The sequence below is a fragment of the Leopardus geoffroyi genome, chromosome A3 (genome assembly GCF_018350155.1).
Source record: "Leopardus geoffroyi isolate Oge1 chromosome A3, O.geoffroyi_Oge1_pat1.0, whole genome shotgun sequence".
Classification (NCBI taxonomy): Eukaryota; Metazoa; Chordata; class Mammalia; order Carnivora; family Felidae; genus Leopardus; species Leopardus geoffroyi.
The window spans coordinates 28404832-28689354 of record NC_059336.1 but is presented as its reverse complement, the minus strand read 5'-3'; the positions used below and the strand labels follow the sequence as shown (position 1 = coordinate 28689354).

The 284523-nt window shown below is 45.7% G+C and overlaps 7 protein-coding genes and 3 long non-coding RNA genes across 13 annotated transcripts; 7 read left to right on the top strand and 3 right to left on the bottom strand.

The window, feature by feature from the left end:
* The first annotated feature begins 11490 nt into the window (after positions 1-11490).
* LOC123580387 (signal-regulatory protein beta-1-like) lies at positions 11491-36495 on the top strand. The gene is made up of 6 exons (XM_045445063.1): positions 11491-11584; positions 27604-27960; positions 28658-28978; positions 29549-29887; positions 35074-35182; positions 35688-36495. Exons 1-6 carry the CDS (start codon positions 11512-11514, stop codon positions 35719-35721), a joined length of 1233 nt encoding a protein of 410 aa, XP_045301019.1. The 5' UTR covers positions 11491-11511; the 3' UTR covers positions 35722-36495.
* A 7970-nt stretch (positions 36496-44465) lies between these two features.
* Positions 44466-61968, top strand: LOC123579823 (signal-regulatory protein beta-1-like). The gene is made up of 6 exons (XM_045443830.1): positions 44466-44535; positions 53047-53403; positions 54100-54420; positions 54991-55329; positions 60547-60655; positions 61161-61968. The coding sequence occupies exons 1-6, from the start codon at positions 44466-44468 to the stop codon at positions 61192-61194; spliced, it is 1230 nt and encodes a 409-aa protein (XP_045299786.1). The 3' UTR covers positions 61195-61968.
* A 7914-nt stretch (positions 61969-69882) lies between these two features.
* Positions 69883-79850, top strand: LOC123580389 (signal-regulatory protein beta-1-like). The gene is made up of 3 exons (XM_045445065.1): positions 69883-69984; positions 78244-78600; positions 79298-79850. The coding sequence occupies exons 1-3, from the start codon at positions 69915-69917 to the stop codon at positions 79783-79785; spliced, it is 915 nt and encodes a 304-aa protein (XP_045301021.1). The 5' UTR covers positions 69883-69914; the 3' UTR covers positions 79786-79850.
* Positions 79851-89037: 9187 nt separating this feature from the next.
* Positions 89038-201003, bottom strand: LOC123580392. The gene is made up of 3 exons (XR_006703280.1): positions 200958-201003; positions 180606-180997; positions 89038-89133 (listed from the first exon to the last, which is right to left on the bottom strand). It is a non-coding gene; the product is annotated as an uncharacterized LOC123580392 (long non-coding RNA).
* On the top strand, positions 93259-101876 carry LOC123580391 (signal-regulatory protein beta-1-like). 3 transcript variants are annotated; one of them, XM_045445067.1, is made up of 5 exons: positions 93259-94215; positions 94588-94744; positions 98332-98679; positions 100838-101188; positions 101583-101876. In XM_045445067.1, the coding sequence occupies exons 2-5, from the start codon at positions 94672-94674 to the stop codon at positions 101666-101668; spliced, it is 858 nt and encodes a 285-aa protein (XP_045301023.1). In that variant the 5' UTR covers positions 93259-94215; positions 94588-94671; the 3' UTR covers positions 101669-101876. The 3 variants fall into 3 exon arrangements, with proteins under 3 accessions (XP_045301023.1, XP_045301024.1, XP_045301022.1); XM_045445068.1 differs by having other exon boundaries at positions 93260-94215; positions 94608-94744; positions 101099-101188; XM_045445066.1 differs by having other exon boundaries at positions 93260-94215; positions 94608-94744.
* On the top strand, positions 192661-205475 carry SIRPB2 (signal regulatory protein beta 2). Its single transcript, XM_045445064.1, has 5 exons — positions 192661-193101; positions 201015-201380; positions 202592-202933; positions 203461-203529; positions 204793-205475. Exons 1-5 carry the CDS (start codon positions 193029-193031, stop codon positions 204921-204923), a joined length of 981 nt encoding a protein of 326 aa, XP_045301020.1. The 5' UTR covers positions 192661-193028; the 3' UTR covers positions 204924-205475.
* A 5935-nt stretch (positions 205476-211410) lies between these two features.
* Positions 211411-234008, top strand: NSFL1C (NSFL1 cofactor). 2 transcript variants are annotated; one of them, XM_045445060.1, is made up of 10 exons: positions 211411-211543; positions 214056-214153; positions 220171-220245; positions 222086-222091; positions 222701-222866; positions 223488-223580; positions 224908-225017; positions 225885-226022; positions 232405-232569; positions 233607-234008. In XM_045445060.1, exons 1-10 carry the CDS (start codon positions 211439-211441, stop codon positions 233767-233769), a joined length of 1119 nt encoding a protein of 372 aa, XP_045301016.1. In that variant the 5' UTR covers positions 211411-211438; the 3' UTR covers positions 233770-234008. The 2 variants fall into 2 exon arrangements, with proteins under 2 accessions (XP_045301016.1, XP_045301017.1); XM_045445061.1 differs by lacking the exon at positions 222086-222091.
* LOC123580386 lies at positions 228349-229086 on the bottom strand. The gene is made up of 2 exons (XR_006703278.1): positions 228957-229086; positions 228349-228841 (listed from the first exon to the last, which is right to left on the bottom strand). It is a non-coding gene; the product is annotated as an uncharacterized LOC123580386 (long non-coding RNA).
* Positions 234009-245157: 11149 nt separating the features above from the next.
* On the bottom strand, positions 245158-251210 carry LOC123580385. Its single transcript, XR_006703277.1, has 2 exons — positions 250833-251210; positions 245158-245403 (listed from the first exon to the last, which is right to left on the bottom strand). It is a non-coding gene; the product is annotated as an uncharacterized LOC123580385 (long non-coding RNA).
* On the top strand, positions 251171-278009 carry FKBP1A (FKBP prolyl isomerase 1A). The gene is made up of 5 exons (XM_045445062.1): positions 251171-251436; positions 251524-251571; positions 271033-271145; positions 274815-274984; positions 276884-278009. Exons 1-4 carry the CDS (start codon positions 251400-251402, stop codon positions 274941-274943), a joined length of 327 nt encoding a protein of 108 aa, XP_045301018.1. The 5' UTR covers positions 251171-251399; the 3' UTR covers positions 274944-274984; positions 276884-278009.
* The last annotated feature ends 6514 nt before the right edge of the window (positions 278010-284523 follow it).

The following is a 284523-nucleotide window of genomic DNA, read 5'->3' as shown; positions in this document are numbered from 1 at the left end:
CCAGAGTCTACGACACTTAACCAAAGAGGTAAAAGATCTGTACGCTGAAAACCGACAATTTTCACTTACGAAAGAACACTTATCAAAGAAATTGAAGACACAAAGAAATGGAAAACCATTCCACGCTCATGGATTGAAAGAACAAAGATTGTTAAAACGTCTATACTACCCCAAGCAATCTACACATTCAAGACAACCCCTATCAAAATAACACCAGCATTCTTCTCAGAGGTGCAGCAAACAATTATAAAATTTGTATGGAACCAGAAAAGACCCCGAATAGACAAAGTAATGCTGAAAAAGAAAAGCAAAGCTGGAGGCCTCACAATTACAGACTTCAAGCTGTATTACAAAGCTGTAGTCATCAAGGCAGTATGGTGCTGCCATAAAACAGACACCTATCATTCCAAGAAATGAACCCACAAATGTATGGCAAACTAATCTTCAAGAAATCAGGAAACAGTATCCAATGGAAAAAAGTCTATTTAGCAAATGATGCTAGGAAAACTGGACAACGACATGCAGAAGAATGAAATCGGGCCACTTTATTATAACATACACAAAAATAAATTCAAAATGGATGAAAGACCTAAATGTGAGATAGGAAACCATCAAAATCCTACAGGAGAAAATAGGCAGCAATATCTTTGACCTTGGCCACAGCAACTTGTGACTATACATGTCTCTGGAGTTAAAGGAAATAAAGGCAAAAAACAAACTATTGGGACCTCAACATCAAAACCCGCACAGTAAAGGAAACACTCAACAAAACTTAAAGGCCACTGATGGAATGAGAGAGGATATTTGCAAGTGACATATCAGATAAAGGGGTAGTATCCAAAATCTATAGAGAACTTATCAAACTCAACCCCCAAAAACAAGTAATCCGGTGAGGAAGTGGGCAGAAGACATGAATAGACACTTTTCCAAACAAGACATTCAGATGACTAACAGACCCATGGATAGATGCTCAACATCACTCATCATCAGCGAAATACAAATCAAAACCACAACGGGACACCACCTCACACCTGTAAGAATGGCTCAAATGAACAACTCAGGAAACAACAGGAGATCACTTCTGCACTGTTGGTAGGAATGCAATCTGCTGCATTCACTCTGGAAAACAGTATGGAGGTATCTCAAAAAGTTAAAAATAGAATTCCCCTGTGATCTTGAAATTGCACGACTAGGTCTGTATCCAAAGGATACAAAAACACTGATTCGAAGGGACACATGCCCCCCAATGTTTATAGCAGTGCTATGAACAATAGCTAAATTATGGAAAGAGCCCAAATATCCATTGACTGATGAATTGATAAAGAATATTTGGTATATATAGACTAAATGGTTGACAGGCATTAAAGAAGGCACTTGTTGAGATGAGCACTGGGTGTTATATGTAAGTGAGGAATTCTACTCCTGATACCAATACTACACCACATAGTAACTAAATGGAATTTAAATTAAAACAAGAAAAATATTTAAATTTATCATTTAATTCAAGCTCTTAATTTCCCAGCTCACCACAAATAGAATCGGTACATTGGGGGCACGAATGTTATTCAACATGACTCTGCACTGTGAGGTTAGGTAACTCTTCAGTGTGGATAGAGGCCTCCAAGTCATGAACTGCTTTTGGGGGGGGGGGTTCTTTAAATAGGAATTCTTACGTTCCACTACATTCATACTCCGGTTACCATTGATTCCTATATAATACAGGTCTACCGACAATATATGAGAAGCTCTAAACTCAACGAAGATAACACTTTTTCGCACTTTTATGCTTTTAGGGTGCTTCTGAAATATTTAAACTTTTTACAAACAGTTTTAAATAAAGTGAAACAAATACCAGTCAAACCTACCAGGAGTCAAACATGGAGCTAGTTATGAAATAAATAGACTTACATGGTCTTAGAGTTTTGTTTCCAGTGGCTACACAAATTTCAGCGATCATTTATTGCTGAGGGTACCACAGATAGGATTATACACTTGCACAGAATTCTTCACTACGATATACTGTGTTGTCAGCATGCACAGAGTTTTAATCCCATTACTCAGGGCACAAATACAGAGCAAGGAGTTTGCCATCAGCACAACGATAACTCTATCTGAATTGAACCAAACATACGACTGAATCTGTCAGAGGTGTAAGTGCCACTTCTCCAGGGGTAGTGTGGTTGCTTGCAAAACTGTCAAAGAGCCAATGGAGAAATACAGTGGTGTATCTTAGAAATTTCTCATCAGGCTGTGATTCTTTTGAGGAAGAGAGCTATTACTCGATTTCTCTCTGTGTATCTGTTAAACTAGTATATGGTCTAGGTATAGAAGGAGTTCAGTAATTGTTCTTGCGTAATGAACTATTCAAGAATATTGTAATAACTACACAATATATGAAAAGAATTGCTCCACTATTCCTTCAACCTCTATCATTTCCTGGATTGATAAACTGGCAAGGAGCCTGTATTTGTGTTAAATCCTTCAAAATCAGTTCCTAAATGCTTGATACAATAAATTACAAATAAAAGCGAAAAAGATATATATGTACAGCAGAATATTACTCAGCCATCAAAGAGAATGAAATCTTGCCGTTTGCAATGATGGGGATAGAGCTAGGTATATTGTGCTAAGCAAAAGAAATCAGAGACAGACAAATACCACATGATTTCACTCATATATGGAATTTAAGAAACAAAACAGACGAACATGTGGGAAGGGGAAAAAGGAAGAGAGATGGAATCAAACCATGAGAGACTCTTTATTTTATTTTATTTTATTTTATTTTATTTTATTTTATTTTCAATATATGAAATTTATTGTCAAATTGGTTTCCATACAACACCCAGTGCTCATCCCAAAACGTGCCCTCCTCTATACCCATCACCCACCCTCCCCTCCCTCCCACAGCCCCTCCCTCCCACCCCCCATCAACCCTCAGTTTGTTCTCAGTTTTTAAGAGTCTCTTATGCTTTGGCTCTCTCCCACTCTAACCTCTTTTTTTTTTTTTTCCTTCCCCTCCTCCATGGGTTTCTGTTAAGTTTCTCAGGATCCACATAAGAGTGAAAACATATGGTATCTGTCTTTCTCTGTATGGCTTATTTCACTTAGCATAACACTCTCCAGTTCCATCCACGTTGCTACAAAGGGCCATATTTCGTTCTTTCTCATTGCCACGTAGTACTCCATTGTGTATATAAACCACAATTTCTTGATCCATTCATCAGTTGATGGACATTTAGACTCTTTCCATAATTTGGCTATTGTTGAGAGTGCTGCTATAAACATTGGGGTACAAGTGCCCCTATGCATCAGTACTCCTGTATCCCTTGGGTAAATTCCTAGCAGTGCTATTGCTGGGTCATAGGGTAGGTCTATTTTTAATTTTCTGAGGAACCTCCACACTGCTTTCCAGAGTGGCTGCACCAATTTGCATTCCCACCAACAGTGCAAGAGAGTCCCCGTTTCTCCACATCCTCGCCAGCATCTATAGGCTCCTGATTTGTTCATTTTGGCCACTCTGACTGGCGTGAGGTGATATCTGAGTGTGGTTTTGATTTGTATTTCTCTGATGAGGAGCGACGTTGAGTATCTTCTCATGTGCCTGTTAGCCATCCGGATGTCTTCTTTAGAGAAGTGTCTATTCATGTTTTCTGCCCATTTCTTCACTGGGTTATTTGTTTGTCGGGTGTGGAGTTTGGTGAGCTCTCTATAGATTTTGGATACTAGCCCTTTGTCCGATATGTCATTTGCAAATATCTTTTCCCATTCTGTTGGTTGCCTTTTAGTTTGGTTGGTTGTTTCCTTTGCTGTGCAGAAGCTTTTTATCTTCATAAGGTCCCAGTAATTCATTTTTGCTTTTAATTCCCTTGCCTTTGGGGATGTGTCGAGTAAGAGATTGCTACGGCTGAGGTCAGAGAGGTCTTTTCCTGCTTTCTTCTCTAGGGTTTTGATGGTTTCCTGTCTCACATTCAGGTCCTTTATCCATTTGGAGTTTATTTTTGTGAATGGTGTGAGAAAGTGGTCTAGTTTCAACCTTCTGCATGTTGCTGTCCAGTTCTCCCAGCACCATTTGTTAAAGAGGCTGTCTTTTTTCCATTGGATGTTCTTTCCTGCTTTGTCAAAGATGAGTTGGCCATACATTTGTGGGTCTAGTTCTGGGGTTTCTATTCTATTCCATTGGTCTATGTGTCTGTTTTTGTGCCAAAACCATGCTGTCTTGATGATTACAGCTTTGTAGTAGAGGCTAAAAAGTCTGGGATTGTGATGCCTCCTGCTTTGGTCTTCTTCTTCAAAATTACTTTGGCTATTCGGGGCCTTTTGTGTTTCCATATGAATTTTAGAATTGCTTGTTCTAGTTTCGAGAAGAATATTGGTGCAATTTTGATTGGGATTGCATTGAATGTGTAGATAGCTTTGAGTAGTATTGACATTTTGACAATATTTATTCTTCCAATCCATGAGCAGGGAATGTCTTTCCATTTCTTTATATCTTCTTCAATTACCTCCATAAGCTTTCTAGAGTTTTCAGCATACAGATCTTTTACATCTTTGGTTAGATTTATTCCTAGGTATTTTATGCTTCTTGGTGCAATTGTGAATGGGATCAGTTTCTTTATTTGTCTTTCTGTTGCTTCATTGTTAGTGTATAAGAATGCAACTGATTTCTGTACATTGATTTTGTATCCTGCAACTTTGCTGAATTCATGTATCAGTTCTAGCAGACTTTTGGTGGAGTCTATCGGATTTTCCATGTATAATATCATGTCATCTGCAAAAAGCGAAAGCTTGACTTCATCTTTGCCAATTTTGATGACTTTGATTTCCTTTTGTTGTCTGATTGCTGATGCTAGAACTTCCAACACTATGTTAAACAACAGCGGTGAGAGTGGGCATCCCTGTCGTGTTCCTGATCTCAGGGAAAAAGCTCTCAGTTTTTCCCCGTTGAGGATGATGTTAGCTGTGGGCTTTTCATAAATGGCTTTTATGATCTTTAAGTATGTTCCTTCTATCCCGACTTTCTCAACGGTTTTTATTAAGAAAGGGTGCTGGATTTTGTCAAAGGCCTTTTCTGCATCGATTGACAGGATCATATGGTTCTTATCTTTTCTTTTATTAATGTGATGTATCACGTTGATTGATTTGCGAATGTTGAACCAGCCCTGCATCCCAGGAATGAATCCCACTTGATCATGGTGAGTAATTCTTTTTATATGCTGTTGAATTCGATTTGCTAGTATCTTGTTGAGAATTTTTGCATCCATATTCATCAGGGGTATTGGCCTGTAGTTCTCTTTTTTTACTGGGTCTCTGTCTGGTTTAGGAATCAAAGTAATGCTGGCTTCATAGAATGAGTCTGGAAGTTTTCCTTCCCTTTCTATTTCTTGGAATAGCTTGAGAAGGATAGGTATTATCTCTGCTTTAAACGTCTGGTAGAACTCCCCTGGGAAGCCATCTGGTCCTGGACTCTTATTTGTTGGGAGATTTTTGATAACCGATTCAATTTCTTCGCTGGTTATGGGTCTGTTCAAGCTTTCTATTTCCTCCTGATTGAGTTTTGGAAGAGTGTGAGTGTTTAGGAATTTGTCCATTTCTTCCAGGTTGTCCAATTTGTTGGCATATAATTTTTCATAGTGTTCCCTGATAATTGTTTGTATCTCTGAGGGATTGCTTGTAATAATTCCATTTTCATTCATGATTTTATCTATTTGGGTCATCTCCCTTTTCTTTTTGAGAAGCCTGGCTAGAGGTTTATCAATTTTGTTTATTTTTCAAAAAACCAACTCTTGGTTTCGTTGATCTGCTCTACAGTTTTTTTAGACTCTATATTGTTTATTTCTGCTCTGATCTTTATTATTTCTCTTCTTCTGCTGGGTTTAGGCTGCCTTTGCTGTTCTGCTTCTATTTCCTTTAGGTGTGCTGTTAGATTTTGTATTTGGGATTTTTCTTGTTTCTTGAGATAGGCCTGGATTGTGATGTATTTTCTCTCAGGACTGCCTTCGCTGCATCCCAAAGCGTTTGGATTGTTGTATTTTCATTTTCGTTTGTTTCCATATATTTTTTAATTTCTTCTCTAATTGCCTGGTTGACCCACTCATTCTTTAGTAGGGTGTTCTTTAACCTCCATGCTTTTGGAGGTTTTCCAGACTTTTTCTTGTGGTTGATTTCAAGCTTCATAGCATTGTGGTCTGAAAGTATGCATGGTATGATTTCAATTCTTGTATACTTATGAAGGGCTGTTTTGTGACCCAGTATATGATCTATCTTGGAGAATGTTCCATGTGCACTCGAGAAGAAAGTATATTCTGTTGCTTTGGGATGCAGAGTTCTAAATATATCTGTCAAGTCCATCTGATCCAATGTATCATTCAGGCCCTTGTTTCTTTATTGACCATGTGTCTAGATGATCTATCCATTTCTGTAAGTGGAGTGTTAAAGTCCCCTGCAATTACCACATTCTTATCAATAAGGTTGTTTATGTTTATGAGTAATTGTTTTATATATTTGGGGGCTCCAGTATTCGGCGCATAGACATTTATAATTGTTAGCTCTTCCTGGTGGATAGACCCTGTAATTATTATATAATGCCCTTCTTCATCTCTTGTTACAGCCTTTAATTTAAAGTCTTTAGGGGCGCCTGGGTGGCGCAGTCGGTTAAGCGTCCGACTTCAGCCAGGTCACGATCTCGCGGTCGGTGAGTTCGAGCCCCGCGTCGGGCTCTGGGCTGATGGCTCAGAGCCTGGAGCCTGTTTCCGATTCTGTGTCTCCCTCTCTCTCTGCCCCTCCCCTGTTCATGCTCTGTCTCTCTCTGTCCCAAAAATAAATAAACGTTGAAAAAAAATTTTTTTTTTAAATAAAGTCTAGTTTGTCTGATATAAGTATGGCTACTCCAGCTTTCTTTTGGCTTCCAGTAGCATGATAAATAGTTCTCCATCCCCTGACTCTCAGTCTAAAGGTGTCCTCAGATCTAAAATGAGTCTCTTGTAGACAGCAAATAGATGGGTCTTGTTTTTTTATCCATTCTGATACCCTATGTCTTTTGGTTGGCGCATTTAATCCATTTACATTCAGTGTTATTATAGAAAGATACGGGTTTAGAGTCATTGTGATGTCTGTAGGTTTCATGCTTGTAGTGATGTCTCTGGTACTCTGTCTCACAGGATCCCCCTTAGGATCTCTTGTAGGGCTTGTTTAGTGGTGACAAATTCCTTCAGTTTTTGTTTGTTTGGGAAGACCTTTATCTCTCTTTCTATTCTAAATGACAGACTTGCTGGATAAAGGATTCTCAGCTGCATATTTTTTCTGTTCAGCACGTTGAAGATCTCGTGCCAATCCTTTCTGGCCTGCCAAGTTTCAAAAGAGAGATCAGTCATGAGTCTTATAGATCTCCCTTTATATGTGAGGGCACGTTTATCCCTTGCTGCTTTCAGAATTTTCTCTTTATCCTTGTATTTTGCCAGTTTCACTATGATATGTCGTGCAGATCGCTTCAAGTTACATCTGAAGGGAGTTCTCTGTGCCTCTTGGATTTCAATGCCTTTTTCCTTCCCCAGTTCAGGGAAGTTCTCAGCTATTATTTCTTCAAGTACCCCTTCAGCACCTTTCCCCTCTCTTCCTCCTCTGGGATACCAATTATGCGTATATTATTTCTTTTTAGTGTATCACTTAGTTCTCTAATTTTCCCCTCATACTCCTGGATTTTTTTTATCTCTCTTTTTCTCAGCTTCCTCTTTTTCCATAACTTTATCTTCTAGTTCACCTATTCTCTCCTCTGCCTCTTCAATCCGAGCCGTCGTCGTTTTCATTTTGTTTTGCATTTCATTTAAAGCGTTTTTCAGCTCCTCCTGACTGTTCCTTAGTCCCTTGATCTCTGTAGCAAGAGATTCTCTGCTGTCCTCTATACTGTTTTCAAGCCCAGCGATTAATTTTATGACTATTATTCTAAATTCACCATGAGAGACTCTTAATGACAGAGAACACACTGAGGGTTGATAGAGGCAGGGCAGGGATGGGCTAGAGGGGTCTTGGGTATTAAGGAAGGCACTTGTTATGACGAGTACTGGGGGCTGAATGTAATTGATGAATCACTGAATTCTACTCCTGAAACCAATATTGTACTGTATGTAAACTAACGAGAATTTAAATAAAACTTTGGGAAAAAAAATTACTCTGCCCTATGATTCATGGGGATAAACGTACAGCACAGGGAAATACAGTCAATGGTTTTGGAATAATGTTGTATGGGGACAGACGGTGACTACACTTACTATAGTGAGCGTTGCACAATGCACAGAATTGTCATAGTGCTATGTTGAGCACCTAAAACTAATATAGCACTGTATGTCAAATTTGATAATGACAATTTTTTTAAACTATTTTAAAAATAAATTTTGGGCGCCTGGGTGGCGCAGTCGGTTAAGCGTCCGACTTCAGCCAGGTCACGATCTCGCGGTCCGTGAGTTCGAGCCCCGCGTCGGGCTCTGGGCTGATGGCTCAGAGCCTGGAGCCTGTTTCCGATTCTGTGTCTCCCTCTCTCTCTGCCCCTCCCCCGTTCATACTCTGTCTCTCTCTGTCCCAAAAATAAATAAACGTTGAAAAAAAAAATTTAAAAAAAAAAATAAATTTTGCCCTAGAGCAAAATCAGAAATATTGGATCCATACGTAATACATATTTGGGAAAGTGATTTTTGACAAAAATGCCAATACAATTCAATGTGGCAAAGCTAGCCTTTTCAACAAATGGTGTTGAAATAATTAGATATTCATATGTAAAAAGAAGGAGGAGGAGAAGAGGAGGAAGGACAATCTTGACCATTTCCTTCTAACATACACAAAATTTAATATTGTCTTAAAAATATTACCTTATAGAAATATTACAGTACAATATACACAAAAATACTAAGAACAAATTTATATGATCCGATGGGTCACAGACATAAATTTACATCCTAAAACCATAAAACTTCTAGAAGAAACTGTGGGAAAAAAAACAAAACTAAATCCTAATGATCTTGGGTTGGCAGAGACATTTTTAGATAAGACGCAAGAAGTGCAATCGATAAAAGAAACCATCGATCAATTTGACTTCATGAAAATTTCAACTTTTATTCTTCGAAAGATACCGTTAATGAAAAGAAAAAGAAAGTTACCGAGTAGGAGAAAATATCTGCCAAGAGAATCTGCTCAAGGACTTGTATCTGGGACAGAGGTGGGCAAGTTACAGCCGGCTGTTGGTGCAAGTCAAGTTTTATTATCTGTGGCTTCTTTCAGACTGAAACGTCAGACAGAAGTGATAGTGGTCCGGACCTGACGGCCCACAGGCATAAAGCATTTACTGTCGGCCACAGTTTGCCACACCAGAGAGAGAATATTTAAAGGACTCTAACGAAAAAATGGCAAAAAGACAAAGAATCCCATTTTTTAAATGCACAGATTTGACCAAACGTTCCACCAAAGAATATCTACGAGCGGCCACAAGGGTTTCGCTTACGCAAAATGTTTTTTTGTTTTGTTTTTTTTTTTAAACTGCTCTAATTAGGACGGCTTTAGAACACGTTTCGATACCTCTTTTTGGGCAAACCTTCCCACCTGGTCCTGTCGCTTGGGACGGCTGAGACTCTCCTTGGCCCACACGCATTTGGGAATCACGCTATCAACTTTTATCACAAACCCTTTTACAAATATGGCTTGATTGCACTGTCTTTATATATTCATTTGGGCAAATTGGCATCTTTCCAATACTGAGCTCTGCAACTCACAGACATGAGATACCTCAATTCCCTCGTTAGGGCTGTCTTTACTACTTTCCAGTTTCTAGTATAGCATCTTTAAAAATTATTTATTTTAAACAATTTAAAACTTATTATTACCGTTTACACTGGGTTTGGGAGGTTGTACAGGATTATAAGTGGGTTTTAACGTCGATAGTCCGTCCAGCAAACTAATCAAACTCGTACTAGTGCTCATAGCATGGACATTCTCTTATGTGAGCTCTTATAACGTCAATCAACTCACCCCAGATTAGCTTTTACTTTCATCAAAGTTACATATGCACACGGCTTACGAGGTAAATGGTTCTATACACACTACCTGTGAAAACTGGAGCCTCCTACCTTCCACGGTTTTCCACCCCAAAGGCAACCATTTTGCACCCTTTTCTGATTATTTTTAACTGATTTTTCTAGAAGTTACAGGCAGGTCTCTTATAGCATGCTGACACTGTCACTTCCAGACATCTCCCTCTTAGGTATTATTCACTGATGTCCCACCGTGGATGACGCGGATATAATGGTCTGTTTTCTGGACCCTGGGCCACATACCTTAATTTATTTTTATTTTTAGTGTTTTTATTTATTTCTGAAGGAGAAAGAGACAGAGCATGAGTGGGGGAGGAACAGAGAGAGAGGGAGACACAGAATTCAAAGCAGGCTCCAGGCTCTGAGCTGTTCAGCAGAGCCCGACGTGGGGCTCGAACCCACAAACCGTGAGATCATGGCCTGAGCTGAAGTCGGACGCTCAACCGACTGAGCCTCCCAGGCACCCCCACGTTAATTTTGGCTAATGTCATAGTCATTGAGCAGATTATAATGACAAAGACCTTGTTTTATGGCTCAATCTTGTAACATCCCCAGCTTTTGTTTGTGTCTTTCCGCTCATGTGTATTTGGTGTAAACACCACCACATTCAGGGTACAGAACAACTCCATGGCCACAAAGGTTTGCCTTGTGCTACCCTTTCATAGTGCCCACCTGCCCCACCACACCAAGCCTCTGGCACATGCCCATCTGTTCTCTACAACTTTGACAATGTTGTGTAAGTGGATTCCCACAGTACGTGACATTTTGAGATTGATTTTGTTCACTCAACATAATACCTTTGGAAACTTACAAGTTGTGCACATGTAAATAATTTATTCCTTCTTAGCGCTGAGAAGTATTTCCTGGTATGAATCCACTAGTTTGTTCAAGCATTCCCTAATTACTGGACATCTTGGATGTTTCCCTTTATTTCCTATGCCAAAAAACATGCTTTAAATATTCACGTGAGGTTTTTGTGAGGCCATGGTCTTCTCTGCTCAGATAAATGCCTGGGAGTGTGATTTATGGGACATATAACCCACTTCCTCTTTCTTTGGTTGGAGGAGAGCACATACAAATTCTTTTATTTTATCAATTTTTCTAAGTAATCTCTACACCCAATTTGGGGCCTCAAGATGGGGGGGGGGGGAGGGAGGCCCACTGGATGGGGACAGAGGCCCCATGTAGGAGGGAAGCATCATTTCTCCTGGGCCTCTCCACTCTCTCTGAAAAAGAAAAGAGGACCCTTCACCAAGTGAAGCCTTCTCTGCCTGACTTCTATTTCACAATCTAGAAGCAGATTGCTGCCTCACAGCCATCACCCCACCATAGGTGCTTCCTCTTAATCACGGAAGGAAGCGGGGTTTTTTCACCACAGAACAGAGGCCCATCCTCCCCAGCACACATATTTGCACAGAGAGAGGGTCCTCAGGCCGCCATGATGTTGGCCCCTGCCTCTGGGCCCCACCTGCCTCCTTACCTGCTGCTGGCTCTGCTGTTGGGACTCACAGGTAAGCACTGCCTTGGGGTACAATCCCCTCTTCCTGATCCCACAACATCTCCCATGTCCCTGGACATCAAGGGCTTCCAGGTAACCAGAGGTGTGCTACCCAGGGCTGCCACAGAAGACCAAGGACTGGGTGTCATCTGAGAGCAGGAAGTCGGGGATCTGAGCATTTCCTCTATGCATCCATCACCTACAGCTTGTTACCAGAGGCATCCAGACAGTGGAGGCTTCAATCTGTCACAAGGACAAGTTTGTAGGTATTAAATGATCTAATTCTCACAACACCCCTGCCTGATAGCTAGGACTGTACTGCTGATGAGCAGATGGAGAAATTCAGGCAAAGAGAGTTAATGGCCCAATGTCAGCTACCTAAGTCAGTGCATCTGCCGGGATTCTTGTCCAGGCCATCCAGCTCCATGGTTCATTCTTTTTACTGTGTTATGTTTCTCAGCTTCTCGGTGGAGGCTAACTAAACAAACATCATAAATACAGAGAGGGAAACAGAAGAAGAGGCATCACTTAGCACACTCCGAGGTCTCCAGAGTTCCAGTTCTGCTGTGTGTCCTCCCAAACTTTGGTTAACGATGTGCTGGATGTTTCCTATGTGCCATATATTTTACTGAGTTTTTAACCTGTATTACAATTTCATTTGATCCTCAAAATGATCTATATACTAGCTGCTAGGCTACACTTAATACATACCTGGGAATGCACCTATGTGTGTGTGCGTGTGTGTGTGTGTGTGTGTGTCTGTGTGTACACATATGAGTACCTGAGAAAGGTACACACAAGTGAATATGCATACACATGGGATATTTGACAACACTCTCCTTCTTGTTCTCTTCACATTGCATACACTCTATGTGAAATGCACACTGAAGGGTGCCTGGGTGGCTCAGTTGGTTAAGCGTCCGACTTCGGCTCAGGTTACGATCTCGCGGTCCGTGAGTTCGAGCTCCGCGTCGGGCTCTGGGCAGACATCTCAGAGCCTGGAGCGTACTCCTGATTCTGTGTCTCCCTCTCTCTCTGTCCCTCCCCCGTTCATGCTCTGTCTCTCTGTCTCAAAAATAAATAAACGTAAAAAAAAATTTTTTTTTTAAAAGAAATGCACACTGAACAGGTGTTTGGTTCCCTGTCTCTCAGCTACTCACCCCCTTTTTCTACTTCTCTAAACTAACTGCTCACTCACCACCAGGTATTGGGACATGCAAACTTCCCTCTAGGTAAAATGAGGAGAAATTTGTGCATTACTACCTTGAAGGTCCTCCTCCATGCTGGACCGGGGTAGGGAGGAAAAAAGGGGGTAGAGTATGTGGGGACTCCTGCCTGTATGATCTGCACCTGCAATTCTATTCATATTCACATCCTGATCCCAATCATCTAGTGTCAGCTGACGCCTACATGCCTCAAGAAATCTCATGTGTAATAACTTTCCAATTTCCTGAGCACTCACCATGTGCAACACCCACTTGGAAATGCACGCGTCTGTTATGTCCTGTGATCTTTGTATCCAAGGTAGACACTACATCTCCCCTAGCTCACAGACAAAAAAGGAGGCACAGAAAAGTCCAAGGTCACTCAGTGGTGAATGGCAGGGTGATGATTTGCACTCAGGCAGTCTGATTCTAGATCTCACAGGCTTAACCATGGCTCTTCTCAAACCCTATGGCCCCACTTCCATCCCCATGAGGTTTCTGCAGATCTGCCAATGGGTGGAGGGAAGGGTGGGATGTGGGGAAGATGGAGCATTTGTGGTTTGCTTCTCTCCGGCACTTTCCCCCAAGTCTTCTTCATGGGAAACCCAGATTCTGATATATTTTTCCAAGAAATTCCACTGAAAATAGATGGCAGGGTCTCAGAAAGGGGTTATACTGGGTAATTCACATATGACCCAAATATTTACTGGATAATTCCTAGGTGCCCAGAGCTGTTACATGAGCTTAGGGCATACTGGTTATTAAAAGAGGGAAAGCAGTGGCCCTCACGGAAGTTGTATTGTAGTGGAGAAAAGGAAAAGAAACAACAGACATACCAAATAAGTAAATCACATAGTATACTAGAAAGTGATGAGTGTTAAGGAAAAACATGACAGTACAGCTGGAGAAGACAATGAGAGACTCTTCAGGGTGGGATGTATTTAAAGAGGTAGCCTGGGTGGCCACCACTGGAGTGGTGGCCACAGGAACAGCAGAAGAGTAGAATCCTCCTGTTCTGTTCAAGGGTTTGGGCTTTCACTCTGAGTAAAATGGTTGCCACTGCAAGGTTCTGAAGACAGAAATGACATGATCCACCATGAGTTTTAACTTATGCTAGCATTTGGTTGAGATTAGACACCATAGGGCACAGACAGAAGCGACTAGAGCATTCAAGAGTTCGTCGTGTTCGTGCAAACAAGGAAAAGCATTTTGCACCCAGACAGCAGCCAGGAGAGAAAGGGGAAAGAGGTCGGATTGTGGGTGCATGCAGAAGGGGAGACAACAGGATCTCCTGATACACAGGATTTGGGGCAGAAAGAGAGGTTGGTTCCCAAGGACTTGGACCTGAGCATCTCGGAGAATAAAGGTGCCTCATCTGAGATGTACAAAGATGTGGGGGAAAACCGAGGAGTTCAGTTGGGGACGGTGTTAACAGTGAGAAGTTTGCTTCCATCTAAGAAAGAAGTTGAGTCCTGGTTGGACATACAAATCCAGAGAGAAGGAGCAAGGCCTGGCCCCATGATGGAAATATGAGAATTATAAACACACAGATGGCAGAGTCGACACGTTTCCTTGGCTCCTCTTGACGCTCTGATCCCTCTCACCTCTTCCCTCCCTTGTTTTCTCCATGTCTCCCTCCCATATGCAGTCCTACTTCTTCCCATTTTTGTTTAGCAGTTCAGCTTCATAGCCCCAATCTCCTTCTCCAGACTCACAAATCAAAGTACCCGATCTTCCTGGCACACGCAAGACTTGCCAGTAATAGCGTGGTCTCTCCTTAGGAGACATGTTTAGTTGCAAATACAGCTAACTCCCAGGGTTTTACCAGCTCACACACTGCAAGAACGAACCACAAATTTTCTCCCCGAGGAGTAGCTGAGAAATAAACAGAACACAGGATGTAAGTGTGGTGTCGCAGCAACCTGCTCCTCTGATTTATATCCTGCCAAAGTTTTTAGGACATCTCAAGTAAGAAGGAACGATTGTGTATTTCTCTAGGTCTCCAGCCACTGGATTGTCACGGAGGCGGTGAAATCCACCTGCATAATCTGGCCCCTGAAGTTCAGTGTTAGCCCCAAACGTGACTGGTGTCCCTTCAAGGCATAACTCATTGTCCAGACACAGCCGACTGTCCACAACTCTGTTCAGAACATGAGTTTGAAGCCTGCTGTTGCCCTTGCTTTAGCTACTCCCGTGGTTCTATCTCCCCCTTCAAGGGCAATTTTCTCAAATCTACCAGCCCCTAGAACAACACATTTTCTCTTTCCTTGAGTCATTTAGTCCAATTCAAAGGCACTACATGGGGTGATCCCCTTATTTCAGTACGTATTTCTTATTGTGCTAAAATACACATAACATAAAATCTGTATCATATCAACCATTTTTAAGGATACAATTCACTGGTATTCACATAGTTGTGAAGCCAGTAGCACTGTACCTTTCAGGAATTTATTCAACATCCTAAGCAGATACTCTGCACCCATTAAGCAAGAATTCCCCACACCTCCTTCCTCCACAGCCACCGGTAACTTCTATCTTACTTCCTTGTGTCTATGAAGCTGTTTCTTCTAGATACTTCACGTAAGCGGAATCAAGTATTTGTCCTCGTCTCTGGCATATTTCACTTAGAATGATATTTTCGAGGTTCATCCAATTAGGGAACATATCAGGTGGCCATTCTTTTTTTTTTTTTTTTTTCAACGTTTATTTATTTTTGGGACAGAGAGAGACAGAGCATGAACGGGGGAGGGGCAGAGAGAGAGGGAGACACAGAATCGGAAACAGGCTCCAGGCTCCGAGCCATTAGCCCAGAGCCTGACGCGGGGCTCGAACTCACGGACCGCGAGATCGTGACCTGGCTGAAGTCGGACGCTCAACCGACTGCGCCACCCAGGCGCCCCAGGTGGCCATTCTTAATAAGGCTGAATAACATTCCATTGTAGTGTCTACATCAACATTTTGTTTATCCATTCATTTATGCATAGATATGAATTCTTTCTGCTACCTTTCGGTTATCATGTATCATGCTGCTATAAACATGGATGTACAAGTATCTCAGTACGTACTTTTAATTCGGGGGTATTTACCTAAGAGTGGAATTGGTTGATCCTGTGGTAAATTCTACATGAACACGAACACTGTTTCCAGAGTGGCTGCACCATTATATATTCCTACCCATGACATACAAGAGTTGCAATTTCTCCATAGCTTACTCAATCTTTATTTTCTGAAGTTTAATTTTCTTGTATTCATTTTGGTGTTTCTTTCTTTTGTTTTGTTTTTGATAAAAGCTATTCAAAGGGATTGTGGTTTTGATTTTCATTTTTCTAATGACAAGTGATGTTGAGCATCTTTTTATGGGTTTATTCACTGTTTGAATATCTTCTTTGGAGTAATAGCTATTCTAGTCCTTGGGTCATTTTTTAATTGAGCTGTTTGTTATTTTGTTGTTGAGTTGTAGGAGTTCTTTACATATGTTGGTTATTAATCCTGTCTCAGACATAGGCTTTGCAAATACTTTCTCTCCCTCTGCAAGTTCTCCTTTCACTTTTGATATCATCTATTGACTTTTGCTGTGCAAAAGTTTTTAATTTTGATAAAGTCCAAATTGTATATTTTTTTATTTGTTACTTGTGTTTTGGGGGTCATACCAGGACATCATTCCCTAATCCAATATCATGAATTTTGTCTACAGGTTTTTTTTTTTTTCTCTGAATTTTATAGTTTTAGTTCTTACATGTATGCTGGATCAGCATAGTGCTGGGTCCTTCATCCAATTTCAGTTCATTCATCTATATAGAGAAAGGTGAGGGTTCAACCCCATTCTTTGCATGTAGATATCCAGTTTTCCCAGCAACTTGTGTTGAAGAGTCTGTTCTTTCCCCTGTTGCATGATCTTGGCACTTTTGTTGAAAATCATTTGACCATGTGTGTGTGGGTTTATTGCTAGGCTTTCTATTCTATTCCATTGCTCTATATCTCTATGATATTTTCAGTACCACAGTAATCTGACTATAACACTTTGTAGTAAGTTTTGAAATCAAGAAGTGTGAGTTCTCAGAGGAACTAACATGGCAGAGAAGTAGGGAGACCCTGGGCTTTCATAGTTCTCCAAACACACCTATATTGAGGTCAGATCACTTGGCACATCCAAGAAACTGATCCGTGCAGTGGCAGAAGGATCTCCTCAGTTGCAAGGAGACAGTGTGGCACATGTGAGGTATGTGGACGTGAAGTGGGTGAGAGAAAAATAGTGTTGCCATGGAGAGGAGGGCAACCCTTTCCACGGAGACAGAAAAGGGAAAGAGAGATGGGTTGAGAAAGTGCAGCATTGAATTTGCACAAGAGGAAAAGCTCTCTGGAGCATGGACTGTGGAGAAGGATGTACTGAGTGTCACAGGGATTTTTTGTAAATGGCATTTGGAACTCAAACTCTGAGGTTTTGGAAGTGCATGACTTTCTCTGGGTGGAGGTGGGGTGTGAGCTCCTGGGGTGAAAGGATTTGGCCTGGGAGCATAGGGATCTCCAAGGTGCATTGGAAAAGAACATTCCCCTTCCTGGAGCACTTTTGGAAGAGGGTATATTGCTTCTCCGAGGACCAAAGACCCTGCATGCATCAGTGAAAGGCCTTTCATTATCAATGGACAAAGATACATCCAAGGGGAATGTAACTTTTGCTGCTTTTTGCTGTGCTACACCATAGATTTCATGCACTGTGCAAGCAGGGGACTATTTCTGAGGGACAAGGGACTCCAGATACAGTCTGGAGAGGCTCTACCCCTGGAGGACAGGACTGGCTCAGCATAGTGCTGGGTCCTTTAAGACTTCAGGTTTTGAATCCCAGTCCCATACCAAAGAAAAAAAGGATTTCTATGGTGCAGGGCAATTTGAGTGCCTTCATTATTCTGTGAGGGTTGCCTGAACAGCGGGAAGTGTGAGATCCCCAGTCCTGGGATGAGATTGGGGTGGTGCCATTCCCTCCCCCCTTCTCTCCACGAGAACACGGTGGGACTTCAGAGAGCAGTGCAGCGGCCCCCAGTGGAAGCGGGACCTACTCACACAAAACCCCGTCTGTCCCCACCCCGGCTCTGGGTATGACAAATGCTTATTTACTAGGGCAAGACTGACTCTGACCCAGGCAGCCAGCCTCTCCTTCACAAGACCAGCTTAGCCAGCTCCCTCCAGACACGAATTGTACTAAAGATTAAGTGCTTCAAAATGACACCTACGATTTCCACTAGTTACTATGAGTTAAGATGGCAGAGAAGTAGGGGGACCCTGGGCTTTCATAGTTGGCTCAAACACAGCTATATTGAGGTCATGATATTGGATTAGGGGATGATTTCTTGGATATGACACCAAGTATTTCCAGTACTTCTGGAAATAGGATAAGGCTTACATTTTTCCTTTTATTTCTTTCTTCCTTTTTTCTTTTGGAGTCAGCCTCATGGTTTCTTGCTTTTTTTTTTTTTTTCCATTTACTTTTCTAGCTCTTTCGTTTTTAGATAAGGCTTTTTATTTTTTTCTTTTCTTTTTTCTTTTTTTCCCCTTTCTTTTCCTTTGGAATCAGTCTTAGTTTTTTGATTCTCCTCCCCCCCTTTTTTTGTTTCTTTATTTTTGTCTTGTTTTCTTACCTTCCCTTTTATTTTTGGAGGAGATCAGCCTTTTGGGTTTGTTTTGGTTTGTTTTCAGGTTTTTTTCCCCCTGACTTTTCCAGGCTTACTTCAACACACAAATCAAAGCATACCTAGTTAAAGGTCTAAAGAATCCCCACTACAAGCAAGGAGGATCTCTGCAGAAGACTTAACAGTGGGAAAGAGCAGCCAAAACACAATGTCAGAGTGCACACAGCATACACCAGAGACATTTCATGAAGTTCTAGGCCCTGGACAGTGTATGACATATTTTGAATATAGCAGTACTCTCAGGTGCTGGACACTTTACAAGCTTTTAAAAGATGCAAAAAACAGAAAATTAGCAAAATGACAACACAGAGGAATATTCCCCAAAGAAAGTTCAAGAAGAAACCACACACAAGGACTTGCTGGAAACAGATATAAGCAATTTCTCTGAATCCCAATTTAGAATAACAGTCATAAGACTACCAGCCGGGCTTGGAAAAAGCATAGAAGACACCAAAGAAAGCCTTGCTGCAGAGATCAGAGACCTAAAATCTAATCAGGCTGAAATAAAAAATGCTATAACTGAGATGCAAAGCCGACCTGATACAGTCACAATGAGGACGGAAGAAGCAGAAGAGATAATAGGTGAAAATGAAGATAATTTATGGAAAATAATGAAACCAAAAAAGAGAGAAAGGAAAGGAAATCAATAAATCATGAGGGGGAGACATAGTGAACTTAGTAATTCCATAAAGCAAGGCAATATCCCTACTCCCCAATAGGAGTTCCAGAAGAAGAAGAAAAGAAAAGGGTTTTTTTGAACAAATTATAGCTGAAAACTTCCCTAATCTGGGGGAGGAAACAGGCATTCAAGTCCAAGAGGCACAGAAAACTCACATCAAAATCAACAAAAACAGGTCAACACCTGAACAGCTCATAATGAAACTTGGAAAATGCAAAGAGAAAGAGAGAATTCTCAGAGCAGCTAGGGACAGAGGGTCCTTAACCTACAAGGGTAGACACATAAGGGTAGTAGCACACCTGTCCACTGAAACTTGGCAGGCCAGAAGGGAGTGGCAAGAAATATTCAATGCGCTGGGGCGCCTGGGTGGCGCAGTCGGTTAAGCGTCCGACTTCAGCCAGGTCACGATCTCACGCTCCGTGAGTTCGAGCCCCGCGTCGGGCTCTGGGCTGATGGCTCAGAGCCTGGAGCCTGTTTCCGATTCTGTGTCTCCCTCTCTCTCTGCCCCTCCCCCGTTCATGCTCTGTCTCTCTCTATCCCAAAAATAAAAAAATAAACGTTGAAAAAAAAATTTAAAAAAAAATAAAAAATAAAAAATAAAGAAATATTCAATGCGCTAAATGGGAAAAATATGCAGCCAACAATTCTTTATACAGCAAGGCTGTCTTTCAGAACAGCAGCAGAGATAAAGACTTCCCAAGACAAACAACAACTGAAGGAGTTTGTGACCACTAAACCAGCCCTGCAAGAAATTTTAATGGGGACTCTCTGAGTGGAGGAAAACATAAAAAAGATCAAAGCAACAAAGACTACAAAGGGCCAGAGAACATCACCAGAAACACCAACTCTACAGGTAGCACAATGGCACTAAATTTATATCTTTCGATAATGACTCTGAATGGACCAAATGCTCCAATCAAATGGATTAAAATGGGTTAAAAAAAAAAAAAACAAGTTCCATCTATATGCTGCCTAGAAGAGACTCACTATAGACCAAAACACACCTGCAGATTTTAAGTGAGGAGGTGGAGAACCATCTGGCATGCTAATGGAGATCAAAAGAAAGCCAGAGTAGACATACTAATATCAGACAAACTAGATTTTTAAACCAAAGACTGTAACAAGAGATGCAGAAGGGCATTGAATCCTAATTAAGGGATCTATCCATCAGAAAAAAAGATCTAACAATTTTAAGTATTTATGCCCCCAAATTGAGAGCACCCAAATAGGTAAATCAATTAATCACAAACATAAAGAAACTCATTGATAATAATACCTTAATTGTAGGGACTTTAATACCTCACTTACAGCAATGGACAGATCATCTAAGCAGAAAATCAAGAAGGAAACAATGGCTTTGAATGAAACACTGGATGAGATGGACTTAACAGATATATTCAGAATATTTCATCCTAAAATCGCAAAATACACATTGTTCTTGAGAGCACGTGGAATGTTCTCCATATACTGGGTCACAAATCAGCCCTCGACAGGTACAACAAGATCATGATCATACCATGAATATTTTCAAATCATAATGCTATGAAACTTGAAATCAACCACAGAAAAAATTTGGAAAGTGCCTAAATAAACTGAGATTTAAAGAACATCCTACTAAAGAATGAATGGTTTAACAAGGAAATTACAGAAGAAATAAATATATGAAAGCAAATGAAAATGAAAATACAGCAGTCCAAACCATTTGGAATGAGACAATGCACTGCAATGCAGGCCTATCTCAAGAAGCAAGAAAGGTCCAAAATACACAATCTAACCTTACACATAAAGGAGACATAAAAGGAGCAGCAAATAAAACCTAACACCAGCAGAAGAAGGGAAGTAATGGAGATTAGAGCAGAAATAAATGATATAAAAGCAAACAAATAAAAAAGTAGAACAGATAGAAGCTTCTGGGTGGCTCAGACAGTTAAGTGTCTGACTTTGGCTCAGGTCATGATCTCACAGTTCGTGGGTTTGAGCCCCGTATTGGGCTCTGTGCTGACAGCTCAGAGCCTGGAGCCTGCTTCAGATTCTGTGTCTCCCTCTCTCCCTCTGCCTCTCACTGGCTTGCACTCTGTTTCTCAAAAATGAATAAACATTATAAAAAAACAAATATGCAAAAAAGTAGAACTGATCATTGAAACGAAATCTTTCTCTGAATGAATAAACAAAATTGGGGGCGCCTGGGTGGCTCAGTCGGTTAAGCGTCTGACTTCAGCTCGGGTCGTGATCTCGCGGTCCATGAGTTCGAGCCCCGTGTCGGGCTCTGTGCTGACAGCTCAGAGCCTGGAGCCTGCTTCTGATTCTGTGTCTCCCTCTCTCTCTGACCCTCCCCCCATTCATGCTCTGTCTCTCTCTGTCTCAAAAATAAATAAACGTTAAAAAAAATTTTAAAAAAAAAGAATAAACAAAATTGATAAATCCCTAGGTAGATTTATTAAAAAGAAAAAAAGGGGGGCCCAAACAGATAAAATCACGAATGAAAGAAGATAGATCACAACCAAAAGCATAGAAACACAAACAATAATAAGAGAATACTATGAAAAATTATATGCCAACAAACTGGGTAATCTGGAAAAAGTGGTTAAATTCCTAGAAACTCAAACCCTACCAAAATAGAAATAGGAAGAAACAGAAAATTTGAACAGATCCATAACCAGCAAAGAAATTGAATCAGTTATCAAAAATCTCCCAAAAAACAACACTCCTGGGCTAGATGACTTCCCAAGGGAATTCTACCAGACATTTAAAGAAGAGTTAACACCCATTCATCTCAAAATGTTTCAAAACACAGAATGGAAGGAAAGCTTCCAAACTCATTCTACAAAGCCAATAGCTCTTATTCCAGAAACAGACAAGACCCCACTAAAAAGGACAATGACAGGCCAAATAGCCCTGATGAACCTGGATGCAAAATGTCTCAACAAGGTACAAGGAAACTGAATTCAAAAGTATATTAAAAGAATTATTCACCCTGCTCAAGTGGGAATTATTTTTGGGCTGCATGGCTGGTTCAATACTCACAAATCATTCACCATAATATGCCACGTTAATAAAAGAAAAGTTGAAAAATATATGATCCTCTCAATGGACGCAGAAAAAGCATTTGACAAAACACACATCCTTTCTTGATAAAAACCCTGAAGAAAGTAGAGAAAGAAATATACTTCAACATCATAATGGCCATATACAAGGACCCACAGCTAGTATTATTGTCAGTAGGGAAAAACTGAGAGCTTTCCCCTAAAGTCTGGAATTCGACAGGGGTGTCCACCCTCACCACTGTTATTCAACATAGTACACAATATTCAACTTCGAGCCTCATCAATAAGACAACAAAAAGAAATAAAAGACATACAAATTGGCAAGGAAGAAGTCACACTTTCACTCTTCTCAGAGCAACATGATACTCTATGTGGAAAATCTGAAATATACCACCAAAAATTTGCTAGAACTGATCATGAATTCAGCAAAGCCACAGAATATAAAATCAATGTACAGAAATCGGTTGCATTTCTATACACCAATAATGAAGCGGCAGAAGAGAAATCAAAGAATAAATCCCATTTACAATTGTATTTAAAAAAAAAACCCATAAGGTGCCTAGGACTGAAGCTAACCAAAGAGATAAAATATCTATTTGCTGAAAACTATAGAAAGCTTATGAAAGAAATTGAAGAAGACACAAAGAAATGAAAAAACATTCCATCTTCATGGACTGGAAGAACAAATACTGTCAAAATGTCTATACTGCCCAAAGCAATCTACACATTTAATGCAATTCCTATCAACATAACACTAGCATCCTTCTTAGAGCTAGAACAAACAATTCTAAAATTTGTATGATACCAGAAAAGACCCTGAATAGACAAAGTAATGTTGAAAAAGAAAACCAAAGCTGGAGGCATCACAAGTCCAGACTTCCAGCTCTATTACAAACCTGGAATCATCAAGACACTATGGTACTCCCATTAAACCAACACATGGATCAATGGAACAGAATACAGAACACAGAAATGGACCCACAAATATATAGCTAAATAATCTTCGACAAAGCAGGATGGAATATCCAATGGGAAAAAGGCAGTCTCTTCAGCAAATGTTGCTGGGAAAACTGGAAAGCGATGCACAAAAAAATGAACCTGGACCACTTTTAGACCATTCACAAAAATAAATTCAAAATAAATGAATAACCTAAGTGCGAGACAGAAAACCATCAAAATCTTAGAGGAGAAAACAGGCAGCAACCACTTTGATTTCAGTCACAGCAACTTCTTACCACACATGTCTCCAGACGCAAGGGAAATAAAAGCAAAAATGAACTATTGGGACGTCATCAAGATAAAAATCTTCTGCACGGTGAAGGAAATAATCAACAAAACTAAAGGGCAACTGACAGAATGTGAGAAGATATTTCCAAGTGACATATCAGATAATCTATAAAGAACTTATCAAACTCAACACCGGAAAAACAAATAGCCCAGTGAAGAAACGGGCAAAAGACATGAATAGATACTTTTCAAAAAAAAAAAAAAATCCAGATAGCTAACAAACACATGAAAAGATGCTAACGATCACTCATCATCAGAGAAATACAAATCAAAAACCACAATGAGGTACCAACTCACACCTGGGAAAATGGCTCAAATGCACAACACAGGAAACAACAGATGTTGGATGGATGTGGAGAAAGGGGACCATTTTTGTAGTGTTTTTAGGAATGCAAACTGGTGCAGCCATTATAGAAAACAGTATGTAGGTTCCTCAAGAAATTAAAAATAGAACTGCCCTGTGACCCAGCAATTGCACTACTAGGTATTGATACAAAGGATACAAAAATGCTGATTCAAAGGGACACATGCACCCCAATGTTTATAGCAGCGCTATCAACGATAGCCAAATTATGGAAAGAGACAAAATGTCCATCAACTGATGAATGGATAAAGAAGATGTGGTATATATGTACAATAGAATATTACTGGGTGATCAAATAGAATGACATCTTGCCATTTGCAACAGCGTGGATGGAACTAGGTGTATTATGCTAAGTAAAATAAGTCGGGCAGTGAAAGACAAATATCATATGATTTACTCATATGTGGAAATTAAGAAATAAATTCCACATTTATTGAACATAGGGAAGGGAAGGAAAAATAGGATAAAAACAGAAAGGGAGGCAAAACTCAAGAGACTCTTAAATGCCGAGAACAAACTGATGATTGCTGGAGGGGTGGTGGGTGGGGAGATGGGCTAAAAGGGTGAGGGCCAACAAGGAGGGCACTTGTTGGGATGAGCACTGAATGTTATATGTAAGTGATGAATCCCTGGGTTCTACTCCTGAAAACAACACTACACTGTATATTAGCTAACTTGAATTTGAATAAATAAATTTTTTAAAAAAGGATATGAGTTCTCCAACTATGTTCTTCTGTTTAAGGATTGCTTGATGATTGCGCTCCCTTGAGATCATATATGAATTTTTAAGGGCTTCTGAAATTTTGCAAAAAAAAAAAAAAAAAAAAAAAAAAGGTGACTGTATTGAATCTGGAGATCATTTTAGGTAGTATCGATGAACTCTTCCAATCCACAAACGGTATTTGTTTTTCCATTTATTTATATCACATTTCATTTCTTTCCACAATGTTTTGTACTTTTTGGCATACAGGCCTTTGATCTCCTTGCACAAACTCTTCCTATATATTTTATACTTTTTGATGTTTGCGTAGTGGAATGGTTTGCAAAATTCTTTACGATTGTTCATCAATAGCATATACAAATGCACTGATTTTTGACTGTTGGTTTTGTATAGCACAAATTAGCTGATTTCATTATTATCTCTAACAGTTTGCTTTTACATGTGGAAACTTTAGGGTTGCAACGCATGAAATCATGTCATGTGCAAAGAGATACTTTCACTTATTCCTTTGCAATTTGAATGTTATTTCTTTCTCTTGCCTAATTGCATTCTCTAGGATTCCATTGTGTTCAATGGAAGTGCTGAAAGCAGGCATCCTTGCCTTGTTCAGATTTCCACCATCAAAGGTGATGTCAGCTATAGGTTCTTCATATATGACTTTATATTTTGTGTAAGCTTCCATCTACTCCGAGTTTTTTTTATTGTTTTTATCATAAAAAGGTTGACTTTAGCCAAATAATTTTCTACATCAAATGATGACTATGTTATTTTTTTCATTCTATAAATGTGGCCTATCACACTGTATAATTTTTATATGTTGAATCCTTCTTACATTCCAGAAAGAAATCCCACTTGGTCATTGTGTACAATTCTTTTAATATGCTTTTGAGTTGTAATTGCTAATGTTTTGTCGAGCATTGTCGCATCAATATCCAGACAAGATACTGGTCTGTAGTTTTGTTGTAGTGCCTTTGTTGGCTTCGGTCTCAGGATAACGCTGCCCTGAGAATGAGTCTCAGGATGACCCAAAATAACTTAGGAGTCTTCCTACCGCTTTTATTTTTGGAAATACTTTGAAAAGGATTAGTGTTAAGTTTATCTTTCAGTGTTTGGAAGAATTCACCAGTGAATCTTCATGATCATGGGCTTTTCTTTGTTGGGAAATTGTTGATTGATTCAAACTCCTTACTAGCGATATTCTATTCATTTTTCTAGTCTTCATTATTCAGTCTTGGTAAATTGTATGTGTCTAGAAATTTGTCCATTTACTCTAGGTTTTCCAATTTATCGGTGTACAATTGTTCGATGTACTTTTTTAGAATACTGTGCATTTATAGAAAAATACTTAATAATGTCTTTCTCTTATATCTGATTTCAGTTAAGGAAATCTTCTCAATCTCTCTCTGTTACTCAATCTAGCTAAAGTTTTGTCAACTATGTTGGTTTCTGAAGAGCTACTCTTGGGTTTACTGATTTTCTCTGTTGTTCATGTATTCACAATTTACTTATCTCTACATTAGTCCTTTTTATTTCCTTCATTCTGCTTGCTTTGTGTTAATTCTTCTTCTTTTTCTGATTTATTAAGCTGTCTACTTGTTAATGACTTGTGATCTTTCCTCTCTTTAAATGTCGGCATTACAAATATAAATTTCCCTCCATGGTTGCTTTCAGTGCAGAGTGTAGGTTTTGGCATGTGGTATTTCCATTTCCATTCATCTCAAGGTGTTCTCTAATTTCCCTAAGAGTGTGTTCTTGTATTTCAATATATTGGAGAAGATTCAATTTCACTTCTGTTGTTGATTTCTAGTTTTATTTCACAACTCTCACCAGTTCACTGCTTGAAAAGCCCTTCTTCCAGATTGCAGTATGGTGCCTTCTCAGCCTGTATAATTTGGACTCATACAAAGGTTTTGTTTGTTTGTTTGTTTTGTTTCGTTTCATTTTTTATGGTAACTGGTTTCTGTAACAATCTGGGGAGACATGTGTGGGAGACAGGACAATGGCTTCTCCAAGATGACCACATCTTAATATACATAAAATGTGAATATTTTTCTTTATTCAGCCAAAGAAATTTTGCCAAAATGATTAGGTTAGACTCTTGACATGAGGAGATTATCCCAGATTATCACCGTGGCCCCATTTTATTCACAATAGTCCTTATAAGAAGGGGGCAGGTAAGTCAAAGTTAGAGAATGACAAGTAACAATACAAGCGAGAATTTGGAATGATAGAAAATTGGGAAGATGAAAAGAATTGTGGGCAGCTTCTAGAATTTGGATGGCAAGGAACAACATCCAGAAGAAATAGAGCTCAGCTGCCCTTTGTGTTGAGCCCAGCAACACCAATTTTGGACTCTCAATCTCCAGAATAACAAAATCGTACCTTTATGCAGTTTTCAGGCACTACATTTTTAATCATTTGTTTCACTGCGTTAGGAAATATTTTAATATAATATGATTGCTTTCTAGTAAAAAAAAAACCTAGGTATTTTAAACACTCCTTTACCTTTCATTTAGCTAGCTACATGTTTATTATGTGTTGGCAGCTCTTCCCATCACTGTCTCTCACGTATCCAGATTGATGGATAAGACCCCCACCTGTACATGTGCTTGTGGAAGAGAGAAGTTGATCCATAGAGGTTCCAGAAGTTAAACACACAGCCCGGAAACTACATCCATCACTTCCTCTCACACACAATGGTCTAAAGAAGTCTCACGGCCCCACCTTATGCAAGAGACCAGAAAGTGTAACACCCCAAGGGGCCAGAACACAGACATGCAGGATCATTTGGCGAAGCACGACGCTTTCAGAGAGGGCTGGGGCCGTCCACCTGCCGTGTGCCACATCACTGAATCTCTCTGTGTGTTTTGCTTTCCTCGTCTGTAACAGGGTCCCATGTGACAGGCTCATCGCGAGGGCTACATGCCCTGTACACGCAGCGGGCTGGGCTCACGGTGTGCACTCAGTGAAAGCTGTTTTGGATAAACACTTGAGCAGACGGACAGGATCAAACAAGGATCATAAGTAGCTGTTTTGTTCTCCCTCCAGGTGTGGCAGGTGAGGCGGAACTGCGGGTGATCCAGCCCGAGAAGTCGGTGTCTGTGGAAGCCGGACAGACGGCCACTCTTCACTGCACCCTGACCTCCCTGCAGCCCGCTGGGAAGGTCGAGTGGTTCAGGGGCACAGGGCCAGGCCGGGAGTTAATCTTCAGTTTCAGAGGAGACCCTCACTCCCCTCGAGTAACAAATGTTTCAGACGCCACAAGGAGAAACTCCATGGACTTTTCCATCCGCATCAGTAACATCACCCCAGAAGACACGGGAACCTACTACTGTGTGAAGTTCCAGAGAGGGAACCCCGATGTGGAGTTTAAGTCTGGACCAGGCACCCAGGTCACCGTGAGCGGTGAGTATCGCTCCATCCCCTGGTTGTGACAGCAAGTCAGTAAGAATGCCCTCCACTGTCTGAGCAACAGATAAGGATCAGGTGCTTTGGCGGGTGCCCCTGAATGAGCCCCTTCCACGGATCAGGAAAGTTGAGGCCTGGAGAGGTTGTGCTATTTGCTGAAGGCCCCACGGCTGGTAAACAGTGGGAAAATCTGGAACCTCAGTCTGCAGGCTCCCAGCTCTTCCCTTTTCCAATCCTGACCAGCCCTCTGATTCCCAGGGTGAGAGACTGAAAGTCTGGGAGACATGCTAGTCACAAGGCCCATCCTCACATCTGCCTCCAAATAGCACTCATGTCGATGTGTCCAGAATCCTCTACACTCGGCATTTACTAAGCACCTGCTATGTGCAAGCTCTGTTCTGGGTACTGTAGGAGGAGGAGGTGGACACCGAGAGTGACACCCACCAGAAATGTCCTTCCGGTGCCCAGATTGGTAGGAAGTCCCCTGGGAGAGAAGACAAGGGGGACTTTGAACTTAGGCTGGAATTGCACGCGGGCCCTGCCCCTGACTCAGTCAGTCTCCGACACCGCCCTCCCAACACTATCAGCAGGGCTAAAAAATAATCCATGCGAGGGTTCTGCACAGTGTCACATGCCTGTCGTTGCTGAGGATGACCAGAGTCATGCTTACTGCTCGTAAATGCTCCTCTTGTAGCCAAACCCTCTCCCCCCGTGGTGTCGGGCCCCACGGCCAGGGCCACACCTGAGCAGACTGTGAGCTTCACCTGCGAGTCCCACGGCTTCTCCCCCAGAAACATCACCCTGAAATGGTTCAAAAACGGGAATGAGCTGGCAGCCTCCCAGACCACCGTGGACCCAGAGGGAGACAGCGCTTCCTACAGCATCTTCAGCACAGCCACGCTGCCACTGGCCCCGGGGGACGTTCGCTCCCAGGTCATCTGCCAGGTGGCCCACGTGACCCTGCAGGGGGGCCCTCCTCTTCGTGGGACTGCCAACTTGTCCGAGACCCTCCGAGGTAGATGCCCGTCACCCCCGGCCCAAGCCCAGCTGCGGCCCCCAAGCCTCCCAGCCTGCCCCTCCCCCACTCCGTGCTCCCGACCTTCCATCCCCTGGAACCTGCCTCCTGACAGACCCTCCCAATCACTGGGCACCCAGGGGTACCGTCACCTCCTCCTGTTTTAACGGCATTTCCGGGTGAACACCTACCGTGCTAGGTAGTTTGATTTACTTTCCCATAACCACTCGAATTATTGAGCATCTACTGTAATCCAGCCAGTGTGTGCTTGGTGATTTCATGGATTTTGCTAGTTATTCGATTCCAAATGCATGCTGGGAGCTCGATTTCACTCATCATTACCCTAATAGGCGCTACCAGTAGGTACCTTGAGCACCTACTGTGTCTGGGCACTGTGCTTAGGGATTTCATTCGCATGCAAAGCCTACCCTCAGTGTTTGAGCACCAGCTGTATGCCTAGCACTGATCTGGGTGATTCCCTTGCTGCATGGGGGGAGCTAAGTTCTGGAGCCCCTCCCCGGTGATGTGTCTGTTCCATGAGGTCAGAGCTTCTGCTCGGTGCTGTTTCAGTTCCACCCACCTTGGAGGTTGCCCAGCAACGCGTGACAGGGGACCAGGTGAAGGTCATTTGCCAAGTGAAGAAGTTCTACCCCCAGCGCCTCCAGCTGACCTGGTTGGAGAATGGAAACGTGTCCCGAACAGAAACGGCCTCGACGGCCTCGAACCTCATAGAGAACAAGGATGGGACCTTTAACTGGACGAGCTGGCTCCTGGTGAATTTATCTGCCCACAGGGAAGATGTGGTTTTCACCTGCCAGGTGCAGCATGACGGGCAGCCCTCGGTCACCAAAACCCATACCCTTGTGGTCTCTGCCCACCAGAAGGACCAGGAAGCCCATACGACCCACGGTGAGTCTGAGATGCCAACTGACCTGGCACGTTAAATTCTATCTTTTCTTTTTTTATGTGAAAAGCAGTCATTCATGCCTATCATAGAATAATCTAGAGGTCTACAGACATAAAGTAGAATTTTGATATGAGCTTCCCTCCCCAAAGCTCGTGCTCCAAGAGTGACCACTGTTAAGATTTTGGTACATAGCTTTTTAGATCTTTTGACAGAAACATGCATTAGAGAAGGAAACAACAGAGGGAGGGAGATGATCTTGTCGCTAGCATCCTGCCTCCTGCACCTTCACCCGACAGTAATTATGTCACCACGCCAGGCCAGCCACTTCCTCCTTCTGTTCGTTCTCACCTGGGCTTCATATCGATCCTTCTTACACCCTTCTAACCCCTTCTCAGCAAAGGTCTGCACTTGCCACTCTGAAATTCTGGACGGGAACCCTGAGGACAGAGTGTTGAGTCTGGACCAGGCTCCCAAGTGACCATGGGTGCTCACAGCACAAACCACCTTTGTCCCCTGCTTTGGGACAACAGGCCAGCAATAATCATGATTACTCACTGCACATTTACTTGATGCCAATTCCAGTTCATTTCTGGTCTTCTTCCTGCTACAACCACCCTGGGAGCTTGGAAGTTTACAGGACCGACTCAGGGAGCAATGGGGGACAGATGGAGAAGATGTCCTGCCCTTAGTCCAGGTGATGGGCTAAACCAATCAAGAGAAACCTGAGTCCCCGAGGACAGGGACCACCAGCCTATATGACAAACGTGTTAGAGATAACAGCTGGGCATTGTCCCAAGGACCTACAGGTCCCCTTTCTATGACCAAATTATATCTTATCTCGCTCTTATAATATATGGAGGAGTTTGAGCCATGTTTCCAGGAGTCTTTGTTCCAGAAGACCTTTCAAAGGCCCATTTCCTTCTAACATACCCCATGACACTGTCCTCATTGCTGGGTCAACACTGGGTCACCGAGTGTCCGTGACCCCGCCAACTAGGAGAGGAGAGATAGGAAGGGGAGAACAACTTCTCTTAACACTAGAGGTACTGCCTAACTGCGTCCACTAATGACTCAGTCATGGATGCACATCCGGTTGCAAATGGAGTCCATAATTGTGTGGTCATGTGATTAATGACTTTCGTTTTTCAACAAAGCCAGTACCATTACATACTTTGTAAAATTAACACTAATTTCCCACTATCAGCTAAAATGGAACCTATGTTCAGATTTTCCAAAATTTCTTCTAACACTTTATTCTGTGTACCAAACTTGGTTTTCTTTCATCTCGAAATGCTTGCAAAAACTTTCCTGTGAAACCACATGGGACTCCACAATTCCTTTATATATATATATATATATATATATATATGGATATGGATATATGGATATATACATACAGAGAGAGAGAGTATGAATAGCTAGGGCTACTCAAATTCTTCATTTCATATTGGATGCTTGCGGATGCTTGAGGAAGCTGGTCCATTTTCTTGAGTTGTCCAATTTCTACCCACAGAGTTCTCATCGTATTACCTTGGTATCCTTTTGATGTCTGTAGGCTCTGTAGTGATATCATATTTCTTTCCTGATATCACAACTACTTGCCTTTTTTTTCATTGTCAGAATTACTAGAAGTTTTTCCATTTTATTGATCTTTTCCACAAACTCTTTTGTTTTGGTGATTTCCTCCATTGTGTATTTTCAATTTCATTGTTTTTTCTCCTCTTTTTTTCCCCATTCTGCTTCACTGGGGTTTATTTTGCTCCTCTTCATTTTTTGAAATGGGAGCTAGGATGATTGATACCAGTCTTTCTTTGTTTGAATGCCACACCTGGACTTCCTTCTGCACTTGGGGAGTCAGGAGTGTGGAGCCAGGATACCTGGTGCTGTGTTCTTCCAGACTGCAGGCATCTAGGCTGCCTGACTTCCTCTTCCACCTTTCAGAGTCCTCCTATTCTTGGACCTCATATGATTTCCAGGGGTCAGTCTTATACTGAACCAGGAAGGCAGGAAGAGGCAAATCAACACCACCTCTTCTGGACTGGCCTGGGTTAGGTTTTTAGTCTTTGGCCTTGCACTAGAACTCATACCAAGGCTGTTACTTCTGGTGCTTCCAGTGTGCCTGAACTAGCAAACTTGCTTCTGTGCTAAGACCGGAAATGGACATTAGGGTTGTCTGGGTTGGAGAGCTGGATGCCTATGTGACCCTGCTGCACCAGGATGCCACAGCCTCCCCTGGGCATCCCAGGGCTCCAGTCACTGTGATAATTGGCCCAACGGGTTGGAATAAGAATGCACATCTTTTGGTTCACGTTTATGTTACTGAGGTATTTTATAACACTTCTAGTTTAAGAGACTTCTGTTCTCTCAGTATAGCATCACCGGGTATGTTACAGGGGTTGGTTGGCCAGTTTGGGCACTTGGAGGAGACAGGTTCTGAGTCCTCTGATCTTTCTGTTCTTCTTTCAGGATGCCACGTGTGCCTGTCCCATTTTTCCTTCTTCCCTTCACCACTCAACTTTGAAACAGCACCTCTTGAATCTCGTTTGTCTTTCCCCCAAAGTTATGCATTTTAAATCATGCCTGCCCCCTTTATGCACATCTATCTTTTTAAATTTCCCTGACTCCCTGCATCAGGTTCCTATTGCTGCTGTAATCATTAGCACACGCTTAGTGGCTTCGAACAACACAATTTTTTTCCTCCACTTCTAGAGGCAGAAAGTCTACAATGAGTTGGCAGGGCTGCATTCCATCTGGGGGAACAGGGGGAGAGTCCGTGTCCTTGCTGTTCCAGCTCCTAGGGTCCCGTTCCGGACTACCCTCTGCTGCGGTCAATATGCCTCCTGCTCCCACTCTCCTGCCTCCCTCCTTCACTTGTAAAGGTCTCTGTGACTCTGTTGGCTCCACTCCGATAGTCCAAGATAATGACCCACTCAAGACCATAGCTGGTTACCACACAGTCTACCTTGCCATGTCAGGGACCACAGACTCTGGGGAATCTGGGCCAACCGTCTTAAGTCAGGCATACTTTGAAATTATTTTCTGTGATCTGTGTCCTGATGTGCAGGACACATTTCCAATATTTTCTCATTGAAGTTGGGTTTAATATTGGCAGTAGGATTTCTGAAAAACTCTCCAGCATCTTGTATAACTGCCCTTGTCTTCTTCACCTGCCCTTTCCTATGGCTGGTGAGGGTGGGAGGGCAGCAGTGTAAGATATTGTGCCTTCAGATTGTGTGATATTTGCCTTTTGTCTCCCAGACATTTTGGAGTTTGGCCATTGCTCTTCAAGGACTTCTGAAAGCCAGGTCTCCATAGAATTTTCTGTCCTGTTATTGTTTCTTCTTTGGGTTCAGAAGCTGTATTCAGAGATGAGTAGCTAAGCTGCTGCCTTGTCCTCAGCAGACACAAGTGCCCTGAGGGCTTTGAATGCCTTGTCCCCAAAGTCCCTATCCCACATCAGTACTTGTCTCCCGTATTTCCCCATCACAGCCCTGTTCTAGCAGAGCAGTATACTGAAGCTGAGAATTCAATCTTCTTTGTAGCACCAATATTCTTATAATTATGTCGGACCCAATTATGTCCTCAGCTTTTTCTGCCCTCGGGATCTAATAGGTGGGAGTCTACAATGTTGCCCAAAAGTCCTCTTTCACACATGACCTATCATGAGAGATCAACCAGTCTGAGTTCTGCATTGTCTTTCCCTGAAGGGTTGATGCTCAGCATCACTCATCCACCCAATAGTTCTTATAATTCCCAACCGATTTCCAGATTACCAGGTTACCCCCCACCTCTACTTACTCCATCCCAGGTCACCACTGTGAGCTTTTAGCAGTGACAATAGCAGGGAAAGCTGGGACCTTCCCCTGTTCCTCTGCCTGCCAGGCAGGGGACCTCTTGGCCAGCCAGCTGATTGAGACCCAGGTCGGTATCTGCACATTAGAGCTGGGTTTCCAGACCCCTCCCAGACAAACTCCGCAGGTCAACTGTATTGGGAAGCAAACTCTAACATCATATGAGAAGGGAGAAACCTCACTGTGGTGTGGGGCCCATTCACAGGTATGAGTTAGAGAAGGAGGCAAGACTGGCAAAAGGAGGTATTGAACACAGTGCAGCACAGAAAAGTCATACTTGCACAGAGAACAGGCAAACTGGATGCTATTTTTGACTTGTTTTAAATGGAGCGGAGGGGCAAAACCTCTGTACCCCAACTTCCTCCAGTCCTCTGCTGCACGCTGCCCTCTGGAGCAGGTGCAAACATGGGCAATGCAGCTTTTGCAACTGAGAAAACATTCCAGAGGGCCACCCAGCTGAGACCTGCCGTCCCCCGACACACCAGGGGTAAAAATGGTGGGTCTTTGCTCCTTCCTCTAAGATTATTCCATATATTTCAAAAACGTATTTGAATTTCTTGATGTAAATCTAAGAGCAAAATCCAGTCACTGTAAAAAGGCAAAGAATCTGAAGTCATGCATGCAGAACCAATGATCTACGTGCAAAAGAACGATGTTATTACCTGATGTTGGTACTGGGGTCCAGGGGCGCGGGATGGTGTTTGAAGCCCCTCCCAGGTTAAGACCCCATTTCCTTTCCTGACCAGGGTGTTCTCCAGGCAGCAGGTCTTGTGACGTCCGGCCACCCCGAGGGCTCCCTCAGCACAAGAACATGGGGTCATCGAGGCTCGCGTGTGGAACAAAGAAGGGCAGACTTGCACCTTGCTCACCTTGACACTGTCCTTCCTCTACTTGAGGCCAGGCTGACATTCGTTCCTATGACCCTGAGAGGTTGGACTGTCCTAGTCCAAACACAAGGTCTCAGATTCATCCTAAGGACAGCACAGTCCCACTCATCTTGTGACCCTCAGTAAACTATGAGCCTGTTCCCTCCTCAGAAGAGAGTGTCAGACCTGCCCCATTGGGTGTGGGGAACAAGTCAGCAAACCTCACTTACATGTTACTGAGTGCTCATGTCTCCAGCTCTTCCCTCAGGAAGGACACCCAGTAGCCTGAGCAGAGGTGAGCAAGATGAGGTACTGCTTATCCTGAATTCTGCCTCGAGCATCTCACAGGGGAAATTCATGAGCTTCAGAGCATAGATGGAAGCAGGTTCCCTCAGATGGAGTAAGTCGAGGCCCCTGGGAGTGGACTCCTGGATCCCTCTCTGATGCTGCCTCCTGTCCCTTCATTTCCAGATCGAGAGCTGTCCACTCCACTCCTGGTGGCTCTCTTCCTGGGCCCCAAGCTGCTGCTGCTCGTCTCTGTCTCTGCCATCTATGGCCACAGGAAGCAATGGATTCACTGGTGAGATATGGACAAGGAGGGCAGGGCCAGGTCAGTCTCAGAAGGAGCCAGGTCAGTGGAAGGGCAGCCCACAGGTCACACAGGGTCAGCGCCCACTTGGAATAAAGGGCAAGTGACGCACCTCCCTTCATACCCTCTGGAGCCTCAGGGATCCCTCTGGGAGGTTCCCAACTCCCAGGATGACTATTGGGCCCTGTAAGAGGTGGATGGGGTCAAGGGCTATGAAACGATGTACAGAGAGACCTACAGCTTCCGGGAAGGGAGTGGGCTAAGTGAGCAACACCTGGGTGGGAAACCCCACAGAAACCATCTCTAGATTATTTGGGCGCAAGGTGTCCACATTTAGAGGAATGCTGACAGGTGCCCGCTGGCTGCTCTGAGGACGGCTCCCGCTCTGACCCTCCGTGGGACAGACTGGAAAGGATGGGGAAGGGGTATCAGGACCGAGGGAAGAAGCCTGAGGAGGCACAGTCCATGTCAGGGACTTTCTGCACTCTCACTACAGGTGTCCCGGGAGGAAAACAGCACCGAGGACATAGGAGACACGTGGAGAACATTTCTGGAATGATGAGCAGATACTGAAATGTGAACATGGGTCCACGGCTCCTTCCTTCCTCCCCTGCTACATGCCATCCTCGGTCTCTGCTGCCTCCTTCCTTCCCTGAGGGGCCCAGCCTGAGACAAGGAACAACTAGAAGCTTCCACAACCCTGCCCCAGATGCCTGCTTCCCCAGAGACCCAAATGCCCACAGTTCCTGCTGTTCCTCCTCAAAGACCTCGATGCCCCCAGAGCTGGGTCTTCACACCTATTCTGGAGCAGGGGCCATGGGAACGTCTGTGGAGACTGACACATGGATATCTTACTAGAATGAGAGAAGCAAGTCCTGGTACACACCCCAGTCTATCTCTCATCCATCTTCTGGGGACGGTGGTCATGAACTACACATTCAAGTCCATGCTCCAACAGGTTATTCCTGCCAAACCCCCGTCTCCCCAGCCTTGGTAAGGTTCTTCAATCCCTCTTAAATATAAACGAATCCCATCCTGGTTTGAAGGGGAAAAAAGGATCCTCCTTCCTCTTTGCCTACCCGTCCTATCCCTCAATCCCAGAGAGAAGATTCCCTCCTCTCCCTGTGATGGGAACACTGGCTCTTCTGTCACCTTCATCCTTTCCAACCCCCCTGCTCATGTACACACGCTGGCAGTACAGAAGACAGGAGCCTTCCTTGATTTCCTTCTTTATATCCCATTTCAAATCTGCCTTCCTAATGTATGTCCAGCGACCAGACGGTGTTAAACCATCTACGTCTGGACAGAAAAAGAAGCCCAATTTGTGGTGCTTGTCCACCTCTGTGGCGTCTACACTCCCAACGTGGCCAATTTCAAGCTGCCAACAGTGGAACAACTAGCTTGCAAAATTCCTGGAAAGCTCTCAGGAGCGAGGGCAAGCCTCCTCCCGCCCACCAGGCAGCTCCACCCAGCACCTGCACACTGCTCGCTCCCAGGCTGTCCCCTGGTCCCGGCCACCAGCATCCCTTCCTGGACCATTGCCGCGTCCCTAACAGACTCTCCGGGTTCAGTCACAGTGATCCTACGGAAACGGAAGTCCGATTGTATCCTTCCTCTGTTTCTTCCCCCTACAGATATGTATGGCTCCGTTTCTCCCTCTTTCAAGCTCTCCAGTCATGTCACTTTATTAAAAACACCTTCCTTAAACCAGCCACATAAAATGTCAATTTCTGTCTCTCACTCTTTGTGCCCACAGCTCATACCTGAACTGAATTCTTTTCCTAGAACTTAAGACCAGCCAACATGATAAATGGAGACAGTGCTCACTTGCACAGTGATGCAGGACCAAACAATGACGGGTGCAGCTAAAACCAGGCGACGTGATCTCAATAATCAGAGGGAAAAGCAACAATTTTTCTGTGAACTTTAGAAACTTTTTTCAACACATTGGGAACTCCCAACTGCCAGTTATGAATGTACAGAGACATGAAAAGACAGTAAAACTATTACCCATTTGGTAAACACTCATTTGAAACATTAGAAACCTTGAAAGGTGGGGCGCCTGGGTGGCTCAGTCAGTTAGGCGTCCACCTCTTTGACTTTGGCTCAGGTCACGATCTCACAGTTCATGGTTTCGAGCCCTTCATTGGGCTCTGGCTGGAGAGCAGAGAGGCTGCTTGGGATTTCTCTCTTCCCCTCCCTCTGCCTCTCCCTGGCTTGCTCTCTCTGTTTTAAAAAAATAAAACAGGGGCGCCTGGGTGGCGCAGTCGGTTAAGCGTCCTACTTCAGCCAGGTCACGATGTCGCGGTCTGTGAGTCCGAGCCCTGCGTCGGGCTCTGGGCTGATGGCTCAGAGCCTGGAGCCTGCTTCTGATTCTGTGTCTCCCTCTCTCTCTGCCCCTCCCCCGTTCATGCTTTGTCTCTCTCTGTCTCAAAATAAATAAACATTAAAAAAAAATTAAAACAAAAATAAAACAAAAAACATTAAAAAATTTTTATAATTAAAAAAAAAGAAACCTTGTAAAGGGAAGTGGTTTATTTTTTTTAAAGACTTACCTAGAGTAGTTTGGAGAGTGCTTGCCTTCTTGTAACTAACTGCACAGTTTACAAGAAAACAAGCATCTCAATGATCTCACCTGCTTCTCCATTGGGATTAGATTGCAACGTAGCTCCACTTCCAATGCTGTGAACGCCTGACAACATATTCGTGAACATTTTCTGGTGTCACGTCTTCTGGGACATCGTCTCACCACCCCTCCCACTTTCCTCAGTGACGTGGTAAGTTTGCATTCACTCTCCTCCTCTGGCTGCATATCTAGACTCTGGAAACGGTATCCCTGGCAGCATTCCCATGAAGGTCTCTGTGCCTTGATGAACCCCATTCACACTGAGTTTGAACTTCAGCTCCAGCCTCAGCTCTTCTCATTTCTCCTACACACGTTCAGTTTGGTCCCCATCCCTTTTTTTCATTTTTTACATTCATACAATGTCACCCGGGTTCATCGCGCGGCAGGAGGACCAGGAGACAACATAACCACCTGCTTTGCAATTGTGATAAACAAGCATCACAACCCCAATATCCTGGCACCCTGATCTTAGACTTCCAGGATCCAGAACGGAAGGAATTGGTTCCTGTTGTGCAAGACATCCAGTTTATGGTGTTTTCTTATAGCAGCACAAGCCAAGACAAAATCTAATAAATTATGAACTTTGCTTAATGAGCAGGTACCAATATTGATTCATTAATGGTAACAAATGTACCGTACTACTGTAAGACATTAATAAGAGGGGAAACTGTGTGAAGTTGTAAATTGGAACTCTGTACAATTGTGGCAGTTTTTTCTAAATCTAAAACCGTTTCACAAAATTAAGTCTATTAAAAAAAAAAATTGCAACATCTTGTCTTCAGCTGACTCTCTGCCTCTTGAGCTCCCTTGGGGGAAAATTTAAGGAAACAAATGGTGGGGAGATTTCGTGTTCATATTCAGGTTTTATTTCACTTCGGGTTTGAGGTTCCTTCTCCTCCTTCCTCTGTCCTCTGCCAGAGCTCACTCGAGAGCCAGGCACTCCGAGATCTCAGAAGGAGCTGAATCCCAGTCCCCCATGATACTCATTCTAAATGCGTCCGAGTAGTAAAGTCCAGGTTAGTCCAGGTGTGAACAGAGAACTCTGGTCCCCAGGGTAGTTTTAAGACCTGATGTGGGGGGCACTTAATCCATGTCCTGAACCCAAGGAACAGAGTTGGAAGGGGCTCTGCAGAGCAAGGTGGATGCTGTGATATACCAGGTCTCAGGAGGTGGCCCTCACCTGTCACCCTCTTTAGGATGGCCTCAGGTGAGGAGAGCTACCATGCCCAAGGTCATCCCTGGTAACATCCTAACTCCGGAACACACGGGCGATCAGCTGAGGTTGTCATTGAGACCTCACTGCAGCTCAGCTTCTTCTAAACATTCTTGATCCCTTCTGCTCCCTTCCACAGGTTTGTTCTTAAAAGTACTCCCTGAAAATGACCTGCTTGTTAATATTCATCACAACATCTGTTGCCCAGGGAAGCTAAGGTGAACAAGACATTGTGACCAGTACCAGAAAAAGATGGGGATCCTTTTGTCTCTAGGGGCCAAGCCACTCCTGGAAGAATGGATTGTTTACACCGCCACATACCATATGCATATAACACATACCACATCCCATATTCCATATACCATACAAAATATACCATATATCATATACCAAACACTCTGGGTATATAAACGCAATGAGAAACCACAAAACTGTTTATGCAAGAAGGAGTATAATCAGATGTGTGTTGCAGAAAACATCTTGGATAAAGGAGGAGGTAGAGCTTACACCGGGCAAAACAAGATGGGGGTAGCCTATTAGGAAGTAATAGTTTTCACTGAGGGAAGCGATGATGAGGGAGATGGAGAAATAGATACTTAGGAGGGAAAATAGATATTTAGGAGGTAAAACTAACAGGGCCTCTAGCAGGCAGACGAGAGTGGACAAGTCAGGATGCAGAACATGGGTTACTTCTTGGTTTGACCAAATGGATAGAGGATGTGCCACATACTGAACAGGGTGGAAAGAGTAGGAGAATGTCTGAGTGCAGACTATGAGCTCAGGGTTGAATATTTGAACTATACAAATGAAGATCTCAAAGTCAAAAGATATATAGGTCAGTCACCAAGAAGTGGATTCAAGATTAGAACCTTGATTGCATCTGGTTACAAATCCACTGCCCTTGACCATCGAGGCATGAAATATCCCAGTCTCTGAAGAGGTTAGAGTCTGATGGAAGGTGTGAAGTCTCCTGGAGGTTGGAGGAAGGGAGAGATGCTGGAGGCTGGAGGAAAGATGCTCAGTAGGGGCCATGGATGGCTTCCCAGCATGGAATTCGTCATTCCAGGACAATGTGAGAGGATGGTGACATCCCTGGGAGAGGGGAGTCTTGTCATCTCCTATGGGCAGCTTGGGCCTGCTCTGCATGCTCCTCATGCTCTAACACCCTCCCTCCCCCGAACTTAACATCCTATAGATCCTTAAGAGGAGACAGGGCTCACAAGCAACCAGTTGCAAAATAGCCCTGGCAGTAAGTGCATGGCAATGGACTCATGGACATGAAGGGTCATCAGTCTTGTGTGGGCTGAGAGTCTCCAGACACAAGCATTGTGCTTGAGTAGAGCCCATTCCAGTGACACATAGAAGCCAACATGCTGGTTCCATCACTTTCTGAGAGCATTTCTAGAATCTCTCCACTCCCTTCCTCCAGAAGCCCGTTCCCCCAAGTAAACCAAGTGGAAAACACAGAGGTCAACCAAACAGACTATTCCATCCACATCAGTGATGTGTCACCCAAGGATGGGGGCACCTATTACTATGTGAAGTTAACAACAGGGCACCCTGATGTGGCGTAGGTATCTGGTTCAAGCCCCTTGTGTCTGTGAACGGTGAGTACAGCCTGAGAAACTCCATCCCCTAGGTTTGTAAAACTAAATTTTTCAAAACCTGAAGCATGTACCAAATCATCACTACACACTGGATACCGTGTCCCTTCACCCACAAACAACCCTGTAGGCTGGGATTCTATACATGTCTCTTCTTTCAGTCTGGGCCCTGTGCCCACTCTCGAATGAAGCCATGTGACAGACCATGCCCTTTATGATGACCCAACTACCAAAACATGAACACAGGGCCAGAAAAACTCCAAACCCAAAAGATAGTCAATAGGTTAAACGCAACTACATGTGTGCACCGAATGGTCCAAAAAGTTGTTAAACTGAGCCTACAACTCTGTCTGGCCTTTCTGAGGTTTAGGGACAAACCTGAGCTCGAGAATATGCATTGTGTCTTTTTTGGCCTACTTCCTGACTCCAAACTTCAATCACAGACACTGTAGCCCCATATAATCCTCTGGATCTGGATGGACTCTCAACACGGAGAAAGGTAGCCCCCAAGCTTAGTATCTCCTGAGACAAAACAAAGGGATCCAAAGGCAGGCAGAACCTCTACAAGCCTGCACAATTCCACTCACTCATTTCTAACTGGAATGTCATCGGGGCCTGGTGACAGCTCCCTGAAGGGTCACCACAACGCAGTCAAGACATCGATCCCCACACAGGAAATCCACGCGTGGCTGTGGTCTACTCCTATGGCTTCTGGGGAGCCGAGACACCAGCAGGAAGGTTCTCGTGTGTCACCCGCTCCCAGGTCTCGTTTGGATAAGTTGTCCCGGAGGGGTTGAGTCTCTCTCCTGGCACTGGATCTTTCCATGGTCTGCCCTGGTCTACCCTCACCTCTGCTGTTCTCTGATTCTCTGAGGAAAACCAGTGTTTCCTGCTGCTCAATGTGCATTAATTTCATCAAATACAGTGTCATTGGGGTGTCCATCTGTTCTTCTGGGAAAACTAGATTTCCTCAGTAATGTTCTCAAGTCCAATCACATTCCATGCCATCCACTGGCCATGGAACATTCACATCTTTCCCTCAAGCTGAAACATGTGGCTTCCCTGCCATTCCCCTGCATTGGGCTGTGGTGTCAGTGTAGGGACCACAACCCAGTCTCCCTGCCTTTGGCTTAGTGTTAACCTATGTCATACTGTGACTTCCTATGAATTCTACTGAAATATATAACATCTTATAGTATTTAACAATCGTGCCGTTTTTCCTCATTGTTTTTCCTCATTCTACTGCACAGCTGAAAACCCAGTTGCAAAGAGTTCTAGAAGTCGTTAGATCATGATTTCAGAAGCCAGGAATCATAAATGCATAGAGCCTGAAAGTTGGGGTGTCCGACTAGCATGACAGTAAAACATGCTGTGTCTGGTGTAACCTCAGCTTTGCCACTTGTGACCTCGGGCAGATTACTGAGCCTCTCCAAATCCTAGTTCCTTCCTATGTAAAATCTCAGTCTCTTGGAGTCAAAAAGATGAGAGTCTATGAATCTTAAAATGTTAGAATTACCAAATCGTAGAGTGAGTCACCTGACCTGTACGTTTTTAAATGGTATTTAATGTTCATCTTTGCACCTTACATGGCCAAAGTGGAAAAAAAAAAAAAAAAAAAAAAGAGCAAGATTTTGAGGCTTTCGTCAATCCCATTCATTCTTTTCTGCATGCATTCCTCGATCCGACCATGCATCAAGCATGCATTCACTCAAAGCACACTCTCATTCAGCCATGCATTTACCTATGCAGGAATCTGTTAACAAGTACCTGAATCCTCCTCTGGGCAGACCCTGGGCAGATGACCCATCTCCAGGAAGTTCCAGGCTCCCACAGTGGACTTTCTATAGTAATTGTCTGCTTTCTCTGGGCTGTGTCAGTTCTCCTTACAGGGACAATGTTCCAGCTTCACCCTCCTCGGACTTGGTAGCTATTACCTGCCATGTGCAGAGATTCTATCCACATTTGAACCAAGCATATGACTGAATCTATTTGTCTAGCTCTGTCAGACGCATAAATGCCACTTCTCCAGGGGTGATTTGTTTTCTTGCAAACTGTCAAAAAGCCAGTAGAGAAATATAGTAATATATCTTGGAAGTTTGTCATATGGTGGTGATTCTTTTGGAGAATAGAACTATTATTCGATATCTCTCTGTGTATCTATTAATCTAGTATATGGTCTAGGTATAGAAGGACTTCAGTAACTGTTTTCGAGTAAACTATTCAATATTGTAATAACTATGCAATATATACACATATATGAAAAGAATTTCTCCTCTATTCCTTCAACCTTTAACATTTCTGCGATTAATAAACTGGTAAGGAGTCTGTATTTGTGTTAAATCCTTCAATATCAATTTTTAAATTAAGTTGCAAATATAAACCAAAAAGATCACACACACACACACACACACACACACACACACAGTGGAATATTATTACTCAGCCATCAAAATAAAAGAAATCTTGTCATTTGCAATGATGTGGATGGAGCTAGATGTATTATGCTAAGCAAAAGAAAGTCAAAGAAAGACAAACACCATATGATTTCACCCATATGCGGAATTTAAGAAATAATAGTGATGAACATATATGAGCGGAAGGAAAAACAAAGAGAGGGAATAAAACCATGAGAGAGTCTTAATGATTAAGAACAAACTCAAAGTTGATGAAGGAAGGTGGGCTGGGGGTGGGCTAAATGGCTTTGGGGTATTAAGGAAGGCACTTGTTATCATGAGCACTGGGGGTTGAATATAATTGATGAATCACTGAAATCTACCCCTGAAACCAATCTTGCACTGTATGTTAACTATCTACACTTTAAATAAAACTTAAAAAACAAAAAACTACTTTGCCTATAAACCCCAGGGCTAAGTGAACAGCACAGGGAAATACAGTCAACAGTACTGGAATAATGTTACATGATGACAGATGGTGACTATGCATACCATGGTGAGTGTTGCATAATGCATAGAATCATCAAATTACTGTGTTGTGCACCTAAAACTAATACAGCACTGCATGTCAACCCTAAAAATAAAATTTTGTTAAATATTTCCAAAATAAAATTTGCCCTGGCATGAAAAAAAAAGAACTGGACCCATACATAATACGTATTTGGTCAAGAGACGTTTGAAAAATGTGCCAACGCAACTCAATGTGGAAAGGATAGTCTTTACAACAAATGGTGTTGGAACAATTAGATATTCATATGTAGAAAGAAGGAGAAGATTCTTGACTGTTTCCTTATAACATAAACAAAACTTAATATTGTCTAAAGAATATTACTTTATCATAATGTGACTATGCAGTATACACAAAAATACTAAGAACAACTTAATATGATCAATGGATCATAGACGTAAATTGAAAGGCTACCTATAAAACTTCTAGAAGAAACTATAGGAAAAAAACAAAACTGAATTTAATGGCCTTGGTTTAGCATAGACATTTTAGATCAGACACAGGAAGCACAATCTATAAAAGAAAACATTGCTGAAAAGAAAACATTGCTCCATTTGACTTCGGTAATCTCTATACCCAACTTGGGGCCTCAAGAGCGGGGAGAGGCCCCGTGCAGGGAGGAAGCATGATCTCTCCCGGGCCTCTCCACTCTCTCTGAAATGTGACAGGATCCCTCAGCAAGGGAGGCCTTCTCTGCCTGACTTCTATTTCACAATCTAGAAGCAGATTGCTAACTCACAGCCACGTCACCCCATCATGGGCACTTCCTCTTAATCATAGGAGGAGGCAGGCTTTTCCTCTCTACAGAACAGAGGGCCTATTCTCCCCAGCACACACATTTGCACAGGGCAGGATCCCCAGACCTCCACAATGTCAGCCCCTGCCTCGGGGCCCCATCCTCCTTCTTACCTGCTGCTGCCTCTGCTGTTGGAACTCACAGGTAAGCATCCCCTTGAGGTATAATCCCCATTCCCTACCTCCTCAACCTCCCCCTATCCCTGGACCTGAAGGGCCTCCAGGTAAGGACAGGTGTGCTGTGCGGGGCTGCCACAGAAGGCCAAGGACTGGGTGTCATCTGAGAGCAGGAAATCAGGGATGGGAGCATTGTGTGTATGGATCCATCACCTGAAGCTGGTTACCAGCGATATCCAAACAGCGGGTGCTTTCATCAGCCACAAGGACAAGTGTATGTATTAAATTATTTAATGCTCACAACACCCCCGCCTGATAGCTAGGACTGTACTCCTGATCAGCAGATGGAGAAATTCAGGCAAAGAGAGTTAATGGCCCAATGTCAGCTACCTAAGTCAGTGCATCTGCCGGGATTCACGTCCAGGCCACCCAGCTCCACGGTTCATTCTTTCCACCGTGTTATGCTGCTCGGCTTCTCAGTGGAGGCTAACTAAACAAACATCAGAAAATACAGAGAGGGAAACAGAAGAAGAGGCATCACTTACCACACTCCGAGGTCTCCAGAGTTCCAGTTCTGCTGTGTGTCCTCCCAAACTCTGGTTAACGATGTGTTGGGTGATCCTTATGCACCAAATCTTTTACTGAGCTTTCAACATGTATGACAATTTCATGAAATCCTCAAAGTGATCTGTATGCTAGCATGATGGGCCACACTTCATGCATACTTGGGAATGCACTTGTGTGTGTACACGTAGGAGTGGGCATGAGGAAGGGTACACACATGGGCGTGTGCACACACACAGCATATTTGAAAGCGCTTTCCTTACTGTTGCCTTCACATCACGTCCACTCTACATGAAATGTACATCGAACACACGTTTGGTTAGCTGCCTCTCAGCTAGTCACCCTCTTTTTCTACTTCTTTAAACTTACTGCTCACTCTCCACCAAGCTCTTAAGGCAAGTAAACTTCCTTCTGGGTCAAACGATGAGAACTTTGTGTATTACTGCCTTGGTGGTCCTCTTCCATGCTGGATCAGAGTGAAGAGGGGAAAGGGGGATACAAGAAGTGGAGATTCCTGCCTATGCGATCTACACTGGTACTTATATCCTGATCCCAATTATCTAGCATCGGCTGATGCCTCCAGGCCTCAGGAAATCTCGTGCATAATCCCTTTCCAATTTCCTGAGCACTCACCCTGTGCCACACACACTTGGAAATGCACGCGTCTGTTATTTCCTGGGATCTTTGTATCCGAGGTAGACATTTTTGTCCCTTAGCTTACAGATAAGAAAAGTAGGCACAGAAAAGTCCAAGGTCACTCAGTGGTGAAGGCAGGGCTATGGTTTGAACTCAGGCAGTCTGAGTCTAGATCTCACGGGTCTAACCATTGCTCTTCTCAAACCCTGTGGCCCCACATCCATCCCTTGAAGTTTGCAGATCTGCCAGCGGGTGTAGGGAAGGCGATGTGGGTGAGAGCATTTGTGGTTTGCTTCTCTGGGGCTCTTCTGCTTCCTGGGTATATGCAAATGATTGTCTTCACCAAGACATCTTCATGGGACACTCGGCTTCTCATAATTTCCTGAGAAATTCTCCACTGAAAATAGACTCCAAGTTCTCAGAAAGGGATTGCCCTATGCAAATTCACACATTGCATAAATATTGACTGGATAACTACAAGGTGCCAAGAACTGTTACATGAGCTTACGAAGTACTGGTTATTAAAAGAGAGAAAGTAGTGGCCCTCGTGGAAGTTATATCATGATGAACAAAAAGACTGGAAACGATAGATATACCAATTGAGCAAATAACACAACATACCAGAAAGCGATGAGTGTTAGAAGAAACATAATAGTACAGCTGGCTAAGATAATGAGAGACTCTTTAGGGTAGGATGTATTTAAAGAGGCAGCCTGGGGGCACCTGGGTGGCTCAGTGGGTTAAGCGTCGGTTAAGCTCAGACAATGGTCTCACACTCTGTGAGTTCCAGCCCCGCGTCAGGCTCTGTGCTCACAGCTCAGAGCCTGGAGCCCGTTTCGGATTCTGTGTCTCCCTCTCTCTCTGCCTCTCCCCCGATCATGCTCTGTCTCTCCCTGTCTCAAAAATAAATAAAAACATTAAAAAAAAATTTTTTTTAAATAAAGAGGCAGCCTGGGTGGGCATCACTGAGAAGGGAGATTTGAGCAAGATTATAAGAAGGTGGGGGTGTGGGCCATGTGATCTTCTGGAAGAAAAGCCTTCCTGTACAGTATGGGAACAGCATGTGCACATGCCCTGACCCTCCCGCTCTGTTCAAGGATTTGGGCTTTTACTCTGAGTGAAACGGTTGCCATTGCAAAGTTTTGAAGACACAAGTGGCATGATGCGACATGCGTTTTAACTTATTCTAGGATTTGGTTGAGATTAGACTACCACAGGGCATACACAGAAGGAACTAGAGCATTCAAGAGCTTCCTGCATTCGTGCAAACAAGGACATATGGTGTGCACCAAGACAGCAGCCAGGACAGAAAGGGGAAAGAGGTCAGATTGTGGGTGCATGCAGAAGGAGAGACCACAGGATCTCCTGATACACAGGATTTGGGGTGGAAAGAGAGGCTCCCGAGGGTTTGGACCTGAGCGTCGGGGAGAATAAAGGTGCCTCCGCTGAGATGTACAAGGACGTGCTGGAAACCGAGTTCAGTTTGGGACGAGTTAACTGTGAGAAGTTTACCTCTATCGAAGTAAAGTGGTGAGTGGCTGGTCAGACATACAAATCCAGAGTTCAAGGGCAAGGCCTGGGCCACACAGGGAAATATGAGGATTACAGATACACAGATGGCAGAGTTTACACCTCTCCCTGGCTCCTCTTGACCCTCTAATCCCTCTCACCTCCTCCCCCCACCCCCCTGTTCCCTCCATTTCCTTCCCCAAGATGCATGCCTATTTCTTCCCGTTTGTCTTAGCAGTTCGGCTTCCTCACCCCACCTTTCCTCTCCAGACTTACAAATCAAACCACCTGATGCTCTTGGCACACCCAAGACTTGCCTGTGATAGCATGCACCCTCCTTAGGAGGCATGGTTGGTTTCAAATTGTGCTCAGTGCAGGGTTTTACCAGCTCACACTCTGTAAGAGCGAACCACACCTTTTCTCCCTGAGTAGCTAAGAAATAGAAAAGAACACAGGATGTATGTATGTGTGGTTTCCAGTAGCCCTCTCCTCTGATTTATATGCCTGCCTAGTTTTTAGGACACTTCAAGAGGAAGGAAATATTTTGTATTTCTCTATGTCTCGAGAGATTGGCTAGTCACTTAGGCAGTGAAATCCAACTGTAAAGTCTTGCACTTGCAGTGAAATGAATGCCCCCAAAATGACTGTGTCCCTTCAATGTATAACTCCATGTCCCGACATAGGCCACCTCCCACAACTCTTTTCAGAACACGGAAAAATTTGCAGACTACTATTTCCTTTGTTTAGGTGTTCCCATGGTGCTATGTCCTCCTTCAAGGACATGTTTCTCAAATCTACCAGTCCCTGGAACAATACATTTTCTTTGTCCTCGAGCCATTTAGTCCAACTCAAAGGCTCTACATGGGGCGATCACCTTCTCTGAAGCCGTATTTCTAATTATGCTAAACTACACATCATATAAAATCTACCCTCTCACCATTTTTTTTTTAACGTCTTTTTTTTTTTATTTTTGAGACAGAGAGAGACAGAGCACTAACGGGGGAGGGGCAGGAGCATGAACGGGGGAGGGGCAGAGAGAGAGGGAGACACAGAATCGGAAACAGGCTCCAGGCTCCGAGCCATCCGCCCAGAGCCTGATGCGGGGCTCGAACTCACGGACTGTGAGATCGTGACCTGGCTGAAGTCGGATGCTTAACCGACTGCACCACCCAGGCGCCCCGACCCTCTCACCATTTTTAACGGTATAAGCCAGTGGCCTCACGTACATTCACAAAGTTGGGAAGTCAGCACCACTGTGCATTTCAGGAACTTTTTCCACAACCGAAGCAGACACTTTGCATCCATTAACAAGAATTCTCCATTCCGTCTTCCCCCACAGCCACCGATAATCTCTATTTTATTTTTTTGTATCTATGAACCTGTCTCTTGTAGATACTTCATGTAAGTAGAATCATATGCCTGTCCTTTTGTATTTGGCATATTTCACTGAAAGTGATATTTTTTTAGGTTGATCCATTGTATAGTACATATCAGACTCTCACTGCTTATTAAGGTTGAATAGAAGAAGTCCAGTGTATATATCTACATCAACACCTCTTATCCACTCATCTACGGATAGATATGAATTTTTTCTGCTACCTTTTGGTTATCATGAAAAATACTGTTATGAACACGGATGGACAAAGATCTGAGTACACACCAGTAATTTGGGGGGTGTTTGCCTAAGAATGGAACATTCTGATCATATGGTAAATTCTATATTTCAATTTTAGTGAAAACACCAGTTTCCACAGTGACTGCACCATTTTTTATTCCTACCGACGATGTACGATGGTTTCAACTTATCCACAGCTTACCCAATCCTTTTATCCTGATTTTTTATTTTCTTGTATGTATTTGGGTTTTGCTTTATTTTGTTTTTGGTAAAAGCCATTCTCAGGGAAAGTGGTATCTCACTGTGGTTTGGATTTTCATTTTTCTAATGACTAGTGATGTCCAACATCTTTTCATGTGCTTACTCACCACTTGAATATCTTATTTGAGGAAATGTCTATTGGAGTCCTAGGTCCTTTTTCTCAACTGGGCTGTTCATTATTTCGTTGTTGAATTGTACGAGTTCTTTTTATATGCTGGTTATTGATCCTTTCGGAGACATATGCTTTGCAAATATTTCCTCCCATTCTGTGAGTTCTCTTTCACTTTTGATTTTGTCCTCTGCTGCCTGAAAGTTTTGTTTTTGTTTTTTTTTTTTAATTTACTTATTTATTTTAAGAGAGACAGCACAGAAGTAGGGGAGGGACAGAAAGAGAGAGTGACAGACAATGCTAAGCAGGCTCTGCGCCACCAGCACAGAGCCCAATGGAGGGCTTGAATCCATGAACCATGAGCTTATTACCTGAGCCTGAGTTAGGCACATACTGGACTGAGCCATCCAGGGACCCCTGCAACAATTTTTTTTAATTTTCATAAAGTCCATTTCAAATATGTTTTAGTTTGCTATGTTTGCTTTTGGTTTCTTATACAATAAATCATTGCCAAATCCAATATCACAATTTTTCCCTACAGTTTTTTCTCTGAAAATTTGTTTGATTTATTGATTTATTGATTTAGCTCTTGTATTTAGGTCCCTTCATCCAATTTGAGCTCATTGTTCTATACAGAGTACGGTGAGGGTTCAACTTCCTTATTTGGATGTAGATACTCAGTTTTCCCGTGTTTCTTTTCATGTTGAAAAGATCACTCTTTCCCCCACTGAATGGTCTTGGCACTCTTGTTGAAAATCATTTGACCATATATGTGAGGGTTTATTGTTAGGCTCTCCATTCAATTCCATTGCTCTATATCTCTATTCCTTTTCAGTACTACAGTACTCTAATTATTATACTATGTAGTAGGTTTTTAAATCAAGGAGTATGAGTTTCCCAACTATTTTCTTTTCCAGGATTGTTTGGTTATCTGAGACCCTTCAAACTGCGTATGAATTCTAGAATGGGCTTTTCCATTTCGGCAAAAAAAAAAAAAAAAAAAAAAAAAAAAAGTGCCATGGGGGTTTTGATAACAATTGTATTGAATCTGTAGATCGCTTTAGGTAGTATTGACATCTTAACAATATGAAGTCTTCCAATGCACGAACAGAGGAAGTTTTTCCATTTATTTATGTCTTCTTTCATTTCTTTCAGCAAAATTGTTTTACACTTTTTGGTGTACAGCCTTTCATCCCCATGAAAACAATTTACTACTAAGTATGATGTTAGTGCTAGTGGAATTGTTTGCTAATTTCCTTTTTGAATTGGTCACCACTCACTTAGAGAAATGCACTTGAGTCTTGACTGTTGATATTGGTTTTGACTGTTGATATTGGTTTTATTTTTCCTCTAAGATTTTATTTAAACTCAAGATAGTTAACACCCACTGTAGTCTTGGCTTCAGGAGTAAAACCCAGTGATTCATCTCTAACATATGACACCCAGTGCTCATCTCAAAGAGTGATCTCCTTAATTTCCATCACACATTTAACCCATCCCCCCATCTCTCTCCCCTCCAGCAACCTTCAGTATGTTCTCTGTATTTAAGAGTCTCTTATGGTTTGCCTCCCTCTCTCTTTTTATCTCATTTTTCCTTCCCTTCCCCTATGTTCATCTGTTGAGTTTCTCAAATTCCATGTAGGAGTGAGCTCATTTGGTATCTTTGTCTGACTTATTTCACTTGGCATAATACCCTCTAGTTCCATCCATGTCGTCACAAATGGCAAGATTTCATTCTTTTTTTATTTAAATAAAATTTATTGTCAAATTGGTTTCCGTACAACGTCCAGTGCTCATGCAACAAGTGCCCGTATTCATATACATTGTATTATAGTATTTACTATGTATATTGTAGGTCACTATATAGTATATATATTAGTGTATTATATGTATATAGTATTATATACATTGCATGTATGTATGTATGTGTGTGTGTGTGTGTATATATACACACACACACACACACATGTATGTATATATATACACACACATACCACATCTTCTTTATCCATTCATCAGTTGATGGATACTTTGGCTCTTTCCATAACTTGGCTATTGTTGACAGTGCTGCTATAAACATTGGGATTCATAAGCCCCTTTGATTCAGCATTTTTGTATCCTTTGGATCAATACCTAGTAGTGCAATTTCTGGGTCATAAGGTAGTGCTATGATTAATTTTTTTTTACGTACCTCCATATTGTTTTCTAAGGTGGCCACACCAGTCTGGATTCCCACCGACAGTGCAAAAGGGTTCCCCTCTGTTGTTGTTTTTTTTTTTTTTTCACATTTTATTTGTATATAGCATAGAGATACTACTCCTTTTTATTTCCTTCATTCTGCTACCTTCTGGTTTATTTTTCCTCTTCTTTTTCTGATTTCTCAAGGTCCATAGTTGTTAACTGAATTGTGATCTTTCCTCTCTTTAAATGTAGGCATTACAGCCATAAATTTCCCTCTAGAGCTGCTTTCATCGCAGACTGTAGTTTGGGGAAGTTGTGTTTCCATTTTCATTCATCTCAAGGTGTTCTCTAAATTCCCTTGTGATTCCTTTTTGCTTAAGTTTTTATTTTTTAAGAAGGAGTTGTTTTGTTTCTATATATTTGAGAATGTCCAGTTTCTGGTTCTGTTGTTGATTTCTCATTTTATTTCACAAACTATTTCACCAGTTCACTGCTTGAAAAGACTTTCTTCCAGATTCCAGTAAGTTGCCTGCTTCTTAGCCTGTATAACAATGGTTCATACAAAGGTTTTTTATAGTAACTGGTTTCTGTAATACTCTGTGGATACATATGTGGTAAAAAGAACAATATCCCCCCTCAAAGAAGTCCATATTATAATACCTAGAACCTGTGAATAGTTTTCTCTTACATGGCAAAAGAGATTTTGCCGCAGTGATTAACTCAAGACTATTAAATGGGGAGATTATCCGAGATTATCAAAGTGGCCCAAATATATTCACAAGAGTCCTTATAAGAATGAGGCATGGAAATCAAAGTTAAAGAAGGACAGGTGACAAGATAGGCAAGAATCTGGAGTGATTGGAAGATGGGAAACCATGAGAAAAAGATTGTGGGCAGCTTCTAGAATTTGGAAAGACAAAGACAATAACTCCAGAAGAAACGCAGCTCAGCTGACCCTTGATTTTAACCCAGCAACACCAATTTTGGACTTCTGACCTCAAGAATTGGAAGATAATAAACTTCTGTAGGTTTTGGCATTAAGTTTTTAAAAGTGTTGCAATAGCATTCAGAAACTAAAATGATTACGATATGAGGGGGAAAAAACCACCTATTTTTGAATGTTTTACTTCTTATGAAACTACATGCTTATGGAGTGTTTAAAGCTCTGCCCATCACTGTCTCTCAAGCATCCAGGCTGCTGAGACAGACCCCAGCATGTACACGTGCTTGTGAAGGAGGGAAGTTGATCCATAGAGGTTCCAGAAGTTAAACACACAGCCCAGAAACTACATCCATCACTTCCTCTCACACACAATGGTCTAAAGAAGTCTCACGGCCCCACCTAATGCAAGAGACCAGAAAGTGTAACACCCCAAGGGGCCAGAACACAGACATGCAGGATCATTTGGCGAAGCACGACGCTTTCAGAGAGGGCTGGGGCCGTCCGCCTGCCGTGTGCCACAAAACTGAATCTCTCTGTGTTTTGCTTTCCTCCTCTGTAACAGGGTCCCGTGTGACAGGTTCATCGCGAGGGCTACATGCCCTGTACACGCAGCGGGCTGGGCTCACGGTGTGCACTCAGTGAAAGCTGTTTTGGATAAACACTTGAGCAGACGGACAGGATCAAACAAGGATCATAAGTAGCTGTTTTGTTCTCCCTCCAGGTGTGGCAGGTGAGGCGGAACTGCGGGTGATCCAGCCCGAGAAGTCGGTGTCTGTGGCAGCCGGACAGACGGCCACTCTTCACTGCACCCTGACCTCCCTGCAGCCCGCTGGGAAGGTCGAGTGGTTCAGGGGCACAGGGCCAGGCCGGGAGTTAATCTTCAGTTTCAGAGGAGACCCTCACTCCCCTCGAGTAACAAATGTTTCAGACGCCACAAGGAGAAACAACACGGACTTTTCCATCCGCATCAGTAACATCACCCCAGAAGACACGGGAACCTACTACTGCGTGAAGTTCCAGAAAGGGAACCCCGATGTGGAGTTTAAGTCTGGACCAGGCACCCAGGTCACCGTGAGCGGTGAGTATCGCTCCGTCCCCTGGTTGTGACGGCAAGTCAGTAAGAATGGCCTCCACTGTCTGAGCAACAGATAAGGATCAGGTGCTTTGGCGGGTGCCCCTGAATGAGCCCCTTCCACGGATCAGGAAAGTTGAGGCCTGGAGAGGTTGTGCTATTTGCTGAAGGCCCCACGGCTGCTAAACGGTGGGAAAATCTGGAACCGCGGTCTGCAGGTTCCCAGCTCTTCCCTTTTTCAATCCTGACCAGCCCTCTGGTTCCCAGGGTGAGAGACTGAAAGTCTGGGAGACATGCTAGTCACAAGGCCCATCCTCACATCTGCCTCCAAATAGCACTCATGTCGATGTGTCCAGAATCCTCTACACTCGGCATTTACTAAGCACCTGCTATGTGCAAGCTCTGTTCTGGGTACTGTAGGAGGAGGAGGTGGACACCGAGAGTGACACCCACCAGAAATGTCCTTCCGGTGCCCAGATTGGTAGGAAGTCCCCTGGGAGAGAAGACAAGGGGGACTTTGAACTTAGGCTGGAATTGCACGCGGGCCCTGCCCCTGACTCAGTCAGTCTCCGACACCGCCCTCCCAACACTATCAGCAGGGCTAAAAAATAATCCATGCGAGGGTTCTGCACAGTGTCACATGCCTGTCGTTGCTGAGGATGACCAGAGTCATGCTTACTCTCGTAAATGCTCCTCTTGTAGCCAAACCCTCTCCCCCCGTGGTGTCGGGCCCCACGGCCAGGGCCACACCTGAGCAGACTGTGAGCTTCACCTGCGAGTCCCACGGCTTCTCCCCCAGAAACGTCACCCTGAAATGGTTCAAAAACGGGAAGGAGCTGGCAGCCTCCCAGACCACCGTGGACCCAGAGGGAGACAGCGCTTCCTACAGCATCTTCAGCACAACCACGCTGCCGCTGGCCCCGGGGGACGTTCGCTCCCAGGTCATCTGCGAGGTGGCCCACGTGACCCTGCAGGGGGGCCCTCCTCTTCGTGGGACTGCCAACTTGTCCGAGACCCTCCGAGGTAGATGCCCGTCACCCCCGGCCCAAGCCCAGCTGCGGCCCCCAAGCCTCCCAGCCTGCCCCTCCCCCACTCCGTGCTCCCGGCCTTCCATCCCCTGGAACCTGCCTCCTGACGGACCCTCCCAACCACCGGGCACCCAGGGGTACCGTCACCTCCTCCTGTTTTAACGGCAGTTCCGGGTGAACACCTACCGTGCTAGGTAGTTTGATTTACTTTCCCATAGCCACTCCAATTATTGAGCACCTACTGTAATCCAGCCACTGTGTGCTTGGTGATTTCATGGATTTTGCTAGTTATTCGATTCCAAATGCATGCTGGGGGCTCGATTTCACTCATCATTACCCTAATAGGAGCTACCAGTAGGTACCTTGAGCACCTACTGTGTCTGGGCACTGTGCTTAGGGATTTCATTCGCATGCAAAGACTACCCTCAGTGTTTGAGCACCAGCTGTATGCCTAGCACTGATCTGGGTGATTCCCTTGCTGCATGGGGGGAGCTAAGTTCTGGAGCCCCTCCCTGGTGATGTGTCTGTTCCATGAGGTCAGAGCTTCTGCTCGGTGCTGTTTCAGTTCCACCCACCTTGGAGGTTGCCCAGCAACCCGTGACAGGGGACCAGGTGAAGGTCATTTGCCAAGTGAAGAAGTTCTACCCCCAGCGCCTCCAGCTGACCTGGTTGGAGAACGGAAACGTGTCCCGAACAGAAACGGCCTCGACGGCCTCGAACCTCATAGAGAACAAGGATGGGACCTTTAACTGGACGAGCTGGCTCCTGGTGAATTTATCCGCCCACAGGGAAGATGTGGTTTTCACCTGCCAGGTGCAGCATGACGGGCAGCCCGCGGTCACCAAAAACCATACCCTTGTGGTCTCTGCCCACCAGAAGGACCAGGAAGCCCATACGACCCACGGTGAGTCTGAGATGCCAACTGACCTGGCACTTTAAATTCTATCTTTTCTTTTTTTATGTGAAAAGCAGTCATTCATGCCTATTATAGAATAATCTAGAGGTCTACAGACATAAAGTAGAATTTTGATATGAGCTTCCCTCCCCAAAGCTCGTGCTCCAAGAGTGACCACTGTTAAGATTTTGGTACATAGCTTTTTAGATCTTTTGACAGAAACATGCATTAGAGAAGGAAACAACAGAGGGAGGGAGATGATCTTGTCGCTAGCATCCTGCCTCCTGCACCTTCACCCGACAGTAATTATGTCACCACGCCAGGCCAGCCACCTCCTCCTTCTGTTCGTTCTCACCTGGGCTTCATATCGATCCTTCTTACACCCTTCTATCCCCTTCTCAGCAAAGGTCTGCACTTGCCACTCTGAAATTCTGGACGGGAACCCTGAGGACAGAGTGTTGAGTCTGGACCAGACTCCCTGGTGACCATGGGTGCTCACAGCACAAACCACCTTTGTCCCCTGCTTTGGGACAACAGGCCAGCAATAATCATGATTACTCACTGCACATTTACTTGATGCCAATTCCAGTTCATTTCTGGTCTTCTTCCTGCTACAACCACCCTGGGAGCTTGGAAGTTTACAGGACCGACTCAGGGAGCAATGGGGGACAGATGGAGAAGATGTCCTGCCCTTAGTCCAGGTGATGGGCTAAACGAATCGAGAGAAACCTGAGTCCCCGAGGACAGGGACCACCAGCCTATATGACAAACATGTTAGAGATAACAGCTGGGCATTGTCCCAAGGACCTACAGGTCCCCTTTCTATGACCAAATTATATCTTATCTGGCTCTTACAATATATGGAGGAGTTTGAGCCATGTTTCCAGGAGTCTTTGTTCCAGAAGACCTTTCAAAGGCCCATTTCCTTCTAACATACCCCATGACACTGTCCTCATTGCTGGGTCAACACTGGGTCACCGAGTGTCCGTGACCCCGCCAACTAGGAGAGGAGAGATAGGAAGGGGAGAACAACTTCTCTTAACACTAGAGGTACTGCCTAACTGCGTCCACTAATGACTCAGTCATGGATGCACATCCGGTTGCAAATGGAGTCCATAATTGTGTGGTCATGTGATTAATGACTTTCGTTTTTCAACAAAGCCAGTACCATTACATACTTTGTAAAATTAACAGTAATTTCCCACTATCAGCTAAAATGGAACCTATGTTCAGATTTTCCAAAATTTCTTCTAAGACTTATTCTGTGTACCAAACTTGGTTTTCTTTCATCTCGAAATGCTTGCAAAAACTTTCCTGTGAAACCACATGGGACTCCACAATTCCTTTTTACATATACATATATATATGTATATATATATATATATATATATATATATATATATACATATGGATATGGATATATGGATATATATATACAGAGAGAGAGAGTATGAATACCTAGGGCTACTCAAATTCTTCATTTCATATTGGATGCTTGCGGATGCTTGAGGAAGCTGGTCCATTTTCTTGAGTTGTCCAATTTCTATCCACAGAGTTCTCATCGTATTACCTTGGTATCGTTTTGATGTCTGTAGGCTCTGTAGTGATATCATATTTCTTTCCTGATATCAGAACTACTTGCCTTTTTTTTCATTGTCAGAATTACTAGAAGTTTTTCCATTTTATTGATCTTTTCCACAAACTCTTTTGTTTTGGTGATTTCCTCCATTGTGTATTTTCAATTTCATTGTTTTTTCTCCTCTTTTTTTCCCCATTCTGCTTGACTGGGGTTTATTTTGCTCCTCCTCATTTTTTGAAATGGGAGCTAGGATGATTGATACCAGTCTTTCTTTGTTTGAATGCCACACCTGGACTTCCTTCTGCACTTGGGGAGTCAGGAGTGTGGAGCCAGGATACCTGGTGCTGTGTTCTTCCAGACTGCAGGCATCTAGGCTGCCTGACTTCCTCTTCCACCTTTCAGAGTCCTCCTATTCTTGGACCTCATATGATTTCCAGGGGTCAGTCTTATACTGAACCAGGAAGGCAGGAAGAGGCAAATCAACACCACCTCTTCTGGACTGGCCTGGGTTAGGTTTTTAGTCTTTGGCCTTGCACTAGAACTCATACCAAGGCTGTTACTTCTGGTGCTTCCAGTGTGCCTGAACTAGCAAACTTGCTTGTGTGCTAAGACCGGAAATGGACATTAGGGTTGTCTGGGTTGGAGAGCTGGATGCCTATGTGACCCTGCTGCACCAGGATGCCACAGCCTCCCCTGGGCATCCCAGGGCTCCAGTCACTGTGATAATTGGCCCAACGGGTTGGAATAAGAATGCACATCTTTCGGTTCACGTTTATGGTATTGAGGTATTTTATAACACTTCTAGTTTAAGAGACCTCTGTTCTCTCAGTATAGCATCACCGGGTATGTTAAAGGGGTTGGTTGGCCGGTTTGGGCTCTTGGAGGAGAGAGGTTCTGAGTCCTCTGATCTTTCTGTTCTTCTTTCAGGATGCCACGTGTGCCTGTCCCATTTTTCCTTCTTCCCTTCACCACTCAACTTTGAAACAGCACCTCTTGAATCTCGTTTGTCTTTCCCCCAAAGTTATGCATTTTAAATCATGCCTGCCCCCTTTATGCACATCTATCTTTTTAAATTTCCCTGACTCCCTGCATCAGGTTCCTATTGCTGCTGTAATCATTAGCACACGCTTAGTGGCTTCAAACAACACAATTTTTTTCCTCCACTTCTAGAGGCAGAAAGTCTACAATGAGTTGGCAGGGCTGCATTCCATCTGGGGGAACAGGGGGAGAGTCTGTGTCCTTGCTGTTCCAGCTCCTAGGGTCCCGTTCCGGACTACCCTCTGCTGCGGTCAATATGCCGCCTGCTCCCACTCTCCTGCCTCCCTCCTTCACTTGTAAAGGTCTCTGTGATTCTGTTGGCTCCACTCCGATAGTCCAAGATAATGACCCACTCAAGACCATAGCTGGTTACCACACAGTCTACCTTGCCATGTCAGGGACCACAGACTCTGGGGAATCTGGGCCAACCGTCTTAAGTCAGGCAGATTTTGAAACTATTTTCTGTGATCTGTGTCCTGATGTGCAGGACACATTTCCAATATTTTCTCATTGAAGTTGGATTTAATATTGGCAGTAGGATTTCTGAAAAACTCTCCGGCATCTTGTATAACTGCCCTTGTCTTCTTCACCTGCCCTTTCCTATGGCTGGTGAGGGTGGGAGGGCAGCAGTGTAAGATATTGTGCCTTCAGATTGTGTGATATTTCCCTTTTGTCTCCCAGACATTTTGGAGTTTGGCCATTGCTCTTCAAGGACTTCTGAAAGCCAGGTCTCCATAGAATTTTCTGTCCTGTTATTGTTTCTTCTTTGGGTTCAGAAGCTGTATTCAGAGATGAGTAGCTAAGCTGCTGCCTTGTCCTCAGCAGACACAAGTGCCCTGAGGGCTTTGAATGCCTTGTCCCCAAAGTCCCTATCCCACATCAGTACTTGTCTCCCGTATTTCCCCATCACGGCCCTGTTCTAGCAGAGCAGTATACTGAAGCTGAGAATTCAATCCTCTTTGTAGCACCAATATTCTTATAATTATGTCGGACCCAATTATGTCCTCAGCTTTTTCTGCCCTCGGGATCTAATAGGTGGGAGTCTACAATGTTGCCCAAAAGTCCTCTTTCACACATGACCTATCATGAGAGATCAACCAGTCTGAGTTCTGCATTGTCTTTCCCTGAAGGGTTGATGCTCAGCATCACTCATCCACCCAATAGTTCTTACAATTCCCAACCGATTTCCAGATTACCAGGTTACCCCCCACCTCTACTTACTCCATCTCAGGTCACCACTGTGAGCTTTTAGCAGTGACAATAGCAGGGAAAGCTGGGACCTTCCCCTGTTCCTCTGCCTGCCAGGCAGGGGACCTCTTGGCCAGCCAGCTGATTGAGACCCAGGTCGGTATCTGCACATTAGAGCTGGGTTTCCAGACCCCTCCCAGACAAACTCCGCAGGTCAACTGTATTGGGAAGCAAACTCTAACATCATATGAGAAGGGAGAAACCTCACTGTGGTGTGGTGCCCATTCACAGGTATGAGTTAGAGAAGGAGGCAAGACTGGCAAAAGGAGATATTGAACACAGTGCAGCACAGAAAAGTCATACTTGCACAGAGAACAGGCGAACTGGATGCTATTTTTGACTTGTTTTAAATGGAGCGGAGGGGCAAAACCTCTGTACCCCAACTTCCTCCAGTCCTCTGCTGCACGCTGCCCTCTGGAGCAGGTGCAAACATGGGCAATGCAGCTTTTGCAACTGAGAAAACATTCCAGAGGGCCACCCAGCTGAGACCTGCCGTCCCCCGACACACCAGGGGTAAAAATGGTGGGTCTTTGCTCCTTCCTCTAAGATTATTCCATATATCAAAAACGTATTTGAATTTCTTGATGTAAATCTAAGAGCAAAATCCAGTCACTGTAAAAAGGCAAAGAATCTGAAGTCATGCATGCAGACCCAATGATCTACGTGCAAAAGAACGATGTTATTACCTGATGTTGGTACTGGGGTCCAGGGGCGCGGGATGGTGTTTGAAGCCCCTCCCAGGTTAAGACCCCATTTCCTTTCCTAACCAGGGTGTTCTCCAGCCAGCAGGTCTTGTGACGTCAGGCCACCCCGAGGGCTCCCTCAGCACAAGAACATGGGGTCATCGAGGCTCGCGTGTGGAACAAAGAAGGGCAGACTTGCACCTTGCTCACCTTGACACTGTCCTTCCTCTACTTGAGGCCAGGCTGACATTCGTTCCTATGACCCTGAGAGGTTGGACTGTCCTAGTCCAAACACAAGGTCTCAGATTCATCCTAAGGACAGCACAGTCCCACTCATCTTGTGACCCTCAGTAAACTATGAGCCTGTTCCCTCCTCAGAAGAGAGTGTCAGACCTGCCCCATTGGGTGTGGGGAACAAGTCAGCAAACCTCACTTACATGTTACTGAGTGCTCATGTCTCCAGCTCTTCCCTCAGGAAGGACACCCAGTAGCCTGAGCAGAGGTGAGCAAGATGAGGTACTTCTTATCCTGAATTCTGCCTCGAGCCTCTCACAGGGGAAATTCATGAGCTTCAGAGCATAGATGGAAGCAGGTTCCCTCAGATGGAGTAAGTCGAGGCCCCTGGGAGTGGACTCCTGGATCCCTCTCTGATGCTGCCTCCTGTCCCTTCATTTCCAGATCGAGAGCTGTCCACTCCACTCCTGGTGGCTCTCTTCCTGGGCCCCAAGCTGCTGCTGCTCGTCTCTGTCTCTGCCATCTATGGCCACAGGAAGCAATGGATTCACTGGTGAGATATGGACAAGGAGGGCAGGGCCAGGTCAGTCTCAGAAGGAGCCAGGTCAGTGGAAGGGCAGCCCACAGGTCACACAGGGTCAGCGCCCACCTGGAATAAAGGGCAAGTGACGCACCTCCCTTCATACCCTCTGGAGCCTCAGGGATCCCTCTGGGAGGTTCCCAACTCCCAGGATGACTATTGGGCCCTGTAAGAGGTGGATGGGGTCAAGGGCTATGAAACGATGTACAGAGAGACCTACAGCTTCCGGGAAGGGAGTGGGCTAAGTGAGCAACACCTGGGTGGGAAACCCCACAGAAACCATCTCTAGATTATTTGGGCGCAAGGTGTCCACATTTAGAGGAATGCTGACAGGTGCCCGCTGGCTGCTCTGAGGACGGCTCCCGCTCTGACCCTCCGTGGGACAGACTGGAAAGGATGGGGAAGGGGTATCAGGACCTAGGGAAGAAGCCTGAGGAGGCACAGTCCATGTCAGGGACTTTCTGCACTCTCACTACAGGTGTCCCGGGAGGAAAACAGCACCGAGGACATAGGAGACACGTGGAGAACATTTCTGGAATGATGAGCAGATACTGAAACGTGAACATGGGTCCACGGCTCCTTCCTTCCTCCCCTGCTACATGCCATCCTCGGTCTCTGCTGCCTCCTTCCTTCCCTGAGGGGCCCAGCCTGAGACAAGGAACAACTAGAAGCTTCCACAACCCTGCCCCAGATGCCTGCTTCCCCAGAGACCCAAATGCCCACAGTTCCTGCTGTTCCTCCTCAAAGACCTCGATGCCCCCAGAGCTGGGTCTTCACACCTATTCTGGAGCAGGGGCCATGGGAACGTCTGTGGAGACTGACACATGGATATCTTACTAGAATGAGAGAAGCAAGTCCTGGTACACACCCCAGTCTATCTCTCATCCATCTTCTGGGGACGGTGGTCATGAACTACACATTCAAGTCCATGCTCCAACAGGTTATTCCTGCCAAACCCCCGTCTCCCCAGCCTTGGTAAGGTTCTTCAATCCCTCTTAAATATAAACGAATCCCATCCTGGTTTGAAGGGGAAAAAAGGATCCTCCTTCCTCTTTGCCTACCCGCCCTATCCCTCAATCCCAGAGAGAAGATTCCCTCCTCTCCCTGTGATGGGAACACTGGCTCTTCTGTCACCTTCATCCTTTCCAACCCCCCTGCTCATGTACACACGCTGGCAGTACAGAAGACAGGAGCCTTCCTTGATTTCCTTCTTTATATCCCATTTCAAATCTGCCTTCCTAATGTATGTCCAGCGACCAGACGGTGTTAAACCATCTACGTCTGGACAGAAAAAGAAGCCCAATTTGTGGTGCTTGTCCACCTCTGTGGCGTCTACACTCCCAACGTGGCCAATTTCAAGCTGCCAACAGTGGAACAACTAGCTTGCAAAATTCCTGGAAAGCTCTCAGGAGCGAGGGCAAGCCTCCTCCCGCCCACCAGGCAGCTCCACCCAGCACCTGCACACTGCTCGCTCCCAGGCTGTCCCCTGGTCCCGGCCACCAGCATCCCTTCCTGGACCATTGCCGCGTCCCTAACAGACTCTCCGGGTTCAGTCACAGTGATCCTACGGAAACGGAAGTCCGATTGTATCCTTCCTCTGTTTCTTCCCCCTACAGATATGTATGGCTCCGTTTCTCCCTCTTTCAAGCTCTCCAGTCATGTCACTTTATTAAAAACACCTTCCTTAAACCAGCCACATAAAATGTCAATTTCTGTCTCTCACTCTTTGTGCCCACAGCTCATACCTGAACTGAATTCTTTTCCTAGAACTTAAGACCAGCCAACATGATAAATGGAGACAGTGCTCACTTGCACAGTGATGCAGGACCAAACAATGACGGGTGCAGCTAAAACCAGGCGACGTGATCTCAATAATCAGAGGGAAAAGCAACAATTTTTCTGTGAACTTTAGAAACTTTTTTCAACACATTGGGAACCCCCAACTGCCAGTTATGAATGTACAGAGACATGAAAAGACAGTAAAACTATTATCCATTTGGTAAACACTCATTTGAAACATTAGAAACCTTGAAAGGTGGGGCGCCTGGGTGGCTCAGTCAGTTAGGCGTCCACCTCTTTGATTTTGGCTCAGGTCACGATCTCACAGTTCATGGTTTCGAGCCCTTCATTGGGCTCTGGCTGGAGAGCAGAGAGGCTGCTTGGGATTTCTCTCTTCCCCTCCCTCTGCCTCTCCCTGGCTTGCTCTCTCTGTTTTAAAAAAATAAAACAGGGGCGCCTGGGTGGCGCAGTCGGTTAAGCGTCCTACTTCAGCCAGGTCACGATCTCGCGGTCTGTGAGTTCGAGCCCTGCTTCGGGCTCTGGGCTGATGGCTCAGAGCCTGGAGCCTGCTTCCGATTCTGTGTCTCCCTCTCTCTCTGCCCCTCCCCCGTTCATGCTTTGTCTCTCTCTGTCTCAAAATAAATAAACATTAAAAAAAAATTTAAACAAAAATAAAACAAAAAACATTAAAAAATTTTTTTAATTAAAAAAAAAGAAACCTTGTAAAGGGAAGTGGTTTATTTTTTTTAAAGACTTACCTAGAGTAGTTTGGAGAGTGCTTGCCTTCTTGTAACTAACTGCACAGTTTACAAGAAAACAAGCATCTCAATTATCTCACCTGCTTCTCCATTGGGATTAGATTGCAACGTAGCTGCACTTCCAATGCTGTGAATGCCTGACAATATATTCGTGAACATTTTCTGGTGTCACGTCTTCTGGGACATCGTCTCACCACCCCTCCCACTTTCCTCAGTGACGTGGTAAGTTTGCATTCACTCTCCTCCTCTAGCTGCATATCTAGACTCTGGAAACGGTATCCCTGGCAGCATTCCCATGAAGGTCTCTGTGCCTTGATGAACCCCACTCACACTGAGTTTGAACTTCAGCTCCAGCCTCAGCTCTTCTCATTTCTCCTACACACGTTCAGTTTGGTCCCCATCCTTTTTTTTCATTTTTTACATTCATACAATGTCACCCGGGTTCATCGCGTGGCAGGGGGACCAGGAGACAACATAACCACCTACTTTGCAATTGTGATAAACAAGCATCACAACCCCAATATCCTGGCACCCTGATCTTAGACTTCCAGGATCCAGAACGGAAGGAATTGGTTCCTGTTGTGCAAGACATCCAGTTTATGGTGTTTTCTTATAGCAGCACAAGCCAAGACAAAATCTAATAAATTATGAACTTTGCTTAATGAGCAGGTACCAATATTGTTTCATTAATGGTAACAAATGTACCGTACTACTGTAAGACATTAATAAGAGGGGAAACTGTGTGAAGTTGTAAATTGGAACTCTGTACGATTGTGGCAGTTTTTTCTAAATCTAAAACCGTTTCACAAAATTAAGTCTATTAAAAAAAAAAATTGCAACATCTTGTCTTCAGCTGACTCTCTGCCTCTTGAGCTCCCTTGGGGGAAAATTTAAGGAAACAAATGGTGGGGAGATTTTGTGTTCATATTCAGGTTTTATTTCACTTCGGGTTTGAGGTTCCTTCTCCTCCTTCCTCTGTCCTCTGCCAGAGCTCACTCGAGAGCCAGGCACTCCGAGATCTCAGAAGGAGCTGAATCCCAGTCCCCCATGATACTCATTCTAAATGCGTCCGAGTAGTAAAGTCCAGGTTAGTCCAGGTGTGAACAGAGAACTCTGGTCCCCAGGGTAGTTTTAAGACCTGATGTGGGAGGCACTTAATCCATGTCCTGAACCCAAGGAACAGAGTTGGAAGGGGCTCTGCAGAGCAAGGTGGATGCTGTGATATACCAGGTCTCAGGAGGTGGCCCTCACCTGTCACCCTCTTTAGGATGGCCTCAGGTGAGGAGAGCTACCATGCCCAAGGTCATCCCTGGTAACATCCTAACTCCGGAACACACGGGCGATCAGCTGAGGTTGTCATTGAGACCTCACTGCAGCTCAGCTTCTTCTAAACATTCTTGATCCCTTCTGCTCCCTTCCACAGGTTTGTTCTTAAAAGTACTCCCTGAAAATGACCTGCTTGTTAATATTCATCACAACATCTGTTGCCCAGGGAAGCTAAGGTGAACAAGACATTGTGACCAGTACCAGAAAAAGATGGGGATCCTTTTGTCTCTAGGGGCCAAGCCACTCCTGGAAGAATGGATTGTTTACACCGCCACATACCATATGCATATAACACATACCACATCCCATATTCCATATACCATACAAAATATACCATATATCATATACCAAACACTCTGGGTATATAAACGCAATGAGAAACCACAAAACTGTTTATGCAAGAAGGAGTATAATCAGATGTGTGTTGCAGAAAACATCTTGGATAAAGGAGGAGGTAGAGCTTACACCGGGCAAAACAAGATGGGGGTAGCCTATTAGGAAGTAATAGTTTTCACTGAGGGAAGCGATGATGAGGGAGATGGAGAAATAGATACTTAGGAGGGAAAATAGATATTTAGGAGGTAAAACTAACAGGGCCTCTAGCAGGCAGACGAGAGTGGACAAGTCAGGATGCAGAACATGGGTTACTTCTTGGTTTGACCAAATGGATAGAGGATGTGCCACATACTGAACAGGGTGGAAAGAGTAGGAGAATGTCTGAGTGCAGACTATGAGCTCAGGGTTGAATATTTGAACTATACAAATGAAGATCTCAAAGTCAAAAGATATATAGGTCAGTCACCAAGAAGTGGATTCAAGATTAGAACCTTGACTGCATCTGGTTACAAATCCACTGCCCTTGACCATCGAGGCATGAAATATCCCAGTCTCTGAAGAGGTTAGAGTCTGATGGAAGGTGTGAAGTCTCCTGGAGGTTGGAGGAAGGGAGAGATGCTGGAGGCTGGAGGAAAGATGCTCAGTAGGGGCCATGGATGGCTTCCCAGCATGGAATTCGTCATTCCAGGACAATGTGAGAGGATGGTGACATCCCTGGGAGAGGGGAGTCTTGTCATCTCCTATGGGCAGCTTGGGCCTGCTCTGCATGCTCCTCATGCTCTAACACCCTCCCTCCCCCGAACTTAACATCCTATAGATCCTTAAGAGGAGACAGGGCTCACAAGCAACCAGTTGCAAAATAGCCCTGGCAGTAAGTGCATGGCAATGGACTCATGGACATGAAGGGTCATCAGTCTTGTGTGGGCTGAGAGTCTCCAGACACAAGCATTGTGCTTGAGTAGAGCCCATTCCAGTGACACATAGAAGCCAACATGCTGGTTCCATCACTTTCTGAGAGCATTTCTAGAATCTCTCCACTCCCTTCCTCCAGAAGCCCGTTCCCCCAAGTAAACCAAGTGGAAAACACAGAGGTCAACCAAACAGACTATTCCATCCACATCAGTGATGTGTCACCCAAGGATGGGGGCACCTATTACTATGTGAAGTTAACAACAGGGCACCCTGATGTGGCGTAGGTATCTGGTTCAAGCCCCTTGTGTCTGTGAACGGTGAGTACAGCCTGAGAAACTCCATCCCCTAGGTTTGTAAAACTAAATTTTTCAAAACCTGAAGCATGTACCAAATCATCACTACACACTGGATACCGTGTCCCTTCACCCACAAACAACCCTGTAGGCTGGGATTCTATACATGGCTCTTCTTTCAGTCTGGGCCCTGTGCCCACTCTCGAATGAAGCCATGTGACAGACCATGCCCTTTATGATGACCCAACTACCAAAACATGAACACAGGGCCAGAAAAACTCCAAACCCAAAAGATAGTCAATAGGTTAAACGCAACTACATGTGTGCACCGAATGGTCCAAAAAGTTGTTAAACTGAGCCTACAACTCTGTCTGGCCTTTCTGAGGTTTAGGGACAAACCTGAGCTCGAGAATATGCATTGTGTCTTTTTTGGCCTACTTCCTGACTCCAAACTTCAATCACAGACACTGTAGCCCCATATAATCCTCTGGATCTGGATGGACTCTCAACACGGAGAAAGGTAGCCCCCAAGCTTAGTATCTCCTGAGACAAAACAAAGGGATCCAAAGGCAGGCAGAACCTCTACAAGCCTGCACAATTCCACTCACTCATTTCTAACTGGAATGTCATCGGGGCCTGGTGACAGCTCCCTGAAGGGTCACCACAACGCAGTCAAGACATCGATCCCCACACAGGAAATCCACGCGTGGCTGTGGTCTACTCCTATGGCTTCTGGGGAGCCGAGACACCAGCAGGAAGGTTCTCGTGTGTCACCCGCTCCCAGGTCTCGTTTGGATAAGTTGTCCCGGAGGGGTTGAGTCTCTCTCCTGGCACTGGATCTTTCCATGGTCTGCCCTGGTCTACCCTCACCTCTGCTGTTCTCTGATTCTCTGAGGAAAACCAGTGTTTCCTGCTGCTCAATGTGCATTAATTTCATCAAATACAGTGTCATTGGGGTGTCCATCTGTTCTTCTGGGAAAACTAGATTTCCTCAGTGATGTTCTCAAGTCCAATCACATTCCATGCCATCCACTGGCCATGGAACATTCACATCTTTCCCTCAAGCTGAAACATGTGGCTTCCCTGCCATTCCCCTGCATTGGGCTGTGGTGTCAGTGTAGGGACCACAACCCAGTCTCCCTGCCTTTGGCTTAGTGTTAACCTATGTCATACTGTGACTTCCTATGAATTCTACTGAAATATATAACATCTTATAGTATTTAACAATCGTGCCGTTTTTCCTCATTGTTTTTCCTCATTCTACTGCACAGCTGAAAACCCAGTTGCAAAGAGTTCTAGAAGTCGTTAGATCATGATTTCAGAAGCCAGGAATCATAAATGCATAGAGCCTGAAAGTTGGGGTGTCCGACTAGCATGACAGTAAAACATGCTGTGTCTGGTGTAACCTCAGCTTTGCCACTTGTGACCTCGGGCAGATTACTGAGCCTCTCCAAATCCTAGTTCCTTCCTATGTAAAATCTCAGTCTCTTGGAGTCAAAAAGATGTAGAGTCTATGAATCTTAAAATGTTAGAATTACCAAATCGTAGAGTGAGTCACCTGACCTGTACGTTTTTAAATGGTATTTAATGTTCATCTTTGCACCTTACATGGCCAAAGTGGAAAAAAAAAAAAAAAAAAAGAGCAAGATTTTGAGGCTTTCGTCAATCCCATTCATTCTTTTCTGCATGCATTCCTCGATCCGACCATGCATCAAGCATGCATTCACTCAAAGCACACTCTCATTCAGCCATGCATTTACCTATGCAGGAATCTGTTAACAAGTACCTGAATCCTCCTCTGGGCAGACCCTGGGCAGATGACCCATCTCCAGGAAGTTCCAGGCTCCCACAGTGGACTTTCTATAGTAATTGTCTGCTTTCTCTGGGCTGTGTCAGTTCCCCTTACAGGGACAATGTTCCAGCTTCACCCTCCTCGGACTTGGTAGCTATTACCTGCCATGTGCAGAGATTCTATCCACATTTGAACCAAGCATATGACTGAATCTATTTGTCTAGCTCTGTCAGACGCATAAATGCCACTTCTCCAGGGGTGATGTGTTTTCTTGCAAACTGTCAAAAAGCCAGTAGAGAAATATAGTAATATATCTTGGAAGTTTGTCATATGGTGGTGATTCTTTTGGAGAATAGAACTATTATTCGATATCTCTCTGTGTATCTATTAATCTAGTATATGGTCTAGGTATAGAAGGACTTCAGTAACTGTTTTCGAGTAAACTATTCAATATTGTAATAACTATGCAATATATACACATATATGAAAAGAATTTCTCCTCTATTCCTTCAACCTTTAACATTTCTGCGATTAATAAACTGGTAAGGAGTCTGTATTTGTGTTAAATCCTTCAATATCAATTTTTAAATTAAGTTGCAAATATAAACCAAAAAGATCACACACACACACACACACACACACACACACAGTGGAATATTATTACTCAGCCATCAAAATAAAAGAAATCTTGTCATTTGCAATGATGTGGATGGAGCTAGATGTATTATGCTAAGCAAAAGAAAGTCAAAGAAAGACAAACACCATATGATTTCACCCATATGCGGAATTTAAGAAATAATAGTGATGAACATATATGAGCGGAAGGAAAAACAAAGAGAGGGAATAAAACCATGAGAGAGTCTTAATGATTAAGAACAAACTCAAAGTTGATGAAGGAAGGTGGGCTGGGGGTGGGCTAAATGGCTTTGGGGTATTAAGGAAGGCACTTGTTATCATGAGCACTGGGGGTTGAATATAATTGATGAATCACTGAAATCTACCCCTGAAACCAATCTTGCACTGTATGTTAACTAACTACACTTTAAATAAAACTTAAAAAACAAAAAACTACTTTGCCTATAAACCCCAGGGCTAAGTGAACAGCACAGGGAAATACAGTCAACAGTACTGGAATAATGTTACATGATGACAGATGGTGACTATGCATACCATGGTGAGTGTTGCATAATGCATAGAATCATCAAATTACTGTGTTGTGCACCTAAAACTAATACAGCACTGCATGTCAACCCTAAAAATAAAATTTTGTTAAATATTTCCAAAATAAAATTTGCCCTGGCATGAAAAAAAAAGAACTGGACCCATACATAATACGTATTTGGTCAAGAGACGTTTGAAAAATGTGCCAACGCAACTCAATGTGGAAAGGATAGTCTTTAGGACAAATGGTGTTGGAACAATTAGATATTCATATGTAGAAAGAAGGAGAAGATTCTTGACTGTTTCCTTATAACATAAACAAAACTTAATATTGTCTAAAGAATATTACTTTATCATAATGTGACTATACAGTATACACAAAAATACTAAGAACAACTTAATATGATCAATGGATCATAGACGTAAATTGAAAGGCTACCTATAAAACTTCTAGAAGAAACTATAGGAAAAAAACAAAACTGAATTTAATGGCCTTGGTTTAGCATAGACATTTTAGATCAGACGCAGGAAGCACAATCTATAAAAGAAAACATTGCTCCATTTGACTTCGGTAATCTCTATACCCAACTTGGGGCCTCAAGAGCGGGGAGAGGCCCCGTGCAGGGAGGAAGCATGATCTCTCCCGGGCCTCTCTCTCTCTAAAATGTGACAGGATCCCTCAGCAAGGGAGGCCTTCACTGCCTGACTTCTATTTCACAATCTAGAAGCAGATTGCTAACTCACAGCCACTTCACCCCATCATGGGCACTTCCTCTTAATCATAGGAGGAGGCAGGCTTTTCCTCTCTACAGAACAGAGAGCCTATTCTCCCCAGCACACACATTTGCACAGGGCAGGATCCCCAGACCTCCACAATGTCAGCCCCTGCCTCGGGGCCCCATCCTCCTTCTTACCTGCTGCTGCCTCTGCTGTTGGAACTCACAGGTAAGCATCCCCTTGAGGTATAATCCCCATTCCCTACCTCCTCAACCTCCCCCTATCCCTGGACCTGAAGGGCCTCCAGGTAAGGACAGGTGTGCTGTGCGGGGCTGCCACAGAAGGCCAAGGACTGGGTGTCATCTGAGAGCAGGAAATCAGGGATGGGAGCATTGTGTGTATGGATCCATCACCTGAAGCTGGTTACCAGCGATATCCAAACAGCGGGTGCTTTCATCAGCCACAAGGACAAGTGTTATGTATTAAATTATTTAATGCTCACAACACCCCCGCCTGATAGCTAGGACTCTACTCCTGATCAGCAGATGGAGAAATTCAGGCAGAGAGTGGAACTGGCCCAGTGTCACCTACCTAAGTCAGTACAGCTGCCGGGATTCACGTCCAGGCCACCCAGCTCCACGGTTCATTCTTTCCACCGTGTTATGCTGCTCGGCTTCTCGGTGGAGGCTAACTAAACAAACATCAGAAAATACAGAGAGGGAAACAGAAGAAGAGGCATCACTTACCACACTCCGAGGTCTCCAGAGTTCCAGTTCTGCTGTGTGTCCTCCCAAACTCTGGTTAACGATGTGTTGGGTGATCCTTATGCACCAAATCTTTTACTGAGCTTTCAACATGTATGACAATTTCATGAAATCCTCAAAGTGATCTGTATGCTAGCATGCTGGGCCACACTTCATGCATACTTGGGAATGCACTTGTGTGTGTACACGTAGGAGTGGGCATGAGGAAGGGTACACACATGGGCGTGTGCACACACACAGCATATTTGAAAGCGCTTTCCTTACTGTTGCCTTCACATCACGTCCACTCTACATGAAATGTACATCGAACACACGTTTGGTTAGCTGCCTCTCAGCTAGTCACCCTCTTTTTCTACTTCTTTAAACTTACTGCTCACTCTCCACCAAGCTCTTAAGGCAAGTAAACTTCCTTCTGGGTCAAACGATGAGAACTTTGTGTATTACTGCCTTGGTGGTCCTCTTCCATGCTGGATCAGAGTGAAGAGGGGAAAGGGGGATACAAGAAGTGGAGATTCCTGCCTATGCGATCTACACTGGTACTTATATCCTGATCCCAATTATCTAGCATCGGCTGATGCCTCCAGGCCTCAGGAAATCTCGTGCATAATCCCTTTCCAATTTCCTGAGCACTCACCCTGTGCCACACACACTTGGAAATGCACGCGTCTGTTATTTCCTGGGATCTTTGTATCCGAGGTAGACATTTTTGTCCCTTAGCTTACAGATAAGAAAAGTAGGCACAGAAAAGTCCAAGGTCACTCAGTGGTGAAGGCAGGGCTATGGTTTGAACTCAGGCAGTCTGAGTCTAGATCTCACGGGTCTAACCATTGCTCTTCTCAAACCCTGTGGCCCCACATCCATCCCTTGAAGTTTGCAGATCTGCCAGCGGGTGTAGGGAAGGCGATGTGGGTGAGAGCATTTGTGGTTTGCTTCTCTGGGGCTCTTCTGCTTCCTGGGTATATGCAAATGATTGTCTTCACCAAGACATCTTCATGGGACACTCGGCTTCTCATAATTTCCTGAGAAATTCTCCACTGAAAATAGACTCCAAGTTCTCAGAAAGGGATTGCCCTATGCAAATTCACACATTGCATAAATATTGACTGGATAACTACAAGGTGCCAAGAACTGTTACATGAGCTTACGAAGTACTGGTTATTAAAAGAGAGAAAGTAGTGGCCCTCGTGGAAGTTATATCATGATGAACAAAAAGACTGGAAACGATAGATATACCAATTGAGCAAATAACACAACATACCAGAAAGCGATGAGTGTTAGAAGAAACATAATAGTACAGCTGGCTAAGATAATGAGAGACTCTTTAGGGTAGGATGTATTTAAAGAGGCAGCCTGGGGGCACCTGGGTGGCTCAGTGGGTTAAGCGTCGGTTAAGCTCAGACAATGGTCTCACACTCTGTGAGTTCCAGCCCCGCGTCAGGCTCTGTGCTCACAGCTCAGAGCCTGGAGCCCGTTTCGGATTCTGTGTCTCCCTCTCTCTCTGCCTCTCCCCCGATCATGCTCTGTCTCTCCCTGTCTCAAAAATAAATAAAAACATTAAAAAAAAATTTTTTTTAAATAAAGAGGCAGCCTGGGTGGGCATCACTGAGAAGGGAGATTTGAGCAAGATTGTAAGAAGGTGGGGGTGTGGGCCATGTGATCTTCTGGAAGAAAAGCCTTCCTGTACAGTATGGGAACAGCATGTGCACATGCCCTGACCCTCCCGCTCTGTTCAAGGATTTGGGCTTTTACTCTGAGTGAAACGGTTGCCATTGCAAAGTTTTGAAGACACAAGTGGCATGATGCGACATGCGTTTTAACTTATTCTAGGATTTGGTTGAGATTAGACTACCACAGGGCATACACAGAAGGAACTAGAGCATTCAAGAGCTTCCTGCATTCGTGCAAACAAGGACATATGGTGTGCACCAAGACAGCAGCCAGGACAGAAAGGGGAAAGAGGTCAGATTGTGGGTGCATGCCGAAGGAGAGACCACAGGATCTCCTGATACACAGGATTTGGGGTGGAAAGAGAGGCTCCCGAGGGTTTGGATGGACCTGAGCGTCGGGGAGAATAAAGGTGCCTCCGCTGAGATGTACAAGGACGTGCTGGAAACCGAGTTCAGTTTGGGACGAGTTAACTGTGAGAAGTTTACCTCTATCGAAGTAAAGTGGTGAGTGGCTGGTCAGACATACAAATCCAGAGTTCAAGGGCAAGGCCTGGGCCACACAGGGAAATATGAGGATTACAGATACACAGATGGCAGAGTTTACACCTCTCCCTGGCTCCTCTTGACCCTCTAATCCCTCTCACCTCCTCCCCCCACCCCCCTGTTCCCTCCATTTCCTTCCCCAAGATGCATGCCTATTTCTTCCCGTTTGTCTTAGCAGTTCGGCTTCCTCACCCCACCTTTCCTCTCCAGACTTACAAATCAAACCACCTGATGCTCTTGGCACACCCAAGACTTGCCTGTGATAGCATGCACCCTCCTTAGGAGGCATGGTTGGTTTCAAATTGTGCTCAGTGCAGGGTTTTACCAGCTCACACTCTGTAAGAGCGAACCACACCTTTTCTCCCTGAGTAGCTAAGAAATAGAAAAGAACACAGGATGTATGTATGTGTGGTTTCCAGTAGCCCTCTCCTCTGATTTATATGCCTGCCTAGTTTTTAGGACACTTCAAGAGGAAGGAAATATTTTGTATTTCTCTATGTCTCGAGAGATTGGCTAGTCACTTAGGCAGTGAAATCCAACTGTAAAGTCTTGCACTTGCAGTGAAATGAATGCCCCCAAAATGACTGTGTCCCTTCAATGTATAACTCAATGTCCCGACATAGGCCACCTCCCACAACTCTTTTCAGAACACGGAAAAATTTGCAGACTACTATTTCCTTTGTTTAGGTGTTCCCATGGTGCTATGTCCTCCTTCAAGGACATGTTTCTCAAATCTACCAGTCCCTGGAACAATACATTTTCTTTGTCCTCGAGCCATTTAGTCCAACTCAAAGGCTCTACATGGGGCGATCACCTTCTCTGAAGCCGTATTTCTAATTATGCTAAACTACACATCACATAAAATCTACCCTCTCACCATTTTTAAGGGTGTAAGCCAGTGGCCTCACGTACATTCACAAAGTTGGGAAGTCAGCACCACTGTGCATTTCAGGAACTTTTTCCACAACCGAAGCAGACACTTTGCATCCATTAAACAAGAATTCTCCATTCCGTCTTCCCCCACAGCCACCGATAATCTCTATTTTATTTTTTTGTATCTATGAATCTGTCTCTTGTAGATACTTCATGTAAGTAGAATCATATGCCTGTCCTTTTGTATTTGGCATATTTCACTGAAAGTGATATTTTTTTAGGTTGATCCATTGTATAGTACATATCAGACTCTCACTGCTTATTAAGGTTGAATAGAAGAAGTCCAGTGTATATATCTACATCAACACCTTTTATCCACTCATCTATGGATAGATATGAATTTTTTCTGCTACCTTTTGGTTATCATGAAAAATACTGTTATGAACACGGATGGACAAAGATCTGAGTACACACCAGTAATTTGGGGGGTGTTTGCCTAAGAATGGAACATTCTGATCATATGGTAAATTCTATATTTCAATTTTAGTGAAAACACCAGTTTCCACAGTGACTGCACCATTTTTTATTCCTACCGACGATGTACGATGGTTTCAACTTATCCACAGCTTACCCAATCCTTTTATCCTGATTTTTTATTTTCTTGTATGTATTTGGGTTTTGCTTTATTTTGTTTTTGGTAAAAGCCATTCTCAGGGAAAGTGGTATCTCACTGTGGTTTGGATTTTCATTTTTCTAATGACTAGTGATGTCCAACATCTTTTCATGTGCTTACTCACCACTTGAATATCTTATTTGAGGAAATGTCTATTGGAGTCCTAGGTCCTTTTTCTCAACTGGGCTGTTCATTATTTCGTTGTTGAATTGTACGAGTTCTTTTTATATGCTGGTTATTGATCCTTTCGGAGACATATGCTTTGCAAATATTTCCTCCCATTCTGTGAGTTCTCTTTCACTTTTGATTTTGTCCTCTGCTGCCTGAAAGTTTTGTTTTTGTTTTTTTTTTTTTAATTTACTTATTTATTTTAAGAGAGACAGCACAGAAGTAGGGGAGGGACAGAAAGAGAGAGTGACAGACAATGCTAAGCAGGCTCTGCGCCACCAGCACAGAGCCCAATGGAGGGCTTGAATCCATGAACCATGAGATTATTACCTGAGCCTGAGTTAGGCACATACTGGACTGAGCCATCCAGGGACCCCTGCAACAATTTTTTTTAATTTTCGTAAAGTCCATTTTAAATATGTTTTAGTTTGCTATGTTTGCTTTTAGTTTCTTATACAATAAATCATTGCCAAATCCAATATCACAATTTTTCCCTACAGTTTTTTCTCTGAAAATTTGTTTGATTTATTGATTTATTGATTTAGCTCTTGTATTTAGGTCCCTTCATCCAATTTGAGCTCATTGTTCTATACAGAGTACGGTGAGGGTTCAACTTCCTTATTTGGATGTAGATACTCAGTTTTCCCGTGTTTCTTTTCATGTTGAAAAGATCACTCTTTCCCCCACTGAATGGTCTTGGCACTCTTGTTGAAAATCATTTGACCATATATGTGAGGGTTTATTGTTAGGCTCTCCATTCAATTCCATTGCTCTATATCTCTATTCCTTTTCAGTACTACAGTACTCTAATTATTATACTATGTAGTAGGTTTTTAAATCAAGGAGTATGAGTTTCCCAACTATTTTCTTTTCCAGGATTGTTTGGTGATCTGAGACCCTTCAAACTGCGTATGAATTCTAGAATGGGCTTTTCCATTTCTGCAAAAAAAAAAAAAAAAAAAAAAACTGCCATGGGGGTTTTGATAACAATTGTATTGAATCTGTAGATCGCTTTAGGTAGTATTGACATCTTAACAATATGAAGTCTTCCAATGCACGAACAGAGGAAGTTTTTCCATTTATTTATGTCTTCTTTCATTTCTTTCAGCAAAATTGTTTTACACTTTTTGGTGTACAGCCTTTCATCCCCATGAAAACAATTTACTACTAAGTATGATGTTAGTGCAAGTGGAATTGTTTGCTAATTTCCTTTTTGAATTGGTCACCACTCACTTAGAGAAATGCACTTGAGTCTTGACTGTTGATATTGGTTTTGACTGTTGATATTGGTTTTATTTTTCCTCTAAGATTTTATTTAAACTCAAGATAGTTAACACCCACTGTAGTCTTGGCTTCAGGAGTAAAACCCAGTGATTCATCTCTAACATATGACACCCAGTGCTCATCTCAAAGAGTGATCTCCTTAATTTCCATCACACATTTAACCCATCCCCCCATCTCTCTCCCCTCCAGCAACCTTCAGTATGTTCTCTGTATTTAAGAGTCTCTTATGGTTTGCCTCCCTCTCTCTTATCTCATTTTTCCTTCCCTTCCCCTATGTTCATCTGTTGAGTTTCTCAAATTCCATGTAGGAGTGAGCTCATTTGGTATCTTTGTCTGACTTATTTCACTTGGCATAATACCCTCTAGTTCCATCCATGTCGTCACAAATGGCAAGATTTCATTCTTTTTTTATTTAAATAAAATTTATTGTCAAATTGGTTTCCGTACAACGTCCAGTGCTCATGCAACAAGTGCCCGTATTCATATACATTGTATTATAGTATTTACTATGTATATTGTAGGTCACTATATAGTATATATATTAGTGTATTATATGTATATAGTATTATATACATTGCATGTATGTATGTATGTGTGTGTGTGTGTATACACACACACACACACACACACACACACATACATGTATGTATATATATACACACACATACCACATCTTCTTTATCCATTCATCAGTTGATGGATACTTTGGCTCTTTCCATAACTTGGCTATTGTTGACAGTGCTGCTATAAACATTGGGATTCATAAGCCCCTTTGATTCAGCATTTTTGTATCCTTTGGATCAATACCTAGTAGTGCAATTTCTGGGTCATAAGGTAGTGCTATGATTAATTTTTTTTACGTACCTCCATATTGTTTTCTAAGGTGGCCACACCAGTCTGGATTCCCACCGACAGTGCAAAAGGGTTCCCCTCTGTTGTTTTTTTTTTTTTTTTCACATTTTATTTATATATAGCATAGAGATACTACTCCTTTTTATTTCCTTCATTCTGCTACCTTCTGGTTTATGTTTCCTCTTCTTTTTCTGATTTCTCAAGGTCCATAGTTGTTAACTGAATTGTGATCTTTCCTCTCTTTAAATGTAGGCATTACAGCCATAAATTTCCCTCTAGAGCTGCTTTCACTGCAGACTGTAGTTTGGGGAAGTTGTGTTTCCATTTTCATTCATCTCAAGGTGTTCTCTAAATTCCCTTGTGATTCCTTTTTGCTTAAGTTTTTATTTTTAAGAAGGAGTTGTTTTGTTTCTATATATTTGAGAATGTCCAGTTTCTGGTTCTGTTGTTGATTTCTCATTTTATTTCACAAACTATTTCACCAGTTCACTGCTTGAAAAGACTTTCTTCCAGATTCCAGTAAGTTGCCTGCTTCTTAGCCTGTATAACAATGGTTCATACAAAGGTTTTTTATAGTAACTGGTTTCTGTAATACTCTGTGGATACATATGTGGTAAAAAGAACAATATCCCCCCTCAAAGAAGTCCATATTATAATACCTAGAACCTGTGAATAGTTTTCTCTTACATGGCAAAAGAGATTTTGCAGAAGTGATTAACTCAAGACTATTAAATGGGGAGATTATCCGAGATTATCAAAGTGGCCCAAATATATTCACAAGAGTCCTTATAAGAATGAGGCATGGAAATCAAAGTTAAAGAAGGACAGGTGACAAGATAGGCAAGAATCTGGAGTGATTGGAAGATGGGAAACCATGAGAAAAAGATTGTGGGCAGCTTCTAGAATTTGGAAAGACAAAGACAATAACTCCAGAAGAAACGCAGCTCAGCTGACCCTTGATTTTAACCCAGCAACACCAATTTTGGACTTCTGACCTCAAGAATTGGAAGATAATAAACTTCTGTAGGTTTTGGCATTAAGTTTTTAAAAGTGTTGCAATAGCATTCAGAAACTAAAATGATTACGATATGAGGGGGAAAAAACCACCTATTTTTGAATGTTCTACTTCTTATGAAACTACATGCTTATGGAGTGTTTAAAGCTCTGCCCATCACTGTCTCTCAAGCATCCAGGCTGCTGAGACAGACCCCAGCATGTACACGTGCTTGTGAAGGAGGGAAGTTGATCCATAGAGGTTCCAGAAGTTAAACACACAGCCCAGAAACTACATCCATCACTTCCGCTCACACACAATGGTCTAAAGAAGTCTCACGGCCCCACTGAATGCAAAAGATCAGAGAGTGTAACACCCCAAGGGGCCAGAACACAGACATGCAGGATCATTCGGCGAAGCACGACACTTTCAGAGAGGGCTGGGGCCGTCCGCCTGCCGTGTGCCACATCACTGAATCTCTCTGTGTTTTGCTTTCCTCGTCTGTAACAGGGTCCCGTGTGACAGGCTCATCGCGAGGGCTACATGCCGTGTACACGCAGCGGGCTGGACTCACGGTGTGCACTCAGTGAAAGCTGTTGTGGATAAACACTTGAGCGGACGGACAGGATCAAACAAGGATCATAAGTAGCTGTTTTGTTCTCCCTCCAGGTGTGGCAGGTGAGGCGGAACTGCAGGTGATCCAGCCCGAGAAGTCGGTGTCTGTGGCAGCCGGACAGACGGCCACTCTTCACTGCACCCTGACCTCCCTGCAGCCCGCTGGGAAAGTCGACTGGTTCAGGGGCACAAGGCCAGGCCGGGAGTTAATCTTCAGTTTCAGAGGAGACCCTCACTCCCCTCGAGTAACAAATGTTACAGACGTCACAAAGCGAAACAACATGGACTTTTCCATCCGCATCAGTAACATCACCACAGAAGACACGGGAACCTACTACTGTGTGAAGTTCCAGAAAGGGAACCCCGATGTGGAGTTTAAGTCTGGACCAGGCACCCAGGTCATCGTGAGCGGTGAGTATCGCTCCTTCCCCTGGTTGTGACAACAAGTCAGTAAGAATGCCCTCCACTGTCTGAGCAACAGATAAGGATCAGGTGCTTTGGCGGGTGCCCCTGAATGAGCCCCTTCCACGGATCAGGAAAGTTGAGGCCTGGAGAGGTTGTGCTATTTGCTGAAGGCCCCACGGCTGCTAAACGGTGGGAAAATCTGGAACCGCGGTCTGCAGGTTCCCAGCTCTTCCCTTTTCCAATCATGACCAGCCCTCTGGTTCCCAGGGTGAGAGACTGAAAGTCTGGGAGACATGCTAGTCACAAGGCCCATCCTCACATCTGCCTCCAAATAGCACTCATGTCGATGTGTCCAGAATCCTCTACACTCGGCATTTACTAAGCACCTGCTATGTGCAAGCTCTGTTCTGGGTACTGTAGGAGGAGGAGGTGGACACCGAGAGTGACACCCACCAGAAATGTCCTTCCGGTGCCCAGATTGGTAGGAAGTCCCCTGGGAGAGAAGACAAGGGGGACTTTGAACTTAGGCTGGAATTGCACGCGGGCCCTGCCCCTGACTCAGTCAGTCTCCGACACCGCCCTCCCAACACTATCAGCAGGGCTAAAAAATAATCCATGCGAGGGTTCTGCACAGTGTCACATGCCTGTCGTTGCTGAGGATGACCAGAGTCATGCTTACTGCTCGTAAATGCTCCTCTTGTAGCCAAACCCTCTCCCCCCGTGGTGTCGGGCCCCACGGCCAGGGCCACACCTGAGCAGACTGTGAGCTTCACCTGCGAGTCCCACGGCTTCTTCCCCAGAAACATCACCCTGAAATGGTTCAAAAACGGGAAGGAGCTGGCGGCCTCCCAGACCACCGTGGACCCAGAGGGAGACAGCGCTTCCTACAGCATCTTCAGCACAACCACGCTGCCGCTGGCCCCGGGGGACGTTCGCTCCCAGGTCACCTGCGAGGTGGCCCACGTGACCCTGCAGGGGGACCCCCCTCTTCGTGGGACTGCCAACTTGTGCGAGACCCTCCGAGGTAGATGCCCGTCACCCCCGGCCCAAGCCCAGCTGCGGCCCCCAAGCCTCCCAGCCTGCCCCTCCCCCACTCCGTGCTCCCAGCCTTCCATTCCCTGGAACCTGCCTCCTGACAGACCCTCCCAACCACCGGGCACCCAGGGGTACCGTCACCTCCTCCTGTTTTAACGGCAGTTCCGGGTGAACACCTACCGTGCTAGGTAGTTTGATTTACTTTCCCATAGCCACTCCAATTATTGAACACCTACTGTAATCCAGCCACTGTGTGCTTGGTGATTTCATGGATTTTGCTAGTTATTCGATTCCAAATGCATGCTGGGGGCTCAATTTCACTCATCATTACCCTAATAGGAGCTACCAGTAGGTACCTTGAGCACCTACTGTGTACTGGGCACTGTGCTTAGGGATTTCATTCACATGCAAAGCCTACCCTCAGTGTTTGAGCACCAGCTGTATGCCTAGCACTGATCTGGGTGATTCCCTTGCTGCGTGGGGGGAGCTAAGTTCTCGAGCCCCTCCCCAGTGATGTGTCTGTTTCATGAGGTCAGAGCTTCTGCTCTGTGCTGTTTCAGTTCCACCCACCTTGGAGGTTGCCCAGCAACCCATGACAGGGGATCAGGTGATTGTCATTTGCCAAGTGAAGAAGTTCTACCCCCAGCGCCTCCAGCTGACTTGGTTGGAGAACAACATATCCAAAACAGAAACCACCTTTAGCCTCATAGAGAACAAGGATGGGACCTTCAACTGGACGAGCTTGTTCCTGGTGAATTTATCTACCCACACAGAGGATGTGGTGGTCACCTGCCAGGTGCAGCATGATGGGCAGCAGGCAGTCACCAAAAGGCATATACTCAAGACCTCTGGCTACACTAAGGACCAGTGCACAGATGGAAACTCGGGTGAGCCTTGATGTCAACTAATCTGGGATTTAATTTTATATTTTCTTTTTTCATGGTAAAGAAGTTATTCAGGCTCATTATAGAATAATCTAGAAGTCTATAGATACGAAGTAGAAATTTGCTGTGAGGTCCGGGACTTCCCCCAAAGCCCACATTCCAAGGATGACCACTGGTAAGAGTCTGGTACAGATCTCTTTAGATCTTTTGACATAACCACGCATTAGAGAAAGAAACAACAGAGGGAGGGAGATGATCTTGTTGCTAGGGTCTGCCTCCTGCTCCTTCACCTGACAGGGATAAAGTCACCATGCCAGGCCAGCCACCCCCTCCTCCCGGTCTTTCTTACCCGCCTATTCTATATTCCTTCAGAACATTCTATCGTCACCCCAGCAAATGTCTGCATCCACCACTCTGAAATTCTGGAAAGAAAGTCCAGAGGACCTGGAGTTTCCGGTTTTCTGTTTTTATAAAGAAATATTTTTTAAGTTTATTGATTTATTTTCAGAGAGAGAGAGAGAGTCCCTGAGGACAGGGACCACCAGCCTGTAGAACAAACACGTATTAGATATAGCAACTGGTCATTGTCCCAAGGACCTACAGAGTCCCCCTTTTATGACCGAAGTATATCTCATTTCTCTCTCATGTAACATCAGGAGCAGGCGGAGCCAGGATTCAAGGAGTCTTTGCTCCAAAAGACCTTTCAAAGGCCCATGTTCCTTCTACATGCACTATGACATCGCTGTCACTGCTGGGTCAACAATGGGTCACTGAGTGTCCATGTCCCTCCCAACTGGGAGAGTATAGATAGGAAGAGGAAAACAAATAACTTCTTTCAAAACTAGAGGTATACAGAAGTTGCAGAATTGTGTCCACTAATGACTTAGTCATGGATGCACATCCAGTTGCAAATAGAGTCCATAATTGTGTAGTCATGTGACTAATGACATTGGCTTTTCTACAAAACCAATATACCGTTAGACACTTCATACAATAATTTCCTACTATCATCTAAAATGGGGTCTATATTCAGATTTTCAAAAATTTCTTCTGTAACTTTATTTTGTGCACCTAGCTTGGTTTTAATTCATCTGTAAATGCTTGGAAGAACTTTCCTGTGAAACCACCTAGGCCTCCACAATTCTTTTTTTGACTTGAAAATAATCTGAATGGCTACTCAGATTCATCATTTTATATAGGATACTTGGGGGCCCGCTGTGCTTTTGAGGAGTTTGGTCCATTTTCTCTGAGTTATCAAATTTCTTCCCACAGAGTTGCTCATAGTATTACCTTGATAGCCTGTTGATGTCTGTAGGGTCTGTAGTGACATGCTGTTTCATTCTTGATATAATGTGTTACTTTTCATATTTTTCACTGTCAAAATTGCTAGAAGATTTTCAATTTTATTGATCTTTTCAAAGAACCCACTTTTTAAAAATTTTTTTATTTTTTAAAATTGACATCCAAGTTAGTTAGCATATAGCGCAACACTGATTTCAGGAGTAGATTCCTTAGTGCCCCTTACCCATGTAGCCCATGCCCCCTCCCACAACCCCTCCAGTAACCCTTAGTTTGTTCTCCATATTTATGAGTCTCTTCTGTTTTGTCCCTCTCACTGTTTTTATATTATTTTTGTTTCCCTTCCCTTATGTTCATCTGTTTTGTCTCTTAAAGTCCTCATATGAGTGAAGTCATATGATTTTTGTCTTTCTCTGACTCATTTCACTTAGCATAATACCCTCCGGTTCCATCCACGTAGTTGCAAATGGCAAGATTTCATTCTTTTTGATTGCTGAGTAATACTCCATTATATATATATATATACCACATCCTCTTTATCCATTCATCCATCGATGGACATTTGGGCTCTTTCCATACTTTGGCTATTGTTGACAGTGCTGCTATAAACACGGGGGTGCATGTTGTCCCTTGGAAACAGCACATCTGTATCCCGTGGATAAATGCCTAGTAGTGCAATTGCTGGGTTGTAGCGTAGTTCTATTTTTCGTTTTTTGAGGAACCTCCATACTGTTTTCCAGAGTGGCTGTACCAGTTTGCATTCCCACCAGCAGTGCAAAAGAAATCCTCTCTCTCCGCATCCTCGCCAACATCTGTTGTTGCCTGTGTTGTTAATGTCAGCCATTCTGACAGATGTAAGGTGGTATCTCATGATGGTCTTGATTTGTATTTCCCTGATGAGGAGTGATGTGGAGCATTTTTTCATGTGTCGGTTAAAGAACCCACTTTTGTTTCAGTGATTTTCTCAATTGTTTCTGTTCGCAATTTCATTGCTTTTTCTCCTCTTTTTTTTCCTTCATTTTCTTTGAATTGATTTTGTTCCTCCTCATTTTTTGAAATTTGAACTGAGATTTTTTTTTTTAATTTAAATTCCAGTTAGTTAACATACAGTGTAATACTGGTTTCAGGAGTAAAATTCAGTGATTCATCACTTACATATAATACCGAGTGCTCAACACTAGTACCCTCCTTGATACACGTCACTCTTCCAGCACATTCCCTACCTCCCTCCATCGACCCTTGGGTTATTCTCTACCATTAGGAGTCTCGTGTGGTTTGTTCCCTCTCTCTCTTTTCCCCTCTTCCTGTATGTGCATTTGTTTTGGTTCTTAAATTCCATGTATGAGTGAAATCATATGGCCTTTGTCCTTCTCTGACGGACTTCTTTCCCTTAGCATAATACACTCTAGCTCTATCCATGTTGTTGCAAATGGCAAGATTTCTTTCTTTTTGATTGCTGAGTACTTTTCCACTGTGTATACATATGTGTGTGTATATATATATATATATATATATATATATATACATATATATATTCCACGACTTTACTCATTCATCAGTCAATGGACATTTGGGCTCTTTCCATTGTTTGGCTATTGTTGATAATGTTGCTATAAACATTGGGGTGCATGTACCCCTTTAAATCTGTATCTTGGTATCCTCTGGGTAAGTACCTAGCAGTGCAATTGCTGGGTCATAGTATAGTTCTATTTTTAACTTTTTGAGGAACCTCCATACTGTTCTCCAGGGTGGCTGCACCAGTCTGCATTCCCACCACCAGTGCGAGAGGGTTCCCCGTTCTCCGAATCCCCGCCAACAACTGTTGTCACTTGTGTTAGCAATTCTGACAGAGTGAGGTAGCTTCTCGTTGGAGTTTTGATTTGTATTTCTCTGATGATGAGTGACGTTGAGCATCTTTTCATGTGTCTGTTAGTCATCTGGATGTCTTGTTTGGAAAAGTGTCTATTAGTGCCTTCTGCCCATTGTTGGTTTGTTTTTAATTCAAGTTAGTTAACATACAATGTAGTCTTGGCTTCAGGAGTAGAACCCAGTGATTCATCTCTTACAGATGACACCCAGTGCCTATCCCCAAAAGTTCTCTCCTTAATGCCCATTACCACTAGCTCATCCCCCCACCCACCTCCCCAACAGCAACCCTCAGTTTGTTCTATGTATTTAAAAGTCTCATTTGGTTCCCCCATTTCTTCACCGGATTGCTTCTTTGGAAACTGAGATTGATGCTAGACTTTTCTTTGAGTGTCACACCTTGGCCTGCTTCTGTTTCCAGGGATTCAGGAACGCGAAGCCAGGGTACCTAAGCTGCGTTCTTCCTCCAGTCTGCTGACATTTAACTGCCTGCCTTCCTCATCCACCTTTCAGAGTCCTCCTATGCTTGGACCTCATGCCATTTCCAGGGGTCAGGCATGCACTCAACCAGGAGACAAGTCCACAGCATATCATCTTGACAAGCCTGGGTTTGGTTTTTAGACTTCTGTCTTACACTGGGGCACACACGAGGGCTGTTAATTCTGGTATTTCTAGTGTGCCTTAACTGGCAAGCTTATTAGTGTGCTAAGGCTGCAAATAGGATTTTAAGGTTGGCTAAGCTGGCAGGCCAGAGCCAAGTGTAAGATGCTTCTGTGACCCTACGCACCAGGATGCCACTCCACGGACGTCCCAGGCTCTGGCCACTGCCTTTCTGGGTCCGGTGCATCTGATGTAAAGATGCACATCTTTCTGTCAATGGTATTGAGGTGTTTTATGATAGTCCTAGCTTAATGGACCTCATTTCTCTCAATATAGCATAACCACGTGTGTTGCTGAGGCCTGGGGTTGGCTGGCTCTGTTTGGACAGAGATTCTGAGTCCTCTGATCTTTCTGGGTCTTCTTCAGGATGCCAAGTTTGCCTGCCCCATTTTTCCATCTTCCTTCACCGCTCAATTATGACACAGCACCTCTTCCTTCTTGTTTGCCTTTCCCTCCTTGAAGTATCCATTTTAAATCATGCCTCTCCCTTTTACTCCCATCTGCCCTTTTGAATGTCCCTGTCTCCTGGGGCACCTCGGTGGCTCAGTCGGTTAGGCGTCCGACTCTTCATTTCAGCTCAGGTTCATAATCTCACGACTCGTGGGTTCAAGCCCACGTTGGCCTCAATGCTGGCAGTGCAGAGCTGGCTTGGGATTCTCTGTCTCCCTACTCTCTGCCCCTCCTCTGCTCACTCTCTCTCTCTCTCTCTCTCAAAATAAATAAATATTTTAAAATAAATAAAATAAAACGCCCCTGCCTCCTGATCTTAGGTTCCTACTGCTGTTTTGATAACTGGCACATGCTTAGTGACTTAAAACAACCCACATTCATTATCTTCCATTTCTAGTGTGGAATGTCTAAAATGGGTGGCTGGGCTGCGTTCCTTCTGGGGTCTCTCGGGGAGAGTCTGTGTCCTTGCTGTTCTAGGTCCTAGTGGCAGCTCCACTCCTTGGCCAAGGGCCCCGTACCCTCTGACCTCTGCTGTGGTCCTCACGCGTCCTGCTCCCAATCTCTGCATACCTCCTACGCTTGTAAGGGTTTCGGTAATTAAGTTGGCTCCACTCCAATAGTCCCAGATAATGACCCACTCAAGACGTTAGCTAGTTACCACACAGTCTTTCTTGCCACATAAGGTACCACATATTCACAGACTCTGGAGGTTCAGGGCCAACCCTTTTAAGTCAAGCACACTTTGAAACCCATTCCTAAGATCTGTGTCCTGATGGGCAGGACACATTAAAATATTTTCTGATTTCAGGGCGCCTGGGCGGCTCAGTCGGTTAAGTGTCCGACTTCGGCTCAGGTCATGATCTCACGGCTTGTGGGTTCGAGCCCCACATCTGGCTCTGTGCTGGCAGCTCAGAGCCTGGAGCCTGCTTTGGGTTCTGGGTCTCCCTCTCTCTCTCTCTGCCCCTCCCCTGCTCACACTCTGTCTCTCTCAAAAATAAATAAACATTAAAAAAATTTCTAATTTCAGCTGGATTTAATATTGGCCGTGGTATTTCCATAACTCTCGGGCTCCTTGACTCGCTGCCCTTTGCTTCACCTGCCCTTTTCCTGTGGCTGGTGAGGGTAGGAGGACAGCGGTGTAAGTGACTGAGCTTTTGGATTTGGTGAATTTTCTCTTTTGTCTCCCAGAGATTTTGAAGGTTGGGCATTGTCTTCAAGGACTATTGAGAACCAGATTTCCATAGAATTTACTGTCCTTTTATTCTTTTTCCTTTGGGTTTAGAAGTTCTATTCGGAGATGAGTAACTAAGGTGCTGCCTTGTCCTCAGCAGACACAAGTGCCCTGAGGGCTTTGAATGCCCTGTCTCCAAAGTCCCTATCCCACATCTCAGTATCTGTCTCCCATCGTTCCCCATCACGGCCCTGTTCTGGCAAAGCAGGTGCACTGAAGCTGAGAATCCAGTCTTCTCTGTAGCGCCGATGCTCTTATGGTGATGGTGGACCCAATTACGTCCTTAGCTTTTTCTTCCCTCCGGCTCTAGGAGGTGTGAGTCTACAATGTTGCCCAGATGTCCTCTTTCACACTTGACCTTTCAGGTGTGATTCGCTGGTCTTAGTTTGCATCGTCTTTCTCTGAAAGGCATCAGCCCAGCAACACCCATCCAATCCCATAGTTCCTGTAATTCCCAACTCATTTCCAGATTGCCAGGGTACTCCCATCCTCTGCTCACATCATCCCAGGTCACCACTGTGAGGTTTTAGCAGTGACAATAGCAGGGACGGCTGGGCCCTACCCCTGCCCCGCCACCCACCAGGCTGGGGACCTCTTGGCCAGTCAGCTGACTGAGACCCGGGTCTGTCTCTGCACCTTAGAGCTGGGTTTCCAGACCCCTCCCAGACAAACTCCGCAGGTCACCTGCCTTGGGAAGCAGCCTCTAAGATATACGAGAAGGGGGATAGCTCACTGTGGAGCGCTGCCCGATTCACGTGCATGTGAGACAGGGAAGGAGGCAAGACTGGCAAAGGGAGATAGTGAACACAAGGCAGCACAGAAGAGTCATACTTGGACGAGCCGGATGCTTTATTGACTTTTTAAAATGGAGCGGAGGGGCGAAACCTCTGTACCCGCTCTTCCTCCAGGCCTCTGCTGCAGGCTGCCCTCTAGAAGCAGGTGCAAACATGGGCAATGCACCTCTTTCAACTGAGTATAAGTGCAGAAGGCCACCCAGTTGGGACCTGCCGTCCCCCAACACACCAGGGGTAAAAATGATGGGTTGCCGCTCCTACCTCTAAGATTATCCCATCTATTTCAAAAACTCATTTGAATTTTTTATTCTTTAATGTTTATTTATTGTTGAGAGAGAGACAGAGACAGAGAGAGAGAGAGAGAGAAAGAGAGAGCATGCATGAGTGAGGGAGAGGCAGAGAGAGAGGGAGACACAGAATCCGAAGCAGGCTCCAGGCTCTGAGCTGTCAGCACAGAGCCCAACGCAGGGATCAAACCCACAAACCATGAGATCATAACCTGAGCAGAAGTCACATGCTTAACCAACTGAGCTACCCTGGCTCCCCTTAACTTGAATTTCTTGATGCAAATCTAAGAGCAAAACCAGTCATTACAAAAAGGCAAAGAATCTGCAGCTATGCATCCAGATACAATGATCTACGTCCAACAGAAAGATATCCTACCTGATGCTGGCACTGGGGTCCACGTGGGCTGGATGGTGTTTGAAAGCCCTCCTGAGAGTTTCCTTGCCTCCCTCAGGTGTTGTCCAGCCAGCAGGTCTCGTGAGGTCAGGGCACTCTGAGAGCTCCCTCAGCACGTGAGAACATCGAGGCTTGAGTGTGGAAGAGCTGGGCAGACTTGCACCTCGGTCACCATGACACTGTCCTCACTGTACTCGAGGCTGGGCTGATATTCGTTTCTATGACCCTGAAAGGTTGAACGCATCCTGGTCCAAAGACAAGGTCGCAGATCCATCCTACGGGACAGCAGTGAATGATTTCCCACTCATCCGATGACCCTCCATAAACTATGAGCCTGTTCCCTTCTCAGAAAGAGAGCATCAGACCTGCCCCATTGGGTGTGGGGACAAGTCAGTAAAGCTCACTTGCGTGTTGTTGAGTTCTCTTTGTCTCCACCCCTTCCCTCAGGAAGGACACCCGGTAGCCTGAGAGGGGGTGAGCGTGATGATGTACTTCTTATTCTGAATTCTGCCTCAAGCTTCTCCCAGGGGAAATTCATGAGCTTCAGAACGTTGATGGGACCAGGTCTCCTCAGACGGAGTAAGTGGAGGTCCCTGGGAGTGGACTCCTGGATCCCTCTCTGATGCTGCCTCCTGTCCCTTCATTTCCAGATCGAGAACTGTCCACTCCACTCCTGGTGGCTCTCTCCTTGGGCCCCAAGCTGCTGCTGCTCGTCTCTGTCTCTGCCATCTATGTCCACAGGAAGCAACGGATTGACTGGTGAGTTATGGACAAGGAGGACAGGGCCAGGTCAGTCCCAGAAGGAGCCAGGTCAGTGGAAGGGGCAGCCCACAGGTCACACAGGGTCAGCGCCCACCTGGAATAAAAAGCAGATGATACACCTTTCTCAAAACCCTCAGGAACTTTGGGGATCCCTCTGGGAGGTTCCCAACTCCCAGAAAGTGTGTGGGGTCCTGCAGGAAGTGGGGGAGGGGGGTCAAGGGCTGTCAAAAGATATGCACAGAGTCCTAGGGCTTCCGGTAAGGAAGTGGGCAGAGAGGCTGAATGAGGGCCACCTGGGTGGGATGATCCCTTGGAGAGCATCTCTCGAGTATTTGGGCACTAGGAGTCCACAGGAATGCTGTGGAATGCTGACGGGTGCCCGCTGGCCGCTCTGAGGACGGCTCCCTCTCTGACCCTCTGTGGGACAGACTGGAGAGGACGGGGAAGGGGGATCAGGACTTAGGGAAGAAGCCTGAGGAGGCACAGTCCATGACAGGGACCGCCTGTCCTCTCACTACAGGTGACCCAGGAGGAAAATAGCACCGAGGACATAGGAGACACGTGGAGAACATTTCTGGAATGATGAGCAGATAATGAAATGTGAACATGGGTCCACGGCTCCTTCCTTCCTCCCCTGCTACATGCCATCCTCGGTCTCTGCTGCCTCCTTCCTTCCCTGAGGGGCCCAGCCTAAGACAAGGAACAACTAGAAGCTTCCACAACCCTGCCCCAGATGCCTGCTTCCCCAGAGACCCAGCTGCCCACAGTTCCTGCTGCTCCTCTCCCAGTCCTTGATGCCCCCAGAGCTGGTCTTCATACCTGGTCCTGAGCAGGGGCCATGGGAACGTGCTCTGGAAACTGACACACGGGTATCTTCCTAGAATGTGAGAAACAAGTCACGTGTACGTGTACCAGGCTATCTCTCATCCATTTCCTGGGGACCGTGGCCATTAAGTACACACTCAAGGCCGTGCTCTCATGGGCCATTCCTGCCAACCCCCAGACCCACCAGCCTCGGTGAGGTTCTCCAATGCCTCCTGAATGCAAATGAATCCCATCCTGGGTGGAAGAAGAGAAATGATTCTCCTTCTCCTTTGCCTACATGTCCTTCTACTCAAAGTAGAGAGAAGTTTCCTTCCTCTCCCTGTGACGGGGACACCAGCTCCCCATTCAGCTTCATCTTTCCTGACCCCCCCGCTCGTGTATAGGTGCTGGCAGTCCAGAAACCTGGACCCTTCCCTGGTTTCCTTCTTTATACCCCGTGTTCAACTCTGCCTTCATAATGCTATGTCCAGTGGTGACATGGTAAATGTTCAACAATCCATGCTCAGAAAGAAAAAGAAGCCTGATTTGTAGTGCATGTCCACTTCTGTGGTGTCTACACTCCCAACGTGGCCAATTTCAAGCTGCCAACAGTGGAACAACTAGCGAGCAAAATTCTTGGAAAGCTCTCAGGAGCGAGGGCAAGCCTCCTCCTGCCCACCAGGGAGCTCCACCCAGCACCTGCACACTGCTCGCTCCCGGGCTGCCCCCTGGTCCCGGCCACCAGCATCCCTTCCTGGACCATTGCCACGTCCCTAACAGACTCTCCGGGTTCCGCCACAGTGATCCTATGGAAATGGAGGTCAAATTGTCTCCCTTCCCTGCACGGCTCAGTCTCTCCCCCTTTCAAGCTCTGCTGATATGTCCCTTTACGAGAAGCACCTTCCAAAAGCCACCCCATGCAAAATATCAATTCCACTCTCACTCTGTGTTTTCACAGCTCATACCCAAACTGAGCTATTTCCCTAGAACTTACGATCAGCTGACACGATAAACAAGGCAGTGCTCGCTCTGCACGGTGATGCAGGACCCAAGCACTGACGGCGCAGCTGAAACCACGCGAAGGGATCTCAATAATCACTGGGAAGCATAACAATTTTCTGTCCTTGAAAAACTTTTTTCAACACATCGGAAGCCCACCAACTGTCAGTTAGGAATGGATCGGGCCATAAAAAAACAGTGAAACTATTATTCACCTGGTATACGGGCTTTTGAAATATTAGAAACGTTGAAAAGGGAAGAGTTTTATTTGTTTGCAAAGACTTATCAAGAGTAGTTTGCAGAGGGTCTGCCTTCCTCTGATGGCACAGTTTACAACAGAGAGCAAGCGTCTGGATTATCTCCCTCCTTTCTCACTTGGGATCAGCTTCCAACACTCCACCCTTGGCACTTCCGATGCTGTGAAATCTTTACAACATTAATGTGAATATTTGCTGGCATCACTTCGTCCGGGACATTGTCACCCTACCTTCCTCCCCCACTTTCGTCAGCGACGTGGTAAGTTTATCCTCACTCTCCTCCTCTGGCTGCATATCTGGATGCTTGGGAACAGTATCCCGGGCCGCATTCCCATGAAGGTCTCTGTGCCTTCATAACCCCACTCCCATTGAGTTTGAACTTCCCCTCCAACCCTCTCGTTTCTCCATTGCACTGTCTGCCTTGGGCCCATTCCCTTTTTGCCATCACTCACTTTTGCACAATGTCACCCAGGTTCATCGCCGGGAGACCAGGAGACAACACGACCACCTGCTCTGCTGCTGTGGTAACCCGAGTGACAGAGTCACAGTGATCAACCCCTGTGGGCTTTGAAAGACGTGATGCTGACTTACCGTAATGTGCATCTGTTAGTTACGTAGGGACCTGTGGCTAAAGAAGACCCGGCGGGAACGTTTATACTTCATGCAATTGTTCGTGGTAAATTCCTTGGGGTAAATAAAACTGGAAGCGTGTGTCGAAGGACTGGCTGACATTTGTGCGCATCGACACCATACGAAGCGAGAACTGCCTCCGTGTGTTCGTCTCTTCCGCAAGGAGGACGTCGACTCTGACAGAGAGGGCCTCTGTGTCCTCAGTTCCCAGAACAACGACCGCCACATCTTAAACCATCACATTACAAAATAAATAAACTAGCGACTACTTCACGGAGGACCTCACTTTCTACTAGATGTCAGATTTTAAAATGAAATTGTTCTTTATTTAATCAGCTGGTGCACGTATCCAAAACCATTCTGTTAAACGCTGCTCTGTCTTCTTTGTGTTTTAATATTATATCATAACATCCTCCAGGAGGCAAGCGAGCGGATTTTCAGGAAACAAAACAGTAAAGCACAGGAACCACCGGGAAGAGCCCCCAGGGGCCAAAGCTGCAAGAGTTTGAGCAACAAATAAGTAAAGTGGTACCTGGTTCCGGTGTGGCCTGAATGTTGGTGTCCCCATAAAAATCGCGTGTTAGAATCCCTCTGGTCCACGTGATGGTGTTAGAAGGGGGGGGCCTCTTGAAAATGAGTAGGTCATGAGTGTTCCACCCTCATGAATGGGATCAGTCTTATAAAAGAGACCCCCCCTCCGCCCCGCCCCAAAGTTCCCGAGACCCTTTTTCCCTGTGAGGCCACAATGAGAAATGCTATAGCGGTCCCTCTCCCAACGATGCTGGCCCCCTGATCTCAGACTCCAGCCTCCACAAGTGTGAGCGAGATGTTTCCTTTGTTCAGCCACCCAGGCTGGGATATTTTGCTATAGCTGCCTCAATAGACTACGACTGATAAGGCCAATGTAAAATAAATATCAATGAGTCCAAATTGCTATAAACAAATAACCGAACACATTAATAAATGGAGGGAAAGAAAACATGTCCTGGGCAGAAAAGTCTCAGATAATTTACGAAGATACTTCACTCTAGGGTGAGAAAGCCTAACTCCCCATTCCTGAAGTGTGGGCTCCTTGTGGCGACTCCCTTCCAAAGAGGACAGAATGGAAGGAGGAAAAAGGAGTAACTACAGTGGAGACAGTTGACAGAGTTCAGTCAGGTGATCATGATCTCCCCAACAGTCATACACCATTGGTGACACTGTGCACCCTGGATGTAATGTGATGAAAATGGCATTTTTCCTCTGTGACCTTCCTCCCCAAACCCATCACCCCCGGCTGATTATGAGAAAAGTATCGGACAAACGGCAAAGAGGGACATTCCACAACATACCCGAGCGGCGCTCCTAAAAACTGTCAGACCATCATGAACAAGCAAAGTCTAAGAGGCTGTCCCAGCTAAGAGGAGCCTAAAAAGACATGACAAGACAGTGTAATGTGGGATGCTGCATGGACACATGGTTAAAAACTAAGGAAATCTCCTCTGGACTGAATGTCTGTGTGTCTCCAAAGTTCACGTGTTGACATTTAATCCCCAGTGCGATTGGATACGGAGGTGGGTCTTTGAAAAGTTAATTAGGTCCTGAGTGTAGAGTCCTCATGAATGAGATCAGTGCCCTTATGAAAAATACCAGATGGACAGCTCCCCGGGTGCACCCTGTGAGAATACAAGTAGTGGGCACTCTGCTAATGGAAAGAGTGTTCTACAAACGGAAAGAGTGTTCTAATCACAGCATAATATCCTAGCACCCTGATCTCAACTTCCAGCCTCCAGAATTGTGAGAAATAATTTCCTGTTATTCAAGGCATCCAGTTTATGGCGTTTTCTTATAGCGGCCCAAGCTAAGGCAAAATCTAAATAAACTATGGACTTTCTTTAATAATAACGTACCAATATTGGTTCATTAATTTTAACGGATCCACCACACTATGTGAGAAGTGAATAAGGGGGAAACGGTGGGCAGCTGTGCCTGGAAATGCTGTATGATTGTCACAAGTTTCTCCAAATTTCAAAACTGAAGTCCATTAAAAAAAAAATCCCAAGGGGCACCTGGGTGGCTCAGTCGGCTGGGCGTCCGACTTCGGCTCAGGTCACCATCTCACGGTGCATGAGTTCGAGCCCCACCTGTGCTGACACCTCAGAGCCTGGAGCCTGCTTCGGATCCTATGTCTCCCTCTCTCTCTGCACCTGGGTCCCCTTGTGCTCTGTCTCTGTCTCTGTCTCTCTCTCTTAAAAATAAATAAACATTAAAAAAAAAAAATCTCAACATCTTGTCTTCAACTTGATCTCTGCCTCTTGCGTGCCCTTGGGGGACACTGGAAAGATGTAAGTGGTGGGGAGATTTTTCATTCAGGCAAGAGATGATGATGGACATGGAGAAATAGATTCAACAGGTATTTAGGAGGTAAAACAGGGCCTGTAGCAGGCAGACAAGAGTGGACAAGTGAGGGTATAGAACATGGGTCCCTTTCTGGTTTGACCAAATGGGTAGAGGATGTGCCACGTACCGAACAGGATGGAAGGGGATAAGAGAACACCCGCGTTGGGACTACGAACTCAGTTTTGAATACTTGAGCTCTACAAATGAAAATTTCAACGTCAAAGGATGTATAGGTTGAGCCACCAAGAAGTGGATTCAGGATTGGGAGCTTGACTGCACCTGGTTGCAAATCCACTGCTCTTGACCCTCAAGGCACTAAAAATCCGCATCTCTGAAGAGTTTAGAGTCTGCTGTAAAGTATGAAGTCTACCAGAGGTGAACAAAAGGGTAAGAGGCTGGAGACTGAAGGAAAGATCCCATTAATCCCTCAGCAGGAACCGTGGATGGCTTCCCAGCATGGAATTCATCTTTCCAGAACAAGATGATGCAGAGGTGACATCACAAAGGGAGGGGGAGTCTTGTCATCTCGTACAGGACGTTCAGCCCGCTCTGCACTCTCCTCTTGTTCTAACACCTCTCTTGGCCTTAACATCCTGTTGATCCCGAAGAGGAGGTGGGGCTCCCAAGGAAGCAGTAGCGAAATAGCCCTAGCTGCCAGCATGTGACTACGGATTCCTGGACATTAAAGGGTCAACGGCGGAGCGTGGGCTGAGAGTCCCTGGAGACAACCTGTGTGCTTGGGTAGAGTGCAATCCAGTAGTGAGAGAGAAGGAAGTAAACGTGCTGGGTCCTCTCTCTTTCTGAGAGTGTTTCTTGTGTCCCTCCACTCCTTTCCTCCAGAGCCAGCCCAAGACCCAACACAGACAGCAGGACAGCCCTCCGCTGCCCAGGTATGTGTCTAGGTGTGTTGCTTTCCCTCTTGCAGAGTATCACCCCAGCCCATCTCCCCTGTGACTCCCTCCATCTTCTAAAGCACACATCTTCACAATCTCCAAAACTCTAACCTCTTTCCCACACCGTATCTCTGGGATCTGTAAACTGGCAGGTGGGCAGGTTGGCGAGAACCTCAGATGGGACGAGGCTCAGGAATGAGCACAAGCCTGTGGGTGTCAGGCCCTTAACTCTGGGAACCCCAAGCATTTCCAGCAGCAACTTCTCAGCTTACAGCCGCCTTGTCTGTTAAGCTGATCATCTAAAAAGTGTTACAGTCCCATGGTCTTTCCTCTCATCACAATCCCCTTCCTCTGACATCATGGAAGCAGGGAGTGTCTTCTCTCCTCAGAGCACAGAGTCCCGGACCTCTCCAGGACAACACTCAGACAGAGAAGGCTCCAGGGGCCACGACGATGCCTGTCCTTTCCTCCCTACACTGCCCAACTCTGCCATCCCTGCTGCTGACTCTGCTTCTGGGATTCACAGGTGAGGGGGGCCTCAGGTGTGTTTTCTGGGGGGCTCCCCTATGCCTGTTTACTGTGTTCTCCTCACCTATCACCCTAGAATTTCTTGGGGGAGGGTTTTTCTGTCCCAGCCAGAATTTATAGAACTAGACTGGAATGGCTCCCAGCTCACAACATCTCCCAGTGGTCATCTCTGTTCCACACCCTTTTGTTCAGGTAATGGATACACCCCCCACGGTCACAGGGCTCAGCACAGCATACCTGAGAGTTCTCATCCCTTAGCTCCTAGGGTCAGAGAACCTGAGTTTTACACTTATCACCCCCACATAGATGCTACCTCTCAGTGGAAAAAAAAAAAAAAAAACGTGCTGGAAAACATGAAATTATAAAGCAAGGAAAGAAAGCACGGTGCTTCCATCCAAAGATAATCACCTTTAAAAATTTGCAGAGGTGTGCGTGCTCATGGAATTTAGCCAGAAGTGGTCACTAGAGGTCTGTCTGGGTCACTGGTGGAAGCTGAACGTTGCAGCGTCAACAGCAGGACTGGGCAGGTCTCCTCTGCTTGCTGAAAAAGCCAAGCAAGCATGTGGAGTCTCTTCCCCAAGGCCATTGTGTTCATCTTAGCAGAGGTTTCAGTCCCAGTGCCAGAGCACATGGCTTTAGGGGTTCACATCAGATGAAAGAGGAAGCCAAAACCATTATCTGAGTCTAAGGAAGAGGAAGAAAGCTTGGATAGCTGAGAGTAACGTATATGAGACACCCGGGCCCACTGGGGAATGTCAGCAAACATCTCAAGAGAAATTAACACCAATTTTGTATAACGTCTTCCAGAAAAAAGAAGAGGAGGAAACACTTCCCTACTCATTTGATGAGGTTATTATTATCTTGATAGCAAAACCAGATAGACTTTACATAAAATAGAAAACTACAGACCAATATCCCTCACGAATCTAAAGGCAAGAATCCTCAACAAAGTGTCGGCATATAGAATTTCACAATGTGCAAAGTTATATGCCATGCGTAAGTAGGATTTATTCGAGGCATGCAAAGCTGTTTCAACTTTTGAAAACCAGTCATTGTAATCCATCAGATCAAAGCGTTAAGGGAGAAAAACTGCATAGCGGCATCACTTGATGCAGAAGAAGCATTTGACAAATCCAAAATCCGTTCATGATGAAACCTCTCGGCAAACCATCAATAGCAGGGAACTTCCTCTATGTGATAAAGAACATCTACAAAAAGTCTCACAGTTATCATTATACTTAATGGTGAAAGACACTATATGTATTTCCTAAGACAAGGACTGAGGCAAGGGTGTCCATTCTCACAACTCTTGTTCAAAATAGTACTGGAAGCTGTAGCAGAAAGAGGGACAAGAAGGAAGGAAGGGAAGAGAAGGAAGGGAAAGGAAAAGAGTGTAAATTGAAAAGGAAAGAATAAAACCTCCTTGTTTACAGATGACATGATTGCCTACATAGAAAATCCCAAAAGGATCTCCTAAAAAAAAAATAAATAAAACAACAAAAAACTCAGGATAATAAGCAAGTTCAACAAGGAAACGAGATTAACGCACAAAAATCGGTGTATTTCCATAGACTAAAAACACAAGTGACCATTTATATTAGCACCCAAAAAAAGAGAAATACTTAGGTATAAATCTCATATAATATATACAAGATCTAGGGGCGTCTGGGTGGCTCAGTCGGTTGGGCATCTGACTTCGGCTCAGGTCATGATCTCACGGCTTGTGAGTTCGGGTCCCGCCTCAGGCTCTGTGCTGACAGCCCACAGCCTGGAGCCTGCTTCAGACTCTGTGTCTCCCTCTCTCTCTGCCCCTCCCCCGCTCATGCTCTGTCTCTCTCTCCTTCAAAAATAAACACTAAAAAAAATAAAAAATATATATATACACACACAAGATCTATATAAAGAAAGCTAGAGAACTGAACAAAGCAATCAAGAAAAAATAGAGATATATTCCATGTTCATGGATAGGAAGACTCAATATTGCCAAGATGTCAGTTCTTCCCAATTTGATCTATGGATAAATGCAATTCCAATCAAAATACCAGCAAAGTACAGATATTGATAAACTGACTCTGAAGTGTATATGGAGAGGTTAAAGATCCAGAATAGCCAACTCAACGTTGGAGAAGAACAAGTCAGAGGACTGACACCATTCGACTACAAGACGTACTAGAAAGTTCCAGTAATAGAAACAGTGGCATTGGTGAGAGAACAGACACACAAATCAATGCAATAGAATAGGAAGTCCAGAAATAGACTCACATAAATACAGCCAACTGATCTTTTGGAAAGGAGCAAAGATAATCTTTTCAACAAATGTTGCTATAACAATTGGAGATCTGCACATCCACGTGCAAAAAAAAAAAAAAAAAAAAAATTCTAGACACAGACCTAACAGGCTTCATAAAAATAATGTAAAACACAAAACTATAAAATTCCTAGAAGATATCCTAGAAGAAAATCTAGATGACCTTTGATATGGAAATGACTTTCATTTATAAACAGAGTTCGTATTTTAAAGCAGTTTTAAGTTCACACCAAAATGGAGAAGAAGGGGCAGAGATTTCCCTTACTATTCCCTGCCCCCACACATCACAGCCTCCCCCATTATCAATATCCTCCACCAGAGTGGTGCGTATATTACAAACAATGAACCTACACTGATGTCATTAACACCCAAAGACCATAGCACACATTATGGTTCACTCTTAGTATTGTACAGTCTATGGGTTTGGACAAATGTACAGTGAGATCCGCCTTTGTAGTATTTTACAGAATAGTTTCGCTACCCTAAAAACCCTCTGTGCTCTGCTATCTACCTCTTTCCACCCTAACCCCTGACAATCACTGATGTACCTACAGTCTCTATAGTTTGGCCTTTTCCAGAATGTCATACAGATGGAATCGTGTAGTATGCAGGCTTTTCCTGCATTAATGATAAGCTTTTAAGGTCCTTTCACATCTTTTCAGGGCTTGCTTGAAAGCTCATTTCTTTTTATAGCACTGGATGATATTCCACTGTCTGGATGTACCACAATTTCCTTATCCATTCAACTACTGAAGGTCATCCTAGTTGCTTTCAAGCTTGGCAATTATAAATAAAGCTGCTATAAACTATGAGGTGGAATCTGTTCCCGGCCTCACTCCTAACCTCTGGTAGCCTCAGATGGTCCTCAGAGGGTACACGGCATTCTCCCTGTGACTTCACACCCTCTTCCCTCTCGGCATGACAGATAAGCTAAGCTGCGCTTCAACTCCTGGATCACATGAGCTATGAAACCGTATGTATTTTCTTAAACCGCTAAGTCTGGGTCATTTGCTTTTCAGCAAGTTCCCTTGTTTATTAGAGCCTACTATGCTCTAGCGCATCCTCATATCGTGATGCAGAAAAGAAGGTACCCGCCCCCTTTCTGTGCATTGGTCCCCTTCCCCTCATCCCATATGGCAACCCAATTTGTAATTGTCATACTTTGGTGCCAGCTGAAAGAGTATGTAATGAGACTCCACCTTGACCTAGAACCAGACACTCAGAACATCTTGGGCCAAGACAAAGAACACGAGAAATGATGCAAAGTTTCTTTCCAGGAACTGCAGGTGAAGAGTTCCAGGTGAACCAGCCTGAGAGTTCAGTGTCAGTCAGAGCTGGAGACATCTTAACACTGGCCTGCAACGTGTCTGCTCACTCCCCAGCAGGGCCTGTCTTGTGGTTCAGGAAGAATGGGCCAGAACAACAATTAATCTACAGTTTCAATGGCAGCCACTTCCCCCGAGTAAACCAAGTGGAAAACACAGAGGTCAATCAAACAGACTATTCCATCCGCATCAGTGATGTGTCACCCAAGGACACGGGCACCTATTACTGTGTGAAGTTAACAATAGGGCATCCTGACATGGCGTATGTATCTGGTTCAGGCACCTATGTGTCTGTGAATGGTGAGTACAGGTCTGACGATTTCCATCCCCTTGGTTTGTAAAACTAAATTCTCCAAAATCTGAAACATGTACCAAATCATCACAACACACTGGATACTGTGTCCCTTCATCCACAAAAAACCCTGCAGCCTGGGATTCTATACATGGCTCTTCTGTTAGTCTGGGACCCTGAGCCCACTATTGAATCAAGCCTTGTTACAGACCAGGTCCTTCTCTGATGACCCAACCACTAAAACCTGAACACAGAGATACTCCAAAATAAAAAGATGTTCAGTAGGTAAAATGCAACTACATGTGTGTACCTCATGGTCCAAAAACTTGGTAAAATGGGCCTAGAAGTCTGAGTGCCCTTTCTGAGGTTTAGGGACAAACTTGAGCTCAAGAATATGCATTGTGTCTCTTGTGGCCTATATCCTGACTCTAAGCATCAGTCCCAGACAGTTGCAGCCACATATTAGCTTCCGGATTTGGATGGAATCTCAACCCAGTGGAAGTTTGCCCCCAAGCCTAATATCTCCTGAGCCAAAACAAAGGTTCTGCCACAGCCAGGCAGAACCTCTACAAGCCTGCACAATTCCACTTGCCCATTTCTAACTGGAATGTCACTGGGGCCTGGTGGAAGGTTCCTGAGCAACCACCACAATGCAGTCAGGGACTTCATTCCCCACACAGGAAGTCCATGAGTGAGTGTGGTCTCCTACTATGGCTTCTGGGGAACCTAGGGACCAATAGGAGTGTCCCTGTGTGTCACCCACTCCCAGGTCTTATTTGGAAAAGCTGTCCTGGAGGGGTTGACTCACTCTCCTCACGCTTGATCCTTCCCTGGTCTGCCCTGGGCTACCCTCAGCTCTGCTGTTCTCTGATTCTCTGAGGACAAGCAGTGTTTCCTGCTTCTTCCTACTCTCTGAGTTAATTCCATTAAATACAGTGAGATTAGGGTATCCATCTGTTCTGCTAGGAAAACCAGTCTTCCCCAGTCATGTTCTCCTCAAGTCCACCCACGTTCTAGGCCATCCAACTGGCCATGGAACATTTACACATTTCCCTCAAGCTAGAAAATGTGAGTGTAGGCAGCCTACCTGCCATTCTCTCCCAGCCTCCTCAGCCAGGAGTTCCCTTGTCTCTCTAACCTGCACCTCACGCCATCAGTGACGTTGATGGTTTGCCAACCTGAAAGGAGAGATATTACCAGGACCTGACACAACGCGTGGTAGGGATGTTGGTGGCAGTGGGTGTCGGGGGTCAGTCGTGGACCCTTCAAAATTGACAAAGTCCCTTGAGGCTCTACTCTCTTTTGTTGGGAAGAGGAAACTGTCTCTGTTTTCTATCTTGAGAGATAAGCAGAGGAACCACACCCTGCCTGCTTGCACATATAGTAATCCTAAATGCCCCCCCCCCAATTCTTTAGGTTTGCTCTCTCTCGACTTCCCCTTTCTCCATACCTGTCAGCACTAATATCTCCACAAATTCCGTGGCTGCTCACCCTTCAGAAAAGAGATGAAGGTCAATCCCAAACTCACTGTAAGTATGAGGTGGGCAGAGAGTACTTGGACCCATCTCCAAATGTACTGAGTGATCTTTGGCATTTAGATGGGGGAGGGACTGGTCTCTCTCCATGAACACTACCAATTCATAATCCCAGCCCTCTTCCTCCCTGTCTTCTTACCTTGGTTAGGGGCTGAGACGTGGAACTGGGGAGGTGACACATCTGATCCCCTGCACTGACCCCCCCTCAGTCGGTGAGGTCAGGAGCTTCCACCACTTGCAGAGGCCCCTCTAAACTCAGCGTGTGGTGGGGCGCCTGGGTGGCGCAGTCGGTTAAGCGTCCGACTTCAGCCAGGTCACGATCTCGCGGTCCGTGAGTTCGAGCCCCGCGTCAGGCTCTGGGCTGATGGCTCAGAGCCTGGAGCCTGTTTCCGATTCTGTGTCTCCCTCTCTCTCTGCCCCTCCCCCGTTCATGCTCTGTCTCTCTCTGTCCCAAAAATAAATAAACGTTGAAAAAAAAAATTTTTTTAAACTCAGCATGTGCGTGCTCCCATGTGGCATTAAAAGAACTAATTAATGAATGAGGTCCGACCATGATCTGGATCCAAGTTCTCTCCCATCTTCTCTAGGTCAGAGCATGGGAAGTAAGAAATGATTTTGAGTTTCTTTGCAGGAGCCTCACATGAGCTATTCCAGGTGCAACAAGCTGAGATGACACAGACTGTATCGACCGGAGACACAGTCACCTTGAGTTGCAGGGTACCAGATTCGTTCCCCAAAGGACCTGTCTTATGGTTCAAGGGAACTGGGCCACACCGGGAATTAATCTACAATTTCAAAGGAGGCATCTTTCCCAGAGTAAAAGAGATTGGACGCACCACCAAAGCTGGCAACACAGACTTTTCCATCCACATCAGTGAAATCTCTCTTGCAGACACCGGCACCTACTACTGCGTGAAGTTCAAGGAGGGGCAACCTGACCTGGAGTTCCAGTCAGGTCCAGGCACTGAGGTGTTTGTGACTAGTAAGTTTGTCTCTTCCTTCCCCTGTTATGGGCTGCTATCTGAGTTAACCAAGTCCTCTACTCATCGAACAACTAGATTATGCTAAATATTATTGAAGATGCAATATACATTCTTCTGTCATTCTCTCGGCAACTTGCGAATTAAGTGTTTTACAGGAGAAGAAACGGATTCAGAAAGGTCAATTGAGTGATGAAGGACATTTTGGTTGACATCCCAATATTCAACCCACCCCCAATAGCCTAGACTAAACCAGTTAAGGGTAATTTCATGACTCCCTGCCAGTGATTAACTCAAATATGAGACTGTCTTAAGCCAGTTTGTGTCCTTAAGAGAAAAGAACAGGCTTGCAGAGAAATCTGGGAAACTAATGCAATTCTCTCTCCTGTTGGCTAGGAACAAGCAGTCATATTGCCCCAGGTGCTCCTGAGAGACATCTTATGACCATGAGGGGAACCAAGTTGAGGAAAAATCTGCTCTAGAGAAGTGCAAAGATATAAAGAATGTGGGTTGACGACATTGCACCGCCATATTGTTCCTGGTTCCAACCCCACTTCTGGACCTCCAGTTATGGGAGAGAAAACATCTCCTTGTTAAGCCAGTTTGCTGAAAGTTGGCACTGTCCTAAGGGATGCCAGGTGATAAAGTTCCCACGTCCACGGAGCACTAAAGTACGATTTCAAATCATGGTTTTTTTCTGTTCCTAAAGCCTTACTTTTTAATTTTATTTTCCTATTTTGTGATAATCTCTGAACTCTGAGTAATACCCAGCCTGAGAAATGATTATATTGGTGATACTACAATACTACTATTTTGGGGGCATCTACTATATATCAAGGATCTACCTTTCCCATACTACTGTCTTCACCTACATAGCAACTTGAGTAGAAGAGGGATTGTCCTTTTTGTACTCATGTGAAAACTGGGGCTCCAGAGGAATCAGGGGTACAGAGAGTAGGAGAAAGAGGTGAGGTTGGTCTGGGCTCTCTCTCTTCCCTTTACCTATTAGTGAAGAGCCTTTCCTTACAAGAAATAAGAACCCAAAATATTGGTTTGAAGTGATCCAGTAGCTGAGAAGGATTCTAGGTTCCTCCCGGCATCCAAGGCAGAGCTTTAGGACTAAGGACTCAGGGCCACCAAGAATCTTATTCTTTTAAATTCTCTCATCTCTATTCATCTCTGCCTGGCTTTGTCTCTCCTGATGCACACAGGCCTTATCTGTATAATGGAAGGGATAAGGGATAAGTATCTGTATAACGGAAGGGATAAGGGATAAATGTTGACATTCATTACGTCATCTCAGCGGCCAGGATGGGAAGAGAGCTTCTTCTTCCCAGCTTCCACAAATGAATCCCAGAGAATCATTTGAAATTGCCTTTCTTGTGCCTTCCACTTACCCATTATTACAAAGGAAAGAAGGTGCTAGGTAGGGAATCCATCAACCCAATGAAATGAATGTCCAACAGACGACATGTGTCCCCACCAAGGTCCAAACCCTTCATGTAACATATTAAGAAGTTGAGACCCAGAGACTGGGCTTGCCTAAAGTCACAACGGTTAACAGAACTCTGATCTCTTACTCCCATAATCCTTGGGTTTATGACTTTATCTTCTTCCTAATAAGAAGACTCAAGTTAGAGTGGGGGTGTGGATGTGCATAAAGATAATTTACCGAAAAAATACTGTGAATGAGTTCAATCTCCCTGTTAAAAGCCAAAGAGTCAGAAATGTATTAATTTATACCATTTCTACATAATAAATAAAAAGCATATATACATACAGTTTTGAAATACTGAGTATAAGTTTGCTGTAGTTGTTATAACTAATTGTCACAAACCTCAGGGTTTAAAACAGAAATAGTCCTATGTGAGTGGTATGACAGTGTGAGGAGCTCTGTGCCTCTACTCCCAGAAAAAAAATTTTGGTGAAAAGAAATTGTTTTTAATCACTTAAAGTAGTGACATCAGCAAGATGAGCAGACTAGGAAGTCCCCAAGCCTTCCTCTCCCATGGAGACAACCAAACAACAACCCTCTATGGACCAGAATACCTTTGTAAGAATGTTAGAAATCAGCTGAGAAGCAGCAGCCCCCAGACCAATGGAAAACCAGGAAGGGATTCCAGTGAAAGCTGTAGTAAAGTTTGCGATGTTTTGTACACTCATACCCCACCCCCAACCTGGTATAGGGCACAGTTAAGGAGAAAACCTCCCATACATGCTTCACCCTCAGGATGGAAACAGAACAGATCATACATCAAACACTCTGGATTGTCTGGGGGCTGCCTGAGGGGATGGTTTCTGTCTCATCTGATTCAGTGCACTAAAAGGAACAGCAGTGCAGGTTAAAAGTGCTGAAAACAGAGACCATCAAAATGGCTTATTAGAGCTACACACGTTATGCAGCTCCACAAGAAGACACCAGGGAGAATAAGAGACTGTGATCTCTCGAGAAGAAAAGGCAAGCTGCTTAGAGAATTTGAGGCAGCTAAAAAAACATACACAAGCCCAGAGAAGTTACGTCCCCAGAAAACATTTGAAAGGTCCCAGAACTGCTTGCCAGGCTGACTGAGGAAGTAAGCCAGTCCATAAAACGGTGGTTATCTTAGTCCATTCAGGCTGCTATAACAAAATACTAGACTGGGTAGCTTATAAATAATAGAAATTTGTTCCCTACAGTTCTGGAGGCTGGAAATCCAAGATTATGCCAGTGGCATGGTCAGGTGAGGCTCATTGTGGCTTAACATGGTAAAAGGGGCTAGGGACCTCTGTGGGGTCTCTTTTATAAGGCACTAATCTCATTCATAAAGCATCCACTCTCATGACCTAAGCACCTCCTGAAAGCTCCACCTACTAATACCATCACCTTTGGGGAGTAGAATTTCAACATATGAACGTGGGGGAGGATGCAAACATGGTTTTTTCAAATGCCCAAATCCCAAAAAAAGAGCAAAAAAAAACCACACAAAGAACCAGGAAAACATGGCCCAATGAAATGAAAAACATAAGACTCCAGAAGCCAACCCCCTTAAGAAACTCAGATGGCTGGACTTCCTGCCAAATAACTCAAAACAACTATGTTAAAGCTACTCAATATACTAAAAGAGAACATGGATAACCAATGAAATGAAATCAAGAAAACAACATATGAAAAAAAGAAAACAACATATGAACAAAATGAGAATATCAACAACAACGACAACAACAAAAAAAACTGTAATAAAGAACCTAACAAATTCTGGACCTGAAAAATACAATAGTGAATTGAATATTTACCAGAGGGGTTAAACAGCAGACTTGATGAGGTAGGAGAAAGAACCAGAGAACCTTAACACAATTCACTTGAAATCACTGAGTCACAGAAGACAAAAGAGTTAAGAAAGTGAAGACAACCTAAAACATTTATGTTACCATCAAACAGACCAATATACACATTATAGGAATCCCGAGAGAGAGAAAGAAGCAGACAACTTATTTGGGGGGAAAAATGGCCCCAAAACTTTCCGAATCTGAAGAAATCAATTGACATATAAATTCAAATAACTCCAACCAGGATAAATCCAAAAATACCCACAAGGAGAAACATTATAATCAAACAATTGAAAGTCAAAGACAAAGAGAGTAACTTGAAAGCATCAAGAGAAAAGCAGCTCATTACATAAAAAGGAGCTTCTGTAAGATCATTAGTGAATTTCTTGGATGAATCCATGCAGCCCAGAAGGCAATGGAATGATATATTCAGATTGCTGAAAGAACAAATCTGTCAACCAAGAATACTATATCTAACAAAACTGTCCCTCAAAAATGAAAGCAATATTAAGATTTCCCCAGTTAAACAAATGTAGAAAGCGTTCATTACCTCTAGAGCTTCTCTATAAGAATGCTAAAGGGAACTCTTCAAGTTTAAGTAAAAAGATAATGGACAGGAGGGGCGCCTGGGTGGCTCAGTCGGTTGAGCATCCGACTTTGGCTCCAGTCATGATCTCACGGTTCATGAGTTTGAGCCCTGTGTGGGGCTCTGTGCTGACAGCTCAGAGCCTGGAGCCTGCTTCAGATTCTGTCTCTCCTTCTCTCTCTCTCTGCCTTTCCCTCGCTCATTCTATCTCTCTGTCTCTCAAAAATAAATAAACATTAAAAATTTTTTTTAAAAAAAGAAAAGATACTGGACAGCAAAATGAAGCTATACAAAACTATAAAGTTCTCCAGTAAAGGAAAATACATGTACAAACACAGTAATCTGTATTATTGTAATTTTGGTGCATAAGTTCACTCTTAATTCTTGTATAGAATTTAAGTGAGAAAAACAAAAAGCTATAAATCTATATTGAGTACACAATATATAAACATGTAATTTGTGATATCAGTAACAAAGTTGGGGTTGTGATGTAAGTGGTGGCATTTCTGTATGCAATTGAAGTTAAGTTGCCATCAGTTTAAAATAGATTGTTGTAGGGGTGCCTGGGTGACTCAATCGGTTAAGCATCTGACTTCAGTTCAGGTCATGATCTCGCAGTTCATGAGTTCAAGCCCTGTGTTGGGCTCTGAGAGCCTGGAGCCCGTTTCGGATTCTGTGTCTCCTTCTCTCTGCTCCTCCTCATCTCACTCTCTCTCTCCTCTCTGTCTCTGTCTCTGTCTCTGTCTCTCTCTCAAAAATAAATAAACATTAAAAAATACAATAAAATAGATTGTTATAACTTTAAGGTATTTTTGCAATGGTAACCACAAAGAAAAGATCTATAAATACAGACAAAACAAAATGAAAAAGAAATCAAAGGATTCCACTGCAAAATCAATGAAAAACAAAAGAAGGCAGTAAGAGAGGAAAGAAAGGGCAAAAAAGGTACAAGACATGCAGGAAACAATGAACAAAATGACTATAGTTAAGTCCTTCCCTATTAGTAATTACCTTGAATATAAATGGACTAAACTCCCTAATAAAAAGATATAAGTTGGCTAACTGATTTTTTGAAAATGTGGATCCAGCTATATGCTATCTATAAGAGACTCCCTTTACATCTAAGAACATACAGAGGCTGAAAATGAAAGAAGGGAAAAAGACGTTCCATTCAAATGATAACCAAAAGAGAGCATATGTGGCTATTCTGATACCAGATAAAATACACTTTAAATAAAAATCTGATACAACAAACAAAGAGGACATTACATAATAATCAAAGGGTTGACTCAACCAAAAGTATATAAAAATATTTATTCACTACACATCAGATCTCTAAATTTTGGTAGCAAATATTGACAGGATTGAAGGGAGAAATACACACAATAAGAGAAGGAGATTTCAAGACCCCACTTTCAATAATGGATGAACAATCGGAAGATTAATGAGGAAACAGAAGAGCAGAATAACACTACAGACCAACTAGACTTAACAGACATATACAGAACATTCCACCCAACAACAGCAGAATATACATTCTCCTCAAAGTACACACTGAACATTCTCCAAGACAGAACATATGTTAGGTCACAGAACAGTCTTAACAAATTTTAAAAGGTGGAAAGTATCTTTTCTGAGTACAATAGAATGTAATTAGAAATCAACAGCAGAAGAAAAACAGGAAAAATTTAAAAATACACAGAAATTAAACAACACAATCTTAAACAACGAAGCGTCAAAAAAGAAATCACAAAGTTAATTGGAAAATATCTTCTGACAAATAAAAACACAACATACCAAAACTTAAGGGATTCAGTAAAAACAGTTCTAAGAGGGAGTTTATGGTGATAGATGCATACATTAGAAAGAGGTTGGTAGGAATATAAACTGGCGAAGCCACTTTGGAAAACAATGTGGAGGTACCTCAAAAAATTACAAATAGAATTACCTTAGAACCCAGCGATTGCATTCTTAGGTATTTATCCAAAGGATACAAAAATACTAATTTGAAGAGGTACATGCACCCCAGTGTTTATACCAATGTTACCAACAACAGCCAAATTATGGAAAGAGTCCAAATGCCCATCGACTGATGAATGGATAAAGAAAGATTTGGCATATACCAAATGGAATATTACTCGGCAATGAAAAAGAATGAAATCTTGCCATTTGCAACAACATGGATGGAAGTAGAGTGTATGATGCTAAGCAAAATAAGTCAGGCAGAGAAAGACAAATATCATAGGATTTCACTCATATGTGGAATTTAAGAAACACAACAGATGAACACAGGAGAAGCAAAGGAAAAATAAGCTAAAAACAGACAGGGAAACCAAACTTAAAAGACTCTTACATGCCAAGAACAAACTGATGGTTGTTGGAGAGGAGGTGGGTGGGAGGGTGGGTTAAATGGGTGATAGGCATTAAGGAGGGCAGTTGTTGGGATGAACGCTGGGTGTTATATGTAGGTGATGAATCACTGGGTTCTACTCCTGAAACCAATACTACACTGTATGTTAAGTAACTTGAATTCAAATAAAATTTTTAAAGAGGAACCAGAAAAAAAAGAAAAGAAAAGAAGAAAGATCTCAAAGCAAAAGCCTAACTTTTCAACTCAAACAAAAACTAAACACAAAGCAAGCAGGAGGAAGAAAATACAAAGATTAAAGCAGAGGTAAACAAAATAGAGAATTTAAAAAATTCAATGAAACTAAGAGCTGGTTTTTTTAAAAGACCAATTGACAAACCTTTTGCTAGATTTAAAAAAAGAAGACTCAACTAAAATTAGAAATGAAAGAGGGGGCAATACAATCGAGGCCACAGAAATAAGAAGGATTATAAGAGAATGCTATGAACAACTATACCTCAATAAATTGGATAACCTAGAATAAATAAAAACCTAGAATAAATTACCAGAAACACACAACTTAACAATATTGAGTCATGAAGAAATAGAAAATCTGAACAGACCAATAACTAGTAAGGAGATTAAATCAGTTATCATAAACTATCCAACAAATAGCCCAGAACTAGATAATTTCACTTGAGAATTCTACCAAACATTTGAAGAAGATTGAACATAAATCCTCAAACTCTTTCAAAGAATTGAATGAGAAGAAACACTTCCAAACTTGTTTTATGAGGCCAGCATTACTCTGATACCAAAGCCAAAGATACTACAAGAAAACTACAGACTAGGGGAGCCTGGGTAGCTCAGTCATTTAAGTGCCCGGCTCCTGGTTTCAGCTCAGATCATGATCTCACGGTTCCTGAGTTTGAGCCCCACAATGGACTCTGCACTGTCAGCCCACCTGGGATTCTCTCGTGTGTGCTCTCCCTCATTCTCTGTCCCTCCCCTGCTTGCTCTCTCTCTCTCAAAAAAAATTTTTTTTAAGAAAACTACAGACCATATATATGGTAAATATTGATCAAAACATCTTCAATAAAATACTATCAAACCAAATTTAAGATATATTAAAAGGATTATACCCCATGACCTACTGGGATTTATTCCCAGAATGCAAGGATGGTTCAATATATGGAAATCAATCAATGTAATATACCACATTAACAGAATGAAGGCAAAAATACATAATCCTCTCAACTGAGACATAAAAAGCATGTGACAAAAGTCAATATCATTTTATCAGTAAAAAACAGGAATAGAAGAAAACTACCTCAATATAATAAATAGCATATGTGGAAAGCTCACAGCTACCATCATACTAAATGGTGAAAGGCTAAAAGCTTTTCCTCTAAGATTAGGAACAGACATCACTCTATTCAACATAGTATTAGAAGTCCTAGTCAGCAGGGCACCTGGGTGGCAATTGGTTAAGCTTCCAACTTCAGCTCAGGTCATGATCTCGTGGTGCATGAGTTTGAGCCCTGTGTTGGGCTCTGTGCTGACAGCTTGGAGCCTGGAGCTGCTTCAGACTCTATGTCTCCCTCTCTCTCTCTCTGCCCTGCTCCCCTGCTCACACTCTGTCTGTCTCTCTCAAAAATAAATAATATAATATAAAAATTAAAAAAAAAAAAAAAAGTCCTAATCAGAGAAATCAGGCAAGAGAAAGAAATAAAAGTCATTCAAATTGGAAAGGAAGAAGTAAAAGTATCTCTATTCATAGTTGATTTTATATGTAGAAAACACTAAAGATTACACACACACACACACACACACACACACACACACACTGTTATAACTAATAAAATAATTCAGAAAAGTTGCAGGATACAAAATCAGTTTGTTTCCATGGAATGAATAATTTAAAAGGAAATTTTTTAAAATTCCATTTACAATGGCATCAAAAAGAATAAAAAACTTAGGAATAAATCTAACCAAGATGGCAAATGATGTGTATACGAAGAACTACAAATCAATGCTAAAAGAAATTAAAGAAGACACAAATAAATGGCATGACATCCTATGGTCATGGATTGTAATACTCAATATTGTCAATATGGCAGTACTACCCAAAGCAATCTACAGATACAATGCAATCTCCATCAATATCCCAATGACAATTTCTTCTGAAATAGAAAAATCCATCCTAATAGTCATAGCAAATCTCAAGGAACCCCAAAATTTACTGCAAAGAAACAGTAATCAAACAATGCGGTACCAGCATAAAGACAGACGTATGGACCAATAAAACAAAACAGAGAGCCAGAAATAAACCCTCATGTATTGGTTGAATGATCTTCAACAAGGATGCCAAAAGCACTCAACTGGGAAAGGACAATCTCTTCAAAAAACAGTGTTGGGTAAACTGGATATCCACCTGCAAAAGAATGATATTGAACCTTTATCTTACACCAACCGTACGTAAAATTTAACCAAAACGGGTAAACTAAGCTAAATGTAAGACCCAAAATTGCAAGACTCCTACAAGAAAACATGAGGGAAAATCTTCAAGATGTTGGATATGGAAGTAATTTCTTGGATGATACCAAAAGCAGACAACAAAAGCAAAAATACACAAATAGACCTCCATCAAACTTAAACATTTTTGTGCACCCAAGGACACAATGAACAGAATAAAAAGGCCACCTGTGGAATGGAAGAAAATATTTGTAAATCTTGTGTCTGATAAGGGTTAATATCTAGAAAATATAAATAATTCCTACAAACCAACAGCAACAAAATAACCAATTAAAAAGTGGGCAAAGGAATTGAAAAGATGTTTCTCCAAAGATGATAAAGTGACTGGCCAACTATCACATGAAAAAGATGCTCAACTTCACTAATGTTCAGAGAAAAGCAAATCAACACCACAATGAGTTATCACTTCACATCTATTAGAATTTTTTACTATTAAAAATAATAATAAGTGTTGATGAGGATATGGAGAAACTGAAACCCTTGTGCATGTAGGTAGGACTGTATAATACTGCCAGGCTCTATGGACAAGACACTCGTCCATATGGTAGTATGGTATGGTATGATATGTTCCTTGGTAGGTATTTCCTTGACAGATTAAAAACAGAACTACCATATGTTCCAGCGATCCCACTTTTGGGTATATATCCAAAAGAATTGAAATCCAGGTCTCAAAGAGATAGCTTCACACCCTGTTCATAGCAGCGCTATCTGCAATAGCCAAGAAATGGAAGCAACCCAAATACCCATCAATAGATGAATGATAAACAAAATGTGGCGTATACATACAATGGAATATTATTCAGCCCTAAAAAGGAAGGAAGTCCTACCACGTGCTAAAATGTTGGGTGAATGTTGAGAATATCATACTAAATGAAATAAGCCAGTCACAAAACAGCAAATTCTGTATGATTCCACTTATATGAGATATCTACCTACAATAGTAAAACTCATAGAAACAAAGTAGAAAGCTTACCATAGCCTGGAAGAACAGGGAGAAAGAGAGCTATTCTGAGGGTACAGAGTTTCCGTTTTGCAAGATGAGAGTTCTGAATATCTGTTGTATAATTGTGTGAATAACAACACTACCCTGTACACTTGAAACTGGTTAAGATGGTGAATTTTATGTTTTTTGCCACAATAAAAATAAAACAAAATATATTTTTTAAATGCAGAAGATTTTGCAAGCTAGTAGAATTGGTGATGGACTGACAATAAGTTGTCTGGGTTTTTCAAAGAACTCACTTATTCTACAAGCATTAACTTTTACAAAACTATGCATATATAGTAGAATATAGACGTAAAAATTACGACCTAGGGGTACCTGGGTGTCTCAGTCATTAAGCGTCCGACTTCAGCTCAGGTCACGATCTCACAGTTTGTGAGTTTGAGCCCTAAGTGGGGCTCTGTGCTGACAGCACAAAGCCTGCTTGGGATTCCCTCCCTCTTTCTCTCCCTTTCTCTCTCCCTCCCCCTGCCTCTCTCCCTCTGCCCCGCCCCCATTTGTGCACTCCCTTGCTCTCTCAAAATAAATAAACTTAAAAAAAAAGAATTACTACATAAAAAATACAGCAGACACCTTAATATAAGACTTAGTTAAGATATCTTAGCATGGATAATCTGTCAATTCAGAGAAATTTATTTAAAAAGTTAGTTTTCTTTACCCCTGTTTTTTTCATTGGTCAAAAATATCTCGAACAAGCCTAATAATCAGTAGATGCTCAACAACTATCTGCTATTAACAATGACAGAAAAAGCGAAGAAAATACCGTCACATGCACAACGTGGATGAATCTTGAGGACATTATGCTAAGTGAATGTGCTAATCACATAAAGACAAATTCTGTATGATTATACTGATAGGAGATATCAAGAGTAGTCAAACTCACCAAGACCAAAAACAGAATCACGGTTAATAAGAGCTGGAGGGGGGCGCCTGGGTGGCGCAGTCGGTTAAGCGTCCGACTTCAGCCAGGTCACGATCTCGCGGTCCGTGAGTTCGAGCCCCGCGTCGGGCTCTGGGCTGATGGCTCAGAGCCTGGAGCCTGTTTCCGATTCTGTGTCTCCCTCTCTCTGACCCTCCCCCGTTCATGCTCTGTGTCTCTCTGTTCAAAAATAAATAAACGTTATGGGGCACCTGGGTGGCGCAGTCGGTTGAGCGTCTGACTTCAGCCAGGTCACGATCTCGCGGTCCGGGAGTTCGAGCCCCGCGTCGGGCTCTGTGCTGACAGCTCAGAGCCTGGAGCCTGTTTCAGATTCTGTGTCTCCCTCTCTCTCTGCCCCTCCCCCGTTCATGCTCTGTCTCTCTCTGTCCCAAAAATAAATAAACGTTGAAAAAAAAAATTAAAAAAAAAAATAATAAGAGCTGGAGGGAGAGGGGAATGGGGGTTGTTGATGGGTACAGAGTTTCAGTTTCGTAAGAAGAAAAAGTTCTGGAGATCTATTTCCAATAATTCCAATGATGGACTGTACTGAACTGTACTCTTAAAAATGGTTAAGATGATTTTAAAAACACACAGTGGAAAAGGACACAGAGGTTCAACTTCATTGAGTCGGCAAAACTGGCTATATGACTGTTTTTATATCTAGTGAGTAATGTTTGTGTGAGTGACATAATTCAGATTATATCTCTCTCTCACTGTAATATGTGACTTGGTAGCAACGTTTTGGGGGAAGAAATCTAGAGGCTTTTCCTATCCCAACTAACCGAGGCTATCATGACTGATCTAAAAGAACCCAATAATTATGCATGACCAAATTGGCCTAGGTTAGTTTGAAACAGTATAGATTTTTTTTTCTCTGGCAACTTGAAATTTTATTAATCACAGACCAAACAGAAGCAACTATCATCTATCATTATCATTTCATAACATGACATGTGATGTCATGTAATGACAGTGATAGTAGTGATTAAAAGCTTTAATGCCAAAGACATGTAATAAAGAGCAATCCTTTAAGTGAAATCAGTTTAGGGTTTTTTGCTCGGTTTTACTGAGATATAGTCGACATACAACATCATTTTTATGTGAGGGGTACAATGTAATGATTTGATATATGTATATATTGCAAAATGATTACAATAAAGTTGAGTGAACATCTGTCACTTCACAGAGTCACAAACTTTTTGTCCCCAGAACTTAGTTAACTCATAACTGGAAATTTGTATCTTTTGACCACCCTCACCTCTTTCCCCCACCCCCAAGGCCTCACCTCTGGCAACCACCTATCTGTTTTCTATATCTGTGAGTTTGGTTTTTTTTAGATTCCACATACAAGTGAGATCACAGTATGTGTCTTTCTCTGACTTATCTCAGCATAATGACCTCCAGGTCTACCCATGTTGTTGCAAATAGCAGGTTTTCCTTCTTTTAATGGCTAATTAATATCCCATTATACATTGTGATATCTGTTAACATTTTTGTTATCCATTCATCCATTGATGGACACTTAGGTTGTTTTCCGGTCTTGGCTATTGTAAACAATTCTGCAATGAACATGGGAGTGCAGACACCTCTTCAAGATAGTGGTTTCATTTTCTTTGGATATAAGCCCAGAAGTGGAATTGCTGGATTATATGGTAGTATAATATGTGATATATGATAAGATATATATGGTGCTGGACTATATGATAGTCATATTTTTAACCTTTTGAGGACACTCCATACTCTTTTCCACGGTGGCTGCACCAATTTACATTCCCAAAAATGATGGACAAGAAATCTCTTTTCTCCACATCCTCACCAACACCTGTTAGCTCTTGTCTTCTGACAGCCATTCTAAGATGTGTGAAGTGATATCATTGTGATTCTGATTTGCATTTCCCTGGTTATCAGTGATGTTGAATACCTTTTTATGCACCTGTTGGCCATTTGTATGTCTTCTTTGGGGAAAAAAAAAAAGTCCGTTCAGTTCCTCTGCCAATTTTTAAATTGTACTATTGGGTTTTGTTGTTGCTGCTTGGGGCTTTTTTGCTATTTAGTTGTATGAATTCCGTTTATATTTTGGATATTAACTCCTTACCAGATTTGCAAATATTTTCTCCCATTGATAGCTTACCTTTTCATTTTGATGATGGTTTCCTTTGTTGTACAGAAGCTTTTCCATTTGATTCAGTCCTACTAGTCTATTTTTACTTATGTTGCCATTGCTTTAGTATCAAATCCAACAAAACATTGCTAAGACTCATGTCAAGGAGTTTCTTTCCTATGTTTTTTTTCTAGTTTTATGGCTTTAGGTCTTATGTTCAAGCCTTTAATTTATTTTGAGTTGATTTTTGTACATGGTGTAAGAGAATAGCTCAGCTTTATTCTTTTGCATGTGGCTATCTATTTTTCTGAACGCCATTTAGTGATGAGACTATTCTTTCCCCGCTGTATATTGTCACCTTTGTCAAAATGTAATTGACCACATATGCATAAGTTTATGGATGGGCTCTCTATTCCATTCCATTGTCCCTTCCATTGTCTATTCCATTCCATTGTCTATTTTTATGCCAATACCATACTGTTTTGATTACTGTAGCTTTCTAATACAGTTTGAAATCAGGAAGCATGATGCCTCCAACTTTGTTCTTCTTTTTCAAGCTTGCTTTGGCTATTTGAGGTCTTTTGTGGTTCTATACAAATTTTGGGACTGTTTGCTCTATTCATGAAAAACGCCATTGGAAAATTGACAGGGATGACCTTGAATCTGTGGATTGACTTGGGTAGTATAGGTACTTTAATTATATTAATTCTTCCAATCCATGAGCATGGGCTATCTTTATAGATGTCTTCTTCCATTTCTTTCATCAATACCTTACAGATTTCAGCATATAGATCTTTCACCTTTTTGGTTAAGTTTATTCCAAGGTATCTTATTCTTCTTGATACAATTATAAATGGGATTGTTTTCTTAATTTCTCTGATAGTTGGTTATGCTTACATAAGATATTTGTATATATTGATTTAGTACCCATGACTTTACAAAACTCATTTATTCATTCTAATAGTTTTTTGGTAAAGTCTTTAGGATTTTCTGTACACAATATCGTGTCATCTGTAAATAGTGACAATTTTACATTTTCCTTTCCGATTTGGATGCCTTTTATATCTTTCTTACTCAATTGCTCTCGCTCAGATTTCCAATACTATGTTGAATAAAAGTGATGAGAGTGGACATCCTTGTCTTGTTCCTAATCTTACAGGGAAAGCTTCCCTGTTGAGTACGATGTTAGCTGTGGGCTTGTCATCTATGGGCTTCATTATGCTGAGGTACTTTCCCTCTATACTAGATTTATTGAGAGTAAATGATAAATCCTTCTTGTCTAACATGTGGTTTAGATCCAAAGCTCTTTATAGATTTTTTTCTCAGGATGATAGATCTATTGTTGAAAGTAGCATAATGAACTTCCCCACCATTACTGTATTGCTATCTACTTCTCCCATCAGGTCTGTTAATTTTTGCTTTAAATATTTGAGTACGCCTGTGTTGGGTGCATAAATATTTACAAATGACATATCAATTCTTGTTGGGTTGACCCTTTATCATTAGATAATGACCTTTGTCTCTTACTAGAGTCAATCTTTGGCTTAAAGTCTATTTTATCTGACATGAGTATAGCTACCCCTGTTTTTTGTTGTTGTTGTTGTTCCATTTACACGGATTTTTTTTTTTTATCCTTTCATTTTCAGTCTCTGTGTGTCCTTAAAGCTGGAGCAAGTCTCTTGTAGGAAGTATTGAGTTGGTTTAGTTTTATACCCATTCATCTACTCTATGTCTTTTGATTAGAGAATTTAGTGTCTTGAGGTCCCTCAGATCCTCATAAACTGTAAGCTTTTTCACAACCTTTCAACATACAGTTGGCAAAACACATGGATTTAGGAGTATTCTTTTTTTTTTTAATTTCCTTCCCAAAAAATACCAATAAGGTGAACTTTTAAATAAGGTGAACTTTTAAAATATTGCCAAATTAAGAAATACCCTTCGGCACAAAGGTAAACCTAAAATATTTTCATTTTGTACAAACTCTAGGAGAAAAGGGGGTAAGTCTGAAAGAAGAGTAGTTAAGTTTAAATATCTATAAATATCTATAATCTATAAATACTCTATATATGTAGCCATATGTATAATAGATACTTCCTTAAAATTAGTACAAATAGATCTTGAGTATATCATTCGTTGGAGAAATATCACTTCACATGGCAATATGTTTTTATGGGTCATTTCATAGATTGCTCAAATTCACATACTGCTGACTTTTCACTTTGGACTTTTTCTATCTTCACTTTGGGGACAGGGACTGGGAATGGCTCCTTGAAAGGGGAATCGGCTAATAACCCAAATATTAATAAATATCATTACTCATTTATAGGCTTAATTAATATTTTATACATAAATGGTAGAACTTTTGTTTTAAGCTCATCTATTGGTTTTGGAGAAACCCATCCCTTAATTTGAAGACATCCATTCAAATACTTTTCATCCCAAATAAGAAATAAAGAAGGAAAATGAACTTCTCAGCTACAATTTCCAAGGAATCACTTCCTTCACACTAAGGAAGTTCATCACCCCTGCCCTAGAAATCCCTCCATGGAGGCTCTCTGACTCAAGCAATGTGAGGGACGCGGGTGTCTATTGTGTCTGTCATGTCTAAAGTCCGCTTCCATTTGCTGCCTCTGACAGCCAAAATCTTAGCTTCTGGCTGATCCAGAAAAGAGTCTCAGCAGTGATGAGGTTTGTCCCCAGATGCCCTTTATCTCTTCAACGGAAAGGAGGTCATTCTACAGTCTGGAGCCCCAAGCAAAATGAGTCTCACCAGGCCTACACATATCTCCCATCATGGACTAGAGTGTGACTGGGCTTGCCAACAGGGACCTGAGTGGCCACACAAACCTGTCTGGGACCATATTCCTCACACTGGACATCAATGAGTGGTTGTGGTCTCCTGTCAGAGCCTTAAGCTATATTTGGGGGATGCCAGAGCTAAAGGAGAGGTCCTGTTTATCACCCTCCCTTAGACCTTGCTTCTTGGAACCCAGGCAAAGGGAGCTGAGTTCCACGTACAATAACTTCATATTCCCCAGTATTTGGGGAGGTCTGAACTGAGACCACCAAGCCCAACAATGCAGTTCTCTTTTTTCTCTCAGCAAACCTCCCTTGTACCCTCCTTTTCAAATTCACATCAGGAAATCCTGTGAGAATTCAGAAAGCTGAGCTTCCCAAGCATTGTTTCACACCCAGTCACCTTCCTGGCTGTCTACTACCCCAGGGATATAATTCATGAATCCTGGTAGGGCCAAACAAAAGCAGGCAAGCTGATCATACCACCCTGATTTCAGTTTGGTCAGCTCCCTGCTGCCCATTTCTTCATGTCTTAATGCCATTTAGCTGTCTGCCAGTTCACAGTTCACCCACTAAGTGTTTATTTAGTGCCTACTATGTTCCAGTTCATCCTCATACCCTTATGCAGAAGAAAAGTGCTATCCTCCTCTCTGCATGCTGGTTTCCTTCCCTTCATCCCGTATGGCAACAAGATCTGTAATTTTCATACAGTTGGTGCCAGTACATGTTTCTGAAAGAGTATGTGATGAGACCCCACCTTGACGTAGTACAAGAACCTAAGGCTATCTTGGGCTAAAATAGGGTATGTGATTCCCAATTTCTTTCCAGGAACTTCAGGTGAAGAGCTCCAGGTGAACCAGACTGAAAAGTTAATGTTGGTCAACACAGGAGATGCTGTCATTCTTGGCTGCAACATGTCTACTCTATCCCCAGCAGGGAATATCTTGTGCTTCAGGGAGAATGGGCAGGAATGACAATTAATCTATAGTTTCAATGGGAGCCACCTCCCCAGACTAACCCAAGTGGAAAACACAATGGTCAACCAAACAGACTACTCCATCTGCATCAGTGATGTGTTGCCTGGATATTCTGGCACCTACTACTGTGTCACATTAAGAAACGGGCATCCTGATGAGCATGTGACGGGTTCAGACACCTACGTGTATGTAAATGGTGATACAGACTGATGCACTTCTGAGTTTGTAAATATCAACTTTTAAAAATATACATGCACCAAATCATTGCTCGACACTGGATACAGTGCCCCTTCATCTACAAACAACCCCATAGGCTAGTAGTATTCTACAGATGGCCCTACTGATCGACCATTCTACAGGTCTGTGCCCAATATTGAATCAAGTCATGTGGACCGGTCCCTGACAACTCCAAAAAAAAAAAAAACAAAAAAAACACCTGGTGACATTTGGCAAGGGAAATTCCCACGTAGGAAGACATCCGGTAGGCAAAATGCAACTACAGTGTACACTGCAAGATGCAAAAGTGAGAAAACCGAGAGCTTGATGGATGACTCGCTTTCCTAAGTTGAGGAGATAATCCTGGGAAGACAGCTATCCACTGAGTCTCTTTTAACCTATGCCCTGAGACCCAATTTCCATTCACTGACCCTTGTAGCCACATCTTATCTTCCAGACCCAGGACAAAATCTCAACATAGCAGAGTTTGCGCCCTAAACCCAAAATCACCTGAGCCAAAACAAAGGGATCCACAGGGAGGCAACCTCTACAAGCCTGCACAATTCCACTCCCCCGTTTCTAACTGGAATGTCATTGGGGCCTGGTGGCAGGTCCCTGAAGGATCACCTCAATGCAGTCAAGGCATATCCTCCACACAGGAAGTGAGTGTGGTCTCCTACTATGGCTCTGGGGAACCATGAGACCAACAGGAAGGTCCTTGTGTGTCACCCACTCCCAGGTCTTGTTTGGAAAAGCTGTCCTGGAGGGGTTGACTCACTCTCCTCACACTTGATCCTTCCCTGGTCTGCCCTCTGCTGTTCTCTGATTCTCTGAGGACAAGCAGTGTTTCCTGCTTCTTCCTACTCTCTGAGTTAATTCCATTAAATACAGTGAGATTAGGGTATCCATCTGTTCTGTTAGGAAAACCAGTCTTCCCCAGTCATGTTCTCCTCAAGTCCACCCACGTTCTAGGCCATCCAACTGGCCATGGAACATTTACACATTTCCCTCAAGCTAGAAAATGTGAGTGTAGGCAGCCTACCTGCCATTCTCTCTCAGCCTCCCCAGCCAGGAGTTCCCTTGTCTCTCTAACCTGCACCTCACCCCATCAGTGACGTTGATGGTTTGCCAACCTGAAAGGAGAGATACTACCAGGACCTGACACAGCATGTGGTAGGGATGTTGGTGGCAGTGGGTGTCGGGGGTCAGTCGTGGACCCTTCAAAATTGACAAGGTCCCTTGAGGCTCTACTCTCTTTTGTTGGGAAGAGGAAACTGTCTCTCTTTTCTATCTTGAGAGATAAGCAGAGGAACCATACCCTGCCTGCAAGCACATATAGTAATCCTAAATGCCCCTTGATTTTTTAGGTTTGTTATCTCTTGACTTCCTCTTTCTCCATACCTGTCAGAACTAATAGCTCCACAAATTCGGTGGCTGCTTACCCTTCAGAAAAGAGATGTCCTCCTCAATATCTCTCGTAAGTCTTCTATAGGTTTTAGAGTACAGATTTTTCACCTCTTTAGTTAGGTTTATTCCTAGGTACCTTATTGTTTTTGGTGCAATTGTAAATGGGATCACTTCCTTGATTTCTTTTTCTGCTGCACTGTTATTGGTGTATAGAAATGCAACAGATTTCTGCACATTGATTTTATATCCTGTAACTTCACTGAATTCATGTATTAGTTCTAGCAAATTTTGGTGGAGTCTCTCCAGTTTCCTACAGAGTATCATGTCTGCAAATAGTGAAAGTTTGACTTCTTCCTTGCTGATTTGTATGGCCTTTATATGTTTTTTGTTGTCTGATTGCTGAGGCTAAGGCTTTCGGTGTTTTGTTAAATAATAATGATGAGAGTGGGCATCCTTGTCTCCTTCCTGACCATAGGGGAAGAGCGCTCAGTTTTTCACCATTGAGGATGATATTAGCTGTACGTCTTCTGTATATGGCCTTTATGATGTTGAGGTATGTTCCATCTATCCCCAATTTATTGAGGTTTTTATCAAGAATGCATGCTGTATTTTGTCAAACGCTTTTTCTGCATCTATTGACAAGATCATATGGTTCTTACCCTTTCTTTTATTAATATGATGTATCACGTTGATTGATTTGCAAATATTGCACCAGCCCTGCAGCCCAGGAATAAATCCCACTTGATCATGGTGAATAATTCTTTTAACGTATTCTTGAATTTGATTTGCTAGTATCTTGTTGGGAATTTTAGCATCCAGGTTCATCAGGGATAATGGCCTGTAATTGTTTTTAGTGGGGATTTTGTCTGGTTTGGAATCAAGGTAATGCTGGATTCACAGAATGAGTTTGGAAGCTTTCCTCCCATTTGCAACAATTTGAGAAGAATAGGTATTAACTCTTCTTTAAATGTCTGGTAGAATTCCCCTGGTAAGCCATCTGGCCCAAGACTTGTAGTTGGGGGATTTTTGATAACTGATTTAATTTCTTTGCTGGTTATGGTCTTGTTCAAATTTTCTATTTCTTCCTGTTTCAATTTTGGTAATTTGTGCGTTTCTAGAAATTTGTCCATTTCTTCCCAATTGTCCAGTTTGTTGGTATACAATTTTTCATAGTATTCTCTTGTAATTGTTTTTATTTTTGTGGTATTGGTTGTGATCTCTCCTCTTTCATTCATGGTTTTATCTATTTGGGAACTATCTCTTTTTGATAAGTCTGGCTAGGGATTTATCAATTTTGTTTATTCTTTCAAAGAACCATCTCTTAGTTTCATTGATGTATTGTAGTGGGTTTTTTTTATTTCCATATCATTTATTTCTGCTCTAATCTTTATTATTTCCCTTCTGCTGGCATTAGGCTTTATTTGCTGTTCTTTTCCTAGCTCCTTTAGGTGTAAGGTTAGATTATGTATTTGGGATCTTTCTTGCTTCTTGAAATAAACCTGAATTGCAATATACTTTCCTCTTAGGACTCCCTTTGCCGCATCCTAAAAGGTCTGTACTGTCATGTTTTCATTTTCATTGGCTTCTATGTTTTTTTGTTTCTACTTTAATTTCCTAGTTAACCCTTTCATTCTTTAGTGGGATGTTCTTTAGCCTCCATGTATTTGGGAGCTTCCCAAATGTTTTCTTGTGGCTGACTTCAAGTTTCATAGCATTGAAAGATATTGAAAAGGACACAAAGAAATGGGAAAACATTCCATGCTCATGGATTGGAAGAACTCGCATTGTTAAAATGTCTATACTACCCAAAGCAATCTACACATTAATGTAATCCTTATCAAAATACCACCAGCACTCTTCACAGAGCTAGATCAAAAATCCTAAAATTTGTATGGAACCATAAAAGACCCTGAATAGCCAAAGTAATCCTGAAAAAGAAAAACAAAAGTGGAGGTATCACAATTCTGGATTTCAAGCTATATCACAAAGCTGTAGTCAACAAGACAGTATGGTACAGGCACAAAAACAGACACATGGCTCAATGGAACAGAATAGAAAACCCAGAAATGGGCCCATAACTATGTGGTCAACTCATCTTCAACAAAGCAGGAAAGAACACCCAATGGAAAAAAGACAATCTCTTCAACAAACGGTGTTGGGAAAACTGGATGGCGACATGCAGAAGAATGAACCTGGACCACTTTCTCACACCATACACAAACAAATTCAAAATGGATGAAAGACCTAAATGTGTGTCAGGAAACCATCAAAATCCTAGAACAGAACATAGGCAGCTACCTCTTTGACCTCAGCCAGAGCCACTTTTCACCAGACACGTCACCAAAGGCAAGGGAAACAAAAGGAAACCTAAATTATTGGGATTTCATCAAGATAAAAATCTGGAGAAAAAGAAACAATCAACAAAATGAAAAGGCAGCCCATGGAATAGGAGAAGATATTTGCAAATAACATACCTGGTAAAGGGTTAGTATCCAAGACCTATAAAGAACTTATCAAACTCAACACTCAAAAAACAAACAACCCGGGGCGCCTGGGTGGCGCAGTCGGTTAAGCGTCCGACTTCAGCCAGGTCACGATCTCGCGGTCCGTGAGTTCGAGCCCCGTGACGGGCTCTGGGCTGATGGCTCGGAGCCTGGAGCCTGTTTCCGATTCTGTGTCTCCCTCTCTCTCTGCCCCTCCCCTGTTCATGCTCTGTCTCTCTCTGTCCCAAAAATAAATAAACGTTGAAAAAAAAATTTTTTTTAAATAAAAAAATAAATAAATAAATAAATAAATAAAACAAACAACCCAGTTAAGAAACAGGCAGAAGAGTTGAATAAACACTTTTCCGATCCTGGGAAGATGGCGGCATAGGAGGACGCTGGGCTCACTGCGCATCCTGCTGATCACTTAGATTCCACCTACACCTGCCTAAATAACCCAAAAAACCGCCAGAAGACTAGCAGAACAGAGTCTCCGGAGCCAAGCGCAGACGAGAGGCCCACGGAAGAGGGTAGGAAGGGCGGAGAGGCGGTGCGCGCTCCACGGACTGGCGGGAGGGAGCCGGGGCGGAGGGGCGGCCTGCCGGCCAAGCAGAGCCCCCGAGTCTGGCTGGCAAAAGCGGAGGGGCCGGACGGAGTGTGTTCCGACAGCAAGCGGGACTTGACATCTGGAAAGTTATAAGCTAACAGCTCTGCTCGGGGAACGGGAGGTCTGGAGGACAACTGGAGGGAGAGGTGTTGAGCCCCAAACGACAGAGCTCAGCTTGGCGGGGAACAAAGGCGCTCACCAGCGCCATCTCCCTTGCCCATCCCCCAGCCAAAATCCCAAAGGGAACCAGTTCCTACCAGGGAACTTGCTTGCACCACACAAACACCCAACGCTGTGCTTCTGTGGATCCATCCCTCAGGCCGGTCTGACTCCCTCCCGGTGCCGCAGGGCCCCTCCCGAAGCGGATCTCCGAAGGAAAAGCGAGCTAAGCCTGCCCCTCCCGCCCCTGTGCACCTTGCCGATCCACCCCAGCTAATACGCCAGATACCCAGCACCACAAGCCTGGCAGTGTGCAAGTAGCCCAGACGGGCCACACCACCCCACAGTGAATCCCGCCCCTAGGAGAGGGGAAGAGAAAGCACACACCGGTCTGACTGTGGCCCCAGCGGTGGGCTGGGAGCAGATATCAGGTCTGACTGCGGCCCCACCCACCAACGCAACTTATTCAAGACAGCACAGGGGAAGTGCCCTACAGTCCCGCACCACTCCAGGGACTATCCAAAATGACGAAACGGAAGAATTCCCCTCAGAAAACGTCCAGGAAATAACAACAGCTAACGAACTGATCAAAAACGATTTAAACAATGTAACAGAAAGTGAATTTAGAATAATAGTCATAAAATTAATCGCTGGGCTTGAAAACAGTATAAAGGACAGCAGAGAATCTCTTGCTACAGAGATCAAGGGACTTAGGAACAGGCAGGAGGAGTTAAAAAATGCTATCAATGAACTGCAAAATAAAATGGAGACAACTACGGCTCGGACTGAAGAGGCAGAGGAGAGAATAGGTGAACTAGAAGATAAAATTATGGAAAAAGAAGAAGCTGAGAAAAAGAGAGATAAAAAAATCCAGGAGTATGAGGGGAAAATTAGAGAACTAAGTGATGCACTAAAGACAAATAATATACGCATAATTGGTATTCCAGAGGAGGAAGAGAGAGGGAAAGGTGCCGAAGGTGTACTTGAAGAAATAATAGCTGAGAACTTCCCGGATTTGGGGAAGGAAAAAGGCATTGAAATCCAAGAGGCACAGAGAACTCCCTTCAGACATAACTTGAAGCAATCTTCTGCACGACATATAGTGAAACTGGCAAAATACAAGGATAAAGAGAAAATTCTGAAAGCAGCTAGAGATAAACATGCTCTAACATATAAAGGGAGACCTATTAAGACTTGTGACTGATCTCTCTACTGAAAATTGGCAGGCCAGAAAGGAATGGCAGGAGATCTTCAATGTGATGAACAGAAAAAAATATGCAGCCGAGAATCCTTTATCCAGTAAGTCTGTCATTTAGAATAGAAAGAGAGATAAAGGTCTTCCCAAACAAACAAAAACTGAAGGAATTAGTCACCACTAAACCAGCCCTACAAGAGATCCTAAGGGGGATCCTGTGAGACAAAGTACCAGAGACATCACTACAAGCATGAAACCTATGGACGTCACAATGACTCTAAACCCATATCTTCCTATAACACTGAATGTAAATGGACTAAATGCACCAACCAAAAGACATAGGGTATCAGAATGGATAAAGAAACAAGACCCATCTATTTGCTGTCTACAAGAGACTCATTTTAGACCTGAGGACACCTTCAGATTGAGAGTGAGGGGATGGAGAACTATTTATCATGCCACTGGAAGTCAAAAGAAAGCTGGAGTAGCCATACTTATATCAGACAAACTAGACTTTAAATTAAAAGCTGTAACAAGAGATGAAGAAGGGCATTATATAATAATCACAGGGTCTATCCATCAGGAAGAGCTAACAATTATAAATGTCTATGCGCTGAATACAGGAGCCCCCAAATACATAAAACAATTACTCACAAATTTAAGCAACCTTATTGATAAGAATGTGGTAATTGCAGGGGACTTTAACACTCCACTTACAGAAATGGATAGATCATCTAGACGCACAGTCAATAAAGAAACTAGGGCCCTGAATGATACATTGGATCAGATGGACTTGACAGATATATTTAGAACTCTGCATCCCAAAGCAACAGAATATACTTTCTTCTCGAGTGCACATGGAACATTCTCCAAGATAGATCACATACTGGGTCACAAAACAGCCCTTCATAAGTATACAAGAACTGAAATCATACCATGCATACTTTCAGACCACAATGCTATGAAGCTTGAAATCAACCACAAGAAAAAGTCTGGAAAACCTCCAAAAGCATGGAGGTTAAAGAACACCCTACTAAAGAATGAATGGGTCAACCAGGCAATTAGAGAAGAAATTTAAAAATATATGGAAACAAACGAAAATGAAAATACAACAATACAAACGCTTTGGGATGCAGCGAAGGCAGTCCTGAGAGGAAAATACATCGCAATCCAGGCCTATCTCAAGAAACAAGAAAAATCCCAAATAAAAAATCTAACAGCACACCTAAAGGAAATAGAAGCAGAACAGCAAAGACAGCCTAAATCCAGCAGAAGAAGAGAAATAATAAAGATCAGAGCAGAAATCAACAATATAGAATCTAAAAAAACTGTAGAGCAGAGCAACGAAACCAAGAGTTGGTTTCTTGAAAAAATAAACAAAATTGATAAACCTCTAGCCAGGCTTCTCAAAAAGAAAAGGGAGATGACCCAAATAGATAAAATCATGAATGAAAATGAAATTATTACAACCAATCCCTCAGAGAAACAAGCAATTATCAGGGAATACTATGAAAAATTATATGCCAACAAATTGGACAACCTGGAAGAAATGGACAAATTTCTAAACACCCACACTCTTCCAAAACTCAATCAGGAGGAAATAGAAAGCTTGAACAGACCCATAACCAGCGAAGAAATTGAATCAGTCATCAAAAATCTCCCAATAAGAGTCCAGGACCAGATGGCTTCCCAGGGGAGTTCTACCAGACGTTTAAAGCAGAGATAATACCTATCCTTCTCAAGCTATTCCAAGAAATAGAAAGGGAAGGAAAACTTCCAGACTCATTCTATGAAGCCAGTATTACTTTGATTCCCAAACCAGACAGAGACCCAGTAAAAAAAGAGAACTACAGGCCAATATCCCTGATGAATATGGATGCAAAAATTCTCAATAAGATACTAGCAAATCGAATTCAACAGCATATAAAAAGAATTATTCACCACGATCAAGTGGGATTCATTCCTGGGATGCAGGGCTGGTTCAACATTCGCAAATCAATCAATGTGATACATCACATTAATAAAAGAAAAGAGAAGAACCATATGATCCTGTCAATCGATGCAGAAAAGGCCTTTGACAAAATCCAGCAAACTTTCTTAATAAAAACCCTCGAGAAAGTCGGGATAGAAGGAACATACATAAAGATCATAAAAGCCATTTATGAAAAGCACACAGCTAACATCATCCTCAACGGGGAAAAACTGAGAGCTTTTTCCCTGAGATCAGGAACACGACAGGGATGTCCACTCTCAACGCTGTTGTTTAACATAGTGTTGGAAGTTCTGGCATCAGCAATCAGACAACAAAAGGAAATCAAAGGCATCAAGACTGGCAAAGATGAAGTTAAGCTTTCGCTTTTTGCAGATGACATGATATTATACATGGAAAATCCGATAGACTCCACCAGAAGTCTGCTAGAACTGATACATGAATTCAGCAAAGTTGCAGGATACAAAATCAATGTACAGAAATCAGTTGCATTCTTATACACTAACAATGAAGCAACAGAAACACAAATAAAGAAACTGATCCCATTCACAATTGCACCAAGAAGCATAAAATACCTAGGAATAAATCTAACCAAAGATGTAAAAGATCTGTATGCTGAAAACTATAGAAAGCTTATGAAGGAAATGGAAGAAGATATAAAGAAATGGAAAAACATTCCGTGCTCATGGATTGGAAGAATAAATATTGTCAAAATGTCAATACTACCCAAAGCTGTCTACACATTCAATGCAATCCCAATCAAAATTGCACCAGCATTCTTCTCGAAACTAGAACAAGCAATCCTAAAATTCATATGGAACCACAAAAGGCCCTGAATAGCCAAAGTAATTTTGAAGAAGAAGACCAAAGCAGGAGGCATCACAATCCCAGACTTTAGCCTCTACTACAAAGCTATAATCATCAAGACAGCATGGTATTGACACAAAAACAGACACATAGACCAATGGAATAGAATAGAAACCCCAGAACTAGACCCACAAACGTATGGCCAACTCATCTTTGACAAAGCAGGAAAGAACATCCAATGGAAAAAAGACAGTCTCTTTAACAAATGGTGCTGGGAGAACTGGACAGCAACATGCAGAAGGTTGAAACTAGACCACTTCCTCACACCATTCACAAAAATAAACTCAAAATGGATAAAGGACCTGAATGTGAGACAGGAAACCATCAAAACCCTAGAGGAGAATGCAGGAAAAGACCTCTCTGGCCTCAGCCGTAGCAATCTCTTACTCGACACATCCCCAAAGGCAAGGGAATTAAAAGCAAAAATGAATTACTGGGACCTTATGAAGATAAAAAGCTTCTGCACAGCAAAGGAAACAACCAACCAAACTAAAAGGCAACCAACGGAATGGGAAAAGATATTTGCAAATGACATATCGGACAAAGGGCTAGTATCCAAAATCTCTAGAGAGCTCACCAAACTCCACACCCAAAAAACAAATAACCCAGTGAAAAAATGGGCAGAAAACATGAATAGACACTTCTCTAAAGAAGACATCCGGATGGCCAACAGGCACATGAAAAGATGCTCAACGTCGCTCCTCATCAAAGAAATACAAATCAAAACCACATTCAGATATCACCTCATGCCAGTCAGAGTGGCCAAAATGAACAAATCAGGAGACTATAGATGCTGGCGAGGATGTGGAGAAACGGGAACCCTCTTGCACTGTTGGTGGGAATGCAAATTGGTGCAGCCACTCTGGAAAGCAGTGTGGAGGTTCCTCAGAAAATTAAAAATAGACCTACCCTATGACCCAGCAATAGCACTGCTAGGAATTTACCCAAGGGATACAGGAGTACTGATGCATAGGGGCACTTGTACCCCAATGTTTATAGCAGCCCTCTCAACAATAGCCAAATTATGGAAAGAGCCTAAATGTCCATCAACTGATGAATGGATCAAGAAATTGTGGTTTATATACACAATGGAGTACTACGTGGCAATGAGAAAGAACGAAATATGGCCCTTTGTAGCAACGTGGATGGAACTGGAGAGTGTGATGCTAAGTGACATAAGCCATACAGAGAAAGACAGATACCATATGGTTTCACACTTAGGTGGATCCTGAGAAACTTAACAGAAACCCATGGGGGAGGGGAAGGAAAAAAAAAAAAAGAGGTTAGAGTGGGAGAGAGCCAAAGCATAAGAGACTCTTAAAAACTGAGAACAAACTGAAGGTTGATGGGGGGTGGGAGGGAGGGGAGGGTGGGTGATGGGTATTGAGGAGGGCACCTTTTGGGATGAGCACTGGGTGTTGTATGGAAACCAATTTGACAATAAATTTCATATATTGAAAAAAAATAAGAAATAAGTAAATCAAAGAAAGACAAATATCATATGATTTCACTCAGGTGGAATTTAAGAAACAAAACAAATTAATATATGGGAAGGGGAAAGGAAAGAGAAGAAAGGGAAATAAACCACAAGAGACTCTGAATGATAGAGAAAAACTGAAGGTTGGTGGAGGTAGATGGGTGGGAGATGGGCTAGATGGGTGATAGGTATTAAGAAGGGCATTTGTTATGATGAGCACTGGGTGTTATATCTAAGTGATGATCACTGAATTCTACCTCTGAAACCAATAGTGCACTATATTTTAACTAACTCAAATATTAAATAAATAAATAAATAAATAAATAAATAAATAAATAAACAAATAAATAAATAAAAGAGATGAAGGTCAATCCCAAACTCACTGTAAGTATGAGGTGGGCAGAGAGTACTTGGACCCATCTCCAAATGTACTGAGTGATCTTTGGCATTTAGATGGGGGAGGGACTGGTCTCTCTCCATGAACACTACCAATTCATAATCCCAGCCCTCTTCCTCCCTGTCTTCTTACCTTGGTTAGGGGCTGAGACGTGGAACTGGGGAGGTGATACAGCTGATCCCCTGCACTGACCCCCCTCAGTCGGTGAGGTCAGGAGCTTCCATCACTTGCAGAGGCCCCTCTAAACTCAGCGTGTGCGTGCTCCCATGTGGCATTAAAAGAACTAATTAATGAATGAGGTCCGACCATGATCTGGATCCAAGTTCTCTCCCATCTTCTCTAGGTCAGAGCATGGGAAGTAAGAAATGATTTTGAGTTTCTTTGCAGGAGCCTCACATGAGCTATTCCAGGTGCAACAAGCTGAGATGACACAGACTGTATCGACCGGAGACACAGTCACCTTGAGTTGCAGAGTACCAGATTCGTTCCCCAAAGGACCTGTCTTATGGTTCAAGGGAACTGGGCCACACCGGGAATTAACCTACAATTTCAAAGGAGGCATCTTTCCCAGAGTAAAAGAAATTGGACGCACCACCAAAGCTGGCAACACAGACTTTTCCATCCACATCAGTGAAATCTCTCTTTCAGACGCCGGCACCCACTACTGCGTGAAGTTCAAGGAGGGGCAACCTGACAAGGAGTTCCAGCCAGGTCCAGGCACCCAGGTGTCTGTTTTAGTGAGTATGTCTCCTCTACCCCTTGTTTTATGATATATTATTTCAGTTACAATATCCTCCATTCACTGAGCAGTTACACTATGCCAAATATTATTATTATACACAGTGACCTTGTTTAATTCTCTCAGCAACCTGTGAGCTAAATATTCTACAGGAAGGGAAACTGAGACTCCGAAAGATTAATGGAATGGTGAGGATTATGTCTTTTGACTCCTAAACATGCGACCCACCCCAGATAGCTAGACTAAACCTATTAAGATGATGTCACGTCCCCTAGCAGTGGTTGACTCAAATATGGGACTGGCTTAAGCCAATTTAGATGTATACAAGAAATGGACAGGCTTGCAGAGAAACCTGGGAACTGATGAATTCTCTTTCCTATTGCATGAGGACAAGGAATTGTGGTGCCCACGTGCTCCAGAGAGACATCATCTCATCATGAAATGAATCAGTTGAAAATTCTGCTCTAGAGGAGTGCATAGATACATAGAGTATGGGTTGACACCAGTGCATGCCCATATTTTCTTGGTCCAACTCCACCTCTGGACTCCCAGTTCTGAGAGAGAGAACATTTTGTTAAGTCAGTTTGCTTAAAGTCAGCACTGTCCTAAGGGTTTTCAGGTGATAAATGTCCCATATCCACAGATTGTTGAAATATAATTGCATCAATTCCTCTACTTCCAAATCTTAATTTTTCTCAGTGTTTGCTACTCAAGTTGCCCTCTAAACTCTGAGAAATATCCAGCATGAGAAATTATTAAATTGGAAATAGTATAACACTACCATTTATCAGGCATCTATCATAGCCAAGTACTTTTCCCATATTACTACTACCTGCATAGCAACTTGAATATAAGGATGTTCGTCCTTACTGTACAGATGAGGAAACTGAAATTCAAGGAGATCCGTGGGTACAGATAGTAGAGGAAAGAGGTGAGGTTGGTCTGGGCTCTCTCTAGCATGCTCTACATAGTCGTGAAGAACCTCCTTTACAAGGGCTAAGAACCAAATACATTAGTTTAAACCAAAAACAGAAGTTGAATGATCCTACAGTTGAGAAGGATTCTAGATCCCTCCAAGGCAGAGCTTTAGGAATCAAGCATTAAAGGGAATAGTGTCACCAAGATTCTTATTCTCTAAAATTCTCTCATCTCTATTCATCTCTCCCTGCCTTTGTTCTCATCTGGTACAAATGGCTCTTCTCCATATGACGAGGAAAATCAACGAAAAAATTTAATATTCACTCACCCAGCTTAGCAGCCAGGATGGAAAGAGAGTTATCTTCCTCCCAGCCTCCACAAATGAATCCCAGGGAATCATTTGAAATTGCCTTTCCTGTGTCATATGCCCAACATTTTCACTTACTCTAATTGCAAGGGAGAGGAGGCACTAGGTAGGGAATCCATCACTCGGTAAAAAAAAAAAAAAAAAAAAAAAAAAACACTAAACAGAATGAAAACAACATAGGTCCGCCACCAGGTCCAAATCCCTCATGTAACATATGAGAAAGTGCTGACAGCACAGAGCCTGCTCGGGCTCCTCTCTCTCTCTCTCTTTCTCAAAATAAATAAACATTATATACAGATATACATGTATATGTATTAAAATTTTTTAATACGATCCTACATGGGAAAATACTTAATGCGAAAGAAAGGAGTCAAGGATAAAGGGAGGAACAAAAAAAAGAGATGAGAAATACAGAAAACAAACAGTAAAATATCAGGCATAAATCTAACTATATTAATACAATTAAATGTGAATGGATTAAATATTCTAAACAAAATGCAGAGAGACTGTCACGCTGGATTTTTAAAAAAGATCCAACTATATGCTATCTACAGGAGATACACTTTAGATTCAGTGATACAAACGGACCGAAAGTAAAAGAAAGCAAAAGATGTATCACGCAAAAGGCAACCACGAGAAAGCAAAAGTAGCTATACTAATATCAGAGAAAATAGACATCAAAACAAAAAAAAATGTTATTTGAGATTAAAAGGGTCATTTTATGATGATAAAAGTTTCAATCCGTCAGGAAGATGAGACACTTATAAACTCATATGTTCATAACAACAGACTACCAAAATATGTGAAGTAAAAATTAACAGAAATAAAGGGAAAATAGAGAATTCAACAATAATATTTACAGACTTCAATATTTCACTTTTGGAAACAGATAGAACAATTACGCAGAAAACAACCAAGGAAACAGAGGAGTGAAACACTAATATAAAGCAACTAGCCCCAACAGACATCTGTAGAACACAACCATCAAACATCAGCAGAATACACATTCTTCTCAAATGCACACGAACATTCTCCACGATAGATCATCCAATAACCCATAACACAAAACTCAGCAAATTTAAGAGAATAGAAATAATACAAACTATATTCTCCAACCACAATGGAATGCAATTAAAAATAAAACTAGGAAGGGGCGCCTGGGTGGCTCAGTAGGTTGAGCGCCCGACTTCGTCTCAGGTCATGATCTCACAGTCCGTGAGTTCGAGCCCCGCGTCGGGCTCTGTGCTGACAGCTCGGAGCCTGGAGCCTGCTTCGGACTCTCTGTCTCCCTCTCTCTCTCTGCCCCTCCCCTGCTCAGGCTCTGTCTCTCTCTGTCTCAAAAATAAATAAAAACATCAAAAAAATTAAAAAAAGAAACTAGGAAGAAATATGAAAAACTTACACATGTGGAAATTAAACGGTACATTCCTAACCAATGGGTTATAAAACAAATCAAAAAGGAAATCATGAAATACTTTTGATGAATGAAAATGGAAAAAATATGCAAAAACTTCTGGATACAGCTAACAACGTGCTTAGATGGAAATGTGTAGCTGTAAACATCTATAATTCTTAAAAGGTGATCTCAGATCAATAACATAATTTCCACCTAAAATACTTGAAAAAGAGTAGAATTAAACCTAAAGAAAAAAAAAGGAGGGAAGAAATAGTAAAAGTTACAATGGTAGTTAATGAAATAAAGAATAGAAAAATAAAGTCCATTAAAGCTAAAGTGGCTCTTTGAAAAGATCGACAAAATTGGCAAACCTTTGGCTAGATGGACCAGAAAAAAGAAAAGAAGACAAATTACTAGAATCAAATGAAATAAGGGACATTAATAGTGACCTTACAGAAATAAAAAGGCTATAAAGGAATTCTATGAACTACTGTGTGCCTGTTAAACTAGATAACTTAGATGAAATGGACAAATTCCTAGAAAGGCACAAAAACTACCAAAACTGACTCAAGAAGAAAGAGTATTTGAAACTATTGATCACAAGAAAACACACTAAGTTAGTGATCACAAAAGTCCCCTGATATCAAAGCCAGGCAAGAACATCACAAAGACAAAAACACGGACAAACATAGCTCATGAATGTGAACACAAAGATCCTCAATAAAATACTACCAAACTGAATCCAGTAACACACAGGAAGCATCATACACCACGACCGAGTGGGATTTATCCCATACGTGCAAGCTTGTTTGACTATCCAAAGATTGATTAATGTAATAAGCCATATCAATATAATAAAAAGAAAACCACATGATCCTCCCAAGAGATACATAAAAAGCATTTGACAAAATTAAAAACCCTTTCATTATAAAAATACTCAACTAGGTTATGATCTTGCCGTTCCTGAGTTCAAGCCCGGCATCAGGCTCTGTGCTGACAGCTTAGAGCCTGGAGCCTGCTTCAGATTCTATGTCTCCCTCTCTCTCTCTCTCTCCCCCTCCCCTGCTCATGCTCTATCTCTCAAAAATAAATAAATATTAAAAAAATTTTTTTAAAAACTCAACAAACTAAGAATATAAGGCAACTTCCTCAACCCAGTAAAGGGCAAACATGCATAACCCATAGATGACCTCACATTTCATGGTGAAAGGCTGGATGTTTTCCCCATCAGTTAGATCAAGAACAAGACAAGGATGTCTGTTCTCATCACTTCTGTTCAACATGGTACTAAATGTTACAGCCAAGGCAACTAGGTAACAATAATAATTTTTTTATAAGAAGATTTTTGTTAATGTTTATTTATTTTTGAGAGAGAGAGACAGAGCATGAATGGGGAAGGACAGAGAGAGAGGGACACACAGAATCTGAAACAGGCTCCAGGCTCTGAGCTGTCAGCACAGAGCCCGATGCAGGGCTTGAACTCAGGAGCAGCTAGATCATGACCTAGGCTGGAGTCGGAAGCTTAACTGACTGAACCACCCAGGTGCCCCAATAATAATTTTTTTAAAGGACATCTAAAGTGGAAAGAAGCAAAATTACCTCTATTCACAAATAACATGATCTTGTATTTAGAAAATTTCTAAGAATACACACACACACACACACACACACACACACACACCCCTTAAAACTATCGAATGAGAGGTGCCTGGGTGGCTCACTCGGTTAAGCCTCCGACTTCGGCTCAGGTCAGGATCTCGCGGTTTGTGAGTTCGAGTCCCGCATCAGGCTCTGTGCTGACAGCTGAGAGGCTGGAGCCTGCTTCGGATTCTGTGTCTCCCTCTCTCTCTGCCCCTCCCATGCTCATGCTCTGTCTCTCTCTGTCTCTCAATAATAAATAAATGTTAAAAATAAATAAATAAATAAATAAATAAAATAAATAAACTACCGAATGACTTCAGCAAGGTTGAGGATACGAGATCAATATGGAAATCAATTGTATTTCTACACACTTAAGATGAACAATCTGAAAATGAAATTAAGAAAATAATTATTTTATCATAACGTCAAAAAGAAAAAATATTTAGGAATAAATTTAATTTAAAAAGGTGCAGCTGTGAACTCTGAAAATAATCAAACACTATTGAAAAGAATTCAGATCTACTAAATAAACGACTCATCTGACAGGTTGTAGATCACAATAGCTCTCAGTAACTGTTAGGACAGGCAGACAAATGGTCAGTAAGGATACAAAAGATTGGATCAGTATGATTAACAAAGTTGACCTACTTTACATATATAAAGCACTACACCCAACACCTGGAAAATATATATATATATATTTTTTAAGTGCATGTGGAACACTGACCAAAATTAATCATGTGCTGGGTCATGAAGCAAATCTCAACAAATTTCAAAATATTGAAATTATATGAATATGTTTTCTGGTCACAGTGGAATTAAACTATCAATCAATTCCAAAAAGATCATTAGAAAATATAAGAAAATTTTAGAAATTTAAGAAAGTAACCAGAACAAACCATCTAAAGAAATTACAGTGGAGGGGCGCCTGGGTGGCTCAGTCGGTTAAGGGTCCGACTTCGGCTCCGGTCATGATCTCGGCGGTCAGTGAGTTCGAGCCCCGCGTCGGGCTCTGTGCTGACAGCTCAGAGCCTGGAGCCTGTTTCGGATTCTGTGTCTCCCCCTCTCTCTCTGCCCCTCTCCTGTTCATGCTCTGTCTCTCTCTGCCTCAAAAATAAATAAACGTTAAAAAAAAAATTTTTTTTTAATTACAGTGGAAATTAGAAAATACAGTAAAACCTTGGATCGCGAGTAACTTGGCTCTGTGAGGGTCCCTCAAGACAAGCAAACATTTCCAATAAATTTTAACTTGATAAGTGAGCAGTGTTTTGCCATGTGACTAGTCTGTGGCACCAAACGTCACATGATCACAACTGAGCCAATGGTTCTCTCTCTCCCTCTCTCTCTCTCTCTCTCTCTCTCTCGCTCTCTCGCTGAGGGATTGTGGGTGATCATCAACGCTACATCACATTTCCAAGAAATCCTCAAAAGGAGGTGAAAGCAAGTGTCACTGGATAGGTTCCTTGTTACGTTAGTTGCACAAAAAGAAAAAGATTCCGTTGAACCGATAGCAGTGATTCCATTAGTGATCGTGAAAGTCGTCCTACACAATAACCCTCCTCTCTTGCCTCCCTCACACAGGACACAAAGGTTTTCAAAGGTAAGTGCAGGTTAAACTGTTTATTTTTCTTTATATTTTCTTTATTATTTTGTATTATATTACAGTATTGTAATCATTTTTATATGAATATTTTTGGGTTGTGGAACAAATCATCTGAGTTTCCATTATTTCTTACAGGGAAATTCATTTTGATATACAAGTGCTTTGGATTACAAGCATGTTTCCAGAACGAATTATGCTCCCAAACCAAGGTTTTACTGTACTCTGAACTACATAATAATGAAACCTCAAACTTGAGGCATGAAGCTACCACTGTACTTAGAGGAAATTACAGTCCTAAATGCCTGTATTAGGAAAGACAAAAGACTGAAAACCATAACAGAAGCATCCACCTCAAGAATTTAACAAAACAGGGGCGCCTGGGTGGCTCGGTCGGTTAAGTGTCCGACTTCGGCTCAGGTCATGATCTCACGGTCCGTGAGTTCGAGCCCCGCGTCGGGCCCTGTGCTGACAGCTCAGAGCCTGGAGCCCGTTTCAGATTCTCTGTCTCCCTCTCTCTCTGCCCCTCCCCTGTTCGTGCTCTGTCTCTCTCTGTCTCAAAAATAAATAAACGTTAAAAAAAAAAAAATTAAACAACATATCGGAAGATAAATGAACGAACGGCTCCAAGTCTCCTAACGATTTAAGAGAAAATTACAAACTGTTTGAGACCCTCTTTTGGAAAAGGTGTCTGACTTCCAATTTCCATTCTCTATAGAACAGGAACAGATCATTCCTGTATTGACACGCGTAAAACACATCACATTTCCTGTTCTTCTGATGTTGTCAATTCAATACCAATTCTCCAGCCACATGAGTTGTGAGCTTGGAGTATATTAAGTAACCTTAAATCTCTCACAGTGGAAGGCTTCAACAAGTATGGATGCTAGAAAAATGCTGCTCCCTTTTGATGTGTCAACTGAGCACATCACAGTTCTTGTTACATTGATTCCAACATAATATAGTGGACACTATCACAAAATGGCATCATTTAAATTTTTTTTTTCACTTTCTAATATCCGTCACAATTAATTTGTGTGCATTGATTTGTATCTAGCAAGCTTGTTAAATTTTCATACTATTTTTACAAATGTCTTATGGATTCTTTTTTACTTTCTTGATGAGTAATGATGGAATACAGTAATAATAAAAGTTCAGTGTATTCCATCCCAATCTTACACCTTTTATATCGCCTCATGACTTAACCAGCATCATAGAATCTCTGATAAAACATTAAATTGAAGTTGTGGTAGCAAGATTATATTAATGCAAAGCTTCCAGTGTTTCACATTGAGTATAATGTTTGCTATATATTTTTTGAATTTATTTTCGAGAGAGAGAGAGAAACAGAGTGCAAGCAGGGGGAGAGGCAGAGGGAGAGGGAGACAGAATCTGAAGCAGGCTCCAGGCTCTAAGCTGTCAGCACAGAGCCCGACGCGGGGCCCGAACTCACAAACCGTGAGATCATGACCTGAGCGGAAGTCGGATGCTTAACCAACCGAGCCACCCAGGAGCCCCTATAATTTTAAAATTAAGATGAACTGTATGACAGTGCACCATTTTGCACTGGACAAAAACAATAATTGCATATGGTTCAATTTAACAGATCATCAAATCATTCACTTCGATTTTCACTTTGCAAAGAATTTTTAAAGATGGATATTGATATTTTAATGTTCTCCTGTATCTGTTGAGATGATCATACCGTTTCTATTGTCTTTCAGTTTGTAAATGTGATGAACTGTATGATTTGATATTCTAATATTAATTTAATTCTCCATTCCTGGAATAAAACTAACGTGGTGATAGTGCATTATTTCATTTGCCAAAGTTTTGTTTGGGATTTTTACATCTATAACTCATAAGTGAGAATGATCTGTTTTCCTTCTTCGTGTTATCCTTGCTGGAGTTTGTTATTGAGGGTATGCTGGCCTCAAAAAATGAGTTGGGAAATATACCTTGTTTTCCTATTTCTCTAGAAAAGCTTGCGTAAGATTGACATTAGTTCCCTTGAATGTTTGGTAGATATTGCCTGTGAATTCAGATCCAGATCTGAAGTTTTCATTATAAGAAGCATATTTTTTTAAATCACTAAATCAGTATCTTTTATGGTTTGGGGACTCCGTGTGTCCTATTCTTAGGCAGCTTTGATAAGTCACATTTTCCAGGTAGTTTCCATTTCTTCTAAATTTTACATTTTATATTGGCAAAGCTGTTCGTGATATTCTCTCTTCATCATTTTAACGTCTGCATGATCTATAGTAATGCCCCCTTTTCACTCCTGACACTGACTACATTCCCCTCCCTCTCTCTCTTCCTTCCTCCCTCTCCCTTACCTCACTCCTCTCTCTCCCTTTCTTACCGTCCTTACCAGAGGATTATAACATTCAAAGAACTAACTTTTGGTTTTGTCAAGCATGTCTCTTTCATGCATGTCTCTTTCACGCTCATTTCCTGTTACATTAACTTCTACTCTTACATTTATTATTTCCTTTCTCTCCGCTATTTATTGCATGCCTTTAAATTTTGTTCATGGTGTTTCTTATCATATGCAATGTTTATCCTTGTTACAGTCACCGTTATAAGCCTTTACAGTCGACTTTACAAATCTGAATCAGTTTTTTTTTTTTTAAGGATCTTATCTTAAATTCGTTCCCATCCCAAAGACATAAAGATATTCTTTTTTTTTTTTTCTCCTAACAGTTTTATCAAGTTTTAGACATAAGAATTTAATCTGTTTGGAATTTATTTCTTGTTGTTCAATGAGAGTTATAAAAAGGTAATTTCCCCCAACACCACACGTTGCCTGGCTCACTCTCTTTTCTCACCAATCCCCAAATTCCCATGTATGTGTGGGTTTTCCAACCCATTACTCTTTTAGTCAACAGATTGACTTGTGTGCTCTGTGTATGTTACATTTTTTCCTCTTTTCCAATCGTTATTAATTCATTACTTGTTTCACTGCATTGACCAGGATTGCCAGTATAGAGTTGAACAGCGCAGCGAGAGTGGGTGCCCTGTTCGTCATTTTCAAGGACACTTTTGTGAAGTTGCACATCACAGATGATATGCCGTTTTAGGATTTTGGTAGATACGTATCAGGTAAAGAAAGCTCCTTTCTATTCGTAGCTGTCTAAACCTTATTAAATGAGAATGAGTAGTAGAACTCATCAATACCAAAAGTGAGAAAGACATAGTAAGGTGGCTTCTGCACACAGAAACAATGTGGCCTGAGGAAAGAGCATAAGCTATGTGATCAGAGAAACGTACATTCCAGTTCTGGTTCTGCAAATTGTTAGTGTGTTCCTTGACTCTACCAGCCTCCATCTCCTTGTTTAAAGAATGAACACTACCATACTTAATCACGGAGTTGCCAGAATTAAGATTATATGAAGCACAGCCAAAGCAATCTTGGAAAAGAAACCAAAGCAGGAGGCCTCACAATCCCAGACTTCAAGCCATACTACAAAGCTGTAATCATCAAGACAGTATGATACTGGCACAAGAACAGACACTGAGATCAATGGAACAGAATAGAGAACCCAGAAATGGACCCACAAACATATGGGCAACTAATCTTTGGCAAAGCAGGAAAGAATATCCAATGGGATAAAGACAGTCTCTTCAGCAAGTGGTGCTGGGAAAACTGGACAGCGACATGCAGAAGAATGAACTTGGACCACTTTCTTATACCATACACAAAAATAAACTCAAAATGGATGAAAGACCTCAATGTAAGACTGGAAGCCATCAAAATCCTCGAGGAGAAAGCAGGCAAAACCTCTTAGATCTTGGCCACAGCAGCTTCTTACTCAACACATCTCCAGAGGCAAGGGAAACAAAAGCAAAAATGAAACTATCGGGACCTCATCAAGACAAAAGGCTTCTGTACAACAAAGGAAACAATCGGGAAAACTAAAAGGCAACCGACGGAATGAGAGAAGATATTTGCAAACGACGTATCAGATAAAGGGTTAGTATCCAAAATCTACAAAGAACTTATCAAACTCAACACCCAAAAAACAAATAATCCAGTGAAGAAATGGCCAAAAGACATGAACAGACACTTCTCCAAAGAAGACCTCTAGATGGCCAACCGACACATGAAAAAATGCTCAGCATCACTCATCATCAGGGAAATACAAATCAAAACCACAATGAGATACCACCTCACACCTGTCAGAATGGCTAACATTAACAACTCAGGCAACAACAGATGTTGGCGAGGATGCAGAGAAAGAGGATCTCTTTTGCATTGTTGGCAGGAATGCAAGCTGGTGCAGCCACTCTGGAAAACAGTATGGAGGTTCCTCAAAAAAACTAAATAGAACGACCCTATGACTCAGCAATTGCACTACTAGGCATTTATCCAAGGGATACAGGTGTGCTGTTTTGAAGGGGCACATGCACCCCCATGTTTATAGCAGCACTATCAACAATAGCCAAAGTATGGAAAGAGCCCAAATGTCCATCGATGGATGAATGGATAAAGAAGATGTGGTATATATATATATATATATATATATATATATATATATATACACACAATGGAGTATTACTCGGCAATCAAAAAGAGTGAAATCTTGCCATTTGCAATGACGTGGATGGAACTGGAGGTTATTATGCTAAGTGAAATGAGTCGGTCAGAGAAAGACAATAACCATATGACTTCACTCATATGAAGACTTTAAGACACAAATCAGATGAACATAAGGGAAGGGAAACAAAAATAACATAAAAACAGTGAGAGGGACAAAACAGAAGAGACTCATAAATATGGAGAACAAACTGAGGGTTGCTGGAGGGGTTGTGGGAGGGGGGATGGGCTAAATGGGTAAGGGGCATTAAGGAATCTACTGAAATCATTGCTTCACTATATACTAACTAATTTGGATGTAAATTTTAAAAAATAAAAAATAAAGTTAAAAAAAAAGATTATATGAAGCACATACAATACTGCTCAGCTTAGCAACATTAACTGTATATTATTCTTCCTTCTTGTAGCCCCACCCTCTCTGCCTGTGGTAATAGGTCCCTTGGAAAGTGCCCGAATGGGGCGAACTGTGAATTACAGCTGTATGTCCTATGGCGGCTTTCCCAAAAACATCACCCTGAAGCGGTTCAGAAATGGGAAGGAAATTTCATCCCTCCAGACACACATCGTCCAGATGAGGGACAGCAATTCCTACAAAATCGCCAGGACCACTGAGGGAGCCCTGACTCTACAGGACTTCCACTCTTATGTCAGCTGTGATGGGAATCACCTAAGCTTACATTATGCTCTTCAGGGGAATGCCGATTTGTCTAAGACTATACTAGGTCGGTGACACCATGTGGGGCCAGGCTGTGACCTAGCTTCGGAAAACAGTTCTTCCCAAATTTACTCTGGTGAATAAGTCTAAATAATAATAGCACCTACCATGGGCAAGGAATTGTCACATGCTAAGTAGGTGCTAAGTAAACAGCCACTGAGTAATAAGCAAGGTGAATCTGATTATTTCACGGGGTCTGAGCCTTTGTCCTACCTATGCTATTTCAGTTCCACCCAACATGACTATTTTTGAACACCCCATCTCAAAGAACAAGGTAAATGTCACCTGCAAGGCAAAGAAGTTCTATCCCCATGGCATACAGCTGACCTGGCTGAAGAATGGACATGTCTCCCAGACAGATAAGACCTTGACCCCTACCATGAGCAGAGATGGACTATACGCTGTGCACAGCTCGATCCTGGTGAACAGAACTAACCAAGGGGCTATGCTCACCTGCCAGGCAGAACAAGATGGGCGGCAGGAGGCCGCTGCAAAAATGACATTTTGGGTTTCTGTTTATCTGGGTAAGTCTGAGAAGTAGCCAATGGCAAGACCTCCATGACTTACTGAAGGAGGCACCATCATCTTTCCTTCAAAATTTCTTTTCAAAACCATGAGATTTTAAGTTGTAAAAATAAAGCCTGTTCCTTCCCTCACTCCATCTCTCCCATACACACATCCGAACAATCCAGATTTATATAAATATACAGATCAAAAGCTAAATATCTATTAGAAGTCAAGTACTTGCAATCCAACTCCCCAGAGAGATCTCCTATTTATGATGTGCTGGGCATCCTTTTAGGTCTCATGCATCCACAAAGTGTGTTTCAGGACGTAGGTGATGGGAGGACTAGGTAATGTCTGAGATCCCTAAGCTAGGGAAGTCTGTGTTCTCTTGAATGACCTCTTCGTTCTCCCAAGAATGGCTTCTTGCCAGGGGGCCTTTTAGTATTTCCTCAGATCCTGTTGAGCCCAAGTCCCATGCTGAGCAGGGGAGCCTTGAAAATCTCCCAACAGAAACGTATCTATATTCCATTTACTACCCGTGTAGACAAACATTCCTGTGCCTGTGTCGTTATTCTCCTAGTCCCCCTCTGGATGTCTGGAGATCCTGTCCTTTCTTGCCCTAAAGAGGCAGCAATGATCAGCATAGTATTTCACAGACATGATTTGGACTCTTCACTGCTTTGTGACCCTGCAAAGTTTCCTAAAATTTCTGAGCCTGAGTTTTCTCACCAACCTGCAGATAATAATACCCAAGTCCTAGGACTATGTTGAGAAGTAAACAAGGCAGTGCAAGATGATTGAATGACTAAAGCTGCCTGCCCCTCCTTTTTTCTCGCCCAGCAGTGGGAGATGTGTGTGTATTTGCCCGGGTTGCTGCCTCAGGTTTGTTTCTGTGCCAGGCAGAGCACAGGACAGGACAAACAGTTGTCACCAATGATGGGAAAGTGAAGACACTGGAATATGGACTCCCATGCCCTCCGAGGGTGGGGCCCACCCTTCCTTTTGTGGCCCTCCACCTGTGCCGCAAGGTACTGCTGGTAATGGAGGTCTCAACCCTCCATTCTGCAGGAAGCAGAGGGCCAGATTGTAAGTGGAGACGAGGCTCAGGGAGGTAAGACAAGGTCGTGGCCACAGCCTGGCCCGGGTGCACGCTAAGGTCAGGAGTCGTCAGTCCAAGAGCCCTGAGGTCACATGAGGTCGAAGTGCATCTGGAGATAAGAGGGACACACAACTCTCACTTCCCCAGGGATTCCCTGGAACCCTCTTAGAATCTCCATCTCAGGTGTGATAATGGGGGAAATGGGGCCGGATCAAGGGCTTGCGAAAGATGTCTGAGGAATGGTTCGGGGGACCAGGACCCAGAGAGGGGGCAGTGTCTGACCTCACAGGGCTGAACATCGACTCCCTCTACACCTCCCAAGGTGGAGCAAACGCTGGCACAAGTAGATAAGCAGACACTTGCACTGACTGAACAGACACATGGACGTGTGTCCACAGCCACTCCCTTTCCAGCACTGCGGGAACTTCAGTCTCTGTTGCCCCTTCCCTCCTGAGGAACTTGGACTGAGAGGCGCCTTTGAGGTCTGAAGGGCTCCACATGCTTCCGCTCACTGGCCACCTGCCCCCCCCCCCCACATGCCTGTGCACACCACAGCCCCCAGGGAGGTCTCTGGACAAAACCTGGGGCAGCTGTACAAGAGGCCTTGGCGCGGGGTGGGGGGGGGGGGTCATCACACCTCCCTAGGGAGGGAGAACGAAGGGTCCTGAGTCCCATTCTCATGTCTAAATTCTCCTGAGCCCTGCTCATTTCCCACTCAGCCCCAGCCCCAACTTCTCCAGCTCCGGGGGGTGGTTTTGAATCTGTATAAAGGGAAGACACAATTTATAGCATGCTGCATGCTACTCAACCCTGCTTTTAAAGTACAAATGCTCTAGCATGCTATATTAGTTTTCCGTTGCTGCATAAAAAAAAAATTACTTTAGGGGCACCTGGGTGGTTCAGTCGGTTAAGCATCCGACTTCCGCTCAGGTCATGATCTCGCAGTTCGTGAGTTCCAGCCCCGCGTGGGGCTCTGGGCTGACAGCTCGGAGCCTGGAGCCTCCTTTGGATTCTGTGTCTCCCTCTCTCTCTGCCCCTCCCCCACTCGTGCTCTGTCTCTTTCTCTCCCAAAAATAAATAAACATTAAAAAAAAAATTTTTTTTTCATTACTTTAAGCCCAGTGGCTTAACACAAACAAACATTTTCTCACAGCTTATCTCACAAACATTTCTCACAGCCTGGGTCCTCTGGCTTAGGTGAAGTTAGGGTGTCAGCCCCAGCAACTGTCAACTCAAGGCTTGATTGGGGGGAGGGGGGTGCTTTCAAGTTCACTTCCTGTTGACAAGACTCAGACGCTTGCTGGCCACTGACTGAAGATACTGACTGAAGACTGATCCATTACCTCATGGATCTCTCCATGGAGCAGCTTACAACATGACAGCTGATCTTCCTTAGGGTAGCCAGAGAGAGAAGATGCACAAGACAGGAGTCACAGAATGTTCGAGACCTAATTTTAGAAGTGACATCCCATCACTTTTGCTGTATTCTATTCATTTAAAGTTTCTTTTAGGTTTATTTTACTTTGAGAGAGAAAGAGAGCACACAAGCAAGGAAGGAGCAGAGAGAGAGAGAGAGAGAGAGAGAATCCCAAGCAGGCTCCGTGCTGTCAGCATAGAGCCCAACTGAGGGCTCGATCTCATGAACGATGAGATCATGACCCTGAGCCAAGATCAAGAGTCAGACACTTAACCAACTAAGCCACCCAGGTGTCCCTGGATTTTATTCATTTAGATCTGAGTCGCTGGGTGCAGCCTGCTCTCAAGGCAGACTGCACATGAATGTGAGTTCCAGGAAGCAGGGATCACTGGGAGATCTTACAGACTGTCCACCACATATGTCAAAAATCTTAGAATGATCCTTGACCTTCTTCTTTTTTTTTTTAATGAAATTTATTGTCAAATTGGTTTCCATACAACACCCAGTGCTCATCCCAACAGGTGCCCTCCTCAATGCCCATCACCCACTTTCCCCTTCCCCCCACCCTCCATCAACCCTCAGTCTGTTCTCAGCATTTAAGAGTCTCTTATGGTTTGCCTCCTTCCCTCTCTGTAACTTTTTTTTTCTTTTTGTTCTTTTTGTTCCCCCTTCCCCTCCCCATTGGTTTTCTGTTGAGTTTCTCAGAATCCACATAAGAGTGAAACATATGGTATCTGTCTTTCTCTGCCTGACTTATTTCACTTAGCCTCATACCCTCCAGTTCCATCCACGTTGCTGCAAGCGGCCAGATTTCATTCTTTCTCATGGCCAAGTAGTATTCCATTATATATAGAAACTGCCTCTTCTTTTTTTTTTTTTTTTTTTTCTCATTTCTTGACCTTTTATTTGGTAAAAACAAGTACATCCTCTTACATAACCACAGTACAATTATAAAATTCGGGAAATCTGATCCACTGCCACAACCTAACGTACAATTCAGATTCCAATCTCACCAATTGTGACAATAATATCTTCTGTAAATGATAGTTTCCCTGATCCAGAATCACATATTGTATCTAGTTGTCATTTCTCTTTAATCACCTGTTAATCTGGAACAGTTTCTTTTTTTTTTTTTTTAATATATGAAATGTATTGTCAAATTGGTTTCCATACGACACCCAGTGCTCATCCCAAAAGGTGCCCTCCTCAATACCCATCACCCACCCTCTCCTCCCTCCCACCCCCCATCAACCCTCAGTTTGTTCTCAGTTTTCAACAGTCTCTTATGTTTTGGCTCTCTCCCACTCTAACCTCTTTTTTTTTTTTCCTTCCCTTCTCCCATGGGTTTCTGTTAAGTTTCTTAGGATCCACATAAGAGTGAAACCATATGGTATCTGTCTTTCTCTGTATGGCTTATGTCACTTAGCATCACACTCTCCAGTTCCATCATGTTGCTACAAAAGGCCATATTTCATTCTTTCTCATTGCCACGTAGTACTCCATTGTGTATATAAACCACAATTTCTTTATCCATTCATCAGTTGATGGACATTTAGACTCTTTCCATAATTTGGCTATTGTTGAGAGTGCTGCTATAAACATTGGGGTACAAGTGCCCCTATGCATCAGTACTCCTGTATTCCTTGGATAAATTCCTAGCAGTGCTATTGCTGGGTCATAGGGTAGGTCTATTTTTAATTTTCTGAGGAACCTCCACACTGCTTTCCAGAGCGGCTGCACCCATTTGCATTCCCACCAACAGTGCAAGAGGGTTCCCATTTCTCCACATCCTCTCCAGCATCTATAGTCTCCTGATTTGTTCATTTTGGCCACTCTGACTGGCGTGAGGTGATATCTGAGTGTGGTTTTGATTTGTATTTCCCTGATAAGGAGCGACGTTGAACATCTTTTCATGTGCCTGTTGGCCATCCGGATGTCTTCTTTAGAGAAGTGTCTTTTCATGTTTTCTGCCCATTTCTTCACTGGGTTATTTGTTTTTTGGGTGTGGAGTTTGGTGAGCTCTTTATAGATTTTGGATACTAGCCCTTTGTCCGATATGTCATTTGCAAATATCTTTTCCCATTCCGTTGGTTGCCTTTTAGTTTTGTTGGTTGTTTCCTTTCCTGTGCAGCAGCTTTTTATCTTCATAAGGTCCCAGTAATTCACTTTTGCTTTTAATTCCCTTGCCTTTGGGGATGTGTCGAGTAAGAGATTGCTATGGCTGAGGCCAGACAGGTCTTTTCCTGCTTTCTCCTCTAAGGTTTTGATGGTTTCCTGTCTCACATTCAGGTCCTTTATCCATTTGGAGTTTATTTTTGTGAATGGTGTGAGGAAGTGGTCTAGTTTCATCCTTCTGCATGTTGCTGTCCAGTTCTCCCAGCACCATTTGTTAAAGAGACTGTCTTTTTTCCATTGGATGTTCTTTCCTGCTTTGTCAAAGATGAGTTGGTCATACGTTTGTGGGTCTAGTTCTGGGGTTTCTATTCTATTCCATTGGTCTATGTGTCTGTTTTTGTGCCAGAAACCGCCTCTTCTTTATCCATTCGTCAGTTGGTGGACATTGAGGCTCTTTCCATAATTTGATCCTTGATTTTCTTTTCCCTCAGACCTCATGTCCAAGTCATACTCCACATCTTATTGTTTCTATGTTCAAAAAAGACCCAGAATCCCTCACTTCCCACCACCTTCAAGGTACCACCTTGGTCCAAGTTGGTGTCAGCACTCACCTGAATTATTGCTATAGTCCCTCAATTCTGGTGTCCCTGCTCCCACCTATGCACACCTCAGCCTCCTCCCCTCCGGGCAGCAGGGGAGCCCATCACACTTCAAACACGGCAGTGCCCGCCCATCTCAGGGGAAAGCCGAGGAGAATCCATGATGGCCTACCAGGCGAGCTGCCCCACCCATCTCCTGTCACTTTCCCACTTACATACTCGGCTTTGACCACCGTGGACCCTTGACCTTCACAGTCCTCCCCAGGGTTGTGTGAGCAAATCATAACGGAACACTTTCCTAACCTGGGCAAAGACACAGACATCAAAATCCAGGAAGCACAGAGGACCCCCATTAGATTCAACAAAAACCGACCATCAACAAGGCATATCATAGTCAAATTCACAAAATACTCGGGCAAGGAGAGAATCATGAAAGCAGCAAGGGAAAGAAAAGTCCTTAACCTACAAGGGAAAGTAGATCAGGTTTATAGCAGACCTATCCACAGAAACTTGGCAGGCCAGAAAGAGTGGCAGGATACGTCCAATGTGCTGAATCGGAAAAATATTAGCCAAGAATTCTTTATTCAGCAAGGCTGTCATTCAAAATGGAAGGAGAGATTAAAAGTTTCCCAGACAAACAAAAATTAAAGGAGTTGATGACCACTAAACCAGCCCTGCAAGAAATTTTAAGGAGAACTCTCTACGCGAAGCTTAAAAAAAAAAAAAAAAAAAAAAAAAAAAAAGATCAAAAGCAACAAAGACTAGAAAGGCCCAGAGAACACCATCAGAGATTCCCAACTCTACAGGCAACATAATGGCAATAAATTCATATCTTTCAGTACTCACTGTAAATGTCAATGGACTAAATGCTCCAATCAAAAGACACAGGGTAGGGGTGCCTGGGTGGCTCAGTCGGTTAAGCGTCCAACTTCGGCTCAGGTCATGATCTCGCGGTCCGTGAGTTCGAGCCCTGTGTGGGGCTCTGTGCTGACAGCTCAGAGCCTGGAGCCTGTTTCAGATTTTGTGCCTCCCTCTTTCTCTCTCCTCCTCCGCTCATGCTCTGTCTCTCTCTTCTCAAAAGTAAATAAATGTCAAAAGACATAGGGTAACAGATTTGGTAAGAAAATAAGATCCATCTATACGCTGTTTACAAGAAAAACATTTTAGACCTAAAGACACCTTCAGATTCAAAATAAGGGGATGGGGAACCATCTATCATGCTAATGGTCGCCAAAAGAAAGCCATAGTAGCCATACTTATATCAGAAGATAATCTAGATTTTAAAATAAAGACTGTAACAAGTGATGTAGAAGGGCATTATATCATAATTAAGGGCTCTACCCACCAAGAAGATCTAACAACTGAAAACATTTATGCTCCAAACGTAGAGTGCCCAAATATATAAATCAACTAATCACAAACATAAAGAAACTCATTGATAAAAATACCGTAATAGTAGGGGACTTCAACACCGCACTTACAGCAATGGATAGATCAGTTAAACAGAAAATCAACAAGGAAACAATGGCTTTGAATGACACACTGGACCAGATGGACTTAACAGATATATTCAAAACATTTCATCCTAAAGCAGTGGAATACACATTCTTCTCCAGTGCACATTGAACATTCTCCAGAATAGATCACATGCTGGGACACAAATCAGCCTTCAACAAGTACAAAAAGATCGAGATCATACCATGCATATCTTCAGACCACAACGCTATGAAACTTGAAATCAACCACAAGAAAAATTTGGAAAGATAACAAATACTTGGAGACTAAGACCATCATACTAAAGAATGAATGGGCTAACCAAGAAGTTAAAGAGGAAATTAAAAAGTACACAGAAGCCAATGAAAATGATAACACCACAGCCCCAAACCTCTGGGAGGCAGCAAAGACGACCATAAGAGGAAAGTATATAGCAATCCAGGCCTTCCTAAAGAAGGAAGAAAGGTCTCAGATACATAACCTAACCTTACACCTTAAAGAGCTGGAAAAAAGAATAGCAAATAAAACCCAAAACCAGCAGGCGGCAGGTAATAATAAAGATGAGAACAGAAATCAATGCTATTGAGACAAAAACAAAAACAAAACAAACAAACGAACAAAAAACAGTAAAACAGATCAATGAAACCAGAAGCTGGTTCTTTGAAAGAATTAACAAAATTGATAAACCACTAGCCAGTTTGATCAAAAAGAAAAAGGAAAGGACCCCAATAAATAAAATCAAGAATGAAAGAGGAGAGACCACAACCAACACAGCAGAAATAAAAACAATAATAAGAGAATATTATGAGCAACTATATGCCAATAAAATGGGCAATCTGGAAGAAATGGACAAATTCCTAGAAACATATATGCTACCAAAACTGAAACAGGAAGAGGGGCGCCTGGGTGGCGCAGTCGGTTGAGCGTCCGACTTCAGCCAGGTCACGATCTCGCGGTCCGTGAGTTCGAGCCCCGCGTCGGGCTCTGGGCTGATGGCTCAGGGTCTGGAGCCTGTTTCTGATTCTGTGTCTCCCTCTCTCTCTGCCCCTCCCCCGTTCATGCTCTGTCTCTCTCTGTCCCAAAAATAAATAAACGTTGAAAAAAAAAATTAAAAAAACTGAAACAGGAAGAAATAGAAAATTTGAACAGACCCATAACCAGTAAAGAAACTGAATTAGTAGTCAAAAATCTCCCAAAAAACAAGAGTCCAGGGCCAAGTGGTTTTCCAGGGATATTCTACCAAACATTTAAAGAAGAGTTAACACCTATTCTTTTGAAGCTATTCCAAAAAGTAGAAATGGAAGGAAAACTTCCAAACTCATTCTGTGAAGCCAGGATTACCTTGATTCCAAAACCAGACAAAGACCCCACTAAAAAGGAGAATTAGAGACCAACTTCGCCGATGAACATGCATGCAAAAATCCTCAACAAGATACTAGCCAATGGGATCCAACAATACATTAAAAGAATTATTCACCACGACCAAGTGGGATTTATACCTGGGATGCAGGGCTGGTTCAGTATCCGCAAAACAATCGCTATGATACATCATCAATAAAAGAAAGGACAAGAACCACATGATCCTCTCAACAGATGCAGAGAAAGCCTTTGACAAAATACAGCATCCTTTCTTGATAAAAGCCCTCAATGAAATAGGGATAGAAGGATCATACCTCGAGATCATAAAAGCCATATATGAAAGACCCACCACTAATACCATCCTCAATGGGGAAAAACTGAGAGCTTTCCCTCCGAGGTCAGGAACACGACAGGGATGTCCACTCTCGCCACTGTTATTCAACGTAGTATTGGAAGCTTTAGTCTCAGCAATCAGACAACACAAAGGAATAAAAGGCATCTGGGGTGCCTGGGTGGCTCAGTCGGTTGAGCGTCCAGCTTCAGCTCAGGTCATGATCTCGCCATCTGTGAGTTCGAGCCCCGCGTCGGGCTCAGAGCCTGGAGCCTGCTTCTGATTCTGTGTCTCCCTCGCTCTCTGCCCCTCCCCCACTCATGCTCTGTCTCTGTCTCAGAAATAAATAAACATTAAAAAAAAATTTTTTTTAAAGGCATCCAAATTGGCCAGGAGGAAGTCAAACTTTCACTCCTCGCAGATGACATGATGGTCTATATGGAAAACCCAAAAGATTCCACCAAAAACTGCTAGAACTGACCCATGAATTCAGCAAAGTCACAGGATATAAAATCAATGCACAGAAATCGGTTGCATTCCTATACACCAACAATGAAGCAACAGAAAGAGAAATCAAGGAATTGATCCCATTTATAATTGCACCAAAACCCATAAAATACCTAGAAATAAATCTCACCAGAGAGGTGAAAAATCTACACGCTGAAAACTATAGAAAGCATATGAAAGAAATTGAAGAAGACACAAAAAAAAAAAATGGAAAAAGATTCCATGCTCCTGGAAAGGAAGAACAAATATTGTTAAAATGTTAATACTACCCAAAGCAATCTACATATCTGATACAATCCTTATCAAAATAACACCAGCATCCTTCACAGAGCTAGAACAATCCTAAAATTGGGATGGAACCAGGAAAGACCCCGAATAGCCAAAGCAATGTTGAAAAAGAAAACCAAAGCTGGAGGCATCACAATCCTGGACTTCAAAATGATGATTACAAAGCTGTAATCATCAAGACAGTATGGTACTGGCATAAAAACAGACACTCAGACCAAAGGAACAGAATAGAAAACCCAGAAATGGACACACAAATGTATGGCCAACTAATCTTTGACAAAGCAGGAAAGAATATCCAATGGAACAAAGACAGTCTCTTCAGCAAATGGTGCTGGGAAAACTGGAGAGCGGTATGCAGAAAAATGAACTTGGACCACTTTCTTACACCATACACAAAAATAAACTCAAAATGGATGAAAGACCTAAACATAAGACAGGAAGCCATCAAAATCCTAGAGGAGAAAGCAGGCAAAAACCTCTTTGACCTTGGCCTCAGCAAGTTCTTACTCAACATGTCTCCAGAGGCAAGGGAAACAAAAGCAAAAATGAACTATGGGACCTCATCAAAATAAAAAGCTTCTGCACAGCAAAGGAAGCAATCAGCAAAACTAAAAGGCAACTGATAGAATGGAAGAAGAACATATCAGATAAAGGGTTAGTGTCCAAAATCTATAAAGAACTTATCAAACTCAACACCCAAAAACAAATAATCCAGTGAAGAAATGGCCAAAAGACATGAATAGACACTTCTCCAAAGAAGACATCCAGATGGCCAACCGACACATGAAAAAATGTTCCACATCACTCCTCATCAGGGAAATACAAATCAAAACCACAATGAGATACCACCTCACACCTGTCAGAATGGCTAACATTAACAACTCGGGCAACAACAGATGTTGGCGAGGATGCGGAGAAAGAGGATCTCTTTTGCACTGCTGGTGGGAATGCAAACTGGTGCAGCCACTCTGGAAAACAGTATGGAGGTTCCTCAGCAAATTAAAAATAGAATGACCCTATGACCCAGCAATTGCACTACTAGGCATTTATCCACGGGATACAGTTGTGCTGTTTCAAAGGGACACATGCACCCCCATGTTAATAGCATCCACATAGCCAAAGTATGGAAAGAGCCCAAATGTCCATCGATGGATGAATGGATAAAGAAGATGTGGTATATCTATACAATGGAGTATTACTCGGCAATCAAAAAGAGTGAAATCTTGCCATTTGCAATGACGTGGATGGAACTGGAGGGTATTATGCTAAGTGAAATTAGTCAGAGAAAGACAAATATCACACGGCTTCACTCATATGAGGAGTTTAAGACACAAATCAGATGAACATAAGGGAAGGGAAACAAAAATAATATGAAAACAGGGAGGGGGACAAAACAGAAGAGACTCTTAAATATGGAGAACAAACAGAGGGTTGCTGGAGGGGTTGTGGGTGGGGGGATGAGCTACATGGGTAAGGGGCAGTAAGGAATCTGCTCCTAAAATCATTGCTGCACCGTATGCTAAATAACTTAGATGGAAATTAAAAAATAAATTTTTAAAAAAGAACTTTGGTTACTTTTTTCAATGTAAAACAGTTGGAAATTAAAAACTTTTCTCTACAAGCCAGTTGTTTCTCACATTCAAAAGCCTTAGCTCTATAGTCTACTGCCTTGGCTTTGAGTTTAAAGGACCCACCCAGGGGCGCCTGGTTGGCTCAGTCCGTTAAGCATCCGACATCGGCTCAGGTCATGATCTCGCGGTTTGTGGGTTCGAACCCCACGTCGGGCTCTGTGCTGACAGCTCGGAGCCTGAAGCCTGCTTTGGATTCTGTGTCTCTCCGTCTCTCGGCCCCTCCCCTGCTCATGCTCTGTGTCTCTCTGTCTCTCAATAATAAATAAACGTTAAAAACAAAAAGTTAAAAAACAAAAATAAACAAATAAAAGACCCCTCCAGGAATTCAACCACCTCTCTGTTCTCACCTGTGTCACCCTCACCCTTAGTAATGGTGCCTGAATCTCATGGTCTAATCCTAGTACGAGTTTGGGGGAATGGTCTGTATACATGAGCATGAAAATGTTTGGTGGGGGTATTCCATGATAATATCCCCAAAACGTATTCTACCCCGTAGACATGAGGATTATCCCCTTTCCTTTCTGCGATACCTACGAATGCTCAGGTAGAGAGCTTGGAGCCGGGCACCAACATAGAGACCCAAGACGTCTGCCTTTTTGTTCCCTGATAACATCCACCCAGGGGAGCTTCCACTACCAAGAGGAGAGCCCAGCCCTGACCAAGTGGGGTCAAGAAGGAGGCAGCTGGAACGCCACCACTGTGGTTTACTTAATGAGTGTCAGGCTCCAAGGGACTCCAAGGATGGAGGAGCCCACGAAGGAACAAAGGGATGAGAAGGCGGCTGTGAGACGCCACGGAAGGTGGGGGATCCTACAGGTCTACTGCTTCCGGGTCTACGGCGGCTGACACGTGGGGTCACTGCGCACACGTTTACCATGAATCTACTAGCCGTTCCCTCCTGAGTTTAAAAACATCTGTTGAGGGGCGCCTGGGTGGCACAGTCGGTTAAGCGTCCGACTTCAGCCAGGTCACGATCTCGCGGTCCGTGAGTTCGAGCCCCACGTCAGGCTCTGGGCTGATGGCTCAGAGCCTGGAGCCTGTTTCCGATTCTGTGTCTCCCTCTCTCTCTGCCCCTCCCCCGTTCATGCTCTGTCTCTCTCTGTCCCAAAAATAAATAAACGTTGAAAAAAAAAAAAAAAAAAACATCTGTTGAATATTTGCAGTGGAAGACAGAGCAGACCCCAACCCCTGTTCTCACTGAGGCATATGCTCTAGTGGGCGAGACAGTTAAAATCAATACATGATGACAAACCCTGATAGGTACTTCAGGGTGCTCTAGGTTTATCAGTAACGAGAAGAAGCAGGGGGGGGGGTATCCCCAGTACATGGAAGAGGAGAAGTAGGGCACCTGAGTCATGGTGAAAGGCCAACACGGTTGAGCCCACACGGGAGTGAAGGGGTAGGAGGTGAGGCCAGCAAAGCAGTTAGATCGGTCAGGCACAGTCTCCTTTTACCATAAGAGCCCTGAACAGCCATTTAATGAGAATGACACGACCAGATGCCTTGCTTAAAAAGTAGCACCCTGGCTTCGGTGTGAGGAGAAGACCACGGCACAACAGAAATAAAGGGGGGGAGGCAAAATGACAGGCTAGCCAAGCAGAGGTGAGAGTGAAGAGACAGGCACAGGAGGATTTAAGTCGTATTTAGATGAAAGGATGTGGGGGTTGGGGGGAGAGGTTGAAAGCAGTCGTCAAAAATAACACCAAGGTCTCCACTAGACTAATTGGCTCACTGGGGACATCAGACACCGAAAGGGGGACACAGGTGGAGAGCCTGATGGGGAGGTGGTGATGAGAACGGCTTACAGGTGCTAAGCGGTACGATCCAGGCACGTAGATGACTTGGCCATGGTCCTACAAGGACCACGTGGGCCCAGGATTCCAACCCAAGTCCTTTTGCGCCCTAAGCCTATCTCCTCAGGCTGCATTCAATGGTCCCTGCCAGCAAGGATCACCAAGCCCAGTAAAGGAGGTGGACACTAATGAGTGGAGATGGAGAACAAGGTGGCCAAGGGTCGCGTTGGAGTCACAACTGCTGTGTAACAAACCACCCCCAAAACTTAGGGGCAGTATATAACCACTTCATCATGATTACTGACATTGTGGGTCAGAAATTCAGATGGGGCACAAGAATGGCTTTGTCTCCTCTGTACGACGTCTGGGGCCTCAGCTAGGAACACTCAGCTAGGGGTGACAACGGGCAGGGTCTGGAGTCATTCAGAAGCTTCTTCGTTTACATGTTTAATGACTGACGCTGGCTACTGGCTGGATCCTCAGCTGGGCTTTCAGCTGGAACCCCTACACGCGTCCCTACTGTGTGACCTCTGTGTTGTGCTAGTTTGGGCTTCCTCATAGTCCAGCGGCAAGATTCCAAACAGGGACATGCCAGGAGAGCAGGGTAGAAGCACAGGGAAGTTTTATGGTCTAGCCTGGGAAGTTACGTCACGTGACCTGTATCGTCATCACAAGCCTGCCCAGATTCAGGGGGAGGGATATTTACCCACTTCTCAATGGAAGGCGAGTCAAAGAGCAGGAGGAAGGGGATGTTGCTACAGTCAGCTCTGGGAACTACAACCTGTCACCGTTGAAAAGAGGAAGTGGGTTAGAATAATGGATGCTAAAGGGAACACTCTGGCCAATGCCTTGTCAAGGTTCTCACAGTCAAGCTCTCCCAGGGGGAAAAAGAAACCAAACAGCTAGAAGAATAATAGCATCTCAAGGGAAGAGAAAACTCATCCTGTGACAGAGCCATCTAATCCCATCCTCTTTCGTTCTGCTATTTCGTATCACCAACATGCAGTCGGCTGCTGGGATGGAGGCAAGGGTGGGGAAGAGTGGGGAAACTGAGTCACAGAAGGCAGCATCTGGAGTGGGGGGCCGTGGATGTGAGGAGCTCACGCCTTCTTGGGCTCTGGACACAATCTTGTGTGCTGGCCGTTGCTGTTCAAGAGAAAAGCATTTTCAATGCGGGGGTTCCTCCTGCTCACGCGTTCCCTCTGCCCAGAACTGGCCCCAGAGCCGGGCAGACAAAAGACGCGCCCCTCTTCTTCCTGGGTGTGGGGCGTGTTGCTGTTCCTGCAGGATGAACCTGCTGAAGTCCCTTCTCCACCCTCTAGAACAGAAGCCATCCTCCCCTCCAAAGACCTAACTCCTTGTTCACCCAAAGCCACTCTCCCTGCAAGAGTACTCTCAGGGATGCCCATCAGACGTGGCACATTTTTACCACTGACCCCTCCGGAGTGGGCCCCACGCCCTGGAGGCCCCATTCCCAGAACCCTGCCTCCTGTCAGCTGGGCAGTTCCTCTGAGCCCGGTTTGTTAGAACGTTCTCGAAGACTCCGGTAGACTGTGTGCCTGGGGCTGCCGGACAAGGAAGAGCCGGCAGGGCCTCTGACATGGAGCGAGGCAGCCAAGGGGCACAGCGTCGGCACTAAGGGAGCCTGCTGTAACTCTCCAAGCATCTTGGGAGCCTTATAGCAGTAATTTCTTTTTTTTTTTTTTTAATTTTTTTTTAATGTTTTACTTATTTTTGACAGAGAGAGAGAGACAGAGCATGAGCGGGGGAGGGTCAGAGAGAGAGGGAGACACAGAATCCGAAGCAGGCTCCAGGCTCTGAGCCGTCAGCACAGAGCCTGACGCAGGGCTCGAACTCACAGACCGCGAGATCATGACCTGAGCCGAAGTCGGACGCTCGACTGACTGAGGCACCCAGGTGCCCCTATAGCAGTAATTTCTTAGCTGAGTCTGATTCCTATTTCACAATCCAGAAGCAGAAATGGTCAAAATCCCACAGCTCGTTCCGCCCATCACGGTCATTTCCTCTTATGTGAGCGAGTCCAGGCTTCCCCTCCCACTGCAGAGCAGAGTCCCAGGGGCCTCTCCAGGACGACACTCAGACAGACCAGGCTCCGGACCACCACCATGCCCGCACCTGCCTCCCACCCCGCCTGCTGCTGCCTCTGCTGCTGGGCCTCACGGGTGAGGGCCATCCTCGGGGGCCACCATGCAGGGATGCTCACCTGATCCCCCACTGGCAGGGGGGCAGATGGACCTCTGTTCCAGACCCTCTTTCTTCACCGACTCTTCCTCCTTAAGACATTTCTCTAAATGTTTTCTTTTACAGGAAGGATCTCCCAAACATACCGTACTCCACCCCCCCTCCTCCCCTGCCCAGAATGCTCATTACTTGGAGGGGCACTTTCCTCTCCCACGGAGGTCCAGGCAGGATTTACCCCACATGACATTTCTCAATGACCGGGGTTCCCACCCCTCCTCCCTTCCCACACTCTTGTCACACTGTGAAGGTTCCATGACCCCCTGCGGCTTGACCTGCAGGACCTGGTGCCACTCTGAGGGAGGAGTTGACAGTGCAGCATCTGACTCCTGCTGAAAACCCTAGAACCCGGGACTCAGGGCTGCCCTAATTAAGATGGAAGTGATGATAGATGGATCGATCAATCACAAGGACTCCACATGCCATGCAGAACTGTTAGAAAACTGGTAAATGGTACTTTGTAGACTACTAAGTCTCCCGAAATCTCAGCATCCTAAAATAAAATATATACGCATATGTATTTAATATGTGTAACGGTCGATCTCATGATCCTGGGATCATGACCTGAGCCAAAATCAAGAGTTGAGTCTCAGCTGACTGAATCCCCTGAAGTTATATTCTTGATGTGGGAGTTAATCCTGCCTGCCCACTCCCTTCTCCCCAGAGCTGACCCCCACACTCAGCAGACAGGCAAAGCACCCCTTCTCCTCCTGGCGGGTTGAGAGCTCAGTCAAAAGGCCGTTCAGCAAAGTGGTTAAAAGCGCAGGTTGTTTGTTTTTTTTTAATAATTCTTTTTTTTTTTTTAATGTTTATTTTTGAGAGAGACAGAGACAGAGACAGAGCACAAGTGGAGGAGGGGCAGAGAGAGAGGGACACACAGAATCCGAAGCAGGCTCCAGGCTCTGAGCCCGACGCGGGGCTTGAACCCACGAACCGTGAGATCATGACCTGAGCTGAAGTCAGACGCTTCACCGACTGAGCCACCAGGCGCCCCAAAGCACAGATAGTTTTTGAAACCGACCTGCCAGGGTTCAAATCCAAGTTCGTCACTTATACCCTGTTTGACCTGGGACAAGTTATGATCTTCCCCGTGCCTCCACTGTCTTGTCTGGAAACAGGGACGAACAATACTGCCATTCTCCCAGAGTAGTGGTGGGAGTTCCAGGAGCTAGTTCATGTACTTACGTGCTTAGAATGATGCCTGGCATGCAGAAGGGTCTATGGAAACTCACTGTCGAATCCTTCCAGGGTTTAGTGAATGCAAGTAGGAGCCTGTAAAAACGGTTCTGCTGATTCTGGCCATTACAGCACTCACTCCGAGTCCTTGACAACCCATGTCTTCATTTAAAAATCACCGCACTGGGGCGCCTGGGTGGCTCAGTCGGTGAAGCGTCCGACTTCGGCTCAGGTCATGATCTCACGGTCCGTGAGTTCGAGCCCCGCGTCGGGCTCTGGGCTGACAGCTCAGAGCCTGGAGCCCGTTTCTGATTCTGTGACTCCCTCTCTCTCTGCCCCTCCCCTGTTCAGGCTCTGTCTCTCTCTGTCTCAAAAATAAATAAACGTTAAAAAAATAAAATAAATAAATAAATAAATAAATAAATAAATAAATAAATAAATATCGCTGCACTAATAGGGAAAGGGATGATCCCTCCTGCTTGACAGAGAGGAAACTGAAACCAGAGAGAGGGACTTCCCCCAAGCGACAAGCTTGTCTGGTGCTGTTGTCAGGCCTTGAACCCACGTCAGCCTGATTCCAGGTCCACAGACTCTGGGCCGTCCAGACAACAGTCCTGAGTGTTCTTCAAAGTCTCCAGTTCTAGTCCCACAACAAAGCTACAAGACAAGTCCCCGGGGCCAGGCAGGGGACCTGGAACTGCCGTGTTTTCCCTCCCGGTGTGGCAGGTGAGGCAGAGCTGCAGGTGATCCAGCCCGAGAAGTCGGTGTCTGCGGCAGCCGGAGAGGCGGCCACTCTTCACTGCACCGTGACCTCGCTGATCCCCGCTGGGAAGGTCGAGTGGTTCAGGGGGACAGGGCCAGGCCAGGAGTCAATCTTCAGTTTTAGAGGGGGAGACCCCCACTCCCCCTGAAGTAACAAATGTTTCAGATGCCACAAGGAGAAACAACCTGGACTTTTCCATCCACATCAGTAACATCACCCCAGCAGAGACAGGTACCTTCTACTGTGTGAAGTTCCAGAAAGGGACCCCTGATGTGGAGTTAAAATCCGGACCAGGCACCAGGGTGTTTGTGCATGGTAAGTCCAGATCGCTGAAAACCCAGCCCGTTGTTCTAAGACAAATCACAAGCTCCCGGCTCTTAGCCCAAGGCTCCCCCTTTGTTAGGCCTGTGTCAAGGCAGAGTTGAATACCTAGGGCAAATTGAATACTTAGGGTATCTTCTACCAAAACGGTGATAGGGACTGGATTTACTTGCCCACGAGAAATCTGGGCAAACTATAGGAAACAATGGTTGGCAAGACACTGGACATGAGGGGTGCCTGGGTGGCTCAGTCGGTTAAGCATCTGACTCTTGATTTCAGCTCAGGTCATGATCTCACAGTTCATGAGATCGAGCCCCGAGTTGGGCTCTGCACTGACAGGGTGGAGCCTGCTTGGATTCTCTCTCTCCCCCTCTTTTTGCCCTTCCCCCGCTTTTTCTCTCTCTTTCTCAAAATAAATAAATAAACTTTAAAAACAAAACAACAACAACATTGGACATCAGGCAACAACAGACAATGATCTCTGAGAGATGAGAAACAAACGTGAAACCCAAAGTTGCCTCCAGCTTACTCTCTGAGAATGCTTCCATGCCACCATTCAGTAAGAGAGAACTCAGATGGGTATTGGCAGTCTCCCCAAGTTAACAGAAGGAGCTAGAAGTCCAAGGAGGGCAAAATCGCTGGAGTTTTCAGAGTAGAGCACCAAAGATGAGAAAGTTACACAGAGAGAGAACTCCAAAGATCTTGAGTATCTGGCTGTGTACTGAAGAGAATGTTCATGAGAACACAGATGTACATGAGTTCATGTGCATGGCCTCAAGGGGAGATATCCCTGGAGCTCACACAAGGCCAAGAATGGTGCCTGTTCCCACCAACCTGAGTGAAAAACCCTGTAACTCATGGGGCAGATAGTAGAGTATGCAGAAAGGGTCTGCCTCAGTAAGAGGTTAAAAAAAAAAAAAAAAATAGCCCTAAACCAAATGACACTGTGATCCTGTAAACTTAAATACAACAGTTTAAATACAACACATGAAAACCTCAAACCATTTCCAGGTAATTTAGCCATGTCCCCAGACAAGTTCAAACACATGTATAGGATTACAAAATATCTAACACCAAACAAAGTAAAATTCACAACACACTAAATTTGTGGGATGAAGCTAAAACCGTACTTTGGGGGCAATTTATAGCACTAAAAATGCCTACATTAGGACAGAAGAAAAGTTTCAGTTCAGCAACCTTAAAAATTGCAATAAAAAGTTACCAAGCTGACAGATGGTCACTACGGCTATCGTGGTAAGCACAAAATAAAATACAGAATTGTGGGATCACTATGTTGTACACCTGAAACTAAAATAACATTGTATGTCAGCTATACTTCAATAAAAATTTTAAGATAACCAAGCAGGAAAGAAGCAGGAAAATACATTTATAAGGTGAATCAATCATTTGAGACCTAACCTGAAAAGACAGAGACAGGATTAGTACGCAAGGACATTACAGTTAGTATAACCACGCCATGTGTGGTCAAATAGAGGAAAGACTGAATATGTGAAGTAGAGGCATGGAAAATATTTTCGAAGATCCATATTGCACTTTTAAAGATGAAAACTGCAATGCCTAGGGTGAAAAATACACACTGGATGGGATTAATGGCAGATAACAAAATTAATGAACTGAAAAAAATTAATGAACTTAAAATACAGCAATAGAAACCATCCAAAATTATACACAAAAAGGTCAAAGACTGAAAAAAGATAAACAGAGCATCAGTCAGCTGTGCAAAACCGCCAAGTGGCCTAATAAATATGTATTACGGAATCTGAAGAAAGAAAGAGACAGAAAGAGCATTTGAAGAAATAATGGGTCCATTTTTTTCTAGATATGATGAAAAATATGAGCTCATGGATCCAAAAAGCTCAGTGAACTCCAAGCACAAGAAAATGAAGAAAACGACACCGAAATGCATCATATTCAAATTGCATAAAATCAGTAATAAAGACAAGATCTTAAAAGCAACCAGGGGAAAAAGGAAATATTGATACAAAGGATCAAAGATAAATCTGACAGAGTTCTCACTGAAAAACGATATAAGCCAGAAGATAATGAAGAAACATCTTTAAAGCATTTTAAATGAGATAATACAACAACCCTAATTGTTTATGCACCCAATAATAGTCTCAAATTTCAACACTCCTCTTCCAGTAATTGGCAAAACAAGTAGGCAGAAAATCAAGAAGTATGTAGAAGACTTGAACAGCATTATAAAACAATTTGAGCGGACAGTTATAGAACACTCTACCCCAAAACAGCAGAAAACACATTCTTTTCAAGTACAAAGGGAACACTTACCAAGATGCACCATATCCTAGGCCGTAAATTATCTCAGGAAATTTAAAATGAGCCAAGTCATGCAAGATGTGTTCTCACTGGAATTATATTGATAATAAACAAAATGATCTCTGGAAAGTCCCCAGACATTTGGAAACAAAATGACACACTTCTGAATAATGTGCTATCAAAGAAGAAATAAATGGAAAATGAGAGAGCATTCTAAACCGAACGAACATGAAAGTACAACATACCAAGTTTGTGGGATGAAGCTAAAGCCGTACTCAGGGGGCAATTTATAGCACTAAAATGCCTACATTAGGACAGAAGAAAAGTTTCAAGTCAGCAACCTTAAAAATTAGAACAAGAACAATGAGTGAAGCCCAAAGTAACCAGAAGAGAGGAAATAATGAAAAAGAAAGCAGAAATCTGAAATAGAAAATGGAAAACTGAGAGAAAAATCAATAAAATCAAAAGCTGGTTCTTTGAAAAAAAAAATCAGTAATATTTATAAACTCCTAGCCATGTAGCCAATCAAGAAACAGGAGAGGATACACAAATTAGGAAGGGAATGGTGAGGTCAGACTGTCAATGAAGGGCACGTCATTAAGCCCACCACCACTGTGGGCAAATGGAGCTTAGTCAAATGGGAAGCTACAAGAAACGATACAGAACATAATTCTCAGATGTAGGCCGTCACCAGTGTGCAACCCCTGGTGACTGATGGCATGACGGAGCTAGACAGCAATAATCTACGGTTGTTAAAGACACTGGGCTAAAGGCTGGTGGAGAATTCATAACGGATCACCCTGACAACACCGAATCCCACTAGTCAACCTGAACACCATAAACAGAGAGACAGCCAGATATTCCATGGCTCCTAATGAAATGCATTAAGGAAGTTGTCACCACCTATGAAGTATTCTTGCCAAAATGATGAACCTGGTTCTAATCAACTAGATCCTTTAGCTACAACTGCAGGCGATACAGGGGAGAGAGGATCATGTCAAATGATACCACAGGAATATAAGACAGAATGTGGAAAATTCTGCAGGTTTTTTTCTGCAGACTTGGTTTTTTTCAACAAATAAATGTGAAGAAAAATAAAAGGGAAGGGACATTCTTTCAGAAAAGGAGATGTATGGACACCTGAGTGGCTCAGCTAGTTGACTGTCCGATCTCATGGTCATGAGATCAAGCCCTGCCTTGGGCTCTGCACTGGCAGCTCGTGTTCCCCCTCTCTTTATCTCTCCCTCTCTCAGAACTCTCTCAGAGTAAAAAATAAGCATTTTTAAAAAAAGGAAAAAGGGGCATAGCAAGGGGTTCCTGGCTGGCTCAGTCAGTAGAGCATGTGAACTCTTGATCTCGGGGTCGTGAGTTCAAGCTCCTCGTTGGGCATGGAGCCTACTAAAGAAAAAGAAACAGAAAAAGAAAAGAGAAGACATAGCAACAAAACATAAATCCGGATCTTGGTTGCATCCCGAGTCAAACAAGCCAGTTATAAAATGATATTTGTCAGACAAGCAGAAAATTTGAACGCTGACAAGTATTAGATAATACAATGGAATTATTAAATTGTAAGTATAATAACGGGATTTTTATTATGTTTAAAAACAAATTCTTAAGTCTTAGGTATACATGCTGAGGTAGTTGTGAATGAAATGGCAGAGTGTCTAGTATTTTCTTTAAAATAAGGCAGTGGATGGTACGAGTATAGGTAAAACATTTGTTGATCATTGTTAAAGTCCCATGATGAGTAATTTCTATTTTTTTTAATGTTTTTTTTTTATATTTGAGGGAGAGTGCACACGTGTGTGCAAGCAGGGGAGGGGCAGAGAGAGAGGGAGACAGAGGATCCCAAGAAGGCTCCGGACTGTCAGCACAGAGCCCAATGCGGTCCTCAAACTCACGAACCGTGAGATCGTGACCTGAGCCCAAACCAAGAGTTGGGCGCTTCACTGACTGAGCCACACAGGTGCCCCACAAAGGGCTTTTTTTTTTTTTAACCCAAACGCATAAACTCCCTGAAAAGTCTTTGTCCACTCCCAGGTGTTCATGTACCCTAAACTGAAGTTCACTCCAGTACTTAGCAGTATCAGACTTACTGGGAGGAGTTATACTTATCTGGCAGAGACTTTAGGGATGAATCTGTCACGGGTTTGTAAAAATTATGCAAATGAAAAGAACGAGACGATTAGGGGTGCCTGGCTGGCTCAGTGGGAAGAGCTGTGACTCTTGGTCACTGGGTCATGAGTTTGAGCCCCACGTTGGGTACAGAGATTACTTAAATAAATAAAAACTTTATGGGGCGCCTGAGTGGCTCAGTCAGTTAAGTGCCTGACTTTGGCTCAGGTGGTGATCTCACTGTTTGTGGGTTCGAGCCCCGCGTCAGGCTCTGTGCTGACAGTTCAGAGCCTGGAGCCTGTTTCAGATTCTGTGTCTCCCTCTCTCTCTGCCCCTCCCCTGCTCACACTCTGTCTCTCTCTCTCTCTCTCAGAAGTAAACATTAAAAAAAAAAATTTTTTTTTTAATAAAAAATAAATAAATAAAAACTTTAAAGAAGAGAGATTAAAACTCCTGGGAAAACAAAAAGCTGTACAAGAAAGAAAAGGTAATCATGATATGTATTAAATGGCCCTGTTGTGAACAATGCTCCTTTGGTCATAGAAATATAAAGGCTGATACTGGTAAATGATTTTAATGTGTCTATGATAGGAGGACATAAGGAAAGGAAGTGTGAATGGCAGGTAGAGGAAGATGTAAGAGAGCTAAACCATTATCTTCCATAGTAGAAGGTCTATCCATAATATATAAAACTGAAAAACAGAGAAATAATTGTATAAACATGTTATTTAGAAACACAGAAATGTCAAAAGGATCAACTGAAATAGTTAAAAGTGGTTGATCTGTAATTTTTTTTTCAGGAGAGGAAGGAAGGGATGTGTTTTGTTTCGGTTTTTTGTAATTTATTTATTTTTTTAATTTACATCCAGGTTAGTTAGCATATAGTGCCACAGGGATCTCAGGAGCAGATTCCTTAATGCCCCCTACCCATTCAGCCCACCCCCTGTCCCACAACCCCTCCAGTAACCCTCTGTTTGCTCTCCATATTGAAGAGTCTCTTATGTTTCGTCCCCCTCCCTGTTTTTATATGATTTTTGCTTCCCTTCCCTTGTGTTCATCTGTTCTGTGTCTTAAAGTCCTCATACGAGTGATGTCATAGGATATTCGTCTTCCTCTGACTAATTTCGCTTCGCATTAATACCCTCCAGTTCCATCCACGTTGTTGCAAATGGCAAGATTCCATTCTTTTTGATTGCCAAGTAATACTCTATTGTATAGATATACCACTCCTTCTTTACCCATTCATCCATCGATGGACGTTTGGGCTCTTTCCATACTTTGGCTATTGTCGATAGTGCTGCTATAAACATGGGGGTGCATGTGCCCCTTCGAAACAGCACACCTGCATGCAAGGGATGTGTTTTTAATTATTTACCTGATATGACTTTTTAAAACAATGTACTTTGGGAAGGAGGGGAGATAGGGCGGAGGATGGGGAATGACAAGTTCTGATCACCATGGTCTGGTGTCCGAGCACAGACTGGAAGGGTGGAGAAGCAGTCAGCGAGGCCAGTTGGCAAGCTGCCATGTTAAGACGTGTCACAATAAAACTTACGCAGAAGAGAAAACTGGAGAGGAGAGATGGGGGGTAAGACTAGCTGGGTGAACCTTAAGCAGGGGTATCACACCGGAGAGTAACTTGCCATCTTCGTTTCTCCTTTTCTCTCTCAACTTTGCCTTGCTCAAAGTGAAGCCCTCTCTTCCGGAGATTTCTGGCCCCTCCAGCAGGGTCGGCCCGGGCCAGAGAGTGAATCTCACCTGCACATCAACTGGCTTCTTTCCCAAAAATATACGTGTGAAATGGTTTCAAGATGGCGTGGAGCTTCCGGCCCTGGAGACCCTCATCTTCCTGCCTGAAGATGCTTCGTCCTGCACCCTTGTCAGCGCTGCCCTGGTGACCCTTGACTTATCCTCACTCCACTCCCAGATCACCTGCCAAGTGGCTCACAGTACACTGCGGAGCCCCCTCAGAAGGCGCGCGAACATCTCCAAGTTCCTCCGAGGTAAGGGCCCCACCCACCCACCCAAATGGCCAACCGTGGGTGACTATGTCATGTTCCCTGTCTGGACTACTCCACCTGCATCTTCTTGGTTATTCTTCACCAAACCCCTCATGAGACGGGTACAAGGTTCCCTATCTTATATGACCATTCTCCCTACGTGACGCCATTGTCAGGTCCTTCCCTTTCAGAGCTCCCTCTGCCCTATTGTGTTCGGGAGGAAGAAGTTCATTCGTGCCATTCAACCAGTGTTTACCGAACATCTGCTACGTGGTAGCATTATTCTAGGTGCCGGGGATCCCACGGTAAACAGAACAGGCCTAGTTCTGCTTCCCCAAGCTCACAATCCCATAGGCCCCATCAACGAGACGCAAGACCTTTACAGTTTTAACTTGTAACGTGTGCTGCGGGGGGAAAGAAGTTAAGTGTTAACACAGACGAAAACAGGAGAAGTCTGCTTTACTCAAGAAGTGCCTTTTTGGCGAAGCGATGTTTCAGCCGTGGCATGAAAGACGAAAGGGGGTCAGCCAAGCAAAAGGCGGAGCGTTTTCCAGGCAGAAGAAACAGGTGTGCCCAGGCCCCGCGATGGGGGTGGGGAGCGAGACACGGTGAACAGCAGAGAGGAGGCCCATGTGGCCGGGGCTTAGTGAAGAGAAGGGTGCGGGGGAAAAAGAAGAGGCGGGAGGGGCGCCTGGGTGGCGCAGTCGGTTAAGCGCCCGACTTCAGCCAGGTCACGATCTCGCGGTCCGTGAGTTCGAGCCCCGCGTCAGGCTCTGGGCTGATGGCTCAGAGCCTGGAGCCTGTTTCCGATTCTGTGTCTCCCTCTCTCGCTGCCCCTCCCCCGTTCATGCTCTGTCTCTCTCTGTCCCAAAAATGAATAAACGTTGAAAAAAAAAAAATTAAAAAAATAAAAAATAAAAAATAAATAAAAAATAAATAAAAAAAAAAAGAAGAGGCGGGAGAGGGACAAGCAGAGACCAGGCCACACAGGGCTTCGAGCCACAGCAAGGAAGTTTCTCCCTCTTGCATTGCTAACCACCAACCATCGCTTTGCTGCCAGTCACTACTTTTGAAACATGCTTCTTAAACCCACCCTAGTCGGAAAATAAATAAATAAATAAACAAACAAACAAACAAACAAACCCACCCTAGTCGGGGGAGGGACAAGGCTACACCACTCTTGCTCCGACTTCATAAAAACAAAGCTATTACCGAGAGTTGCATCAGACTTTGCAGAAATACGGAAGGAGGGGTGAAGGAAATCATCACCCTCGCTGCTCTGAAGTTCACGGCCTGGCCTTCACAAGGGCATCCCCGGGGTGTCTGCGCTCTCTTTCAGCCACCCCTCCCTCCAGTGACCTCAGAGGGCAGAGTCCCACTCACCTCCTGCAGCTGAGCACATCCCTCCCAGGGCTCCAGAGCCCCAGCCCTCCTCTGTATGCTCCAGCCAAAGGGAAGCAAAGAGAAAACCCACTCAGGGCATCACAATCTCCTCGGCAAACCGCCTCCATTGGAGGCAATTTGTGGCACCAACGTAGAGTCTAGCTCCTTGTTTCTGAAATGCCTCCCTCCCTAAATAGTATCTGCCTTTGCTCCACCAGAGGGTTGCAGCCTGGAAACAGAATTCCAGCCTCCACCTAGAGCATCCCAAAGAAGCTATGTGTCCCTGCTTCACGCAGATGAGGAAATCAAGGCCCAGGGAAGTAAAATGACTTGTCCAAGGTCACGTGGCTCTTAAGTTCACGAGCTGGGATGTGAACCCAGTAATACATCTCTCTGGATGACCATGTCAGACCTCCATCCTGTAAGAAGTCCCCACACAGAGATGCCAGAGCGAGGCAGTGTCCCCCTTCCCCAAGGAAGGTGCTTTGGTCACGGTCATCTGAGAGATGGCATTGTGCTGCTCTCTGTAGTTTCTCCAGACCCCTGGCTCTTTCTCCTTCCCCATATCAATAAACAGACACTCCATCAACCCAGTCGTCCAAGCCAGGGAACTGTTCTCACCCAACCCATCACCAAGTTCTACCAAATTCACTTCCCACATCTCTCTGACCCCATCCATTTCTTTCTGCTGCCACTGCCCATGTTCATCCCCAAGTTCAAGGCAACATCATCTCTTTTTTTTTTTTTTAATATATATATACTTCTTTAACGTTTATTCATTTTTTGAGAGACAGAGACAGAGAGTGAGCAGGGCAGGGGCAGAGAGAGAGGGAGACACAGAATCTGAAGCAGGCTCCAGGCTCTGAGCTGTCAGCCCAGAGCCCGATGCGGGGCTTGAACTCACAAACCGTGAGATCATGACCTGAGCTGAAGTCGGACGCTCAACCCACTGAGCCACCCAGGCGCCTTGCAACATCATCTCTTACCTGGACACCCAGCCTCTTCTCTCATACTCACCATCACCCTTGACAGCCCATCCCCCCCAACCCCAGCAGCCAAGGATATTTTATAAAGGAAGCCAGATCTTGTCCCTCCTTTGCTTAAAGCCCTTGGTGTCTCACCACTGCTCTCGCAAAAATAAAATAAAATCATTATCAGGATGTTCAACAGCATTCTTCAAAACATTTTTGAGATAATTGTGAAGGACTATGTAGTTCATCATATATATTTTTTTAAGCTTACTTATCTATTTTGAGAGAGTGTGAGAGCAAGTGGGGAAAGGACAGAGAGAGAGAGACAGGGAGAGAAAGAGAGGATCCTTCGCAGGCTCCGCACCAGTAACAGAGTCCAATGTGGGGCTCGAACTCACAAACCGTGAGAGTATGACCTAAGCGGAAACCAAGAGCCGGACGTGTAACTGACTGAGCCACCCAGGCATCCACATCACACGTTTTAAAGTTAATATCTCAAGGGGCGCCTGGGTGGCTCAGTCGGTTAAGCGTCCGACTTCAGCTCAGGTCACGATCTCGCGGTCCGCGAGTTCGAGCCCCGCATCGGGCTCTGGGCTGATGGCTCAGAGCCTGGAGCCTGCTTCCGATTCTGTGTTTCCCTCTCTCTCTGCCCCTGCCCCGTTCATGCTGTGTCTCTCTCCGTTTCAAAAATAAATAAACGTTAAAAAAAAAAATTAAAAAAAAAAAGTTAATATCTCAAATTGTTCATCACAGACTTAAATGGTCACGCAGAACAGAACCCCTAGATATTACAAGTGTTTCGTCTCTCGGGGGGGCGGGGGGGGGGGCTCGGTCGGTTAAGCATCCGTCTTCAGCACAGGTCACAATCCTGTGGTTGGTGAGTTCAAGTCCCACGTCAGGCTCCCCACTGTCAGGGCTTGGGGTTCTCTCTCTCTGCCTCTCCCTCTGCCCCTCCCCTACTCGCACACACGCTCTCATGATCGCCTTCTCTGTCTCTCTTTCTCCCAAAATAAATAAATAAATAAACAAATTTTTTTAAAAAGTAGGCTCCCCTTCTGGCGGGGAGTGGCGAGGTTCTAGAAGGCATCCAGGCATCCGGGGACTTGCTACGGCCATTTTTGGAAAACGCAATCCGCCACACGTGGTTTAACGCCTATCCGCCCTTCACATTTCTGCTCAAAGGTCACTTCTTTCACAGGCTCTTGCCTAACCTGCCCCACCTCCAGACCAGGTCAGGTGCCCCCGTGTAGGCTCTCAGAACCTTCCGAGGGTCACGTGACTGCTTTTTCTTCCCTGTCCCCCCCTCCCCGCAACCAGAGCAGGAGCTCCGTGAGGCAGGGACTATGTCTGTCTTGCTCAAGGCTGTATCCCAAGAGCCAAGGGCAGTGCCTAGAAGGATAGCGATGCTCCTTGAACCTCTTTTGCGTGAAGGAAGGAAGGAAGGAAGGGCTATTGTCTCAGTTACACCCACAGTGACCGTATCAGCACACCGTGTCCCAAGCCTCCAGCTGGCTAGCCTCACCTGCCACGGGCAAAGGTTTTACCCTGGAGTCGTACAAATCACCCGGCTGGAGACGAACAGACCCGTTACGACCCGCGAGGCTCCCGCCCTGAACACGAACGCGGACGGCACCTTCAACCAAGACGGTCCTATCCTGGCTGACACCGCAGAGGACAGAGCGCTGTTCACCTGCCAAGTGTGGTGAGAGGCCCAGCCCCTGACCCAGGCCAGTATGCAGCTGAGTGATGGGTGAGTAGGGATGGAACGACCAAGCAGGTAGAGGTTCACACCTGGACACAGACGGGCTGGCTCTGCCATGTTTGTCCCGTGTGACCTTGAGGAAGTCGCTTCACCTTTCTGTAACTCAGTGTCTTCATCTATACGGTGGGACAGCAATTAATGACAACCTCTTCAGAGGGTGCTGCCGCCTTGGGCACAAAACAGCAGGAAGTCCTGCTCTCGCCACACAGCTGGTGCCTGACCACACACACAGTCCACCAGATCTTCCTGTGATTTAGTAAGCTCACGTGACTTATCGTCCCTCATTCCCACCCACCCTCTCAAAAGCTGTTCAGGCTCAACAATTACTGAGGGCCTACTAGGGACCGTGTTTGGGAGTTCTCATCTGACACAGAAACGTTCTAAGGTACACGTTATAAGCCCCATTTTAAAGATCAGGAAACTGAGGCTCAGAGAGGCGAGGCGATTCCCTCAACCCAAGGTACAGGCTTGCTCCCGGAGTCTGGGGTGAGGCTGAGCCTGTCCGGGGGTTGAGCGGTGGGAGCAGGAAGCCTGGTTTATCCTGGTATCTTTCCGTCACCAGATGCCAGAACATTCAGCTCCCTCTTCGGAACCTTCATCCTGCTTGGCTGGAAGTTGTTGCCCCTGACTGTACTTTGCATCTTCTGTGTCCTCAAGAGGAGATTCCCTTCCAAGTTAAGAGGGAACCTCAGACAGAGAAACGGCTTCCAGGGGGCGGGAAGATTCCAGGGCAACAGGGGGCACTGAGAGCAGAAGCCACGTCGCACTCCTGCTGCACATCTAGCTTGAAGGCATGTTGAATCCAGACCGTCCCTAAGAGTCACACCCCAGTCCCGTCAACCGTCCCCTCTGCCCCTCACAGCTCCAGTCTAAAGATGCACAAAGATGCAGGCTCCCCTGGTCCGGGCAGGGGGAACACTTAAGGAGGGAGAGTTAGTCTGGAGACAACACTCTCAAGGTGGTCTCCAAGGCGAAGTCTGAGAACAAGGGCTTTGCCCCAGCTCCCCGCTTCCTCGGCAGGTCACGGGCACCACAAGGCCCTCCTCAGTGACGTAGGATCCTCGGTGCCCTCCTGTTTTATTTAGGAGTGCTGACCCAGGAGAGGCACTTGCCATGACATCTGCAGCCACTGCCAAAGCTTCTCCTGCCTCAGCAGCCCTCTGAGACCTGTCCAGTGCTGGCTGTCCCTCCCTGTCTCCTACAGTTCCCGGTGGAGGTGAGAGCCTGGACCGGAAAAGTCAGTAGTGAGAGGTAGACTCTCACATCCAATGAAGGAAAGAAGCTTCTCTGGAAATTCTGGGCATGAAGTTCATGGCCCTGAGCAAGAAACCCAGCAGAGGCAAAACAAGCTCCTACCCAGGGAGAAACACATTACCTGCAGTTCGGAAGGCCCCTCCCTGACTCCTCCAGGAAAGCCCATTGCGGGCACCCAAGCTGCCATGAAACCTTTACAGCTCCATCATTAAAACCGTATTTTTTATAAAGTTTATTTATTTTGAGAGAGAGAGAGTGCATGCACGAGCGGGGGAAGGGCAGAGAGAGAGGGAGGGAGAGAATCCCCAGCAGGCTCTGAGCTGTCAGCACAGAGCCCAGCGCGGGACTCGATCCCATGAATCGTGAGCTGAAACCAAGCGTTGGAAGCTTCATGGGATGCCTGGGTGGCTCAGTCAGTTAAGCCTCTGACTCCGGCCCAGCTCATGCTCTGGCAGTCCATGAGTTCGAGCCCTGAGTCGGGCTCTGTGGTGACAGCTAAAAGCCTGGAGCCTGCTTTGGATTCTGTGTCTCCCTCTCTCTCTGCCCCTCCCCCACTCACACGCTATCTCTGTCTCTCAAAAACAAACATTAAAAAAAAAACAGTTGGAAGCTTAACCAACTGAGTCACCCAGGTGCCCCATCATCATTAAAATAGTATTAAAGGAAACATTTACGGCCAAAACACTTATGAAGAGATGTCCAATCTCAGTGATCGGGAAAGGCCAAAGCAAAACCACACCGAGATGCCATTTTTCCCTATTCAAATAGAAAAAGTAAAGAAGCAACTGGGTCTTTCCCACGTTGCTGACGGGTATGTAAATCAGCAGAGCTACTTTGGAAAACAGCTTGAAGAATTTGAACTTGAACATTCACACACCCCATAACCTGCCATTTACACCCTCGAGTTATACATACCCAAAGAAACCCTTGCACATGTGCTCCAGAAGATATATTCGAATACATACGGGGTAGCCCAGTTTAAAATTAGAAAAACCTGAGGGACGCCTGGGTGGCTCAGTTAGGCGTCCAACTTCGGCTCAGGTCATGATCTCACAGCTCGTGAGTTCGAGCCCCGCGTCAGGCTCTGTGCCGACAGCTCTGAGCCTGAAGCCTGCTTCGGATTCTGTGTCTCCCTCTCTCTCTGCCCCTCCCCTGCTTGCGGTCTGTCTCCCTCTGTCTCTCAAAAATGAATAAGAGTAAAAAAACAAAAAAATTTTAAATTAGAAAAACCTGAGAACAATCCAGATGCACATCTACAGAATGATGAGCAAGTAATTTAGTACAATCCCAGAATGGAATATTATACAGCAATAAAAGTGAAATGAACTACAACTACACATAATAAATAGATAAATTTTAGCAAAAAAAAAAAAAAGAAAAAAGAAAAAAGGAGAAGTAAGCCCCAAAAGATTTCATACAACATGACATTATTTTTAAAAGCTAAAAACAGCTACCAAATGTTTTTTAGGGAAACATATAAATATGATAAGCATGTGTTTTTTCAAAAAAGAACAATGAGCTCAAGATTTTAAATAGTCACATGGAACTAGAGGGTATTATGCTATGCGCAATAAGTCAGGCAGAGAAAGACAAATATATAATTTCACTCCAATGTGGAATTTGAGAAACACAACAGATGAACATGGGGGAAGGGAAGGAAAATTAAGATAAAAACAGAGAGGGGCGCCTGGGTGGCTCAGTCGGTTGAGCATCCGACTTCAGCTCAGGTCATGATCTCGCAGTTTGTGAGTTCGAGCCCCACGACGGGCTCTGTGCTGACAGCTCAGAGCATGGAGCCTGCTTCAGATTCTGCGTTTCCTTCTCTTCTGCCCCTCCCCCACTTGTGCTCTGTCTATCAAAAATAAATAAAATATTTTCAAAAATTAAAAAAAAAAAAAAACAGAGAGGGAGGCAAATCCTAAGACTCTTAAATACAGAGAACAAATTGAGGGTGGCTGGAGGCGAGGTGGGTGGAGGGAGGGGCCGGATGGGTGACGGGCCAATAAAGAGGGCACTTTGGGGGGAACAAGCACTGGGTGTCATCTGTAAGACATGAACCACTGGGTTCTACTCCTGAAGCCAAGACTATACTGTACGTTAACTAACCTGAATTTAAATTAAAAAAAAAAACAAAGTTGGGAGAAGGCCAGCTCTCAGACAAAGGATGGTGGTGGACCCTATGATTCATAAGCTTACTAGAATCTTTTTAGCACTTATGGCTAGGGCTTATTTACAACCTTACATTACTACTCTGGTGTCATGTAATATTTTAACCTATGTCAAAACAAAAGTCCTTGAGAACATGGATCATAATTTCTACTCCTCTATATGTAGCCTGTGCGTTATATACAGCGTCCTAGCTCAGGGGAACAATAACAAAAAAATAATAAAATAAATAAAATAAAATAATAAAATAAAATAAAATAAAATAAAATAAAATAAAATAAATAAAATAAAAATAAGGGACTTGTTTTGGTCTGAGTGTAGCCTGAAATTCTGCAATTATTGTCACTTAAACAAGAATTTGCTCTTGAATTAGAAAGAACAGGAAAGTCCTATTTAAAGGAGTCATTTTTACTGTGGATAATGTGACTGGTATAATTTGTGATGTTCATGGAATTTTAAAATAAAGATCTTTCCCCTAAATTTCTCAGCAAAACAAAACAAAACTAAAAAAAGATTTTAAATAGTAGTCGCCTAGAATGGGGGAAGGGAAAAGGATGAGAAAGGTGGGTACATAGAGGTAGATGGAAGTTAATATCAGGAATCTAGCTTCCATGCTGGATGTTGGCTTCATGAATAGTCATATCATCATAAACAAAAAATAGAAGTAATAACAATATAAGGTTGATAAATAAATATTTAAATGCATAGGTACACAGATGGGCTGATTATTGGAAGGAAAGGAGGGAGGGAGAGAAGATGGATAGATGGATGGATGGATGGATGGATGGATGGATGGATGGATGGACAGATGGATGGACAGACGGATGGGTGGATGGATGGATGGATGGATGGACGGACAGACGGACGGACGGATGGATGGACAGATGGATGGACAGACAGATGGGTGGATGGATGGATGGATGGATGGATGGGCGGACAGATGGACGGATGGATGGATGGACAGATGGATGGACAGACGGATGGGTGGATGGATGGATGGATGGATGGATGGATGGATGGATGGGTGGATGGATGGATGGACAGACAGACGGATGGATGGACGGATGGATGGATGGATGGATGGATGGACAGACGGACGGACGAACGGACGGATGGATGGATGGATAGGTAAGTAGATTAATAAAAGAGGGTCATGCATGAATCAGTGAGGGAGTCGTAAAGCAAAAATTATGACAGGTGCCCTTCTACACACTTCCTTTAGATTCAAAAGAAAAAAACAGAAGAACAATGCCTAAAGAGCCCCCAAGCTCCCTTCCCGTTATGACATTTACAAGTCCACATTAGGAAGAAAGCACAGCTAATGGGTGTCACGATGGGTCTAGCACTTCACATGCAGTATATTATTTCGTCCTCATACCAATCACACAAGGTAGACACCATTCTCCATTTTACAAGTGAGGAACCTGAAGGAAGCCACTCAGTGTTACTCAGGTAACAAGTGGTGGAACCAAAACCCCTGGATTCAGACACAGCTCTGCTCAGTGCTTTCTAGGGAGCCACACCACCTACTGTCTATGGACAGATGGGGAGACCTTGACTCACCCTCATTTTATTGCTTCCCAATCTCTCAGGCCTGCTGTTCTATGTTAAAGCCCATCCCATGTCCTCAACTGGGAGCAGAAGGGGAGAACACATGCACTTTTCCAGCCCTGGAGTAGATCTAGGGTCAGTAGATCGATCGATCCATCCATCCATCCATCCATCCATCCATCCATCTTCTCTCCCTCCCTCCTTTCCTTCCAATAATCAGCCCACCTGTGTACCTGAGCCCCAAAATGGCCCTGGTGAAGATCTGGGGGAGGTAGGGTAGGCCAAGTTCTGGAGAAAGGCTCTCTGTAAGACAAATATGCCCCGGGGAAACAGGTATCCTACAGTGAGTTTGTTCAACTGTGGCCTTGAACCTTTGTAGTCACAGGGACGGAGGGCTGAGCCCAACCCCCATTACCCCTCAGGCATGAATCTGCTCTTCAACATTTTCTACTCACAGTAGAGCAGCTTCTGCTTCAGCTTCCCCATCCCCAGCCTCCAACACTGGGAGCCTTGGGATGTTCTGGCCTTTCTCCCTCACCTCCCCCTCCAGAAATGGGGCCAGGACAAGGATGAGGCCAGCAAAGGGCCTAGGGAACAAAATTTAGGGAGACACTTTTTCTGGGTTGAGCAAGGACAGCAGAGACTTGCCACCTCGTATTTTGTGTCCTAGACGCCACAGGTGTCCAAGTGTCACGACTTCTGCTCCCTCCCATTCGTCTTCCTGGTTGCTCAGACCCTGATAGGCATGTACCTCAATCACGCCAATTGCCTCCTCACAACCCTCACTCTGGAGTCGCCAATCCATACACTACACAGACGTGACAGTGGCCTTTTTTAAACATTTGCTCAAGAATTTTGGGCATCAACTATACTTCAATTAAAAAATACACATAAAAAAAAAAACTTTAGGTAGTTCCTCACTCCCTAAGTCATACCTCAAGAAGGCGACAGTGATTATCCCAGGTGTCCTGTATCTTGACACCAGAGGGAAAATGAAGCAGTCAGAAGAGTCCTAACTTGGACCTGAAGGTTCCTCATCCCTTCAGGAGACAGCTCACGTCCTGAGCAAGCCCATAGCTTCCACCCAAATAATTGCTCATGGCAAAGAAGGTAATGTCTTCATTTATTCCACAAATATTACCAAGTTCATACTATGTAACAGGCACTGTTTGGACGCAGAGGAAACAATGGTGAACGTTGGTAGGAATGGTCCCTTTTCTTGTGGGGTTTACCATCTGATGAGGACAGATACTAAAGAAAGGAGGGAAGATAGCAGGGAGGGGGAAGATAGGAAGAAAAGACAGAAGAATGTGATATGTGTTCTGGAGAAAATAAAGAGCACGCAAGATGTGCACAAGGTACTTCCGATGGCAATGACAGAGAGCTCCACAGGAATCAGGAATTAAATGGCAGCTATCTAGAAAGCATAGCAGAGAAAGCCTTTCTGAAAAGGGAATATTTGAGCTGATATCTGAAAGTTGCAAGAGCCTGGGGAGATACACTCCTGTTACAGGAACCCACTGTGTCAAGACCTAAGGTATGAAGGAATTTGGAACCTTCAAGGAAGAGGAAGGGGGTGCCATAGGGCTGGAACTAGAGAGTAGTGGGACAGGGAATAATGCTGATGAAATGGGCAGGAGACAATCACACAGGGCTCTTGGCCATGGTGGGGAGTTTGGATTTCACTCAAAGAAGAATGGAAAGACATTAGAGAGCTTTAATACACAGAGCAAATGACAAGATCAGATACACATTTTGAAGAAATCACCATGACTCCTGCCTGGGGGGGTAAGTTGAGTAAAGCCGGTAGCCAGAAAATTCAGATGTGAGGTTACTGCAGCAAACCAGGGGCAGCGAGGGTGGCTGGAGCTATGGCGGTGCCAGCGGAGATGAAGAGAATGTAACTAATGTGAGGGGTACTTAAAGATAGAAATGATGGGACACGTTTGAAGACTGAATGTGGAATGTGATGGAGGGGAAGTCATTGGTGATGGCTTCCTGGCAAGGCTGAGCAACGGATGAGATGGGGGAGACCGGTAGACTAGGCTTGGTGATGAGAATTAAGGGTTGAGCTTTGAACACGTTCAATGTAACATTTATTCATCATCCTTGTGCCGATGTTGAATAGGCAGATGAACGTATGCGTCTGGAGTTCAGGGTCAGAGCTGGAGAGAAATTTTTAAAGCCATCGGGTCTGTAAAACTGGTTGCTAGGACAGCTTTTCCTTTTCCATCTTTCTTGCCTCCCAGAAGCCCTAGGATGCAATGCAGACTCCAGGCTCTGGTACGAAAGGGGTACTTCTGGAGGCACGGATTGGAAAGGGAAGCGGGACAGAATGTTTCCATTTATCATGATGGCACGATTGTATATATTTTTTCTTTTGCATTTTCATGTGATCTTTACAGGGGCTAAGAATGTCTCCCTTCTCCCCGACCACCCTGTGCTATACCGGTGTTTCTCATTGTCTTACTGGACACGGGGGCAAAGGATTGCAAAGAGAGTGACATATAAGAAAAATATTCACAAGTGGGCAGTGAAACCCCTGAGAGGCATTGTTACTTTCGCATCCTGGTCAAGCTGAGCTGAAAAGGCTCTTGATATGCCTAGTCCGACCCTTTTTCTCCAACCCCTGTTGACAAATAGGGAAGCTGTGTCTTGGGGACATGAGCTGACGTGACTAACCTAACGCAACCAAATTTTGATGCAATTCTCAAGCTACCATTCCAAGTGTGCAAAAAGTACCACATCTTTGAACTTTTCCATGATTTACCATAATTTCTATTTTAAGTTTCCAGGGACTTAACCGTGACATTCAGGTTTTCCTCAGTCAACTCAGGGCTCTCCCAAATCTCTCCATCCCCAGTAGTGTCTAAGTTGACTCTGTGACATCAGTCTACGTAAGCATCTGCTGACATGTCCAAAACCCCGTGCTGCCTTTAACTACAGATCCCCACAAGTGGCCCTAGAATTAACTTCTTCCTGATCTCGGGGCTTCCCTACACCCCCTCGCTTTCAGCTCTGTGCACATTGGAAAATCTGGCTACTCTGGAACCCCAGGAAGCTCTGCAGGGTGGTCTCGGGTCGTCTCCACCCAGGTAGAGCACACACCCAGTTCCGTTCTATTGCCAGGCCAGACTGGGGGCAGGAACGCCACAAGTCATGTCACCAAGAAGGAAGACGTGAGTCCTGACTCTCAATCCCTCCAAATTGGACCCGAGGTTTGCAAAGAGGAACAAGTTGCAGGATCCTTCTTGTAGGGAAACAGGCTCAAGAATTCCTTATACTTACATAAATGGTTTAAAAAGCTTAGGGTGGAAAGCTGCCACCACAGGGAGAAAGATATTATAAGCCAGAAATTATAATGGGATCACGAGTAGCTTGTTGTGTCACCTGCAGGAAACTACTTTCCATCTGGCACCAATATACTCTCGTGCTCTGATCACAACTTCAAACACCAGTTGACCCCCAGACCCTTTGCTTCTTACACACCCAAGTTAATGATTACTATCTGATTGTTTTCTTCGAGTTTACCACCTGTGTAAGATCTTGAGCGCTCAATAAATACAGAGAGGAAGCCCCTGTTCGGGGCTCTTGTCTCCTCCCAGACATTAGCCTCTCTCGTAATCAATTCTGCATCTGCTCTCTTGCTGGACAAGCGAGAACTCCAGACTTACAGTCCACAACACCTTCTCGGGGACCCCCAGCGTCGGTTCCCTCCAGTTTCCCTCCTCTCTGCCACAGATGGGGCAATGCTGCTTAGTTTCAGAGGTGTGCGGAAGGGGATGGAAGGGGATGGAAGGGGATGGGAGGGGATGGGAGGGGATAGGTCTCTACAGGAGACTGTTTCTCCACACTTTCGCATCTTTCATCTGGATCTCAGCTTTTGAAACTCGAAGGTGCATTTATACTCTATTTCTGCAATGACAATCTCTCTTGAGACAGATGTGTTACATTTATCTGCTGCCTAACTTGGCCACAAAAAAGCCCTCAGAAAAACTGGACTGCAGAGCTCTGCAGTGACACCAACAGCCATGTTTTATAACTACATGTCAAAAGTCTACACTTGGTAAAATTCAATGCATCTCAACTCTGAGTATACTCAAAACCATTGAATTTTACACCTTAAATGGGTGAATTTTATGCTAGGTGAGTTATATCTCAATAAATCTATTTTAAAACGGTGAAAAGGTTACAACAATGTGGGGATATTGTACAAAGTTACTCTTTCCTTTTCCTTTTTCAACATCAATTTTACTTTGAGGGAAAAACATCTAATGCATCCGACCACATAAAACACCAATTCTCTCAACCCCACAAGCACCAACTCTCTATGTGCCTTATTCCTACAAGTTTCCAACACTTCCTCCAAATGTGGGAAGAGAGAAAATAATGAGTTTCATAAAAACGATTTAGAAACCTCATTTTTTTCCCCAGATTCCCGGGTGGAATTGATTTCCAGACTTGGCAGAAAGAAGCAAAAAAGTCATGTAGAGGGCAAATTCCAACAGGGGGATATATTAACTGGTTCTCAGAACCTAAAACTCTGAATCTCCTGCTGACAGGCCCTACGATGCTTAAATAATAATTAGTATTAGACTTGTCCGTGCAGGTTTCTTACTAAACCTGCTGTGCACAGAGGCAGCTAGCGAATTCCACTCCCCCCTCCCCTCCCCCCCAGAAGCCTCCCACGGATTTCCCTTCACATCTGATCGGTCAAAATCTTGATGTCTGTCCCAGCTTCGACCAATTACTCAACCAATCACTAGCCAGGAGGTGGAGCTCCATAACTGATGCGGCCCAATGAAGATCCAGATCCTGAGGCTGGGGCAGGGCCTAGCTAGGTACCGCGAAACCCAATGCTGGACAGACTGGGTTCTCTTAGCGAGGCAGAAGGGGGATGTGGCTGTGGAGAGGCCCAAACAAGGGGCTCTTCCAATGAGTAGGTGGTGAATCCAGTGAGCTGTGGAAAAATGCACCCCGCTAGGAGACAACGCCCTGGAGGTGTCCAGACCTGGGGGCAGGGAACCAGGTGCGCACCAGGTAAGATCTGGTTCCAAGAACCAAAGCCTTTATGCAGGAAAATAGCTACTGTTAACTCTCTCCACCCTTGCTGGGGGCAAGGACTTAGACTGGCTTACAACATACTTACTAATGACGGGAGTGGGGGGGGGGGGGGGCTTTACGGTAAAAATGCATGGCCAACATCATTTAAACCAAAGAATCAAAGCAAACATCACCAGCAATGAGACAAATTGAAAGAATGTGCTTCCTGATTGGATGCAACGAGAACTCAGCATCGCTTTTGGATATTTCTGCCAAAGATGCAAAACCTGACTCTAATAATGGAAAGTGCCAGAAACATCCAAAATGAGGGGCATTTTACTTTCTATGCCTTTCAAAAGCACCAGGGTCATAAAGGAGAGTGGAATTGTTCTATATTAAAGGAAACTAGAGAGGCATGGCAAGTGACTGAAACTGGATCTTTTTTCTATAAAAGACAAATTTTCTTGGGCAATTGGCAAACTTGTTGGGGGCCTGAAGATAATAGGAACGTGTCAGTGTGAACTTCCTGATTTGAATGGTATTGTGGCCATGCAGAAGCATGTCCTTATTTGTAGGAAATACAAATATTTGGGTGTGATAAAGCAACATGTCAGCAATTTATTCACAGAGGTTTCGGAAAAAAAAAATTCTTCGCCCTATATTTGCAGATTTTCTTTAAAATTAAAATCATTTTCAGAGTTAAAAAAAAAAAACTGATGACACTCTGGCGTCAGGAAGAAATTCATATCTGTTGCAAAAAGATGGGGCGCCTGGCTGGCTCAGTCAGTTAAGCATCCAACTTCGGCTCAGGTTATGATCTCGCGGTTTGTGGGTTCCAGCCCCGCGTCCAGCTCTGTGCTGACAATTCAGAGCCTGGAGCCTGCTTCGGATTCTGTGTTTCCCTCTCTCTCTCTGCCCCTCTCCCGCTTGCTCTCTCTCTCAAAAATAAATAAAAGCATTAAAAATTAAAAAAAAAAAAAAAAAAGAATAACCAGTAACACATACTGAGAGTTTACTATGTGCCAGACTCTGTTTTGAGCACTTTACATGTATGAACTCACAACAACCATGTGAGATATAGGTTGCAATTATTCTCTTTCACAAATGAGGAAATCTGGGCACAGAAAGGTTAGGTAACTTGCCCAAGGTCACACAGCTGGTAAGCGGCTGGCTGAGATTTGAACCCAGTCATTCCGGTTCAAGCTCCCTTGCTTTTAACCACCATATAGTCTCCTCGATGCTCTTTTTCAGTCCAGTAACCTTAATTAACACTGTCAGCCCAACAACTCCTAACCATTTTTCTCCAACTGGGAACTCTCCCTTAGATATCGTATCTAACTGCTTACTCAGTAGCTCCACTTGGGCACACAATAATATCTCAAACTCAGCATTTCAAAAACTTACCTACTCGCCCCCCACCCCCACCCCAAACCTGCTCCAGCCACAGCCTTCCCCATTTCAGTTCATGGCAACTTCATTCCTCCAGGGGTTTGAGCCAAAAATCTGGGAGGCATCCCTGTCTCCTCTCTTCGCCCATCTCACAACCTTTCTATCAGGAAACTGTGTTAACGCTACCTTAAAATGTATCCAGAAACCGACCCTGTCTCTCCGTCTCTACTACTGAGTTCACCCACCATCCTCTTTCCTGAATGGCTGCAATTAGCTCCTCACTGGCCTCCCTGCTTCTGCCCTTGCCTCACTCATCCATGCTCGATACAGTCAGCAGCGGAGCCTTTCTTTTTTATCTTATTTATTTTGAGAGAGAGAGGCTCCGGAAGTCAGGCTGCAGGTTCTTACAAAGATCCCACTGTGTCCTCATGGGAGCCCCTTCCTGTCTGTCTCACTTTCCAGCGTGTAAACCCGAAATGCTGCTTACCTCGCCGCCCCCGGGTGCTGCGTTTGGTCCCTGCATTTGGTCCCTGCGGTTGGTCTCCGCGTTTGGTAGGAGGACGGCCGCAGGGCGCACTCAGAAGTGCCCCAGGGTCACGTGTTCTCAACCGAAGGGCTGGAAGGGGTCTTTACAGGTGTAGGAATATGGGGGCGGGAACTAGGGGGGGGAACTAGGATGGGGGCGGGAACTAGGGGCGGGGGCGGGGATAATCCTGGCAAAAATCTCCAAATGCCCCTCTCTTTAGGGGTGTGGCTGTCTCAGCGTCCTTTTCTTCCGCGAACGTTTCCTCCCACGTCCTCCTGTGTTGCAGTAGCGGTTTCATGACCAGTTTGTGGAACAAATCGTTGAGTACATTCGCACGCATGTACCATGGTGCTCTGAGGATAAAGTTCGAATTTATGGAAAAAGGGTTAAACATTTCTGGTTTCTGAAAAGGGAAAAAAAAATATTTTGAGAGAGAGAGAGAGCAGTGGGCTTGAACCCATGAACCTTGAAATCACCACCCGAGGAGAAATCAAGAGTCAGCGGCTTAACCAACCGAGCCCCCCAGGCACCCAGCAGAGGATCCTTTTATTTTATTTTGTTTAACATGAAATTTATTGTCAAAGTGGTTTCCATACAACAACCAGTGCTCATCCCAACAGGTGTCCTCCTCAATGCCCATCACCCACCCTCCCCTCCCTCCCACCCCCATCAACCCTCAGATTGTTCTCAGTTTTTAAGAGTCTCTTATGGTTTGTCTCCCTCCCTCTCTAACTTTTTTTTTTCCCCTTCCCCTTCCCCATGGTCTTCTGTTAAGTTTCTCAGGATCCACATAAGGGTGAAAACATATGGTATCTGTTTTTCTCTGAATGACTTATTCCATTTAGCATAACACTCTCCAGTTCCATCCACGTTGCTACAAAAGGCCATATATCATTCTTTCTCATTGCCAAGCAGTATTCCATTGTGTATATGAACCACAATTTCTTTATCCATTCATCAGTTGATGGACATTTAGGCCCTTTCCATAATTTGGCTATTGTTGAAAGTGCTGCTATACACATTGGGGTACAAGTACCAAAAAATTAAAAATAGATCTTCCCTATGACCCACCAATAGCACTGCTAGGAATTTACCCAAGGGATACAGGAGTGCTGATGCATAGGGGCAGAGGATCCTTTCAAAACAATAGTTAGATCTTGTCCTTCCTCTGCCCAAAACCTTGCAATAGCTGCTCTTGTCACGGAGAATCAACACCAAGGTCCTTCCCTTGGTCCCTGTGGCTTCTCACCATCCACTCACCTCATCCCCCTTTTGTCATTCCATATTTTTTCCCCTAAGACTGATCACTTTCTGACATACTGCACAATTTATTGTATATTGCCTGTCTCCCCACACGCATACCCTTGAACTATATGCTGTCTACAAGAGCCTCATTTGAATTCTAAGGACATATGTAGGTTAAAAGTGAAAGGGTGGAGGGTTGCCTGGGTGGCTCAGTCGGTTAAGCCTCCAACTCTTGGTTTCTGATCAGGTCATGATCTCATGGTTCATGGGATTCTCTCTTCCTCTCTCTGTACCTCCCTTGCTCACTTGCTCGCTCTCAAAATACATAAACATTAAAAAATAATAAAAATAAATATAAAATAAAAGAGTGGAAAAAGTTATTCCATGCAAATGGGAACCTAAAGAGAGTAGGGTAGCCATACTTATATCAGATAAAATAGACTGTCAGAAAAAAAAAAAAGTTACAAGAGACAAAGAAAGTCATTATACAGTGAGAAAAGAACCGATCCATCAGGAAGATATGACAGTTAAAAATACACATGCAGGGGCCCCTGGGTGGCGCAGTCGGTTAAGCGTCCGACTTCAGCCAGGTCACGATCTCGCGGTCCGTGAGTTCGAGCCCCGCGTCAGGCTCTGGGCTGATAGCTCAGAGCCTGGAGCCTGTTTCCGATTCTGTGTCTCCCTCTCTCTCTGCCCCTCCCCCGTTCATGCTCTGTCTCTCTCTGTCCCAAAAAAAATAAATAAACGTTGAAAAAAAAATTTTTTTTTTTAAATACACATGCACCTAACATTTGAGGTCTTAAATATATGACACATTGAGGAACCTCACTATCCCACTTTCATTTATGGATAGAACACCAAGACAGAATATCAGAGGACTTGAACAACACTATAGACCAAATGGACCTTACAGACGTACACAGAACACCGTACCCAATGACAACAGAACACACAATCTTCTCAAGCACATGTGGAACATTCTCCATGTTAGACCGCATACTAAGCCACAAACGCAGTCTTAACAAACTTATGATTAAATCATGCAAAGTATCTTTGCTGACCACAACAAAATGAAATTAGGAATCGACAGCAGAGAGAAAACAGGAAAATCCACCAATCTGCAGAAATTAAACACCTCATCCTTAAATAACCAATGAATCAAAGAAGAAATCACAAAGGATGTGAAAATGTCTGGAGACAAATGAAAACAAAACCACAACATACCAAAATTCATGGGATACAGTGAAAACAGTACTAAAAATTAAGTTTATAGTGGTAGATGTACTTACACTAGAAAAGAAGAAAGATCTCAAATCAACCACCTAACTTTATATCTCACGGAATTAGAAGAGAACAAAATCAATCCAAAATTAATAAAAGGAAGAAAATAATAGTGTGCAGCAGAGATAAATGCAATAGAAAAAGAAAAAAAAAAAAACAACGGGAAAAGAAATCAATGAGACCAAGAATTAATTTTTTGAAAAGATCAACAAAATCAACATACCTTTCGATGGACAAAGAAAGATAAAAGTCTCAACTAAAATTAGAAAATAAAGAGAGGACGTTACAACTGATGTCACTGAATCAAAAAAATTATAAGAGACTACTATGAACAATTATATGCCAACAAATTGGATAAACTGGAAGAAATGGGTAAGTTTTTACAAACATAGAACCTACCAATCCTGAATTACACTAAACTAAAAATCTGAACAGAGTAATAACTCTGTAAAAAGAATGAAACAATGAGAATGAAGCAATAATCAAAAACCTCCCAACAAAGAAAAAGCCCAGAACCAGATGGCATCACTGGAGAATCCTTTCAAACATTTAAACAACATGAATCCTTCTCAAACTCTTTAAAGAAAAAATTGAAGAGGAAAGAACACTTCCAAATTCGTGATATGAGGTCAGCATTATTGATACCAAAACCAGATGAAGATACAACAAAAAACTACAAAGCAATATCTCTGATGAATATTGGTACAAAAATCCTCAACAAAATACTAGCAAAGCAAACCGAACAGTATATTGAAAGCATTATACACTATGACCAACTGAGATTTGTACCTGGAATACAAAGATGGTTCAACATATGAAATGTTATAAATGTTACATTAACAAAATGAAGGACAAATACCACATGATCTTCTCCATCAAGGCAGAAAGAACACTTAACAAAATCAACACCCTTTCATGATAAAAACACTCAACAAACTAAGAACAGAAGGAAACCCACAACATAATAAAAGCCTAACATCACATTCAATGGTAAAAGAGTGAAAGATTTTCCTCTAAGGTCAAGAACAAGGATGCCCTTCTAACTGGAAGATCAATTAGATAAGAAAAAGAAATAATAAAAGGCATCTAAATTGGAAAAAAAAAAAAGAAAGGAAAATTATTTCTATTCTCAAATGACATGATTTTACTTACAAAAAGCCATAAAGATTACACACACACACACACACACCCCTTACTTACAACTAAGAAATGAGTTCAACAAAGTTACAAGGTACAAAATCAACATACAGTAACCAGCTGCATTTCTATAAACTAACAATGACCAATCAAAAATTAAAAAAGGAATTTTAGAAAACAATTACTTGTACTATTGCATCAAAAAAGATAAAATACTTATGAATAAGCTTAACCAAGGAGGTGAAAGAAAGTCCAATACAGTGAAAACTTCAAAATGTGCTAAAAGAAATCAAAGATACAATTAAATGGAAAGACATTCCATGCTCCTGGATTAAAAGACTTAATATTGTTAAAATGGCCATACTCACCAAAGCACTTTACAGATTCAGTGAAATTCCTATTAAAATCCCAATGGCATTTTTTTTCAGAAATAGAAAAAAACATTTTTTTAAATTTTTTTTTAGCTTTTTTTTTTTATTTATTTTTGAGACAGGGAGAGACAGAGCATGAACAGGGGAGGGTCAGAGAGAGGGAGACACAGAATCCGAAGCAGGCTCCAGGCTCTGAGCTGTCAGCACAGAGCTCGACGCGGGGCTCGAACTCACGGACCGTGAGATCATGGCCTGAGCCGAAGTCGGCCGCTCAACCGACTGAGCCACCCAGGAGCCCAGAAAAAAACATTTTAAACATTCATATGGAATCTCAAGGGACCCTGAATAACGAAAACTGTTGAAAATGAAGGACAAAGGTGATGACCTCACACTTCCTGATTTCGAAACATACCACAAAGCAACAGTATTCACAACAGTGTGGTAGTGGTGTAAAGATAGATATATTGACCAAACACCATAGAATAGAGACCCCAGAAATAAACCCTCCCATATACAGCCAAGTGATTTTTGATGAGGTTGCCAAGACCACTCAACGGGGGAAGGATAGGTTCTTCAACAAATGATGGTGGGGAAAGTGGATTCCCACATGCAAAAGAATGAACCTGGATGCTTATCTTACACTGTGAACAAAAATTAACCAAAAAAAAAAAAAAAAAGAGAGAGATTTAAGACCTAACTATAGGACCTAAAACTATAAACTTCTAGAGAAAAACATGGGGGAAAGCTTCATGAGGTTTGACAATGATCTTTTGGGTGACACCAAAGCCGAGACAACAGAAGCAAAACTGGCCACCGGAACTACATCGAACCTGGAAACTTCTGTGCATCAGGGTGCCTGACTGACTCAGTCAGTGGAGCATGCAACTCTTGATCTCAGGTCGTGAGTTCAAGCCCCATGTTGGGTAGAGAGATTACGTTAAAAAATTTTTTTTATGACATAGGTGGTGTTTTAATGATTCCAAGAAACCTATTTGTAATGTAAGAGCCTGTATTATCAGCTTTGAGCTTTTTCTGGAAGGTAGAGCACTGAGGAATGTAGTGTGTGGTGATGAGTAGCATGTACTCAATAAGTGTGTGTTGGAAAAGTAATTGAAATCATGGGAGATCCAGTCAATCCTGGTCCCAGTCCTAACTCTTCCACCAGCTGTGTGAGCACAGGCAGGTCACTGAACCTCTCAACCCTGCTTTTAAAAATGAGGGTAACCACTTGTGGACTTGTTGTGTGGATTCAATGTTATTGCGTTTAAACACTTAGCTCTGTGTAGAGCATGCACCAGAGACTCAACCACAGGCCCTTGTCTGGGTTCAAAGGAGCCTGGGTGGGTGGGTCTGCTGCTGTCAGTCTCTGTGCGGGGAGGGGGCTCAGATGCTGGGCAGTCAGAAGGAATGTCAACCCTCCACTCCGTCATCTGATGCTTCCATCAACCCTGCAGGCAGGACGTGTTTTCCCATCTCACAGATGAAGCATCAAGGGCATTCAGGACTTTGAGTGTCCCCCAGGCAGGAGATGACAGAATTTGATGTGAATCAGGCTTGACTCTAGAGCCACCAAAACTTGCCCTCTGCCTGTGTGGCATAGAGAATACTCATCACCATGGCTTTGGAAATCAGACCTTGGGTCCTCAGGCAGCCCCTGTCCACGTGTGTGAATCCTGGCGTCTGGTCAGATGGGTTAAATGATAGCAGGGTCTGGTCTCTTATATCTGAGCTTATCTACACTTCCTGATTGATAGTCATTTCACAAAATCATGGCAGCTCTCACTCGTGCATGGGCCATGAATATGATATCCCAAATAAAGCTTCAAGTTGTAGAAGGAAAAATATACTCCCTTGGCTTACAGAGTATTTATTGCTTTTTGTGAGCAGGACCTTGACCTACATCTGTTACATTCTATATCCCCTAAGAGCCACTCTATGGATTTGAGGTGTTGGAAGAGGTCATCAAAAAGATGTGACCACTGGCTGACCCGCGAGCTGGACCCAGGCAATTGGAGGCTCCTCACTCCCTCCCCAGTCGTGGAAATGTGTGTTCCACCTGCCTTCCCCACTCCCAGAAGCTGTCCCAGGGGTACAGCCTTGAGACAGAAATATGCCTAATATTTGGGACCTTTGCAGAGAGCCGTTACTGATTTCTAATTCAGTCTCTTGTGGTCAAAAGACAGATTCTGTAATTTCTCTCCTGTTCAATTAATTCATCTTGTTGTGTGGACCAAACATGGTCTATCTCCATGAATGGTCCATATGGACTTGAACAAAACATGGATTTGCTGGCGTGGTGTGAAGTGCTGTAGAAATGACACTTTGGTCAAGTTGGGCGGTGATGTTCAAATCTTTCCATTCCTGCTTTTTTTTTCTCTGTTCCCTTGATTAGTGACGGACGAGTACTGAAATCTCAAATGTAAATTGTCAATTTTTGTATTTCTCTCTTTGGTTCTATCAATTTTCACTTTATCCATATCCAAATAACATATTTATTAGGTGAATATATAAATATCCAAATAACATATTTATTAGGTGAATACAGAGTTAGGATTATGATGTCCTCTTGACGAATTGGCCCTTTATTTGTGTATGAAACATTCCTTATCCTGAAGTCCAATTTCATAAAAATATGGACATTGCTTTTTTTTATGCTAAGTGTTGCATGGTCTATCTTAGTCCAATTATTTCTTTGTAACTTACTTGTGTCCGGTTTTTTTTAACTTTTTTTTTTATTTTATTTTTTATTTTTTAAAATTTACATCCAAATTAGTCAGCATAGAGTGCCACAGTGATTTCAGGAGCAGATTCCCCAGTGCCCCTTACCCATTTAGCCCATCCCCCTCCTCCCACAACCCCTCCCCTAACCCTCAGTTTGTTCTCCAGATTTATGAGTCTCTTCTGTTTTGTCCCCCTCCCGGTTTTTATCATATTTTTGTTTCCCTCTCTTACCCTAACAAAGAAGAAAGAAGACATCTACACACACTAAGCTTTGAGAGGAGTCAAAGCAGCCAGACATCGCCAGGCACTGAATGATTATATATACAGAATTCAAGAACCAGCAAAACCAATCTACGGCCATAGAAATCAGATTGCTGGTTGCCTATGAGGCCACAGTGCTGTGTGCCCGTCCCGGCCTATTAATAACCAAATGTTGTGGTAGGACTCACCCTTGTGGCTCTTCTTACGATTGCAAGATGCACTTTAGCGACAACCATCGGGACACTTTGAAAACATACAAAAGTTTATTACTTAGGACGCCTGGGGTCACACAGCAAGGTCACAGGAAGAAAGCGAGTGCTGCGCAGGGGCCGGGAGTTCTGTTTTTCTTGGGGACAGGGGTAGGGGGGGCTAGGCTTGGAGGGCTCACTCTTTTTTGGTGAATTTAAAACAGGAATTTTGGGGCGCCTGGGTGGCTTGGTTGGTTACGCGTCCGATTTTGGCTCAGGTCATAATCTCACGGTCCGTGAGTTCGAGCTCCGCGTCGGGCTCTGTGCTGACAGCTCAGAGCCTGGAGCCTGTTTCAGATTCTGTGTCTCCCTCTCTCTCTGACCCTCCCCCGTTCATGCTCTGTCTCTCTCTGTCTCAAAAATAAATAAATGTTAAAAAAAATTTTTTTTTAACAGGAATTTCAAGGGGGAAAGTAAATAGGCAAGAGGACCTGAGGGTCAGTTACAGAAATTGACCAAAGTCTCTAAAACAAAGGAGTCCGTGGGGGGAGGTGACCTGTCTCTTTACCCAGCCCTTGGGCTGGCATTGTGTTTATTTGAGATGTGGATGCCTCTTTGAAACGGATGCCTTCGCAATCAAAGCCTAAATCGGGCAGTTGCATTACAAAAGAGAAAAAAAAAGCAACAATTGTCAGTTCACAACCCTCTGGGGAACGCCCTGGGTGTAATCTGAAACTGGCCCCCAAATGCACCGAGGGCTCGGAGAGGCTGAAGAGACCGGCAGGCCACCCCAGCCTGGCCGGTTTAATGAGCAAAAGGGACTTACATACCAGGCTTGTCTTGGGCAGCAGCAGGACAAAGAGATTCCCCGCATTCCACTGCCAACACTTAAAAGTTTCTATAGCGATCTTGGCTGCGTTAGACACACGTGTCTTACAGATGTTCTCAACACCACGTCACTAACTTGTCGCTTGGAGCAGCCTCTGGGAGCGGGGAAAGGCAAGTGGAACCCATATTCCAAGGACAGGAGGAGGTATGGAGTTTCCCAGTGCCCAGGTCCAGCTCAGGGGTCAATGGGTGGTCACATCCTTCCGATGACCTTCCCTGACTTCCTGAAAACACACACCTGCTGTCGGCTTGGGTGGCTCACACTCCCACTGCACTTGCCAGTTGCCACAGACAGCTCTGAGCTGTCAGCACAGAGCCCGACGCAGGGCTCGAACTCACGGACCGTGAGATCATGACCTGAGCCGAAGTCGGACGCTTAACCAACTGAGCCACCCAGGCGTCCCAATGTTTATTTATTTTTGAGAGAGAGAGAGAGAGAGACACAGAATCCGAAGCAGGCTCCAGGCTCTGACCTGTCAGCCCACAGAGCCCAACCCGGGGCTCAAACTCACGGACCGCAAGATCATGACCTGAGCCAAAGTTGGCCGCTTAACCGACGGAGCCACCCAGGCACCCCGAGGCTTCATTATTAAGGAGACATCAAATCCTTCCTCCTAAATGAAGAGAATGGCAAAAATGATGCGAGGTGACTTCCAAGGTTAGGCCATAAAAAGCCATGCATCCCTGATGTCTTCCCCAAGTAATTGTGGGATTTGGTGCTTACTTAGAGAACACTGGAAATCCTCACTGCCTTAGCGCCCAAGTTCACTGCTAGCTCCTAGAGAATCAGGAATCTGCAAAACACACAGGAACTGCCACCAGTGATGACAGCTGCTTGTGGATTATAGGTGGTTTATGGAGGAGAGTCTGAGGACCTCTGCAAACTTCACGTTCACATCTGCTCCTGCCCCCGCTCTGCCTCTCTCCATTTCTAGAGAAGGAAGCCAGCCATGCCTCTCCTCTTCCACCTCCAATTCTAATGCACGCACCTCTCCTCGGCAGAACCCAATCCAAAACAAGGAGTTCTAGAAAATGCGGTTCCCAGGCTTCCAGTCCTCTGATAAGGAGGAGAACAGAGAAACGAATGGAGATGAAGACTGATTGCAAAAACACCAGTGTTGCTGGGGTGCCTGGGTGGCCCAGTCAGTAGAGCATCCGACTTCGGCCCAGGTCATGACCTTGCAGTTGGCAAGTTGGACAGGACTAATATTATTGAAGCACTTGCTTGTGCATTTTTCTCTGTCCCTATAGTCTCATCCCTTCCAAGCAGCTCTGTCCCTTATCAAAACTGGACCTTGAGACTTGTTGTCTCAGGGAAGGGGCGGGAGTGAATCCAGCTAGAACAAAGAAGATCACGAGTTCAGAAGAGGGCCCAAGTTAGGAAAGTCCCTACAGAAGAAAACAGGGGGACTGCCTCCCCTCATGACTTCAGTGGAGGGTGACAAGAGAAAGAGGGAAAAGGGCAGAAGTTGAGGTGCCAGGGGCCCGGCACCGCCAGTCCCTGGGGTCAGAACTCTGGGCTGGGGTGGGAAGGGAATATAGAAGCCCCAGGTATGTTTAGAGATTCCTAGAGCAGAAAGGACCATGGCCCGGCTCCCACGGTGTCCAGGAGGCCACAGGGGCCATGTCCAACCTGGCTTCTGAGACGTGGATAGGCAACAGTGCCGGAATTGAATGTGTCCAAAAGTGGTGACTATGGTCAACCCTCAGGAAAGTGGTATCTGGGAGCCCTACAGAGGAGACTTTGAATCCTGTGAATTCTGCACCCTGTGGATGCCGTGGTAGATAAATTACCAGTAGGTCCACAATTCTTCACCCCCTCCCCACATCCACACCCTCGGCAATATGACTTTACGGCTCCTCCTATCAAGAGGTGGAGTCTATTTTCCATCCCTTGAATCTGATCCGGTCTATGACTTGCTCCAGCCAAAAGCCGGACCATAGAAGCGACACTACACCTTGCAACTCCTGCCGCCTCTCAATGCCGCCCCTCTCGTGTGAACAAGCCAGACTAGCCTCCTGGAGAATGAGAGACCACATGGAGGAGAGCCGAGGCGGTCCAGGCGACAGTCAGCCAACGCCAGCAGAAAAGAGTTCCTAGCCAGCCTGCTGCTGACCTCAAATGCTGAGTCAAAATCAGCTGAGATGAGAAGAACCATGGAGCTGAGCCCAGATAAAATTGTCAACCCACAGAATCACAAATCAAATAAATGGGTATTGTTTTAAGCCACTGCATTTTGGGGGGGTGGTTTGTAATGCAGCAATAGCTAACTGTTACAGCACCTTACCTAGTAACACAAATAAAATGAATTCTTTTATTTTTATTTTTATTTTTATTTTTATTTTTTTTAATTTTTTTTTTCAACGTTTATTTATTTTTGGGACAGAGAGAGACAGAGCATGAACGGGGGAGGGGCAGAGAGAGAGGGAGACACAGAATCGGAAACAGGCTCCAGGCTCTGAGCCATCAGCCCAGAGCCTGACGCGGGGCTCGAACTCACAGACCGCGAGATCGTGACCTGGCTGAAGTCGGACGCTCAACCGACTGCGCCACCCAGACGCCCCACAAATAAAATGAATTCTAAGAAACTTGAGAAGAAAAGGAATAGCTGAAAAGGAACCCAGGCAGATGAGCAGGTGATTTAGAAGCTCTGCTGGGAGGATGATATGGAGGCGCTGAGGGTCTGGTGGAATTTTCTAGGCCTGTGATCAGTTCAAAGAGACTCCAATATATGGGTCTCCTCAACAGGAGAACAAGTAGAAGAAGCAATGGGATTGAGAAGACAGGACCAGCCACACCTCAGCAGACCCAGAGCAAAGTGCTCAGGGACTAGGCCAGACCAACCTCCCCATGGCAGATACCAGGCCCCGAGACAAGACTCAGACCCAAGGCCCGCCATCCTGCCCAGAAAGAAACTTCAGCCTCCTCTGCACCCAGGACCACCCAGGAGGGAGGGAAGGGTAGAAAGCTTGAGCTATTTTTTTTTTTCTAGAAAAAAAAAACAAAAAAAACTGAGTTAACCTAAAAGAGTACGATGGCAACATGTACAATATTCACTTCACCTCATAGTTCTTTTTCAGTTCATTTATTTATTTTGAGACAAAGAGAGAGTGTGAGCAGGGGAGGGACAGAGCGGGGGCGGTGGGGGGGGGGGGAGAAGGAGAGTCCCAAGCAGGCCCCGCACTTTCAGTGTGGAGCCCAATGCGGGGCTCGAACTCACGAACGGCGAGACCATGACCTGAGCTGAAATCAAGAGTCAGACGCTCAACCCGCGACCCTATTCCTATTACTGTTTTACAGATCATACGATAGGGACTCCTGAAGAAGTTACAGAAAATTAAGATGCCACAAAAGCAAAATTTTTTTTTTAATTTAACGTTTATTTATTTTTGAGACAGAGAGAGACAGAGCATGAATGGGGGAGGGTCAGAGAGAGGGGGAGACACAGAATCCGAAACAGGCTCCAGGCTCTGAGCAGTCAGCACAGAACCCGACGTGGGGCTCGAACTCATGGACCGCGAGATCGTGACCTGAGCTGAAGTCGGACGCTTAACCGACTGAGCCACCCAGGCGCCCCCAAAAGCAAATTTTTATATGATCCAGGTGTGTTACCGTTGGACCCCAGGAAATGGAGGTTTCAAGAGTTGCCCCCAGTTATGCGTTTAGGAACGGGATCTGTGCCCTCCCCTCACTGCCAAAAGGAGGCCTCCGTGGGGCTTGCTTTATAACAAATCCTTCTTCCTAAGCAAATGCCACCTCCTCTGTTTCCTGCACATCGTGAACAATGATGGTTGGTACGTTCAGCATTTACATCGTGCTGAGCCTTCGCCCACGTATCTTGTAATCCCTGCAATACTTTTCTGAGGAGGGGACTGCTACCGTCCCCATTTTGCAGATGAAGAAACAAAGGCTCCGAGGTGGCAGGTGTGCGTGAAAGGTCACGCAGCCAGGAAGAGGCAGACCCAGGACTTGACCCCACGTCTGGCTGACTCAGGACACACTAGGCATGCTCATCTTCCTGCCAGGGTGCCCAGGACAGGGCCTGTGGCAAAAGGGGTCATGAAGGTTTTGACAGAGTGATTACAGGAACACTCGCTGCCCAGACATGGAACCCGGAAACCCCTCCAAACAGCTCCTTCCTCTTGCACCAGCAGCCTCGTCTTGCCATATGAAAACACTTCCCCAAGTAGCCTTGGCCCCAAGGAACGCCCCGTTTCAGGCTCAGACACCCACCGGATTGCAGAACGACAGCCAGTCTTAGGAGCCACAGGAGGCACATGCGCCCCTTGCGATGACCACCCCGACCCAGCCGGCCTACTCGCCTCCTTGCTCCTGGCTGCTGATGCTGTCCCTTGTCCTCTTGGGTGAGTGGGACCCTAGACATGATAGGACCCACCCCTGGCTGGTCCCAGAGAGGAGCCCCAGGTGCTCTGGCAGGCCTGGAGGGGCTCAAGCCCACCAAGAGGGAATGGGAGCGGGTAGCCGAGAACTTTCTTGATCCCAGTGTCCCAAGAAGCAGAACTTTTTCAGGAGGCAGCACAGTAAAGTTAAGCCCCCAGGCTCTGGGATCTTGCAAGCTGGGCTCTGCTCAGATACCCGCGTGCTCGTGTCACAGGCCACTTCACTCTCCTCTTCAGCGAACAGGGCTGCTAACGGGGTGCTGTGCGTATTAAATACAAAAATGGTGAGGCTCACAGCCCAGGATCAGGGGCATAATCTGTGGGGCCTATGTCGTGCAAAACGTAAACGCGGTTTCAGAAAGTGATAAGAACTTTAAGACAGCAACAGCAGAGCATTATCGCAAGCACGGGCCCTTCTAAGCACAGGGCCCTGTGTGACCGTACAAATCAACCACCCACGAGCCAGCGCCGGCTCAGCCTGAGAAAACTGGGCTCAAACCTCACCACTGACTTCTCTCTGAGCTTCCGTTTCCCCCTCGGTAAAATGGGGCTAATCGTGGGGACCCACCTCATGACTTTTGTTTGGAAGATTCGACAAGACAACACCTGTTGGTACCTGGCACGGTGTAAAGATTTACGTAAAGATTTTCTTACCCATGTCTACTGTAAGTCAGGATCAGGCCGATTTAACTCCTGAGTCTTGGGGCTCCTGGGTCCAGCTTAGCCTCTGAGCCCAGAACCCTCTGACCCAGCAGGCAAGAGACTCGGCTTTCACCTCCTGTCCATCTGGACCCCTACCCCAGCCCCTGCTAAGACCCAGCCCCTGCTTGGGTCCTCCAAGATGGTCACTCCTGGAGAGGCCCTGGTGGGAACCAGATCTGAGACTAGACTCGGCTGCTCCTTCGTTCCCCAGCGGTGATTTGGGGCACCACTTCCCTTCTCTGAGCTGGTTTCCCTGATCGTAAAATGTGAACTGTAGCTCCTAGTTGCTCACTCCACAAATAATTCTGAGTGCCTACTACATGTTAGGCACTCAGCTAGGAGGTCATATGTCTAAACTACTCAGGATCAAATAGGTTTTGAAAAATGGGGGTTTTGTACCAGGCCTCCAAAGGAGAACCCACCATCAGGGATCGTGAAAGGTAGGGCCTGCAGGTGGAAGACAGGCGGGAAGGGATCCCAGAGCTGTGGCCAAGGGGTGCCCAGCTCCGCGGACAAGGTACCCAGGACATTTTCCAGAGAGCGGGAAGGGGTGAGGGGCACAGGGCTTTCATTCATTGAGGTTTGATGGACGTACAACAAATTGTACATATCTAACATGTACACTTCGGTAAGTTTTGGGGGCATTGGATATGCTTCACTCTTGTGAATTCATCACCAAAATCAATATAATGAACATATCCAACACTTTGAAAAGTTTCCTTGTGATTCATCCTTTCCATTCCTCCTCCTCCCGTGGCAACCCCTTATCCGCTTTCCATCGCTATAGATTCGTTTGCATTTTCTGAAACTTTATACAAGATCATGCAGTAGGTACCCCTTTTTTTCCGGCTTCTTTTCCTCAGCATAATTATTTTGAGCTTCATTCATGTGGTTGCACATATCAATAGCTCACATATGTCTTTTTATTTCTGTCTCCTGTGTGGATAAAGTACAGTTTGTTTCTCCATTCACTTGTTGGCAGACATTCTCTGCTTTGCAATTTGCGGCTGTCACAGATAGAGCATCTATAGACGTTCGTGTACAAGTCTTTGTGTGGACTTACTCTTTCATTGCTCTTGGGAAAATACTTGAGAATAATATGACCGTATCATATGATAGGTGTGTGTTTAACTTTCAAGACACCGCCATACTGTTTTCCAAGGAGGTTGTACCATTTTGCATTTTCATCAGCAGTGTAGGAAGATGACATTGTCCTCTACATCCTTGCCAACACTTGGTATGATCAACCTGTCTCATTTTAGTCATTCTCACAGGTGCGTAGGAACATCTCATTGTGGTTTTAATGTTCACGTCCCTAATATGTAATGGTGCTAAACATTTTTCACGTGCATCCTGTATCCTGTTTGGTAAAGTGTTCAACTCCCATTTTTCGATTGGTTTTCTTTTTTTTTTTTTTTTTTTTTTAATTTTTTTTTTTCAACGTTTATTTATTTTGGGGACAGAGAGAGACAGAGCATGAACGGGGGAGGGGCAGAGAGAGAGGGAGACACAGAATCGGAAACAGGCTCCAGGCTCTGAGCCATCAGCCCAGAGCCCGACGCGGGGCTCAAACTCACGGACCGCGAGATCGTGACCTGGCTGAAGTCGGACGCTTAACCGACTGCGCCACCCAGGCGCCCCTCGATTGGTTTTCTTATTATTGAGTTTTGAGAGCTCTTTATATATTCTGGTTACAAACTTTTTATCAGATACTTCACAAAGATTTCCTCCTACTCTGTGGCTTTTTCATTCTTTCGCAAGTGCCTTTTGAACAGCAAGAGTTCTTAGTTTTCATAAAGTCTAATTTATTAATTTGTTCTCTTATGGATCATGATTTTGGTGTTGTATCTACATGTGTGGCACAATTCACTCACAAAACCATCTGGGCTTGGAGTTTCCTTTGTGGGAAAGTCTTTAATACAAATTAAACTTTTGCAATAGATAGTAGGGCTATTTAGGTAATTTATTCCTTCTTGAGGTAGTCTTGGTAGTTGGTGGTTTTCAAGGAATTTGTCCCTTTGTCAAATACATGCAGCCATGACCTTTCCATAGCATCCCCTTATTGTCCTTTAATATCTGTAAACTCTGTACTTGTGTCACCTCCCTAGTTTTTTGATTTTAGTAATTTGAGTCTCTCTCTCTCTCTCTCTCTCTCTCTCACTCTTCAGTATGGCTACAGGTTTATCAATTATAATGATCTTCTCAAAGATTTCACTCATACTGATTTTTCTCTACTGGTTTTTGTTTTTTACTTTATTGATTTCACTCAGGTCTTTGTGGTTTCCTCTCTCCTACTTCCTTTGGGCTTAATTTGCTCTTTTTTTCCTTGTTTCTTAAGGTAGAAACTAAGGTCATTCATTTAAGTCCTTCCTTCTTTCCTAATCTAGTCATCTAATTCAATAAATATTCCCCTCTGCTTTAGCAGAATCCTACAAATTTTAATATTGTGTTTTTATTTTCATTCAGATCAAATTGCTTTCTAATTTCCCTTCTGTTTGTCTTTAACTCGTGTGTTATCGGAAAGTGTGTTATTCGGCTTGTGAATATCTGGGAGTTTCCTAGGCCTCTGTCTGTTATTGATTCTAATTTAATTCCATTCTGTCAAAGAAGATGCTTGAATTCTCTTAAACTTGTTGAGACTATTTTATGACTCAGAATATGCTCTCTCTTGGTAACAGTTCTCCGTGCACTGGAAAAGAACTATATATCCTCCTATTTGGGGGGCAGAGTGTTCTATAAATATCAATTAGGCTGTTAGTTGTTAGTGCTGTATTCTTTTTGATTTTCTGCCTACGTGTTCTATTAATCATGAAAAGGAGGATATTGAAATCTCAGAGCATAACTGTGGATTTGTCTGTTTCTCCTTGCCATTCTATTGGGTTTTGCTTCATACACTTTTAAGTTCTGTTATCTGGTGCACATAATATTTGGGATTTGTATGTCTTCTTGATTTTTTTGAAGCTTATTCATTTTGAGAGAGAGAGCAAGCGAGCACACACGAGCAGGGGAGGGACAGAGAGAGAGGGAGACAGAGGATCCCACGCAGGCAGCCCCCCTCCACCCCTACTGTCAGTGCAGAGCCCAGTCCAGGGCCCAATCCCATGAATCAAACTGAACCATGACTTGAGCCAAGATTGGATGCTTAACCAACTGATGCACCTAGGTGCCCCTATCTTCTTGATTAATTTGCTTCTTTACCATTATGAAGTGGCATTCTTTATTCCTGAACATATTCTTTGCTCTGAAATCTACTTTATCTGATATTAACATAGCCACTCCAGCTTCCGTTTGATTAGTGTTACATGCTCTACTTTTTTTCTATCATTTTCCTTTTAACATATGTGCAGCTTTAATATTTAAAGTGCATTTCTTGTAGGCAACAGATAGCCTACAAGACCTTACTTTTTATCCAAGCCGACAATCTCTAATTTTTACATAGGGTATTTAGACCTTTTACCTTCAAGGTGACTTTTTATAGGATTAGGTGTAGGTCTTATCACCTTCCTATTTGTCCTGTAGGTTCTTTGTTCCCTTTTTTCTCTTTTTCTGTCTTGTTTCAGTTGTTGAATATTTTTATAACGCTATCTTATCTCCTTTATTGGCTTATTAGCTATTACTCTTTATTTTGTCATTTAGTGGTTGCTTTAAGGTTTAGAAGTTTCAAATTTTCCAAGATGGAAAAAAGGGGGGCCATGGGCTCTCCCACCCTAATACTTTCTCTCTTCTATTTGATCCTAATTGATTCATAAGAATAATAGAATTTCCCTGTGTTCCTAGGATCCCACTGGGAGTATATTTTTATTTTGAGAAAGAAATGGGCATCAGTTTACAAGTTCTATAGTTTCCTGTGAATACTGAAGAGTCCACTGGACTTTCCCCCTTTCTTAAGTGTGCAATTCACACCATCTACCTTTCAGTGACAGCATACCATTTCCCATACCGTATAAGAGACTTACAAAGTATACTAGGGTTTCCCTCCTCCCAGCCTTTGTTGTGTTGCTGTCAGAACTTCACTCAGACATGTGTCAAAGTTACTTGAATGTTACTTGTTTTTATCATTTCCCGGCCTGGCTTTTCGGAACCGCTAGGTGGGACCACAACACATCTCTCTGAGTACCGTCCTCTCTTCTGTCTGTTCTACCCATTGCTCTGTCAAACATGAGGTTTTCCGGTTTGGCGGGTGGGGAAAGGCAATATTTCAGCCCTGTGCTGAGCGGATGGGCACCGTTCAGTGCCTGCGCGCGAGGAAACCACCTGAGGGGCCAGGGAACAAACCACCAGAAAGGATTAGAGAGAACAGATCTGACTGCCTCCCCTCATGGTGTTTGAAGGTGGGTGTTGCTCAACATTTTGGAGCTAAGGACACCGAGGGCAAAAGCAATCCCTAGGATTGAACATGAGGTATCCCTTGGTCACAACTGTGAGGGAGTTCTAATAGAGGCTATTTTTTTTTTTAATGTTTATTTTTATTTCTGAGACAGAGAGAGACAGATCGTGAACGGGGGAGGGCCAGAGAGAGAGGGAGACACAGAATCCGAAACAGGCTCCAGGCTCCGAGCGGTCAGCACAGAGCCCGACGCGGGGCTCGAACTCACGGACAGTGAGATCATGACCTGAGCCGAAGTCGGATGCTTAACCGACTGAGCCACCCAGGCGCCCCTAGAGGCTATTATTAGCACATGCCTAGCTGAGGACACACAGGAAAGGAATTTAGAATTCCACACCCCCTCCCCAGATCCTCTTAGAAGGAAACGTCTGCCTCACCTCCCTACTCCCTCGCCTCACTGACAACTGAGAAACACCATGCTATCCTGCAAACTTACATCTTGGAGCAAGACTGAGTCATTCACCAGGCCTGACGGTCACACACACCCAGGGAAATTTGGGACACAAAACTGATGACCCGTGTGGAGCAGAACCTTAAGTCACCTGATCTGAGTCCAAATCCTGGCTATGACACTGACTGTTTCTTCCCCTCTCTGACCATCAGATTTCTCAAAAATGGAGATGATAATAACACCTACCTCAGGAAGTTCTTGAGGGGAGCACCTGTTCATAACCCAGGTGCAAAAGAACTTGCATGGGAGGTCTCGGCCCCCTCTCTCCGTGCCCACTCCAAGGCCAAACTCAGCAGCTAGACCCCCGAAATAGATCCACTTCCCAAAGCATCAACAAGCATTGCAGCCTGGTAAAGAATTCACAAGAGACACCTGAAACTAATATAATATTATATATCAACTCCACTTGAAGTTTAAAAATGTTTTCAAAGCGATAGAACTGCATATAAGACATAAAATTGGGGTGCCTGGGTGGCGCAGTCGGTTAGGCGTCCGACTTCAGCCAGGTCACGATCTTGCGGTCCGTGAGTTCGAGCCCCGCGTCAGGCTCTGGGCTGACGGCTCAGAGCCTGGAGCCTGTTTCCGATTCTGTGTCTCCCTCTCTCTCTGCCCCTCCCCCGTTCATGCTCTGTCTCTCTCTGTCCCAAAAATAAATAAACGTTGAAAAAAAAAATTTAAAAAAAAAAAAAAAGACATAAAATTGCTGGTATTTACTGTGTGTAAATAATATCTCAATAAAGTAGTTTTTTAAAAAAAGAATTCGCAGGGGCGCCTGGGTGGCGCAGTCGGTTAAGCGTCCGACTTCAGCCAGGTCACGATCTCGCGGTCCGTGAGTTCGAGCCCCGCGTCGGGCTCTGGGCTGATGGCTCAGAGCCTGGAGCCTGTTTCTGATTCTGTGTCTCCCTCTCTCTCTGCACCTCCCCCATTCATGCTCTGTCTCTCTCTGTCCCAAAAATAAATAAACGTTGAAAAAAAAATTAAAAAAAAAAAAGTTTATTTCTAAGTATTTAAAAAAAAAAAAAAAAAAGAATTCACAGGGGGGCACCTGGCTGGCTCAGTCCGTAAAGCATGTGACTCTTGATCTCAGGGTTGTAAGTTTGAGCCCCACATTGGGTATAGAGATTACTTTAAAAAATAACTAAAAGTCAAAAAGAATTCAGGGGGTGCCTGGGTGGCTCAGTCCGTTAAGCGTCTGACTTCAGCTCAGGTCATGATCTCACTGCTCGTGAGTTCGAGGCCCACATCGGGCTCTGTGCTGACAGCTGGGAACCTGGAGCCTGCTTCGGATTCTGTCTCCATTTCTCTGCCCTTCCCCTGCTCTCTCCCCCCACCTCTCTCTCTCTCTAAAATATAAGACATTAAAAAAAAAAAAAAGAATTCACAGGATGCCAGATGATGTTTACTTTGTGTGATACATTTGAGGGCTGAGAGCGGGGGCTCCAGAAACAGGTTGTCACATTCATATTGGGTGACATATTAGTTTCGGGGGCCATGACAAAGTGCCACAGACTGGCAGTTTAAACAACAGAAATGCATTATCTCACACTTCTGGAGGCTAGAAGCCTAGGCGAAGGTGTCAGCAAGGTTGATGACGTCTCCTGAGACCTCTCTCCTTGGCTGTCTTCTCTCCGTGCCTTTAATTTCTTCTTCTAAGGATGCCAGTCATATTGAATTAGGGTCCACCCTCATGACCGCATGTTAACTTTGTAAAAAATTTAAAAAAATTTTTTTTAAATATTTATTTATTTTTGAAAGAGAGAGAGAGAGAGTGGGAGAGGGGTAGTGAGAGAAGGAGACACAGAATCCGAAGCAGGCTCCAGGCTCTGAGCTATCAGCACAGAGCCCGACGCGGGCCTCGAACTCACAAGCTGCGAGGTCATGACCTGAGCCGAAGTCCGAAGCTCAACCGACTGAGCCTGGGCCACCCAGGCGCCCCTCATGTTAACTTAATTGCCTCTAGAGACCTTGTCTCCGGATGCAGCCACATTCAGAGGTACTGGGGGTTAGGACTCGGACATATGAATTTAGCCGGGAAGACACCAGTCAGCCCATAAATTGTGATCCGGGGAAACTTACCTGGTCATCTGGGCTCTCAGCACTTCTGTGAAGACGGGAAGAATGCTGTCACCTATTATTTGCAAGTTCTCCATTATTTGTAAGTTCTGCTCTGCCTCTCCAGCCAACCTCCTCATCTCTCACGCTTCCCTCCCCAATAACATCCGTCCGGCGTCCTGAGCAATTGTTGCTGGCCAGCTAATGACTAGGTTGTGGTAAGCTCACCTCTGAGGGCTCCAGGTCCTTCCGGCTCAGCACAAAGCCAGTCTTCCTCTGTTGCAGGAGCCTCTGGGCAGAGCGATGGGAGTGAGCGGCAGGTGTTGCAGCCCGAGGGCCCCCTGCTGGTGGCGGAAGGAAACACGCTGCTGCTGCGGTGTACCGTGGAAGGTTCCTGCACTGACGACAGGATTAAATGGGTCAAGGTGAGCGATCGGGACCAGCAGGAGATTTATAACTTCAAACACGGCTTCTTCCCGGGGGTGACGCCGGTGATCCAGCGGACCCTGGAGCCCCTTCATTGTGACTTTTCCATCCATATCCACAATGTCACCAGCAAGCATGCTGGAACCTACCACTGTGTGGGGCTTGATGACTTGAGTGAGAACCCAGAAAAGAAGCTGCAGGAGGGCACCTCAGTGTTTGTGAAGGGTGAGTATCAGGCTCTGTGGGTCTTAGGCGCTCAGCTCGGACCGGTCTCCCTGCGTCAGCTGCCTTCATCCATCCACACCCATACCGTCCACACAAAATCCCAGTTGGCGCACAAGGCGAGGGTGTCTCACCCACACATGCACAGCCATCTGGCGTGGTTCTGCTCCACGTGTCTTGTTCCAGGCCCGCGTCTTCTTGCAGCTGCGAAGAGTACACCTGGGTCGTGGAGATGGCAGAAGCAAAGAGGACAAGCCCCAGTGCCCCCAAGCGCGTTTCAAGTTTCTAATCACGGAACGTCTGCTAACAGCCCATTGGCTAAAGCAAGTCATGCGGCTCCACGCAAAGTCAAGAGACGAGGATGCGTACCCACCCACCACGAGGCAAGAGTAGGGATGCACCACCCTAGGGGAGTCCAGAACTAGGGCTGATAATTTAATCTACCACACTCCCCACGTAATCAGTCATGCTGTCTGTAAGCCCAGCAGTGGTGACCTGGGCACTCACATCCTGGGTCTGTCATTCAATAGGAGCGTGTTCTTTTTTTTTTTTTAATGTGTTATTTATTTTCGAGAGAGAGAAAGAGAAAACGAGCAGGGATGGGGCAGAGAGAGAAAGAGAGAGGGACACAGAATCCTAAGCAGGCTCCAGGCTCTGAGCTGTCAGCGCAGCCCCCGACGTGGGGCTTGAACTCACAAACCGCGGGACCATGACCTGGGCTGAAGTCGGACGCTTAACCTACTGAGCCACCCAGGCACTCCACTGTGCAAACTGTTAACAGAGAGAATATCTGTGTGTGGCAGTTGGAGGTGGGGGGAAGGGTTCATTTTAACTTGATGCAAGCATTTCGGGAAGGTTTCTCCGATTCCTCCCACGCCGTGACAGGTGCCCCCTCTTGGCCCTACAGTCCTCTGGCTTTCCAACCTCAAGGGGATTTTCTGGACCATCTCCACCACCGGACTGAAAACTTCTTCCCAGCCGGACATTTGTATGTCTTGCTGAGCTCCATTTCCCCCAGTCGTAACCTCAGCACATAGCAGGTCCTGAGAACTTCTTTACTGAGTGAACCGACTTGAGCGTAACGTGGGGATCCAGAGGGAGTAGCTGAGTAGGGAAATCAGGGCAGCGGGGAGGGAGGGAAGATATGAGGGAGGAAATGAGTGGACAATGGAGGAAGACACAAAATGCAACAAGGACCCTCTCTTTGGCTTCAGGAGCCGGAGCCCCAGAGCCAAACCTCTGGATCCTGCAGCCCCAGGAGGTGGTGTTGGCAACCCCCGGAGACACTGTGTTCCTGAACTGCACAGTGCTTGGACATGGTCCCCCGGGACCCATCAGGTGGTTTCGGGGGGCTGGTCTGAGCCGCGAGGCCATTTACAACTTTGAAGGCCTCTCCCACCCCAACGTGACAGCCGTCCGGGCCTCCAACAGCGATTTCAGCATCCTCCTGCAAGGCGTGTCCCCTGAGTACACAGGCACCTACTACTGTGTAAAGTTTTACAGGAAACCCAACAGACAATACCTGTCCGGACAGGGCACCAGGCTGCGAGTAAAAGGTGAGACAGGTGGTCTAGAAGGCACTGGGGGAGAGGGGCAGGGGGTCCACAAGGAAATTCCCAAATAGGCCAGCTCTTCTCAGCCTCCAGCAGTTACATAAGCCGTTCCCTCTGCCTGGAATGCTTTCTCCTTCTCTCTGGCGAACTCCTACTCATCCTTCAAGGCCCAGCACAAATAGCCCCTCCTCTGTGAAACCTTCTGCTTCTCCCATGCAGAGTTCATTTCTCCCCATTCTGGGCTCCTCAAAACTTTGGATAGACCATTAATGGTTTAACAGTATCTGTTGAGTGCCTGTTTACTGCTCTGCACTCTACTGGATGCTGTAGATACTGCAGTGAATCAGACATTGTCCCCACCCCAGGGATGTTCAGACAGGTCTAACTAGTCCCTCATAGTCACAGGGTTTGACTTCTAGCCCCCATTCCAGGCACACTCCTCTCGATGACCCTAAGTCCTAGCACAGGGGCTCAGGAAGGGGCAAGACAGAAAGAAAAGGGGAATGTGAGACTGTCTCTCTTTCTTACAGCAAAGCCCATCACCTCTCCCCAAGAGAAAGAACTCACCAATGAACATATAGGCAGGACATATCCCTCAGGTGAGTGTACCTAGTCTTGGGAAGGTAACCAGTCCCCACAGGCAAGGCTTGGCCATGGGAAGGGAGCAGTCCTTGCCTTCTAGGGCTATGCGCCACCCAGAAAGTCCCCAGGACTTCATCTCAACATCAGAACCAGGAACTCAGAGAACCACGTTAAAGCTCAACCAAAGAGGGGCGCCTGGGTTGGCTCAGTCGTTTGAGCGTCTGACTTCGGCTCAGGTCATGATCTCACGGTTTGTGAGTTCGAGCCCCCCGTCGGGCTCTGTGCTGACAGCTCAGAGCCCGGAGCCTGCTTCGGATTCGGTGTCTCCTCCTCTCTCTGCCCCTCCCTGCTCGTGCTCTGTCTCTCAATGATAAATAAACGTTAAAAAAAAATTAAAAAAAAAAAAGAAAAGCTCGACCAAAGAAAGAACAGCTGACTGTTCAGTGGACAGCCTTGCTTGGCAGGTAGTGAGCTCCCCATGATTCAGTGCAAGGAGACACTGTGAAACTGTACATAACAGTGCTGAAGATCATGGCTTTGTAGCCTCCTGGATTGAGTCCCTTTCTACCTGTGTGACTGCAGGAAGCTTGCCTCACTCCCCGAATTTCTGTTATCCTCCCCTGGGGACCAGGGGCGGAGAGGGGATAAGAGTCGGAGAGCGTACCCCATGAGGCTGGTGCGTAGACCCCATGAGATCACACGTGCCAAGCGCCCAGAACTGTGCATATCATACCACCTGTTAACACTCAGGGGCACTTGGCAACAGGGTGGGGTTGAGGGTGAGACTTGGGGTAGCGGCACCAGATGCTCCCTGTCACTGAGCCCTGTTCCTGCCATTCGCGGGAGCCAGACCACCTGGTCCCGTCACTTCTCTAACATATGTGCCCTGAGCAAATCATTTCCCGACTCTGGCTCTGCCTTTTCATCGGTACCAATGGCATTATTATCCTGCCTTGCGGCATACGTTTAAGGATTAAATTAGGCAGTTAGGAAGTGCTTAGCCCAAGGTCTGGGGCAGAGGAGCTGAGCAGCCAGTAAATGAACAGTTTTCTATTATGATCAGAGGTCAGGGATGCTGTGAGGATGACTAAACACATGGGTAGGATATTGGGCAAAGCCTCTTTGGGCCCCGGACAGAGGGAGGGGAGGTCTTCGTGTAGAAAGAATGTGGCCCCAGAGGTTTACAGCAGCTGGGCCAGGCCTCCCCGTGGGGACACTGAGGTCTGGACTGTTGGGGGATCGCCCAGGGTCCTTCCTGAGCTCTCCTCTGTGTCCTCCAGGCCTCCTGTCTGTGCTCACACTTGTGGTCCTGGGGCTGAAGGCCATGACCTTGGCTGCACTCCTGCTGGCCTGGGCTGCTTGCCGGAGAAGGCAAGAAGACACCAAGACCCCAGACTCAGCAGAACTGTAATCTGTACGGGGCATGCAGCACGGGACGTGGGGCGTGGGTGAGGGGGTCGACCTCAAAGTAGGTCCTCTGAGTCGAAGAGAGGTCAAGGCTCCCCAACCACTTCACCGCCTCCAACCCCAGCCTCCAGATGCTCCCCAGGCTTCGTGCCGAACTCCAGGATCCCTACACCTGCCTTCCATTCACCTGGCGAAGTACCCCACTTAGCACTGACTGGGCTCCCTTCTGATGTGCTGTCCTCTCTCTTGACAGCCAGCTCAAGCCCTCCTTGTCCTTCAAGGCTTTGCCGGGCTCTCTTCTCAAGGCCCTTGTTCCTGCGGTAGTGCCCGCCCCCTTCCACCCCCTCTCCTCGTTTTCTCATCCTTCAAGATCCAACTCAGAGTCATTTCCGGAAGATTTTCGTAAGCATCTCTAAGCTCACAGAGCCAGACTGCTCAGGCCTCTCCATTTACACCCTTCTCTCCTCATTTCCTGCCTTTTTTCCCTTCCTTCCTTCCTTCCTTCCTTCCTTCCTTCCTTCCTTCCTCCCTCCCTCCCTCCCTCCCTCCCTTCCTTTCCTTCCTTCCTTCCTTCCTTCCTTCCTTCCTTCCTTCCTTCCTTCCTTCCCTTCCTTCCCTTCCCTTCTTTTCTTTTCTTTTCTTTTCTTTTCTTTTCTTTTCTTTTCTTTTCTTTTCCTTTCTTTCCTTGCCTTCTTTCCTTCCCTACTATGGCTGCTTGGGTGGCTGCAATAGTTAAATGCAGGCTCAGAAACTGTAACAAAACTCTTAAATAACAGTGGCTTAAGCCAGAAGAGAATCGGTTTCGCTAGTAATAACCGAGCACAAGCAGGCCACGCAATAGGGGGACTCCCTTGTAGTGAGACCCGGGATTCCTCTATCTCTTTGCTACCAGGTCCATATCTCAGGCAGCAAAACTACGGAAGAAGGCAGCAAAGGGGCATATGACCCTCCCCTTCAAAGGCACAGCTAGAAATTTGCCCACATCACCTCCAATTGGCTGGAATGTGGTCACATGGTCACACCTAGCCGCAAGGAAGGCTGGGAAATGTAGTCTTCATTCTGGCAGCAAGGTGCCCAGCAGCAATTTCTCACTAAAGGAACCAGAGGCTAAATATCGATAGATAACCAGGGGCATAGAGGCAGCCTCAGGGGCATAGAGGCAGCCTCTTCCTTGCTCTGCGTGACACGTGAGTTCAACTCCCAGCTGAAACAGCACCCCTCTGTAACACCCCCTCCACTAGGATAGTATAATGGAGGGCAGGGTTCCCCCCCCACCACCAGGGTACATTTGGCAATGTGTAGAGACACTTTTGGTTGTCACAACTCGGGGGTTGTCACAACTTGAGGGGTGTCACAACTGGCTATCACCCTCTAGTGAGTAGAGGTCAGGAATGCTGCTGAATGCCCACGGCATCCCCCACAACATAGAGTTGTGTGGCCCAAAGCATCGGGAGTGCTGGGGCTGAGAAGCCCGATGTGGGGGAAAGTGCGACACGCCTGACTTCCCAGCCAGAACCTCCAGTCCCTCCCTGTGTGCCCTTAGTGACTAATCAATCAGTCGCTTCACCCCTTGGACCCTCGTGGATAAGAACGTGGACAAGGATGGCAACATGGACTTCTCCGCATTGTACGAAAACTAATTCGGTTCATTTACTAAGGGCTGGTTATAACCACAGAAAAAGAGCTTGAAAAACCTAAGCCAAAGGGGACATTAGTTTAGTCTGAGGACGGAATAAATCACTGAATCACCAGTCGTCAGAATAATAACCCCCTACCAAAAGATAACCACGTCCTAATCTCTGGAACCCGGAACCTAATCTCTGGACCTCCCATGGCAAAAAAAGGACTTTGCCTCTGGAGTTAAAGATCTTGAGGTGGGGGGTTATTCTGGATTATCCAGGGGGGGCTCTAAAGGCAATCACAAGTGCCCTGATGAGGGAGAGACGGGGAGATTTGACACAGAGAAGGAGACAGCAACGTGACCACAGAGGCAGAGATGGGAGTGATGTGGCCACAAGAAGGCCGGCAGCCACCAGAAGCTGGAAGAAGCCAGAATCACTTCTCCCCAGAGTCTCCAGGGGGAGCAGGCCCACGGACACCTTGATTCCTGCCCCATGTTACTGATCTCAGACTTCTGGCCTCCAGAACGACGAGAGGGTAAATTTCCATTATTGTAAAACCCCGGGTTTGTGGGACGCCTGGGTGACTCCATCTGTTAAGCGTCCGTCTAACTCTTGGTTTTGGCTCAGGTCGTGATCTCACAGTTTGGGGGATCGATGGTGCTGACAGCACAGAGCCTGCTTGGGATTCTGTCTCTGTCTGTCTCTCTCTCTCTGTCTCTGCCTCTTCCCCCACTTGCACACACTCTTTCTCTCAAAATAAATAAATATTTAAAAATCTAATATAAATAAATTAACAAATAGATAAATAAAGCACCAGGTTTGTGGTCATTTGTGGTCTGCAGGCACAGAGCATCTGAAAGAACCACTCGGCCTCCCAAACCTCCTCGCCTCCCGGGGCCCTGCGGGATCTGGTCCCTGCAAACCACCCCCCTCCCCAATCATCTCCCACCACCACCCCTTACACTGACTCCGCCCTGGCACCCACCTGGGCCTTGGCCACACATTCCCTAACTCATCCAAGTCTCCCCTTCGCAAGGGCTCCCGGACTGCTCCGTCCACCGCGATGTCTCCATCCCTCTGGTGGCCCTCACGCCCCTCCATGTTCTTTGCAGCGCTACCGTGGCCTGAAATAAACGCGTGTGCGTTTCCTTCATGACTGCCAGTTGTCTCCTCTGGAATTCGAGCGTACCGAGGACAGGAACCTAACTTTTCACCCTATGTCGCCCCTTTTCATCCAGTCATAAAAAGTGGGTGAAGGCCAAGGCACTAATCAGTGTGCTGAGGATTAAAGAGTAAAGTCTGCTCTCTCAGAGCGCACCTGCTACTGGGGGAAGACAGACAACGAGCAAGTAAATGTAATAAGTAACGTGTCACATGGTGGTGAGTGCTAAAGGAATAAGAAGGCAGGAGGGCGGGGGGAGGTGCCAGAGCGAGGGAGAGGAGATGTATTTTATTTAGGGTGCTCAGAAGAGTCCTCACAGATAAAGTGACATTTGAGCAGAGACCTGAAAGGAGTAAGTACAGAGACTCGTAGATGTCTGAGGAGAGGAGCGAGTGCAAAGGCCCTGAGGCAGCAGTGTGCTTGACATGGCACCGGAAGCATAAGCACCAAGCAGATTCTTGGCACGTGTTAGACCCCTGCAATCCCCCCATCTGAGGGGGGGAATAGAGGGTAGAGGTAAAGTTCACAGCCTTGGGAAGCTGCTCAGATTCAAATTCCAGTTCTCCTACTCATCTCTTGGGTAAGTTGGTTTCTCTTAGAGTGTCCCGGCTTCCTTATCCATCTGCTGGTAATGACATTAGCGTCTCCCTTCGTAGGCGGTTTTGAGAATAAAACGCATGGGTGCATGTTGGGCATTAACTGTGCCAGGCCCAGCGGATGTGGGGAGGGGGGAACAGTCCCCAAAAGAAGTGCAGGGGGTGCTGGCAGGTGAAACAAATCATGGATAAAAGCGAAGAAGGGGTGACACCTGGGTTCGAGGACTCGTCCACCAGCCAAAGAACTGCAGCTTGGGGAGCTGGTCACCCACAGGTCTCTCATGCCGGCAGCCGAGTGCAGGCATGACGCCCGCGAGTCTCCAGGCCCCTGGGCTTCCTGGGAAATTGCAGGGCATTTCAGGTGGACACAACAATGGAAGGAGAGGGTCCACGACCAGGGCTGGTGCCTGGTGTCCCTGCAGTAGAAAGGGGAGTCTGCGCCACAAGGAAAGGTCCCTCTTCCCACACGTCCTTCCGGGACCTCGAGCAGCTGAAAAGCTGTGCTTTTTTTTAAAAAAAATTATTATTATTAATGTTTTTATTTATTTATTTATTTTGAGAGAGAGAGAAGGCACGCATGCGTGCACACATGGGGGGAAGGGCAGAGAGAGGGAGAGAAAATTCCAAGCAGGCTCATCGATCCCCTGCACCATGAGATCATGACCTGAGCTGAAATCAAGAGCCGGACGCCCAACCAACGGAGCCACCCAGGCGCCCCTGAAAACCTGCTTTTAATAACCTGAACTTGGGGCACCTGGGTGGCTCCGTCGGTTAAGCGTCCGACTTCGGCTCAGGTCATGATCTTTCGGTCTGTGAGTTTGAGCCCCGCGTCGGGCTCTGTGCTGACAGTATGCGCCCTGCTTCGGATTCTCTCCCTCTGCCCTTCCCCTGCTCAGGCTCTGTCTCTCTCAAAATAAATAAATAAACATTTTTCAAAAATAACTTCATTTTCACCCACTTACTTTGTAAGCAACACACTTACAATATTTTAAGTACACATAAAACAGCCCTGTACGTGGAGTCAAGCACCTGATTCATTTATACCTGAGAATTGAATTACAGATCATTTTATTCCAAATTGCTTCCTCTTTATCTCACCAGTTAGGGCATGATGTTGATTTTTTCAATATGTATAGGTCAGTTTTATGATCTATGAATTCCACTGAAGGTATAAAGGGGTGATAGGAAATATTTTTTATGAAAAAGGGGTAAGGCACCTGGGTGGCTCGGTCAGTTGAGCATCCGGCTTCAGCTCAGGTCACGATTTCATGGTCCATGAGTTCGAGCCCCACAGCGGGCTCTGTGCTGACAGCTCAGAGCCTGGAGCCTGCTTCGGATTCTGTATCTCTCTCTCTCTCTGGCCCTCCCCCACTTATGCTCTGTCTGTCTCTCTCTCCCTCTCTCAAAATAAATAAATAAATAAAATTTTTAAAAGGGGGCGAGGTGGGTCTGAGAAGGCTTTGAATGCCAGGCCGGCCCAGCTCCCATACGCCCTCTTTAAAAGTAGGCCCTGAAGCCCAGAGAGGGCAGAGGCCTGGCCTGGCCACCCGGCTTGTCTGGGAGAGCCTAGTCGCAACCATGATGAATACTGAGGACAATGTCTTTGCAGCCGCTACACTTGGGGAAGGCACGTTTATGGGTCTGAGGGCTCAGGCCGTTTCTCCCCACCGTGAAAGCATCTATTTTATGGAAAAGGAAAAGTTTTATTTACTGGAATTGGATCACATACCACAGTCAGCTCAACACTCATCAGGGGTCTGCCTCCTTGACCCTGAATTTCATTCATGCACTCCTTCATTAATTCAGCAAAGGATTATTAAGTGGCTATTTAGTGCCAGCAACTGCAGATCACAGGAGATAAAATGACAGCTAAGCAGAGGGCTTAGAAAGTGTCAAGCATTACTCTGAGCAGTGCACCCTGGATCCTCACACATCCCTCTGAAGGACTGTAAGGAGCTTCACTTACTGCAAGGAGCTTCATTTATCAAGAAACGGAAGCTTGGAAACGTAATATACCCAAGATCATGCAAGCAGTAATATCTGGGCTTCAACCCCAGGCTCAGTCCAGAGTGCATGCTCATAAGCCATATCATGCTGGAGACAGCCAGAGCCTCTGCTGTCACAGGGATGGTGGCCTTTGAGGAAGGCTGGCACTTGACATGGCCTCACAGGGCATGCACAAGGATGTCTGATGGAGCCCAGGGCTGTAGAAAGGCCTCCTTGAAGAGGGAATATCTAAACTAAGAGGAGGGGGTGTGCAGAGGCTGACAAAGGGAAGGAAAAGAGAAGAGAATCCCAGGCCCGGGGCCAAGAGGCAAGAGGTCAAAGGAGCTGCGGGCCCAAAACACGAGACTGTGTCTCAGAAGGTGCCCTTGGCCCGGAAGCCTGAGGAAAGTGGGAGAGCACCTTGCACACCAGCAAAGGAAAAGCGTTCCAGGAAAAGGGAGTCGCGGATGGCAAGGCTCTGATGAAAATGCACGCCTGGCACACCGAGAAGGCAGCAAGAAGGGAGTGTGCCTGAAACAGAGGAATTCAGTGGAAAGCCTGGGCGATGAGACGGAGAGGCTGGCACGTTTCACATGGGTCGTGCAGGCCATGAGATTGTGTCTGGTAGACGGAGTGAGATGGGGTGGCACGAAGTGTTGGGAGCAGAGAATAACCTGTTGCTCCAGATCTATTTCCCTAGAATGTGGACCAGAGGGCAGGGACTTTATTTTGCTCCTGCCTATCCCCAACCCTGGAAGAGCACCAGGGTACTCGGTAAATACGGAAACAAGTAAGTGAATGAACGAATCCATAAGTGAATAAAATGAAGGGATGAGCCAATGAATAATTGTGAATCGGACTCCTTGGGAGATCTGTTATTCCACGAAGGCATGGAGATCCGCCCCGCCGCCGCTCATCCTCCGCCGGGCTTCCAACCCCGTCCTTAGGCTGCAAGTCCGCGCCGCGACCGCCAGAGGGCGCGGAGCCGGGGGAGTTTCCCGCACGGAGGACTTTGCGTGAGGCACCGCATGGGGCGGGGCCTGCGGGCGGGCGCCGCTCGGCTGGGCCGGGTCGACCGGTGGGCGGAACGCGGCTGCGGGGCTGAGGCTGTGCGGCGGCGGGCGGAGCGCTTCGGGCGGCGCACAGAGCGAAGATGGCGACGGAGCGGCAGGACGCGCTGAGGGAGTTCGTGGCGGTGACTGGGGCCGAGGAGGACCGGGCCCGCTTCTTCCTCGAATCGGCCGGCTGGGACCTGCAGGTAGCGGCGCGGGGCCGGGTGCGTTGGGCCGGCCGGGGGGCTGCGGGACGCGGGCGTCTGGCGCACCAAGCCGGCGGTGGCCGAAGCGCACAGTCATCCCGCCGGGCTGCGGCCCGACCCAGGCCTAGGGGTCCGGGGGCCGCTTGCCACGCGTCGCCGGCTCGGCCTGGGCGTGGGAAAAGGCGGGCCAGCCCCGGCCCTGTTCTGCGGGCCCTGGCACCCCCCTCTGCCTCGCCCGCTGGCGGGGTCAGCGAGACTTCGGGCGCTGCCGCGACCCGCGTGGAGAAGGGAGCTGGGGGCGTGGCGGCCGCGCCGAGGCTCGGCTGAGGGCCTGGCCGGTGGGAAGGACCGGGTCCTGGGGGGAGCTGCGGTGAGGCCGAGGGGGTCGTTCATTTCCATTTCCGCCGCCCCGGCAACCGGTGGAGGGAGAAGCCCAGCCCTGCAGTTGGCCCACGCCCCCTCCTACCTAATTGCTGGGAGAAACTGCCTTCGAGGTGGTGGCGCCAGCTTGGGGCCTGTGTCAATGTCTGTCTTAGCTCATCTGTACAGTGGGAGTCTCGAGGAGTTTATCGTCTAGTTCGCTGGCACGTATTAAGTATTCATTAAATGTTTGTTAGCTAAGTCATGAAGATGAGCTACACGAGGGAGGGTTTTTTGTAAACTGTTGAATCCCCAGTGCCGAGCGCAGGTCCTGGCTCATCGTAGACGCTCGGCAATTAATTATAGAAAGAATGGCGTAAATGGCATTGGCCAGCCTGCGTCTTAGGTAGGTGATGATGATTAGTGATTTCTTGAAGCCTTACGGTGGAGCCAGGTGCTCTTCTAACTGCTTTCCGTGCCGGAAGTTATTTAATCTTTGCATTTTGCAGCTGAGGATTAGGGAGGTTAAGTGACTTGCGTGAGGCCTCGCTGGTTACCAAGTGGAAACAATAGCGTTAGAACTCAGTTCAGTCCGATTCCAGAGCCCAAGCTCTGAACCACCAAGGGCCAGGCACTTTACATGTGATGATGTGTTTAATCCTAGCAACACTGAGGTAAAGAAGACTAACCAGCTCGGTTGTATAGATGAGGAATGGGAGGCTCAGAGGGCAAGTGACATGCCCGAGGTCCACAGCCAGTAAGTAGTGAGGTTGGGATCTGAATTGGGTCTGACTTCACCCATTTAAATTGCTTCCCCAAAGTAAAAGAGTTAGGTACAGCATCGCGCCTGTATGCGTGCATGTGGACGCGCGCGCGCGCGCACACACACACACACACACACACACACACAGTGTGAAGTTCCTGTGCAAGGCAGCCTGGAAAGCCTAGACTAACGTCACACGCTTGTCGGGTCATTCAGTGCGTCTCCTCACACTACAGGTAGGGAATATGAGGCTCCCACATGCGACATGACTTGCCTGGCAGGGCCAGGACTTGAATGTAGGCCCCCCTTCCCCCACCCCCATACCAGTTCAGTGCATGTCCTATGACAGCATACTGCCTTCTATAAGGCTGGTGATCTTGAGGACAGGAACCACGCCTCTTTCATCTGCATAGACCTAGGTGCTCGTATCTTTGTACAGAGTGATTAAATACTTCACCATTGAGTCAGCAAGAGAAACACTCGCAAATGTCCAAAAGACTCCCGTAGACCTTCTGTATGTATAGAGCTAAGACGTGCCTGTGCATAAATGCTAATGGGTCCTCTCATTCATCGTGCAGGGTTGGTGGGCCAGGTGTCCCTGTGGATAGATGAGGAAACTGGGCCTCAGTGGGAAAGCAACAATAGCCATCTGAACTGACCTCACCGTTCCTGACTCCTGGTTGTCCCGTAAAAGCTGGGAGTAGGGGCCTGAGCAGACTTGGCTTGGAACCTGGCTCCACTCCTTACTCACTGTTTAACTTTGGGCAATATTTTTCTCAGTGTCTCCCTATCCACTATAAAATGAGACAATGATAATAATTATATAGAGTTCTTTGAGAATTAAATAAGTTAACACATGTAGAGTTAATGCTCAGAACGTTGTGGCACATAAATAAATGCTCAATAAATGTACGCTGCTTTCACTGGACCACCTTTCCTGGTAATGTGAGAATGAGGAGTGTCTCCATCCCAGCCTTCTTTCTTGCCTTCTATTCCCCTTAGGATATGGAATTCGTTTCAGGTGATATGAGGAGAAATAGTTGGGCTGCTACTTTTTTTTTTTTTAATGTTCATTTATTTTTGAGAGGGCACAAGCTGGGGAGGGGCAGAGAGGGAGAGGGGACAGAGGATCTGAAGCTGGCTCTGCACTGACAGCAGTGAGCCCTATGTGGAGTTTGAATTCACGACAGCGAGATCACGACCTGAGCTGAAGTGAGCCGCCCAGGTGTCCCGGGCTGCTACCTTTTGATCTCATTTTCCATGGTCCCCAGATACAGACCATCTTGTAAGTGTGGGCCATACCTTCGTGACTTTGCTTTTTTGCACTCAAAGGAAATATGTCAGACGAAGGCCTGTTTAAGAACCCAGGTTACTACCTCTCTGTTTCAGATCGCCCTAGCAAGCTTTTATGAGGATGGAGGGGACGAAGACATTGTGACCATTTCGCAGGCAACCCCCAGTTCAGTGTCCAGAGGCACAGCCCCCAGGTAAGGGCCAACTTCAATTACTGCTACACGGGTGTGCTTCCAGCAGTGAGGAGCAATTTCCTGACTTGATGGAGGGTTCAGGCCTGGAGATATGAGCCAATAGATTGTAGTGAGAAAGTTAGACTAACTGGTGGGAATTAGTACCTCATAAGATTTGCTCCTTTCCTGTAGAGAGGTGGACGACACACTCAGGTGGAGTGTGGTTTATGGTCCAGGCCTGGGGGAATCCATGGAACCTACTCTGAAGATGTTTGAGAGTCTTGTATTTATCAATGTGAGGAGTGACTCTCCATCTCTGGAAGTTTTTTTAAATGCTTATTTCTTTTTGAGAGAGCGAGGGAGAGTGAGTGGGGGAGGGGACAGAAAGAGAGGGAGACACACAATCTAAGGCAGGCTGCCTGAGCTGTCAGCACAGAGCCCAGCATGAGGCTCGAACCCATGAGTGGTGAGATCGTGACCTGAGCCGAAGTCGGACACTTAACCGACTGAGCCACCCAGGCACCCCCTCTGGAAGTTTTTAAGTAGAAAGCAAAGGACTTCCTCTCTGGGGTGCTGTAGATGGAAAAGATTAGATAACTTTAGAAGGGCTCTTTTGATATTTTTGGTAGGTAATTTTCATTACCCTATTAAGAAGTCTTAGAGAAAATAAACCTGTGTTGCCCACTCTTCCCCAGATTGATGAGGGAGACCTTATTCGGTGAACCAGAGTTGACCTTCATGATCCCATTTGCATCCCCTATCCCAGACACCTGGCTGCAGGGTTCCCATGGCGGACCACTGCTATGATCTGCAGAGTAAGACAGTGCTGATCCTCCAGGAGACAGGCAGGGCCTCTTACTACAGAGGTGTCTGAACCACAGCTCCCCTCTCTGCTCCAGCCTGATTTGTCTCTACTCTATGGTATATGTTTTCACCAGGAAAATTTGTGTGGTTTTTTTAAATCAGCCCCAGAATACAGATGGAGTGTTTCTTTGACAGTGAAATGGTAAATTTTGTTTCTCTCTAAAGGCATCCAAGCTTTAAACTACATTTCTTCCCTCTGAAGAAGGAACTCTAATCCCAGACCAGATTTTGTTGCTTCCTTGTTTCCCTCTCTCCCACGTCCAGAGAAGAGAGGTAGTAGTAGGCAGTTGATCTTTTAATTATTCACAGGGGCTGACCTGTAAGGTATGGGTGATGGCTCATCTGGACGTTACTGCCTGGAACGTGGTTGTTAGGAAGATGGCTGATTTCCTGGGTATGAGTCTTTTACAGGCCCCCCAGGTTACTGGTGGGACATCAGCGTGTCAGACACACAGAGGGGGGCCTCTGGTGAGATGTTCACATCTCTCTCCTCTAGTAGCCCCAAAGTCCTGTCAAGACCGTGGTTCATCAGAGCATAGGCCTATGAGCCTGACTGCCTGCATTCCAGTCCCAGCTCTGCTACCTGGGAGCTTTGAGACTTGAACGGTTTACTGAGCATCTCAGTCCCTCGCTTTTCCTCACCTATCAAATGGGAATAATAGCAGTGTCTACCATGTGGGAGATTAAATGAATTCATAACTTACGAAGCACTTCGAACATAATACATATTAGCTGCTGCCGTTGTCATGTTTTTATTATCAGCATCCATTTTTGTCTTCCCCATTCTTTTTTATGTGTTCCCTGGCTCTTTCCACAACAAATTCGTAGATTGAAAAGTAGACCTACTAGTAAAGCAATCGAGGAAATAGAGTTTAATGTTAAGACCGAGGCACGTGCAGGCCTGGATGCCTTGCTTTGTTGCTTCCGGGAAGCCAAGAAAAAGAGAGAGGAAGGGCATGGTTTGATGTCATTGTCCTTGTCTGGAAGGAAAGCACTGAGTGCACTCTCAGGAGAAGCCATGCTTTACAGTAGCGCCTCAGAGGAGTTCTGTGTGGACCTGCCTCCGCCCCCACCCCAAGTGACCTGTTGCAGGACACTTAGCCTGCCCCCCCGGCTCGCCCCACCCCACCCACCCCCCACCGTCCTCCTCAAGTACTTTTTCATGTCCCGACCATTCCTTGGAGCCACACTCAATTAGCGAGGTCCTGCTCTGATTCTAGAAAGGGGTTCTTAATGTGGAGGCCCTGAACCCCCAGGATAAGTCTGCAACGGATGTGAGAAGGTTTATAAATTACCTGAAACCACCAGCCAGATTGTGTGTGTGTCTTTTCTGGCAAGGATATCCATAGCTTTTAACAGATTTTCCAAGGTCTATGGGACATAAGAGGTTAACACTGCTACAAGATAGCCTAAACTCCTTGATAGTAACAGCTGTCATTTATTGAGCACTTGCCAGGTGCCGTGCACTGGGTTAAGCCTTTACATGTACATCTCTTTAGTCCTCACTACAACCCTGTGTCTGGGTATTGTCCCTGTAGCCATTTTACAGATGAAAATACTAAAGCTGGACATCTTCCCAAGATGCACAGCGAGTAAAACAAGGACTTAAATGCAGGTCTGTTTCTGTTTCCAGCGTCCCCTTCGTGGACATGCAGCGTCCTCCCGAGCGAGCCCTGAGCCTACCATCCTAGTCTTACCCTCGTTTCTCACATCCTTATTCCAACCAAACCGATCCCTTTGGTGTCTTAATTTGACCTCCTTTTTGGTTCTCCTGCTTCTGTTTGAGCCTCTCACCTGACTGGATGTGCCTGCTGTCTTGCTTTCTACCTGTCCAAACCCCTGGGTCCTTCTAGGCTTAGCTCTGTGCCCGCCTTCTCTGTCGAGAGCATCATCCCCAGCCCGTGGGCAACGTGCCATAGTCCCGTCCCGTTCCTCAGGAATCCAGGCCACCTATGATTTGTTCACTTTGACCCATATCCACATACTACTCGGTGCCATCACTCGTGGGCTGTCTTGAACTCTTCTCCTGATATTTAACTTTTTGTCCCTCAGTAAATTATAAGTTCCTGGAAGTGGGAGAACTGGGATTTCAGGAGCACCCACCATCCGTCTGGCTCTGCCAGATACTCTTTAGAAGTAGGTAGGGTGCTTGTCAGTTCACGGGTCGGGGTGCTGGGTCTTACAAAGATTGAGTAACTCCCAGCTGCTGGTATGGCAGATCCAAGGCCAAGTCTGTGTAAATCCGGAGCTGCTTCTGCCACACGCTACTCCCTGTCCAGCTCCTCCCACCCCTGTACCTAGCGCAGCAAGAGGTAGCGGTGAGTTTCTTCCTTTTCTTCTTCTTTTCCCAACTAAACTATGCTTTCTGAGGATGTCTGGGGCTGCCATTTTCTGATTCTCTAAAACTGTACTATCCAGTGTGGGAGCCAATAGCCTCATGTGGCTGTTTAGATTATTTAAAATTAAATAAAACGAACATTCAGTTATTTATGCTAATCACATTGCAAATATTCCATAGGTCACATGTGACTGTGACTTCCGTACTAGACAGCACAGGTACAGCATTTCCATCACTGTGGAAAACGGATCTGACAAAGGACTTTTGTGGCACTTCAGGGTGCCAGGGTACCTGGGAGATAGAGTCTGGGTGCTGAAATTTCTGAGACATTTTGCCACTTTGTGGAGGACACAGGACAAAGTGTTCTAACATTGGTGGTGTCCCCTTGACGTTCATGCTGTAAGGCAACTCTCCGAGCGCTACTCCAGAGCGGCTCTCAGATCTGAGTGTGTGCGGCAGAATTGGAGATCGCTTCCGACGCAGGGTGCCAGGCACTCTTCCCTGAGTTTCTGACTCAGGAGCTCTAAGGCAGGCCTGGGGATTGGCATTTCTAACAGTCTCTCCAGTAATGCTCATGCGCTCGGTCTAAGGACCGGCACTGGGAGAACCACTGCTCGAGCACAGCACTTGAAATGTGCTGCACCGTGGGGTCGGTGCTGTGATGGTCCCCATTTTCACTTGGAAATGGGAAAACTTAGAGCGCTTCGCTAGCATGCCCAGGATCCCAGGGTGGGAGGCTCAGTTGGGATCAGAACCGGGTATGTGGACACCAGAGTCTGTGTCAGAGTCTGGATGTAAGAACTTCCAGAGAAAAACCTGTAGGCAGAGCAAGTGGTTTGCTCAAGAGCATGTGTACGTGTGTGTATTTGAAGGTGTTAACAATGGGGCGGGGGAGGGGTGCTTTTTTCCCACGGATACTAGGCCGAGCATCTGTGGAAGACTCCCCCTGGGAAGGTTAATGAGTGGAATTAGCCTTTTGGGGCACTGGTGCACATCTGTCACTTAGATCCTTTTGAACCACGTCGTAGAGAGCATCCAGGAATGCCCAGGAGATTGCCTCAGTTAACTCAAGCAGGGAGTGTATTTGCTACATTAATTGGTCTTTGTTCTCTCATTTCTAGTCGATGCAACTTCAAAGCCTTGTTCTGTCCTCTGATTATCTCTTTGGTATAAATCTTCAAGACTGATCTGCAGCTTTTCTCTAGAAAATAACTTTTTGAGGCTTCTTGGTCTAGCCTCACTAGACCTGTATTCCCCTTCTTCTTATAGAGACGTTACCTTCTTACTCTAAGAAATACCAAAAGTGTTTTTATCAATATGCCTCCTCCTTGAGAAACTAAGTTCCTTGAGGACAGTCTAAGCTAGGAAAAAAGTGGCAGTGTAAAACAATGTCAGAAGAGGAAGGTGACCCTTCTCACGCCCGTTTTTAGTGTACCCTCTCCAACCCCACACACAGCCCTGCTTTTTTCCTAAACACCAATAAAGACTCTTTCTTGACTAGCCTACAGCAGAAGCAGAGGCCTCCACCCACATAATCATTTCCTTTTCACTTGTTGGTTGCTCACCCTTCCTCGAATGCGTAACTCTGCGTGTGTGCATATACCTCTTTCTTGCAGTGCGCTGCTGCCCCCCTTCTCCCACCAGCCCCTGCCCTTTATCCACCTGACAGTCCTCATTCTTGAGCACTCAATCCAAATGTCCGTTTTGCTGGGAAACTTGTCTTGATGTTCCCCTGTCCCCACCCCATGAGGGATAGGACATTCTGTACCCACACATCCCATGTGCCCCAGCCCCCATTTAGCAGAGGGTTTCCTGGCCCAGGGGCCACAATGAGCCTATAAGCAACTCAAGAATAAGAACTTTTGGGGCGCCTGGGTGGCTCAGTGGTTGAGCGTTTGTTCATTTCGGCTCAGGTCATGACCTCACGGTTCAGGAGTTTGAGACCCGCATCAGGCTGTGCACTGACAGCACAGAGCCTGCTTGGAATTCTCTCTCCCCCTCTCTGTCCCTCCCCGGGGTGTATATATGCTCTCTCTCACAATAAAGAAATAAAGTTTATAAAAAAAAAAAACTAGGTCTGATCATCTTTATAGACCTAGTATCCAGTTCAGTGCCTAACACATAAGCATCCCTCAGTATTTAAAAATCAAATGATGAGGGCTGCCTGGCTGGCTCAGTTGGTGGAGCCTGTGACTCTTGATCTCAGGATTGTAGGTTCAAGACCCTCATTGGGTATGAGATTACTTTTAAAAAAATAAAAATCTGGGGCGCCTGGGTGGCTTGGTTGGTTAAGCGTCCGACTTCGGCTCAGGTCATGATCTCACGCTCCATGGGTTCAAGCCCCGCAACGGGCTCTGTGCTGACAGCTCAGAGCCTGGAGCCTGTTTCAGATTCTGTGTCTCCCTCTCTCTCTGCCCCTCCCCTGTTCATGCTCTGTCTCTTTCTGTCTCAAAAATAAATAAACGTTTAAAAAAAAAAATTGAAAAAAAAATCTGTAAAATAAATAAATAAAAATTAAATGATGAAAATAGTAAGTTTTTAAATTAGTACACACCCCAAACTGTTGCCCTCTCCTCCCCCTAGGAGAGCTTAAATTGGGACTCCATTTTATTTCGTGATAGCCCTTTCTAATTTATTAGTAGTCCTGTGGACTTTGAAGAAGTAAATGCCACGTCATTTTGCATTTAGACTTAGAAAGGCTGACCCTCTTTCACATAGATACTCTTCTGCCCCACCAAAAATATCTAATCCCTATGTTTTCATCTCCTTAGCAGCTGATAACGGGAGTTACTTTTAGTTCTCCCTGAGGTCATTTTGCTCCTTTCTGTGTCTCCAGCGATAATAGGGTGACATCCTTCAGAGACCTCATTCATGACCAAGACGAAGAGGAGGAGGAAGAGGAGGGCCAGAGGTGAGTCTTTGTTAGGGGGCACAGTCCACAGGAAAGTTCATGATAATGTGTAAATCATCTAGAAGGACCCAAAAGGATAATGTGCTCAGTTCTCATTAGCCATTACTACTGTGGGCTAGTCTAGGTGGGTTATATCCTAGAAACAGTCTCCCACTCCCTGTAGCTTAGAAGTGATCCCTTTCCCCTGTTACTATTTTTTTTCTTTTGGGGTGTTTGGGTTTGTTTTTCTATTTTTAACTATTAATACATATTTGTTGAGGAGTATTAAGGGAAGGGAAACAAACTGATAAAGAGGAAAAAAGTTGTTCTTTATACTGCAACCTAGTGCTAACCAGGTATCAGCATTTTGGGTGTATATTTTTCTAGCTTTTTCTTAATTAAAAAGGCAGTATATCGCATAATGAGCAGAGTAAAAGCTTATCGATGTGTTTTTTTCTCCAACACACACACACACACACACAAACACAAATACTGTCTGTTTTTAACCATTATGAATGTTATAGTAAAAATAGTGCCCATTGTAGAAGAAACAGAATAGTGTACTGAAAAAAATATAACACTCGTCCACCTTTTGGTAACTGGAGTTAACATTTTGGCATAGGTCTGTTCAGTGTTCTGTATATAACTGTGCTTTGTTTTGTATTTTACATGGTGTTGGTCAGGTAATTTTGTGTCTTTGTTTTATTGGATTAAGGCTATATATTCAGTACTTCTCCGTGCCATTAAGATTCTTCGTTAGTGTTTTCAACAACTATAATAACTCATCAAATGGGTTGTCCAACATTTAAGTTGTTTACAGTTTTTTTACCACTAAATATCAGTGCTTTGAACATCTCTGTGTATTAATCTTTGACTGCATTTCAGATTATTTTTCTTAGTGGAGTTTCTAGACATGAAAGGGACAAGGGAGTGAATATTTTTAAGCACTTGATTACATGCTCTCAGTTCACAAGCCAAGGCTTTGAGATTCTATGGTAAAGACCACCGAGCAGAACTTCATCTGCAGCCTCATTTCACGGGTTTTAGTTCCCCATGGGCCCTGCCTCGGTCTGTCAGACATTCCTAAGAACATTACAGTAACCATTATAGAAATGTAATTATCTCATCATGGTCACTCTTTGGGAAGTGGGCTGAGAAATTACGTGTGTTCTATTCTCTGTTTCATCCATATAGTGACCTTTACACTGCCTCACAGCCTTCTTTTTAGATACATTCAAGGTTCAGAGTTTTACACTCCTTGAGTGAAAGGCAATGCCATCAAGTATGTGAATGCCCAACTCCTAAATGGCCGCTGCCTCCTTTTCCTGTCCTGTCACATCCTCCAGGTGATGACCTTCCTTTATTTCACATCCTGATTACCTCCTCGGCCCCTCAGCATTTCAGACCTGATGACATTGGTGCTGTCATCCTTGTCAAGGCCTGTGGCTTGCCTTGCATTCAGTGGGGAATGTCAGGAAATAGAAGGCTGAGACTAATTTTGTAGGTTCTCAATGTCCCCACTTAGCAACATGCTGTTGACCTGGCAGTGAATAGGAGTGATGAGCCAGGCTACGTGAGTACTGGTTTTCAGAACCGGCGTAAAAGCTGCTAACTCCATCTCAAGCTGTGCTTGGCCCATTGCAGAGCCTGGTGTGGGTATCTTGGGGCTGGCATTTAGCTTTCCCTGACCTTCTTCAGTGCCCTCTTCTCATTGCCCCCGGTGTACGTCACAAGAATAGCGAGGTGAGGCGAGGCTCGGGTGAGCTCTCAGTGCTGTATCACACCACCTTACATGTGTGCATTACTCTGCTTATTCTTTTGCATACATCCGCTGATTTGAACCTCATGGCCCTGACTTAAGGAGCAGGTAGGTAGGGCATGTGGTCCTTCCCTCCTATTTCAAAGATACGGAAAATGACATGCAGGGCAATGCACTGGCTTGCCCGGGGTCACTCAGCAGCAGGGCCGACACTGGAGCCTGGCTGCTTGTACTAACGACGCCACTGCCACTATTAACCCAGAGCTGTTAGTGGTAGCTGCTTCTGACTGTGACCACAGTTGCTATCTCCTAGAAAGGTGCCGGCCCCTGGATGAATAATTCCCAGCTGGGACTCTTTCTGGAGCTGGCATGCTGTTGTGCATGCCTGGAATGCCCTTCCCTGGTTTCTTCACCTGATAAACTTGTCCTCGTCCTCATCCTCAAGATTCAGCCCAGAAGACATTCTTCTAGGAAGCCTTGATTGTCCTTCATAGCTCAGTGCTCCAGAGCATCCCTTACTGACCTCCATTGCTGTTCACACTGCATTATGCCTGCCTGCCTGCTTACATGTTTCCCCAACTAGACGGTAAATTCCTTGAAGATGGGCGTTGCACCCATTATTGCCTCAGTGTGCCTAGCACCCAGCCCGGAGCCTGGCATGTGCTCTATTCATGTTTTCCAAGTGTGTTTAGTGTTAGACATGTATTTTCTGCACAGGTTTTATGCTGGGGGCTCAGAAAGAAGCGGACAGCAGATTGTTGGCCCTCCCAGGAAGAAAAGTCCCAACGAGCTGGTGGATGATCTCTTTAAAGGTGCCAAGGAGCATGGAGCTGTGGCTGTGGAACGAGTGACCAAGAGTCCCGGAGAAACCAGTAAACCGAGAGTGAGCACAGGGGATCATTGTCTGTGTCCACAGGACTCTGGTTCTGGAGACTGGGAGGAGCCCTTCCTCACCCCAGTAGTGACTGAATTTGTTTTTGTTTCGTCTTTTCTTTTATTGCTCACTTGCTCTTGTATCCAGAAGAGCGGTGCGCTTTCTCTCACCTTGTAACATGAGATCAAGATTTGGGGCAACTTTCAAGCCTGTGGCCTGTGGGCTGGAACAGGTCCTGCAGACATGTTTTATTTGGCCTAAACCAACTTGACTTATTTAGTATTTTGCTTTATTTTGTTTTAATTGAATTGTAGTGAATTGAATTGATGTGTTACATAAATTCTAGATTTCTGTCTCCTTTGGGAATGTCAGAAAGCCTTTGCTATTATCTTGCACCCAGATTCCTACGTGGCCATGATTAAGTAGAGCTTAGTAGCAGCTGTTCCCTTTAGCCAAGCAGCCCCTCCCGACTCCCTTCCAGTTCTCACCATTCCTGGCCACTTAATTCATCTACCATACTGCTTGGCCCTGTAGCTGTGAGTTCAGTACCAGAGAAGGTGCATCTAGTAGGTAAGATCACTGTATCTGAGGGCCCCACACCTCAAGTGTTTATCAACGTGTCTTTTACAGCCTTTTGCAGGGGGTGGCTATCGCCTTGGGGCAGCACCAGAGGAAGAGTCTGCCTATGTGGCGGGAGAAAGGAGGCGGCATTCCGGCCAGGATGTGAGTGCGCATCTACCTTCCTTAGGGGAGCTCAAAGCGTGTTCTGCCAGTTTTCAGAAGGGATTGGTCACGTGTTATGTGTGAACCAGCAGCCTCTGGAAAGGGAGAGGCAGTGCCATCACTGTGGGCCAGGAGTGGAGAGGCTTACTTGACAACAAAAGTCAGCTCTCATCTGGCTGGGCAGGGGGACTCGAGAGGAGGAGTGAGCAGAGGGGATGGGCAAACGAAGGAGTTTTCTGAGCATTCCATGAATGTTGGGTGGAGGGATCATGATTCTGAGGTTTTCTGGTGGTGCGGACATGGCTAAAGAACTTAGTCTTCAGGGGCGCCTGGGTGGCTCTGTCGGTTGAGCGTCTGACTTCGGCTCAGGTCATGATCTCGTGGTTTGTGAGTTCGAGCCCCGCGTCGGGCTCTGTGCAGACAGCTCGGAGCCTGGAGCCTGCTTCGGATTCTGTGTATCCCTTTCTCTCTGCCTCTCCCCTGCTCATGCTCTGTCTCTCTCTCTCTTCCAAAAATAAATGAACATTAAAAAAAATTTTCTTAATAAAAAAAAAGGGCTTCAGTCCACCCAAAGCACAACTTTGAAAAAATTTACTATTGTCCAACCCTTTTTTTCCTGTGCATAGGGTCCCTCTCCAATCAGTGTCTCAGACTATATAGATAATTGTGAGGTTTTTAAATTTAATATTATGCCCTAAACAGATGTTTGGCCTTGGGACAATTAGTTTTTATAATATATTTGTTTTTAATCACTTTGGGTTTATTCCAAAATGAAGTCAAGAAGAAAATTAAAATTGTATCCACAATGCTAATATGTTGGTTTGTAACCTGGACCGTTTTCTGTGAAAATGTCTAGGGAGTTAACACAAATTGTAGATAATCGTTTTTAATGACTGCAAAGTAATCCCATGAGTAAATTTGCCATGGCAGTTTAGTTGAGCACGAGCTACATGCCAGGCACACTGGCAACCCTACAGATAAGCCACAGATTTGATTTAGTCACTTACTCAGAGCCACTTAGGTAGTGAGTGCAAAATCAAGATACACACCCAGGTCTGCTTAAATCAAAACCCATGCTCTTAACCTGTTGCCATATCACCTTTTTATTTTAAGTTAATACTTGGTTGTTGATTGATTTCCTTGTGCATGCGCGCACGCGTGTGTGTGTATGTGCGTGAGTGTGTGTGATGTTGTCTTTCTGTGTTTGGATAATGACACAGTAAAATGGTAAAAACCTGCTAACACAGATCGGTGTTACTACTGCACACATTGATGTGCTTGCCAGCTCCCTGATAATGTATGGACTGCTTACCTCCTATTGTCACAGGTTCACGTAGTGTTGAAGCTCTGGAAGAGTGGGTTCAGCCTGGACAATGGTGAACTCAGAAGCTACCAAGACCCGTCCAATGCCCAGTTTCTGGAGTCTATCCGCAGAGGGTGAGCAGAAGAGCCCTCCTCTGGGTTCCATGTTAGTGAGTAGAATGGCAGATAAGAATGAAGAGGCTGATTTAAGAAGTAAATTTGGGGGACACCTGGGTGGTTCAGTTGGTTGGGCGTCTGACTTCGGTTCAGGTCATGATATCACGGTCCGTGAGTTCGAGCCCTGCGTCCGGCTCTGCGTTGACGGCTCAGAGCCTGGAGCCTGCTTTGGATTCTGCGTCTCCCTCTCTCTCTGCCCCTCTGCCACTTGTGCTCTGTCTCTCTCTATCAAAAATAAAAACCTAAAAAAAAAAATTTTTTTATAAAGAAGTAAATTTGGGGGTGACTGGTTGGATCAGTCAGTTAAGCATCCATCTTTGGCTCAGGTCATGATCTTATGGTTCGTGAGTTCGAGTCCCACATCAGGCTCGCTTCTGTCAGCGCAGAGCCTACTTTGGATCCTCTTTCCTCCTCTCTCTCTGCCCCTCCTCTGCTCATGCTCGCGCGCGCGCTCTCTCTCTTTCTCTCTCTCTCTCTCTCTCTCTCTCTCAAAAATACAGACATTTAAGAAATTTAAAAAATTTTTAAAAAGTAAAAAATTTTAAGTGAATTTGACAGATTCACAGGTCTAAAACCTTGTGTGTCTGTTATTCCCTTTGGGGCCTGGGGCAGAACCAAGTGACCAGATAAGATAGAGGTCTCAGCCATGACTTTGAGCAGGTGAGAAGCCAGCAGGAGGCAGACCATCGCCACTAAAATAGCCGCACCCTGGGGAGACCCAGTGATTTTCACATTTGGAACTACAATGTTTCTCCTCCCCTCGCACCCATCACTGCTGTTCCCGTGCCGCTCCGTGTGGACCCAGCATTGCCTTTTCTCTTGCAGGGAGGTGCCAGCAGAGCTGCGGAGGTTAGCTCATGGTGGGCAAGTGAATTTGGACATGGAGGACCATCGGGATGAGGACTTTGTGAAGCCCAAGGGAGCCTTCAAAGCCTTCACTGGCGAGGGTCAGAAACTGGGCAGGTAAGAGCAGCACAGGCGGAAGTGGGATGTGCCGGTCACTGCGCCAGGCCCCCCAGACCCTGGGTACCATCACCGTGCACGTAGCTCTTTGCCGTTTCCGAGCACTGCGGATTTTATCTTTAGGGGCGGAAAAGTGTGGAGAGCATGGATTTTGGCGTTAAACGACCTGAGTTTAAAATCTCTTCATTTTCTAGCTATATGACCTTGGACTACATAGCCTCAGTTTGCTCAAGCGTAAAATGGAACTGAGGGTCCTTACTCCTTACTCCTTAATCATTGTGAGGAGCACAGAGCACTGCCCCACAGTGCACAGCGTGAGCACAAAGGGTAACACGTTGCTGTTTTGACTCCGTAATCTAGCACGTTCGTGGCAGCAGTGATCTCCTTCGTAGCTTAAGGCCAGGACAGACACGTGTTCCCGGGAGTCACCTGAAATGGGGATGCGGAGGGATAAGAAATCTCTGACTCTTCTGCCCAGCCAGACTTGCAGCCTTGCGGCAGCATTGTTCAAGATCCAGGGAAGCTCGGGGACATCGTTGCCCTATGCCGGCTGCTCTCCACCATTACTGCAGCTCTTGTCTCTACTACTTTGGCTCTGCATGATACTCACTGTCACCTCCTGTGCCTTTTTCTGCCCTGTGTCCTCTGCCACTGTCTCCATCTTCCATTTAGACTCCTGATGGGATCTGATCGGTTGAAGTCACTGTTGCCTCTAATAGGCAGAGTTCTCCCACCAGACCTTGGCCCACCCAGAAGCAGGCTTCCTTCTCTCAGAAGCCCACTCGTCTCTGTGTGATGGGTCACTTGGTCAGTATTCTCCAGAGAGAACTGTGTGCAGAAGACGCATGCAGGGAATAGTGACCCTCCCTGCAAGTACATTTGTTACTTTACAGAAGGAAAGCTGAGGTTCTTGGACCCTAAGGGTTATCCTTGGGTATATAGCTGGTATGTGGTAGAGCCAGGACTGGAACTGAGGCCTTGTGATTGGCATTCCTTCCCACACCTGCACAGCAAGCACCCTCTCTGAGCCCGATCTGGCAGCTCTTGAGCTAGGCACTGCCCGTCTCCCCTCATCCCTGTCGGCAGAGATCGGAGTGTGGTCTGCCAGTAGCTCTGCCCTTTGAGCTTTGGGTGGGGACTCTAGGAGACTCCCCGTCGGCCATTCGTTCCTTATCAAGAGCAAAGATAATAGCTCAGGACATTAGAGTGGTCTCTAGTAGATTGATTTACCATAACCAGGATAGTAAGTTCACCCTGTTCTCATTTCATCCCCCACATTGGGCCAGTCGGTTAGTGCAGGACAGCTGTTTTCAGATTGGCCCTGTCTGGCATCCCTGCCATCTGTGCTCAACTTTGTAGAGCAATAGGAAATTTCTTTTTTCTTTTTTCTTTCTTTCTTTCTTTTTTTTGTTATTAAAACAAAATGTGTTTTTTTTTTTAAATAATAGAAAGTACAGATTAAGAAAAAACCTAAACCTAACACCCAGACATATCCGATTAGTATCCTTCTAGTCTTATAAACATGCTGTTTTATCATGTGCTGTTTTGCCTAATGAAAGTAGCATGGCTGTCATTCTATGTCAGTAATTGTATTTCTGCAATATTATTTGTCATGCTCACATAATTTTCTATCTTACGTATGTGCTATAGTTTGACTAGTCCCTGCTTTAACCATTTAGACAGCTGCCAGTTTCAGGAACAACACTGCAGTGAGTGTCTCTAATTAAATCTTTGTATACCCCTTAATTTGGGGCTAGAAGTAATATTGCTGTCTTGAAAGGTCTTCATATTTTTAAGATGGTGTCAAATTGCTCTCCTGGCTCAGAACTCAGAATACCGTGTAGCTTGGGCTTGGTTGGTTTCTTGATACTAATGGGAAATGCTACTCCTGGGAAGTCTATAGGATTTGTGCAAGACTCCACATCTCAAAAAATTAAAATACATTTAAGGAGGTCTATTTTTAGCAGGATGGGAAATAAATAACTTTATTAGTGTGGAGGATGCACCCAACAAGTTGAAACAGATCTTGATAATCAGGGTTGACACAGTTTGGTTTTGTCAGCTAAATAAATATTCTTTGCCAGTTCCATTTTCATTTTATTTCAGTGCTGGCTTTCTATGAAAAGTGAGCAAAAGACAAGTTTCATATAGCTAAGTAAGATGAGGTTTTAGCTTTTCAATCTAAACCAGATGGATAGCTTTTTTAGTTTTTCCCATAAATTTTGCAACGTTTTCCACTGTCATCTTGTCAACTAAAACGATCAAGAGCCAGAAGTTTAAGAAAATGTTCTCAGGTTTGCCTCAAGAATTAGTCCTGCGTTTTTTCCCTCCAATTAGCTGAATGTATAAATTGTTCTCAGTTCAAAAATTTGAGAAAATTCTTACAGTTGTATTAAACTTTGTTGTTTTAGGTTTTACAGTTGTTTGTCTGGATGGGACCTAATCTGAAGGTCCAGAAAGGCTGCGTTTATTCAGTTATGAGTAGCAGACGCCCAGAGTGCCCCGGGGGTGTGCGGTTGCTGCTACCCATGTTGAGTCTCGGCTACTCACCGTGCTTTCTGCAGTGGTCATTTTTGTAAAGAGATGACAAAGTGTCAGCACTTAATGGTGACAACAAAGTACCTTGGTGCCCAGTTAATTCCCAGCCACAAAGGAAAGGAGCAGTCGGTGATCCAGGCTCTCCATCTGGGGGAGGCTGTTTCCCTGTGAGGTGTATGGTGTCTGCAGGGAGACAGTAAAGAAACTTCCTGTAGATGTCTGATCGGACCGTTCCGTCCCCGGGGGAGGTGCCTTCACTGCTGCCGATGGCGTGGCCGCCCCTGGAAAGGAGTGGTTCGAGTGTGAGCAGTGCTCAGGAAGCGCCAGACCCAGGGCTGAGCTCCTTTGGGCAACTGCGTGTGGCTGTCCTACGTGACGAGAGCAATTTGGACCTACTACTGTGCGAGTGTGAGGGCCGTAAGATCCTGTGTTGCGGTTCCTCCTGCTCCAGTCCTTGAGGGCAGCGTAGGTTGGGAGTGGCCTGTAGGGGATTTCCAGTTACAGCCCTTGGACAGGCACTAGCATCGGGTCCAGAATTTAGACAAATAGAAGTAGGGCAGGACCTTGAAGAATGATAGGAAACAGTAGTTACAGAGTGTTTTTTCTGCTGTTAGCTGAGCACTGTAGTAAGCATTTCACATGTGTTATCACCTTTAATCCTGTTTTCACCCCCAAATAAGGGGATGAAATAAGGACTCTGAGCCTTGAAGAGGTCAGATCACATGCAGGTCACACTACTGGTCAGTGCAGAGATGGTTCCCTCCAGTCTCTGCTCTTCCCTACCACGCTGCATTGCATCCTGGATGTTCTTACATAGCCACGTAGGCATTTGTGCTTCTAGTACCTGCTGGGTACGGTGCATTATTTTTAGCTGTTATCCCAACCAAGGGAAATTTCATTTAACTCCCTTTTTATTGACGTGCAAACTGTGTCTTGGGACACTGTTCCTGAAATCCAGGTCTAGGTCTACCTGACTCCAAGGCCTGGAGGGAAAGTATGACAAGAGCCAGGCAGCTTGGATTGTATCCTGGCTTCGCGTCAAATCAACACCGGGATCTTGGGCACGTAGCTTAATTCCATTATGCCTCAGTTCCCTCATCTATAAAGCGGGGATGATGAATCCCTTCCTCACCCGCCATTGTGAGAATTAAATGAACCACTACATGTGAAATACTCAGCACGGGGCCCAGCTCGGTGATGAGTGCATCATAAACATACAGCATGTCCCTCACACTTCCCCAGCTCACCGGATTCACAGGGTGTGCAAGAGAAACAGAAGCAACACGGCCAAGTGTGCATATCAGGCTTTCCCTCACCCTCAGGTGATGAGCACCAGCTCCGTGCGAGAGGCTGTGCTGGGAAGAGAGCCAAAACCTCAGTTGCCTCCTTGTGGGGAGGACTTGCTGAGTGTCTGGTCTGTGTCCAGCCTGCACACGGTATGTCAGCTAACCCCCACAGCAGAACAGTTCCCTGTGTAGCACGTGCACACAGTGAAGCCCTGGGAAGTTGAGTAACTTGGCCACAGCCGCCTCTGTTGTTTAGTTCAGTGCTAGAGCTGGGACCCGATGGCTCCAGGAGCACAGTGACTCTCCTTAGTAGTACTGGCTGCCATTTAGTGGACTGCCTGCCCTAAAAGGTGCGGAGGTGTAGGGATAGTATTGCCCTCTTACAGAAAAGGAAATTGAGAAGTCCAGATGTTCACTAACTTGCTGAGCATCAGGCAGCTTGTAGGAGAGGGGGCTATCAGACTCTCTGGGAGCCGGGGAGGAGTTTGAGAAGGCAGTTTTAATATATTAGTTTCCTAAAATAAACCCTAGAGTTTGACACTTGACAAAGTCCTGGCTGGAGGAACACACAGAACGTACAGGTAAAAAGCTCGTTCATTACATGAATTTTTAACAATTGAAAAACTGCTCTACAGCATGTGCTTCTGTTTTCCTGTCTATAGGATGGAAACAGCACCCATCTCAAAGGACAGTTGTGACGAGTCCGGGAGGCTGTGGACATCAACCCCCCCCCCCCCGCCCCGCCCCTAGACAGCGCGTGAGCAAAGTCAACGTCATTCCTGGTTCCCTCCCGCCCCCACCCTAGGTGAAACTGGTTCTCTGGGCCATCTCGCTTCTTTCTCATTGCAAGCCTGACTGAAGATGTGAGAGTTCCCTTTCTGGCAGGCAGTAGCTTCACGGAGTACCTGTTCTGTCCTTGGAATTGTTACTTGAACAGTTGAGAGACAGGCTGTCTATAGTCTAATTAGAGAGTTGACCTCATGCCCATAAAACTAATGAACAGAGTCAGTCTTAGGCAATTACGGGTGTAATATTGAACCCTCCACTGTCTCTGAGCATCTCTTGAAGTCTGTGATGGTGTGATGTCTGTATGCGTTGGCCCACATTTGGGTCCCACCCGCTGAGAGGCTGATGCATAGAAAGGAGCAGCTCCTCTCATAGCTGGGTTCTCCCCTGAGCTCTGCTTTGTGATTCTCTGAGCCCTCATTTTTTAACAGTCACAGAAAACAGTTCACTTTTCCGTTCTTCTTTGCTAGTTATATGCTCTAGGGCAGTGTTTCACAAACTGAGTTCCAGGACATACTCTATATGCAGGAGGTTTAACAAGTGTAGCTTGAAAAAAGGACAAGGTGGTCAAATAAGTTTGCCTTAACCGCACAGCCTCTCAAGACCTGTAATATGCAAGTGGCCTCTGCTGCTGCCGGTTTGATGTGTGGCATTTCCACAGCCTTCCTGGGGATCTCTCAGGGGATTAGGTCTCAGGAAACACCCTTGGGAAAGCACTTTCTGATGGCTTTATTAGGAGTACCATTTTTAGCTTGTAAAGATCCAGGGGAGAGGGAGAGGTGTAGGAACTGATGTAATCCGAAGCTTGGGGGAAACAGGCAAGCTGCCACCTCCTGGCCTCTCTTCTCTGCAGGGGTCTGGGTGAGGGCGGCTGCTCAGGGAAAGGCTGGGAGGGGGACACACAGGTGTTTACAGGAGAGGGGCGAAGCCTCCAGAAGTTGTCGAGAATCGGGAGTTCTGTGTACATTTTGTGTGTCAGCGCTGTGTCTATTTCTCTCCTTCATCCCTCACAAAAGCTGAGCAAGGCAGGTCAGGTAGCCTTAACCTTTGTTAAAGAGCTTCGTTACTACCCTTGTTGAAACTAAGGGAGCTCGAGTAACTTGCCCAGCGCCGCCTGACTAGTGGGAGCATTCAGACGCCGGTCCACTTGATCGAAGATCGGTAGCAGCCGCCGTGTCCTGTTGATACTATGCAAATAATCCCTGTGGTGCGGGGTGCTTGAGTTGACCTGTGGGAAATCTCTGTCCCCTTCTGGTAGTTGACACAGGAGGATGAATGTGCACACGAATAAGGCTGCACTGGGGGGTACAGGCCTGACAATTCCATGACCGGGAAGGAGTCTGGACTGGTCCCTGCATCCCGGCAGTCACCTGCCCGGCTGTCAGGCCTGCCTCTGCTACGGACCTGGAGTACCCTTGGCCTCACTCGTTGAGGCTAAAACCCATCCTGATCTGGTCCCGCCACAGGCTGTCATGCATACTGCTTTCCTCCCTTCGGGCCTTTGTCCGGGTGAGGGCACCGAAGCAGAAGGGGTGAGTCACTTGCCCCGGGTTACTCAGGAGTTTGGAAGCTAGCCGCAGCTTGGGGCCTGAGTGCCTTCTGCCGGGCCTGTAGGTTCCGCGAAGGCAGGGCTTGTCTGAGTCACTCCTTGTAGCCACAGCAGCGAGCAGAGTCCCGGACACAGGGCGTGCTCAGGCTGACTCCAAGGCGCGATTGCCCTCCTGCAGGGGCCTTGTTGCTATGTGCGGCCTGACAGGCTTCTCTCTCCTCAGCACGGCCCCCCAGGTGCTGAATACCAGCTCTCCAGCCCAACAGGCAGAGAACGAAGCCAAAGCCAGCTCTTCTGTCTCAATCGACGAGTCCCAGCCCACCACAAACATCCAGATACGGCTCGCCGACGGCGGGAGGCTGGTGCAGAAGTTTAACCACAGCCACAGGTGCCTTGCGCCGTCTGGCCTCACTTGCTTGGGGAGGGCCCCCTAAATGCCAGCAGGCGCTCCGTGCGGTCCCCGAAGGGGGCAGCGGGATGGGAAGGTCTGAAGCTTGTGGTTCTAGTCCCCACTCTTCTGTTAAGTGCGGCCAGCAACTGCTCACTTCCTGCCTATAAAGTTAGGGGACTGGACTTCTCAGGGTCTTTTTAAGCCCCCACAGTGTGTGTTCACAGGAAATTTCATGGCAGAGCCCGAGTGCAGAACAATAAAATCTGAACTGCTGTGGTTAATGGAGAGGAGGAGGGGACACAGCACCAGCCTCCCCTCCAATTGGGTGTCCCTCCCCCCAGGGGATCTCTGAAAACCACTGGGCTGTGTAAGTCTCTTCTAGATCTGCCCTTTGAAAATTCTAGAATACCTGCTCTACTATTTCAGATCATCTGGGCTGGATCAAAGCAAACTGCCAACCCCATTTGAAAGATGGGGAAACTGAGGCATGGAGAGATTGCAGAGATTAGCAGGGGAGGACTGTTAAACCAGTATTCTAGGTATTTGGCAAACGCCTTTTTCTAGGATAGCAGTATCCATATTTCATTAGGCATAGGCCAACTAAACCAGAAGCACGTGTGGGGCCCAGGGAACGGCTTGACAATCCTTGAGTGCTGACAGGGGGTCACATGTGGGCTAAGTTCTGAAAAGGTTTGATTAGGATTACAGGACAGGAATCAGGCAGAGGAGCCTCGAGGGACCCCAATGTTGGCAGGAAGCACAGCATGAGGAAAATCTAGAAGGCGGGACATAGCAAGGGGAAGGAGCATGGGGGTCAAATTAGGTAGGGCTTGGGATCACAGTAAGGAGGCGGTGTTTATCCCAAGGAGACTGGGAGCAGTCGTGAAGGGTTTTAGGCAAGGGAGCGCTGTGATCGGACATGCTTCCAAGTGAGTGCTTTGGCTGCCCTGTGGAGAAGGAAGGCCGGGGGCTATGGACGGCAGAGGCCAGCCCTGCTCACCCCCCTCCCCACTCACCCCCCCCTGCTCTACCAGGATCAGCGACATCCGACTCTTCATCGTGGACGCCCGACCGGCAATGGCTGCCACCAGCTTTGTCCTCATGACTACCTTCCCGAACAAAGAGCTGGCTGACGAGAGCCAGACCCTGAAGGAAGCCAACCTGCTCAACGCCGTCATCGTGCAGCGGTTAACATAACCGCCCGCCTCGCCGGCAGCCTCCTCTCCCTCCTGCGTCCCCCTTGGCCGGCCGCCCCACGGGGACCGCCCCTCCCGCCCCCTCCCACACACCCAGCAGGCCAGTGCCACGTCTCCTCCGTAGCTCTGGGTTCTTAGATCTCGGTTGGACATTTGTTTTCTCCTTAGTTGCATTTCCTGGGTTTTTGTGACGATCAATGGACTTTAAAGAAAAAAATAAAAATGACCAAAAAAATGGAAGGATATCACCAGCACGTTGTATGGAACGTCTCCCACAGAAGCCGGCTTTCATTGCTTTAAAATCACACTACTCTCCAGGGCGTGCGGGGAGGAGCCTGCCTTCCACCGTCTCTGTTTAAACATTGCTTGTGGCACACGACACCCATCCGCTGGCATCCACCCGCCAGTCCCGAGAGGACCGGTAGGCTTCCCCCGTTACTGGGAAGGGGGTCGGGCGCTTGTAGAGAGAGGCTCTGCAGCATCTTGCTCCCACAAGAACATGCCTCTTGCCCGGATACAACTGGGCAGCAGCAGGGGTGCCTGAGTGTGAGCTCAGGTCTAGATGCACACAGCCCTTCAGGTGAAAATACTGCCCTGCAGTCCTTTCACTCAAGACGCCGGGAGATTCCAGCTCCCCGGGCCTTGGCCGGTTGAGATTCTAGCGATGCCTCTCTGTCCCAGCCCTTCTCCCTCGTCTGGACTGTCACCCTGATGTTCTCGGCTGCGCTGCCGTTGCCTTGGTCGCTCCACATGCAGAGATCTGTACCTGGGAGATCGGGTGTTCTCTCGGAAACGGCTCACACCAGCCCACACGAGTGCAGGGTTAGGGTGCCTTGGCCCGGAAGACGAACAGAATCAAAATGTCACCGAGCTATCTATCCACTAGTGGTGAAGGGGCAAATCAGATGGTGAGGAAAGGGCGAGTTGCCCGTGCTACAAGCCCCTTTTACGAGTGTTAGCCTTTGTAGGAGGCTCCAGCTGAGTCCGTTTTGAGGGGGAGAGCAGTGTCCGTGGCCTTGGTGTGCAGGTCCCGTCCACAGTTCTCTGCCCTGCTGACTTCCGACGGGCAGCAACTCAGGGAGTAGTTCCCCCGTGAAGATCCCCTCCCGTAAGCGTGCTTCCTGTGCGAAGCTGGGAGAGGAGGTCGCCAGGGTCTTTAGATGGAAGTCCTTCCACCTCCCTATCAGAGAAACCACAGACAGGATCGCCACTGACTCAAAGTCCCCTGGTCTTGAAACCTAATGTGCCTCAGAGCTCTTCCCAGGCGCTCATCACCACACACTTTTCTCTTCCCGCTTTACGCCTGCGGCGAGCAAAGAACACGACACCCAGCCAGGGCTAGCGAAGGGCTTGGCGTTCCACCCCGTGCCCATCCCAGGAAAGGGACGTGGCTTGGTGTTCCCCATCCCACACTGGCGGAGGGGGGCCTGTCGGGACAGCAACATCCATAGCATGTCCGGCAGACGGAGGTGACCGTGGAAACTAAGTGTGGGTCTGGAAAAACTAAATTGTCGTCCCCCTGCCCGTTAAAGACCAGAATGAGGATAGTGGAGTTTGGTAGCTTCTAATGGGTTGCTCTGAAGAAGTGTAGTCCCAGTAGTGTAATTACTGCAAAATCTAAAGCCCAAGTCACATAGCTGGTAAGTGGTAAGGTGCCGTCTGCTTCTAAGGCTCGTGCTCTTAACCACGCTGCCCTCTACATACACTCCCTCCCCCAGTCCCCGGCCCTGCACGCATACACTCTGCTTACGTTAATTCTGCTTGCATGAATGAGCACACACCCAAAGAGATCATCAAAACACCACTTAGAACCTGCATCACCTAGAAGAGTTTACAAAGGGCTCTTGGGATTCCCAACCAGCCCTGGGAAGTGGGTGAGGAAGCTGACATAGTTGTAATTGTTGCAGCCACCCCAGTTCAGACAGACTGGGTGTCTGGCCCAAGGTCAGAGGGACTATGGCCACCGAGCCAGGGATCACCCTGGTCCAGATCCAGGCCGGGCAAAGATGTTTTTAGCCCTAGTTTTCTGTTTTGGGTGGCTCAGGTGGAAAGGTCCAGTCACCCAAATAGGCTTTCACAGGTTTAAAAACAAATAACCACTGGTTCTGGGGGGTCTGAATGCAGGGCGGTCGTTCTCAACTAGACATTCCGTTCATCTATGGGAGTATTTTGAGTCCTCGCCAAAATTGGTTGGTTGGTAAGGGAACCTCCTGTCATTACACGGGCCAAGGACGTATCGCAAAGCATGGGACGTGTCCTGATGGAACGATGTTTAAAATTCAGCACCGAGTGATGGGGCACCTGGGTGGCTCATTCGGTTAAGCGTCTGACTTTGGTTTTGGCTCAGGTCGTGAGCTCACGGTTCGTGAGTTCAAGCCCACATCGGGCTCCATGCTGACCATATGGAGCCTGATGGGGATTCTCTCTCTCCCTTTCTCTCTGCCCCTCCCCCCCTCAAAAATAAATAAAGCTTAAAAACTACATAAAATAAATAAAATTCAACACCAAATGAAAAACATGAGTTAACTGGTCTGATGATGCCTCCTCACCGAGTTCAGCTTAAAAGCGAGCACGTGGGCCGGAGGCCGGGCGCAGCTCTGCGCCTTTGGGTGGCATTGACAAAGTGCCCTCCAGGGACTCCTTAAGGTTGACCTGGAGCTCACTGAGAGAAGCGGCTGGTGCAGAAAGGTGGGTTCGCTGCTCCCCGCCCTCTGCCCTAGCCAGCAGCATGTTCAGAGGGGACTGTTCCAGGACTTCCTCCCAGGGCCAAAGACAAGGTCTTCCTTCTTTAAATGGGTTCTGCTCCTGTTCACGGGTGGTAGCTGTGCCCCGCCCCCAGGACAGGGAAGCAGAGCAGAAGCCTTACGCTGTGGACTTCGAGTGTCCCACCTGGTCACCGGCTGAGCAGCTCGTGCGTCTGTGACTTCCCTCCCCGCAGCCCCGAGCCTCACCCCACGTCCCATTCATCAGCTAGTCCTCTGGGCTCAGCTGCACACGCATCCCAGATCAGGCCGCTTGTCCTCCCCTTGCGGTGTTCCAGCCCGGGTGCTGTCATCTCTGCCGGTGACAACTGCCCTTACCCCACTGATCCCCTGCTACTGCCGTTGCCCGGCAGTCTGCTCACATACAGGCGCCACACCTGTCACTTCTTTCCTTTAAAGCTCTCAGGTGCTCTCCCCCCACCCCCCACCGCCGCCCCAATCTCTGGAAACTGCTCACTGAGGCCTGAAGAGTTCTGCAGGGCTGGCCCCTCGCGATCCCCTTGTCCTGCCTTATTTTCCTTCTTATCCTGCCTCTGGTGCGTTGTATGTACTATGTGTCTGTTCACTCTTGTCCCCTGAGCACCTGCCGTGGTGCCTGATGCATAGCAGGTCCCCCACAAATAACTGGTTGGATGAACCTGCGGAACAAAGATAAGACCTCCCGGTCTGAAGGATGACAGGATGACGACCAACCGTGCTGCTCGGCAAGGCCCCATGGGGTAGGTGCTCCGGTAACCGGTCCCTCCCTTCCCCCCAAAGCAGGTGCTCATTCAGCCACAGGGGGGCATCGTTGCAAAGGGCACCTGTTGCTTCCAGCAAAGCCACTTAAAAAGGTGGAGCTGAAGACAGCCGCGTGTGTAGGTGGGGGGTGGGGGGTGGGTGGGGGGGAGGGTGTGAAGGGAATGCCCTCTAGCACTTTCTCTGCCCTGCCTGAGCTGGACTAGGGAGTTTAGCAAGGGCCAGTTACCCTCTATATTGAGCACCTCAGGCCTTCAATGTCAAGACCAGGTCTTTAGTTACGACTGATGATAATAGCCGCGTCCATTATTTGAGCAATATCTTTGTGCCAGGCCCTGTATGTACCTTACCTCATGTAGTCTGACAGCGACCCAAAGGTACTATGCTTAGCTCATTTTATGAGTCTCAGCATGGTAAAGGAACCAACCTCAAGTCCCACCGCCCACACTGATGAAAAGGCAGAACCAAGATTTGAATCCCCAACTGTCTGACCACCAAACTACTGTGGAGAAGGCAGGCCCAAGGACAGAGGCAGGGGGGAATGACTAGGGCAGAGGGGAAATCAGGGAGGGCTTCTTAGAAGAGGGCACCCTTGGGGCGCCTGGGTGGCTCAGTCGGTTAAGCGGGCCGACTTTGGCTCAGGTCACGATCTCGCGGTCCGTGGGTTCGAGCCCCGCGTCGGGCTCTGTGCTGACAGCTCAGAGCCTGGAGCCTGTTTCAGATTCTGTGTCTCCCTCTCCCTGACCCTCCCCCGTTCATGCTTTGTCTCTCTCTGTCTCAAAAATAAATAAACGTTAACAAAAAAAAAATAAAAAAATAAAAAAAAAAAAAGAAGAGGGCACCCTTGAGCTGGGTTGTGAAAGGTGATCAAGGGTTGGTTCTTTGACAAAGAAGAACGAAGGCTTTCCTTCTTTAAGAGACAACCCCGGAGGATGTGTGGTGTTGGGCAGGCAGATGGGGCTGACTCTGAGAGGGAGCCAGTACCAGGGACAGCATCTGGTCCCCTACTGAGGAGTGAGAGTAAGTCCCCCCCCCCCCCCCCCCGTCAGACTTGTGAGATGGGAACAAACTGATGAAACCAAGAACGGACCCACAGCGGCGAGGGTCCAAGCCCTTCCTCCTCGACTGGCCTCTCTGCTCCACGGTTTTCTCATTTGTAAAGTGTGTTCTCCGCAGAGTTCAAGGAATCAACACACCTAATGCTCTCAGGCCAGTGACCTGAATTGTCAGGACCAGTCTCCCAAACCTCTGAGTCCCTGTGTCCCCAGATCAGCCAGTACTGTTGGTTTTGACCACCGTGCTTTGCACCTCCAGGGCAGATGGGGACATCCAAACTCCCCACCAGTGATAGGGTTTGTCAGATTTCAGACTGACAAGGTGGTGGGTCAACTCCAGTGACCCTTGTACCCTCTCTCTCTGGGCCCAGGGTATGTCCTTTTCAGCCAAGAACCTGAAAGTCGAGATCCCAATCGGCTGAGCCCCAGAAGGCTCTTACCAGGTGAGCTATCACTGATCCCTCGATCCCAAGATGAGACAGCTTTCCCTCCAGACAGGCCAGACAGGTCCCCAAATCCCAAGTGGTGGCCAGAATTCGAGAGAGACTTTGAAGTCTGAGCACTCTCAGCTCACCAGCCAGATGACAGAGATCTGAAGTGGAGGGGGGAGGGGGGAGCCCCTGGGGACAAGAGTTATCACAAAGGCCCAACAATTATCTAAACCAAGTTCTTGAAGCCCCAAGGGCTCAGGTAGAAGTAAGCAAGAGACAATTTTCCCACGGCCCTGAGCTACACCTGATTTGAATTTCATCCCACCCTTTCCTGGCTGTGTGTCCTTTCCTGTCTGTGTGTCCTTGGACCAGCTTCTCCCCTCTCTGAGCCTTAATGCCCTCATTTCTTTTTTTTTTTTTTTTAATCTTTATTTATTTTTGAGAGAGAGACAGAGTGCGAGCAGGGGAGGAACAGAGAGAGAGGGAGACACAGAATCTGAAACAGGCTCCAGGCTCTGAGCTGTCAGCACAGAGCCCGACGCGAGGCTCGAACTCACGAACCGTGAGTTCATGACCTGAGCTGAAGTCGGCCGCTTAACCCACTGAGCCACCCAGGCACCCTTAATGCCCTTGTTTCTAAAGGAAGAGAGTCATTATAACTTCTTCAGATGGTTACTGTGAGAATTAAGTGAAACAGTCCATAGAGGCTCACACTTGAGCACCCAGTGTTACTTGGTCAGGGGCAGGAAGTAGAGACCGTGAACTGAGACCAGTGAGCTTGCTAACAGCCCTCTGTTTTCACCAGGGGCAGCTGGGATCTTGAGCACAAGAAAATGCGTTTTCTAAAATCCAGATCTCTTGAAGATTTAAAATATTAAAACAAGTGAGAGATGTGCAGACCACGGTATCCATTGGCCAGCAAGGGTTGGTGAGCACCTGCTTGGTGCCGGGGCCAAGGGTTCACGGTCGGCCACCAGGTTCCTCCAGGGTCCCATCCCATGTACAGTCTGCAGAGAAGGACAGCAAGGATGGTGGGGGGTGGGGGGAGGGGAGAGACCCAGGGAGCCTTCTCCAAGGAGGAGACTTTGGGGCTGAGAACTGGTTGTTGCACAGGAAATCAACCAGGTGGTCAGAGAGTAGGTGAAGGACGTTCTAGGAGGAGGAACAGAAGACACAAAGGCCAGTTAGCTCAAGAGAGTGTGGTGCACCACATGAATGAGTGAACGGCCTTGAATCGGTCTTTGTAAGACCTTTCCAAATGAATTTAAATGCCCATCAACCCAGATGGTTACGTCAATTATGGATACATTCACATAGCGGACACAGTACAGCCATTTGTAACCATTGAGTTCTCCGGACATGGAAAAGGATGTTCTCTAAGGTACCTGGTAAGTCATTTCGAGGAATAGCGTTTACCACGGGGCAGACACTGTTCTCAGCATTTGATGGGTATTAACTCGTGATCCTTACACCAACCCCATTCGAGAAAAGGAAAAGAGAAACATGCAACATAGGTTACTTGTGCAAAGTCACTCAGCCAGTAGGTGGAGGAAGCAGGATTTGAACTTGGGACTGGATCCAATGTCTGTGCTGGACCATTTCCCCTCCCTCCCTCGGAATGTGCAGTTTGCTTCTGTAGGGGAGGCAAAACTTTACCTCTACCCATCTTAGTTTTCAGCAGGGACTTGAACAAAACTTAGACTAACAAGAGAAAAAACTTTTATGAAGTCATGCAGCACACATTACACAGGGAAACCTAATGAAAAGTAACCCAAAATGGCAGCTTAGAATTCCAGCTTAGATAGCATCTTCAACAAGGAACAATAAATTTGCCAAGAAATGACAAGGCAAAGGGAAATGGCTTAAGGCTTCTGAGGTCAGAAGGCTGTGGAAAGGTAAATACATGAGAGGGAATGGAGGAAGGTTTGCAAATTCCTCTGGTGTCATCTCTAGATTTATGTCTGTCTCCAATAAAAGAAGAATTTATACCCTGCCTTTAGGCAGAAAAGAGGGAGCTTTTTTTCCTGGGCTTGCTGCTTCTTAACTGCCTTCAGCTCAAAATACTTTTTAAGTCAAAGAGGCATATTTTGGGCTGACATATTCTGGTTTCCTTCACTTCCACCCATGTAAAATAAAATGGTTAGAAATATGTATTTGATTATATCTACATAGACACCCCCCCCTCCCCAATTCCGGAAAAACACACCAGACAGCAATTGTGGGTATGGGGAGATAGGACACCTGGGTGGCTGAGGGATGGCGTGGGAGGGGGACTTATCTATATTGCCTTTTCTTTGCTTTTTGCTTTAGAATTTTGTACCATGCACTTTTTTGGGGGTCGGGGGGCAAGTGACAAGGGGCGGGGAGATTGAGAGAGAGAAGCAGGGCTCACCCAGAGCTCGCGTTTTACCCGAAGCGCGGGGCTTGTGTGACTCGAAATCACAAACTGTGGGGGCGCCCGGCTGGCTCTGTCAGTTAAGCGGCCGACTTTGGCTCAGGTCATGATCTCGCGGTCCGTGAGTTCGAGCCCCGCGTCGGGCTCTGGGCTGACAGCTCGGAGCCTGGAGCCTGTTTCAGATTCTGTGTCTCCCTCTTTCTCTCTCCTCCCCCGCTCATGCTCTCTCTCCTCTCAAAAATAAATAAACGTTAAAAAAAATTTAAAAAGGAAAGATATTAACAGTAATTTTTCCTGATTATCCCCGATCATCTGAAACATCTGAACCCACAAGACTTACTGTCCTCCATGATCCACCGTCACCGCCCAAGATAATGACGTCATTTAATGCGCATCCTTCCTGACTTCTTCACTGTGATGACAGTTGAGAGCCATCGGTGAGCGCTTACTTCCTGCCAAACAATTCCGAGCCCTTCAGACGAAAACTTTCCACAACGGAATTATAACTGTGGCGCTCAAAACAGCCTTGTGAAGTGTGTACCATTTGTTCTCCGTTTTACAGGTGAAGAAACTGAGGCACAGAGGGTAAGATGAGTTGTCCTGCCCCCTTATTCCCCCCCCCCCTCCCCACACCGGGCTCCTTGCTGTTCCTCAGGCATCGCTGGCATGCTCCCACCTCCCAGCTTTTGCACGTGCTTTTCCCTCTGCCTGGAACACGCTTCCAGATCTTTACACAGCCCACCCCACCCCCACCGCCACGCGCACGCACACACACACGCGCACTGTATGTAGGTCTCTGATCAAATGCCACCTCCTGGAAGGCCTCCCCTGACCCCCACCCCCTTCAACCAGCTTTGTTTTGCTTCATAACCATGTTTACCACCGGCCATGGTCATTCATCCCTTCACTTACGTAGCAAGGCCCTCCAGTGTGCCAGGTACTGTTCTGAGTACTGGGGCTGCAGTGAGGAAAAGACAGACGCAGGTTCCACCCTCACAGAACTGAAGCCCTCGGGGAAACAGACATTATGCCACTGACTCCTAACAGCAGGCCTGTATCCCGGCTCCATTTATGAGCCGTGTGGCTTAGTCCTTAACTTTTCTGAGCCTCCGATCTCCCGTCTGTAAAACTGGGCTAATCACAGAGCCCCCACCACGAGGGCTGTTGCAAAAAAAAAAAAAAAAAAAAAAAAAAAAATGAGGCAGTGGTGCCTGGCTGGCCCAGTGGGTAGCACGTACGACTCCTCATCCCAGTGTCGTGAGTTTGAGCCCCATGTTGGGTGTAGAGATTAAATTTTAAAAAATGAAATCTGAGGGGCACTTGCGTGGCTCAGTCGGTTAAGTGACCGACTCTTGGAGTTCAGTACAGGTCATGATTTCACGGTTTGTGAGTTCAAGCCCTGCATCGGGCTCCACACTGACAGTGCGGAGCCTGCTTAGGATTCTCTCTCCCTCTCTCTGCACCTCCCCAAGGCATGTGTGCACGCGTGCTCTCTCTCAAAATAAATAGGCTTTTTTTTTTTAAATATAATTCTTTTAATGTTTATTTATTTTTGAGAGAGAGACAGACAGACTGCGAGCAGGGGAGGGGCAGAGAGAGAGGGAGACACAGAATCCGAAGCAGGCTCCAGGCTCTGAGCCATCAGCACAGAGCCTGATGCAGGGCTCGAACTCACGAACCGCGAGATCATCACCTGAGCCGAAGTCGGAGGCTCAACCGACTGAGCCACCCAGGCGCCCCTCAAAATAAATAGACTTTTTGAAAAAAAGTTTAAAAAAATGACATGAGCTAATAAAAAAGCAACTGTTCAGTAATTATTAACACTTATTATTAGGGTTGCGATTGTCATCCTTAGGCGCCACAGGGAGATAGAAGTAGTCATTATTTCCGCCCTCAAGGAGGTGGTAGATGGGTCCGGAAGACACATATGGATGACAGCAAGACGCCAACGTTTCCCAGAGCAGGCAGAGAGATCAACGGGGCAGAGAACGCATGAAAGAGAAAGTAGGTGTTGGGCCACGGCTCAAGGGGGGTGGGATTTGGAGAGATGGGGGCTGGGGAGGGAAGGGTCTCCACACAGGCCTCTCCGCACAGAGGTCGGAGGCTGGACGGAGCACACGGGCCTAAGTGTGCTTCTCCCTTCTTGTCCCCCCTCGGAGAGAGTGCACGCGATGGCTGGGCACCTTCAGCTGCCTCTCCTGCCTGGTGCTGGTTCTGGGACTGAAGGAACAGCCCCGTAAGGGAGCTCGTATGGCTGCTAATAGGTTTAAGAGGGTGGGAGTGGCCTCATGCCCCGGGGGACTGTAGGAGACTGTGGGGACACCCAGACAAAGAAGAGATGCACCAGAACTCTCAAGTGAGGCTCAGTCCTACCCTGAACTTGGCCGAACCCCAGAAGGGTGGCAGAGCGGAGGCCAGCCTGGCCAAAGTCACTTTGCCCTGGTGTGGATGGAGCAGCCCAGGTGTGACAATTGTTTTTCTCTCCTGCCTGTCTGCTCTGTCAAGGTCACCAACACCTCCCCACCGCCAACGTCCACTGGCCACTGCTTTGGCCCCTTGTCCTCCCGGCAGCCTCCATATAGCCTCCACCTCAGGGCTTCCAGAGGCCCTGCTCTCACCCACCTGCCTTTCCCAGCCTCCTTTGCGGGATCGTCGGTCGATTGGTTGGTTGGTTGGTTGGTTGGTTGGTTGGTTGGTTTTGAGCACTTTCTTACTTCCTATCACTACAAGATGCTCCAGGCTCATGTGGTATATTTCCTACCCCAGTCCTAGAATCGGGTATTTCTTCAAGGAGCCCAGGTTCCTTTCACTGGAGTATGGTATTAGAAACCAAGGTCTGGGTGCTAAGTGTGTTCTTGCTCTTTGCGTGTCTTTTTTTTAGGCCCTGGCAGCCAACAGAGCAAAGAAATATATGTGTGTATACTAATCTGTAATATACACATAGCCATAAATATTTCTGCACGTAACCATCTGTATCTATATTAAATTTAACATAGTTCTTACTAACAGCTCTTTTTACTGCTTTTCTATAATGTCTATTTCATTGCTGAGATTATCTATTTTTTCCCTTCATTTCAAGGCAATTTCTAATTGATTGTTGAAGCATTTTTAGGATGGCTGCTTTCAGGAGCTCCTGGGTGGCTTAGGTGGTTGAATGTCCAACTTCAGCTCAGGTCACCATCTCAGGGCTTACGAGTTGGAGCCCCGCGTTGGGCTCTACGCTAACAGCTCAGAGCCTGGAGCCTGCTTTGGAGTCTGTGTCTCCCTCTCTTTCTGCCCTTCCCTGCTCGTGCTCTGTCTCTCTCTCTCTTTCTCAAAAGTAAATAAACATTAAAAAAAAATTGTTTTAAATGATGGCTGCTTTCAGACCTTCTCGGATAATTCCAACATCGGATTCATCTCAGTACTAGAGTCAATCGATTTGTTTTTCTCACTCAAGTTGCGGTTTTCTGGGTTCTTATTAGGGTGGGTGATTTTAGGCATATCCTTGTCATCTTGTCTATTATGTTTGGGAACCCCAGGTCCTATTCAAACCCTTTATTTTAGCAGGCAGGCACCCTGTTCAGGTTTACCGTGCAGGTCCTGGACTATTTTGGGGAGCTGTGGTTCCAATGACAGCTCAGTGTTCAGAGCCTTCGCTGTATTATTTTGCTTATTGTGGTTTATCTGGTATCACTGGGTCTTCGGGGGCTAGAAGGGGTTTCCCCAGGCCTCGCTGCCCCGTGTCTCGTGGTAGGGAGGGAAGTGTCAGCCCTGCTGTGGTTGCTTCTTCTGCCAAGGCCCTTCCTGACTGTTCCACCTGCTCACCCCCATGTCTCCCTGGGGGGAAGGGGAGTGCTTCTCCTGAGTGCTTACTGTAAGCAGTGCTGGGCTCACCTGACATTGGCAGGGAGGCTCCCTCCAATCCCGGGCTGCCTACCTGAGCCAGACAGATGGGGGCACGTGGCTGGTTCTACACGGTAGACTGGTCTCCTAAAGCTCTTGTGGCAAATTACCACAGACTTGGTGGCTTAAAACAAACAGAAATTTATTCTCTCAGTTCTGGGGGCCCGGAGTCCAAAATCAGTATCACTGGGGCAAAGTAAGGTGTTGACAGGGCTGTACTCCTTCTGGGGGCTCCAGGGGAGACACTGTTCCCTGACTCTTCCAGCTTCTGGTGTCGGCTGTTTCTCCTTGGTTTGTGGCTGCATCGCTCTGGTTTTTAATGCCAGCATCTTGAAATGTGTCAGCTCTGTGGTCACATCACCTTCTTTTCTGTGGGGGGTGGGGATGGGAAAGGGAGGGGGAGAGAGAGAGAGAGAGAGAGAGAGAGAGATCGAGAGAGAGAGATCTCCCTCTGCTTCCCTCTCCTATACATGTAATTGCATTTAGGGCCACCCTGATAATCCAGGATAATCTCCCCATCTCAAGATCTTAACTTAATATATCTGTAAAGGCCTTGTATCCATGTAAGGTAGATTTACAGGTCCCAGGGATCTGGCTTCTTTGGGACATCATTTTTTAGGTTACCACCCACAACTGGAGGCAACTTACCCCAAAACTACACCTCAGTTTTCTCTTCTGTAAAAGGGGGTTAATAACAGTGATGTTGAGATGAAGGTTATGTAAACCAGTGTATACGGAACAGCTATCACTGCATTTCTTATACTCAGGCCCGCTATCTATTGCCTTGCTAGATGGGAAAAAAGATTCCACCATGGGAGAAGGATGGGGTCACAAAGGATGGGAGGCAGGTGGGTAGAAGGCTTCCCAATGAGGGCACAAATCCCACAAAAGGCAGAGTTAGCTAGAATTAAGGGGAAAGCCGAGAGCCCCAGAGGTCACATCACGAGGTAAAGCCCCACATCTTAGGTGAGGCATACAAGGTTTGCTGATGCTCCCCATACATCTAGATCAGACTGGGTTCGAGCCCCGCGTGAGGCTCTGTGCTGACAGCTCGGAGCCTGGAGCCTGCTTCGGATTCTGTGTCTCCCTCCCTCTCTCTCCCTCTCTCTCTCTCTCTCTACCCCTCCCCCACTGGCACTCACTCACTCTTTCTCTCTCAAAAATAAATAAACATTAAAAAAGAAAAACAAGAAACCCGGACAAAACACACAGAGTAGCTACTTAAGAACTCTGAAAACTTAGTAGCAGATAGGTGGAGGAACAAGACCGGCATCGGACGTACAGCCACGCTAGCAATGAGTTGACCATCCCCCCCCCCCCCCCCCAAGTATTTCCCAGCCTGGACTCAATGCACCTTTCAGCCTGGAAGTGCACACCAGGGCAGACAGAGAAAGCTCTAGGGCCCCCCTCATTCTGATTAAATTAGGAAAATGTCTCCTAATATTCAGAGTAGGGGAACAATACTTCTGCACCCATCCCCCTGTTTCATGTACGTGGATTAAACACGAAACAGTTCACGCAGACTTTGAGAATTTACTATCCGATAGCCTGGGAAAGGCTCTGAAAATACAAATGACCTTGAAGTCATAAGCCACGGGAGGCTGGTTGGAACTCACAGCCTGAGCCCAATCTGGTCCACGGCCTCCTAGAACAATATGGCGATAGTCTCCGCAGGATTTTTAGAAAGGTCTAATGATACCTGGAATGTCCAGGTATATTCCAGAGTGACTTGACATATGAGGAAACATGAAAATCCCAACTCGCATGGAAGAAGACGGCCAACAGCTGCCAGTGCTGAAATGACACGGCCATGGGGATTATCTGACAGTCATTAAAGCAGATATTATAAAAACCCTCCAGCAAATAAGGGCAAACCACCTAGAAACAAACGGATAGAGGGACATTTTAAGCAAACAGGGCTACCTGGGTTAAACATCTGACTCTTGACCTCAGCTCAGGTCTTGATCTCAGGGTCATGAGTTCAAGCCTTGCATTGGGCTCCATGTTGGATGTAGAGCCTACAAAGAAGGAAGGAAGGAAGGAAGGAAGGAAGGAAGGAAGGAAGGAAGGAAGGAAGGGGGGGAGGGAGGAATTTTAAGCCAATAAATAGAACATAAAAAGAACAAAATGAAAATCTTATAACTGAAAAATAAAATAAGCAAAAGCTTAAAAACCCTTTGTATGGGTGCCTAGCAGAACGGAGATGGCAGAGAAACAAGTCAGTGATCTTGAAGGCAGAAAGTATCCGATCTGACAACAGAGAGAAAGATGGGGAAGAAATGAATAGAACTCCAGGAATGGTGGCACAATTCCAGAAGAGTGAATGTCTGGGTCATCAGAATCTGAGAAGAACAGGAGAAACAGTGGTGCAGGAAAAATAATTGAAAAAACAATGGCTGAAAACCTCCCATGTGGGTGAAAGATATAAACATACGTGTTCGGCAAGCTGAATGAAACAGAAACAGGATAAACCCAAATAAACCCCCATTTTTCAGAGTTTGGAGCTGCAAGGAAGGAATCACTTTCCCCATCACCCAGGATGCTTATAACTTGAGACTCAAATGACATCCTGTGTCCTTTAGAAACCATGAAAATAATACACAGAGAGAGTAAAAATAAATTCCGTCAGTTCAGAATGATATTAAATGAAAAGTCTAATCTGTCTTTCTCCCAGTCCCACCTCTTAGGGTCACTCCCTATTTCTGTTTTAAGTTCTTCTGGTTGCTAAAGTTTGATTTAAAAAGATTTGAACGCTTATCATTTTTATTAATGAATAACCAGGCTTAAGCTAGCCAATTAAGTCTTGTAAGAAAATAAATCATGGGGTGCCTGGGTTCGCACAGTCGATTGAACATCCGACTTCAGCTCAGGTCATGATCTCATGGTTTGTGGGTTCAAGCCCCGCATCAGGCTCTGTGTTGACAGCTCGCAGCTCGGAGCCGGACCCTGCTTCATATTCTGTTTCTGCCTCTCTGCTCCTACCCCGCTCATGCTCTATCTCTCTCTCTCTCTCTCTCTCAAATATAAACACTTTTTTAAAAGTTGAAAAAATAATAAATCATAATTTTGCAAAAAAAAAATCAGTAATCGGCTATGTACGCACATAGAATCAAAACCAACTTGGAACTCAACACCAAAAAAAAAAAAAAAAATCCAATGAAAAATGGGCAGAGGACATGAATACACATTTTTTCAAGGAAGACATATAGATGGCCAAATGACACATGAAAAGGTGCTCAACATCACTCATCATAGAAACGCAAATCGAAACCACAATGAGATGATCACCTCACACCTGTCAGAATGACTAGAGTGAAAGAGACAAGAAGTAACAAGTATTGACGAAAATGTGGAGAAAAAGGAACCCTTGTGCACTTTTGGTAGGAGTGCAAACTGGTACAGCTACTGTGGGAAACCGTACGGATGTTCCTCCAAAAATTAAAAACAGAAGTACCGTACCATCCCCTAATTCCACTACTGGGCATTTTTTACCCAAAGAAATACATAGAGACATATTTACAGTGGAATATTACTCAGCCATAAAAAAGGGTCAGATCTTGCCATTTGTGACAACATGGATGGAGCTGATGTATCACACTGAGTGAAGGAAGTCACTGGGAAAGACAAAAGGTCTTTTACAGCTCATCATCATGCCAGCAGCAGTGACATATTTAAAATTAGCTGCCGAGGGGCGCCTCAGCAGCTCAGTCGGTCGAGTGTCCAACTTCAGCTCGGGTCATGATCTCGCGGTCCGTGGGTTCGAGCCCCACGTCGGGCTCTGTGCTGAAGGCTCAGAGCCTGGAGCCTGCTTCGGATTCTCTGTCTCCCTCACTCTCTGCCCCTCCCCTGCCTGCTCGCGCACATGGTCTCTCTCTCAAAAATAAATAAACATTAAAAAAAAAAAGTCTGGGGCGCCTGGGTGGCGCAGTCGGTTGAGCGTCCGACTTCAGCCAGGTCACGATCTCGCGGTCCGGGAGTTCGAGCCCCGCGTCGGGCTCTGGGCTGATGGCTCGGAGCCTGGAGCCTGTTTCTGATTCTGTGTCTCCCTCTCTCTCTGCCCCTCCCCCATTCAGGCTCTGTCTCTCTCTGTCCCAAAAATAAATAAACGTTGAAAAAAAAAAAAAAAGTCTTACAAATGTTTAATAAGCGTCCCTCGTGTTACATAGCACATACCAGTCTTGGGTTCATCTCAGGTCTGTATCACATGTCCCCACTGATAGCCGAAATGGCAGTCACGGGTTTCCGTTCCCCAAAGCGGTGACGAAGAGGGAGTGCAAACCTGAGGCTCTTGGAGAATCCCCCCTAGGAAAAGGTGATGCTCTGTTTTGAACTGAGGCCCCGTCCAGAACCATAAGAGAACCACCAGATCACAGAGTGAAAGTGAGGGAAGCCACAGGCTGGGGACTTCCAGGAAGGCTGGACCAGGAACCCTGCAGTCTGACTTCCTCTAGGCGGTGGGAGAGGTGTCGGGGTGGGGTGGGAGGCAGTCCTGGCCCCTCTTGAGCTCTCCCTTTTTAGTTTTATTTCTCAATATGCATTCTTCCCTTCTTCTATAGGCACAGAACCCCTATTTTTACTTGGGCACAGGGACACCCAGAATGAAGACTGTATTTCCCAGCTTCCTGTGCGGCTCAACTTGGCCACACAGCTAGGTAGCAGCCAATGAGGTGTGAGGGGAAGAGATACCTGCGACTTTTAGGTCATGCGCTTAAAGGGAGGGGGACATGCCCTCACGTTCCACCTTCCCCCCTTTCCACTGGTTGGGATGCAAACCCGCTCGGTCGAGCATAACAGGAGGAGCATAGGGATGGAGAGGCACAAGCAGAAGGATCACGGGTCCCTGATCAGCCTGGGAAGCTGAGCCGCCCTACATGCCTCTGCACTGTGATGAGAGAGAGACGGCCACTTTTGTCTCATTTCAACCACTGTTAATTTGGTTTCTGTTAGAGCCCGCACCCTAAATAACACAAAAATTGCCAAAGCAGTCACGAGCTCCCTGAGATTCTAGGGAAGGGGACACAGACGACAGGAAGAGTGTCAAAGGACTTTGACATTTAAAGAATCTCGGGGGTGGGGCACTGGGGTGGCTCAGTCAGTTAAGCATCTGACTCTTGATTTCGGCTCAGGTCATGATCTCACGGTTTGGGGGTTCAAGCCCCGCACTGGGCTCCGCGCTTAGAGCATGGAACCTGCTTGGGATTCTCTCTCTCTCTCTCTCTCTCTCTCTCCCTCTCTCTGCCGCTCCTGTGCTCTCTTTCTCTCTCAAAAATAAATAAAATAAACTTACAAAATTAAAGAAAAAAAAAATCTCAGGAGCACCCGCCGAAGACCTAAAGGATTATCCACATCTGCCTCCCTCAGGTCCTGCACTGTGTCACAATGTTCCCTGGGGCCACAGCGCCTCTGCCTATTTCTTCTACCCCAACATACACCCAGCTGGCCAACTCCTTCAGACCTTGGCTAAACCTGGCAATCTCAGGGAAGCATTCCACACACCCCAGACTGAGTAAGGCATCTCTGTTATACATGCCTCAGAGCATAAGCCATGTATCACTCTACTGACATGTGATACATAAGCCATGTATCACAGTACTGACAGCTTTGAAACTTTGTATTTATCTCAGTGGTAATTTGATGGTCTCGCCTTCACCAGACTGTAAGCTCGGCGACGTCAGGGACTGAATCTATCTCCTTCGCTGTTGTTTCCCCAGCACCTAGCACAGCGATGGGCATATAGTAGACGCTGAATTAGAACATAAGTAGATAAGGCATGAATGAACGAATGGATGGATCCCGACCTGACAGGACAGGTTTCATGCAGGGCGGTGTGAATACCGACTCCTCTTCCAACGAAGAAAAGCAGAGCTCAGAATCCTGAATCGTTTGTTGACCGCTAACGTGAACGCACACGTGCGCTGACCTCCCACAACCATCGTTTTTCACGCAAGTGTGCACTTCGAAGTGTGAACCTGCCCAAAGTCACCCAGCCGGGAACGGGCCGACCCCCCGGCCATTACCCCCATTTCCCAGACGCGGAAACTTGGGGAAAGAGGAGGCCGCCGGCCGGGAGCACGAGAAAGGAAGGGCGGGGGCAGCAGGACGGCGCTCCAGACGGCTGCATCCGGAGGCCGCGGGGCGGCCGGGCTTCCGGTCCCCCAGCCCCGCGGCCCGGGCTTCGGGGACGTGCGCGCCGTGTGGGGCGCGCACGCAGGGCGGGGCGTGCGGGGGCGCGCGCGTGCGCAGGCCAGGCGCCCAGGGCCAAGGCAGAGCCGGGGAGCTGCCGCCAGGTCCGCTGTGGGTCCACGCCGCCCGCCGCGCCGCCCGCCAGCCCAGCGTCCCCAGCCGCCGCTGCCGTCGCCGCCGCCATGGGAGTGCAGGTGGAGACCATCTCCCCCGGGGACGGTGAGTAGGCGCGCTCGGCGTTCCCAAAGTGCCCCCTCCGCCGCGCGCATCCGCTCACCGCTCCCGTCTGTCTGTCTGTCTCCTTAGGGCGCACCTTCCCGAAGCGCGGCCAGACCTGCGTGGTGCACTACACGGGTGAGTCGGCGTGTCCGCGGGGTGGGGGGGCCCGGCCCCGGGTGGCCTGTAGCCGCCGCCTGGGGGCAGAGGCCCGGGGCGTGGCGGCGGCGGCGGCGGCGGCGGGACCCGCGTGGCCCGAGGCGGAGGCCTGGGCGGTGGCAGCGCCCCCGAGGGGGCGGCCTCGCGCCTGCCGAACCTGGGACGGTGTGAGCCGGCGGTTTCGCGCTTCCCGAACAGCCCTGTGCCCACTGCACAGATGGGGAAACTGAGGTTTGGGGAGGTGAAGTCGCCGGCGCAAGGTCACATGCTCCGGAACGGGCAGAGCCCTGGCCCGGGACCATCAAAGGATTTGTACCATTTCTGTGTCCCGGGTGACACCCAGCCTCCCCTTCCGGCCCTCCCTTGGATGGAGATAAGAAGGGCGAGGTAATTTCCAGTCTGCGGAGGGGCCTCTTCCAAAGTCGGGATTCATTCTGGTTCCCAAGGCACGGCTTTGACTTCAGCCTGGCCTTGGAGGAGCTAGATCCGCTCATCTTACTTTTGAGCCACTTTGAAATCCAAGCCTCGGTAGCCACGACGGCCTGGGCTGCCTGAACGTGTAATTTCGCCCCTCAGCCCCTGCCCCCCAACCCGTCTAGGAGTAGAGGTTTTCTCATCCCCATTTGAAAGTTAAGGAAACTGAGGCCCAGTTAGGGTAACGAACAGTAATGAAAACCAAAGGAGATTGTAGACCTTCAGCCAGCATTCAGACTTCAGAGTCTGGTGCCTTGAGACCATCTTTTAACTCCATGCCCTTACAAGGTCCTCCTGGGTTGTATTGGGGAGGGGGGTGGAGGCTAAGCAGGCGGAGACTCTGTGGCTGTGGGCTGGAGGGGGGGTGGTGATTGGTGTAGCTGCACTGTAGATACGAATAACCTTCCCTCCCCGTCCTTCTTCCCCTTTCTCCTCCTTCCCACCCTTTCCTCTGTTCCTCCTCCCCCTTCCTCTGTTTCTTCTCCTTCCCTCCCTTCTCTTTTTTCTCCTCCTCCTCCTGGGTAGTAGGCTGTAGGCAGTTGTGACCAAGCTGCTCAGGCATAAGCTTTACCCTTCCCTCCCAGATTATGGGGGGAGCCCTCTGTTAAGGGAAATGACTTGCACTGGGAAGGAGGAGGCACCCAACATCCCCTTTCCCGGGCGTGTTGACTTATTTGGCTGTTTTGTTTCTCTGGCCCTTCTCCGTGGGCAGAAATGGGGGCAGGGGGTGGAGGGAGTCAAGAACTAGAACCTTTTAAAAGGCTACCAAAGGAGGAGGTATTGCAAGCCATCTTCGTAGGGAACGTTCTCGTGCCTGTGAAACGAAGCTGGAAAGTGGTTCTGACGTTTTTCAACGGCCGTTTTTGTAGGCCATGGTCAGCACCCGAGCCTGGGAGGTCTAATGGAGGAAAGCTTGTCAGTTTGGTTGCTTGTGATCGGTGGGATGAGAAGAGTGAGAATTGCCTTTTGCAGTGCTGGGGTGAGTGGGCAGTTAATGCGGTTCCCACCGCCAACTTGGTGTGGACCCTGGGACTCGGAGAGGTAATGAGGTGACTGTCCCACCCCCATTTTATAAGTTAGCCATACTAGGATAACTGGCTCTGTCTGTCTCACTCCTGAGTCTGTGCCCCTCAGCCTTGGCTTACCCGTCTTTTAGTGCTCATGGCGGGATTGGATCCACAGCGTGTCGACAGAACCATGCCTCACTGTGCCTTTTGGTGAAATGTCCCCACACAGCACGTCTGGAGCCTTTCCTAAGAGAACAGATGGTCGTGGGACCCAGAACACCATCAGGGCTCCCAGTGCCTCTTCTCCAAGTCTGTGTTTTCCTTGAGGGTGGCACCCACCCACACATTCCCCGAACAGCCGCAGGACCCTGGCATGCATCAGGACAAAAGCTTTCTTTTTTATGTCATTTTTGATAAGCTCTACAAAGACGCCTCAGTGAGGAGCCAGCTCTGCCCCTTGCTCACAGAATAGGCTGTTCTTGGGCAGGCGGCTTTGTTCCTGTGGGTCTTTGCCACCAGCCTCCCAGGAAGAACCTGTTTGAGGCCTGTGGGGGCGTGAGAGGAATGGGTAGGCGCTTTGAGATTTCATCTGTAGCAGTGAAGGCTTTCAAGCCAGTGGGAGCAGAATTCATCTTGATGGAACATAATGGGGGTGGGGAGAGTTACCATAAGGACCCGAGGGTCTTCCCAGGCAGGGAGCCCACTGGGGCTCAAGAAGGGAGAAGAAATTCTCGTAGTACTCCTAGTTTTTCTCCCTGTTTTTCTCTACCTGGTTGCCCCAGTATTCCCTTGTCGGATTCGTTTTTCTTTGCTTCTCCCAAGTGGAGATGTTGGATGTTGGAAGGCCCCTGTGTGCCCCGCCCCTCCCACCCCATGCCCAGTGTCTCCGTCTCCTTTTGAATATCCAGCTTACGTTGTTTGGCTGTGGGACTCCAATGATGATAGTTCCTAGGAGGGAAAAATCTAACTGGCCCAGGTTCAGGTCAGGCGAACACTCTTGATCCAGCCTGCTCTGGCCTGGTATCCCCTGCTGCTGACTGGGGGCAGGTCCAAAGAAAGAGCAGTGGAAGTAAGGTCTCAGCCAGCAGAGACATGCATAGCCCAGGCTGACTTTGACCACATGGACATTTTAAGTGCCGCTGGTGGCTGCCAGTCATAGCCCTGATGCCACTCTCAAGGCTCCCTCTGGTGCCTTCTGTGGCCTCTAGCAGAGCACAGCCTGCACGCGGCTTCAAAGAAAGGCCTGCGTCACCTCTTTGTGGCGCCAGAAGGGAAAACGAAAACTTTGCTGCCACCAGCCCAGCGCCTCCCAGTAGCATAACGGGCACTGAGGTGGGAGGAAGGAGGTGGAAGGGTAACTTGCCAAGTATGTGCCTTGAGGACCAAGTGGCTTCTCACAGCTCCCTCCTTGCCTCCAGTAGCTTCGTCATCTGTATTGTTGAGCCTGTCCTGACACATAGCCAGGCTTGTGTCCCTTTTACTCATGTCAGCAGGCCACATGCCTGCCTTTGTCAGAGCAACCTTAGGTGGATTGAAGGAATTCTGGTTTTATCCTCTTGAAAAGTAACTGACATCATGTCCTTGGGGTTGGGTTTAAGTTGTCAGCAGCCTGGCTTCTAAACGAGGAGGACCGAGGGTCCTTCAGCCCTGTCTCCTCAGAAGGTCCACTTAGAGGGCAGCTGAGGTGACCACTGTCCTGCAGCCCCTTCCCCAGCCCCTTGCTTTTTTTTAACCTCTGTCTCCCTTCCCCTCTCCTCTCTACTTTATTCCGTCCCCCCCCACCCCCCGCTGAGATCTCGCTGAGCTGATCAGATGTCTGGAGGAAGGCTCACCCCCAGCAGAGGCTCCTCCGACGGGCCCCCACTCGGTGCTGACTTCAGTCAGAGAGGCTGTGACTGTTCGGGCAGGGCTGGAACAGGACCCTGTTTCCTTCCTACGGCAGGTGTTCACTGAGCAGCAGTGACAAGCCAGGCACTAGGGACATGGCCAGTGGACTACACAGGCAGAGACCTGATGTGGTGGGGCTTCCTTGCGTGGCAAGGCCCAGGCAGGCGCGAATGTCAGGTGGTGAGAAGCACTGTGGAGAGGTGAAAGCAGAGTGCAGGCGTGGGCAGGGGGTCGCTGCTTTTGGCGAGAGTGGTCGCCAAAGGCCTCTGACAAAATGGCACGCTAATATTTGCCCACGGGAAGTTGAGGAGTGAGCGGTGTGGGTGTCGGGGCAAGAGTCTTGCAGGCAGAGGGCCCGAGGCTGGGGCGTGCTTGGTGTGGTGGGAGAACGGCAAGGAGACGGCTGGACCGTAGGGCGTGAGGGGAAAGCGGTGGGAGGAGGGGGTGATGGGGGTCCTTGCAGGTTGGTGACTCTCTCTCTGAGTGAGGTGGCAGCCCTAAGAGGGTTGTGAGCTGACCTGGATTTTAACAGGCCCGCTCCCTTCTGGCTCCTGTGTGGACGTTGAACTTTTTGAGGGCAGGGACAGAAACAGGTTTCCGGTTGTATCCTGGGTGTGTGGCGTGCCAGCCTGGGCAGGTGGGGAGAGGTGGTGCCAGGTGGACAATGATCCCCCAAGAGGAAGTGGGCCCTTGGCTAGGTTTCGGCTCTTGCCCCTGCCGGATAACATGTTATGAGAGCTCAGCCGAATTGTCCCACTTTTCTCAGCCTCCGTGGCCATCCGTAAAATGGGAATAAAAACACCTGCCAGGAGCAGTGACAGTGCTGCTGTTATTATACGCACTGTATGAAGGCTGCTCGTGTCCCAGGCACTGGGTGATGCATTCCCCGCCCTCCTCCGCACCCCCCCCCCCCCGGCCCTTCCTCCCACCAGCACTGCCCGTGATGTGTCAAGTGGGAGAAAGGCAGAGCCCCGGTGTCAGCCCTCAGTTCCTGGAGTGGCCCAAACTCCCACGCAGGGCAGGGTTGGCCCTGAGACCTCAGCCTCTGTTCCTCTACAGATCGGGAAATGGGCACTTATAAGAGAGATGGGTCTGAGTGAGGATTCAGGTTAAAAAAGGCTAACCTTGGGGCCCCTGGGTGGCGTAGTCGGTTAAGCGTCCGACTCTTGATCTCGGCTCAGGTCATGGTCTCATCGTTCCTGAGTTCAAGCCCCGCATCAGGCTCTGCAGTGATATTGCAGAGCCTACTTGGGATTCTGTCTCTACTTCTCTCTGACCCTCCTTCACTCGTGCTCAGTCGTGTGCGCGCTCTCTCTCTCTCTCTCTGTCTCAAAATAAATAAACTTATAAAAAAAAATTTTTTTTTAGATAAAATAGGTCTAACCTTGCCTACAGAATAGAATAAATTCGCTAAGAAAGTTGTAGCTGAGTTGCTAAATGTGGGTACCGAGGGGGGTTGTTGGTGTTTGTCTTCCTTTCCTTGTGTCTTGAGGGTCATGAGCCGAGCAGAGTTGGGCCGTGGCAGCTTGGCTGCGTAAGCCGAGGTGTTGGTCCTTTTTTTTCCACGGAAGCGTAGCTGACACACGACGCTTCGTTGGTTTCAGGTGTACGACACGGGGATGCGACAAGTCCGTGCGTATCCGGGGGTGTCCGTTCCTCTTCTCCTCGAGCTTCCTTAACATAATGGGGTTTTAACATTTTGGAAATAGACCTTGCTACGGAAGCATCGTTTTCTTTCCTCTGGGGTTGTGGTTACCAGAGTACAGAATCCTGCGGGTGTTGTTTTCTCCTTCCACCGGTAAGAGTAGGAGGCTCGCCGGTCTTAAGGGAACCGAAGGCCCCGTAGCGTGCTTGTGTACGTGTATGTGTGACTCTTACTTGCGAAGTTTTCACACATAGAGAAAAATCTAAACAAATAGCCACGTGCCCACCACCGAGATTCTGTGATGGTTGACATTTTGTCGAGTTTGCCATTTCTGTCTCCTTACAGAATATGCGTGTGTGTGTGTGTGTGTGTGTGTGTGTGTGTGTGTGTGTACATGTGATCTGTGGGTTTTTCACAGAGTCGTTTCAGCCGCAGACATCATGACACTTTAAATACTCGAGCGTGCTGTAAGAATACGGATATTCTCCTTATCCTCCTACTGGTCACACGTAAGAAAATTTGAAATGACTTAAGTGACCTAAAACCAGATGCATATTGTAACCCCCCCCCCCCCAGTGGTCCTGAAAGTGTTTTTTCTTTTTTTAAACCAGAATTCTTTCAAGTTTGACTCATTGCAGTTGGATGTTGTGTCTACTGCCAATCTAGGAGAGGCCTCGTGCTGGTTTTTCCTTAATGGCCCTGGTTTTCCAAAGAGAGCCGTCTTGTGATCTTACCGAAAGAATGCCCTGCATCCGTCTGCTCATTTTCTCCCGGTGTCATCTGGCCGCTTCCTCCTCGTGTCGTCTGCCGTCCCGTCGTACCTGGTGCTGTGTGCTCGATACTCAGCACACCGTGGGGAACGGCATTATTGGTGGTGCCGAATTTGATCTTTGCTGTAAGGGTACGTTACCCCCTTTGCAGTTAGCAGCAGTTAGTGGGGCCCTGGGCATCCTGCCCGTGCCTGGTCTCCTCCACCTTCCCCCTCTGGTATGGACATCATTGCTGATTCTTGCCAGAAGTCTCCGTTTCGTTGGCATTTGCAAAGAGGCGGTTTTAAAAATTCCTTCATACCTTCCACATTTATCAGCTGCCATTCCATAAGATAGGGTAGAGCTTAATTCTTCCCCTTTAATTTAAATCTTCATTTTAAAGAATTTGTTTTGTCATCTTTCCCAGGGGTGGCAAGAGACTTTTCCCCCCTTTATCCACTTACTTGTATTTTTGTTTGTTTGTTTGTTTGTTTTTAGTATATGGACTCATAAAATAAATTTTCCTGAGGGCTTAAAATCATTGATACTCATTATCCTTCTTGATACTCAGGTTGTCCCAGATTTGCCAGCAGGAGCCCCTTTGGGCTGGCCCTGGTACCTTTTTGATATGCTCGCCTTAATCCCTAGTCACCTCCTTGGTTTCCCTGCTCTGGTCCTGGCATCAGTTGTTCTCTCCAGAGAGCTCTGGTTCCTTTCAGTAGGTCTCATGGGCTTTTTTTTTTTTTTTTTATTAACAGCTTTATTGGATATAATTTATGTACTATAAAAATTTAACATAGGCTTTTTAACTTGAATGTTTTTGGTGGTTAGAAACTGATTTTATGGGGCACCTGGCAGTACAGCACGTGACTCTCGATCTCAGGGTCATGAGTTCAAGCCTCATATTGGGCGTGGAGCCTACTTAAAAGCAGATTTGGGGAGCCCCTGGGTGACTCAGTCGGCTAAGCGTCTGACTCTGGCTTTTTTGGCTCAGGTCGTGATCTCACGGTCTGGGAGTTTGATCCCCATGTCAGGCTCCGAGCTGACGGTGTGGAGCCTGCTTGGCATTTTCTCTCTCTCTCTCTCTCTCTCTCTCTCTCTCTGCCCCTCCCCAACTCTCAAAATAAATAAAACATTTTTAAATAACTGATTTTATGAGGTGCTAATGGGTTCATTATATCTGTAAACTAGGAATTGCTTGTCTGCTTTGGGATTTTCTCTAAAAATAGTATTGTCACCTTTTATTTCTCCTGGAAAAGGCTGGGGGTACTTTGGATAACTTAGGCATGTACTATTCAGTTCTCCCTTTTGGTGCTTATGATGCTGTTTATTTTCATTATTTTTTTTAATTTTTTTTTAACGTTTATTAATTTTTGAGAGAGAGAGAGAAAGAGAGAACACAAGCAGGGGAGGGACGGAGAGAGAGGGAGACATAGAATCTGAAGCAGGCTCCAGGCTCTGAGCTGTCAGCACCGAGCCTGACTTGGGGCTCAAACCCATGGACTGCGAGATCATGACCTGACACTCGCAGGACTGCGAGATCACTGACTGAGCCATGCAGGTGCCCTTGTTTATTTTTATTTCTATTTTTCCTCTCCTGTTCTTGTACCTACTTGAAGAACTCAACCGAGTCCTTGTGTGCCTTCCCCTAGCTCACTTTAACTTTGGCCAGATAAATACTAGCAGTGGAAAGAGGAGGAGGAGGAGGAGGAGGAGGAAAGGGAGTGGGGAGAAACAGCCCTCTCCTGGGTGCTGTCTTCTGTTCTCAGTGCCTTTACTCTCCCCTCCCAGGAGCTCAGATCACCCTGGCCCACCTCCAGTTCCTGGCACACACCAAGGGCCCCCCCCCCCCCCGGGAACTCTCTAGCCCTGTGCTTAGGTGCCACCACTCCCCACCTCAGGCAGACTCCTATCTATCACACTTACATGGCACCCCCTCGGTGGGTCTTCCCCAATTGACCGTTGGCTAAAGTGGTTCTTCACAAATGCATCACACACGTACCTTGAATTCTCCGGCAAGGCATCTGTCCATTTCCTTCATGGCCTTCCTCACGGTCAGGTTGTATACAGTTACACCCACCCTTTCCCCAGTAGACTGCAGGCTTCAGGAGGCCAGAGGCCTAGTGGTGGTGTTCTCCAGGGCCTCTCCCCATCAGTGCCTGGCATGGAGTCTCTCAGGGACAGTTTGAATAGTGGTCACTTCGGACTCTAGCTGGAGTGGAGAAAGGCCACATTCCTGTTACATTTGGTATAATGTTTCTGTTTCTTTAAGCTAGAATAAGAGCAAGAATCTACCTTCTGCACTTTGCCTAATCCCTGTGGATTAATAAAATTGTAACTGTTTTCTCTCACGCCTACTACACACAGGGCAGCGCACCAAGCCCTTCCCTCAGTCATTCAGCAAACATGTTAGGAGCTGGGGAGAGCTTCAACCTTGCCCTTGAGGTGCTTACCTTGAGGGAGTGCCTTCCCCTGCGCCTACCTTTTCGAGAGAAGGGCCTAGAGCAGCCCCCACCTGGAGTGGAAGGGCCACGTGGTCTTGGATGTGTATGGCTCGGGCCGGCAGGAGGGGAGAGCTTGCCAAGTGTGTGCAATGGCCTGGAGGGGGAAAGGGTGCCTTTGGTTTCTCTACAAGCACTCACTGACGATCGATTATGTGCAAGGCACTGTTCCGAGCACCAAGAACATAGGACTGAAGAAGACACAGTGCCCGTCCTCGTAGGTCTTACACTGTAGTGGGAAAGTGATTAATAAGCTAAGATATATTGTATGTTTTTTTTTTTTTTTAATTTTTTTTTTCAACGTTTATTTATTTTTGGGACAGAGAGAGACAGAGCATGAACGGGGGAGGGGCAGAGAGAGAGGGAGACACAGAATCGGAAACAGGCTCCAGGCTCTGAGCCATCAGCCCAGAGCCCGACGCGGGGCTCGAACTCACGGACCGCGAGATCGTGACCTGGCTGAAGTCGGACGCTTAACCGACTGCGCCACCCAGGCGCCCCCATATATTGTATGTTAACCAGTAAGTGCGAAGGAAGGGACAGGAGAAGGTTTAGTTTTAGATAGACCAGGGAAGACTTTAATGAGAGAGTAACATTTGAACCAAGACCTGAAGGATGTGAGGGAGTAATCCATGTGACCATCTGGTAAGAGCATTTTAGACAGAGGGAACAACAGGCACAAAGGCCCTGGGGTGGGCGTATCCCTGGTGTGTCTACAGAACAGAAGGAAACAATGTTCTTGCAGCGGAGAAGTATGAGAGTCACCAGGGATGAAGTCAGAGGGATGGCAGTGTGGGGTGGCAGCTCTTACAGGGCCTCCTAGGCCATTTTCAGGACTTGAGATTCTGTTCTGAATAAGATGGGGGGGCCGTGGGAGGGTCTTGAGCAGAGGAGTAGTAGGGTCTGACTTGTATTTTAAAAGAATGTCCCTCTAGCTGCCGTGTCAAGTTTAAACTGTAGGAGGGAAAGGGCAGACACAGGGATACCAAGGAGGGGATTACTATAGTCATCTGGGCCCAAGCCCCAGAACTCACGCCATTATACCCTACATCCTCCCGCCTCCTTGTTTTCTGGAAAAGAAGAAAAGCTAAAGATCATGCATATTTCTACCATTACCAAATAGCCACTGTTAAGTATTGTTTTCCTTCTGTGTGCTCTCCCCCACCCCGCCCCATGAGATACAATGTGGCGGTATTTTTACTCATATTGTGATAAAGTGGAAGATGGAGAGGCATGCCCACAAGGATTTTATTCTGGTTTGTGTACTTCCCATCATGGGATCTCCTTTGAAAATACACTTTTGGTCATAGAATCTAAAGAGATTTAGCAAAAGTTTAGGAGCATTTCCAGATAACAGAGGGGATGTGTTCTTGTGCTCAGTTTGTGCAATGGTGGGGAAGAAGCCGGCTCTCTCTTTGGGTAGGCACTTGGCCTTCGATCTTACCACGTTCATGGGGCTGTCAGAGCTCCCAGTTCAGGAAGGTTGCCCTGGGAGTGCAAACCCAGAGGCCTGGAAATGGACATGAGACATAAACTTTGAATTCATATGTCTTAGCTACCTCAGGTGTAGAGTCTCTTTTCATTCATCATGATGGGGACAAGTGGGTAGTTGATCGTAAAAATGACATGACTTCTCTAAACATTTTATTTCAAATCCAAACATAAATCGTTTACTCAAGGCCCATGTCTTTCTGTTAGGATGGCTCTTCTGGTAGAGTTTCCCGTCAAGGTTCTTGTAAAAACTAATTTGGATTCTTTTAAAGCCAAAACAGCAAGGACTGTTGGGAGGTCATCTCAACGCCAAACCTTTCTATATTCTTAAGATTTCTTTCTTCAGACATACATCCGTCTCATCCACACAGTTACTCACGAGCAGTATTTTTCAGTGACTTGCCTCTATTGAGTCTTTCCAAACAGCTAGGACCACTCTTTTTTTGTTGTTCACACTCCTGTTTCATTTTTTTGCATACTGTTTGATTATGTTTTCTCTACTCGGTAAGTATAACTGACGTAAGTGAGTCTGGGAGTCAGCATAGCTGACCAGCCCTTGGTTAAGCATAAAGCTCACATGGGAAAAAAGAAATGGGGATCACTAGAGACTAGGAGATACAGGCTCTTTCTCCGCTCTGGGGCTGTGCGTGCTGCGGTTTGCAGGAGTCTTTGGTGGGGCAGTTAAGTTAAAGGCTGTTGAGGAAACTTCTGTACATAAGGAGGAGAAGGAAACAGCTAAGCCTGGGTCGGTACATCCATTTGTATCTAGGTCAGTACAGCCATTTGAGAATGTTCCAGGTGGCTTTGAATGCACATCTGCAGAAAAATTGGTGACTTTCAGTTCAGTTTCCCCACCTCCATTCAACCATTGTACTTTTGTATTTAAGAAAACAAGTGTTGAGGGGCGCCTGGGTGGCTCAGTCGGTTAAAGCCTCCCACTTCGGCTCAGGTCATGATCTTGCGGTTTGTAAGTTCCAGCCCCACATCAGGCTCTGTGCTAACAGCTCAGAGCCTGGAGCCCGCTTCGGATTCTGTGTCTCCCTCTCTCTCTGCCCCTCCCATGCTCATGCTCTCTATCTCTCAATAATAAATAGACGTTAAGGAAAAAAATTAAGAAAATGCGTGTCGAGGGGCACCTGGGTGGCTCAGTTAAGCGGCCGATGTCAGCTCAGGTCATGATCTCCTGGTTCGTGGGTTCGAGCCCCGCATCAGGCTCTGTGCTGACAGCTTGGAGCTTGGAGCCTAGAGCCTGCTTTGGATTCTGTGTCTCCCTCTCTCTCTCTCTGCCCCTCCCCAGCTCGTGCTCTGTCTCTCAAAAATAAACATTTAAAAAATTAATAAAAGAAAATATGTGTCGAATTGAACATACAAATCCTTTCTCCCTCTTCCAACTGTAAATGGCAAGAGCTTTATTTTGTTTGGAGGTTGGGATGTTCTTTGTTGTTGTCATCGTTTGATTTAGCTTTGGGTTTTTTGTTTTTAATTTAAAAACTTTCTAAATTCTGCACCCTGCAAAATGCCTATGAAAACCACCTGCAAAGATTCCACCCGCAGCCGAAAACCACACTGTGAGTCACAAGCTTGAGCTGCAACAGGTGCCGGAGCCCTCGCTACCCGTGCCTCGTGCAGCCACTTCCCTTACCCTGTAGGGGAGACATGGGGGTGCTGCCCCCCTGAAGCCCTGGAGGTAGCTCCATTTCTGTTGGATTATTAGTGAAATAATAACCCAGCGGTCCTCCCGAGTCTCCACGTCCTGGCCTTGGGTCTTAATCACTGCTTCTTGGGCAGTGACTCGGGCCGAGTACCAGGAGCAGAGTCCGAGGGCACGTGCTGCTCAGCAGCTGCTGGCCAGGTCTGCCTTCGCTGGTTCCTTCTGAGCGAGCACACCCTGAAACAGAAGAGCAGCAGAAAAGAGCAGGCTGCTGTGGGGGAGGTGAACTTGAGTTGTTCCCCACATTTCTTTTTTTTTTTAAGCCCTCCCGCTCCCTCCCCAGGGATTGGAGTCTGGTTCTTCCCCAAAGGAACAGCTAAATCGTTCGGGAGGAAACTCAGACAAAGGTGACATAAACGGTCTTGCAGCCAGAGGCTGCTTTAACACTCCCTCCTGCAACCCTTTCACACAGGCTTGTGCTTTTAACTGGAGACCCCCAGATTTTCACATTTTTTCTCACTGATTAGTAATTCAGAGGTGCTGGAAGTAAAAGCTGCCATTCTGGGATTACCCCTCAGATCCTTCCTACCGTACAGGGAAGAGGTCTAAATATGGAAGCCTCTTGCTCGTCCTGCTGATTCTTAAAAATCGTGCAGGCAGAGCCAGTCTTAAAGTAGTCGCGAGTGCCGCCAGCACTGTGGGTGCCAGGGGTGGAACTGAGTACACAGCACGTACAGGGACATAGCACTTTGCGTCCAGGTCTGTGACCTTAAGCTGCGTTCAGTCAGGAGAGACAAAAATTCATTCTCGAGAGGGAGAATATGGAGCCATCCCAGGCGGTCTGTGGACCATGAGGCACAGGTTTGTGTGTAGTCAGAAGGGACGTCCGTCGGTTCCGCAAATGGAGGGCCATGCCGTTGCTGGTTTCTGCTGGGAGTGCCCTTTGGAGCTTAGAGTGTCAGCTGTCAGGTCTGAACTGTAACCTCAGTTGCCTCCTCTCATCAGAGCGTGCTTTCTCTAGGAAATTACGGCACTGGCTTGGCAGGTGGTTTCGCCGTTCAAGGGCTCCCGGTCCTGGCACACAGATGTCCAGAGTTAAAGTGGGAGCGACTGCTGAGACTTGACGGGCCGCCTGCTTTCCTTGCCCCCTCCCTAAACAGAGGAAGTCCCTCGCCATCCGCCGCCAGCTTGGGTGTAGGAGGTAAACACACGTAGGATTCCAGTGAAGCACACTTTTTTCACTTTTTTTTCCTTTCGGAAAATACCCCCAGTTTTGCAGAGGCCTCATTGACGTTCGATAAACTGCAATTAATGTGTACAATTTCCCAAGTGTTGGTATGTCCCTTCGTCACCCTCTGAAACCTCCTCTTTCCATCCCCAGCAACCACTGGTGCGCTTTTCTGTCAGCAGAGTTTGTATTTTCTAAAGTTTTGTATATACGGAATTGCACGGTGTATGCACCCTTGTCTGGCTTCTTTTGCTCAGCATAATTATTTTGAGATTATGCTGTTCCATGTATCAGTAGCTCATTCTTCTTTATTGCTGAATAGTTTCCTACTGTGTGGATGTGGTTTGTTCATTCACCAGTTGGCAGATGTTTGGGTTGTTCCGGTTTTTGGCTATTCAAGGGAGGCTGCTGTGCGTATATGTATATAAGTCTTTTTGTGTGGACACAGGCTGATATTTATCCAGGATGAACGGAATGGCTGGGTCGTATGGGAGGTGTATGTTTCACTTAAACGGCCGGCCTGTTGTCCAGAGTGGTCGGTCCACTTGATAGTCCCATCAGCAGCAGCGGGTGGGAATTCCAGTTCCTCCACATCCTCACCAGTGCGTGATTATGATCAGTCTTTTTAGTTGTACTCTTTCTAATTCAGGAGTCGTCATATCTCCTGGTGGTTTTAATTTGCCTTTTTTCAGGGAAGTATCTGTTCCAATCTTTTGTCCCTTTTTAATTGGGCTCTTTCTTTTCCTATTGTGGAGTTTTGAGAGCTCTTTATATATTCTGGACACAAGTTCTCTTTATGAGATACATGCTTTCCAAAGGTTTTCTCCCAGTCTGTGGCTTGACTTTTCATTCTCTTAAAAGTACGTTTTAAAGTGCAGAAGTTTTTAGTTTTGATGACGTTCAGTTTATCCTTTTATGGATGGTGCTTTCTGGCCTCATGTCTAAGAAACCTCTGCCTAACCCACAGTCACAAAGATCATTTCCCTGCGTTTTCTGCTAGAAGTTTTATAGGGTTCATGTTTACAGTTTTTGGGTTGATACTTGATGCGAAGTATAGGTCCATGTTTTTACTTCTTTGCCTATGGGTGTCCAGTTGTTCCGTCCCACTGTCATTGTCATCTTTGGACCTTTGGTTTGAATCTTACTGCCCTTCTCTACTGATTCTAACAACTCTGTCAGCTCTGGGTGAGTTTCAGTTGCTTGGTTAGTCTCTTTCATCGCGGGTCGTGTCGTCCCGCTTCTTTGCATGTGTGCTAATCTGGATGCTAGACATTGTGAATTTTACCTTTTGAGGTGCTGGCTATTTTTGTTCCTATAAATCTTCTTGAGCTTTGTACTGAGAAGCACTTAAGTTACTTGGAAACAGTTTGATCCTTTTGGATCTTGTTTTTATGATTTATTAGGTGGGTCTGGAGCAGGGCTCAGTTTGGGGCTGATTATCCCCCACTCCTGAGATGAGATCTTCTGGATATCCTCCTACTCAGTGCCTCATAAACCATGATTTTCTCCAGTCTGGCTAGCGGAACAGTCACTGATCCCAGCTCCAGCTCTGTGTAAGCACTGGGCACTGTTCCTTCTAATCCATCCTTTAGATGGTTCTTTTCCTGGCCTTAAGTAGTTTCCTTAAACATGTGTGCTGATTAGTATTCTGCTGAATACTCAAGAGGGACCCTCTGTAAATCTCCGGGGATTTCACTCTACACTTGTCTCCTTCCTGGTTTGTGTCCTTTGGACTCCCAGCTGCTTTGAGCTCCATCCAGGTCCCTCTCCCCGGAAATGCCCAAGGCTGTAAGCTGGGCAGTCAGAGGGCTCGGCTCGCCTTGCTAGTTTCCCGTCTCTCAGGAATCATTGTCCTTTGTTGCAGTGTCCAGAGTCTTGTCTTAAAAACCATGTTTAGCTGTTATCTGGGTTATTTCTCTGTCTCTTGCTCTCTTTTCTTTTCTTTTTTTTTAATTTTTTAAAATTTACATCCAAATTAGGTAGCATATAGTGCAACAATGATTTCAGGAATAGATTCCTTAGTGCCCCTTGCCCATTTAGCCCATCCCCCCTCCCACAACCCCTCCCGTAACCCTCCATATTTATGAGTCTCTTCTGTTTTGTCCCCCTCCCGGTTTTTATATTATTTTTGTTTCCCTTCCCTTATGTTCATCTGTTTTGTCTCTTAAAGTCCTCATATGAGTGAAGTCATGATTTTTCTTTCTCTGACTCATTTCACTTAGCATAATACCCTCCAGTTCCATCCACATAGTTGCAAATGGCAAGATTTCATTCTTTTTGATTGCCAAGTAATACTCCATTGTAGATATATACCATATCTTCTTTATTCATTCATCCATCGGTGGACATTTGGGCTCTTTCCATACTTTGGCTATTGTTGATAGTGCTGCTATAAACATGGGGGGTGCATGTGTCCCTTCGAAACAGCACACCTGTATCCTATGGATAAATGCCTAGTAGTGCGATTGCTGGGTTGTAGGGTGGTTCTATTTTTAGTTTTTTGAGGAACCTCCATACTGTGTTCCAGAGCGGCTGCACTAGCTTGCATTCCCATCTCTCTCTCTTTTCATGACGGAGGTTTTGTTTTGTGTTTTATTTCATGTGTTTATTTTATGCATTTCATTTTGTTTTTGTTTCTGTGTGGGTTTTGTTTGTTTGTTTGTTTGTTTCATGGGAGGGCAAATCTGATCCCTTAATACTCCACCTTTGCCAAAGCTATTTTGATGTAACAGCTTCTGTCATATTCTGCATTCGGCACTGACCAACCTAATTCCCGCTCCAGAAAACACTGTACACATATCCATTTCTCCTTCTTAATGGACACTGCTTCCTCTCCTACATCACCTCCTCACCTGGCCTGACAACTTACAGGCATATATAAGGAGGTCTTTTCCTCCCCATTGGGGAAGCCCTCCTTCTAGCCCCTCCTTGCCCGTATAGCCTATGCCAGTTGTGTGACATCTTGCTCAGCTCTAGAGGTGATGTTTACCCTTCAGACTTAGATTATAAGATAACCCCTTCCTCGGGCGTAAGGCACCCCACCATTACCAACACCACCACCCACCCTTCCTTAAGAAGACTTCTCCTCCAAGGAAGTGGGAGTAGGTGAGATTGACAGGTGGGAACAGTAGTCTGAAGTTCTGGAGCAAGGCTCATGTCCTTGTCCCAGGAGAAAACAGCTCATCTGAAATAGGGGAGGAGAATAAGGATCCTCAGCAAAGCTCCTGCTTACAGCCCCTTTACTTAGAAATCCTTCTTGGTTTTTCTGGTTTCTTAAAATAGTAGGGAAAGGCTTTGTCCTTCGGTGTCCCAGAAAACCTGAAGAGATCTGGGGCTAGACAGACATGCTCCCAGACCCACAGTCTCTGCACTGAGGAGCATCCATTTCTCCAGGTTGGCTCGACAGCAGGTAGCACCTTGTGTGTTTGGCCTGGAACTGGTCAGACAGTAAGCATCTGGAGATAGCTTGGCAATGCATTTGATCAGGTATGAAAGGGAAGTGTAGGGAGTCAGTCCCCATACCGTGTGGTTGTCAGAACATGATCTTGCCCTGGTTGGGGTCATGTTCATATTTGGCTGAAAGAGGCCGATTCTTTCGTAGATACACTGTATTTTTAAATTTTTTTTTAAATGTTTATTTATTTATTTAGAGAGCACAAGCAAGGGAGAGGCAGAGGGGGAGAGAGGGATATAATCCCAAGCAGGCTCCGTACTGCCAGCATAGATCCCCATGTGGGGCTTGATCCACGAACCACAAGGTCATGACCTGAGCCAAGATCAAGAGTCAGACGCTCAACAGACTGAGCCACCCAGGCACCCAGGTATACGGTATCTTTTAAACTGTGAGTTGCAAGCCAGTAGTGTATTATGACATAAATTTAGGGGGTCACAATCAGCTTTCTTTTTAAAAATGAGAAGTGCATCCCATGTCGTAACTATTACGTGTAAGTCTTCTTTTGTTGATAAACATTTATGTGTCCTGGGTCCTGGCAGGGCACACTGGTCTGCTGTCAGAACGGTGACGGCCCTTTGTGGTGTGAGTTGTTGAGCTCCAGTTTTACCCCCTCATGGCAGCACTGCAGTGGGGTGTGTTGTGTACATATCCAGTAAAGGGTCACCTCATACGTTAGGTTATTTTCAGTAATATTTCAGATTACTTAAGGCAAAGCAGATTTTTAACCACCTCAGAACCTAAAGCTTGAGGGAGGCAGTGTGGGGCTGGTTCATAACAATGGGACAACTACTCTGTGGTACTCCTGGCCTTCTCATGGTTGCAAAGTGGCTGCCAAGGCTCCAGACATCACATCCTCACATGATGGTGTTCAACAGGAAGGGAGGGCAGGAGCTTTCTTCCTGGATGGGTTTCTTTTTTTTACCCGTGAGGCAGGTCTTTCCAGCAGGGCTCCAGTAGACTTCGCAGTTGATCCTAGTGCCCAAACTGGCCCATGTGCCCACTCCACACCAACCCTGGTGAAAGGCTTAGATTGATTCCAGTTCATCTCCTGGGCCATGCTGTTGCTGCTCCTGGAAAGTTGTTCAGTTGGAAAGAGGGATGGGAGTACTTGGTCTGGATTTTCCAAGGGTGTGGAATGTGCAACAGCCTGGGTTCCAGATGGCCCTCTAAGGTTTTTCTGTGTGTGTGTGTGTGTGTATGTGTGTGTGTGTGTGTGTGTGGTGTCGTTTTTTTAAATTTTTCTTTTTAATGTTTATTTATTTTTGAGAGAGACAGAGACAGAATGTGAGTGGGTTGGGACAGAGAGAGAGGCAGACACAGAATCCGAAGCAGGCTCCAGGCTCTGAGCTGTCAGCACAGAGCCCGACACGGGCTCAAACTCATGAACTGTGAGATCATGACCTGAGACGAAGTCGGACCCTCAACCGACGGAGCCACCCAGGCTCCCCTTTCTCTGTGTTTTGTCCAGCCAGCCTTCACAGGCAGGGCTCAGAGGTCAGGGACCACCGTCTTCTAGGCTCTTTCCCAGGGGGCTTCCTCACCTAGTGATTTACATATCAAGGCTGCTTAGGAAGCCCTGGGGCTCTATTCAAGGTCTTCTTAAAAGAACACAGACCAGGAAGAGGCTGTTTCTGGTCTTCCGTCTCCTTCTTAGCTCTCGGTCCCCATTGGGCTAAATGAAAGCCTTTTGCTGGAGCCAGGCCCCACTACCCACTGACTCTGACCTTGGGTGAGTTAACTAAGCCTTGGAGTTGATTTCCTTATTTTTGTTGCAAGCCGTCTCTGTGGGTGCATGGAAAGGCTCTCTGGCTGGTCAAAGAGCGGATTCTGAGAATCCAGCTCATTGTCTGCTCTCACCCTTGATGCGGGGTTCAGTTAGGCTGGGTTCCGTGTATGCAGTAGAGAGCCCACAGGGGATTGTCTACAGTGAAGGTGGACGCCTATTCTCCCAGCTACTCATTTATAGGAAACTGTTCAAGTCCTGTCATTTGTCACTTCTTTCATCTGGTGGTAGTTGTGTTCTGGTGGAGAGATGAGCTCCGTGTACGCCCCAGCTTGCTGGTCGTGGGGCCTCAGTTGCTGGCTGTGCACCGACCTGGCAGGGGTGAGGCCCCGTCCTCCCGTCTGCCTCATGGTCCTCAGCTCCCAGCTCTAGGCTTCCGGCGGGGTCAGCACCCGCTCTGCTTGGGACATCTGTCTGCCTTCCTGCTCCGTGAGGACAGCAGTTCCCGTTCCCGCCACTGCCCATTTCCTATTTGTCAAAGTACTGCTAGTCTGGTGGCTCTGATAAAGCTCTCAACTGCTCTCTGCTTCCCCGTCCCGCTTACAAGTCTTGACATTGTTTTTTAAGTTGGGATTTTGCTAGGGTTTCCCTCCTCCTCTAGAAGTGGCCAAACTCAACAGAATTCTGTGTTTCACGGGGTCGCCTGAGCGATGGTTAGAACCTTGGAGCACCCCCCCCCCCCACGGCCCCCAGTGAAACCTGCTCTGTTAGCTGTATGTCAACAACTGGCTTGCCCTTCCAGTCTGGGATGGACGGCTCTCCCGTCGGTCCCTCTGGCTTCCCAAGAACCCACCGCAGACGGTCGTCTTTGAAGGAGGGGCTGCAGGTGTATGTCCCTGTTGTGGCATTCACCCTCTGGCGTCTCCACCTCTGCAAGTCCCCCTTTGAATAGTGGCTGCCACTGTGGCTTGTCCGGCTCCCGGGACACGGGGGTAGTCCAATGAACGTGGCGTTTGGACTGCTAGTCTAGCTTGGGCAGGCGGCTTCCCTTCCCTCTGCCTCAGTTCCTTCCTCTGTGAAATGGGGACAGCGCTGGTGGAGGATCGAGTGCATGCAACGTCGCTGACTCCGGGTGGAAGCCCTGCCCGCAGTTCGGCTGGAGCTGCCTGGGGGCCACCGGCAGAGGTTTGCGGTGGCTCTTGCACGGCCGCCTCTCCGGCCGTCCGACGCCCACTGGTGTCCTCCAGTTCGGTTCGGTTGTGCCGCCACCCGCCATCAAGGAAGGCCTGTTGGCTCCTGGGCTGTGTGTGACTTTTAGCTGGGGGCCCACGGCGACTCTTAGTCCGGGGGCAGGGGTGCCGGGAAGCCCCGTCAGGAGCGCGCGGTTCCCCGTTCTCACACCAGGTAGACAGCCGCCTGCCTCTGGGGCCCGGCCCGCTGCTCGGAGGCGGGAAGAACATGCGCAGACCTGGGTGGAGGGCCCGTCCCAGCTGCGGAGGCCCCCGGAGGACGCGGGACACCCTGCCGGGCCCTTCAGCGCTGGCGTCTGGGATGGCCACTCTGCCGCCGGCGTCTGACCGGTCGCGCCGTCACTCCTTGTCGCTCATGTTACAACTGCCCTTTTTCACAGGGATGCTTGAAGATGGAAAGAAATTTGATTCCTCCCGGGACAGAAACAAGCCCTTTAAGTTTATGCTAGGCAAGCAGGAGGTGATCCGAGGCTGGGAAGAAGGGGTTGCCCAGGTATGCTCTCGTTTGTTTTGTTTTGTTTCCTAGTGTTTACCTTTTAAATGATGCTTGTGGCTAGGACATTCACGTGGTTCAGAAATCAATGAAGGTGTAAGTGGAAAATTTCACTTCCATCCCACCCCGTCTTGCCAGTCCCCTCACCCCCAGCAAGTCATGTTACTAACGTTTTCTGTAGAGTTTCTTCAAGCATGTACTTTTTTTTCCCCCCTGTGGACCCACACAGTGTTCTGCACTTTGCTTTTTCACTGAATCTCTCTTTCACGCTTTATATATCTGCACCTAAAGAGGGGAGGAGGTTCTCTTACCACATTCCCTTAGGTGGGTGGACAGTAATTGACTTGATCGGTACCCTGTTGATGGTCATCTCCAGCGCTTTGCTGTCATAAACAGTGCCGCGGTGACCAGTCTTGTGCGGACTTAATTTTACATTTGTGTGAGCGTTGCCTTAGGCAGACTCTCAGAAGTCGGGGTGAGGGCTTCACTGGCTGTGCACACTGTATTTTGACACTTTGCCAAGTTGCCGTCCGTAGGGATTATACCTAGCTGCCACCAGTAGGCTGTGAGGGCGCCTGTCTCCTCCCAGCCCCTCCAGCACAGTGTGTCGTTAAACTTTTGGATTCAGGACAATACAGCGAGTGAAAAAAAATGTGGTCTTGGTGTGGTTTTAATTTGCATTTGTCTTATTATTGGCCCTGTTGTGTCAGACCGCTTCCGAGAGGTCATACTCCTGGAGAGAGTCATTTTGTTTGTCTTGAGTCCGTTTCCTCGGCCCTTCCTCCCCGTTAGTGTAAACAGCTTTTGTTCTGCCAACATGACAGAATTCCCAGTGGACAACAGGGGACCCAGGGTTGCCAGATTTCAGTTGGGCTCTAGCCTTCCATCGAGCCCAGCAGGTTTTTTCTCGGCACTGACCAGGTTCCAGCATCCTGAGACTCGGGGCTTTATGTCAGCCCTGTGTCATAAGTAATTAGTCTCTTTCCTTCCACCAAAGAGAACTGAAATGTAACCAAAGTGGAGAGAAAGATTTCTGTCTTTCTCTTTTCCAGAATACACACTGATTTATCTCCAGATGAACTGTTTAACCTGCAGAAACTTTAAGCCACCCCACCCCCCAAGTGTCTAGATTTCTGTTCCTGCAGGGCAGAGGGTTGGCAGTGCGAGAAGGAGAGAGGATCTTCATGGTTTACTTCCCTTTGGAGATCTCTGTCCCCACTGCCCTCGTCTGGCTGGCTCTTGGTCTGTAGCCCATCCCCCAGCGACCATGCCACCCATTGTCCACACCACAGCCATCTTCTGTGGCTGTTCCGGCACTGGAACAATAACTGCGTTGTGTTCCAAGAGCCGTAGCTGTCCCCGAGATAATGTTATCAGCCTATTTTACATCCCAGGCTTGGTGAGGCCTAGCGGGCGTTGGGGAGATGCCCAGCCTCCCCCTGGACCCACAGCTCTGTCACTTGTGAGAAGTCTGAGTGGTCTGAGACCTGCATAGAGCATCTTTGAAACTCCACGGGGTATTTGTTTGAGTGAGTTAAAAGCGCAGGAAGAAGGGGGCTTATCTTGTGCCCCTTTTCCCTTTCTTCTGAGATCGTTGTTTTGCTTTTACATGTTTACAGGTACGCAGTCCTGCCACAGGTACTGTTTTGGCAGCTTGCTTTTTTTCCTCTAGCTGTGTCTGGGCCATCTTTCTGTGTTAGTGCATTTAAGGCCACTGTGTTCTTTCTGGTGGCTGACCCATGTTGCAGATGTGCCAATGGAACCACTCCCCTTATAATGAGCATTTCGGGTGGTTAGAAGATTCTGGAAGTAGAATTGCTGAGTAAAAGGACGTGATCTTTTTTAAATTTTTTAATTTTATTTTAGAGAAAGAGCGTGAGCTGGGGAGAGGGGCAGAGGAAGAAAGAGAGAATCTCAAGCAGGCTCCATGCTCAGGGCAGTCTGAGGCAGGGCTCGATCCCACAGCGCTGGGATCATGACCTGAGCTGAAATCAGAAGTCAGATCCTCAACTGACTGAGCCACCCAGGCGCCCCAGGACACGAACGTTTTGAAGTTCATTAGATTAAGCCATAATGCTTTTAACTACTCTTATCACCGTAGTTCAGCATGTCCTGGTTTGCCAAAGGAGACGGGAACACGGTTTCTGAGTTGTTAGAGGAGCGCAGCCTGCAGCTCTGTCCTTAGTTGCTGTCTCCTGGGCTGGGTCAGGGAGCCAGGAGTGCACAACGGAGGGCTTAGCGGAGAGTGCTGGAAAGGTGGGCAGAGCAGAGAGCCTGCTCACCGTTCAGAAAATATATATTGAAACTCACTTAATGTAAGTTTTGATTTGGAAATGAAAAAGGACAAATGTATTTTTTTTTAATGTTTATTTATTTTTGAGAAAGACAGAGTGAGAGTAGGGGAGGGGCAGAGAGAGAGGGAGACACAGAATCTGAAGCAGGTTCCAGGCTCTGAGCTGTCAGCACAGAGCCCGATGCGGGGCTTGAACTCACAGACTGTGAGATCATGACCTGAGCCGAAGTCGGACGCTCAACCGACTGAGCCACCCAGGTGCCCCCAAATGTATTTTTTAAAGTGAAAAATTTCCCTCCACCCTGGCCACTGTACTCTCTCCTCCCCATGAAAAACCTGGTATTATTTGTGTCCTTCCAAAGGTGTTTTCTGTTTATCTACGCAAGGTACAAGTAGATAAATATTTCCCTCTTTTTACACTATTGGTAACGTGCCGTACATGCTTCTTTGGAAAATCATGTTTTTTAAAAAGTTTTCTTGGGGCGCCTGGGTGGCGCAGTCGGTTAAGTGTCCGACTTCAGCCAGGTCACGATCTCGCGGTCCGTGAGTTCGAGCCCCGCGTCGGGCTCTGGGCTGATGGCTCAGAGCCTGGAGCCTGTTTCCGATTCTGTGTCTCCCTCTCTCTCTGCCCCTCCCCCGTTCATGCTCTGTCTCTCTCTGTCCCAAAAATAAATAAACGTTGAAAAAAAAAAAGTTTTCTATATGTCTGACTAGAAGTATAAATAAAGTACAGAAAAAGTAGACTACCCCATATATTACCTTCTGTGTGTGTGTGTTTTCTTTTAAAGCAGAGTTTTGATCAGAATATTTTTTTAAGGGGCGCCTGGGTGGCTCAGTCGGTTAGGTGGCCGACTTCAGCTCAGGTCATGATCTCGCGGTCTGTGAAGGCTGTGAGTTCGAGCCCCATGTCGGGCTCTGTGCTGACAGCTGAGAGCCTGGAGCCTGTTTCGGATTCTGTGTCTCCCTCTCTCTGACCCTCCCCTGTTCATGCTCTGTCTCTCTCTGTCTCAAAAATAAATAAATGTTAAAAAAAATTAAAAAAAAAAAAAAGAATACTTTTTTAAGAGTGTAGGTGCCACACACATATCCTGTGGGTGACAGGCCACCAAAGGACTGAGTGGTGACACTTCTGTGGCGCTGGCTGCCCAGAGCCGGGTCAGTAAGCCCTGGGCAGAAAGGTGGTTTTTATCTGCCATTGGGCCCCTGAGAGCCAGATGCAGGGATCGCGCAGCCTGACTTCCAGCCTCCACGTTCCGCACGGTCGCTGTCCTCGTCCCGCTATGCTGCACCAGCACACCCCGGTAAACGGCCCTGCTTCTTACAGGGACAGCTGGGGAGGGCGTCCAACTGAGTCTCTCTCTTTGTTCTTTTCACAGATGAGTGTGGGTCAGAGAGCCAAACTGACCATCTCCCCAGACTATGCCTACGGTGCCACCGGCCACCCAGGCATCATCCCACCGAATGCCACCCTCGTCTTTGACGTGGAGCTTCTGAAACTGGAATGACAGGGACAGCCCCCCTCGAGCCCCCTGCGCCCCGTTCTTGGGTGAGGAGCTGAGCGCCCAAGGGCCTCCTACCGCCTTGGCATCCCGCCGTTTACCGGCTGTTTGCTGGGTAGCAGAACCAAAAAGGCCATGGGTTTTCCCCCTACGTTCTTGCTCTATTGGGTAGTGTTTCGATTTTAGTTACTGGTATACACCTCAGATGCCGCAGCTGGTCATCCTGGGGAAAGGAAAGGCACGTGCTGTCGAGCAGACTCACTGGGACGGGGCCGCTGATAGTAGCTGTTGAAATAAAGTATGTTTTTGTATATAATTTGCAAACTAAAACCGAGCTGGGAACCGGAAATACGGCCAAATTTATAACGCTAGCATTTTGGTTCTGTAGAAGTAAGACTGTTGAGGACTACACACCCCGCCCTAGTGTGTGCAGCCCCCTTGCCATATAGAGTGTGGTCACTGCCTGTCAGGGGGTGTGAGAGAGGCACTGTCGCCCGAGCCAGCTGCCTCAGGGGCAAGTCCGGGACCCTGGAGTGCACAGGCCAGCTCATTTTCCGTGCATGGGAAGCTGAGGCCAGGGTGTGCTTTTGAAATGTAGAGGACACTCCCAGACACTCCTAGGAAAGGACCTTAGGAACCATCAGCCTTCCTGCGTCACAGGTGAGGAAACCGAGGCCTGGAGAGAAAGACCTTACTTGAGGTCACTTCCAGACCGTGGCAGACTAGCACCAGAACCCCTTCCTGGGCTTGTTTTCCTTCCTTTACCCTCATTTCTAGGAAGCCAAACTCCATGTCGTAATGACTCATAACTTTTCATCTGGGTTTTAGGATCGTAAAACACACGAATGGTGTCATCTTTCCAGCTGGCCCCAGACCTCTACTTTTGCCCCCTTCCTGGCCCTTGGAGCCAGAGGACCACAACTGGGGCCTGAGGGAGAATGCCTTCGTTCGAAAGTGGTCACAGGTGGCTGCCAGCCTGTCTGTTACGGTCTAACCTTGTCCTGCTGTGGACTCCGTTAAGCACAAGGGCTTTTGAAATTCTTAGCTCTTTTCCTCTCCCTGTGCTTTGAGCCCTACATACCTGGGTCATACAGACCTGGGCCAGTTTGCTGACCTTGGCTTCTGTACTTGTCATTCTTACTAGGAAGGAACTCCTTACAGAGCCTCTGTCTGCCCAAAGGTCTATACCTAATCTAAACCCTCTTTTCTGTTCTCTGAGAGTTAAGCCCTTTGGACGTAAAAGTATTTGAGGAGAGTCTTGGGATTATCTTGGTTTGGGTACCAGCGTTCTATACATCTGGTCGGATGGAGGGTGGGGAAGGAAGGGAGAGAGGGCTGTGAGTCACCCTGGCCTACACCTCCCCACGCACGGCCAAAGAACATCTCAAACCCTCTTGCAGAGCTCTTGATGGAAAGCCCAAGGGCAGATCTGGAAAGTTGTAGGTTGGAGTAGATGAATAAAGACTGCAGACATTGTCTAAATCCCTTCAACATGAAGGATATACCAACGTGGGGTTGTACACACGGAAGTCACTTGGGAAGCCTCCTGATGCCCAGGCCACACCTTCGGCCACTTAACCACAATTACTGGCAGTGGGATCCAAGCTTTGCAGTTTTTTAAAGCCCCCCAGGTGATTCTTGTATGCGTCCGGCTTGGAGACCCAGTGACCTTGGGGAACTGTACAGTCACTGCTCTCCTCAGCAGGTAAACATAAGCTTAGGTTAAAAACAAAACAAAACAAAAAAACTGCCAATTGAGGCAGGAAGGAGACTGCTCACCTGGGAATCCAGCCCAAGCCCGGCCAGAGCGGAAGTGGCTCGTTCAAAGGGAGACCTGGGAACTCTTGGGGGAAGGGACCTGCCATGGCAGACAGCCTCGAGCCTGCCCCCGCCGCGCACGCAGGGCACTGTGCTGCCGGAACTGACAGGTTTTCTGTCCCCAACAGATGTGCCGTGGAGGGATGTGGCGCCTCCAGATGCGCACACGCGAATCCGTATGGAGCTTCTCCTGATGTTCCACTACACTCTTTGTATAAACATCGACCCCGACTGAATGTGTTGTCACCCGGCTTCGCTCTTCCCCTTTCTCCTCGTATGTGTGTTGACCTAAACTATATGCCATAAACCTCAAGTTACTCATTTTATTTCGTTTTCGTTTTGGGGTGAAGGTTCAGTTTCAGTCTTTTGGATCTAGGTTTCCACTTAAGTATTAGTCAAGTATTAACAGCACAAGTAATGGGTTAATTTTAGAATAGGAATTGGTGGGGGTGGGGGGGGTTGCAAGAATCTTTATTTTATTTTATTTTTTTTTTTGGATGAAATTTTTATCTATTATATATTAAACATTCTTGCTGCTGCGCTGCAAAGCCATAGCAGATTTGAGGCGCTGTCGAGGGCCGAATTATCTCCAAGTTGAGAGATGTCCTTGGGTTGAATTAAAAGCCCTACCCAAAACTGAAATGGGGAGGGGGAGGAGAGCCTTTGCCTCCACTGCCCTGCCCTACCCTCCCCTTAAACCCTCTGCCTTTTGGAAGCAGATGGTTCTCACTGCGATGTTGGACACTACAGGTATCTGTCCCCAGGCCAGCAGGGACCTCTGAAGCCTTCTTCATGGCCTGGCTTCCCCCCCCACCCCCCCGCCCCTCCATCCTGTGGTTTTTCTAACGGATATTCAGGACTTTTGTAATCTCATAGCTATCCAAGCTCCACTTCCTAAATTTTAAGAAACTTTAATCGAAAGTTTAAATTGAAGGTGCTGTTTGTAGACACTTAACACCCGATGAAAGCCCAGCCATCATGACAAACCCTTGAGTGTTGTCTTGAGAAAAATGATGCTGGTCATCACAGCTTCAGCATCTCCTGGTTTTTGATGTGCAGCATTGATGTTCAGCTCCCCCTGCTGATCTCAGAGTTTCCTGCCTTTTCCTTCCCCCTCTCACCCCTTTGCTGTCCTGTGTAGTGATTTGGTGAGAGAAATTATTGCTGCCTATCCCCCACCCCCACCTCCCTGCACTATGTATAAGTTTCAAGTTTTATTATTGCAATAAAAGTGCTTTATGCTGGCTTTTCTCAGCACTGTGTGATGGCGGTTACTTTCAGGTGCTTCCTCGGGCCGTTTGGTCCAGGGGGTGGGGTAGGGGCTGTGACAGCGGGGATGTCGTGTTGGAGGTTGTGTTTTGGCAGAAGGACTGCCGCAGGCATGTCCTTCCCTGTTGGCCCCTCTGGGGGTAGGGGGGCAGTGGTACGTTTGTAACTCCACTGGTGGAGAGAACTATCAGGGAGCGCCCTCCTCCCCCTGCTGCACACCCTCAAATGTCTTACCCAATATGTGTTCTGAGTAGAGCGCTCAGCCGGGTTCTCTGGAGTTACCAAGAAGTGGGAGGCGGCGACCAGCTGTCAGGAGATGAGCCACCACCCAGTTGAGGATGTGCTGCAGCAAAGTGATGGAGGGTGACGAAGGGAAGACCGGGGCTTTGAATTGGTGTTCCTTGGTGACATTGGGGTGGAGGTTCTTTGTCATGGTGGGAGGCTGGCTGCTAGCTTCCCCGGCCCCTACCCTGTGTGTATGAGCAATACCCCCCTCCTCCCTTGTGACGGAGACCATCGGTAATACTCCCACACCTTTATAAACACCTTCCGCAGGTGCCCTGGTTGAGAGATTTTTCTGGAGAGAGCTTGTTCAAGGAGTTGCCTGACGATTTTCCAAATCTGTCTCTTTGTTTGAAGTCACTGGAGCAATATTTCGGGGTCACAGCTCGTTTTTTCCAAAATTCCCTTATAAAAATCATCGAACGACAGTGAGAGATTTTTATAGTGAACCTTTGTATACCTCCCCCCCCCCCGCCAAGATTCTACCATGAACACTTTACTATACCTACTCCTCACACATCCCCCCGTCCCTCTCCCAGTCCATCCTTTCGTATCACCTTTCAGAATAAATGCCAGACATCACTACAGTTCCCCCTAAATACATGTTAGAATTTAGCGTTTGTTTATACTTTTGTCCCTTGAAACACCATCAAGATGCAGAATAGGACCGTCATCCCAGGAAATTCCTTTTTGCCCTTTCTCAGTCTCCACCCTACCTCAAGAGGCAACTGTCATTTTATTTTCCTATTACAGTAGTGCCCATTGGGAATTCAGTTTAATTTTTTTTTTTTCAACGTTTTTATTTATTTTTGGTACAGAGAGAGACAGAGCATGAACGGGGGAGGGGCAGAGAGAGAGGGAGACACAGAATCGGAAACAGGCTCCAGGCTCTGAGCCATCAGCCCAGAGCCCGACGCGGGGCTCGAACTCACGGACCGCGAGATCGTGACCTGGCTGAAGTCGGACGCTCAACCGACTGCGCCACCCAGGCGCCCCGGGAATTCAGTTTAAATGAGATCCTGCACTGTGTGCTCTTGTACTCAGCACTCAGTGTGGTACGCTCACTTGGAAGCGACAGGGAAGCCATCCCTTCTCCTGGAACTTAGTTAGGCGGGGCCTGTCACTAAGGTTACAAGCTGAAAGGGGCTTTGCAGATGTGCTTATGCTCCGGACCCGAGGTGGGAGGTTATCATGGATTACGTAGGTGGGTCAGTAGAATCACAGAGTCTTGAGGAGTCAGGGGAAAGACATCTGAAGATGCCTTGCTTGCTGGCTTTGAGGATGGAAGAAGGGACTAGAAGCCAAGGACTGTGGTGTAGCTTCTCTAGAAGCTGGAAAACACAAGGAGACCTTTCTCCCCTGGGGTCTCTGGAAGGAACCAGCCTGGCTAATAGCACTTTGGTGTTAGCCCGATGAGACCCATTTGGGACTTATGACCTCCAGAACTGTTAAGATGATAAATGTGTGTCGTATTTTCTTTTTTTTAACATTTATTCATCTTTGAGAGACAGAGAGAGACAGAGCATGAGCAGGGAAGGGGACAGAGAGAGGGAGACACAGAATCTGAAGCAGGCTCCAGGCTCTGAGCTGTCAGCAAAGAGCCTGACGTAGGGCTTGAACCCATGAATGCAAGATCATGACCTGAGCTGAAGTCAAATGCTTAACCGACCGAGCCACCCAGGCACCCCCAAATGTGTGTCGTTTTAAGTCACCACAACTTTGTGGTAATCTGTTACAGCAACAATACGAAATTCAAATGGGCCCTTTCTTTCTTAGTTTAATTTTATTTTTAACTTTTTTTTTAAAGATTTTTAATTTAAAAAATGTTTTTAAATATTTACTTATTTTTGAGAGAGAGACAGAGGGAGAGACAGAATGTGCATGGGGGAGGGGCAGAAAGAGAGGGAGACACAGAATCAAAGCAGGCTCCAGGCTCCGAGCTGTCAGCACAGAGCCTGATGCGGGGCTCCAACTCACAAGATCATGACCTGAGCCGAAATTGGATGCTTAACCGACTGAGCCACCCAGGCACCCCTTAAAGATTTTTATTTTTAAGTCATCTTTACATCTATCCTGGGACTTGAACTCACAGCCCCAAGGTCAAGAGTCACATGTGCTACCAACTGAGCCAGCCAGGTGCCCTTCTCTTAGTTTTAATGTATAACAGAACAGAATAATAAAAAGTCAGGATTCAAAAAACAAATCTCTAGGGTCCTACCACCCTAACAAATCACACTTTAATTTTTTTCTCCTTCCCTTGTAGTATTTCCCTGGGCACTTAGAATTTTTGGTTCTAATCACAGCCTAGTACAAATTTTGCATTCCGGTTTTTTTTCCCTCCACGTACTGTTTTATTAAGAGGATTTGTCCATGTTGCCATATGGTCTTTATAACTATTTTGAAGAGGGCTGTAAGTAAGATCAAATGAATGTACTAAATTTAACTACCTTGCTAAAGGATATTTATTTTTTAGAAAGTCAAATCATGACTCAAGTACAAAACAAACATGTTAAAGATTTTATTTAACTTGTTCATTAGTGAGAGAACTAGTAAGATGTTTTAATTGGTTCAAAGGAGAATCCAAAGAGGAAATAAAAATATAATAAGCCCAGTAGGAATGCTGAAATGAATTTGCTTAGTAGACACAAAACTGGCAAAATCGGCCAATATCCACACAGTAATAATCGGTTACATTTAGGACTTTAGAGTGTACAATTTGTATCTGTGTGGACAAGAGTCATCTACATTATCTGTTTCCCTCAATTTACATCATTATAAAGTTGCTTAAAGAGTGTGTGGACTACGTTGAACACCCCATTAAGTGCAGACGGGTTAGGGGGGACCTGTTTCAAAGTCTCGCCACAGTGTTTCCTGACACTCTGTTCTTGGATACTTGGGGTAGTTCCAATTTTTTGCTGTTATTAAAACAAAAAGCCAGTATGTCTTTGAACGTGTTCATTTTTTTTTTCTTTCCTAAATAACCTTGATTCTATAGGATAACATACTAGAAGGGAGATCAGAGGGTCAAAAGAGATTTTGATTCTCAGTTCCCGTTGCCAAGTTGTATAAGCCTTTTTCCCACACATGGAAAACAACCCCACCCGTGTCCCACAGCAGAAAATATCACTTCCATCAGCTCCTAAAAAAAACTCAAACTTTCTTTTCCAGATGCCCTCCCAGCCACCCACTTTTCCCTCATGTTCACTGGTGAGAATGAAATCTGGAGAATTGGCTGATTTGGACCAGTTGAGGACTCTCATCCCTTTGCTGGGGAAGGGCTCAGTCCCCCCACCCCCTCCCCGCCCCCGCCCAAGCCCAGAGCCCCTGAGGTCAGGACTCTGTTAGTAAGGAAGCAGGGGGTATCCTTTGGGCCCAGCCAGAGCTTGTTTAGGCTGCTACTGGCCGTATTTTCATTGTTTTCCTTCTTGTTTTATTTTTGAGAAGCATGGCGTTTCTATCCACGGTGCTAGGATTCAGGAAGACTTTCTAGTTCTGCTTCTGCCGATTGCTAAGGCTTAGACACCGGATCACCCTGTTTCTGAGGTTTTCCATTCACTGAATGCACTTGGGGTGAAGACCACGGGGTGATGGGTCAAAACGAGCAGATGCATTTTTTTTTTTAATTTTTTTTTTAACATTTATTTTTGAGACAGAGAGAGACAGAGCATGAATGGGGGAGGGGCAGAGAGAGAGGGAAACACAGAATTGGATGCAGGCTCCAGGCTCTGAGCCATCAGCCCAGAGCCCGACGCGGGGCTCGAACTCACGGACTGCGAGATCGTGACCTGAGCTGAAGTCGGACGCTCAACCGACTGAGCCACCCAGGCGCCTGAGCAGATGCATTTTAAGATCACTTTCAACTCTACAATTGTAATGATTTTAAATTTGCTGATCGTGTGAGGAACTTTCTGCAGGAAAGCAGCCACCCCCCACCCTCCCAGTAACCATGATGACAGCTTGATTACAAAAAACCATTCTGTCGACCCCCACTTGTTCTAGGAAGTTGCTGGCCACAGAAAACCCTCCGCCCTTTCCTCTTTTGAAATGTCCCCCAACTGCTCGCGGGCCCGCCTTGCAGCCAACCGAGGATGGCCAAATGTACTGGAAGACCAGCGAGTGCCCCTTCACCCCACTAATCCTACCCTTGCAGATCAGTTTTCAAGGAGACAGTATTTCCTTCTTAGTAAAACGTACTCTCTGACACCGTTGAGCCCCCGCCGAAACAAGGGTGGGGGTAGAAGGGTCCTCTCCGCAAGTTTATGTGTAAACCAGCTTTGTTAATACTGTCTTGGACCCAGATTTATCTTTGACACATGTGGGATGTGTGTCTGTAAGAATAATTCCCTTACCGCGTGCCTACTCCCTGGATATATGTGGGTTCACTTTGATTACGGTGTTGGACTACTGTGGCTTCTTAGGAATCACCAAGAAGCCATAGTTTCGGGGTTTTCACTCAACCCTCTAATTAAATTCGGTGACTTAGTGAGGGACAGCTGACACCAAAATGGATTAAAATAAAAATGCCAAGGGCAGCGCTCTCCTGGCTTCCGCCCAGAGTGTGTCTGATGAGTTCCATGCATGCATAGGGCAGACTGACGACGGACCCATCGGAGGCTGGGCTTGCAGCAGCTGTCCGGCAGGGCACACAGGGAAAAACAGCTGTCCGCTTTATTAGGAAGGTAGAAATGTTTGCCAGTGGGTTTGTGGAACGGGTACACTATTGGGTCTGTGTGATAATTACCACTGTAGTTTTGCCTATTCTAAAATTAATTCATCCATTTCTCAAGGCAGCACATGCCCAAGATTTAGGGAAATAAATTCAGCTAACCACAGAATAGATTTATGGTATGCCAGCCCTGTGATTAATGTTTTTCTAGGTGCCCGGAGTAAACACAGGCTAGGGCAGAGAAGGGCACTGCTGGCGAGGACCTTACATGCTAGTGGAGAGCCCAAAACGTGAATAAATAAATAATGTCAGATATCCAAAGTGTGAAGTAGCTCAGTGAGGCTTGGAGTGATGAGTTAGGGGTGCTGGGAAGGTAGGAAGGACCAGTAAGTGTAAGGGGCGGGGTTGGGCAGGAACCAGGTCAGGCAGGGCATTAAATGTGACAGGTATCATGAGTATGATGGGTGTCATTAGTGGATTTCAGCAGGGGAGTAATGCCTATTTGTTTTTAAAAGATGTCTCTGCAAAGTGGAAGAAAGACTGAAGGCTGTTGTCATGGTAGATAGTCTCCAAAGATGGCCCCCAGTGATTCCCCCATTCGCCTGGAGTCTGGGCTGGCCTCGTGGCTGCTTTGACCTGTAGAAGACAGTACAAGAGATGTTCTGAGACTTTGAAGCCCAGGCGTTAAGAGAACTGCCAGCTTCCACTCCCTTCCTTTTGGAACACTAGCTCTTGGGCCCAGTCTACACAGAGAGGCCACATGGTAGAGAATTGAGGCCTACAGCCCAGAGTCCAGATGAGAACCCAGCCAACCGCCAGCACCAACCACCAGCCAGGCTGAGTGAGCCACTTGGACCTTCTGCCCACAGAAGCCCATGGCCCCAGCAACATCGCATGACTAGAAGAACCACCTCCCTCAGCTCAGGAAAACCTAAGAATTGCAAGATTTAATAAATTGGTCTTGAAGTAGCTTATTTCCTAGCAGCGGATAACTGAAATGGGGGCAAGGGTGGAAACAGCACACCGGTGAGCCAGCTGTTGGAGTCGTTTAGGCCAGAGATGATGGAGACTGCTAGAAGTGAAGACAGTAAGTAGTTAGATTCAGGACACATTTTATCAGTGTAACTTTCAGGCTGGACTGTGAGAGAAAAGTCAGTAGAAAAGCAGTGTGGCTCCTTGCCTGGCTGTCCTAACTCCGGACGGCTCCCTAGAGACAACTATTTAAAACTCTTAGCTCTCTCTTTGACAATGAGGGCCATGTTGCACCAACTGCTTATATTGGTTCGGGGAGGGTTGTTTTGTTTTGTTTTGTTAATTTTTTTATTTATTTTTGAGACAGAGAGAGACAGAGTGTGAGCAGGGGAGGGGCAGAGAGAGAGAGAGACACAGAATCGGAAGCAGGCTCCAGGCTCTGAGCTGCCAGCACAGAGCCCGATGCGGGGCTTGAACCCACGGACCTTGAGATCATGACCTGAGCTGAAGTCAGATGCCCAACCGGCTGAGCCACCCAAGCGCCCCTGTTTTGTTTTGTTTTGTTTTGTTTTTGAGAAA

What these genes read in the sequence shown, in the direction of transcription:
- LOC123579823 (XM_045443830.1), top strand. Translation starts at nt 44,466, where the DNA reads ATGTCAGCCCCTGCCTCGGGGCCCCATCCTCCTTCTTACCTGCTGCTG. An exon ending in CACCCAGGTCACCGTGAGCG is followed by an intron (nt 53,404 to 54,099) that starts GTGAGTATCGCT and finishes CTCCTCTTGTAG; the next exon opens with CCAAACCCTCTCCCCCCGTG. An exon ending in AGGAAGCAATGGATTCACTG is followed by an intron (nt 60,656 to 61,160) that starts GTGAGATATGGA and finishes CTCTCACTACAG; the next exon opens with GTGTCCCGGGAGGAAAACAG.
- LOC123580391 (XM_045445067.1), top strand. Translation starts at nt 94,672, where the DNA reads ATGCCTGTCCTTTCCTCCCTACACTGCCCAACTCTGCCATCCCTGCTG. An exon ending in TCTGCTTCTGGGATTCACAG is followed by an intron (nt 94,745 to 98,331) that starts GTGAGGGGGGCC and finishes GTTTCTTTCCAG; the next exon opens with GAACTGCAGGTGAAGAGTTC. An exon ending in CACTGAGGTGTTTGTGACTA is followed by an intron (nt 101,189 to 101,582) that starts GTAAGTTTGTCT and finishes CCTGTTGGCTAG; the next exon opens with GAACAAGCAGTCATATTGCC.
- LOC123580387 (XM_045445063.1), top strand. Translation starts at nt 11,512, where the DNA reads ATGATGTTGGCCCCTGCCTCTGGGCCCCACCTGCCTCCTTACCTGCTG. An exon ending in CACCCAGGTCACCGTGAGCG is followed by an intron (nt 27,961 to 28,657) that starts GTGAGTATCGCT and finishes CTCCTCTTGTAG; the next exon opens with CCAAACCCTCTCCCCCCGTG. An exon ending in AGGAAGCAATGGATTCACTG is followed by an intron (nt 35,183 to 35,687) that starts GTGAGATATGGA and finishes CTCTCACTACAG; the next exon opens with GTGTCCCGGGAGGAAAACAG.
- FKBP1A (XM_045445062.1), top strand. Translation starts at nt 251,400, where the DNA reads ATGGGAGTGCAGGTGGAGACCATCTCCCCCGGGGACG. An exon ending in GACCATCTCCCCCGGGGACG is followed by an intron (nt 251,437 to 251,523) that starts GTGAGTAGGCGC and finishes CTGTCTCCTTAG; the next exon opens with GGCGCACCTTCCCGAAGCGC. An exon ending in GGGAAGAAGGGGTTGCCCAG is followed by an intron (nt 271,146 to 274,814) that starts GTATGCTCTCGT and finishes TTCTTTTCACAG; the next exon opens with ATGAGTGTGGGTCAGAGAGC.
- NSFL1C (XM_045445060.1), top strand. Translation starts at nt 211,439, where the DNA reads ATGGCGACGGAGCGGCAGGACGCGCTGAGGGAGTTCGTGGCGGTGACT. An exon ending in CTGGAGTCTATCCGCAGAGG is followed by an intron (nt 225,018 to 225,884) that starts GTGAGCAGAAGA and finishes TTTCTCTTGCAG; the next exon opens with GGAGGTGCCAGCAGAGCTGC. An exon ending in AAGTTTAACCACAGCCACAG is followed by an intron (nt 232,570 to 233,606) that starts GTGCCTTGCGCC and finishes CTGCTCTACCAG; the next exon opens with GATCAGCGACATCCGACTCT.
- SIRPB2 (XM_045445064.1), top strand. Translation starts at nt 193,029, where the DNA reads ATGACCACCCCGACCCAGCCGGCCTACTCGCCTCCTTGCTCCTGGCTG. An exon ending in CACCTCAGTGTTTGTGAAGG is followed by an intron (nt 201,381 to 202,591) that starts GTGAGTATCAGG and finishes CTTTGGCTTCAG; the next exon opens with GAGCCGGAGCCCCAGAGCCA. An exon ending in CACCAGGCTGCGAGTAAAAG is followed by an intron (nt 202,934 to 203,460) that starts GTGAGACAGGTG and finishes TCTTTCTTACAG; the next exon opens with CAAAGCCCATCACCTCTCCC.
- LOC123580389 (XM_045445065.1), top strand. Translation starts at nt 69,915, where the DNA reads ATGTCAGCCCCTGCCTCGGGGCCCCATCCTCCTTCTTACCTGCTGCTG. An exon ending in TCTGCTGTTGGAACTCACAG is followed by an intron (nt 69,985 to 78,243) that starts GTAAGCATCCCC and finishes TTCTCCCTCCAG; the next exon opens with GTGTGGCAGGTGAGGCGGAA. An exon ending in CACCCAGGTCATCGTGAGCG is followed by an intron (nt 78,601 to 79,297) that starts GTGAGTATCGCT and finishes CTCCTCTTGTAG; the next exon opens with CCAAACCCTCTCCCCCCGTG.